This window comes from Dermacentor silvarum, chromosome 1 (assembly GCF_013339745.2).
Source record: "Dermacentor silvarum isolate Dsil-2018 chromosome 1, BIME_Dsil_1.4, whole genome shotgun sequence".
Lineage (NCBI taxonomy): Eukaryota > Metazoa > Arthropoda > Arachnida > Ixodida > Ixodidae > Dermacentor > Dermacentor silvarum.
The window spans coordinates 85,751,553-86,039,910 of NC_051154.1; the positions used below are offsets into that span (position 1 = coordinate 85,751,553).

General features: G+C 45.5%; 1 protein-coding gene across 3 annotated transcripts; it reads right to left on the reverse strand.

The window, feature by feature from the left end:
* Positions 1–16,787: 16,787 nt before the first annotated feature.
* On the reverse strand, positions 16,788–127,678 carry LOC119431788 (GATOR complex protein WDR59-like). Of its 3 annotated transcripts, XM_037699260.2 has the most exons (26): positions 127,383–127,674; positions 127,026–127,075; positions 122,385–122,514; positions 119,169–119,257; positions 118,971–119,051; positions 118,873–118,910; positions 118,669–118,757; positions 118,395–118,511; positions 110,267–110,344; positions 109,999–110,158; positions 91,025–91,104; positions 74,333–74,545; positions 69,823–69,987; positions 69,512–69,607; positions 69,290–69,425; positions 65,522–65,751; positions 64,783–64,919; positions 55,295–55,376; positions 55,085–55,200; positions 49,167–49,290; positions 38,423–38,449; positions 36,753–36,819; positions 32,562–32,679; positions 27,595–27,737; positions 26,838–26,945; positions 16,788–17,179 (listed from the first exon to the last, which is right to left on the reverse strand). In XM_037699260.2, the coding sequence occupies exons 1-26, from the start codon at positions 127,563–127,565 to the stop codon at positions 17,046–17,048; spliced, it is 2,991 nt and encodes a 996-aa protein (XP_037555188.1). In that variant the 5' UTR covers positions 127,566–127,674; the 3' UTR covers positions 16,788–17,045. The 3 variants fall into 3 exon arrangements, with proteins under 3 accessions (XP_037555188.1, XP_037555193.1, XP_049526537.1); XM_037699265.2 differs by lacking the exon at positions 38,423–38,449; XM_049670580.1 differs by lacking the exons at positions 16,788–17,179; positions 26,838–26,945; positions 27,595–27,737 and adding an exon at positions 40,911–40,981 and having other exon boundaries at positions 127,383–127,678.
* Between the last annotated feature and the right edge of the window lie 160,680 nt (positions 127,679–288,358).

Consider the following 288,358-nt stretch of genomic DNA (forward strand, 5'->3'; position numbering starts at 1 on the left):
TGCAGAAAATGGCAAAATTATTACTGCGGACCGCAGTTTTGAGCTAGGAAATGGGCTTATCATGTTTGTTCATTCACAGTGCTTTGGTTCATGCAGCACATGACGTGATGTTAGAAAGGTTTCTTATATAGAATCAAACCAATCGTGTTTTCAAGCCTCTAACCTTTATGCCACAGCTACATTGCACAGACACACAGGTACTAATACACTTGCATTATCTGCACTGACAGTTCTAAATCCGTAATCATTTCTATGCCTACCTAACGAGAAAACCCATCCGTCACGTAAGACTATCGCTTTCAAGATAGGGCCCGCAGCAGCGAGTGAATTCATCTTCATGCTGCTGCTCGCTTCAACACAAACTAATTGGTGAGAACACAGCGCTCACAAAGCTATCAGCACTCGGTGCGCTCGGTCCCCATCGCAGATCGCTTTCAAGATAAGGCCCGAGCGGCTGCACTAAAGGCAGCCGCCTCCGGAGTACGGTTGATAATGGTTCACATCGAGAGGAGGCAGCGTCATCGCGCGTTCTACTCCGGCGGCGGCTGAGTGCGGCTGCACGCGCGCGTTATCTTGAAAGTGAACTGCGGTGGGTACAGAGTCTATACGTGCCAGAGGCTGATGGCTTTGTGTGCGCTGTGTTCTCGCCGCTTCGCGTTGAAGCGAGAGGCAGCACCAAAGGCAATGCGCTCTCTGCTGCTACCGCTCGTCCTCACACCAGCATTTTGACAGCGAGTGCCCGCAGTCATCGAGTCAGATGTGTTTGTTTGCCTGTGCACGCATGAAACCGTGCTGGTTAATTTAACGAATGTTTACATGTTTATACGACCGATAAAACTACTTTTTAGTTAACGAATGTTTACATGTTTGTATGACCGATAAAACTACTATCCATACTTCGTATAGCTGTCTAATAATTTGTTATGGCAATTGATGATTCGCCTTTTTAGTGAAACTGCAACATTTTTGAGGGATACGATCACTTTCGCGTGACTCAGCACCAAACACATCGACGTCTCAGAGCAACAACAATCCTGGCGCAGTGCCGAGATAGTGTGGTTGACACTGTGCGAGAAGTGCTATCGCCCATAGATGCCGACGCTTCTTGTGCCGAGTCGCGCAAAATCTCATGAAAGTGATTGTATTGCCGACCGACACGCACCGCACTCTATCGCGTGTGTCGCGCGAAGCGTGCTCGTAGCGGCAGCGTTGTCGTGTTGTTGTCGCTCACTATTGAACGAGTCCAGCAAACCATCGCTCCAGTCACGGCCAGTATAGAGCACACATCTGCTGTCTGACCAGACACGTGCTCTAGACCGGCCATGCTCCAGCGTGTGACGCACTTCACTGCGATGCACCATCAATAGTCAGCTATTGCAATTACTTCTTTTTTCAAATGAGGTCGTGTTCACATGTCATGCCGTGCGGTGTTTACGCGCAATTGATCAGTCAGCGGGTGGGCATGAGTTTTGCTGAACTCCGACATGACTGGCACGCCGCCGCACGGCCGTTATTGCTGGGATCGGCCGCATGGCGCCGAGTGGCCGATCTCGGCAATAATTGTGATACGGCAGCTTGCCGATCATGTTGGACAGTGTGCTTGGCACAGTGTCAGGAACATGATGTCACCCATCTACACTGACGAGTCAGTTGCTAGTCACGCGAAATGTTGCGAAAGCAATTTTATCTCCGAAAGCGAATGACCGAGAGTACCGCCCTTGCAGGGTGGCTTGCAATGCCAACTACAAGGCATCACACTTGCGTTCTTCACTCATCATCATCAGCCTATTTTATGTCCACTGCAGGACGAAGGCCTCTCCCTGCGATCTCCAATTAACCCTGTCTTGCGCTAGCTGATTCCAATTTGCTCCTGCAAATTTCATAATTTCATCACCCCACCTAGTTTTCTGCCGTCCTCGACTGCGCTTCCCTTCCCTTGGTATCCATTCTGTAACTCTAATGGTCCACCGGTTATCCATCCTACGCATTACGTGGCCTGCCCAGCTCCATTTTTTCCTCTTAATGTCAACTAGAATATCGGCTATCCCCGCTTTCTCTCTCATCTACACAGCTCACTTCCCGTCTCTTAAAGTTACCCTAACATTTTTCGTTCCATAGCTCTTTGTGCGGTCCTTAACTTGTTCTTGAGATTATTTGTTGACCTCCAAGTTTCTGCCCCATATGTTAGCACTGGTAGAATGCAATGATTGTACCCTTTTCTTTTCAACGACAGTGCAATCTAATTTCTTTTTCATTTATATTAGTGTTTCCTTTTGTAACGAATATCGGATATAACGCAAGTAACTTTAGTGGCAGCTGCGACTTAGTTATAACGAGGTTTGACTGTAGATGCCACTGTATTCGGCACTTGCATGTTGCTTGCTTGTTGCATGCACTTTGGTTCTCTCAATGTTTCCCAAGAGTACCGGGAGTGAGGGGGGCGGGGTTCTAACGATGACATGGGAGCCCCTACACGTATCCAGGAGTCACAAGGCCGGGGGCCTTTGACATAAGACCCTTGGCAGAAGTTAAGGTGAAAGCTTTTAGCCCAATTTCTGCTCGCAGGAACTGAGTTAAAGAACTGGAGACTGGAAATTTTTAAAACATTTTTTAGAAATTACAATGACATAAAAAAGAGTTGGAATCTCAGCCTTAATAACGAAAGCGATTTAAGGGAGGAGCCATTCATAACATCAACTGTAAAAATTTGTGTTAGTGCCTATCAAGCAGTATGGAATGCTCAAAGTGGAAAATTTTGCCTGCAAATAATATTTCATGTGTATTTCCATCTTTCATGTGATGTTTTTCACTGCTGTTATGTAAACATATATGCTGGCAAAGCAGGACTTCACGTTACTATGCACTTATAATCAAGTTATCCCATATATTGCTTGATTTTTTTTTTAGGAGTGTGTGGGCAAAATATCGACATTTCTGTCTTACGTGTAGGCGTTGAAATCATCTGCAATAGACATTTAGCAGCAATGAAAAATGTCCATTGAGAAACATATTTTGTTGTGTTCAACTGCCTTTTTCTTTTTTTGCATACTTAAACTATTTCATTAGTTCACTTTTTAGTACCTCGCAAACGACTTTCAAAGAAATTGATGGCTCTTATAACAGCCATTGCTGTTTTGCCTCTGAATGTTATATGTGTGGGGCAACTTGCGTGGCCATACAAAACTGCAGCGAACCACCGCATTATGTCCGCAGCTTTGTGGCAGGCACAAAAGATTATCATGTGTAGCTGAGTTTTACAGTAGAATCTCTTTTGGACAAATTTGACAACGCCATGAAAACTTGTCCAGCTTATCAGGGAGCATGGTTTTACGTATGTTTCTGACGTAATATAACCAGGAGTCGAATTCTTTTTCAATTGTGGGATTATTACTTTCAGCGCAAGATGCCTAATTTGGCTGAAGAAGCAGTAGCGAACATAGAAAAGAAACTTGTGAAATGGCTACACCTCCTGTTTTGTTTTCACATGTGTATTGGCAAGCTCAGCAGGAGAAACATTGGGACGTAGATTAGGAGCCTTTGCTTTAGTGGGATATTGCACGGTATCATGGTTAATAATAACAGTTCAATGAAAACGAAGATGGGCATAAGCACAAGCGCTTTGTGGTGTCTGTGCCTCCGTCTTAGTTTTTAGTCTTAGTCAGGGGTGGGACTCCTGCGCCATTTTGATACAAATGCAAATTCCTGCGCCAAATGCAGAAAATTGTCCTAAATTGCGCCACGCTGTGCCAGAATGGCTTCGGCATGTGTGTTCCGGCAGTGGCCACGAACAGCGAGCGGATTCATTCTCCTAAAAAGAGCGCAGCCGTTCACAATTGGCGCGATGGCGCCTCACGTACAGCTTATTGTCATTTTCGCGATAACACCGGATATTTCGGTGCTTCCGGCAAGTGGCCCGTGCACGTGTGGCCCCTCCTGGCTGTTGTCAGAATGGAGAGGGCAGCAGTATTTAGAGTACTAGAATACAGTTGAGTGGGCCAAGCGGCGCAGCGCTTTCTAGTTGAGACGCAAAACAAAGCCCGAATGGCGAAGCATTGATTGCTATAGCAGATTAGTAGACAGCTATACGAAGTAAGGATAGTAGTTTTATCGACCATGTAAACTTGTAAGCATTCGCTTACCAACTAAATTAACAAGCATCGTGTCACACACGCATAAGCAAACTGAACGCATCTCACTCGATGACCGCGGAAACTCGCTGTCAAAGCGCTGGAGTGTGGAAGCGCAGCAGCAGCAGCTACCGAATTGACTTTCGTATTGCCTCTCGCTTCAACACGTACTAAGAGGCAAAAACACAGCGCACACGAAGCTATCAGCACTCGCACTCTGTCCCCATCGCAGATCTTTCAAGATAGGGCTCGCGCGGCCGTGCCATACGCAGCAGCCGCCGCAGTAGAACCCCCCTCCCCTCCCTCGGTGCCTTGTGCGCAACGGAAGATGGCCCGTTGCCTCAGCGCTTTGCTCCCTTGTGTGCACAAGATTGAGCCGCCATCGTCGGCCCTCGCACGCTTTCACTCGCATAAACAGTATGCGGCGCGCGGCGACGACGTTATCGCCCTTTGACTTTGTGCGCAACATACGGTGACGCCGATGGTAACGGCGACTGCAGAAATGCGCCTGGAGTGTCCATATAAATGCTATAGCAATAAAAACTGATTGGAATCACTTTACGCTATACCAGCCAAGGGTTGATTGCATAGGCGGAAGGTATTCATTTTTCCGGGGGGGGGGGGGGGCTTGACCAGCTTTCCGAACCCCACCCATGTAGGCATATATATATATATATATATATATATATATATATATATATATATATATATATATATATATATAACCTTTAATAACAGTTACATTGGAAACTTCGTGTGACCTTGAAAGATTGTTCACTGAAGTGACGAGCTTATATGAGTATCTGCAAGACCTCAGAGTAGGAGACAATTCAGTTTTGCAGCCTCAGTCCCCTCGCACCGCCAACAGACTGGCGTCTCTTGGTTGAGCCATGCGACAAGTGGATTCAGTTAAACACGTTAGGGAGATACATGTGTTTTGTGCGTATTAAGTCGCACAAGTACACATCTATGAAAAAGCAATGTAATACCTTGTAAAAGATTTAATGCAAAAGATACAATCAAGAAATATTTTCCTGGCGAAAGGTCAGTTATTGAAAAGATAAGACATAACATATATAAACATTAAACGATACATAACAATTTCTGAACACAACTTATGACTACAATTATTAGCATAAGTATAATCTGATTCGATAACGCAGTAGTTTCATTACTTGTCAAAGCATGCCTTATGCCACTGGTTTCGTTTATTTTCCGGAGGCAGAATAAATGATTATAGAGTAAAAATCATCAGGTGCCCAAATAAATAAACATAACAAATAAATAAGACACCGATATCTCAAAAGCACGAAAGTACTCGATAGAAAATATAGGAACAACGTGGATTGTATTATTGAGAGGCAAATGCAGCATACGACGAATAAAAATTAATAGGGAAAATGCACAGATAGACTAGGGAGTTTTACAAATAGCACAATCACGTGTCTTTTCTTACCCAAATGCCCTTACTCTGCTTGCGCTGTTATGGACCCCATTTTCGTTTCTTTGTATAACTTTTCACGTTGTTGTCTAAGCCAGGTGGTTTGCTTTGACTTGTAAGTTCGTGCCTTTCTCCTAATAAAGACATCAGTTCGTTGTCTGATGCGATGATTTCACCATCATTGAAAAAGTGTTCGTTCGGGCACTTGATCTGGAAATGAAGTCGTCAGCAAGCTTAATCAAATTGATTTTGCGGGAGAGTTCTTTGTGGACGTGAAAAAATTGCCAGTTGGTTCAAACGGGCTTGTCCAGTTGTCGACCGCAAGTACATTTTCAGTCACCGAAGGCAAGAAAAGGACCTCTCAGATGTGGTCGACGAGACCGTTATGGCCAATGCAATTTTTTTAGCTTGGCCATTTCCGGCAAAAGGTTTCGCAGGTGTTCGCCCTTGCCCCCCGTAAACATGTGCACGACGTCCCCAAATATGTGCAATGATGCCGACCTTTGCTGGCTTAAAATGTCAATCGGCATATCTCTGTGCAAAATTAGGCGTCCTGGTTCAAGGTCGTCACCGTAGAACTATGTTATACATGCTTCGTCTTCCTTCCCTATGGCAAGCTGCTCAATGTGGGACTTAAGCTGCCACATATCAGGTGGATACCTGTTGTTTAACGAAGACAGCACTGTGTCAACTACTTCATAGAACCTCTGGCGTATGTCACTTGCTGATGGAAACACGTGAGCTGAGGAACCTTCTTGATAGCGGCGTGGAGTCTTCTTTCGCCTAGCGGCTAGAACACACGGGTCCTCAACTTCTACTTTTCCTGCCTCTGCCATACATATGTGGGTCATGCACTTCATTTTGGAGTTCATCTGCGCCGAGTTCAAGCTTGGGCCATCCAAGATGGCTGGTCCCTTCGCGTGCGCTCTCTCCCCGCGCACCTAGTGTTATGTTTCTACTGGTGCTTATACGGTGGAAAATACGCTTCCTTTTCAGCGGCAGACAGGTTCTGGCGAAGTACCGATAAGAGAGGTGCCCACTATTGGTTTTGTCGTTGGTGCTCATGCTGTGTTTAGCCGGTGCACATTGCAACGTCCGCAGTCGCGGTAGAAGCGAGCTCGACGCCTGTTTTCTATTTATCCTTTTATTGCGACAGCAATTTTATCGACACCCCAGGCAAATTTTTGCTGTCGTCGTCGCCGTGATATTCCGTATAAAGTCCAAAAGTCATATGAGTGAGCGACCTGTACACTCCGGGTGCGAGAAAAAGCCCGTAACACTGAGCCGTAACACTTGATGGACATTATCTTCCCATGCGCTCAATATTCGGGTTAGTTGGAGGTCACGTGATCAAATGCACGCGTCTTCTCATTTAGCCCTGCCGCAGCTGCAAATTACTGTGCGCGGTTGACGCTTACGCGGCCCGCGTGCCGTACCCAATTGTTGGTAATCATTGGAGGGTGCAATGATCAAGGGCGAGCAGGGATGGCTGCTAACTTCATGCGCGCTGTCTTCCTTCTTAGGCTGTTTGTCCGCGCCCCAAGTGTTGCAGATAGCATAGCCTAAGTTAAGAGACAGGGGTAATTTGAGATCGCTGACAGAAGCCGTCCTGTAGTGGACATAAAAATATGCAGATGATGATGAATCTAATTTTCAGAGTCGCGGTGAATCTCATGGCTGTACGAACCGTTCGCCCTCGCTGCCGGCGTTCATCATAATGCAAGCGTTGTGATAGCTCATGGTCATCCAGCGGGATATTTACAGGTTTACATGGTCCCTGCATTGCACGATGTTTGTTATTTTAATTAGTGAGTAAATGTTACTACAATTCATATAGGCGATGTAACCAACGTACAGACTCGTGTAAGGGCCGCACTTTTTTGCCGCAATTTTGATGAGCCTTATAAGGGACCAGGCCATTTTATCTAATTTTTCCAACTATGAGTATGAAATCCGCCGTAAACGACCGCGATCGCCTCCTCTCACCATCTATAGTCGTGTACAACTTTAGAAGGCAGTGTCCTTTGCCCCTCAAAGGCGGATGCACATGAGCATCCACCAATGGATGCTCATGACTGACTCTAGACTGACGTTATGAGCCGGACGGCCAGTGACCCCGCCGACGGAGGACATGGCAGCCCACGCTTCCAGCTGGGCCGAGTCGCGTCAGCGGGACTATTTCTTTAGTCGCGGTGGAAATCGGCTGCTGTGCTTCAGTGGTCAGGGCGGGGCGCCTCTCCTGTCTTCTTAAGTTATAACCGACTTTTTTTTATAGTTGCGACACGCGAAAGTCCGCTGCGCGTGAAAATTTGCAGTGGAGCACGATCGAAATCGCGCTGAACGCGATTGCTTCTCGGTTGTATTTAAAAAAATATATATTTGCTTTCAAGTTGGGGGTGTGGTTCTTACACGGATTTATACAGAAAGAATCTTTTTCGTGTAATTGTAATATGCTTCGCTATCATTAATACTGCTTCGCCTTTCCGGCAAAACTGCAGCCTCTTTTTTTCTGAGTACTAGTAGAAGCTCTGCTGCGCATGACTGCTATTGATTCTGATTTCGAGTGATTCGGGTTACTAAGTTAATTATATATATTTATGGCCTCTGCATGCACGTTGCGATGTTTCCATCCCCCCAAGTTTTTTTTTTTGTTTTTTTTCATGAGTCGCTAGCATTAACCTACTGGATAGAGAAGCAATGCTGAGACACATATCATTCACGTGTATTTCACAGATCGTTGATAAAAGACTCTGCCGAAGGGGTCACTGAAGTCTGCAGGTCTTTTTCAGTGTCAACAAAGTAACTAAGTGTGCAAAGCAATTTGTAGCGAGTTGAACATACAGCAACATATTGATTCTCAAGACACAGGCTATCCATATCATGAGAAATAATTGTTAGTTGGCTACTTCTTTCACTTTCAAAGTATCATAAATTTTGTCCTGTGTATGCATTGAAATATAATGTGTCTGTGCGAGGTGTTCACACTGGAAATTAAAATAACATGTTGAAGGTGAAAAAATGTGGATGAGGGAGCCGCCGTTGGTGCTTCTAATGCGCTTGTTTTCCTATTGCCAGGAATTTCACAAATGAAGCGAAATTACCAATAAAAGCCGTGCACGTCCGTGTCAACAATGATGCAATTAGCTTTTAGCCACAATAACATTTTAAGGGAAAAGGTGAAGGCAATTGAAAAGAAACCATAAACGGTTTGCGTAACAGGACTTTGGTACTGACATTTTAGGAGCAGGGGGGGGGGGGGGGGGGGGTCGGGATCGCCGCCCCTCCCCCTGCCCGGAAAACTCCGAAGGGGGCTCGAGCCCCGGAGCCACCTCGTAGTCGGCGCCTATGGTTGATTGTGGCTTTCTGGGTCTGCAGTGACATATAGTGACCCAGAAATTATGTTACCGCATTGATTGGACCGCATAATTCGAGAGCATTTTCAACTATTATCGTGACCCGCCGTGGTTGCTCAGTGGCTATGGTGTTGGGCTGCTGAGCACGAGGTCGCGGGATCGAATCCCGGCCACGGCGGCCGCATTTCGATGGGGGCGAAATGCGAAAACACCCGTGTACTTAGATTTAGGTGCACGTTAAAGAACCCCAGGTGGTCCAAATTTCCGGAGTCCCTCACTACGGCGTGCCTCATAATCAGAACTGGTTTTGGCACGTAAAACCCTATAATTTAATTTTAATTTAACTATTATCGTGAGCACCAGCACGGGAACATATAGTGCGATCTAGTGCCACCGATGTTTCCGGCTTTACAGGAACCCACTCTTCCATATTCTAGTACGCTATAGCTACAAAGCATGCTTCTACTACGCGCTTCGTGTTGGTTTATTCTGTGTTTCGTCTTGTTATTCCATGAAAATTCAGAATGGCCTGCTCCAAACTGCTTCAAAATGAAATTTTATCTGCTCCAAATTGCTCCAAAACGCAATCTTGTCTGCGCCAATCAGCTCCAAAATACAATTTTGTCTGCTCCAAACTGCTCCAAAATTATTTTGGGCAGTCTCACCCCTGCTTAGTTTGAACTGTTAATATTAGCCATGAACCAATACCAACTTGCCCACTTTTCTATCCATTGCACCGAATGTAACAGCATGCAAAAACATGGCCAACAGGAATAGAGACTTCAGAATAGAGCCTCAAGTGTGTCCAATTAGCTGTCATTATAGCATTACAAGAAGGCGATTACAAAAATAAAGCCTTCATTAGTTGAACACTTGTGCATGATTCATTTGGCCTGATTCAACTTAATTTTCTGCTTACTGTACTTTGTTAAATATGTGAGTGCACTTCTATCAGAAGTAATGGCTGTCTCAGGTTGCTCGCAAGTCCTTCTGTGACAGCATGCAACTAAAGAAACAGCTTTGCTTTAATAAACTGAGCACCATCACGCAAGATCACATCAGCACTTCCATTTCTAGACACTGTCATTACTTTTGTTACTGTCTGAAGTTATGAGGAGTAGGCCTCAAGACTTTCGCAGTGTTTTCTTTCATTTTATTTTTCAAATTTTTCACTTTCTGGCCAATTCCTCAAGCCTTGTTAAGGTGGTGCCACAACCACAGCGATCTTCTGTCCCTACTGCATTAAAAAGGTGCAGAGGTGAGCTAGCTAACACCTACATTGTGATGCTGCTTGTGCTGTCAAGACATAAGAATGGACACAACAGTTAATTCTGTTTTTTAAGTCTGTTTTTTTAAGGCGAAAGCTTTAAATCTCCATGTTTCAAGGTCGCTGTGAGGTACAGAAAAAGTAAGCAAGCTCGCCTCGAACTTGCCTCATGCTCGTGCCACCGCTCGCGCGTTCGTCTTCCTCAGCTGGCTCTGACACCGCTCATCATAAAATAAAGGGGAAGCGGAATGCAGCAATAATGCAACATAGACGACTTTGGGGCTAGAGTAAATATGAGGTGGTGCGTTAAATCTGGAAAGGAGTAATGGGGCCAGCGCTAACGTTTGCAAATGCAATTCTGTGCTAGTGTTCCCATACTGCCCCTTGTGCTCAACACCGGAGGACGTTGAGGGAGAACGTTCTGGAAACGGTGCAAGCACGCTCTTGCGCTTTGTATACGTCGCCGCGTGGGTCCAGAGCTTCATTCCACATTGCTATGGGTCCAACTAGGCTTTCGCCTTCACATTCTTAAAAAGTTCTAAGCATTTCCCGTAATTTTTCTTGAATTAAAATAGTAGTTGGACTTTCAGCAGTAATTACCAAAGTGGCCCTGCGAATTAATTTTAACTCTAAACGATTTTGCTTTAAGGATTCTCTGCACAATCCGGAGTTTAGTGCAAAAATAATGCATCCACTTTTGCATTTCACTGATCCAATGATGCCATAAGCTACTATTAATGAGTGCATCAGTTTAATGGATAAGTATGGGGAGCTTGCTTATCAAAACTGCCTTGTCACCGCAGCCAGTGCCCACACTTTTTGATGGCATCATTTCGGGGGTGCATACCGATGCTAGCAATATTGTCGGTGGGTCAGAAGGAAATTGTGCAGAACTCCCTGATGTCGGCTTACTACTTTGTGAGGAAAGAAGGGTGGTTGGCTGCTGGAAAAGTGTAATGGGTGGCATCGCTTTTATTGCATGGAAGTAGAAGAAAAAAAAAAAGAAGGGGCATCCAGGGGGAAGCAAATTCTGCTCAGAGTTGCATTGGTAAGCAGCCTCACCCCCCACCTCCCAATCACTGCCGTCATGTCGCAATTTTACGCTGAAAAATTTAGTATGCATTTTTGTGCTTGCTTTCAGGATGACAAGCATGTAAAACTTAGCACGTTGTTTCTTGCATTTGTAAACTGTGCGCCCAATCAACAATCATATTGAACAGCGTGCGTAACTTGCATAATTAGCTGCCAAAAATCTGCCACATGCAGCTGCAGTCGGTGAGGAATAAGTATTCTAGAGCAGACAAAAATACAAAATAGTATTTTGACGTTGGCGCTGCCATGGCAGCAAGATTCATACTGTGCACGGAGTAAGATAAACAGGAGCGCCGACTCTGCCACCGCGCAACGCATTCGCTCGGGACAAACCGTGTAACGCTAAATTATACATCGCATAGCGCCATCTGTCGAGGCGCGTGGAAAACACTCAACAGCTTGCTTCCATGTGCGCATGCGCTGAGTGGCGGAGACCAGCGGCGACGACGGCGCAGTACCGGCAGCGCGGCATCCATAGAGCGTGTCGTCTGCTACAAACGTGGACCCTCGGCCGTCTCAATTTGACAGCAATCAAACACAAAAAATATATGCGCGCAAATAATAAAAGCGCAAATAAACACGCGGTAGCGCTTTTATGCACACATACGAAACATTTTTAGATGTCTTTAGAGGAAACAGACGATAAATGATGCTGTACAAAAAGACACAACAGAAGTACTTGTTTTTCATTCCTCTACGTCTGCGCGGAAGCGAAGGTGCGAAATTTTTGTCTTCCTCGCTTTGTTTACCATGTCTGCAGTATTCATGCCTGACGGAACAATGTATCTTGATACTTGTGCGTGAAGAGATTGAGCAACAGGACAGTGTTTTGTTCCCGTCTGTAAATCTGGTTATGGCAAAGGACGCAAGAAGTTTTCGCTCTTCGCCATCTGATCTTCAACTACTGCACCAGTGGCGTCAAAAAACTCCTGAAATAAGCGAGCGCTTAAAGCAATGAACAAAATATGTGCGCGACACTTCGAGAAGCAGCTTATTTTTTATAGTTACTTCAGCAAAGACAAAGGCGATGTCCTACTAGATGTAAAGAAAGTGTCTCGACTTCGAAGCGGAGCCGTTCCTTTAATTTGTTTAGGGAAGCCTGGCGTAGCTCGATGCTGAATGCCAGGAGGAACCAGAGGACGCCAATGCGGAAAGACGAGAGGAGCTCAATTTAAATTTCTCTACAACTACACACAGTGCAGGTGCCTTTCCTTGTCCAGAGACATGCCGTAATTTAGAGAGAGTGAGAAAGGGAAAGAAAGACAAGGAGGTTAGCCAGTGTAAATACCGGCTGGCTACCCTGTAAATTCTCAGCCTTGCCTTCGAGATGATTCCCCCAGTTATGCAGACACATAATCAGAGCTTCTCTTGTGAAATAATAAGCAGGAAACACTGGCAGGAATTCCCAATTAATATGTTTATAGATAATGTGGCAATTCTGCTCGCAAGAGACCCGGGCGACACGAAAAGCACCGCGAGATGCGTGCTCAGATAAAAAAGAGTGATAAACGTCAACTTTTGCATAAAAACTTCTTTTCGCTGTCGTCTGTCATTGCTTGAGACCACCCGAACTGCCGTTATATCGCCTTACCATTTGCTATAGTTTTTCTTTCCGTCTTAGTTTCCGTAATTTGTTTATTTTCTGTTCCTGTGCCTTGTAAAGTTCCATGTAGGCCACCTGACAAATGCCCTGCATTTGGCCTGTATAAAATAAATTAAATAAAATGATACATGACTTGTTTCTCCTGCTAACGTCACTCCGTGAACCGCAAGAGCTATATGCGCTACAGGCGTCGGGGCGTGCACGGAGCAGACGACAAAACGGATAGGCAAGCAGGCGCCGCAAGAAAGTCCCCGCGCCTTTGCTCGTTCGGTTTGTTGGGCCCGCCTCTCCGCTGCAGAGTGTTTCTTCATTCATAGCGCCATCTGGCGAAAACGCTTTGAAGCAGGAACCGGCGTTTCAGAATGTGTCCCTTCCAGACGAGCGGAGTCGGCGCTCCTGTCTTATCTTACTCCGTGATACTGTGCTAACAGTGAATAAAAACTAGAAGCTCAACCTACATTCTAGGATCCCTTTAAGTGCTGCAGAAATTCAAGCAAGGCCATTCATCTTTAGTGATTATCTTTTTTTTTAAGTCATAGGAAATAAATGTGCCCACATTGTTAAGCATACCGAAAAATTTGGTCCAACAAGAGCACATAGTTTGGCTCCTTTGATTGCACCGCTCTGTCTCGCCTGCGGTACACAATGGTTCACCTGCTACATCTCGCATGTGCTGCTCCTGGATATGCGTTTCATATTATTGCTGCTGAAGACAATCACAGAAGTTGTGTGCAACTATTACAATTGCCTGTTTGTGCACCTTTCATATTGATGTTATCTGATGATGAATTTTCAATAGCTTAAGCTTCTGCATTAGAAAGATCCAATAGTGTGCTACTCGACAAAGAGATACACATTAATGGTTGACACTTCCAAATGAAGCAAACGAAATAGCAGAAGCACTCCTTGTAACCAAGTAATCTGTGAAGGCTAGCACGCAGTTTAGTGCCCGACATTAGTGAAAGCATCATTGAGGATGGTGCAGAAACGTGAGCCATGGGCAGCAACTTGCCTCAATTTGGGAACAGGCAAAGGTGTGCACATTAATCGGACTTACAGATGAAGCGAGAGTTAACTCCCAGTCATTTTAGTAGAGCTCTCAGAAATTGCTTCAAATGTGCTGTTTTGTGTGAAGCTTGGCAAGTAAACATTCCATGGTTAGAGCACAAAGCTGTGAACATTTTAGTAGTTATCTAGTTTTATGCAGTGTGTCAAACTAAGAAGCAGAATGTAGATAACTACCCTTCTTCTCAAAGAGAAGGGCACCTCCTGGCACTTTTTATTAAACTGCCCGAGGGCAGCAGACCACAGAAGCCAGCCACTGGGTGATCGTTTTTTACTACAAATTAACTCATGCACAATCCCATTCATGTATTGCACACCTACAGATATTCTAAGAAACTGAAGTGGCTGTTGTAAATGCATCACACCCTTCCCGCCACTTCGGTACCTTTGTCGGGGGACCACCTGGGAAGGCTGCCATAAGCCCACCACAGAAAGTTGCTGGCGGCACACTGAGGGGAACAGACAAGTTGAGGAATTGGGGAAAGTAAACATTGCACTCATCTCCTCACATATAAAGTTCTCTTCAAAAATTATATTTCGGTAATATATTGCTTGAAAGTTACTGCATGAATTCCAATGTTCTGCTCAGGTTTCAGGAAATTTGTTTCAGGACCCCTTTAAGAAAGGACAAAGGGTCAAGACAGGGGAGATATCCCAGTGAGAGTACAAGTGAAAAACATTTCCCCTTTGTTCTGCAAAATTTTGCAGTACAACTGTGTGCTGTTATGCAATTCATGAAGCAACCGGAAGGTGTCCAAATAGTGAAAAAAACATGCTTCTGCAAAGTTTCATTTTACGCATCCAGGTGAATGCTGCCAACCTACTCATCACCAGTGTTTGTTTTGTTCTGTAGTTTTCACAGTGCATCTCTGCCTGTTTGGTTTTCGTAGCCATTTTTTTAGGACTTGACTAAATGAAATGTTTACATCAAATTTTAAACTTTGGCTTGTCAACTACATTGTAATGGGAACCCATGTTTGTCCCAGTCAAATTTTCAATTGGATCGACAACTTTTTTTTTTAGCACAATTGGACCTGTTGGACATGTAACACGTGATGCTGTCACATCATATATGCAAGAGAAATTTGGGTCACCAAGTAATGCCAGTGGTTCATGACAGTCAAGTTGTACAAGAGATTTTTAACTTAATCACTAAATACTGCTCTCCATTGATCATACCAAAATACAGAGACCTGTTATTTGAGGGGTCATAATATAAAAATATTGCCCGTGGCGCATTAACAATTTTTTTGTTTCATGGCATCATTCATCCAATGTCTTCTAACTGAGACCAATTGGCATTTAGGGGCCCTATTGTGACCAGTTGGTATTTATAGACACCAATTGGTGCATCTGGAATACCTGAATAACTAATTGACCAATACAGATCTAAGCAGTGAGGCCCAACTTGCAACAATATCCAATTGAAAGTACCTTAACATGTATTACACCCACAATGATGTCCAGTTGCAAGTTTGTCTTATTACCAATTGGACACAAGGTTTTGGGCAAATACAACAAGGTCCGATTTGTGCCCCATTGAAAAACAATGGATTCAATCATGTCTAATTGGGACTGTAATTGTGAGTGGACCCACAATGATGTTCAATTGAACCAACTGGACACAACAAGGTTTCAGGAAAACACATTAAGGTCCAATGTTGTCTCATTGAAAATGATAAATTTATTTTGTATTACCTTTTGACTGGGTTGGACTTGGTTCTCATTTTCTGCTCCATTGTCTATGCTTGAAATAATAAAAAACAAGATGGTACTTTTCAAAAGCTTGAATAAAACGACATGCAGCCTATCCAAAAGAAATGATAGCCCTGTAACTTCCCTTTAGAGGTGCCAAAGCTACAAGGAACCCATGTTTGTCCCAGTCAAATTTTCAATTGGATCGACAACTTTTTTTTTTAGCACAATTGGACCTGTTGGACATGTAACACGTGATGCTGTCACATCATATATGCAAGAGAAATTTGGGTCACCAAGTAATGCCAGTGGTTCATGACAGTCAAGTTGTACAAGAGATTTTTAACTTAACCACTAAATACTGCTCTCCATTGAGCATTAAGAGGCTGTTCTAGCTGTGTTGTGCTGCACCAGAGCACAGTACTATCACAAAAACAGTTATTGTGCAATTCAAAGGCCAAGTCATGCACAACACAGACCTTCACAAGGTCCCTGTCCATTTTGGGTTTGTGTCAGTGTCCCTTGGTGTGCAACCTTTTCAGTGCAAACTGTGGGGATGCGCGACTCTCACACGTCCCCTGATGTTGTTTTCCCCGCATAGCTCATGGCTGTGGTTGTAGTGGTTGCGGCGCATTGCAAGAGATGGCGCGAGTGTCGTGATGCTAACGCCACCGAACGGCGGGGTGACTTGGGAGAAAAAGGCCGAAGGCGCTTCCTCTTTGGCTTGGGATCGGCAACCAACACGCACGAAGGCTTTGCGCGTGCGCCGGCCCGCTTCGCGGGACCGTCTCGCGAGGCTAAGAGCAGGACACTGGTATGGACGAACGCGGATCGTTCGAACGCGCCACCGTTCACGTGACCGTACATGTGAACGACTAGGCGATGGTGTCACAGCATGGCGCGAACATATTCGCTCGTTATCGGGTCGTGGTGAGGCGCATCCCTACAAAACATACACCGTAAAAACAGTTTCTCGTATTTCCTTGCTTGATTGCAAAACAGATCTGCGTGATAAACCTCTGCATTAAATTTTTGTTTGTCAGTTCAGCACATGTACTGTGCACATTCTGTGTGTGTTGCTGTTGCCATAATGAAAAAAATAAAAGCTGTATTTGTGATAGAACAAATATGTACATACAAGAAGTAAGCAAATAGATTGTTTATTGTACACTATATGTTACACTTTTTACATCTGAACAAACAGCAATATTTAAAAAATAAGTTAATTATTCACAGCCATGTTGTCCACTACAAAAAGGTAAACTAGTAAACTTCTGTTAATTAAGTGGGCACCAATATGTGTGCTTTGTTTTCAGCAGCCATCATAGTTTGTTCAATGACCACAGCACAGGTTTCTGTCCAAAATCGGATGAATCTGTGAGCATTGTGGCCAGCGGTACAATCAAGCAAACAATTCTCCTTCTGCAACACAGCGGCAACCACAGCCAGATGGGCACTGGGACTGACTTCTGAACCAGTCCAGCAGGTGTTGTACATGGCCTCCATGTCCACACTGAGCGCAAAAGTGAAGCTGGCCTGCACATATAATGCAAGTTGCAAAAAATTTACGTGTACTTTAAATAATTGTGCACACTTCCTCTACATTCAAGTATTTTATAATGATAGCTGACCTGTAATGCCATCTTTGAATGAGTACTGACACAGAAACCTTGGCACTTTTTTTTTATATATTTTTTTTTGCTTCAATGGGTAGCTGTCTCAATTGCTCTATGCCATTTAATGCAAAAAGTTTAAAATAAGTATCCATTCCAGTGCAACATAATGGGTTAAGCAATGTAAAATTGGTCACAGTTGATGATCTAGTGGTATCTTAAACCACTGATGCAGCCAGCCTGGTGTTGTGGCCTTTGGCCACATCATGCCACTGAAAGCCAAGTGCACTGACTAGTAGTAACGGTTCAGCCACCACTGGTCTTTTTGGCACCCGCTGTCTCGTATACCACTGCCCTGGTAAGCTGATACCAACGGTTGTTTTGGAGTTGGCTTATAATTATCCACACCTTGGATGCTCTAAATTCATTTCAGCAGAATGAACTTGGCTTTATCTGTGCACCTAAGCTCATGCGCAGTGCATTCCACTTGTCTGAGGATATGTGGCAAAATTGCAGCACACCAAAAGTATGGCCTCTGAGTTTATGAGGAGTTGCACTGTTGTAAGAGCGGAATGCCGCAATCTTAGAGGCCATGCAAAACTTGATGCATACATGGAAATTTCTCGCAATGTTACGAAGTTTGACACATATTAATAAAAACATAATGCTTGCATACCGCTTCTTAAGTTTTACTACCACGAGCAAGCGAATAAGCCAACATAGAAGTGTTTGTAGTATATTTTTTCCCCCTCCTTTCGATTCTATGCCTCATTGGGTTCTTTTACTCTGAGATAGCCATCACCGGAAGGCTGCAATGAGGACACCACCATTTAGTCCTTCCCTTCTGTCTCAATCCATGCTTCTTTGTAGTCACATAAATACTAGAAAGCTGAGGAGAAGATGTGTTACTTTTCCAGAGAATCCAGAACAGATGCTTATCCCATATGAAAAAGGGAAGTGACAACTGGAACAAAAAGGGTCAGTATATTGCAACAGCGCAAACTGACAACACCCCAAGATGAAGAGGGCCACGGGAAAAGTTCTATCCCGTGATTTGTTTTGTGTGTTATCTGTTTGCGCAGTTAAAAATGCAGTTTCACCAAATTACCCAACTTCCTGTATTATTGCAAAAAGGGTCAATATGGCACTGTAGGAGACAGCTCAACACACTTGGCTTTCATGTGCATGGATGGCACGGTATGAAGCCACTGCAACAAATTGACTGGCACCTCAGTGGTTTGTGATACCATGTAATCAGCAGCTGCCACTGCCATGGTGTTGCTTTAGCCTCTCTAGGACAATCACATGAGTGTCTCAATTTAATTTGTTATAAACAAAATTTTTATATAACATGGCCAAATCACTACATACAATGGAACCAAGCTTCTTTTTTCAGTGCATTTCTTTGTTCCAGGTTAAATGAATCTTAACTGAGACAAGGTGGGAAATGTGGCTTAAGAAGTAGCACAATGTTACACCTTATAAGGATTGAGAGCAATATTCAACCTTTCACACTTTTTATATTGTACATAGAGGCCATTTCAAATGGAAATAGCTTAATTTCAATTTATTGCACAGAGCAACAACACAAATTAAACATTACAAATTTGGCTATTGAAAGAAAAGCTCACAAATGTGCTTTGGCAATATACCTTATAAAAATTACTTTTATATGGGATTTCTTCTGTGCATGCTTTGCTGCCTTCTGAACACACAGCAAAATCCATTCAGTCTCTCCATAGGGACTGAAAGCTGAGTGAGATGGTACATATTCATAGTAGTAGTCTGTGTAGCACTCGCAGTTAAGACGAAAGACAAAAGGAACCATATGGGACATGCGTCAACTCTCAACTGATTTTTACTGGGGAAAAAAAAAAAAACAGAAATAGCTAATAAACTTAATTAAAAACAAAACATACTATATATTAGAAAGAACACCACTAAAGGGTATGTATCAAAACCAGAAATACAGTTAAACTTCATTATAACAACCTCTAAATTGGCACTTTACTTCGCTGTATCGATATTTGACCTTTTATGCAAATAAGTACAGTCACTGATGGATTTTTCTTACGTGAAATAGGCCGTAAAATTTTCCAAATTATCAGGCAATTGTAAAAAAACAATTTCAGTGAGAAAAAAAGTTGAATTTCAGATTTGGCAACCAAAGATACGGTTTCATGCCATGTCGACGGTATCTTCACATCGGCGGTACAAAGTGAAGCCTGTGAAGCTTTTGCGTCCACTCCGCCACTGTGGCTAACAGTGTGACCCATGGTGGGACGATACTATTATCATGAAGAGCACAGGCAGAGGGGAGCGAACACTTTGTCTGGCTCTCGCTTCAATGTGTCTCCAAAACTCGAGATTACACAACCTCCAGCACTAAACACACAAGAAGACAGCACACATGAAACCACGACCATTTAGGCTCGCCGCCTTTGCACTCGCTGCAGATTACCTCCAAGATAGGGCACGCTGGCCACGTATGCACTGACAGTCATGCGCAGCCATGGCCAGGCTAAGAGAGGAGCCGTGTGCTCACCTGCTCCCCACCCCTAGAGCATGCTTGATCCCATTACGGTGATCTTGTTATGGCCTCTCATTTAGCACGCCACACAAGCATCAATTTTAATAATTGCTGCCGCTTTTGCATCCTACAGCACACAGGAGGAAATACAGTTTTTTAAAATAACGCAATAGCACGACTAGTTCTTAGTTGCTCAATGGATATGGTGTTCTACTGCTTGGCACAAGGTCACGGTTTCAATTCCTGGCTGCAGCAGCTGCATTCCAAAGGCAGGCAATTGCAAGGATGCACCTGTATTTAGGCGCTTGTTAAAGGTGGAACAAATTAATATAGAGCTCTCCAGTTCTGCATCTGTCATAACTCCTGTGTTGCTCTGGGAGATTCAACATTTTCAATCAGTCAATGCTACAGCATGGGTGGAGGGAGGGTGTGATGAAAATGCAAGAAAGTGCAACTAAATGTGCCAAAAATAAGTCTTTGCATTACGGTATAAGGATTTGCAAATTAAAATAGGTGCAAAGAAGCAGGTTTCAAATTTTGTGCAGAGCACATTCACGGACTTACAAGTGGACCTGCATACAGTCAACCGGCCAGATACAGGGAATTCACTTGATTTTACTTTCTCCAACAGGTGAACGATTGAATTTCTGGTGCCTGCTTAACATGTTGCTACTCTTGTTTGCTCTTTTCTCTAAGCAGCTACACTTGTTGGGCACCAGCAACAAGCAACCACCTACAAATGTTAGGCAAGTGTAGTTCAGAGGGTTTTCTCTACAGTATGTTCTCGAATTCTTGGTATTGACCCCTTTCGCGGAGCAGTTTGTTCTAGAGAAATGAGATGGCACTTTCAGCGCCATGCCACGTGTGGCCTCAGCAACAGCGCGCGAATACGAAACCATTACCGCTTCTACCTTGCTTCTGTGCGATCAGCTGTCGGAAATGCAAATGAGTTTTCGCTAACGCACTGTGCTCCAGTCATGCTGGATTGAATTATGTAGATTGAAGATGTGTGGCTGCAAAAATAGTGACTGGCATATTAAGGAATGGAATGAATCTGGGTGGCCAAGTTTGAAGACCGTTGCTGCAACTGTCCGTACGTGTTACCAGCACTTCGAGATGTACGGCTTTCCTCGAGGATGCAGAAATTTGCTCATCCACCAGCGTTGTATTGCTAACATTAAAAGAAAGAGCTTCAGCCCCGGAACATCGACCAGAGTGAGTACCACTCGTTAAACAATGACAAACGTAGTAGCGTCACTTCCTGTCATAGTAAGTTTCACGCACAGTATCTGCACTCATCTTGCCCCAACTGGCACGGAAACTTGCACCCACTCTATAGCCAACGTGTCAAGAATAGGCGAATGGGTGCACACTTGAATATATGCGGACTATGTACGCATGATAAATGACGGGCTACACCGATATAGCACGAATGGTCGAAGCTGAATTTTTCGTGATGGTCCACAAGAGCAAGCGAGTTACCAGTGATACTATTACTACGTCTTTGCTACAACGTATTACAATGTACAAAACAGCTACGTTGCAAGTCTTGAGCGCAGGTAGAACCAATCTACAGGAACTGAGCACGCCTGCGAGCGATTAGGCAGAAACTAATCGGATAATGACCGCACCGAGGAATTTTACTGAGTCAGAAATGTGACAAGCCGCTGCTTCAAGATATTTGCCAAACAACCAAGAGCAAAACATGCAAATCTTGATTCAATTCATGAGCGAAAAGTTTGGATAGTTTGGAATACATATTTAGCCCGGCTTTTAGAACAAGCACCATATACGCTGCTCGCACCATTTGGACATAGCATAATCAGCTCCGAAAGTGCTTTTGCATGTTCTCTGAAGCTGTGGCTAAAGCTTAGTGTCATCGACCGAGTCACCGTCCACGTTATCTTGCGAAACAGAGGTTTGCTAAGCTGCACCGGCGTGATACACATCCATTGTAAACACGGAGGCAATGGACGCATTTCCACGTGATCAAACATGGCAGCACCCACGGGATCGTCGCGAAAAGGGTCAATAGCCATGCTTGCATGTGCTGTGTCATGAGACGCAATAAATAATGGCTCAGCCCCATGTTGGCTCTCTTAATGATGCAACACAAGTTGGGATACCTATTTCTTGCGGCAGTAATGTCTGAACAACATTTCACTAATGATGAATAAAAATAATTTGAGGCCTTTGTTTTTCTCCCACATCATGCCAGGTCATGTGATGGCCTACAAGGATTGCATGTGTGTCGAGTGAATCAGACCTAAGGTTAATGAATGCAACAAGGGTATAGAAAAAAGTTATTGCTCATGGTCAAGCTTTGCAACCTCTCTTACTAAGTCTGTACTCCTCCCCCTTCTGCTTTGTTTTTCAGTGCTGCAGGTTGCTTCATACATGGAGGAAGAAAAACGTTAGAACAGAGGGCCTCATGACAACATTGAAGTCTAGTCGTAAAAAATATAAATGAAGGCTCATGAGAGAGAGAGAAAAAAAAATTAAAACAATGTGTGATAGGCATGCAGCAAGCAGCTTTTAGCACTTTGTGTATTGCGGAGAGCACGGAGCAGGTGTGGAGAGCCGGTTGTAATGTCACTAAGAGTTACCATGAACCAAACACTGCTTGCAAAGATCTGACAACTGCGTGCAGGGCACATTTCCCAAGACTCAACACACCGATGGGCAGCAAGCGGAAGAAAGAGGAAGGAAGGGCAGAGTCAGAGGAGGTTGGCTTTCCGAGGCTGGCAGCCTGCCCATCATACTCCCTCCTAGTTTTTCTTTCTGCAGCCATCATGACACTTGCATGTAGGAAGTGCTAAATGAAAAGGCTGTGAGGCACCAGACAGAGCAGCTTGTACCTCACTCTTCGTTGTTTTATTTTATACCCAGAATTTAATGATGCAACATGTTTTTAAGATAGATTACCAAAGATAGGAAATGAACCTGGGGGAAAGTTCAGTAAAATTGGAAGTGACGGTTTTTATTAAATTTCCACCCAGGAAGTGTCAAATTTTCAGTATTTTGATCCTTTTTTCCCCTTCAAATTTTACCATCAAAATCTACAACAGCAGTGCAGAAGAGAGAATCAATGTTTTGCTATGCATTCAGAAAGGCCAACAAAATACATGCAGAAAGAATCTCATATGAAAATAATTTTTGTAAGATAGCTTAAAGAAATTGTCAGAAAAGGATGATTTTTGGGCTTTCCATTCAGAACCTAAATTTGTCATTTTTTGTATGTGCTGTTGCTCCATGCATTAAATTTAACTTATTCTATTTCCATTCACAATGTACTCTACATATGACATAAAAAATATGAAGGCATAGAAATGTGCTTTCTTTTCCTCAAATTGTGTGCACTGGATAGAAAAGCTCGGTTCTGATGTACAAGATGATTTGCTGTGCTATAGAAAACTTAATTGAAAACAAAAAATTGTCAGCACACTCCTGTGAATCATTATCTGAACGCCCCGAACTCTTTATACTCCTATCCAAATATACATGTGTAATCCACAAATGCACTTCTCAGACCACTACTGAGGTGATTTGACTGAAATTTGTTTTAGATAAATGAAAACAACCAATTCTGATTATTGTTTCGAGCAGATCTCTTTATTTATGCCCTCAACTGTTTGATAAAAATTGTACCCATTGTGCTTCAGTTTTCTAAAAATTTTACAACTCTTTAACTCTGCAATAACAAGAGATCATGGTTTTGCAAACAGCAACTGTTTGAGCGTCTAAGGAGGAATATTTTGTTCAATAACTCTGGCAGTTGCATTTGTGCATTTCATGTGCACCTGAATAGGGAGAATAAGGCCTAAAGCCTCCTTTTAACCCATGAAATTACACAGGAATTTACATCCATATTGAACTGGTTGCATTGTAGGAAAACTTGCTATTTAAAGTTTCTAAGCCCTTCATATTGCACAATATTTTCTACAATGCCTGAAAGTATTCAGGACAAAGTGATCACGTGCACCATTATATGAAGCAAGAACTCCTGGTTGCTGCAGCCTTCATAATGAACTTTGACAATTGACACAAAGATATGTGAATTAGGGTTTTGAGGATAGAAAAAGACACACCTAATTGAATCAAACACCAATATCAAATAACAGGCTCAAATGTACCATGAAACACTATTCTAAATATCTTTGTTTCCAAAAGAAGACAGAAAATTAATGGGCAAACAAGGCATATTTATATCCTTCAAAAGGCACAACAATGCCCATTGCACTTGAATAATGTACGAGCTCGTACAAGCTCACTCAAGTGGGCATCATGGAAGTAGACAAGAAAGGCTACCACAGCTTGAATATAATAAAAATTGTAATAATGGAATGATGCAAATGAACAGGGTTATGATGCACTACAAAACAGAGTTGATTATGCACTAGTGTAGGACCTTATTACCTCACACCACATTAGTGATGCAAACTTTGTTGCCAAAGAAAAAATACTTGACATTAAATAGTAATTAAAAAATAAAATGAGTTTGCAGGTAGAAAAAAAATGAGGTATGTTTGAGGTGACTACAAGCTACCTATACAATTGAACTGCTTGCTCTTTACGCTCGTTCAGATACCCCTCTTCCCCTAATAATCAATGATGCCTTCCATAGGAGAAAATAACTTAAAAAAGGGGTTTCAGGAATATTGTAAAGTACTTTTGGCTAAGCTGGTAGGTGCCCCATGTGTGAGGTGGCCAGTACAAAGGTCATTCACAGTTTTAATTATTGCCGTGAAAGAACTCATATGTATGACATGATTATTAGCGTAACAAGACGAGGACTAAAGAAAGAGCACGGGACCACACTAGAAAGAGCACAGGACTACCATGGTCCCATGCTCTTTCTTTAGTCCCTGTATTGTTACACTAGTAATCATGTCTTATTATGCTCGTTATCAACTAGCTTAGCTTTCTGCCTTAAACGATATGTAGCCATCAGTACACTTCCTTTCAGTAGGGCAAACGTTTACCCCTTTCTGAACTATATAGCTGACAGAGAGCATTGTTATACAGTCCATTATTTTGGCCGAAGGGTTGCACTCCAGAAATAACTTCTTAACCACTCTAGAGACACTTTCCACGCAGTGCTCTCTACATACAATGGATTGGAAAGAAGTCAAGGATGGGTGAATATGGGCACATGGCACCTTGTAGTCCAAAGAGGTTGCACGTGTTGCCATTGCACAGCTGAAATATTTCTGCAACTGCTTCCTTCCAAAAGTTTTTTTTTTTTTTTTTCGTTCATAGATGAACAGACACATGTTAAACTGCTTGACTAACATTTCAACAGTTATCCATCTGTCAGTGAGCAACAGGGCCTACACTTTCACTATAATTTGTGGTTCATCACTGAGCGATGCTTGGCTACTTCCTCATCTTGCTGGCTTGTTTGACCACACCGAAAGCATCTGCACCATTTAATCATAGTGCCAAATATGGGGCATTATTTGCTTAGGCTGCCACCAGAACAGGATGAATCCCCCTGGGATTATTTCCCTTTAAATGTCAGAAACAGATCAATGTAGGCACAAAAGGCAGCCCCATTCTGTTTTCGAATGCCTTAGCAGCATTCTACTGTACAATGGCACATGATATCCAAATGCCACTTAGACTAGAGAGACGAGTAGTCGTGTTGATGCCTGTCATGTATAATGATTCCCAAATTTTGACACGAATAATTAGAACTTTATAAATGACCTTCATAAATAGCTGCCCATTGCTAGAGTCTATAAAGTAGTACTGACACAAAAATTTGAAGTCGAGATAACTCGGGAGATTGATTTAGATGGACACACACACATCGTCTACAATATATCAGCGGCGAATATAGCTTAGAACACATTTAAAATCAATTTTAAAAGTACATGCGCGCAGCCACCCGCAAAGCGCAGCACCTCGCGACATTGACATCAAGGAAGGATTGTAAATAACCAAGAAAACGCTACGTCACGAGTTTGCGCTGCCGTCGGGGCGGGGCTGGCGAGAAACTTTCTCGCCGCTCCGAATATCCCGTTGCTTTTTTTTTTTTCTCCCTGGTCGAGACACTGGCCTCGTTCGCCGCTGACAGCGGCACAAAAATCGGCTCAATTGTTTCTGACAGGAAATAACTCTTAGAGTAAAGTGACCTCAAAAGTGTGCATGTTATGAAACGTTGTGCGATATGGTTAATCGTTGTCGAGATTTTGGCTCGCAAGTGGTCAGCGCAGCCGCCGTAGCAATCCTCTCTACGAAGCGGCTCGCCTTGCTAACGTGTTTTCTCATCGCTACCAACACCGTCGGCAAAACTAACTGTACTGTCAGTTATGAGGGTCATAAATGTGCTGACGACTGTGTTGACGAATATAGGTGCTTTATTACGAGCTGCGGGCGGATCGCAAGGGCCGTCGGCCCCGGATCAGACGGCCAGAGAGCTAGACCTATACTGTTTCCCAGTGATCGCCAGCTCGCCTGTGGTGGATCGAATCAAAAGTGGTTGGCCACGTCTAATATGGTGGCGACTCCCGCCTGGAGGAAATAGTCGTCGCTGGACGACGAAAACGAGGACAGCGATGACATCGCAAAGCTCGTGCAGGCGTAGCAGACGAACTAGCAACACGAAGCTCGCTCGCCTGCGAGCGCGCTGGCTTGAACACGTCACAGTTTTGTGCGATCACATGCTCACTGTGTTTACAATCCCTCTGCTCCCATGTCGTTGCTCTCTGAAACCGAAACTTGGACTGGCCGCTGCAAAGAAGACTCCAAATAATTACCTGTCGCGCTCTGAAGCAAATGAGGTTTCACGCCGTGATTACTGGGTAAATAGCTACTTATTACAGCAGAAAAAACAAGTTCGAAAATTTTTGTGTCAGTACTCCTTTAAGGCTTCGGTAACCTTATTTGACAATAGCAACGTTTTCAATAATACCAAATAACCAAAGGCTGAGAGCAAATACAAATATAATAAAATACATCCTATTCATATTTGATATCATAGACGTTTGCATATCTTCAATATAGACTCCCTTGTACATGTAAAAATGCAACAAACAAAAATACTCACCTCGTACTGCAAGATGGCAGACAATGCAGTGCAAAGTAAGTTTCTTGCACTCGTCACACTGAACACTGCGAACATCACTTTTGCAGTAATGGCATACTGTAACAAAGTCTGCAAATAAACACAGGTGTAGCATAATATTAGCTACAGAACATAATACTAGCTGCAGTGCCAACAGTCAACAACCATATTACGGGCCCGTCCACCCTGCCGCTCACTCGTCAATCTCGTACATCTCGGCGTCTGCATAATCATCTGAGTTTCCAGCGTATCTTTGGCCGAACCAATGCTTTCAATTCATCCACATTACCACGTTCAGCATTGGAATAACCTACCAAACGACATAGTTGACATTCTTGAACCTGATTCCTTCAAAGCCACACTTATGCATATTATTTCCATAATTCATCACAACTAACCTTACTGTGCACCTAAGTAATTACCTTTAGCGAAGTTGTATAGTTTTTGTTAGTTTTTTGTTTTGCATTGTGTTAACATTGTTAGAGACTTGTTCTTTCATCTTCACCAGCTACCATTTGTATAATTTCTTGGTATTCCTTTTTTTCTACTTCACACAGTCATTTTGTTTCATTTATCGCATTATTTATATTATTAGATATTTGTTCTTTCATGTTTACCCGCTAACAATGCATTTCTGTGTACTCCTTTCTTTTTGCTAATTCCCTGTATATTCCCCTCACGCAATACTTCTTCGGGAGCCTGTGAGGTAACTGAATAAATAAATAAATAAATGACTCACCAACTGCTTTCACCTTGGGTGGGCTTGCTGACAGACACTTTAGAACACATGCTCTTTGCTCATACAACTTCCATTTGTAGAGTATTTCTGCATACTTTTTCTTGAATTCGTCATACTGAGCGGATTTGCTAGGATCAAGGAGTCTACAGAAAAACAATCCATATTAGCTTCAGTAAAAACCACCAAAACAAACCAATTATTTGCATTCTATTTCAATTTACACAGATTTTGATAAAGCATAGTTGGTAAGTTTGCTTAAGAGGCCCAGCAACACATCTTAAAGGGCAACACTTTTACTGCAATAGCAATTATACGAACAGTCGATGTGCATTCATGCCGTTAGTGCCACTGCCATCATGCTGTCACATACTGATCGCACATACACAGCCTGCATGCAAAGAGTTCATGTTTCCAGAGATGTGAGCGACAGGCAGTGTCTTTAGCTGCAATAATGGTGAGGCCAAGTGGATGCACCAATATGCCCCACTCAATTGGCTCAGCAGCGAAGCCAAGGCAGCGTTCTACCTTCCCCTGCTGGCATGAGCATTGTGCGCACACACACTAGCATTCCTGCTGAGCAGCTCTATACAGACAGTAAATGTCAAGTCAAGCTAAAGCTCTCTATCCTTTCACAGGGTGTTGACAAACGCCAAAGTTTTTCGTTGGTCTCATCTCGTGCACTATGGAGGTGCAACGCCTGAGAATGCCACTGGTAGCGCTCCTCATCACACCAGCATTGTTAGATGCCTGGCAGCTGCCAGGATGCTGTTTCCACTGCGCTGCAGCAGTTGCCTTAGATGATGTGTTGCTCTAACATGTTGCCTCTGTGTATTGGTGGAACACCATATGAGGAGCTCGAGCGCAATGCAAAACCTTGCTATAGCTTTCAATGTTTCGCCCTTTGGGCAAAACTGCCAATAATTGGTAAATAAGGTTGCTTTGTTGCTAGGGAATACTGTCATGAATGTCTGAGCCAATTATTATTTCTGTACATGCAGCTAGGAGCCCACAATCTTAATTGAAAGACTTTTCTGCTCTTTCCTTCAACTTTTCAAAGCCCCACTTATTTTAAGTACTCCTATGTAAGGGAAAACATGATGGCTACTGTGAGAACCTTTTTAAATATCACAATCAAGCAGCACATCTAGCAGAAGAAAAAGTGGAGAAATGTTATCACTGATAAAGTGGTGCACAATTTAGTGGTAGGGTACATTACCACTACACCGATACTATGACCATCGAGATGGGCAGCATGATAGAGGGCCCTGCCACATGATTTTGAGGTCATGCAAGTACAAAAGCCTAGTGCATTATGGGCATTATTATTGTGCACAGATATTGACACATGTACTTTATCTTTCTCGGGTGACTGTGTTTAATCATCTAACAAGTGTTATCGCTTAGAGTTTCTCGAATGTTATCAATGGTTCTATCCGCTGCCTGTTGTCACCAAACCTTGTGTAATCTGATTGCATGTATGCACCACACGAATTGCGTAGTACTTTCTGGAAAACACGCTGGCACCAGTGATTACTCTGGAACCTTCGATGACTCATTTATAAAAGCCGACGTGTTTGACCCAATGATCAGATTTTCAATGACCGCCGACTGTGTTCACCACTATTGTTGTTCTATCAGTGTAGCCTATTTTTGTGGGCACACGTTCACCCAATAAAAAGCTAGTTTCGTCATTCACAGTATTGCTGCTGTTTTCTTCATCGTCACTACTACGTGACAATATGGCACATGGCTTTGAGTGCAGTAGGAATGATGAAAAGGAGGGGAAGGCTGTGAGGGCTTGGCAGCATTTGATTGCCACTAATTCCAGTGGCAATCACAAGGTGCATTCGAAAATTTTTTTGTTGGATAAGATTCGTGAAGAGATGCCCTTTAATGCGAGATGCATTTTACAACTTTCATAAAAGGTTTAACCTTTTAGCAGGCCCCTTCAATAAAAGTTGCAATATGCCTTGGACACGAAGGAGCATCACTTTGGCAATTTCTTCCTGCAAAAAAGTTGCAGAAAAGCAAACGTTCGAGCTGCTGGTGTTTTATTTCTCTTAGTGCTTTCCAGTAAGCCAGAACTCCTGGGAAAGGCAATGCTTTACCCACTGTCACTTGACTGTGCTGCAAATTTAGTTTTCCTGCTACTTGCATGGTGCGTACCGTAGCCCCTTCGGTTGTCTCACTAAAACTGTGCAGTGTTGTATAGTACTCCTTTAAAGAGTCTCTCACCAGGTCTTGTTAGAAAATTTTGGTTTTACACTGGATGTAGCCTTCAACCACAAGAATTTAACAATGGTTTAGTAATAGTTGAGGTAAATGTTGTGAGGCACTAGTGTGAGCGAAAGAGCTACCCTCCTCGCAGCAGAAGCTCTTATTGCCCAATTGACCAGTGCCTGCAAGTGGCATTCCTACCCTGCCTTCTCCCATGAGAGGTTTACATCATGAACCCCCACCTAAATATTTTTTCTTCCTTCTTGCAACGCCACACACTTCTGGTATGCTTTGCATTTCATGGGAGCATTTTGCCCCCATCAGAATGCATCTGCCTCTACCAGCAATCACACCCGCAGCCTTATAAGCAGCAATAAAATGACAGTGATTGAGCCAAGATCAATGCAGGTAGTTCTGGCCTGCAAGAATGCAGGCTCCTATGTGCATCCCTTTACACCACAGCTCAATATGTTGTTTCAAATGCACCTCCTGGCGCACAGATTCATAGTGCCAGCTAGCATCTGAATGGTACACCACATTTTAGCGTGGCCAATAAAAATGTGTAGGAATAAATTAAGCACATGCTTGTTACTGACTCGCAGCTTGCAGCAGCTAATGTGAATTCTGATAGTGTAACCAGCCATCTCTCCTCTTCCTGTATTTATCAATAAATTATAGCTCTGAACCCTTTCAAAATTGTGGATTACTAGAGAGTTTTAGAATAGGGGCCCCAAAGAAATAGCGTCGACACCAATGCACATGTGCGAGACGCTAACTGCGTTTGGGTTTTGCGTCGGGCACGCTATTTCGCCGATTTAGCGGGAGCCCCAAAAGCAGCCCCAAAAATTTTGCGTCAACAAACATGGCGGCACCCATCGAAGCGGCGGCTCTCCGAGTACCAAACTCGGCTTGATTCGTGGTAACGCGTGAAGTTCCTAAGCTAGGAGAAGTGTCTGCGGTTATCACTTTTTCTCAACTAACGTGTGTAATGAAGATTGATTCATTAGACGCAGCTGATTCTGAATTCGATTGTCAATTCCATGGCTCGTAGGCCTAACGTGGATTAGCTTGGCTGGTGAAGGCACGTCAAGTTGGTTACTCAAAATTAGGCGCAATAAATCGCTTGTTGCTAACAGAATAACATCTTAATTGCAATTAAACGCAAAACCACGAAAGTCAAAATTACTCTTCCCATCATAAAATGGTATAATTTATTTTAATATTTAGAATAGTTTTTCCTTGACACCGTAGTGGCGCTGCAAGCGCAAGACGCTATTCGCAAACGCAAAGCCCTATTCTAAAACTCATCACTCTTGCATGCCCCAACGCTAATACCCGCAAAGCTCTTTGGGGCCCCAAACTTTTGGGCCCCTATTCTAAAACTCTCTAATGATGTGTAGTACATGATCCATAACATACATCCAAAACGAAATTCCCTTTAGTGTTTCTTTAATGGTCGGAAGGACCTCCCCTACCAAATCAATGCATTCACGAACAACCATCAAAATCATTTTTGGGTCGCTTTAAGTAGCACTGATGTGCACTGATCACTTTCAAAGTACTCTATTGTCTGTTTCAGCATGCTTTGTAGGTCTCACAATGCAACACGGTTTTCATAAAATCACAGCTGCTGACTTCCTGTTGCATTCGAGTGTAGTTGTTATGAGGCATACTCTGGCTTGTCTCTGCTTTTTCTGCTCCTTTATTCGCTGCATGTGGCTCCTACTGTTTGTGGGCTAGCAACTACAGTGGAACCTCGTTCATACTATTCTGCGTAATATGTTTTTCGGGGTGATATATCTTTTTTCTTTTCCTGATAATACGATTTGTTTGGATGATACGATTTTCGGATGATACGCTTTATTTTCCGGTTCCCGTGAAGATCATATCAACGAGATTCCACTGTATTGGTTATGACCCTTAAAAGAATCCCGCTCATTCGGACCAATAGCTGTTATCTGCTCTCATGATGTCATGGAAGCATTCATGGGAGCAGTCATGGAAGCAGACAAACAGTGGGAGGGATTTGCCAATATAGATGCAGGAAAGCACAAGCAATGTCAAGAGCAATGTTCATCTCTAGCTGCATTGCAGGTGAGTAATATCAGGCTAAGGTATTACACACATCATTACCTAGCAATGGTGGCGGTTTATTTACTATGTTCAAGAAGGATTGCAGGAACACTTATTGAACTTTAAATAAAAGGGCTCATGAAGAGGCTTTTGGACCACACATAACTACCTTCTGAACATATAAAATTTTTCTCTTTGCTCTCCTGTGTACCACTTAACCTCACCTGCGTGCATACCTAGCCTCCAAATGTTGTCTTCAAGACGTAGGAGTGCATTGCAGCCTAATGTAAAAGCAAAACTGTTCCTTTCATTTTAGTGCATGGCAAGCCAACACTTCTGGCAGCCCATTGCTTCTGCAAGAGACATTTGTGTAGAGCCAGCTAAGCAATCTGGTGCCACCCCCAGAGATACAGTGCAGAAGAAGCTCATCTTCGTTCTTAAAATGTTTTTCTTCCAAATTATAATGTAGAAGTGATCAGTGTAAATGCCCATATGGCACGGCTTGCATTGTTTCGAGTGACAATAAGTGGTAGCGTCATGTGCTACAGTAGGGCAAGTGCATATAAGCACTCAAGCACTCAAGGCACCAGCAGTTTTTTCAAGCCTTCCGATTCCTATGCAGCCTTGAGACAGCAAACAACAATCTCCAGAAAATGAGGACTATATTTAGCGCTTACTTGCAATTAGCTCTGTGATTGGTGCGTTCTACTTCTCGGGGATCAGGGCTGTTGTCCATAAATCGAATGTCATCTATGGAATCTGACCAACTGTTTGAACGATTTCGCTTTAGTGACTCTGAAAAAAAAAAAACAAAAAAACATTTCTTTGCATATGTGCACATTACCATAACAACAAAGTACTTGGTTTTAGAAAAATATTATACAGGACCATCAAAGCAGAACCTGGGTGCCACCACTAACAGTTGTAGCTGTTTCCCTGCTTGATTTTTGCCTCTTATAGCTCTCTGCCATGCCTTATTGCTGTCATTATCTTGTTGCTATGGTAACCTCATGCAGAGCTCAAAGCCTGGAGTGGAATCACCTTCTGCTGTCAGCAGTGGCATCAAAATTCTGCTTCGGTAAACCTTTATTTTTTTCCCTCCAAATCTGGCTTTTAAAAAACCTATGCAATGAATTCTGGGTTTTTACATGCCAGAAATGTATGTATGTATGTATGTACATACGTACGCACGCACGCATGCACGCACGTATGTATGTATGTATTTATGTATGTATGTATGTATGTATTGTCACCTGTAGTAGTGGGAATAGGGCAAGCGCAGAGGCGCAAGAAGAAAGAAGTGCGTGTGCTAACCGCCCCGCTCGATAGTTGGCTCTCGCCGCCGTTTTCTCCAGAGCCCAGCCGCTCTCAATAAATGTCGTCAGCCCCCTTTTGAAGACGCGTGGCAAAGTGGTGGAGGTGCTGGGTATTTCTCACTCATGCCACAGACTCCTCCTGGGAGCAGAAGCACCAGCCCTGTGTTAGTCCATACTCCCGTCCATCGGACCAGCCGCAGGATCCGGGGACTGCCCCCTGAAGACACCGTAGTGCTTCAGACTACCCCAACCGGTATGGAACGTACAATGACGAACCGGTATACACTTCAGAACCCGCTGGTGCCGAAGTCGTTCCATGGCGACGTCTTCGAAGACGTCGAAGACTGGATGACCGACTTCGAGCGCGTCACCGAATGCAACGAATGGGACGACGCGACTAAACGTAGGAATGTCTACTTTTGCCTCGAGGATGGCGCGTGTACATGGTTTCAAAACTGTGAGGAGCAACTGACGTCATGGCGCGAGTTCCGCCGTCATCTACTGAACACTTACGCCAGTCCTGATCGCCGCGAACGAGCCGAACGAGCAATTCAGGTCCGCATCCAGCTTCCCAACGAAAGCGTTACCGCGTTCATCGAAGATATGACGCGCCTCTTCAGACGAGCAGACCCTGGAATGACCGAGGACAAGAAGTTGCGTCACCTGATGCGAGGGGTGAAGGAGCAGCTCTTCGCTGGTCTGGGGCGTAATCCTCCGAAGACTGTCGCCGAATTTCTATCCGAGGCGGTCAGTATGGAGAAGATGCTTCAGCAGCGCTCTAACTTTTACGAGCGGCAAGTGAACGCGACTATGGACATGTCGACGGCCATTGGAAGCCCCAATGAAAACCTTCGAGACCTCATCTGCACCGTTGTGCGCGAAGAGATACTGAAGGTTTACGGCACCCCACAAGCCACGGTGAGCTCCATTGCGAGTGTTATAAGAGATGAAGTGCACCAAGCGCTCCGGTCCACCGTTCCTTTTCCTAACACCGTGCCTGCACCTTCTGTACACCACCGTGCGACCTACGCAGAAGTCTTGCGACAGCCTGCTTCGTCCCCGCCGCCGTTTGTTCAGGCCGCACATCCGGTTGCACTCCCACCAGCCCAATCCGGTTGCACTCCCACCAGCCCAATCGGTGCCATACATCGAGGAACGACGCACGCCTCCACCGTTTCCCCATGCCGCTTCTCCGGTTGTGCTTCCGCAAGAGCACCCGGTGCATTACGCCGATGATAGAATGTCCCCTCGGAAGTCAGATGTTTGGCGCACTCTGGATCGCCGTCCTCTGTGTTTCCATTGTGGTGAGGCAGATCATTTATACCGCCAGTGCCCATACCGACGCCTCAGGTTGCGGGGCTTTTTCGCCTATTCGCCGCCACCCCGACTGGGCCAACGACCTCGGGACATTGAGGATTATCTGGCTCAGCAACGCATGCCACCGTCTACCGGGCAGCAGTCACGCTCACCGTCGCCAAGGCGATTTTCGCCATCGCCCCAGCGGTATTCGAGCGGACGGTCGCCAAGTCCCCGCCGGGAAGACTAACTACAGCGACCTTTGGGGGCGAGGCTGCTGGCAGTCGACGGGCTGAAGACCTCCGATCGACGCGAGTAAAGAAGAGTACCGGTCTGACATCAACTGCAGCTGAACGGAATGACCGGCTTTCGCTCGACATACCGGTGGTGATCGACGGTTACACGGTTAGCGCTTTAGTGGATACCGGAGCGGACTATTCTATATTAAGCGGGAAGATGGCGACGTTTCTGAAGAAAGTAATTACTCCTTGGCATGGCTCGCAGATTCGTACGGCTGGCGGTCACGTTGTTACTCCACTGGGATCCTGCACGACAAGAGTTCGAATTCGAGGATCGACATTCGTGGCGAGTTGCCTTGTCCTACGGGAATGCTCCCGCGACGTCATTCTCGGAGGTGACTTCCTGCAGGAATACGGCGCTGTTATTGACTTACGGGGAGGTATAGTCACCTTCTCAGCCGACCAAGCAATCGACACAAACGACGACAAACGACGTGACGACGCGCTATGTGTTTCCGCCGAAAGTGTTACGCTTCCTCCACGAGCCAGTGTTCTAGTCGAAGTGATGTGCGGTGGAATGCGCTAAGGTGGAGTGGTCGCAGAAAGTAACTTAGCGCATCTACTGACGCAAGGTGTTTGTGCGGCCAGGAGTGTGCTACAGCTTCGTGATGGCCGATCTAAGTTGCTAGTCACCAACTTTAGTAACGAGCATCGACACCTCTTCCGCGGTACTTCGATAGCGTTTGCCGAAGAAATAGAACACGTTGCTGAATGTTTTGCCCCTGAACCAGTGAGGCTGGCTGACAAGTCACTGGGCAACGTCGACATTAATTCCGAGTTATCTAACGACAAACAGGCAGCACTGCACGAGCTCTTGCTTGAATTCAGGGCATGCTTTGCAAGCTCGTCTAAGGTACGCCAGACTTCGGTTACAAAGCACAGGATCATCACATGCGACGACGCACGCCCGATACACCAGCAGCCTTACCGCATGTCGGCAAAGGAACGCGCAGTGATTCGTACACAAGTACACAAGATGCTTGAAGACGGCGTGATCGAACCTTCCAACAGCTGATGGTCGTCTCCGGTCGTTCTTGTCAAAAAGAAAGACGGAACGCTACCCTTTTGCATCGACTACCGGAAGCTCAACAACGTAACTAAAAAGTACGCGTACCCACTGCCACGTATCGACGACTCGTTAGATAGACTGCGGCGTGCCCAGTACTTTTCGTCACTGCATGCATGCATGCATGTATGTATGTATGTACGTGTGTGTGTGTATGTGTGTGTATGTATGTATGTATGTATGTATGTATGTATGTGTTTGTGTATGTGTGTATGTATATATGTATGTATGTATGCACGTATGTATGTATGTATGCACGTATGTATGTATGTATGTATGTATGTATGTATGTATGTATGTATGTATGTATGTATGTATGTATGTATGTATCTATGTATGGAAGGATGGATGGATGAATGGATGGATGGATGTACGTACGTAAGTACATGCATACATACTGTATGTACACACATATGTGGTATAGTTGTAATACCCTTCTAGTTCATTGCAGTGTACTAGCTTTCTCTTTGTTTCAAGACAGATGCTTATGTCCCATTTCTACAAAATCTGAGTGTCATTACTTTTGAGTGTCCCACTTGTGCCCCTTTGGGATAGCTCTTACTATGGCGATATGTTTTAGAATTTTTGAACACAGAGGCCAGCTTCGTGCTAATGGCGATATTAGGCAAACAGAATTGCATTTGCAGAACTTTTTATCGCTACTGTTAATGTTTTACAGCTTTTGTAAAAGCGCTGAGGAAATATTTTGACAACCTCCACACAAATACCTAAAACAACCACAGAAGCTGTGCAAGGCAGCTGGTTTTGTGGCAGAGCCTATGAACACTTTGAGAGGTAGAAGAACCTATAACAACTACTTGTGTAAAAAAGTGTGATTACTGACTCAAGTGATAAAAAAACTGCAACATAGGAGGAGGCTGGAGACATTACCTACGTACAGTCCACTAAAGACAGAGTCGGACGGGCCAGTTACCGTATGGTATGGAGAGCCCCCCACCTATTAGGAAAAAAATTCTAATTAGCATTATAAATACATTTATAATAGTTTCAGAAGGGCAAGACTATCTGCTGACAAGCTAACCACAATTTTAAGCAGCCACAATGTGCCACCTTTTGATACAGATTAAAGAAAAGTGGCAGTGCTAACCATGACAACTGCTCAATTTTTCAATGAAATATTTATCATAAAAACAATATAATAACATAAAAAGGAAATCAAGCGACACAACTTAGCCACTGGGTGGATGCTCCTCTATGCAGATAAAATTGAATTGGTAGTAACTTCACTTCACCAACAGAAATTTTCCAAACTGGGCTATGTAGATGTGAAGTATAAATATGCAGACAAACAATGGCAGATGCACCCTCTCCCTCTTACTGAGCCTACAGGGGCATTTAAATGCCTTTTAGCAAAGCTTCCAATTGTCTTTAGCATGAAATGTCATCACCTGATGAATATCTTCCTGCAAATACTTTTTTTTACAGCATTTTGTGATAACCACATACATTATCGAAACTAAAAAGTAGCATTTCACCACTTTCAATGATTTCCCACTCCCTTAAGTTGTTTAGGCTCCACCAGACTCTGTCTCTACCCGCTCAGTAACAAGTCATTATAACAAACATTTTCTTTGTTTCCCTTTTTCCTAGCTTGCCTAAGCTGCCTACTGCCAGTTTTAAGTGTGTGACCGCTTGGTCTCCTTTTCTCATAACCCTCCATTTTCTTTAAGATACCTTTGTCACGTGCACACCTTTCACTGACCATTTAAACAAACCACTGAAAACCATGTGTTCTATTTCTTGAAAATTTCATAATTTGGCCAGACAATGCTGAGATCGGGCTTCGAACTGCTTGAATGAATTAGCCGCTTAAGATCAACAGTTAAAAAGTTATTGCAAATTCATTAATTACGCACATAACATTTGTTGGCAAATACTGACTGTACTTTTCTCCCATTCCTGTAAGAGCCTGAGATGGCTTGTATGAATGAATAAATTTAAAAATAACTGAGCACATTCTTCTTATTTGGAGGCTACCAATCTGGACACTCAACTGGTAAACATAACATCAACATTACTTATATTGTTGTAATTTTTAAATTTTAATGTAGCTAAAACACACACACACACACACACACCTTATATGGAGAGATCATTTCATTTGTGTTTTTTTTTTTATGTTAACCAGCACTCAACTCATTTTGCATTACAGCGTGCTTCCAATGACATTATGCTGTATTAAACAGGTACAGGTCTACTAGGGGAGGATGCCTAGAAGTGAATCCTGCTTATAGTTAGTAATGTGCTTTTTTTTTTTTAATATCATCGCAAGAGAGGTGAGTGCTTAAAATGTCACATTTATGTGAAACTCTGACCATACACAGTTGCTTCACTTCCAGTCAAACTTAATCACAAGTACAAGGAGATGTATTTAACACAATTTTCTCAAGCTTCACACCTGGCCATATGCTATCTTCAGATATTCATGCACAAAGGGAGGAAAGCAAGTGCAGCAGAGGAAAAAAAGGCATAGACTGCAGAAGAGAATCCCATGGCAATTTGCAACAAAAGCAGAGCAGGTTTGAAATTATCGCACATACCTTCTGCCACCAGCTTCCAGTAAGTTGCTGAAGAGAAGAATGTAAAAAGATAAAGGAACATCGCTCAAAGAACAGGCAAATGGTAATGACAGAAGGCTGCAGTGCAACTAAAACTGTCCGAAGCACCAGTGTCATGCAAGAGCAGGCCCCCACTGCTTTTTATCAAATAATGACGATAAAAAAAATACCCCTCCACAAACCCCATGCTTCGCATGCACAGCATAGCAAATGACAATGCACAATACTCCTATTTATGCGTCAGGTTTTGCTGAAGTCAGCCATTTGAAATTTTGTCAAGAATGATCCTAGCTATACACACCTGCTGTGTACACAACTTTCAAAACATAGCCACCTCAAAAAAAGCTGAATATCATTGCTGCCTAAGCATGCAGGCGTGCATTAGGCAGTACGGTATGTGACCTATGCAATACCTCTGTAAATTTCTGGTCGTGTGCCAAGCTTGGAAGGAAAGTGAGTTTTTTCACAAGTTCCACATTTTGAAAACTAGTAGGGTATGTGTACATCTCTGTTTGATAATGACACATTCAATTCACGTGAAGTTTGTTTATACTTTGTTAAGGGAATAAAATTGCCACAATACAAAGGCAACAGTTCAACCAGCTGACTATGCTCATTCTTGCACATTAAATCACAAGTGCCAAATGCACACAACACTTGCACACAACTAAATCATACCTAAAGAAATGTGGAAGACAATTTAACTTTACATTCAAGCATGGAAATAGCACTAAGTGTATTGTGACTAATTTGCAACATCAAAACAGTTAAAATTTCACAGAAATCAGTTGTCACCCTTAAAGGGACACTAAATAAAAATACTAAATGAGTTAGACAAATAAAGTATTCTTTCAAAACTCTATTTTCATTAATTTTACGGTAATATATGTACTTTATTAAAAGAGAAAATAAAGGTCAAAGTTTCAGTTCTTGAATTTCGCGCTGGAGCCCTAGCGCTGGTACATCAGTGTGACATCACAAATGTTATCGTATTTTATCATATTTGGGCCTTCGCAGCTCCGGCAAAAGTTCTTGAAACATTCTAAGTTCAGTCTTTGGCTCTCTTAAAATACAATGCAATCAATCTTCACTCAGAAAAATTTAACCTGGCCCGAGCAGATGCCCTCAGAAACCATGACGTCACATTGAGCTAGTGTGGAAACCTTAAAGCAGCATTTCCACCAGTTTTTTTCGTTTTTTTGTTTTGTTTTTTCACTCCTTTTCTGGCTTACTAAGCTCCTTTTCATGGTAAGAGTGGCTTTTTTTTTTTTTTTAATTGTAAAAAGGAAGTTTACTAACACAGCTTAAATTATTGTTCTCTTTATGTCCCTTCAAATCATCTCTGTGAAACATAGGAAAAAAAAATCTGGCTTGACACATCTGTCAAAATGCATTATTTTTAACTGTAGTTGTACCACATAAGTACACACCTTGTTAAATGTGCAGTTTGATTTCTTTACAACGTTGTTCCATAATAAACTTCCTTTCTAATTTTCTTTTTCTTTTTTTTCCTTTTTTTGTGTGGCGTGGTTTCAACATTCTCAACCTAAAGATCTGTTCTGACATGGCTTCCTGTCTCTGAAAAAGCATTGGTACAGCCATTATCTGGACTTTTGCTTCTTTATCATAGACAACCTATGTAGCAAGTTACATAATTGGGTGACTGCAGTTCAAAACGACATTTTTTTTTTCCAATGGCAAGAGAAGGTTCACACTTTAAGCACTTGAAACCTTAGCAGTCTACAACTTAGCTAAGCTCATGTTCAGTTTATGGCCATGGTGACAGCCATCACTGCTACGCACGGTTGAAAGGCGACTAGATTTCAAAAGACAACAAATAAACAGCCAAAATACACTGTTACTGCAGGCAGTTCTAATAATTTCAAAAATGCAGACACTTAAGTGACTGTAACAAGACAAAATTGAGCCAATACTTGAGTACAATGAATGCACATATATTTAATGGCTCTCCTGCTCTAAAAAATAGCACATAACCATAACAAAGATTCACAGAGCAAGATTATCAGGTTATAGTGAGTACATGCAGCCAGTGTATTCATAAGTTTCTGCAGAACCATACAGCAAATATATTGCTATCGGTGACAATGATAAATGGCAAACACAAAACATGCACAGGGCTCATGCAAGCAAGCATACACAAGTGATCATGTGTTTTCATTATCCATTCTGTAAGTGCAGGCAGTGAAGGAATGTATAAGAACGTTATACCAGGAAAAGCAAGCAAAGCATATTGATGCACACAAAAGTTCTAATGAAATAGAGCTTTAGAGTTCACATGCATGCTTTGGAAAATGAGATGAAGAGGGTGCAAATAGAAAAATTCATTAGAACAAATGGAGGAAATAATTATAAGGTGCTAATAAGTTATTGGGATTAAGTGGTTGTATACCATCCTGGTTTCCATAATTTCAGGAACATTACAGTGTAATGTTCCTGACAGTGCACTCACTCAAACGTTTCATGTGACATTTGTAACGGAATTATCAGCTTGAGAGCAGTGCTGATGATACACAACAGTCTCTGTGACACAAGAGATCATGGAAGCAGGCTTAATTAAAAGTCACCTCAAACACACACTGTCAAAGCATATATGTACCATCATTGTAAAAAGTTAATGCACCATGGGAGCCATAAAGGAACAGAATTTCATTATGATCTACATGCACTGCCTGGTCACAAGAGGGAAACGGCAGTACTAATAAAACTCACGTGTAAAATTCAATCAGTTCCGAAATCCATACTCTGCCATACTCTGCCATAAAACTTTGGCTTGACCGTGATTTATACAGTTTTACTAACTCATTTGCCTAGGAGTACTCTCAAACCATGGCAACAGTAATTATATCTGTTTTTACAACGATTTCTCTGTATTTACTAAAAGCAGTATAGAGAGCCTCAATCAAAGGAAGAAACAGTACATGGAAATGTGATGTTAGGCGCATATTTTAGGTAAACTACACTACTGCACAGCAGCCTTTGCCAGCAAGGGTTGCATGTTGCCGCTTGTCTCATCGTGTGTGTGTGTTTCTTTTACCTTTTGTGTGTGTGCTTTTTGTCAATTAAGTCATTGAGCAAGAACCAACTAGGCCAAGAGCAAGTTCTACTGAAGGGTTGCATGGCAGGGAAAATGCTGCCTCCTACAGGAAGCATATAAGAGTGTCTGTAAGAAAGTGTAATACATGTGAAACCTCATCAATACTCTATTCACTTAATCACTGTTCCAGGCATCGCTGGAAAGGCTAGAGTGACTTTTTGCGCTGCTTGCATTTGCGCCCAAAAAATAGTGCATGGTACATGACAGCAAGAAACCAGAATTTGTTGTGTAATTTGTCAGGATGTTGACTACCTATGTTGAAGTCATAACGTATGAAGCAATTATCACGTAGAACACATTATAGATTTGAACCAATAAAAAAAAACACGCAATGATGAGCAGAGTGACATGTTTGTACTACCGCACTCATTGCACAGCTTCCACAGCACACCACCAGCTTTCACACCGAAGCATGGTTGATCACATGTTGGAAGCACAAAGCATACAAGCAATAAATGATTTCACGTAGCATTAGCTCCAACATTATAGTTCTAATATATATCTAGAAGTTAGTCTGTACAAGACATTGCAGATCAAAGGCAGTTCACTACGAAATGCGCTGAGTGATACATTTCTACGGCTGTACTACATGTGCAACTTTAGCAACGTCACCTGCTAAGTATGAAAAAGAGTATAGTACATTAAAAAAAAAAAAAAAAACACTGACAGTGAATTCTTGTTTTGTTTTTATTTCTTTTTTTATTGGATAACTGTCAACACAGTAATTACGTTATGGAGCTGCAATTTCTTGAGAGGGCAACAAATATTAATTACAGTACTTTTAAATGCAATTTCTTCAAACCATGCGCCAAATGCAGCGTGAGTTCGGACGTGAAAAAGTAGACTATTGACAAGGAGACTATTCACGTCACAGTAACCTGACGTGGCAGTCTCCTGCTACCAGACACCACTGACCGTGATGACACTATGATCATGTTGCCAAAAAAAGCTAAGCCCATTCAGCGCTCGCCAGGACAAGTGGGAAAAGTGGGTTCTCCTGCGTTTCCAAAAGAAATGCACAACTGGAAGGGCCAATTTGACAGTAATTTGGCAGTAATTTGGCAGCAATTTGACAACACGGTCACTGTATGGCCTTCAACCACCACACTGGGCTGACTGGCGCCTTGAGTTGTGATACCACGTGACCGCCACCTCCGTTTTCGGTGACGTGAATAGTCTCCGTTCTCCCTTTTGAAATTGTTCTACACTTGGTGTGAATTTTAGGCTAGTGATATAAAAGGTGCTGTAATTAATCATCTGTGGCACTCTTGAGAATTTTAGGCTTTATACCATAATTATAAAGTTGACAGCTACCTAAAAAAGCTTGAAATGTGGGACAAAATTTTTGTCAGTACTCCTTGAGTGTTACTTACAAGTGCCCAAGCCTCAGTGGCTCATTATGTACTATAACACTTCAGTAGACATTATATATTAAATAATATTTCTCAGTCCAGCCAGCATGTAAAATGCTCCAAACAATTATACTATATATAAACAGTTTTAAAAAGTTAAAAACAATAGGCTTTAAAAATTTGAGGCTTTCTCATCCTACTATGTAGTAGAATGAACAGCCTCTACGTGCCTTTGAAAAACTTCAACTCAGCTGCGATTGTCTTGGGCTCACCATCACAGCAAGTTCAATACGCCCGAGATTCATCTGTATATTTTCTGAAAGCATTTAAACCCATCTTCGTACTATACTTTACATTTGTTCTGTTTACCAGGATACTTCGGTGCACTGCTTCTTATGGTGAGACATGACATCCACAGCACTGTGCTGACAGAACCTTCGCAATTTTTTCATAATGTAGTGTGTCAACCACTGAGCTGATCAGTACCATATGACGGAGTATGGAGGTTAAATAGGCAAGATTAGATATGAGTGTGCACAAAAGCTGTCCAGTGCACATCGCCTGCTAGGATGCCTTGCAAACTGTAGGAGATGCCCGTAGTGTAACCATATTTTGTTTCTTCTCTGGAGCATTACATGGTGATCCAGACAGACTAATTCAAATAATTGACTGAACATTTCAGAGTGCTTCAAAGGCTGTAACTTACTTGGGTAAATTCCTCGCTGGCGTAACCTATTTCTCCTCGCCCGTGCCTCCTCGCCCGTACTCCTCCTCCTCCCTTTTCCTTCTCCTGCACCCTCCACCGCCTAGGTGTGGGGTATCAAAGGCCAAACGAGCGCCGCAAGCACGTCGTGGCACCTCTCGAGTTCCTACAGCAGTCGCCAAGGGGCGACAGGGGTTTTATGGGCTCAAAGACGCGTAACGCAAGCTTTCACTGTGTGTTTTAAAAGGTCGGTTATTATCGCAAATTTTGTGGCTTTAAAACGTTGTTTGTGTTTTCAATAGCTTGTAGAGGCTGTCTGCTGGCCTTGCCCTCAAAAACAAGGGTGCCAGGCTCTATGGAGCTTAAAAACTTCTAATCGGCACGGGTAATCTCGACAAGACTGACACAGAGCGCCGATCGCAAGGGACGTGCGTGTATTTTTCTGGAAGCGTGAAAATTCTTACCGGCGGGTGTACAGCGTAAAAAAATATTCGGTTTTCACGTCATTGTGGGTTGTTTTGAGTTTACGGATGTAGTTGATTTATGATCGCCTGGCTGTGACGAAATTTCACTGTTGCGCGGTCACCAATTGTTTAATTATTGTTCAGCTCCCTTCACGCTAGTAGCATCAGCGCTAGTAGCGTCAGATGGGAAGTGAGAACATGCACGCGCCTACGAAATGTTGGAGACTGCAAACGATGGGAGTAGACGCCATTCTGTGTAGACATAGTGGCGTCGCCGTGCCTTCGTGCTCGCGGCCGACCACTCTGAGCAACAACAAACAGAAACGGCGTGAAACACGCAGTAAGTGAAGCCGCAGTGACCGCTGTAGACACGGCGCAGTGGACTCTACTTGGGATGCACAATGCAGACAGATCGCGCATGCTGAATCTTCTACAATGAGTATCACGGTGTTCGAGAAAGCGTCGATGAACGCTGCTTTTTAAATCAGCCGGTCCTCCCAGTGATTTAATCTTTCAATAACGTGCTTGGAAACTGACGATTTCTCGACCCTAATGTTTTTTATTAATAATACTAGTAACAATAATACATACATATATATTGTACTGGCGATTATCGGTGCCGGCACAGTGAAGTGTGAAAGAGGAAGTCGACGAACTAGGAGTGCGCGCTCGATCGGTGTCCAGCTGAGACTGCTCCATCTTCTTGTACTTCAGTCAGACGCCCTGTGGTCTTGCAAGAACATCCCGTGACATTCGGGGAAGACGTTAACCCAGCACCTCCACCAAATGTCACGGGATGTTCTTGCAAGACCACAGGGCGTCTGACTGAAGTACAAGAAGACGGAGCAGTCTCAGCTGGACACCGATCGAGCGCGCACAGGCGCGGATCCAGGGGGGATGTCCGGATGTCCTGACCCCCCTCTCAGATTTCTGCATCGCCCCCTCGCTGACAGGGGGATGGCCCTGTCACACAAAAATTAAAAAATATATATATATGGCAACCAGCATTCTTCAAAAGTATTTTTCGCGAGTACCAGTGGTATCAGCCATGTAGAAGTAAAGCTAGCTCGCTCACAAGCTTAGTTGTATTCCGTAGGAGTATGGTGTCGCGAAGTTGGCGTAGCTATTTTTTCTCATGAACACCTTGGACCTCCTGGCGCCTGCCGTGCCTTACTCGTCTCGTCGGTGGCGTCGAATGAACGAGGGGACGTCCCTTTTGCCAAACACTCCGAGGTCCGCTCGAGCGCCTTCGCGCCTGTTTAACTTAGTTTCCCCGTGGGGTGTCAACGGTTGCCTCATTAGCTGTCATCGGTTCCGCGACCAACCTGCTTAATGAAAGAGATCTCTTGCTGAAGTGTTCATATATAAATAATAACAACTAACAGCTAAACTAAGAACTACGCATAGGCAACTTTTTTTAAGTGTAGCACTCATTGGGATCACAGTTACACGTTGACAATATCCAGTACGAGCACAGTACCGTTCGTACGCTACAAGTTTTTCATTGTAACTTCACAGTTTTATTGTCGTACATTAAGCATAGGAGGCTCAAGCCCACCGGATCCGTTTATCTGAGTGGGCGTTCTCGCGGAGCGAGGCGAAGCCTCGAGCCGCGGCTGCGAAGTGACGTCAGCGGTCAAAGCCAGCGCGCGGGCCTAGGATGGCGTCGCGTGGTTAGAGAAACGGGAGCAGATGCGCGCCTTGTGTAAAAGGATGACGTCGCGTGGGAAACAAAACATGAAGACGCTGGCTCGCACTCTCGCCTACTACACCACATCGTTATTCTTGTAGGTGGCGTCGTGAGTCTTCATACGCGGTGATTCGCATATCGTAAACAACCAGCCTAGTGGCTGCTGCGTTGGAGCGGACCGTTACGCCCGTATTCAAGAACGTTCCTCTAGTCAACACACCACCACGACTCAAGAGAGAAGATGTCACCGCCATCCCTCCACAGAAGTGGTCACTGAGCTTCATGATCATTCACGGGAATTCATGAGAATTGTCGCGTCTTTATTCTCGATTATTCTGCGCAGTACGACAATTGAAATTTGGAGTCTGATATCTCGGAGCACGGACAAGCTAGAATAATTCTTCCGACTGATACTGTGTAGAAACTCGACTGTCTCTAAGTTTTCAATACAAACATACCCACTTACTGCAGTTAACAAAAAATAATTATTCAATTTTAGTTAATTGGGCTGCTCACAGCGATAATTATCATCTTACTTTGTGCCCCCCCCCCCCCCCCCCAGCCATATAACTTATTTGCAGAGGTGGTCTTCGCGTGCCTCCCAGTGCCTAACTTTAAGAAAACCATAAAGCTTAGTTTTGAACACCCTGTATTATCAGGCGCAGCCGCCAAGCACATGGCTGTATTGGGTAACGTCCTTTTCCTATAAGCTCGGAGAAACCGATACCTGGCTTCGCTACAGGTCTTCTTCCTCTTTCTGGGGTTTTACGTGCCAAAACTAGTTCTGATTATGAGGCACGCCGTAGTGGAAGGCTCCGGATTAATTTTCACCACCTGGGGTTCTTTAACCTGCTCTACAACGCAAGAACACGGGCGTTTTTGCATTTCACCTCCATTGAAATGCGGCCGCCGCGGTCGGTATTTGATCCCGCGATCTCGTGCTCAACGCCTGAGCTGACTAAGCCACCACGGAGGGCTACAGGTGTTGCTTTAGGCGTATAAAACGCGGGTTTATCGTGAGGAAAAACGGTAAATTTCGGTAAATAAGAAAGGCTAATCATCATCATCATCATCATCAGTGACAGAAACTGACCCCCCCCCCTCAGAAAAAACCTGGATCCGCCCCTGAGCGCGCACTCCTAGTTCGTCGACTTCCTCTTTCACACTTCACCGTGCCGGCACCGATAATCTCCAGTACAATATATATATATATATATATATATTGTTTTGGGAAAACAGTCAATACTGTTTCTGCATAGTCGCACATGCTAATAAAGGATTAATATTGTAATGAGGAAGAAGAAACAGATGTACTTGATCGTGAACATATCCAAAAGATATTCGTTTCAAACGTGGTTCATTTGGCAATGATGTGTTAGTCACCGTATAGTTCTCAGAACCAATCTGTATCCAGCGAAATAAAGAAATAAAACAATCAAATAAACAAGGATTAAACGACGCGTCTGAAGTCATGCTGCAAGCGTAAATCTGTGCGAAAAGTCCATTTTAAGCGACGGTAACTATTGAGTGTTATTGAAGACCTCTCTGGTGTTTGGCACTATGATGCCAAACTCTTTCTCAAAAGTCAGAGACGTAAAAATACAGCTTGAATGCTCACGACGCCAGCCGGCTACACGTACTGTCAAGTACGGCAGAGCAGTGAAATGAGCCCAGACTACCCCTGCTGCCACCTTACACAAAGCGGCGGCAACTATAGAGAGCCGTCGCGTCATGCGCGGCGCATTGGCGGAGCAGCATCGTTTTGGCCACCTCTCCTTTTCTACCTCTGTTGTTTTGGGACGCCAATGAGAGCCGCACGTGTCCCCGCCTACCCAGCGCCTCGGCAGTGGAGGGTACAAGAGAAGGAAAAGGTAGGAGGAGGAGTACGGGCGAGGAGGTACGGGCGAGGAGAAATAGGTTACACCAGCGAGGAATTTACCACTTACTTGTTCTCATAATACAGCTTTAAAACTGTCTTTTATTACCTTCGTAGCACTTCCACAATGCTCAGAAGCTACCAGTTAAATATGTCATAAGGATAATAGATTTGGACGATACCATGGGACCTTTCCCAATAAGCTGTTGGCAGTATTCCAGAAAGGAAAAATTGATAATGCATGCAAAGACTGTGGGGTTGAGTCCATTCTGCAAAACATCCTTGAAAAGAACACTTACACTGGACAGCTCTCTCTATGCATGCATATCTTTGCTTACTTTGCCATCTTGCTGTGGCATTTGGTGACTGGCTTGCCAGATAATGCTTGCCTGGTATTATTAAATTATTGCACGAATGGGCATACAGTGCAAATGCTCTTTTTTGTCCTTCACTTTAATTGTTCTGCTTTTCTAACCTCTGCCACTTTATTTTCTTTCCTTAAATTCTGTCGATGTTGACCAGCTCGAAACTTCTGTTAGGCTTTTTCATGCTATAGAAATGCTAATTTTGGAGTGTTAAACAATGGTTGCAGAAATCAACTTATCTAACATACATTTTGTTGCTGTTAAAGAGAAAAGGGATAATGACAAAGAAAAGGTGCAGTAAGATTCCTAAAAAATTAATTTCGTCACTTAACAAAAATTAATTCTGTGGAAACCTCAAGGTGGAAGAACCTGAATGAGTTCCCCACTTCTAGGAACTTGTGTGAGTTTCCTTTGTAGTTTCAGGCTAGTTTGATGGGTGCTAACTTTCCTGCTCATGAATTTGAAAATTTATCATGTGTAACAGCACCAAATGTAGAACAGCAATAACCGGTAACCATTTCATTGCTTTATGCACAAAAATACATAAGCATACTGCATATTTGTGAATTAGGTAATTAACTCTTTAAGGACAGCAAAAATATTGAAGAAATTGCCAAAAAAACAGAATGTTTTTTTTTCTTTTATTTTTTTGGGTGCAAACGATGCTTATGATCACATAAAGCAAGACCATGTGAAAAATTTGTCAGAAAGGTGAAGATCACTAGGAAAAAGAAAATATTTTACACTGTAACAAAGCTGGGCTTCACTGCACACTAGTGAGTCTGTGCTTCCAACTTTACTCTTCAACAGCTCCTTGCACCATCTGACGTTATTCACAACAAGCACAAAATAAATGTGCGCCATCTGGAAGAAGCGCGGAGCAACACAGGAGCTAAAATCGTCTTCAGGCATGCATGAAAAATGAAGGAGTGCTGGACGAGCTGATCTCGATGTTCGCTTTTTTTTTTTTTATAGTACACACTTGACAAGCTCAGCTCGTCCTCAGTTAAAGGGTTAAAAAATGACTATAGTCAAAATACCACAACAGTTGCATTAATGAGGCTGAGAAAAGTTAAATGCAGCAAGTGCACACCATTCTCAATAAAATTTTATAATTTACTTTGATGTAACAAAGGTTGTGTAGCATATGACAAAACTTACGCTATTGCAGGCCTGATCAAAAGCAAATTTCTTGCCATAGCTGCCCTCTGCATTCTCACCACTGAAGATACAGCACAGCATGGCCACAGTTTGTATGTCATAATGTTTTAGGTAGTGGCTGATGCTGGAAGAGGCACACAATACAACACTTAAATGAATTACAAACGAAATTCATAACAGAAAATAATCCACAATCAATTCTTCAAAATCACTGAACAATATTTGAGGAGTAAGGAAAGCCCCTTGTTCCATGCATGAAATAAATCATTAGTTCATTCTATATTACTACAACCATACAATGCACTGCAGGAGCTTAAGCCTCCTTACTTAGAGTGTTTTCACATGCTGAAGTGCTTATGAAGCAAAGAACAGCATGAGAAAATCGGGGAGGAGGCGAGAGAGGCCAATGTCGGCTCAATGATGTCAAGGCAGATTGGCAAACACAGTGGATGCATTCCTTTTATTTCTTGATGTTCACCTTAAACACTACATTGTTAAATATACTAGAGCTTGTTAAGCATAAGAGTTAAGCCCTATGATGAACAATGAGCTTAATTTCACACTGAAGAGATATATAGTACCAGCATCACAAAATGTTTTAGGTAACAGCTGACTGCATACGTTCGCAGAGCATGGACCACCACATCGCTAGGCATATTCCACCCTTATGTATTACATGAAGCAGATTTAAATTCTTCTAAGTACCTTCACATTTAGTAGAGTCTGATGTTAGTACAGCCACTGCCCAAAATATTTGCTTGACGTGCGGCTTTCGTCAAATTAAAGCTAATCTAATAAAATGTTACACAATAATTATAAATACATCACACATTCTGAGGAGAATGTACTCTGATGATACTTTTGGTGTTTGAACTGCAAAAAATGAGCTGGTTATTAGGTTAGCGCACAGTCTTGGGAGCTTTCTTGTCAAGCTCCTGATGCAAACAAGCCTTGGCAAAATTTCTAAGGAGACTATAGCTAAGTGAATGCCTTGTCCTCATTTTATCGCAAGGGAGAGATTTGCATCTCCATTTGTCAAAGACATACTGAAAAGCTTATTAGTGAGCCAGTAGCGCACCCAGGATCTCTGCCAGGGGGGGGTTGACAGTTTGCCAATACCATCTAAACAGTACTAATTTCGATTTCTTAACGGGAAATTGTCAAAAATATGCGCTTTTTGCGAGTGTGCAGACGATTGCGCGTCTTACATCTTAGTTGCAGTACTCAAATGCGTAAGGAAAGAAAAGGGGTTAAACAAAAGGGGGGGGGGGGGGGTTAAGTCGGCCTCAGGGGGGGGTTACAACCCCCGAATCCCACCCCCCGTCGGTGCGCCACTGTAGTGAGCCATCTGAGTGCATCAAAGCTTCTTTTCTAAACAAATCACAATCTTTATATCTGATACCATTTTTAGAAACTTGGAGTTGGATTTTCCCTTTTCACATTCCAACCACTGGCTCCATTATTTAAAGCTACAGTTTAAAAAATTATATGGAAGACGTCTAGGGGAACAACGAAAATGAGTTCAGTTGCAGCAACTCCAGCAATTGGGAATGTACATGGCCTCAAAGTTGCCACGTGACCCCATAAAGAATACATGGCACTGCACTTCTTTCATTGTTTTCACCGTCAAGCACACATGCCAGTTAAGTGTCACTGCAACTGCAGGTAGCCTCCATGGTACTCTACCTGCCACTCAAACTTAGTCCACCTCAGTTTTAATCAAGCTTGGCAGGTTAGGTTAGGCTAACCTAGCTTCAAAGGAAGAGGTCTAAATTTCCAGCAAGTCATCGATCATCATCACTTAGTGACTTTTTGCTAAGAATGGAGTGTTTTGGGCTGTGACTTGGCAACTTATTGGTGGCTTATTTGCCTGACATTTGTTTCAGTTGCAAGGATTCCTCATTATTAAGGTAAACTTATAAGAACACTGATACCAATTTTTATGCTCATACTTTCAAAGGCTTGACTCTTAAATTTCAAGGCAGGAGCCAAACATATTAGTGCAGTGGTTACAAGTAAGAGTGTGCGAAAACTGAAAAGTAAGTTTCAAATAGAATATCAAATCAAACCAAGAAAATAATGTTGAATATTGAATATCAGAAAATGTCTCACGAAATTTATTGCTTACAAATTTTGGGCAAGAAAATACGGTGCTGCACATGCTCGGAAGTCTCCTATCATTGCATAACCAAGGATATTGCAAACTGTCAGTAACTTAGGAGAATATAGAAATCAAGATATACAGTACGGTCTACTCTTATTAAAAGGAACATCAAATTAGTATGCCAGCACTGATTACAGCTCAGTTCTAGCTAGTATATGAAGGTCTCCAAAATATTTTTTTTTCATCAATAGAATTTCTGTTCAATAGAATCAAGTTTTTTTTTTTCTTCTTCCTCTGAAATAATAGATTAGTGTCGTTCTGTTGTACTGGATACCAATGAAGTTTTCAGTTTAATAGTGGACCTGGGTTTTGCAGTAATCTTTTATTTATTGCACAGAAAGCTTTTCTTTCCAGTTTTTAAAATACCAAAGGGCTTAACGAACTTTACAGCCGTTGGGTTATCGCAAGGCCAATCTGCGCAACAGAGGAAAGGACAATGCATCATGTGACTCTATCACCGCTCCAAGGTATATGTACACATGGTAGCGAAGGTGCCATAGAAGCCCATATGTTCTGCAATGGTGGCTTGTGGAGGCACAGCAACACCATCTACATTTCGCAGGGCCAACTTCTCGGCGGAAAAAAAAATCAACATTTACCATTCGAGGCTTGTTCTATACTCTACTGCGCAATACTCTACAATACTCTACTGCGCCAGCTCACATCGCATCACTATGACATTGCATATACTGAGCACACAACAGTATAAATGAAGCATAGTAAGTGAGCACATTTGCCACACCATCATGTCACAATCTAATTTGAATACTCCCATCTATATTTATAGCCCTCATTCTATAACCACACACATTACACTGGTGAGCCTTGAGAATTTTGCATGAATTCAGAGCAATGGGGTCATCAAGATTTTGAACGAAGTAGCATATCTATGCATCATTAGTACCAACACACATCTGTTATTTCGGTGTTAAGATAAAGTCAACATTACATTGAAATTATTCACAAAAACCGCACTTTATTCTTCACTAACACAGCCTGTGTGCCACCTATAGTTTTTCTCAGGTACTGAAGACATATCTAAAACGTAACATTTAGTGAAAAGGCAGTTTAAAAATAAAGTTACTGATCAAATCTTATAAGGTTAACACTATATATATAGCCATTACTTTTTATGGCTACTATAAGAGAGTTTTGACGCCATTACAGACTTAAATACGGTAATACAATCTCAGCATATCGCAGCACGCATCGCCACGAGCAAACTTCAGAAAACTTGCACAGTTTCATATTCATAATTATTCGTGGATGGAAGCAAGCAGCCTGTGACTTTACATTTTCCTATTTGAAAGGAATTGTCTCTACTTTTTGAAATGTTTCCATTGGAGACTTATTGGATGCATAATTTTCAACAACTAGTGTTTTGCCCCGCGAGATGTAGTCACCATAGAGTTTCTCACTGTAACACCTAGAGGGTAATCTGGCGCCACCGTCTATGCGAGTTTCTTAAAGGGCGCTGTGCCGTCATGGGAATGACGGGATGCGTGTCTGTGAGGCTAGTGTTGGCTGGTGTTGTTCGAGGCTTCGTCTAAGACGTGAATATGGCTACACAAATAATGTGTTCTTAAAATAAAATGTACATAAAAGGCTTTCATTTACCCATATCACATTTCTCAATAAAGTTTACTCACCCATAATGCAGGATCAAGCGCAGAAAAGCAAGAACACACGAAAAGTTGTTCCAAAGCGAGCGAGAATCTTGTCGTCTGTCCTCCAACTTTAGCGGCCAGCTGATGCTTTTTATGTTTCATATAATTGTACAGTCAATAATAAATCCTCAAAATTAAACGAAACATGTTTTTGTGTAATAATAAAGCTAAAACAGCTTTTTACGTGCTGTTTCAGCAGGAAATTAATTATTGTGACAGACAGGACGGTGCTAGCAAGGCGCGTCTTCAAGGCGTCCCTGGCTCTCCGAGAATGATGCCAATCCGAAGTCACAATTAATATACCGGCATTCCCAAGCATACCACAGCGCAGCAGCGCCAGATTTCCCTCTAGCTATATAGTGAGAAACTCTATGGAAGTCACGCTTCAATCGAACGACCATAATTGCATGTCGCTGCTCATTGGCTTGGAACCGTATTCCAGCCTCGACTTCGCGACTATGCGAATTGACCATGACCGCTCTGCATGTAGCAGGCGCCGACGATAAAGAGCAGGCGCCATCCACGCCATTTCACTGTCAGGTTCAGCGTGATTTTTCACCTGTCAAAGAATCCGAAATTTGGAGGGTCACTGAAAGCTCGCACGTTGCTCAGTAACCCGGGCCCCCCCCCTCCTCTTCGCTCCTCCTCATCCACCCGATGTTTCTCTGCTGCGAATAGATCTGCGACGATTCGGCACCAAACGGTAACTTTACCACAGGACATGACTTTACTCGCCAACGCCCAATGAAGCAGCTCCGATTAGGCTTAATGGCCAAGGCAGTGTGGCCGTGACGAAAATTCGCCGCTGGCCGATGTGGCAACGGGCCGCAAGCCATCGCAGAATGCTTGACGCTAATATGTTTGTATGGGTGGCCTACCATCGATCGTTCCCGAGATAACGCATGCGGGTTAGATTGATGGCTGTTAAAGCGGCGTGAAGGTCGTTGTCGTGTATCCAACATGATCTGCGTGCCTATCGGCGGCTAATCGGCCCGATCTTTGAACTTGATGAAATACGCGCTGCTTTTGTTGCCGTTCCCTCTGTACGCGTCGCATTTATCATTTCGATCGGTCCTGTCGACAAAGTCCGCTACCGTCCGCGGCGCGCTCGGCGTGCCTTTTGCACTGAAACCGATGTGAAATGTTTGCTTGGGCGGCATTAAACCCGAGGGGCTCCGCAGTACACGCGACATGTGACACTGCGCGGCTCTCTACGCAAAATATATTGAATATTCGAAAAATCGAAGAGTAGATATTTGATTCGCGAATCAAATTATACGAACGGTCACGTTCGATTTGATTTGGTGATATTCGAGTATTCGCACACCCCTAGTTACAAGTTTTAAGCAGGCAGCATTCTCAGTTCTAGATGTGAAACTTGCACCAGCTGCATTATTGGCATCAAATTACAGTGTCCCGGATTTTTAATAATATCGCATGAGTGTCGACTATGGAATGTCAGTGCCTTATAACGGCGTGATCAGAAATAGTATGGGCAAGAGCACAAACCACCCTCCAGTGCGAGCACCATTTGTGATGGTGTTCACACCTGGAGTGTACACGCCTTGCCTTTATTATTCATGAGGCTTCATCACTCACAGACAATACTTAGTATGTGCTGATAAATTCACTTATTATTATTATTATTATTATTATTATTATTATTATTATTTTATATCTTAGTCCCATGGCACATGTGTGGGCCCAGTAATATGAAAGAAAAATTAAATGCACATCACAGATGACAAGTCTCATAGTCGCGCACGTGTTGGTAACCACTTCACACCGGTCTTTTGTAAACAGGGACGTGCCGATAACCCTGGCAGGGCATGTGTCATCCCGAAGTGAACAGTGTAGCAGGTGAGACTCACACTGTAGTGTGCTTTGCGCGCATGTGCGTATCATCGCCGACCTTGCTGCTTCACGCCGTTATTAAGGAACTAACATGCCCTGCGGTAGATGCTTGCACAATATTATTAAAAATCAGGGAGGCTGTACACAGAGCTGTTTTAACTGTTTGTGTTGCTGTTAAACAGCAGAATGAAGAAACCAAGTGAGCTATATTTCTGGAGAAAAGAACCACGCACATGGACTCCAGCATCTGTCGACCAAAGGGGTGCTGTGCCCATGGAACTGCTGCATCAGGCCCCTGTTTGTCTTGAGAAAGTTGTGGACTTGCAATAAGTGCTGCCAAGGACCACACCTGGAAATGTGAATAAATTGACAGGGCATCATCAAGCAGGCATACTGTAAAGAGATACTGTTTTTAGAGAAGGCAAGCAGACAAATCATAAAACCTGTGCCAAGTCTTTCCGTCCGACATTTGCTGCACACGTAGCATTGTTGTTGCAGGCACTAACAGGGTCTCCACTATCCAACCTATGAGTGTTTCAGGACAAGAAAAAATTGTGCTGTATTAGATCAGGCCATGATCCTGTGAGGTTGAGTTATATACATGGTGGATGTAACTAACACATATGATGTGCAGAAAACAAGGCTCTGTAAGAAGCCGAAGCAAGAAACGCTGCTCGTACTAACTTATTTAATAATGATTTCTTTCTGCATGATATTAATTCAGTGAAATGATTCGTCTTCAGATTTATCTTGTGTGCATGACTTTGAACAAGGTCTGCTAATCATACCTGACCTTTAATCAAGTGCCAGTATACTACCAGCTTTTGTGACACTGCTTTTTTCTAGTTTTCTTTGATGATGTATGTGCTTCCTGAAACAGGCATCACATTCCACACATTTCTTTCTTATAGTCACATTTTTGGTCTTATTTTTTTTTTTAGCTCATGCTATGCTGTAGGGTGAGCAGTGCTTTTGTTTATGTAAGTGTCATAGCCAACTCGCGGGGAGCAGCCGAAGCAGCCACCGCAAAGCAGCCACCGCAAAGAAGACAGTTATCGCGATGGAAGCGGCGAACAAAGATTCTCGCGCGCTGTCAACGGCCATGCCAATGACTGTTGCGCCGACGAATGTCGTGTCACGTGATACAGGAAAGCAAAAGCATAAACCTGTTTCCACTGCGGAGGCGAGCATCTGGTGACGCAGTGTCGACATGCAAGTAGCGTCTGTCACAAGTGTCGAAGCAAGGGGCACCTGGCGTGAGTATGCAAGGGCAAGGCAGTTACAGTTACGAGAGCAAGCGGTTCAGCGTTTTTGTCCCGGAAGCATCAGTCAATCCATACCGTAGACGACGAAGAAAGCTGCTCTGAGACACCGGCACCGCAAGTCTACGAAATGTGGCAAGTGCGCGCACCGGCTCACGATGGTAGCCCGTACCGGGTTGAGGTCTCCGTAAATGGAACTTCCCTCATTATGGAACTCGACACGAAAGCAAGTGTGTCTGTCGTGTTGGAAGAGACCTTTCACCGCACATTTCCGTCATGTCGCCTGGAACCGTCAAGCGTCATGCTGAAAGGTTACACCGGTGAGCTGTCCCCGGTGCAAGGCAGCCTGCCTGCCACTGTACGACTAGGAAACCATGAGTGCCGGGACGTGTTGTACGTCGTCCCAGGACACTGCCCGTCCCTGATGGGACGTGGCTGGATGAAAGGCCTCGGAATTGAACTACGCAATGTGATGGACGTTAAGGCTATCACGTCGGTTGAGGGACTCGTCGCTGAGTATGCGAGCGTTTTCGACGACGCCTTGGGAACATTCAAGGGAGTGTCCGCGAAAATAACAATCGAAGACAACGTGAAGCCGAGGTTCTTCAAGGCTCGTCCTGTTCCATTCGCAATGATCGACCGCGTCAACGAGGAACTGATGCGCATGGAACGAGTTGGAGTGCTGCGTCCAGTTAAGACTTCGGAATGGGCTGCGCCTATCGTGCCTATCTTGAAGCGAAGTGGCCAGATTCGGATATGTGGCGACTTCAAGGTCACTGTTAATCCCGTGACAGTGCCCGAAAAGTACCCGATACCACGCGTTGAAGACCTGTTTAGCCGTCTTAGCGGTGGCGAGAAGTTCAGCAAGTTGGACTTGAAGGATGCGTATTTGCAAGTTCAACTGGACGAGGCATCCCGCAAGTTGGTGACAATCAACACACCAAAAGGACTGTACCAATACACGTGTTTGCCTTTTGGCGTCACATCTGCTCTTTCAATTTTCCAGCGGGAGATGGAAAACCTGCTACAAGGGCTCAGACACGTTGTGGTGTATTTCGACGGCGTTCTTGTGACTGGACGCGACGACCAGGACCATCTAACAAACCTGGGCCTAGTCCTAAGCCGACTGAAGCAAGCTGGGCTTAAATTGAAGCTTGATAAGTGTACCTTCCTGGAACGGCAAGTTCAATACCTGGGTCACGTTATCACGGCTGCGGGGTTTCAACCCAACCCTGAAAAGGTAGAGGCTGTGCTGAAGGCCCCTAGACCCAAAGATGTCAAGGCATTACAGAGTTACCTAGGCCTAGTCAACTTTTACCGCAGGTTTCTGCCGGGACTGTCTAGTGTGTTGCATCCCTTGAACGAGCTGCTTGTGGCCAAGGTGCCTTGGGAGTGGCGTGAAGATCACGAACGTGCTTTCCAGAGGAGCAAGGAGTTACTTGTTTCAGCAGCAGTGCTGGCGCATTATGACCCCAAGAAGCCCGTGGTTCTCGTATGCGATGCGTCCCCGTACGGCGTTGGCGCCGTTCTGACCCATAGGAAAGACTCGGGGGGCTGAACGACCAATCGCATTTGCATCACGAAGTCTCGCGCCAGCCGAGCGGAACTACAGTCATCTCGACAAGGAGGCTCTTGCGCTCATGTTTGGCGTAACCAAGTTCCGACAATACCTCTGGGGACGCGAGTTCGAGGCTATTACGGACCATAAACCATTACTGGGCTTGCTGGCTCCTGACAAGCGCGTGCCTGAGATGTGTTCCAAGTATCATGAGTTGGGCGCTGATGCTTGGAGCATATAACTACAAGCTCATGTACCGGCCGGGAGCAAGCATTGCCAACGCGGATGGTTTAAGTCGCCTACCACTACCAGTGTACGCTCAACCTGTGGAGAGGCCAGCGGAAGTTTTCATGCTGGAGGCTGCTTATCCTCGGGTACTGCGGTCGACTGTAGTCGCGGAAGCTACGTCCAAGGACTCAACCTTAGCGAAGCTACGAGATGCCTTATGGTCTGGAGCTGAGCTACGTGACCCCGAGTTCAGGTTCTACGCAGATCGAAAACTTCAGATGAGCGTGCAAGAAGACTGTATACTTCTCGGATCGCGGGTGATCATCCCAAGTGCATTGCAGCAAGAAGTGTTGCGACTCCTTCATGAGGGGCACCCTGGAATGACCAAGATGAAGGCTATCGCCAGGAGTCACGTCTGGTGGTCCTCGTTGGACGAGGACATTACTGCTGCAGTTCGCCAGTGTCAGGTCTGCCAAGAACACCAGAGGGTTGCGCGGCCAGTAGCGATGATGCCATGGCCGTTTCCGGACAGACCATGGTCTCGCCTTCATATTGACTTCGCTGGACCTTTGAAGAACCGCTACTTGCTGGTCGTTATCGATGCATTTTCAAAGTGGATAGAGGCCATGCCTATATCTACACCATCGGCAGAGGCAACTATCTCATGCCTGAGGGTTATGTTTGCCACTCACGGATTGCCAGATGTAGTGGTGTCCGACAACGGACCAGCGTTCGTGAGTGAGGAATTCAGAAGCTTTCTGCATCGAAATGGCATCAAACAAGTACTGACACCTCCATACCATCCAGCGTCAAACGGGGCTGCAGAACGGGCAGTTCAGTGCATCAAGTCAAAGCTAAAGAAATCGACTGAAGGGAGTTTTACATGCCAACTTGCTTGTATTCTTTTCAATTACAGGATTACTCCCCACGAAACTACCGGGTGCTCGCCAGCGGAGCTGATCATGGGCCGTAAGTTAAAGACTGCTCTAACGTTGCTGCATCCAGACATGAGAGCTAATGTCTTGCTGAAGCAGCTCAAGCAGAAGATTGTCCATGATGGTGGAGCTCGAACCACGCCGCCCGCAAGACCCGGAGACTACATCTACGCACGGAATTTCCGTTCGGGGCCAACCTGGATGCCAGCAAGAGTGACTGACAGAGCCACCGATAACATCGCTGATGTCGTTTTGTCAGACGGTAGGTGTTGGCGGCGCCATCAAGAACACCTGCGACCGAACTTCGCCCCATTTAGTGTGCCTCCTGGACTGCCGCCTGCGCGACAGACTTCTCCACCGCCGCCAGGGTTACCGCCTGTGCAACAAGCTTCGTCAACCACGGAGTTCGTGTCGGAGCGGGCGGGTGTGCAACCGGCTGTGTAACTAGTTCCGCTACCCAGCAAGTGTGAGTCGGAGCAACCGAATCCCGTTGCTGAGCCGTGTCGTCTTGAAACATGCAGCGAAAGTGGAACAACAGTAACACGCGATCTGGTTGTGCCTACTACCCATGACAGTACGCCAATGCTGCGAAGAAGCACGAGGACAAAAAAACCAGTTGTGCGTTTCTGACCACGAAGGATGCTAAACTATCGTTGTTTTTCTGTTTTTGTTTGTTGGTGGGGAGGAGTGTAACATAATAGCCACCGGAACACGCGCTGATGTGTTATCACTAACAGATTGCACATGCGGCGTGTTACGTCATCACTAGGTTGCTATAAAAGATGAGTGCGTAGGAAATAAAGGGCAGTGTTTTTCCACGGTATCAAGTGTGCTGTTTCGCTTTGGCTGCTCCCCGCGAGTTGGCTATGACAGTAAGCATCATAAAGAAAGCACTGAGTTCTCTGCCTATTACGGCAATGCTTCGTGTTATTCCTGTTGATGTTTTCTGTGTAAAAAATTTTTTTATGCATGTTCACGAGCTCTTATGTATCTCATATTGGATGTGCACCTCTGTAAACTTCATTATAAATATTCTACACAGATGCTTGGTCTTGCAGACAAAACCACAGCATGTACTAAATAAATGACCATAACAAATGTCGACAAAAAATTGCGGCAGAACCCATCTCACAATGACTGTCAATGGTAATGCATTAGCATTGAATCAATATACCAACACAACGTACAACACAACAATTGCCACCGTTGAAACGTGTTTATGAGGCGTGTACAGCAGCGGGACTCTTCTTTCGCACTTCTCTAAAAACACTCGGCGACATGAAGTGCCGCCGCCATGAAGCCTGTGAGTGGCCTCCAAAATGCATGGCGTGCCAGTGCGTGCGAACGCTGAGAAATACGTCATATGGCAACCAGGCTCCTCTGTCGCACTTCATTCTGGACACGCTGTGTCATCTAGTGGCACTTCCGAGAAGTCAACACGTGGCCTCTGAGACTAGAAGCGTGGTTTGCGGGCACCTGCGAGCGCTGAGAATTGTTCCCTCGCATGCTGCACAATCAGTGGCACATACTCAGTGACCTAAGTTGGTGAGAGGCTCATCAAATAGCAGCACATACCCAGTGCATTTGTGGCGCAGCCTGCTAATGCATTGAGTTGCTGTCCTTGAGGAACCCCTGTGACGTGGGTTCGATTCCGCTGAGCATCGGAGAAATTCAAGGGATCTTTTTCGTGATTGTAGAGCAGCACATTCCCAGTGGCACATACCTAGTCAGCCAAGTTGGCGTCAGACATTCATGGAAGAGCGGCACACACCTACTGGTACAAACCGAGTGGTGCATACCCAGTGCTCCAAGTCAGCGTCAAAGAGTTTTTTCAAACAGCGGTACCTACCCAGTCCCGCATCTACAGTGACCCATGTCAGCATGAAAGAGGTTTGTCGAAGAGCAGCACATATGTACACATTGCTACATATTTGGTGACCCAAGTTTGTCGGATGGTTGGTGTCGAACCTGTTACCTCAGCACAGCAGCCCAATGCACTACCACAAACTACTCAGTGACCCAGGCTGGCGAGAAAATGGTTAGATACAAACATACATAGATACAACCATAGATACATACTAGAGGTTGGATTGTGCAACATTTCGATGGGACACACAGAAGAGAAACACACACAACAGAGCGCGCTACTTGCAACTATCGATTTATTCCATTGTCAGGGGAATAGATAGATACAGAAAGAAAACGATAAAGAAATAGGTTTCCTCATGCTGAAATTTTGTATCCTTGTTCCTTTTATGAGATGTCGAGGGCAGCCAAAATGATCATGTGACAAAGCCGGCTTGGTATTGCTGGATGGTCCTTTTTTGTGAAGTTTTTTTTGTCACTCTCCCCCTTTGAGTATCTTCCTGTATTTATTCTGCTAACAAGGGAATAAATCGATAGTTGCAAGTAGCGCTCTGTTGTGTGTGTTTCTCCTCTGTGTGTCCCGTCGAAATGTTGTGCAATCCAACCTCTAGTATGCTATACCAACACGCCCAGTCTTCAACCTTGGCACAGATACATAGCCCTGGGAAAGTGCGTGAAGTACCCTAAGAATGCTAACACATTAAAAGCTTTCTATTTAGCTTAAGGTTTCTTCATAGAGGTCGGCTCATTTGTTATTACAAGATGGAACTACTGTGTAGACTCAAGCATGCCTAGATAGCCACTGACAAATACAGTAGACATTCATCAATTCAACTCTGGCTAATCTGATTTTTCGGTTAATTCGATCCCGGCCAAAGGTCCCGGCTGGCACCCATGCATTTCTATGGGCCCAACTTTCGTTATTTCAATCGTAAAATTAGCCTTCACCGAATAATTCAAACTTTACCAGGCAGTACGCAAGCGCCTAGCCCCTATGGTGACCCCAATAGCAACCCTTTTAGTGGCAGCATCTGTCTCGGTGGAGCTTAGGGGACAGTGAATGCAGTGAACACACATAAAATCGAAAACAACTATTTTCGGCCTGTTCTAGGAAGATTTTCAAGCAATAACCGTAGCTCACAATGTATGATTACGACATTTACCCGATTCTGACATAATTTTTTTTTGGGGGGGGGGGGGGAGAATTGGGCCAAAGATTGCCTGCACAGTGCCATTGGACACGATGCCAAAACTGCCTTCACAGCGTTTGTATTATTTATTGCAAAACACAGATGTATGGCAGCAAAGCTGACTTTAGGAAACCGGCCTCCATTGTACCCCACATATATGACCCTTGCCTTTTTTTCCTGTTCAAAAATCGAGAACTTGTTAGATTTATACTTTGTTTAGAAGCTTAATGTCATTTCTATGTTAATATTTTATTTTGGACACATAGAAAGTGTGTGCATTTGATTCGGGGTTTGATTTGAATCAAGAAAATACTGCCAAATTAATGAGGGGTGTGTTTTGGCATTTTTTCTGCATCTTGTCTAGTTCGACCTGCCAGGTAATTTGATCAATTTTGTCGGTCCCATTAAAGTCAAATTAACGAAAGTAGACTGTACAAAAAAACACCTAACATAAACATAAGCAAACATGTTAAGCTGCATCATTTCACAAGCAGCATTTTCAGATCACTGACATTTCCTGTTACTGTGGAACTAAAACACTATCAAGTTGATAGCTAATACATTATTAATGCGTTAGCATTATTAGGGTAACTCACACGCTTTCTGAGGGCTTTGCATGTTTGTATGTATGTATAGTTTGTGAAGCTTGCGCAGCGGCGCGTGCCGTATCTTGACAGCGATCTGCAGATGCGTCAACATCGGGATCGGTCGACTCACGGTCGGCCTGCCGCCGCTTGCGTTGCTGCTCCGTCCTTCTTGCACGGCGCTCGGGAACTTGATCACAAAAAGAACCCGGTACCTCGATAGCGCGCACAGAACCCATAGCAATTAAGTCAACCAGTGCGCTTCGCGTAGCCATAACATCGAATCAGATTTTGACGGAGGTTTTCCATCGAAAAAAAAGAAAAAAAGCCGTACATAAATCGCACCGTTCTATAAGACGCACCGACAAAAAAATAACAAAAGAAAAAAAGAAAACGCAGGTTATACACAAATAAATACGGTATATAATGTTAGTTACTAATAGGTTCCTTCCCGTAACTATTTACGACACATTATATATATAATGTGCCGCTCTACAATGATGAAAAAGATCCCTTAAATTTATCTTCTTTAATTTATCATATTTCCATAATTCATCACAACTAACCCTACTGCACACCTAGTAAGTTACCTCTAGCGAAGTTGTATGCAGTATTTTTTGCTTCATTTATTGCATTATTTAAATTTGTTAGAGACTTGTTCCTTCATCTTTATCCGCTAGCATTTGTATAATTTCTTTCTACTCCTTCTGTTTCATTCAGTCTTCTTGTTTCCTTTATTGCGTTATTTATATTTGCTAGAGACTTGTTCTTACATCTTTACCCACTAACATTGTATAATTTCTTGGTACTCATTTTTTTGTCAATTCCCTTGTATCCTCCCCTCACATAATACTCCTTCAGGAGCCAGTGAGGTAACTAACTAACTAACTAGCTAACTAACTAACTAACTAACTAACTAACTAACTAACTAACTAACTAAATAAATAAATAATGCTGAGTGGCATTGAACAAAGGGTTCCTCAAGGACAGCAACCCAACGCTTTAGCACGCTATGCCACGAATGCTCTGGGTATGTGCCTCTTTCCAATGCACGTCTTTCACGCCAACGGTTAAGTAAGCTGTGCTAAGAATGCACTGGGTATGTGCCGCTCTTCAATGAGCCTCTTGCCAACTAGGGTCACTGAGTATGTGCCAACTGGATGAGCAGCAAGCGAGGGAACAATTCTCAGCGTTCGCAGGCACCAGCGCACCACGCTTCTTGTCTCGGATACCACTCACGGACTTCTCGGCAGTGCCACTCGATGGCGCAGCTCATCTAGAAAGAAGCATGAGAGAGGAGCCCAGTTGCCGCAAAATGCGTTTCTAAGTGTTTGCCACGTACCGGCATGCCATGCACTTTGGAGGTCACGCTCAGGCTTCGCGACGGTGTCGCTAGATGGTGCCGAGTATTCTTAGGGAAGTGCGAAAGAGGAGTCTAGGTGCAGTAAATTCCTCATACATAACTCGTTTTGGCGGTGGCAATACATTACATACCTGGCAACCTGTGAGCTTTAAAGTTCATGAAAATACTGCAGGCATGCCTCCGACGGGGGAAGGACGGAAGGATATCACGGATTTTTTTTTTTCTTTGCCTTTATAGCACCCACCTTCTGTGATATACACACACATTTCAATATTGATGATATATCTTTAGACAGAGTAGACAAGCCGCAACAAACTTGGACGAGCACACAATGACAAGCAGCACATTCTTTTGGAGATAACACTGACTTTTGCAGCGACTTCGATGTCGATTTTGCCTGTATAAGAACTTGTCTGAACAAACTGTTAGAAGGAAGTGTCCCTCCGGAGTTATTTCCCCATGAGGAGATTCGGAGACCGAAGAGCAAAACAAAAACATTTTCGCGAAAAGTTTTTGCATAAAACTTGATGCAACATTCCTAAAATCGTAGAACAAGCCCACATTTGTAAACTTTACGAAAAATTCGGGAGAGTTGGTGGGTGTGGCATTGTATTGCTATATTGATTCAATGCTAAATGCATTAATGTCGACAATCATCGTGAGATGGGTTCTGCCAAGTTTTTTATTTTAAACTTTGCAATTTTGACTTGAAATAGGGAATTCTATTCTGATAAATTATTGCCCTTTCTTACGCAACAAATTTAGACCAACCAAGATAGTGCTTCATGAATTAAATGGCTCATTATTGCCATATTTTGTTTATAAATTAAAGCAATGAAGCTGAAGCCTTCCCAAACTTAACTACCACAGCTGCACTAAGGCTGTGCACTGTTTGTCGTGTAGAGTCAAGGGAAGAAAAAAAATAAGAACAAAACAAAGGCTTACATGTAGTTTTGTGCCAGAAACTGGTTGATTGGCATAATGCCTGACATGTTGTATATGAGTACGGCTGCACTTGGCACAGGGTGCTGCTGTGAAGATGTTTGGCGAGCAGTCCTCCTCTGAGTTCTGCCCCTTCCCTTCTGCAAAGATATAGGGAACATTGCAGTTTGGCCATTTTACATACTTTCTTTTTTCAATCTGGAATGACTAACCAACACAAATAAATATTGTTATCTTTACCCAGAAATTTTAAAGTGCATTGTTTCAGTTGGCATGGGAAGATAATGCTGTTGGCTTAAAAGACTCAGCTATGAACTCAATGCTGCCAAGTGCACACGCCTGCTTAAGTTCTATTTAATTAAAGGCTGTTCATACAAAAATTAGACAATTACCAGCCCTGCAGCTTTGGCAAGATTGCTTCTATAGTATAGATTATACTTATTTATAACCAATTTAGCTAAAGTGAAATGTCACTTTGACACAACAGTGTCAAACAGGATCTGAAAGTAGGCAACCTCACAAAATGGTGATACTGTTCCTCACACTTCACTTTAGCAATGATATAGAGTATAGACATTTTCATGGTGCCTAAGGTATCCGATTTTTGGGCTCGGGCAACTTTCAGCGGGAGGCTCATGCATTTGGTCCTTTCAGACTACTTCAGTGCAACCAGCAGTCTTAAACATGGCAGCACCCATAGATTGTATCATGGAAAAATGCATGCAGCAATGGGAAAGCTTACCCTCTCCTTGTAATAGAAGGATGAGATGGAGACATCCTGTGATTGTGCAGTAGTCGTTCCTGGACTATGCGGAGCGTAGAGGCTGACTAGGGACGAAGTGGAAGGGGGCCGGCTAGCCTTGTGCTGCGAGGCCAAGTAGGCACCCAATGCACTCAGTGAACGTGGTGTCACCTCTGTAGGGGCATTCATCTTTTGCAGATGGGATGGCCGTGTGAAGCATACAAGGAAGTCTGACAAAGAAGAAGTGCCAGTCAAGTATAATGCAGCAAGGCATGTAGTGCTGAGATTACATAGAAAACACAGAGTTTATTTTTAGAAATTAACTTGTATGTGAAGATTAGTGAGAGGACAAGTCACACAGCACAATACTATGATCAGATTGAGACTACATGATTACTCATAAGAAACAGTACATATGCAGCTTAATGTACACGCAAGAAGATGAGCCTTGGTAGTCAGCATTACCAATGACTTGACTTGTGTAGGTTTTCAGCTTTTAGTACCGAGAATGCCAAAAAAGAAAAACCTGTTAAACTCGGAGGCCACATGCATTTCCCTCTTCTGAGTGCAAATGTTCTACTTAATATATATTGGGAATACCTGTGTGAACCTGCTGATAAGGAGAATATCAAGATTAGTTGTATTCATTCAGCAGCAGTGAAATACAGTAGACTTCAATTAATTCGACTCTGGTTAATTAGATTTTTCGGTGAATTAGATCCTGGCCAGCACCCATGCATTTCTATGAGCACAAACTTTCGTTATTTCGATCTTAAATTGGCCTTCGCCGGATAATTCTAACTTGACCAGTCAGCATGCATGCACTTGACCCCTATGGCGCCCAATAGCGACCCCTTTACTGGCAGCATCTGTCTCGGCAGAGCTTAGGGGACAGGGAATGTGTTGAAAATGTCATCTCCCGTCAAAAATGCCTATTTTCAGCTTGCTCTAGGAAGATTTTCAAGTCATAACACTAGCTCACAATGTCTGATTACAGTATTTACATGCTTATAACGAGTGCCTTTTCCCCCCAGAAACCGAAAACCGCATTCGCGGGATTTGTATGCTTTGTCGCATAACACCGGTGCAGTGCGGCGAAGCTAACTTTAGAAAACCGGCTGCCACTTTGCAACACTCATTAGACACTTGCCCATTTTTCTTGCTAAAAAATTGGTTCTGCATTAGACCTATGCTTTGTTTAGTTGCTTTAATGTTAGTTTTATGCTTTGGGCACATAGAAAGTGGGCGCACGTTTGATTCGGGGGCGTGTTAGAATCGGGCAAATACTGCCAAATGAATCAGCAGTGGGTTTTGTTTAATTCAACCCGCTGGATAATTCGATCAATTTCGTCGATTCCATCAGGGTCAAATTAAAGGTAGTCGACTGTATTTTTTCCCCTGCAATTGCAAGCATTAGCACAAGCAGAGTGTTCTGAATGCAGGTGATATGATAAAGAAGGTCAATAACGACGAGACACAAACTAATATACTTAGAGCCATTCTATGACAAAGATGTTGCCAATGCTGAAGAAAGACAGTTCAGTATACAGGGTGTTTCAGTGAACACTTTGAAAAATTCTTAAAGGTTGCCTGTGGCAGATAGCACAATTCCTAGTTCATGAGCTGGTCTACTCGAAGAGGCGGACATTACTTGCACAAGAAATTGAAATGCATAATCGAATAATTAACAGAAATTCACTAATTAAGTGTTTAACTAATTACCTGAGGGCCATATTGCAATTTACAAATTGTAGCCGTGGAGTTCGCAAGGCTACAGTCATTCCAGTTATTCCAGTTAGGTTCTTAACAAAACATCGCTTTATGCATTGAAGCACAAAATTAACTGGAACGCCAATGCATTTCTCCGCAAAGTTCGGGAATTAATATCTCGAAACTGATGTCATCCTGAGAATTAATTCTAAGTGGGTCCGCCTTGCGAACTCCACGGCTACAATTTGTAAATTGCAAAATGGGCCATCAGGTAATTAGTTAAAAACTTAATTAGTGAATTTTTGTTAATTAGTCGATTATGCATTTCAATTTTTGTGCAAGTAATGTCCACCTCTTCGAGTAGACCAGTTCATCAACTAGAATTGTGCTATCTGCCACAGGCAACCTTTAAAAAATTCTGAAAGTGTTCGCTGAAACACCCTGTATATATAGCCATTTGAAAAAGGAAACATGCATGTACGCACACTGTGCAATTCAGTGCAGTAATCAAATTCTGAACATGAAATGTATAGACAATGTGAACCCATTTTTAGGTAAGTTATCATGATGCCCAAAAAATTGATGATTGGGTAATTAAGGACAAAGAGGATGCAGCAACATTTGTGAACTACGAATCAAGTCTGAAATCTCTCTATTCCAAGATTGATGCTTTAGCAACTAAGTCATAACACCATCTGTGCCAGCATGCAACAGAATGAGCTATTTCTGCTGGAGGAGTGTGCAGAGCATGTACTAGGACAAACTAACTGTTGGGTCATTATGGACAGAAAAAAAAATGCTAGATTAGTCAGAGATGTAACAAATTTAGGCATGTAGCATTATTATTCTCGGCTAAACTTTTTGATGCATATTTGGTGAAAAAAGACCTGCTAGACAGAGAATATGAAGGTGAAAAAATGGCCTATACATTGAAATATACAAAGTAAATGCTACAGTGTGAAAAGACGAGGATGTTATCACAGCCAAAAGTATCTGATCACTACAAAGAATGAGCAATGCAATGTAGAGCAGGGCAACCTGTTTATTAAGTTTAAACAATTTCAGCATGCAACACTCATTGTTATACTTTGACAGTCAATTTATTTGCAAGGTGCAATCATTCGCACTTTGGCAATTTCATGCACGAAACTGTCAAGGGCACACACGCACGCATGCACACACTTACCTATGAATGTAGCTCGACAATATGCATAAAACAGCAACCTAATGTGCTGTTTTATACAAGATTACGTGAAAGTGAGCAATCATAAATGGCCTTCAAATAAAGCGAAGGCAAATTTGTTGAAAGAAGGGCAGTGGATTCTGTACCACGATAGTGCCACTGTGCACTCTGCATGGTTTTGGCACGCAGTTCCATCATTGCGCTGGAGCACCCTCCCTATTCACTGGATTAAACCCCCTACAACTTTTCTTTTTGCTTCCCAAATGCAAACTGGTGTTCCGGGAGCAACATTTCAGGGATGTGACAACAATTCAAAAGGAAAGAACAATGCTGTTACTGAAGCGCTTAACAAAAGAGGACTTCCAAGGGTGCTTCCAGCAATGGAAGATGTGAAACCAGTGTATTGTGTCTAATGGGGAGTATTTTTTTATTAACATAACCACATTGATGTATCTGAAAGATTGCGAAATCAATTGTTTTTTTTTAAACATACTGCACAAACTTTTGGGACAGGCCTCGCATATTCAATGGTGAAAAGCTCACCTGTGCACTTATTCACATGTAAACATGAAGGCCTGAGTCCAAACAGAGGCATTCTATGATGCTGCAACAGTATCGCCATTTAAATGCATCTCTGAACATGCCTATTTGCCAAACTCTCAGTATTACATAGTTATGTGCCCCAAAATAAATTCTGTACTTGATATATCGCAATATTACTTCACTTTAATAATTAGAACCCTGCAGTCCAAAGCTTCATCTTAGCAGGTCAGAACTTTGATTCAGGCCGACCTCTCAGCTTTTCTACGTTAACAAATGTCTCTTTCTAGGAGCACCTACCTAAGTAGGCTGTCAAATAAATATCACACTACTACCTGCCCCACAAAACCTTGCTCCTGATGTCCTCGGAAATGGCACGCTAGAATCTTGAAAGGAGCCATAAACAGCGTAAGGGTGCTTGAGGCGTTCTGCGAGATAACCACTGTCCGAGTCCTCAACCTCAGCTGATTCCTACAGGAAAGCACAATGTTTATTATAGCATTTCACTGCGAGTCCTGCAACTTTGCAAATGTGAAGGTCAAGTGCCATTTACTTACCACACAACTTTCAAGCGTTGCTACTAGTTGTCGCAGGCAGGGTTCTAAACAGTTGCGATTTCTTTTGACATGCTGCTCAGATGTCACTCTCAGAACCTAGAAGCAGAAAGTAAAAGGGAACTTTTCAACTTAAGTGCACTTCTTATTTTTTCTGCTTTATCCATCAATTCTCAGTATGTAAATATACTGTGGGCCTTTCTTAAACTAATAAATTAAAATACTATCATATACGTGTGTGAATGAAAATTTGTGATGCTGAAAGCAATCAAAATGTTTGCTCCAACTAGTAAAAGTTTGCACAACAAACAAACCTTTGCTAATCTGTTTTCAATGTTGCTGTCCACTGTTGTTCCTTTGAGAAACTGGAACGTTGGGCTGGCATTGTAAGGATAAAGCTGTGGAAACTGAAGCTTTAGTTTCAGTACATGCATTCCAACAGTTATGGCAACACAGCAGACTCTTTTCTCTGCATCGAGCTGTAAAGAAAAGAAAGAAGGACAGTTAGGAATAAACTTAAATGAAGAACTACTGCAGCAATGAGCGAATAAGTCATAGTCAACTCAGCACTTGACAGTTGTAAATAAACATACGAGTGTTCCAGATTGTGTGCTGCCAACAGCATGTTGCCAACAAGAAAACATTTCTGCCAAAGCAGTTCTGACAGTAAAACACACACACAATTTATAGACCCCCTGAGTAGCAATCAGTTATAAATAGGGCTCAGCATGTTTTTGCTTCTATTTTTCAAAAATTCAGCGCACTTTTTTCATTTCTATTTCCACCTTAAAATTCTTTTTTTTTTGTTTTTTTATGATGAATATATTTTTTACAGATGAATTTTCCCTGGCTTTTTTTTTTTTTTTGGTGAATAATTGATTCGCTCATTTTGTTGGCTCGCTAGCCACATGCCAATTATCATCTTAGCTGTCTGGTAATTTTTTCCCTTTCACCGACCATTAATGGACTTTTTCAGTTTAAATCGAAAATACTGAACCCTGGTTATAAACAATCACTGCCTTCTATAAAAACTGATTAGGAGTTTGGTGAAAATATAAAGATGACATGTTCTGTCAGTGCACCCATTGCAGAGAATAATAAAAAATAAAAGAAAGAAAGCTTAAAGATGCAAACACAAAATGTAAACACAAAGAAACACACACACATGCATGCCAGAGCTGGGCAGTATCAAAGATACATGTATCTTAGATACTACCTTACGATACTCTTTGGGTATCTTGTATCTGCATACATTCAATAAGATGGGATCCTATCAAATAATGCACAAATATGCTCCGAGTCCGTGAAGACTAGCAAATAAGGGCAATTAAAGCTTATTATAAGAGACAATTTCTTTGTTGGTTCACATGGGTGTGCTCAGATAAGAACAGTGACAAGGGGTGTCAACAATTTTTTGATTTCAAGAAGAATTTTATAAAACAGCAAAATCCTTCAATTCAACAGAAGCAAGGTTATTTTTTCAGCACACACCTTTTCTTCAGCATAAAAAAATCTTGACTGAGACAAGGTGGAAAAAGCTGCTTATGTAGTTGCACGATGTTTCGAATTTGCAAGAGTGCAAGAAAATTTAAATTTTATATGCTTTGATACTTTTTATACCATACCTACACGATTTTGTTAATGGAAATACCAAAATAAATTCAATTGTTTGCACAATATCACAACAAACACAAAAAATGGCAAATTTTACTTTGAATAAGAGGCAAAAAAATTGGTCTTATTTGTCCATTTTCTAATGCATCTTGTAACCGTGAGTTTCTCTCAAGATATTTTTCTGTGCATAATTTGCTTCATGCTAAATGTGCTGCAAAGTGCATTGCTATCTCTAATGTACCGTTATCTTTAATATTGGCAGGAAAATTTTAAAAATTACGAAATATTGAAATTTTGAGGTTTCAGGCAGCAATAAAAAATATATATTATTCGATTTTGCTCAAATTTCTCCAGGATTATCTCCTGTTATCGGTCATGTGCAGAAACATGTTGCATTATTTTTTTCCAAGTACAAGAGAAAGCAATGAACAGTGATGTACAGGCTGCAGTGTTTAGCAGCCTGCACATCACCTAATTTCGTGTGAGTGTCAGGTTTAATGATGGCTTTGTTTCTTCCATGAACTAAGAAGCAACCTGCAGAATTACTTAAGGAACACAGGCGCTTTTTTATAAGAAATGCAAAGGCATGACTAGCTCTAATTACAGTGGCTTAGTGGATTTAGTGTTTTCCTGCTGAACAAGATGTCATGGGTTCAACTCCCTTGCCATGTTAGTCACATTCCAATGAGGACGAAAGGAAAAATGCCCCAGTACTCAGATTGAGGTACACGTTAAAGAAGGGTAAAATATTTCCAGAGCCTTCCACATTAGCACTTCTAATAGCCACTGTATAGCTCTGAGGCAATGAAAAAGCTCTAGCAGACACAGAGTCCATAATTAATTAAATCTTATAAAATCATGTACATTCTACTTGCTTCATGTATACCTTAGCATGATGCAAGTAAAATCTGGCTTTAAAGTATGAAAAGGGAGTGGCTGAGGCTTGGGGAGGTCATGAAAATGTGACAAACGTTGTTGTGTCTCATGTATTGTGTCATGCCAAGGCTTGTCGTGCCATGTTTTGTGATGAATGCTGCGCTGCTTGATGCATTTAGTAAGAAGCAACCTGCAGCAATAAAAGAAAGAAGGAAATATATTAAGAAATCGTCAAAGGCAAAGCTGCAGGCTGCTTCTCATGAAAGGAATGGAAGCTATTGTTAAATCTAACACTTGCACGGCGTGTCGATTTGAAAGAAAGGCCATAAGGCACACTGCACACCGCACCGATCACTGTTTATTGCTTCATTTTGTACTTACAACAAAATAATGCAACATGTATTTCCATATAACAGGCAACCGATGACAGGAGATAACGCTGTGAAAATTTCAGTGAAATCGGAGATTTAAAAAAAATTCCCACTTGTAAACTTACAATTTTTTATGTTTGGCAATTTCTCAAATTCTGATATAAGGGATATCAAATGCACTTCGCTGAACATTTAGCATTGTAGCAAAGTATGCAAAGAAAAAAATCCAGAGAAAAACTCATGGTTACAATTAGGACACATTAAAAATTGTAAAAATAAAAACAGCGAAGCTGGGCGATCGTAGCCCAGCATTTTCCAGAAGTGCGCGTGAACTTTTCATCTTATTGCTCATGATGATGATGATAATTTCTTTCCACGCGTCTCGGACTTACGGCCCTCACTGCGCATTGCATAGTGCAGCTTGCAACACCGACACCGTGTTCCAATGCCGACACCGCGTTCCAGGAGACCCCCTCCGTGAATGTGTCTCTCTCTCGCTCTCATAGCGCGCAAAACCTCTTCACCTCACACAGCACGAGTGTACGAACGCGCCAGCTGTGGACAAAGACGACGACGCTCGAATGCAATCATATGGTTCGCATAAATGCATGTTCTGCAAGCTTGGCTCTATAGCTTAGTGGTTATGACGCTTGCTTTGGGACCGGGGGTACGCGGGTTCGAATCCCGCCTCGGCAAGAACATTTCTTTTCTTTCTTGGTAGTGTCTTGCTACGCACCACAAATTACGGCTGGCATAAACAGCTTCGCCGTTAAAAAGACCCATTTTTAGCCTCTTGTTAGAAAGCAAAGCTTGCAATTTTTTGTTTGTGTTATGACCTTGTGCAAGCTATTGAATTTATTTTATTTCCATTAACAAAGTCGTGCAAGTATGATTTAAAAAGTATGAAAGCATACAAAATTTCATTTCTTTGCACTCTCTCAAACTTTGAATATTCTGCAACTGCAGATGCAGCATTCTGAACCTTGTCTCAGCTAAGATTTTTTCATGTGGAAAAAAAAAAAAAAAAAAAAAGGTGTGTGCTTGTTTCCGATGTATGGAGGAATCTTGCCGTGTCATAAAAAATCTCCTTGAAATCAACAAATATTCAGGACCCCTCCGTCTTTCCTATGACTGTCCTTATCTGAACACACCGATATTTATAGGCAATTAGTAGGTTCCAATTATAAAAATATTAAATTAATATTTAAAAAAAACAATATAAATATATATAAACAGACAAATTTTATACCCCTGTCACACGCGCACTCGAAAGTCTTTTGAGCAAAAATACTTCTCCCGAAAAAGAGTTTCACCTGCAGACACACGACAGGGAGCGATCTCTTTTTCAGAAGCGGACTTTTCTGGAAGAGGAGTTCGCCGATCTCCTCTACGGCCAAAAAGGAGTAGCCTCGAAGCCAGTGGGCACCAGCAATTAAGATATATTAAACAAAATAAGTGAATGCTTAATTTTCTGTCGCCTAGGCTCATCACAAAAAATAATTTTATGTCTCGCAGAAGGTGCAGTAAACCCAGTAATGCTCAATTTCTTCTGTACTCTCGTAAGCAGGTCGAACGGGCTGGGGATGTCACGTGATGACGCTCTTTAAACTACTACAATAAATCTTTACATTAACATTTCTTATGTTAAATTTATTTGAAAAACGTGTAAACAATAAGTTTTCACTTTATATTTCAAAATACATAATTTTTTTTTCGCCGATATTGTTTCGAATGCTAGCGCCACGCTTTCGGTAGCGTGTCCAGAAGAGAACACTAAAAGGAGTCTTTCAACTTGGTAAAAGACCGCTTGCGTAAGAGAGTTTTTGCGTGCTCGTGTGACAGAGGTATTAGTTGAAAACACAGGTGCTTCTGTGTGCCACCATGCTAAAGTGAAATAAAACTATCAGCTAAACATGAGTGCTGCATGCACACCTTGCTTTTCAGTTTTGCAAATAAACTTTACCTCTTGGATGAGAACTTTTGGGATGTTTATATTGAGGAGTGAAAACTCCCTCTCAAGGTCAGGTGGAGGATGCTGAGGCAAGGGAGTCTCTCCTTTGTTTGAGGTGGTCCCCAGGGACTTCGGAAACTCGGGAGAGACAGGCGTGGTGGGGACCTCAGCAACCATTGATGCTGCCAGGGAAAGTGCGTCGTCCTCCGATACATCTTGGCCGCACTGGTGCCAATAACATGCACATAAACACGCACACACAAAAAGGATGAGATCACATACCAGTGTAGCTTTCCATCCAATTTAATGGAAGGCAGAAGCATTGACTACAAATTAAGGTATGTAACAGGAGAGCGATATTCTAGACAAACAGCAAAAAAAGTTTGGCCATTTAAGTATGCAAAGTTCTTTTTATTCCCACCCTATCAAATTGCGACACATCGGAATCGAGTAAGGTGGTCGCTAACTTTTTGTAAAGTAGTTATTTTAACTCCTGAATTTTAAAAGGGCCCATCACCAGGTCTGGCCATTTTGTGCTGACAAGCACAGTGCCTACAATGCACGCTAATGATCGTGTCTGCTAAATATTACATCTCTACGCACCACAGAAAGAGCCTAAATTTCAAAACAGACGCCGCTTGCACTTCTCGCCGGTGCCACGCTGTGACGTCACTTGCAGTGACACGTGAGTTTGAGAATTATTCAAGGCAACATCAGTTATTTGTTTAATCTGTTGCTTCAATAGACGAATTAATGTTTAGAGAAATAATAAAACATACAAACTGAATGCCTGCGTGTTTTTGTTTCACTTCGTACCGTAGCAAGAGAGATGTACTTCCGTTTTGTCTGCTTGTTCCCACGTCGTGCATGCAGAAAATGAAACTGTAATTTTCTACTGTGTTCCAGGGCCGCGATCATGGTCTTTCATGCTCTCGCGTCTGACTGAGTGCTAGTGGCACTGACTTATGGGGGGACACGGCTTTCGCATCGCGAAAAATGGCCAAAAAAATTGATTTTTTGAAAATCACATTTTCAGTTTCTATAACTCTCGCGGAAATCGCGAAAAAATAGCGTTTTTAAAGCCACGATATCTCCGGAACGGCTCAACCAAGTGCCGCCATCGAAAGCGCATTTCTCCGTCTTCAAATTTGTCGCTTCAGCTATCTCCTCCATACAGAAACAAGCGCACAAAAAGCAAATGATTGAAGGTCGTGCCGGAGTCTCCGATTGACCGCGCCCGCCACGTGACTCTAGCGCGGTTTGCCATTGGTCCGGCGCTCGCGTCGTCTGCTCGGCTCTTTGCACCTGGCGAGCTCTGTACAGTCTCTATTCTCCGTAATCTCAACGAGTGTCACAACGGCCGCTACGCGGACATCGCAGTAGCGTGACCGATGCTTCCGTTTGTGAACGTTTCGTGCGCCGGGCTGCACCCACTTGCTGCAAGGTTCAAGGGTGCACTGCACCACGGCGGTATTTTGCCTTGCACCCCGTGCAATCGAAGACGGGGGTGCAGGGTGCGCTGTACCTTGGACAATTAATTGAGGACCTAGATGCAGCGCAGTGTAAACGTGAACTGCAGGAACCTCGGCTTGATAAACAAAATATTAGACAGGTTTAGTTTAGCGTGGTTACCGGAATAGCGGGCGTACCGGAATAGCGGGATCGAAGTGCGCATGCGCAGAACGCTAACCGACCCATACCGTTTACCGTGCGCACGCTATTTCTCAGAGTTAACGTTACCGTGTTAGCGTGGTGTACGTAGTGTACGTGAAACATGGCGGCGGTCCCGGTCGCCCGCTTCGAACTGAATTTGGCGTTGTTTTTGTAGAATTCACTTCGTTCGTAGCAAATGACTGCGTAAACGGCTTTTGCTTAGTCGCATGCCGCTTCGCCGAGAGAGTGTTATGGCTAATCTTGAGGAATTTTCGAGATCGCTTCTCGTTTCGAACGCGCCTAAGCCTAACGAGAGAAATATTTTTCTGAGATGCGAGCGCCATCTGTCGCTAAAGTCGGGAGATAGGCGCGACGACGGCATATAGCCTCCGAGATGGGAGGATTTCGGAGGCTATGGTAGACAGCTTGTACTGCTTGTCTGCTTCGTTGCGGATCGACGGACATGTGAAGTAAAAATACAACGCACTTTCTTACAGCTAGGGTTGCACTTGCCGTCTGCCTTTCACAAATGTCGGCGCAAAAGATCGCGCTCATCTATCACTATTTCCAGCATGTTTCCAGAGCAGAACTACATCCTCGCTGCAGCTTGAAAAATTCTGATAAAATATGTTCCACTGCGTTTTCGGCATTGCCACTGTATGATAAACACCCTGACCGGTAAGCGTTCCGATGCAATGAAAAAAAAAAAAAAAGAAAAGAAAAAAAAAAAAACCCACGGGGTACCGTAAAAATTGGTTGTCAGTGCTTTAACGTCCGCGCTTTTGGCAACTTTCGGAGACCGCGACCGGCATGAGCTTACCGATCGGCGCAGTCGAAAGCGACGATGGGCGGTGGTGAAATAGCCGCAACGAGAGTACATTCGCGCAGCGCGCCTGCACGACCGTCGCCCGGTGCAAAGTATACGCGCCGTTTCTGATCGGCACCTCTGTCGACGATCGTGGCCGCATGGGCGCAACACGCATGTCGTTTCCCTTTCCCATTCTGTTTTTCCTTTCATGCCTCACGTCTCTTTGTCTCACGCTTTCGCAGCATTCTCGAGCTGCAGGAAGACAGTCTCAAGGGCACGCGGCTCCCAGTGCGGCTCCCATATCATGGGAAGCATCCGCCGCGCGTGAAAGCCGATCGCGGCAGCGAAGACAGCAGCACTCTGGAAAAGTATAGCTCATCTCGGCGCGCGGCGTGTAACTGGCGAACGAGAGTCATAACGCTTCCATCACACTAGACGCGATATTAAATAATCAATGGGCTATGAGAAACGCCGATGTAGGCTGGATCATTCAGATTAACTTAAAAAGAGCAACAAAATATCGGCGCGCGGTTCCCAAACTAGCGCATTCTGCCACCATCGAAATGCGGCCGATATAGAACCGCAGGTGCTCATGCAGACACAGGCGCAGTTTGCAAGGCCTATCTTAGTCTTAGATAGTGACAATTTTAAATATCCAGATTCCAGCGGGTTCTACTATAATTACGCGAACTTAAGAGGAAGCTTTAGCTCGAGTGCTCCTATCTAAATACATATGCACCTGCACGCGAGCAGGGGCTCCAGAGCCGGGGGGGGGGGGGGCAGTCCCCCCCCCCCCCCCCGGCATGCCCCCACACTCAAAGCTGTACTACACCTAGTTTCCATCTTCCTCTCTGCATTTAAGCAATGGAATACAGTTTGTACCATAAGAAACATGAGGAGATGGAGACGCCGCTTATAGCATCTAACCAGGCATATAAATTTTAAAATTTGGTTTGCAAGTTCGTAACCGTGGACAATAAAAACCACCATGAAGAGAGATTATGTTCCACAGTTGTGTTCGGGTCTCAGGAGGATATATATATATATATATATATATATATATATATATATATATATATATATATATATAGTTCTCCTTCCGCCTTCAGGCGCGCGCTATTGGCCGATTGGGCAAAATTGAATGACGTCGGGCTCAACAAGCAAATCAGCTCATCCAATTTTGTTGAAACAGCCAATGAGCGCGCGCCTGAAGGCGAAAGGCGAACTATTGCTACAGTGGCTAGAATTCTAGCCACTGTACTATTGCCGAAGTCTAGCCCCTGTACTATTGCCGAAGTGGAACATTTCAGAATACGGCCCCTGTAGTGAGTAAGTGCGGCAGCAGCAGCGAGCGAATTCACCTTCGTCCCACCGGCGTATTTCCAATTGCTAGTAGATACAGCGCTCGACCGCTGGCGCCACGCTGCGCCGCTCGCGCGTACCATGTTTCTAGCCGCCGCCGTTGGAACGGAGGAGGCGTTGACGGAGAAAACGCTGGGCTGGTGTTGACTAGCCTGCTGTTGGGATCGGTGGTATTATAAACGCATCACTGTTTTGATGATCCAAATATAATCTCACTATCAGGGAGGGAGCAGTCTACCTGACTGGAGCAGTATTTTTTTTATTTGGGGTGTTGCTACGCTGCGCTCCGCAACATCCCAACGACCGCCGCTTCACGTCGGCGCCCGGCACCACGGCTGCCGCCGTGGCACCGGGGTTCAAGCGACCGCGCTGGCAAACAGAGAGGAAAAAAAGGGGGGAAAAGCGTGATATAAAAAACTGGCCAGGGCGGGATTCGAACCACAGTACGCATGATCCCGAAGCGAGCGCCGTAACCACTCAGCCATACAGCTTTTTTTCTTTCTTTATTGCCTTTATTCAATTCACACAGAAATACGGTGTGCAATCATATCAGCACATCAAGGGCTGAAAAAGGGGAACAATCAAAACTCGGGCATGTACATCAGCCCTTCTAACCTAGGAAGCCAGTCTGGTTCGGGTTCATGAAGTTTACACACTTGAACCATTCTGCTAACAGATTCGCGAAAGTAACTCCTTATTGGCCGCTCGTCAATATCTGCATGACGATAGGCCATTCTTGACAACCAAAAACTATGTAGGCCCAGGAGCATTATTATGTCGAATGGAATGCCTTCGTCGTTATTAATTGACCGGTAAAAATCTAATGCCGTAGCTATCTATAGGTAAGTCTTTTTTTAAAGTTCTTTGAAGTATGTCCCAAAAGAAGTAACCTCCGGAACAATCTAGAAAAACGTGTTCAATTGTCTCTGGTTTCCTACATATAGAACAGTGAGTGTCAATGCAACGCTTGGAAGCGTGGCTGTATGGCTGAGGCTTCAACCTCAGCCATACAGCCACGCTTCCAAGCGTTGCATTGATGCGAACCATATGATTGCGTTCGAGCGCCCTCGGCGAAAGAAATCACCTAGAAACGCGGTACGCGCGAGCGGCGCAGCGTGGCGCCAGCAGTCGAACGCTGTATCTACTAGCAATTGGAGTGTTGCGTCCTGCCGCTCACATCAACACGAACTAAGCCATAGAATAAAGAACCAACTTTACTAAGCCGCGAAAACACACCGCAGGGAGGACTCTGCTTTCAAGATAAGCCGTCCGGGCAGGCGCGCGCGGTGTAGAACGCGCCCTCCCCCTTCCTTGCCCTCTCCCGGAGCCTTGCGGAGCCTCGCTGCCCAGCGGGCGCGGAGTAGAAACCTCCCTCCTTTTCCTACCCTCCCTGCGGAGCGTTGAGCGCGACTGGAAGACGACGCTTCCCGCCCTTGCGTGCACGATGATTCACCCTCGCATGCTTTCACTCGCACATACAGCACACGGCGCGCGGCGACGATTTTATCGCCCGTGGGCTTTATACGGGCGACGGCAGAAATGCGCCTGGAGTGTCTGTATAGCAATAATACAGTTTAAAAGAGATCAAAAGCTGTTGCAGAAAGACGTACTACATTTGCACCGGTGCACATGATGTACTGTTGAGACAACGCCGACAAGCGCAAGCTAACGCGTGCACGCTCGACCCACATCGAAGCATTGCGGACGTGTCTGGCTACGCGTTCGCGTCAGTTGAACCGGTAGCAGTGGAGAGACGCGCGAGTGGCGCGAAAAACTGTACATGTCTCAGGGACCTTATACATGTCAGATATTGGGGGAGAGCTCAACCACCGGAAAAACTCGCGCCGCCGTCGGCGTGACGTGGGATGAGGGATCACGTGGACACAGCGGCCGTGCCGGCTGCTGCGGAAGCGCCGAAGCGAGCTGAAAACGAAAGTTTAGAGGCCAACGTGCGCTGCGGTTCTGATTAAGTGGGGAGGTTTTCCCGCTTCGGGTGTCTGCTTTACAACACTTGAAAGTACTGTTATAGGTAGTGGCCGCATTTGCAGGCGTCCAACATGGTAGGCTACTGCTCGGTGCCGCAGTGCCGGGCGTACGGAACGGAGCCCGGTGTCGGCGTTCACACGTACCCCCAGGACAAGAAGCTGGCGCGTGAAGTTTGGATCGCGAATCTTAGAACCGGCAAGCAGTCATCGGCTACAACTCGGGCGCGCTGCGAGCACTTCCGCGAAAAAGATTTCTGCTACGGCTTCGGGGCTGCGATGTTCGGCGAGTAGCAGAAAGCGCGCATTGAGGCGCTCGCCCGCACGCGCTGCCCGGTTAATGCCATCAAGATTTGATCTGTGAACTTGTTGATGCTACATACTGTAAATTTCACTGGAATGGAAAGAAGCAAATTAAAAAAAAAAGCCATGACATATATGCTTATGTTTATGTTAGCAGCAAACAATGAATGTACTGGTTCAAGAAAACCAGCGGGAAATAGCTCGCTGAGACGACCGATAATCATACAGTGTGACACAACTTGAGAAATAGTGATATTAAAACGCCCAAGAATTTAGAAGAAAAAAGATTAAAAGATTAGGTAGTCGCAACGGGAAATGACAAGTTGCCGTAGGCGTCGTAGTCCCTATAGTTATAACGAAAATATTTTTGAACAGCTGTTATAGCGTCCACGCAACAATGGTTGCTTGTGTACTGTCAAATTCTCATATGCTGCGGCCTAAAGCTCAGGCATGCTTCATTCTGTATATGCTTCATTTGGTGATACAGACAGCCCACAATAAGAACATTTCGCAGTTTTCTCTCAGCGAATGTCTACCTTTCACTCAAGAAGCCGGTTCGGGGGACTCCATCGCGACGACCGTGCACGGTGTGCGTTCACTGCACGTGTTCGGTAAAGAGATAGCTTTGTAAACCATGCTGTGCGCCTACTAATCGCGGCCTCCGAGATTGCGCGCGATCTCGAAGGCCGTGTACTGATCAGAGCTCACAGATGCGGGGAAAGGGGAGCGCAAGAAACGGGAGCTCGCAGGTACAGGTAAAAAGAATCTCAAGTAGCAAAAGCTGGTCCGCGCGCTTGTCTGGCGGAGACCAACCTGCACTGCCGCGCCTTCCAAGAAACCGCACGCGTACGGACTCGCGACGTGTAGGTAAGTTCACGGAAATGTACTGTATTCTAATTTTAGTGCAGAAGCTGTTTTTCTCGAGGTTTGCCGCAGATTTCCGGATGCAACGGAAATTACATCATTATACCTGACAATGCGACACCTGGCCCGCTTCAGGCCGAATGGGTAACTGTTTATAACCCGTTTGCCTCCTGCATGGGAAGTGAATAGAGTTGTAGACTTTCGCTATGCTTTATCATCACCTCGGCAGCAAAGTTCGGGCGTTGTCTCGGCGCTCTTCTTGAGAGTGGTTATCGATATCGAGGTCTATCCTATGGTTACTATGGTCACACACAGGCAGCTCGAAATGTCACTGCAACAGAATGGTGGCGCCATCTGTCACCGCTACGGAAAAAGAAAACGGCGAAACACATCGCACGATGACAGATGGAACCAGCTGCAGAGAAATCACTATCTCTTGAGCAGATAGGCACTTGCTAGGGTGTGCAAATATTCAAAACTTTTGAATAATAAATTGAATAGGTTTCTATTCGATTCAGAGCCTGAATCAAATATCGAAAATACTTACATTTTTAGAATAGCTTTAGAATATTTCAGAATGTCACTGCACAGTGAAACATAAAATTGGACCAAATTACGATAAATTTCATCCCTGCAGGCATAGTGTAGACATGCAGACATGCAGGCACAGTGATGCAGGCTCCAAAGAGGCCTGTGCATGCAGACAAACTGCTTATTTGTTCCTAATGCTTCATTTGTGCATTTGATAAATGCTTCATAACGAACTATGTACGTAATGACAGAAACTTGCTAAGGTTATGAATACTAGGATATGTGAACAATGATTGTGAAAACTGGTGTTCACTAATCAATGGCACTATTCTGGCACTATTGAATTCATATCTGATTCGGTCTCAAAAATTACGCACATGCCTTCGATTGGCATTGCTTCAGGCAGCATACCCCAGCACATATGCTCCCCTCACTCAGGCACATTAAAGGGACACGAAAAAGAAAATCATTTGAGCTTTATTAGCAAATTTCCCTCCTGCAGTAACAAAAATGCCACTCTTAGTGCAAGGAGGAGGCTTTATAAACCAGAAAAAATGCAAAAATGAAAAACAGGTGGCTATGCCACCTTGAAGTTTCTGCACCAACTAGCCATGACGTGATGGATTTTAAAGGCATCTGCTAAGGCCTATTATATTAGTAAAGATGGATCACACTTTATTCTAACAGAGCCAGAGCCAAACATTGAACTTAGCAAGTTCCAAGAACGTTTAATGAGCCACAATGGCTCAAGTAAGAAAAAGTAGTTTTAAATCCGTTTGTCACACTGACGTACCGACGCTTAGGTTTCGGCATGAAATTAAGAAAATTAAACTTTGCCCTTCACTTTCTTTAATTCATTTATTTATTTAGGTACCTCACAGGCTCCAACTGGAGTATTATGTGAGGGGAGTCACAAGTTTGGTTGCGAACAGAAGCAGTTTGAGCATTGTTATTTGAACATCGTTATACAATTGTAAATAAATAAACTGAAAAATGGAATGAAAGGGAAACACTTCAAAACAACATGCTGCATATTTTTTCTGTGAAGATAACGGGGTCAGAGATGTGAACAATGTTGTCCGGAAGGCTATTCCAATAGACGATTGCACATGGCAAGGCTGATGAATTGAATGCGGTGGTTTTTCCCGAAAGACATTTGAAACTGAGGGGATTATGCAATCGGTACGATGTGCGATTCAGCTGTGTAATAGGTAGGGTAAATGGATGATGGCTGTAAACAAGTTTATGGAAGAGGCAAATAAGTGCGATTGTTCTGCGAGATTCTAAGGATGGAAGGGACAACGATGACTTAATGTTAGTTATGCTGGAATTCCAGCAGTAGTCTCGCGCAATAAAACGAGCAGCATGATTTTGTACGTGTTCAAGGGAATGAATAAGGTATTCTTGATGAGGTGACAAGAATACCTTATTCCCTAGGCAAGGGAACAAGAATTCAGGATCGCCAGTCAGCCTCTAGAGTCTGTAAAGGAGTACGTTTATCTAGGTCAGTTACTCACAGGGGACCCTGATCACGAGAAAGAAATTTACAGAAGAATAAAATTGGGTTGGAGTGCATACGGCAGGCATTGCCTAATCCTGACTGGGAGCTTACCACTGTCGTTGAAAAGAAAAGTGTACAATCATTGCATTCTACCGGTGCTAACATATGGGGCAGAAACTTGGAGGTTAACAAAGAAGCTCGAGAACAAGTTAAGGACCGCACAAAGAGCGATGGAACGAAAAATCTTAGGACTAACGTTAAGAGACAGGAAGAGAGCAGTGTGGATCAGAGAACAAACGGGGATAGCCGATATTCTAGTTGACATTAAGCAGAAGAAATGCGAGCTGGGCAGGCCATGTAATGCGTAAGATGGATAACCGTTGGACCATTAGGGTTACAGAATGGATACCAAGAGAAGGGAATCGCAGTCGAGGTCGGCAGAAAACCAGATGGGATGATGAAGTTAGGAAATTTGCAGGCGCAAGTTGGAATACGCTGGCACAAGACAGGGGTAAGTGTAGATCGCAGGGAGAGGCCTTCGTCCTGCAGTGGACATAAAATAGGCTGATGATGATGATGATGATGATGATGAGGTGACCAAATGGAAGATGCATATTCAAGTTGAGGGCGAACAAATGTTTGACATGCGAGTTGCCGAGTTGAAGTGGGCACGCCTCTGAAGTTGTGCTTTAAATAGCCTAATGTGCGGTTAGCTTTAGCAGCGATTTTTTCTGTGTGAGTTGTCCATGAGAGATCAGGTAAAAAAGAAAAGCTAAGGTACTCATATGATGACGCGAGGGTGACTGGACTGTTTTTAAGTGAATAAGTATATAGGGAATTGGATCGTAATCGGCATTTATCAGTGTTAGGGGACATTTGCCATGATGAGCACCAGGTAGTCAAGATCTTCCTGGAGAGCTATATGGTCGTTAACACAGTGGATTTTGCAATAAATTATGCAGTCGTCTGCAAACAATCTGATTGTCGAGGTGATGTTTAATAGTAAGTCATTAAAATAGATTAGAAACAATAATGGGCCGATTACACTGCCTTGTGGTACTCCAGATGATACATCATTAAAGGTACATGAATAATTATCAACTGAAGTGAACTGTTTACGAAAGGATAAGAAGTTTCTTATCCAAAAAATTGTTAAGGAATTGAGGTGTAAAAAGGACAGTTTTGCTATTAGACGACCATGTGGAACGCGATCAAAGGCTTTAGCAAAGTCGAGGAATAAACAGTCGATTTGAAGACTTTCATCCATTCCCAGAAGTAGTTCGTTAGTAAACTCAAGTGGTTGTGTCTCACATGATAGCCCCTTCCTAAACCCGTGCTGTTTTGAGAAGAAGAAATCGTTGCTTTCTAAATGTAGTGCCATGTTAGATGCAATGATGTGTTCGAGACGTTTGCAAGATATGCATGTCAGTGATAGTGGACGATAGTTAGCAACGTTAGTTCGGTCACCAGATCTGAAAATTGGAATGACTTTTCCAATTTTCCACTGTATGGTATCTCACCTGTAGAAAGGGAATGTAGAAAAATATGACTGAGTATGACGCTGGAATGAACCACGGTATGTTTCAGAAATTTTTAGTTAATGCCATCGACACCACATGAAGTAGTTATTTTTAAATTATTAATAAATGATGCAATGCCTTTAACAGTAACTTCTATGGGGCAAAGTCATAATCAGGTGCCGATGGTATATTGGAATAGTCTTCCTTTGTGAACATATTGGAGAAAAAGTTGTTAAACGTCTGAGGGCGTTCATCTTGGGCAATAGGGTCGCCAGCCTCATCAACCATCAAAAAATATGAGGAAGTTTGTGCAGGTAAAATTGTTTTCCAAAACTTTTGGGATTGTGTTTAAAGGCCCGTTTGTAGTCCGACGTTATGCGGGCCAGCGTCGTTTGCGGCCAGCCACGCTACGCCGGTTGCGCTGCGCCAGCCGAAATGCCATCTCTTCTATACTCCGACGCGCGCGCCGTCGGCTGTTATCTTCGAAGCATGCGCAGAATGATCCCAAGCCCGCGCGCCACTTTGAACGGTTGTCTGCGAAGCAGCATGGGCGCCTTTATTTCCTCGCGTGAAATGCGTTGTGGGTTAGTGCAGCCGGCGCGACCAACGCGCGACTGGGTCAGGAGCCAATTCAGCGCCGGGCCCGTCGGGGCGCGTCGGAAGCCGCCGGTTACGTTGGCTGCGCTGGTGCGCTCGACTACAGAGGGGTTCGTTTTCGCCAACTTGACGTAGTGCGCGCGCGCGCTTGCGGTATGTTGGACTATAAACGGCCCTTAAGGAGGGACTGAAATCTTGTGACATGCACTTGTGCCTTGCTTTTCGGAGGGCCGCACAATATTCTTTGTCAGCATTTGTGTTTTTTCCATGATGCTGGTGTTCCGAGCTATTTAACTGCTTTGAAAAGTAGCTTTTTTTGTTCATTAAAGTATGAAAGTTCCTGTGGTACCACGGTTTAGATGAGTTAGCACGAAAACATATGCAAGGTATAAAGTGTTAATTACCTGAGTTAATTCCTGTTTAAACTGATGTTAGTTTTCATTAACAGATCGCTGGGAAAACAACTGCAGAAAAGAATCGCAGAAGTTCCGCAACCCAAGGTTAATGGCATCATAGTTTGCCCTGTTATAATCGAAGATGCGTTTGGAAGTTACGCTGCATTTGTGAGAGGGCATTTGTATGGTGAAGTGAAGTAGTTTGTGATCACTGAAACCGTCTGTGAGGGTGATCGGGCTTACATTGTCGGGAGCCGATGTGAGAACAAGATCTAGTATGTTAAGATCACGCGTAGGTTCATGAACTAGTTGAGTTAAGGAAAAGTCTAAGGTTAGTTCAACAAAATGAACCGAGTCACAAGCCGGTGCAGGTAAGGTACTCCAGTTTGATATTTGGATAATTGAAATCACCGAATAAAAAGATTTCGGCTTTTGGGAAGTTTATCCTAAAATCTCTGAGGTTGGCATGCAGACCGGTCACTAAAGTGTCTGAACTATCGATCGGGTGGTCGGTAACAATTTCCAAGAAGGGATTTAAATGATGAAGACGTGATGCAAACCCATAAAATTTCTAAGGGTGATGAAGTGTTAATATGAAAGGAGGAAATATATTTTATTATGGCTATCATTACCCCACCCCCCTTTTTGTTAGGTATGTCATTCTGATAAACAACAAAATCGCAGGAATCAGGTAAGATTTCGTCATCTGTTATATCTGGGTGCAGCCACGTTTCAGTCAACGTTAGGGTGTCCGAGTTACTACCTTGTAGATATGAGCACAGTTCGGTATATTTTGGAAAAATGCTATGTATGTTGATGAATGATACAGAAAGCCGAGGATGCGTAGTACCACCACAGTAAGGCTGGGGATGATTGTCCGCCTTGTGTGATTGTGCGCCATTATTGCTAGGTACATTTTGTGACTGTGTCAGAGACAGGGTCATACGTGTATTCGGTATCGTTCATGCGCAGTTTATCAACGCGAAGCTTGAAGGACGCGCCCTTAGTCTTTGCAAAGCCTAGTAGCTTTTTTCTGGCCAGACGTGTTTGAAAGGAAAAATCTTTGCGCACAGCATACTGCATGTCTTTAAACTTGTACCCTTTTTCGAGGATCCTTTGTTTTTCTTTAAACTTCATAAACTTTACGATTATCAGCCTGCATTTTCTCCTATTTATATTGACCAAGGCGATGGGCTCTTTCAATTTGTGTTGTTTCCAGCGTAGAGCCAAGGTGCTCCGCACAAAGTTCTAACACTTTTTTTTTTCCGAGGTAGACCATGTCTCGGACTGGTCGTCCAGAATACCAAAGAGGAGCAGATTTGAGCGGCGGAGTCTGTTTTCGGCATCATCATAACCGGAGTTAATTTTCTTTAGTTGGTCAGCTACATTTGAAGGTATCAATTCAGACTGTGGTGTAGATGGCATGGAAATCGTTGATTTCATTTGTTCCATGTCGACCTCGATCGCACGAATTCTGGAATGTAACTGTTTCAGCTCTACCTCACCGAGGCCTGCCACTGCTTTAGGGCGTGTAGGTCATTCCTGATACCGTCTTGGCCAGATTGAATCCTCTGGACTGTATCAAGTACAGTTGCAAGTACAGTTTCCTGACTGGTATCAGAAGGACCGGGATTCGATTCCACATCTCCAGAAAGTGCTAAGAGCATGCTGCTAATACAGAGTGCTATTCTTTTCCTGCAACACACGAGAACATGCAACCAGTGTCTCGGGCACGACACCACGAACAGGAAACGATCTGAGCTTTTAGCAGATAATGAATCATTTAGGTAACTGACCTGAAAGAGCACGAACGGTGAGTGCGTCATTCTGAAAGCGGTGTCGTGCCCCAAGAAAACATTGTCCGGTTGCCGCTTATATCCCGCGCGTCCAATGCTGATAGCAGAGTGGGTGGTTGTACATGGTTCCAGTTGCCAACCGATCAGTAGGCGCTCATTTAGAATCGGCGGCTTGGTCCAATTAATTCTCGGGTCATGTCACATTTGGCAGCGTCCAAGGTTGCGATGTGCCTGCAGTAGGTGCGTTGCAAGGAAGTCCAAGGAGCAACAAAACCTGAAAGAGCACGAACGTCGAGTGCTTCGTTCTGAAAGCGGTGTCATACCCCAAGAAAACGTCCGGTTGCAGGTTATATCCAGCGTGCATCCAATGCTGGTAGCAGAGTGGGTGGTTGTACGTGGCCCCAGTTGCCAACCGATCAGTAGGCGCTCGTCCAGAATCGGCGGCTTGGTTCAATTCTCGGGTCGGGTTGCATTTGGCAGCGTCCAAGGTTGCGATGCGTCCGCAGTAGGTGTGTTGTAAGGAAGTCCAAGGAGCAACAAAACCTGAAAGAGCACGACTGGTAAGTGCTTCATTCTGAAAGCGGTGTCGTGCCCTAAGAAAACGTTGTCCGGTTGCAGCTTATATCCCATGAGTTCAGTGCTGATAGCAGAGTGGGTGGTTGTACATGGCCCCAGTTGCCAACCGATCAGTAGGTGCTCGTCCAGAATCGGCGGCTTGGTTCAATTCTCGGGTCGGGTTGCATTTGGCAGCGTCCAAGGTTGCGATGCGTCCGCAGTAGGTGTGTTGCAAGGAAGTCCAAGGAGCAACAAAACCTGAAAGAGCATGAACGGTGAGTGCTTCATTCTGAAAGCAGTGTCGTGCCCCTTTTTCTCTTCTAATAATCGCTTCTTCGTTTCGCCTAGCCATATAAAGCTTTGCTTTAAAATCCTTCAACATTTCTACGGTGCTGGGTGGAATCCAATCATGTCAGATCTTGTTTGAATATGTATGAATATCTAGACACATGCCACACATGGACTTTGCTGTGGTGCTGCTAGATGGCGCAGTGTGTCCAAAGGGATGAGTGAGGGAGGAGCCCAGCTTCATACATACCTCATAAATGATGTGCTTTGGCAGTGTAAATAAAATGTGTCGCTACATGGCTTCAATGCGTATTGCATTAAAGTCAACATTTATTGTCAGATGGGTTCTGCCAGATTTTTTTTTTTTTTTTTCCGTTTTTGAGGGTGTGAGGACAATTTTTGCATTTAGTCTCAGCTTCCCTAAATTGTTGTGCCAGGTCTGATGACACACATCTCTGTTCGAATTCAGACCTTCTGATATCATGCACACAGTAACACGGCAATTTTCATGCAGCAGGTGCATCACATGTTCCACATTTGCAACGGTATGTGACATTGACAGGCTGCCAACTCTGGGATCATCTTGCACGAATTTCCGCCCTAAAGAAACCTTCGGTTGCCATCGGTTCTAGATAATGCCTTTGTGATAATGCGATTGTGACCTAATAGTTAGAGCACTGGGTTGCTGCGTTGGGAGACAAAGGTTTGATCTCACCATTAGACACTTGAATTTTAACAGCGGAGCTGTTCTTAGTCGAGCGTGCGCTGGCGATGACTGCCGCCGTCACGCAGGAGCAGAGCCAGAGAGGTCACATGACCAGGAGAGGATGACAGCCGCACCAGGGGAGGGCACGTCACGTGACCAGCAGAGGAGGAGAGGCATGCTGGGATAGGAGGCAACCAATGAGAGGGCGCGCACTGAGGAGAGAAGGCGACCACAGCGAAGCTGTGCATTCGCGGCCGCTTGTCTGGCCCGAACAGCGCTACATGCGGGGGATGGGATGCGTTGGCGTCCACGGGCGACGGCATTCCTAGCACGTTGCGGGGGATGGGATGCATTGGCTTCCGCGGGTGATGGCGACGGCTCCTAACGTGTTGCGGGGGATGGGACGCGATCTGTCGAAACAGCGGAGATGTGGTCGTTCCCTTGGTTTAAAACAAAGATTACCACAGCGAAAAAAAGAAACATATGTGACAATCGCAGAAACAGAATGACCACAGCTCCGCTGTTTCGACAGATTTTACATCGTGGAACTGGCTGCATATATATATATTTTTTTTTATTGAAAAGGCCCAAAATGATGTGAGTCAGGAACCTATCTACCTACCGCAAAGTGACTAGTATGAGCCAAAGAATAGTTCGCATTAAAAAAGTAAACATTGCTTGGACGGCAGGCTGACACGTGACTTTGACTTTGTCAGACTCCTTGCATTGGGGTGCTAGTAAGCTAGCACTGCAGCTGCACGCCGATTGCCATCTTAGCCTTCTGGTAAATGTGCTTTCACAGACCCTTTCCGCTAAAAGCAAATTTTAGAAAAAATAATTTTGCATAGTGTCCTTTTTTTCACAGTTGAAAATTGACAACGCTGACCTCTGCTTATATATACAGTGTAAACTGCTTATAACGTAAGTCACCGGAATCGCGAATATCCGCACTATAAGCGGTACCACACTATAACCAAAACAACGATTTTATTGAGATAGCAATTATATGGACACTCCAGGCGCATTTCTAGCTGCCGTAGCTGTTGCCGCGAGGTTCCGTATAAAGTCCAAGGGCAATAAAATCATCACTGCGTGCTGTATGCTGTATGTGCGAGTGAAAGCGTGCGAGGGTGAGCCGGTGATCGCGTCTCAATCTCGCGCACACAAGGGAAGAAAGCGGGAAGGAAGTGCACTGTCTTCCGTCGCACGCAAGGCTCGAGGGGGGGGGGGGGAGGGTGCGTTTACTCTGAGCACGCACGCCTGCGCACACGGGCCGCTGTATCTTGAAAACCTTCTGCAATGGGGGCACAGTCCACCGTGCACTGTGTTTTTGCGGCTTAGTTCACTCTGATGCGATTGGCAGCACGAAGGTCAGTTCGCTCACTGCTGCTGCCCCGCTTCCTCACCACAGGGTTCTGACAGCAAGTTTCCACGGTCATCGAGTCAGATGTGTTCATGTTTGCTTGTGCGTGCGTGACACCATGCTTGTTAATGCACAGAGAGCCGCAGCGACGGACGTGCTTTCGCGCGCTCCCGCCATTGCATCATTCCGCCTGCTCCTCGCGAGGAATGCTGGGATGTGTGGCAGGCGTGGCTTGGTGCGCTGGGCGAAAAGTATGAACGGAGCTATTCATGTGCCAGCTGCACTGTAACCGGTATTTCGTCTCCCGCAACTGCCTATAAGCGATACGTGTATACATGCAGTGCTATGGGAAAAATAACAGGAGTCTGAAAAGACCGTATTATATCCAGTCCTGCACTATAAGTGGTTACATTATAAGTAGTCTATACTGTAGTGAGTAAAGGGCAAAAGAGAAGAGAGAAAGAAAAAATTGGCACATACTATTTGATGTTTTGCATCCACATTCCACAGATGCAAACTTTGATCCTTTGACCATGTTACCAGCTGGTAGTCGCGAGATTCTGAAAGAAATTGGGCAGTGCAATGTAACCTTGTTCGTTTTGCTCTGCTTTTACTGAACATGATAAAAAAAGAAAGTAGGTGAGATGTGGACATGTACACAACTTTTAGGTCTCGTTAATTTGCCATCCCAGACCGCCCAGGGCAACAATTCATAGAGGTCCTGAGTGTATAAATTAAGAAAAAAAAAAAGCATCATACACCATGTATCATTGCGAAGTGCATTGCCACATGGCAAAAACTACCACTTTTGGTGCTCTCCCTTGTTACCAAAACGCAAAGAATAACTCTCCATAATGTAAAATCTTTAGCAGTTTCTGATACATATTTCCTTGGCCAGTGAGGACTCGCCCATGGCATCTAGACAGTTAATGGCACCCCCCACCCCCCCACCCCCCAAGAAAGAATCTGGACTACAGCTCTTGAATGGCAGAATACACATTTTCATTGGCAGATTATGACTGTGGAGGCTTCTGCATGACTGAAAAATATGCAGCCTTGCGAGATGGGTGGCAGTGCGACTTTTAATTCCCAAGGCAGCTTCGTGCAACATCACAGGTTGTGGCAATGTATTGTCAAGGTAAATCGACCCACTGTCGGCTGTACAGTCAGCTCAGCATCTTTCCACCACAGGTATCAAGTACTCTCTTAAAAGGACCAGAAACGATTTCAACAGCTGAGCACGAATGCATTAATCTGGTAGGGGAAATTTAAGGGCCAACTTTAACCCCTCAAGTGTTTTATTTTTTGAAAATTTCCTAACCAAAAGTGCTTATTTTTTATTGCTGGTTTCGAATTATATTGTACTAAAAAGCAACTACTCGATGTTGAAAAAATATTTGCACATACCTGGGTCTCAAGAACAGCGAGAGAGAGAAATTGAACACCTTAATACAAAAGACCTACAAGCTGGCACTGGGGCTTCCACCGACGACGTCGACGGAGAAGATACTCAGCCTGGGCATCCACAATACTTAGGAGGAACTAGCAGAAGCCCACAAGACGAGCCAGATAGAGCAACTCAAGCTTACCAGCACGGGCAGGGACACCCTAATAAGACTGGGCTACCCAGTCGAATATGAGTCCGGAAAACAGTGGGTTCCTCTACCCCTGAGGTAGAAGATCACGGTGGCGAGCATCCCGAGAAACATGCACCCTGAATACAACAGAGAAAGGAGGCGAGCGAGAGTGCAAGCTCTACGTAAAGCCTATGAAGGACCAAAACAAGGAGAAGTCGGATACACCGACGCGGCAAAGTACAAGAACAAAGCGGCCCACGCTATCAGCGTAATCAATGGCCAAGAACAAGAGATAGCAGCGGCCTCGGTAAGCACTCCAGACATTGACTGCGTGGAAGAAACGGCGATAGCCCTGGCGGCCACTACGGGCAAGCGAGGGGAAGATCACATCACAGTCATCACGGACTCACAAACAGCATGTAGAAATTACCAAAAGGGCCGCATTTCCAAACAAGCCCTGAGCATCCTCGAAAAACTAGACAATTTTAAAGAACTGTACATTGTCTGGGCCCCGGCACATGAGACCCTGGCGGGTAATGTAGCGGCTAACGCTGCTGCCCCGAGATCACATTCTCCGGGCTATCCCACCGGGTTCACGAGCACCGCTAGACCAACATGATAGCATCCTGAAAAGATACGCCAATATCCTGAGTCATTACAGACTGGGTAGGAGGATCTACCCACCCCCGCATCCCAAGCTGACAAGAGAAGAGGCGGTGATCTTCCGCAAACTACAGACCGGCACATTCCCGCACGGCACCCTGCTACTCACCATGTATCCTACGAGCTATACTCACAAATGCGCCTTCTGCTCTGCACCCGATACCCTCTACCACATGGTATGGGAATGTCGACAAAACCCATCGACACCACCCATCACCGGACCAACCGTTGAGCAGTGGAAGGCCCAGCTGACAAGCCTGAGCCCTGAAGACCAGCATCGCCTGGTGAGCAGGGCAAAGCTATCGGCCAGGTCCACGGCATTTTAGACTAGGGACGCCGTATACCTCGGACAATTTTACCGTCTGCTCATTTCGCTAAATAGTTTATTCCTACTCCTCCTCCACATATTAAGTCATTAGCAGGAACCAGTTCTCCGAAAATAGGTGTGAACAACTTGTTCTTCGACCAGTACCACTGCTGCCGGGGCTTATGAACTATTCCCTGCAATAGCACGAGTGCAAGGAACATGCACATCTCTTCCTTTGTCACTTGTACTCATTTTTTGAGGTGGGAGTGTTCACTAGGACTAGAGCATTTGAGCTTTTCAGCTGCTTTGAGATTGGTTTCATTGACCACTAGTGTAATCAGTTCGTCGACAAACTGCTGTATGTACTCCAGATGGTCATCTAGCGACATCTAATTGAAATTCTTTCCTGGAATGGCTAAAAATGGAAACCGAGGAGGCTTCGCGCCAAACCTGCACTCGCAATGTTCACTTCAGAGATGTTCTCATCATCACCAGAAGAACTGCTAAATTCAGTGTCATCGCTGTCTTCTTCACTTCCGGACACAAGATAAACATCGGTATCCGAATTATCTTCATTGGATGATGACAAAGATGAAAAGCTTCTTTTTCGGGTTGACAGGCCAGCTATGCATGTGTCGCTGCCACCGGACGTCACGTTTAAAAAAAAAAACAAAAAAACAGCACTCCTGCCGCAGGAGAAACCGAAATCGCCAAGTAAGTGCTTCCATCTGGTGGGCGACACGCGATCTAAGTCGTAGACGAGCTCTGCTTGTCCAAAACAGTTTGGGGACGCTTTGGCTAGGACGAGTCGTGCTCGTCCGAAACACTTAAGAAGTTAAATGCCTCCTGTTAACCCTAACAAGACAGAGTTTCACAGGAAGAAGGAGTGAAGGAGACAAACAGATCAACAGTGGCTGAAAAGGGATGACTCAAGCTGGAGCCAATGTTTTGACAAGGAGACTTGCCTTTGTCAGGGCTATAAGTGTTTTCCTTAGTAGCATTTATATAACTCTCTCTCCCTACACTCCCAAATGGCGAGGAAAATAAGCGGTTGCTTAGAGTAGGGTGAGGAAATTTTAAATGTTTAAGTGACAGGGGGAGGGGTTAGTTGTCATAACGAGGGGATGGGAGGGGGGGTGAAGGGATTGGGCTGCCAGCTCTTCCAAGAACTAGGGGTGAAAGAATCTTCTCATGTAAGCAGGCATTGTCAACCCAGAGGGCTTAGTTTTTCCAGAACACAGAAGAAGACATGGGCTTTAGACAGTTGAAGAAAAAAGCAATAAAAAAAATCGGGTAGGCTGTATCAGCGACGGCAACCGCAGTGGGTTATGTGTTGGGTGACCAAACTCGCAGGTACTGATTAAGGGCTATTGTCCTGCATTTCACACTGTATTATTATTGTTCGGCAGCATCTTGAGTTCAGCTGCATCTCGCCACCCTGTTTGAAGATGTGTTAGCTGCAAGCACTCCAAGCTTCCGAAAAAGTCAGCTAGCCGCGCAGTTCACGGTGACGACGAATGCTTCTAGCACCAGCTGCGCACGCCGTCCCCCCATTTCTCCCAATGTGGGGCCCCGGTTGAGTTTGATGCCGATTGCTGAATTTCTATGTTGATATTAATAACCTTATTTCGTGTCGGAACATATGAAAGTGATGCATAAAATATTTTTGTCTACCCAGATATGTATTTGAACTTCAACCTGTATCAGTTACTCTATTTCCCTGTTTCACTGCAGAGATGAGAATATACCGCAAGAGAAAATTTCTTGCCAAAAGTTAAAAAGTAAATTATTGGTTAATTCATCATACTGTGTCAACAACGGCCACCTGTTAACGTGACACATGAACGATTGAGTAACGGCTGTTTTCCTCTACACAACGATACCAAAGTAAGGTGAGTGGGCGGTATGGTTGCAAAGATATAAATGATAATGCTATAACGGTTGGTGCAGGAGCAGCATTCGGAGCACCATGGCTCATGCAGCGCACCTTTCCACTTCGCAGGCAATTTTTGCGTTCTTGCTGTTGCTGTGTTCCTGTACAGCATACTCGGCGCATGACCCTTTGCAACCACTGCTACTATCAAGCAAGGCCAGAATCTACCAGCAGGCCAGCAAAAATCTTCACATCGACCCACTACAATTACTGTGCCCAGCCTTCTGCGCACCATCATCGTCAACTGTGTCGTCACATCACAGTGGCTACTTAGGCGGCTTTCCGAGCATCAGCCCGTTTAGTTGGCACGGGAGTAGCATTCGGAGCACTATGGCTCATGCAGCGCACCTTTCCACTTCCCAGGTGTGTAAAAACTTTCTGCTTTATGCTAAGAAAAGTGACGGCCCATTTTTGCTATTGCTCCATGCAAACAAGTGCTTTCTGAAATTGTCGACGATTGTTTCTCTGCGATGCTGTTATTGCGCTCAGGTAACGTGGAAGCTAATCTGGGTCGAATACACGTTCTGAGGTATTACTTGAGCTGAAGAATTTGCCCTCCAATCCTTCTGAGCAGATGGAAGTTCTTTTTCAGCTGTTAAAAGACCTCCAGGCTCGATCTGTACAATCTGCGAAGGGTCAGACCAAGTTGGTTAACGACGTTAAGGCTATTAAGGTCAGTCAAAAGAACATCGAGACGAAAATCGAATGCATCCAGAAAAGATTAGACAACCTTGAAGAAAAAACAAAGGTTTTAGACCATCTTGATGATGAAATTACAGTTAAACCTGGATATAACAAAATTGACAAATTCCCGGAAAACTTTGTTATAGAGAGGATTTTGTTATATGCAGGTTCGGCACAAAAATTCGAAAAAGAAACGCTTACCGTATTTACTCGATTGTAACGCGCACCCGTTTTCCATGACCAAAAGAGAGGAAAAAAAAATCTTTTACAGTACCACGCACCTCATGCCTTCTTACAGAAATACAACTATCGTTCAAGATTTACTCCCAATACACTAAAGTTGCGATGAACAAAGAAGTCCCAGTTTCGCCCGAAAGGCAAAGCATTGATTGCTACAGCTAATTAGCAGACAGCTATGCGAAGCAAGGTACCTAGCTTTATTGGCCGTACAAACTTGTAAACATTCGCTGTTTAACTAAATTGGTAGAGTGGAAAAGGAGAGTGCCGGCTTGGCGGGCTAGGCCAGCTGCAGCAAGCAGTGGGATCAGGTTTGAATGAAGGGAGGAGGAAAGGTCATGCCCGCGGCGGCAAGATCGTCGGGTCGAGGGATGCAGGCCTGCCTCGCGCACGAACGCACATGTGCGCTCACTCTTGCCTCGCAGTCGCCGTGAATTCGAGCGTGCCAAGCACGCCGCCGCCGCTTCGCATTCCGTCGTGGCGGAGAAGGTGCTTCCAGTTGCTGCTCGCGCAAAAATGACAAAATTTGGGGCGAGATCTCTAAGTTGTCAGCGGGGAACATTCGTTATTTCGAGGGTGTCTCCCACTGCCACTTCGTTACGTAGAGGTCTCAAATACATGTGCTTCTATGGAGTAACGGCGGGGAATAGAAAAACTTCGTTATATCCAGGAATTCGTTATATGGAGGTTCGTTATAAGAAGGTTTAACTGTACTAGCATTCAGGTGTTGGCACAAGCCCAAACAACTCGACTTGACTTTTTACAACTGCGTGTTGATGAACTTGAGGACAGACAGATCGCAACACAATACAGTGGAATCTCGTTGATACAACCTTCAAGGGAACTGGAAAATAAAGCTTATCATCCGAAAATCGTATTATTCAACATATTATCCAACCAAATCATATTATTGGGAATGGAAAAGGAAGTGCATTATCCTGAAAAACGTATTATGCAGAATCTTTATCAATGAGATTCCACTGTAACGCCATTTTTTGTGGCATCCGTGACTCTTGCGAATCATGGGAAGAGTCCGAATCACGCATAAGAGAGGCACTAACCGACGTAATTGACAGCCTGCCTAACACAGTAATCGAACGCGCTTATCACATTGGTCACTACACGCCCAGTAAGTGTCACCCAATTGTAGTTCAAGCATGACAACGAAAGACAAAGTTCACTTCACCACCCCACCTAGTTTTCTGCCGTCCTCGACTGTGCTTCCCTTCTCTTGGTATCCATTCTGTAACTCTAATGGTCCACTGGTTATCCATCCTACGCATCACATGGCCTGTCCAGCTCCATATTTTCCTCTTAATGTCAACTAGAATATTAGATATCCCCGTTTGCTCTCTGATCCACACCGCTCTCTTCTTGTCTCTTAACATTAGGCCTAACATTTTTCGTTCCATCGCTCTTTGTGCAGTCCTTAACTTGTTGTCGAGCTTCTTTGTTAACCTCTCCAAGTTTCAGCCCATATGTTAGCACCGGCAGAATGCGTGCACCAAACTAATAATGAATAAAAACAGTTTGTCTATGACCCGGCAACAGACACTGTCAACGAGCATGCGCCGTATGAACCACGAGATAGTGGCTAGCATGTAGATTCCGAACACGAGAATTATGCATTGTATCAGAGTTCTTTACTAATATTCAAAGCATCATGAATAAGCGTGCTTCCTTAGCATCTGCCTTAGATACTTGCAATGCCGACATTCTTGTGCTCACCGAAACATGGCTACATTCACAGATTCAAGGTAACAAAAGTTTTCAAACTGTGCACCATTTTTCACTGCATCGCTGTGACCGAACAATGTGTCAAGGAGGCGGCATGCCCTTAGCCATTTCTAGAGATTTCCCATCTCAGTGTATTTACGTCAACACTGATCTCGAAACAGTTTGGGCCATTACTGAACTAAGCCACCAGAAGATAATCATTGGTGTTTGTTACCGCTCCCCCACTTATTCATCTAATTTCGTAAATGAGGTACATGATACCATTAACATTATGACATTTCGCCATCCTACATTACCTTTCATTTTGCTTGGCAATCTTAATCTACCTAATATAATATGGAAGGCTTAACCTCCAACTTTACACCTGTTTTCGTCATTAGCCAATGAGTTCTTAGACATGTGTTTTGTTTTTTCACTTTCACAACTTGTTATTCAACCCACACGAACAACTGAAGTTGTTGCGAACACACATGACCTTGTATTAACACCACAGACTGAGCTTGTTTCTGATATCACGTATTTACCCGGCTTGATTTGGCACCTTCGTTTGACATAAATATCTGCAACCAAAAACCAGTAAAAAATTCAAATCTTTTCGAAATTATGTGAAAGGAAATTTTGAAGCCATCAATGCTGAATTATCTGCTTTTCTAGACGTGTTTTTAAATGACTTCGACTGCCGTAATGTTCAGACCAACTGGAATATGTTTGCTGCAAAAATTGCTGAACAAACAAATACATCCCACAGCGCACCCTTGCATGTAACAAAAACACCCCATGGTATAACATCCATCTCAAGCACCTGACCAATAAAAAAAGAAAAAAAAATGTCTGCACAAATCAGCCAAACATTCATCTAGCATAACCCGGTGGACCAAATACAAACTGGCAGCCGATGAGTACGTAGCCGCACTTAACCAAGCCAAGGATCACTTTCTTGGCAAGACCTCATCACTGCTTAAAGCCGACAGCGAAAAATTACGGCACGTCATTAGCCCCAAGGCGGATGACATCATAACCTTGATTGACAGCTCTTGGAATGTTATTCCAACTAACGAATGTGCATCCATACTTAATGATGTTTTCATGCGCAACTTTTCATCAACCAAAGACATTACTCTTCCATCCACGCATGACTACGATTACCAAGCAATGTTTCCCATAATCATTGAACCAGCAGGCGTCAGATCAATTATCGCATCGCTAAACACCATGACACGATTTAATGAATACAAAATTTTTCAAAAGCACCAGCTGTTACGCTTCCATTTTTCTAGCAATCATATTCCAACAGTTGCTAGACAAGGGGTCTTTGCCTGCTGAATGGAAGGTGAGGAAGGTGATCCCACTCCATAAGTCAGGTGACAAGCATTCTCCATATAACTACCGCCCTATCTCACTCACTTCCATTCCATGTAAGATCCTAGAACATATATAGTCTCTAATCTTGCTAGCTTTCTTGAAACTAATTTATTTTTTTCACCATCACAACATGGCTTCCGCAAGACATATTCATGTGAAACACTAGTTTTATTTACGCATAAGTTAAAATTCTTGACCACTCTTCAACTGCCGACTGTATACTTTTAGACTTTTCGAAAGCATTTGACAAAGTATGCCATAATCTTCGAATGTTTAAGCTACATCAAATTAACATTGATCGCAGACTCTTTGCATGGCTTGAGTGCTTTCTTTCTAACTGTTCAAAGTTTGTCTTTGCTAATGACTCAAACTCGCAGCCAAGCAGAGCATATTCCAGTGTACCTCAAGGGTCGGTATTTCTTCCCCTCCTTTTCTTAATTTACATAAGTGATCTACCCTCCTGTCTTTCCTCTAACATTCACTTATTATCAGATGATTGCGTAATCTTCAGGGAAATAATATGCGACACTGACATATCTTCTCTTGAATCTGACCTTAACGCTATTTCTACTTGGTGACAATCATGGTCACTGGAATGAAATATCCAAAAATGTAAATTTCTGTGTGTGTCCAGAACTTCTAACCAGCTTCCTTCTTACTATGTTAGTAATCTCCCTTTAGACCCTGTTTCTTCCTACAAATATCTTGGTATCCATATTACTAGCAACCTCTCGTGGTCCATGCACACATCTTACGTAATTAAAAATGCTAACCGCATGCTGGGATACCTAAAACGTAATTTCCCTAAGGCACCGTCTTCCCTAAAATTTATGTTATAGTACAAGTCACTAGTCCACTCAAAGCTTGAGTATGCCGCAGCAGTTTGGAATCCCTTTCAGAAAAACCTAATTCACTTACAGTCGAATCCCCCTACAACGAAATTTCCGCCACAACGAAGATTTTCCGATTCCTCGTCAGCTGCCCATAGAAAGTAATACAAAAAGGTCTCTCCATAATGAAGGCGTTTTATTCGGTATTTCCGCTTCAACGAAGTTTTCGAGAACGAAACTGGGACTGAATTGAAATTGGACCTGCCGAGTAGTCAAATTAGAAGGCCCTTCCAAAGCTGTGACGATAGTATGTCCACTTGAACGAGGTTTTCGCAAACGAAATCAAGTTCAAACTACCGATTTAAGCCACTACAATCCATAGCCACGCGTGGTCATCACGCGCCTGCGCGAGACTGCAGGGGATCACCGCAATTGCTGCCGTTTTCTGTGGTGTGTGTGTCCGATCAAAATGGCTATACCAATGAAGAAGCGTAAATTTCTCTCTCTCGAGGAGAAGGCACACATGATCGCCGAGGCAGAAAGCGGAAGGAAAAAATCTCGCAGTTTCACCCGAAAGGCGAAGCATCGATTGCGATAGCAGATTAGTAGACAGCTATAGGGTGTATGCAGTTGAAGTCATCCGCGAGGAGTGCTACCGTCGTCCGCGGTTGCCACCATGTCGGCGGTCGCCGTCCTTAGGTAGCCTAGGCCTAGGCACTGGCAGTATACCGCAACGGACGATTCAGCGGAAGGTTGCACTTAAGTATTTATAGTCAATTGGTGTGTTTGGTGACTATAATGCACTTAAGTGCATACGCACGCGGTTTAGATAAACCTGAGCGATTGCGCTATGAAGAAAAAGTGCGCTTGTGCGGCGGCGTCGACACACTTGAGCTGAAACACGCTGAACTTCAGCGAGATGTCGGGCTGCTGCCTCGCATGAATTTCACCGACATCAAGGACTATCTTGTGCACGGAACAAGTTTTGTGTCGCGCGAGCAACTAAAACCATACAAATCCATGGAAGGCCATAATTATTTGACGAGCAGCTGGGTGCAGCAGCCGTTCGTCAAATTGATGTTGTCGGAAAGGTGAGCAAGCTCCCGTCATTTATTTTTGTTTGTGTTTTTTCTTTTTTTGGTAAAATGGCCGTGTGAATTGTGTGTGCATCCCATAACCACGGTAATGGGATGTCGTGGTCGGAGATAGATTAGATGCAGCAGTTGCCAGCGGTTGTTTTCAAATGGTTTTTTAGACCTCCACAACCGCTGCGTGTCGTGCACGTGTTTGTTTAGTGGTGGTTAGAGATGCGCAGCTTTCGGAAAGAAACAAGTATAATGTATTTGTAACTTCCTTCCTCTTTAATGGCTGTCAGCATTTACGCAGTCCCGTAAATTCCATTCATTGACGTCGTACAAATTAGTGTTGACGTTGTTTTATTTTGAAAAGTAGTATGTGCTTCAACTCGATCTGCAGCCGGCACAATTTTCAAATTGAATTCAAATTTTTAGATCTCGACGCTTAAGCTGTCTGTTTGTACTCGCACGTTCGTCATTCACAGTCATTCAATGAAAAGTCGCTTGCACCGTGGCTTCTCAAAAAAAAAATGTCACAGTTTCGCCCTAAGGGCGAAGCAATGAATGCGATAGCAACACAGCAATGTCATACGAAGTAAGGTGAGTGGCTTTGGTAGCAATATGAATTGTAGTAAACATGAGCTGATTAAGTAAGCAGGTGTGCTGCGGCGTAAGTAGACCGACATGAAGAGAGACTCGATGACCACGAGAAGGCGCGTCCCGTGGGCAGCGCGTGCGAAGGGACACACCTGTAGCGCTGCACTGCCGATCCGGGCAGCATTACATGTGTACCATGCGTCGGAAAATGTGGCCCGACTATTACTAACTGAATGAACAAGCGTGGTGTGAGCGCGCACAAACAAACATCAATAGATCACACTGAATGACTGCAGACAACGCCTGTCAAAACGCTGGTAGCAAGCCCATACGCTGCAGCGGGCGAAGGTACGTGCGGTCTATCGCTTCAACAGAAACTGAGCGGCAAATGCACAGTGAATAAAGGTCAGAGCCGTGTGGAGATAAGAGACGGTGCGGGCGAGCGACGAGCGCGGTTGTTGGCAGAGTAGAAGTGCGCGCCCCCCCCCCCCCCCCCCCCGCTCCCTTCGGCGCTGGCTTCCTGCTTCCTTGCTTGCGCGTGGGAGAGATAAGAGACTGTGCGGGCGAGCGACGAGCGCGGTTGTTGGCAGAGTAAAAGTGCCCCCCCCCCGCTCCCTCCGGCGCTGGCTTTCCGCTTCCTTGCTTGCGCGTGGGAGATTGAGTGCGTTCGCTCTCCATGATAGCGTGCGTCCCCGCACGCTTCCGCTCGGGCATACGGCGCGCGGCGAAGATTTTATCTATACGGAACCTCACAGCGACGGCGACGGCAGAAATCCGGTTGAAGTGTCCATATAATTGCTATCGCAATAAAAGACGCGACACCGCGCAGTTCACCATTATGCCGCTGCTGCATTGGCGTACAATCGCGGCACGTATAGTCTCTCCGTGCACGCAGATACACTAATTCAAGTAGTTTCTACGTAATAACATGCACTCATGGCTCCGCACACTAAACACTGCTGTGTGCAAACTCCCCACGACGGCTTGGATGCTAGCGATCTCCAATACTTCCGTGACGCACGAACGAACCGACGACTGTAAACATGGCACGGCTGCCCGGCGATGCTATCACCGCCTCGCGAATCAAGGTTCAGTGCATACCCCCTATACAAACTAAGCATCGTAGTTTTATCGGCCGTATAAACTTGTAAACATTCGCTTACTAACTAAATTACCAAGCATGGTGTCACACGCGCACAGGTAAACATGAACACATCTCGCTCAATGACCACGGAAACTCGGTGTCAACACGCTGGAATGAGAAGGCGCGGAAGTAGCAGCGAAAGAATTGACCTTCGTGCCGTAGCTCGTTTCAACGTGAACTAAACGTCAAAAGCACAGTGCACACGACTCTACCGGCACTAGTTGTACTTTGCCCACATCGCAGATCACTTTGAAGATTAGGACCGCGAAGGCGCGCACGTTGTGCACGGCGCAGATTGCTTTCAAGATACAGTGGCCGCGCTGCAGCTGCTGTTGTCGACATGATGCCAAGTTGCCAACGTCTCGTCATCTAGGGAAAATGACAACCCGCTAGACACTCTGACTCCGGCGACTACTTTGAAAGTAATGGATCCTTTTGACTTCATCTTAAAAATTGTCAAAGCCCATGACAATGACATTGCGATGGCTCTTTTAACGGACTGTGAGACTCGCATAGCCTTTGCTTCCCGTGAAGCGTAAGAAATCCAGGCTGACCGACTTCTGGAAATAAAACTTCCGGTAAGCGCAAGCTTGCCAAGTTTGCCGACTTCGTCATAAGTATGCAATGAAATTCTGATAATTCAAACCGCTTCATTGCGACAGTGCATGTCAGAGCCCGCACACTCTCAAGTTCAACAAATGGCCACAGAGAGCGAAAAAATCGACCGCGCCGGGCGTGGCTAATAAACCAAGCGTAGTACGTCGTCGAAAAGTTGCCCCGGTGAGTGCCGTAGTCTCCCACTAGAGGCGCCGTAGTAAGCGCAATTTCAACCTGACAAATTTACTCCCACACTTATCGAGGTGTTTTTATTTTATGACAAAGAGTACAAAATTATTATTCCTAATTATATATTGTACTGTTGAGCAGTAACACTACTGTTTTTGCCATTATATAAACGCTAAATAACGTTCATCATCATCGACCTCCCACGTGACCTCTCACCTGGATTTAAAATTTTTACCAGTATTTTTGGGTACACGGCAAGCACGGATTCATGCTGGTTGCTTATTTGTGCTAAAACCACTTTATTGCGCTTCGACACCTCGCGTTATTTAACTTGGGGTGAAGTTACGTGTTTGCGAGCTGAGATGTAAGCCCGAAAGCTAGGTTTTGGTCGTGAGCCATGCGGAACGAGTATGCATCGAAACAGGAGCCGGATTCTGCTGCGACTGAGGATGGCAATACCAGTAAGTTGTTTAACACTGCTGCTTAAATCGTTATTTAATATTCAGTCTCGTTAATTCACAGGCGGAGACAAGTTAACGAACTAGATCCTGTATTACATATGGGTAGTCAGGACCCTCCGTTGCCGTTTCTGGAATAAACCTTTAGTTGCGAGGCCATCGTTATACACACAATCATGAAAGAGAGAGCGATATCGGAACACGTGCACATTTTTAACTTGTTGTAACCGTGGCTATAGGTGGCTGAGTAGCATGGGGCAGTATTCTGTAAGAGTCCAATTAGTGGACTGTCCATTTCGGCTGTCGCTTCATGTGCAGGAAGGCGCCAGCCAGTCTCCTTCCTGCACGTGAAGCAGCAGCCAATCAGCGACAGCCGAAATTGACAGTCCAATAATTGGACTCTTACAGAATACCGCCCCTCATTAGTCTGGTCAATATATATTTCTTTCTTTTTTTTTTTTTGTATCCGCTGAAAACTTATTCGACCACGAAACCGAATAACGCTTTGGCAAATTGAAGTGAAAGTACTGAATTGAATGTATTAAGTAGTTGCATGCATGATAATTCTTCCATATTTCGTACTTGTTGGTTCCAATGTTCTTGCTGTTCAGTTTGGTTTACCTTAGGGCATTTATTTTGCAGTAGTGAAGCGGTGCATCATGTTCGTGCAGAAAAAGAATGCATCAGTTTTAATAGCTTTATGTCTTTCATGCCTTTGCTTGTGGAACCAGCAGTGTGATCTCTTCTAGTGTATAAATGGGTGCAAAAGTGTTCTCATTTGTGATCCTAATAATACTTAAGGTGTTGACACGCATTGTAGTTAGGCAGACATAAATTTTATGGGCAGCACCAATATTTAATTAGCATGCTGATGAAGCACCCTAGAACAAACAGTGTACATTTGCATGTGTTCTGCAGTCACAAACCATTACAATATATATGTACATCACAGCTTTTTGCATTTCATATTGCCAAATTGTGTTTTTCAATTTCTGATGCAGTCAAAATTTCTATTCCAGACATCCAGTAAAAAAGACGGCACCAGTGTAAAGCAACACACTACACACATTAAAGAGAAGCTACTGCCTGCTACAAGGCCATCCTGTGGACTTTTGCTGCTACTACAAGGTAAACAACACTGGGTTCAGAAATAAATATGCTTGATATACGCTGTATTGGCTTGCTAGTCCTGAGATACATTGTCATTTGTTTGTAACAGATGATATGAATGTTTGTTCATATTTTGGTGCAGCATAATTGGTTCAAACATAGAAAGCACTACACGAGTTTGGCTAATCTCTGCTGTATCTCATGTGTTACTGTTCTGCCCCAACAGAGTCTGCACCAAGCACATCTTGGCCCTCATCACACTGACTAGATGTGCAGCTAGCTATTTAAGATGGTCAAGTCAAGTTCTGCTCACCTACCATCTACCCTCCATCTACTAGGCAACCTACGGGTGAGCCTCCTACCATGAGCCCGTGCTGAGAACAAGCTCCCCTCAACTACACAACCAACCTTACTGACTCAGCGCTGTGAAGGTGAGCCTTCTGTGCGGACACTCTCCTCCGTTCTAGAACGGCACAATGAGCTTTTCGCTGACACTATTGCTGAATTATCCGGAACTTGCGTGCTTCTCCATCACATTCCAATACACAGTCACCCGCCAGTATGTGTACCATTACGGCGCTACGCAGAACGGGAGCATGCAATTATAAACGAACGAGTTTATAATTTTGGCCTAGTGGTAGAGCTAGCAGTGGCCTTCTCAGGCCATCTCGTAGCCCTTGGGTGGCACCTGTTGTAGTCATTTGGAAAAAGAACGGTACTCTCCGGTTTTGTGTCGACTATCGAGAGCTGAACAAGCATACGATACCCGACTCTTACCCACTGCCCTGATCACACAATCGACACAGTATGAAAGTCTAGATATTTTTCGTCTCTTTATCTGCGTGCTAGATATTGGCAGATAAATGTTGCAGAAGGAGACAAGTTCAAAACAGCCTTCCATACTCCTTCGGCACTGTACGAATTTAATTGTATGCCTTTTGAGTTGTGCATGGTTCTAAGCACTTTTCAATGCGCACTGAACACGTGCTAGGTCTATCTGCTAAAAAATCAAGCCTGCGTCATATACCTTGATGATATTCTAGTCATGGGCACAACAGAGAAAGAACATCTGCGGAATCTAGATGCTGTTTTAGAAAGGCTGTATGATTCTGGCTTCAGACTAAACCGCAAGAAATGTCAATTTCGACTTACTTCTATCTGTTACTTGGGTTACAACATTTCTGACCATGGCATCCAACCGCTTCTAGGGAGAGTAGAAGCTGTATCGAACTATCCGACACCGACATGCATGAAACCACTCCAGTCATTTCTTGGGATCGCTTCTTACTTACGAAAGCTTGTTTCAAATTTCGCATCAACACCAGCTCCCCTAAGAGACCTCCTTAAGAAAGGAGCAGTTTTTGAATGGGGCCAGCACCAGGTAAATGCATTTCAAATCTTGAAGCACCAGCTGACTGTCTGCCCGGTGTTAAGTCATTTCAATAAAGAATGGACAACAGAGGTCCATACCGATGCCAGCCAGGTTGGCCTTAGGGCCGTGACTCGCATGGAATGGAACACATCGTCGCTTACGCTAGCTGAGAACTATCAGACACTGTGTGTCGTTACCACTCTAACGAGCTCGAGTGTCTAGCGGTGGTCTGGAGTGTCGACGACAAGATCAGACATTATCTGTTCGGATGCAAGTTCACAATTGTGACAGATAATTCAGCCACTGCCTGGATGTTTTCGAAACAGATCCTAAAGCACAATTTCGCATGGTGGATCATTCGCTTTCAAGAGTACACCTACAACGTGCGACATCGCATCGGTGCTCTGAACCACATTGCTGACACTCTTTTCCGAAACCTGGATGTAACAAACATGGATGTAACAAAATTGACAAATTCCCGAAAAACTTCGTTATAAAGAGGATTTCATTATATGCAGGTTCGTCACGAAAATTCGAAAAAGAAACGCTTACCGTATTTACTCGATTCTAACGCGCCCTAAATTGTAACGTGCACCCGTTTTCCGTTTTCGTCGAAGCACTCATCCTTGGAATGTCACACCAGGTACCGGATGCGTGGACGCATGTCATTTCGCACAAGCGCGAGGCATCGGAAACGAAGAGCGAGCGTCACGATGGCGTCGTAGCGTCGTATAGTGTTAAGTAGAACCCCGCTGTTACGTTCCCGGGGGCTGCGTTTTCCTGGCTGTTACGTCTTTTCGGCCGGTCCCGGCACAGCTCCCATAGAACCCAATGTATTGGTAACCCCGCTGTTGCGTCGCAACTGTGGGACCGTTCCTGCATCATACGCTGCGAACTCCACCCCGCGCCGGCCCGAGCGGCCATTTTGACTTTTCATGTCGCTTGGCTTGGTGGCTTGATGATGGCATTGGCCGCCCAAAGTGCCGGGGGCGACAACTATGACGTATTTTCGGTTTTCGCCAGCAAAAGTATGGCCCTTGAGATTCGTATTTGCTATATAAGATGGTGTCTATGACGCGTTGTGGCCCTAAAATTGGTTTTGGCTCATAGATATTCCGTATGAAGTCCAAGGGCGATAACGCAGTCGCCGCGCGCCGTATGCTGTATGTGCGAGTGAAAACGTGCGAGGGGAGCCGACGACCGCGTCTAAATCTCGCGTGCGCAAGAAAAGCAGAGAGGAAGCGCGCCTTCTTCCGTTGCGCTCGAGGCACCAGCGAGGGAGCGAGGGATAGTGGGGCGGCGTGTTACTGTACTCTGGCATCAACTGCGTACTTGAAAGCGATCGCGCGTTGCCGCATCACGTGGGCCATATCTTGAAAGCGATCTGCGTTGGGGCAGAGTCTAGCAGAGTAGGTGCGTCGGTGGCACGTAGCTTTGTGCGTGCTGTGTGTTCTCGGCGCTCAGTTTGCGTTGAAGCGATAGACAACAGCACGAAGGTCACTTCGCTCACTTCTCCAGCGGCGCTTCCACATGCTGCCAGCGTTTGACAGCACGTGTTCGCGCTCATAGTGTGTGATGTGTCACAGCGTGTACCAGCGCGTCGGCAACATAAACTGGAAAAGAAGAGAGTGCCGAATTTGCGGGCTGGGCCAGCTGCAGCAAACGGCAGGATCAGGTTTGAATGAAGGGAGGGGGAAAGGTCACGCCCGCGGCGGCAAGATCACATGGTCGAGGGATGCAAGCCCGCCTCGCACGCACACGTGCGCTCGCTTCGCATTCCGTCGTGGCGGAGAAGGTGCTTCCGGTTGCTGCTCGCGCAAAAATGACAAAATTTGGGGCAAAATCTCTAGGTTGGCGGAGGGGAAAATTTGTTATATCGAGGGGGTCTCTCGCTGCCACTTCGTTACGTAGAGGTCTCAAATACATGTGCTTCTATAGAGTAACGACGGGGAATAGAAAAACTTCGTTATATCCAGGTCTTCGTTATATGGAGGTTCGTTATAAGCAGGTTGAACTGTATTTACCCAGCAAGACATCTCCAAGGCCCAACGTTGCTACTGGCAAAAGAATCGTCGAAACGAAAAAAAGAACCCTGGTCCTTCCCGCCCCTCTGCGCTCCCAGATATTACGACACGCCGGAAGGAAGGCACGCTGGCCAATGAGCCATGCTGAGGAAAGCTCAAGAACACTTCTGGTAGGAATGGAAAAGAGTGCGCGCTCATACGTGGTGAGGTGCGAGATGTGCCAGCAGCACAACTGAATAACAGGGTGCCAGCCTGGTCTCCTCACACCAATTCCACTGCCAGAGGCTGTTTTCTACCCCGTTGGTATCAACCACATTGGCCCACTCCCTACCACAGCAGCTAGCAACCGGTACATCCTAGTTGCTGTAGACTACTTGTCGAAATTCGTGAAGCTTTCTGCCGCACCTTCTCTCGCTGCCAGCTTCGTCGTCAGTTACCTGCAGCACTGATTCGAATGGAGGCACGGTTTACCAAGAAAGCTGATCTCGGATAGGGCAATCACTTTCCAAAGCTGCGAGCTCCAGACTTATCTCTCTATGGCAGGAGTCGAGCACCACTTTGCATCGGCCTACCATCCGCAAGCCAATGGTCTAATCGAAAGGTCAAATCAGACCATCCAAGCTCGGTTGTCCCCATACTGTAAAAACAATAAACTGGGTGAAGCTGACTGGGACCAGCACCTACAAGCAGCCACATATGCCGTCAACACTTAATTTCAGAGTTCTGCATAGACGACACCATACACAGTTGTGTATGGACAACTGACAAAATTGATAGGATCATTCAATCTAGACACGCCAGTAAATGCTGGACACTGGCATGAGAGATGTTGTTGAGCAATATACGAGCCGAGGCACGCAAGAGAACTTCCCGCGCACAACAGGTGAGGATGGATGGGATGGGATAACTTTATTGTAAAGTCCTGCGGGCTACGGGGCGCAAGGCCCCATAGAGCGGGCTACTCCCACATTGGGACTGGGAGTTTTAGCTCCCTGGTCACATCGTGGGCTCGCTGGAAGTGCTATTACGATCGACGCCATTGTCCAGCAGCCCGCACAGACGTGCAGTCAGAAACTATGTGCAAAATATGAGGACCTTTCATGATCACGGAACGGCTTGGCCCGAATACTTGGCGTGTGAGTTGTACAACTTATGAAAGCAGCTCAGACAGACGCCGAAAAAAATATTTTTGGAAATTAGAAACTGAACCTGCGACCCCAAGCTCAGCAGTGCAATGCCATAGCCATGAAGCTACTGCAGTGCGTATTCGTGTATTTATAACTCATTAAACAAGACTATCTGACTTGTGGCACATCTAAACAAAATTTATAAAAATTGCCTAAATGACCCAGCTAAACCACAACCTCATTCTGCTTTCATTATCATAACAAGCATAGTGTATCTTCCCAAAATTAAAACTTTCAGGTCAAGAGAACAGCTAAAACATAAAATATCTAAAAAATTACATTAAAAAAACTATAGCTGTTCAATAGCTAAAGTAACTAATGCTAGAGAATGCATTGTTAACCTAATAAATTAGCCAAAATATCTACTGACCGTGTCGTAGCTGCCTCCAGCCAAATTCAAGCACGACATCAGAGTGCGTAAGAAATGTTCGAACTGGCATGCTTGTACGAAGGCTACTCCAGATGACCAGGTTCTTATCTCCTTTCCGAAGCTTGGTAACCAAGGCTGTGACGAGGCCATCTCCAAAGGGCTATAATGAGATGCACATGTCAGATGACAAAAACTAACTTGTAGAGAGAACATTCTGTGCAAACTACTGCACAACAGGTTAACAAATACAACATGAAACCTGCCTTACCAAGTACCTCGCCCTCCACACAGGTGCTCCTGCTTGAAGCGTATATTCAACTTTCTTCGGGTTCGTCACATCCCAGAACTATAATAAGGTAAAACTTCCAATCAGAAATAAAAATTACAAAGTCATAAACACATCTTCATTATGAACAGACAGCATTTGATATGCAAATCTAGCAGAGCTGCATATAACATGGTGACAGCTTACTGCACACAATGCTCTGCACTCTTGTCTACTTAACCCTGCGAAGCCCAAGCACCATTCCACATCAAAGAAAATTAAAGAACTTGTTCACATTTATTTCTGGCCATAGAGAGTAAATTGGTACGAAGAAAACAGAGAAACAATAATTGAGTAAACATTATTTCGAATGGTATTTCGAATGGTAATTATTTAATTTAATCATTGATTTGCTGAACTATCCGCAACTGAACACTCTATCCAGCATATCAAAACCACTAGTATGGGCTCTACATTAGGTTTCCAGCACTTAAATCAGAGTGTTTGGGAATCAAATTCAGCATATCAAAAATGATGTGGTGATTTTTACGGGGTGTACCAGCCTTACTTTTAAACTTGGCATAGGCTTTGAATTACACCTTACATGCAATATAGTATTAATGACGTTAGGCGTGATACAATCAGTTCTACCATGAGGAATGGTTTTTTCAAGACATCAAAAATTAATTGTATTTGTATCTCGGGGACTGTGGAATTTTTGTATATGTTTCACCTAGGGGGTGCAAATATTCGAAATTTAGAATTTGAAGCAAATAGTTTTTGCTATTCAATTCGTATTTGATATTAAAAAAATATGTGGTTTTATGTGCCAAAACCACAATTTGATTATGAGGCACGCCGTAGTGGGGGACTCTGGAATAATATGGACCACCTGGGGTTCTTTAATGTGCCCCTAAATCTAAGTACACGGGTGTTTTCGCATTTTGCGCCCATCGAACTGCGGCCGCCGTGGCCAGGATTTGATCCCGCGATTCGTATTTGTTTAGAAAATTTGCTATTCCAATTTGATGAATATTCATTTCTGTCTGAACATAAGGGATAAAACAGTTATTGGAGTCGCGAGGAAGCAAGACCGATGCAAGTGGAGACTTAAGATTCTCCTGTAGGAGAGCCGCAGTTGTAGTGCAGAGGCACCAGCTCCTGAGCAAACATACGCTGTACGCTTCTGCTTAATGATTTATCATTCAATTAGAAAGCCTTTATTTTAGGCAGTCTATGAATCTCTCTCGGTTTAGGCAAAACAATTTATTATCTGGGCAGCCTCACTGTTTGTATCCTATTAAAGCAATGTGCGGGACTGTAGTACCACGCTTGGGTCACTCAATGAACACAGCATTCTGTATATTCACCTGATGATGTCCTGTTTCCATGATTCATTACTGTCATTGTCATAGTGCATAAGATAACAAAGCGTAGCTGTTTATTATTTATAATCCCCTCAGTTGACCGAGAGTCCAGTTGTGACGGGCATAACATATATGCATCAAATAAGGTAAATAAGCTTTTTCTAATCAAATGGACCTGCACACAATTTCTATATTTCAGTTTCGAAATCAGAAAATGGTCGGTATTCGATTCAATATTTCAAAGTTATTTTTTGTTGAATATTTGCATTTGACTAAATTAGGAAATTTTGCTGTTCGAACAATCCTAGTTCAGGTGAAAGAACAGAACAGTCAAATTCCCTTTGTTCAGAGTGCAGCAGCTGCATTTGAGCTCATATTAGTCCCTTGTTCAGTGGCCTTACTTACAGCCACATTTACTCAGAATAAACATGAAGAAAAGTACAAATTTTATTTTTTATAACCAAACTGAAACGGCAAAGTGAAACAAAAATTAAAATTGTGCCTCCAGCATCAGAAAACATTGAAATCAGAAGTGCAATAATAAATGCACAAGCTAGCCATTTCAGCAAAAAGAATTCAATGCAATGAAGTGAATGATAGCGCACCAAGCATGCAGGTGCTTCTGTTAGCTGTAGGTTTGCTGTAGCGAATGAAATAAAGTGTACATGTCACTGTTAAAAACTTTGGAGTGCTCAGAACCTGATATAAGCCATAATACAAGGTGCAAAGGGAATTCTTTTCACTACTTAGTGGATTATGAAGCCAACAGACAACGAAGCCAAGAAAAGCATAGGCGAAATAACTGTTCCTTTGCATTAAAAAAAAGAAAGAAAAAGAAAAAAGAAGAAAAAGAGAAACGAAGTGTAGAAATAATGACGAAAAGGGAAATGAAACTGGAAAAAAAGACAACTTGTCCCAGGTGGGAGCCAAACCCACACATTCCGTATTACGCATGCAATGCTCTATTATCACGGCAGCACTTGTAATGTCCGGTCCCCTTTTCTTGGTGTTTGTATTTAATTACGCTACAATGTCTTCACTACATGATCTACCAATTGAGCTATAACGGCGACTATCCCACCGTGCACTTTTTTGGGGAATTCGTTTACGTGCACTATTTTCTGACTCTGGGCATTAGCCAGCACTACTCATGGCAATGGCGGCAGAACTGGCCCATCCTTTAAACCACAGGCAGCAAGTTATATTTTTGTCCACTTTCACTTTCCTATTACTTATTATTTCTACATTTCAATTAACGAAAGAATAAAAAAAGGAGTTATTTCCTCCGTGCTTTCCTGGGTGCTTGGAGCATTTAATAAAGATTACCTTTATGATTACTGACAGGCACTAAACATCGACTTTTTCAAGCAGTACACATAACACAGGAAGCAGGGAAAAAAAAAAAAACTAAATTAGAAAAATGCGTATTTCTGGCACTAGCTCCGCATCCCCATTTAGCGTTCTAAAGCAGCGTGTATCATTAACATTCTGTAAAATGGGTAATACTGTGCACTTTCAAATAAGTGCTGCACAATTTTCTTATTTCAATGAGCTCGTGACCAACATCCTATTCTTTAAATGCTAAGAAAGTAAAAACATTTTCTTCTATTAAGTGAATATAGTCTCTAGGGACACTTACACATACACCATTTAGCTACAATACATGAAACGACATCACTATGTGCTCGCACTACTGGAGCAAAGTTGCACATATTTCATTTAAAAAAAAACAAAAAACACATATTGGTTGTAAGAAAGCTAGAGGTCATGGCATCTAATGTCGGCTAGAAAGACCATGTCAACCATATTCTGGCATAAAAAATGTTCACAGCTGCAGGTGATCATTTGTTGGCAATGGTAGTCAATCAAATGCATTATTTGCTTCTTTACAGCCAACGTGCAGGCCTCTGTATTTGAGAGCACTTCAGTCTAAGGGGCAAAAATTTGTGTAATAAAAATTTAAAAAATATATATTTTCCAGGCTCTGTTCGAAGACTGAAAAGAAGTGCCGTGAAATGGGGAGCTTCTAACAAACTGCATCAGGTATTTTTGAATATGCTCTACAGATTTTTTCATAGCACTACTGTTACATAATGAATATGCATTTGAAACATTGCATAATCGATCTTAATGAGCCAACTTAGCACATAAGAAAAATATTATGACTTGCTCAAGATAGCAGTCAAAAATATGCTATATGTCTAATCCCTTTAAGATGTACATTTTCTTAAAACCTTAGCAGTTGCATGTCCAACGAAACCCAAAATGCAAGAAGAGTAGCTACTGTCAAATGTCAGGCAGTGCTTGCCACACATGCACGCACATTGGTTGAAATGTGGCACCATCTCTTAGAGACTCTTATTCAGTCCATTTTGCATGCCTATATCGTTGGGCACAGCACTTTCAGGGCAGTGCAGTTAACAGAAAGGAGGCTTTGTGTGGTTTCATTACATTCAAAATACAACATTTTCGTCACGTATTACGTAAAAAACTTGCATGTGTTCTGTGAAGCTGAACAGGATTTTAGTGCATAATCGGAAAGTTTCAGTGCATAGAATAATATTTCATTCAGGTGCCACGTCCTACAGCTGCAAATGCCAAGGTTACACCTAACAATCACAAGCACTTAAAAAAACAACCAGGCTTAAAACACATTTCACAGAACCACCATGGTGAAATAGTTTGTTACAAATGCATTATGAATAACAAAACAGTGCGAAAACATAGGACACAAAGAGATGGACACAGGACGGGCGACTGCATAGATCTTATTCTGATTCCGTCCATGGTGCAAAAATTGGCTATCATGCATGCAATGTATTAGGGAGTGGGATGAACTTGTAGACCTATTATGTCCAAGGAGTCTGCAGGTTATCAACTGTGACAGCACTAAATGTGGAGGGGAGCACTTGAATGCCCCAGGAATGCCTCACGTTTCCTCACTGCAGCATGGTGCGTCGGGCATTTTCTCTGCGTGTATTTATGATGCACCAAAAGGTCACACACCTTCATAATGTATACTTCTGTTGCCTCACTTTTAAATCCTTAGCTTTCTGCTCCTTACTTCTCTGCTTCTATGCACTTTCCCTAGCAGTACCAAACCACTTAGTTCTCTGGCATCCTTTGCAAATTGTCACACTCACTTTGTGCTTGAGCACTATGCCTTACTCTCGCCATTTGCAATATGTACGTTGTGCCTCTTCTATGAAATCACCATGCTGCAATAGTATTCCACTATTTTGAGCACTCCCACAAGCCCTCATTATGTCCCGGCAATAAAGCAGTCTGCCTGCAACACGATAGATATGCAGCTGAAGTAGCTTCAACACCTGTGGCCAACCACCACAATACTGGTTGTTCACTGTACCTTTAACTTCTACAGATTGCCAAGTTAAGGGGAGCAGCATCTGTGAAACATGACAAGTACTGCTTTACACTGCCTTCTATGCTAAGTCTCACTTTCACAAGATTTGCCTCCTTCCTTTTTCTGGTTCTTCACTCCAAAGTATTGTGGAGATGGGTTTGCACAAGGCTTACCCTACGAGCGACGGTCAGGAAAGGGCATGACGCTCCTCCACTCCGCAACGCACTAAGGCGCTACGGCAGGGTTCGTCGACTCTCCGACACGGCGCAGAGGAAGGCTCGGGAGTCAGATCGCCAACAAACATGGGTTTATTCAACCAAGATACAGCACAGTGCGACAGTCACGGCGCTTACAGGCCAAGGCTCACCGCAAGACCGATCGAGTACGTGCGCCCGCTGCGCTAGGGCTAAATGGGCAGCGGTCCGCCAAGCGGGAGAACGAGGAGTTGCGAGAACAAAGGTCTCACGTAACCACCTCGTTGCAGGCCTGTGAGCATCTGCCGCGGCGAGGAAGCGCTCAGGGGATGAGAGCTCGGGTGGAGAGGGTGCCCGGGAGCCGCGGCGCGGGAGGCCAATCAGGGCGCGTCCCGGTGACGTGTTCTTGCGGGGCAAGTCCAATCCCGGGGGAGAGGCACGGTTTGCGCGGGAAAGTAGGTCCGGCGTGCTAGCCATGTCCACCATGTTGCCGTTACGGCGGCGGTTCCCGGAGATCGAGCTAAGCGCCACGCACGAGCTGGGGGACGAGGTGTGGGAAGGCCCCTCGATCCCCACAGTATACACAATGTAAAATGAGATGCTGCATTGTCTAGCGAGTGAATGACACAGCAGCCGACTCTCCGGGCGGGCAAGTGCCCAACAGGATTTATTCAGCCCTTATATAGTCGTGGATGCTGTGCTGCCATCCAGCGGTACTGCCGTACACTACATCCTCTCTTCGGTAGAACCAAACAACAAAACAGAGGAACTCTTACTCCAAAGGAAAACGTTCATAGGTCGAGCCTTGTCGGCCTGCGGATCTTTCTTCCGAACTTTGCGTGGCGTAAAATAGAATCGCGGGGTGCCTCTGCAGTGGAGGTGCTTTCCCGAGGTGATGCGTTTCTCTGGTCTTGGGCTGCTCGATCAGTTCTAGGCGTTGTTGTGAACATGGCGGTCTGCGCCGCCGTGGGAGTTTCAGGTGGGCTGGTAGCGCATTCTGCAGGACTTCCCGTCGTTGGTACCAGGTGCATCCGGTTGCGCTGGAGTACACCCGTCGGAGTCTCCACCACGTAGGAGCGGGGGCGTTGAGCTGGCCGGATGACGATCGCAAGGGAGTAGACGTCCCATACCCAGACCCGCTCGCCGGCCTGAAGAGGCAGCAGTGAGTGAACCACGTGCTTTCTGTTGAAGTTGGATGCTTGGCGCCTCCGGTTGTCTTGGTCATGCCGCATGAATGGGACCGACGGGGACCAGGCTGGCTCCAGCTGGTGTGATGTCTTCGGTACCCAGGTCTGTAGGCGCCTGCCCATGAGCAGCTGAGCAGGGCTCACTCCGTTTATTCCAGGGGTGTCCCAGTATGCCAGAAGCGCCAGGTAGGGATCACCCGCCTTCCGCAGCAGGTCCTTGACTGTCCTCACCATCCATTCAACCTCCCTGTTCGACTGTGGAAAATGGGGGCTGCTAGTGACGTGGCGGAAACTGTAGGACTCGGCGAAGGCAGAGAACTCTCTTGCAGCAAACTGAGGACCTTATCGCTGCGCACCAGTCTCGGGATCCCGTGGCGTGCGAAGATGCTCTTGATGACGTTGATGACAGCAGATGCTGTCGTCGAGCGCAGGCTGATGACTTCCGGGAAGCGTGAATGGTAATCCACCAGAAGGACGTAGTCCTGGCTGTTCAGATGAAAAAGATTGACGCCCACCTCTTCCCAGGGCCGAGTTGGAGTGGTTGACGGCAGCATGGGTTCCAAGCGCTGCACCCTGGTTTCGGCGCACGTGGGGCAGTTAGACACCAGTGTGTCTATCTGGTTGTTGATGCACGGCCACCAGACTGATTCCCGAGCCAGAGCTTTGCATCGGTTGATGCCTTGATGCCCGTTATGAAGGAGCTCGAGCGTGCGGCGCTGAAGGGCGGACGGCACGACTATGTGGGACCCTTTGAGAAGCAGTCCCTCGTAGACGCTGAGGTTCCCTTGGTACTGCCAGTACTTCTTCACGTGGAGAGGCAAGTGGGACTGCCGAGGCCAGCCGTTGGCGCAGTACTGAAGCAGCAGACTGCACTCGTCGTCGCTGGCTTGGGCCTGGCGCAGGTGCTCGAGCTGCGACGAGACGATGTCTGGGAAGGAGCGGATGACCTCTTGGGCAAAGAGCTCTACTTGATTCACCCGGTTGGATGGAGAGGAATCCAGCGGTGCGCGTGAAATTGTATCGGCAGTTGCCAACAGCTTCCCCGGTACGTAAAGTACTTGGTACTGGAAAGTCATCAGCGTCAAGCGAAACCGATGGATCCGTGGTGGCAGCAGGTCAACGTCCATTGAACCCAAGAGCGTCGAGAGCGTCGAACCCAAAAATTCAAAGTTTTATATTACTTAGCTGCTGTCTGTAACAAAAGGTGCTAATTAAAGCTATCTAAAAAATATATTTGTAACAGACAATAAAGTGGCACCTGAAAAAGATATATTCCTCCGTCAAATGATTCAATGTGCATGCATCACTATGCATCACTCAAATGGTAGACAAAGCTTTTTTGGGGGGTCAGTTTCGATTCTCTCTAACCACCTCTTGATGAAAATGACAGCTGGCTATTCAAAGGGAGGCGAAGACAGAAGCACTTCCTGCTGAGCAGCTTGTTAATGACCTACAGGCAAAACCAATAACAGCATCTATTTGCAAATTTGAGGTACAAAGAGGAGTCAAATCGCAGGCCACATTTCATTTTAATGAATCTTGCAAGTAACAGAAGGGGTTGCACATACTGTAATGATTACAACAAAACGTGTTAGGAAGGAGAAAGCCTACTGTAGGATGAGCAGTAAAAATTCTGGCCTCTCTGGGAGAATGCTTTCAGCGGTAGGATACTCAGGCAGAATACCACTAACAGACCCTAGAGTGCAGGTGGTCCAGAGAAATTATAAAGCTCATCACACATTTGTACACATTATCGGCATTTCTTTGCAGTGCCCTAAATTTGAGAAATTGTTCCTAACTGGAGCAACTGCTAAGTGGGTAACTTACCCACTAAGTGCTAAGTGGGTAAGTAAGCGACCATACGGGCACAAGTTAAGCAACACACCCAACAAACTTTGCATTGCTCTGCTAGCATCATCTCTGAAATGGCCATCAAAACCCTATAAACTTTTATATCCTCTCTAAAGGCAATTCACATATTGACGTACTGATAAGAATTACAAAGACTTAAAGTACAACCTTAACAGTTCCATCTTGACTAGAAGTTGCCAACTGGTGCTCACTTGCTGGACTCCAGTCCAGTCCGTAAATTTTTGATGAGTGAGCAGCAATATACTGTACAGGAGTGCCACTTTTCTGAAAACAGAAGCACAATTTTTAACTGGCTTGCAACAAAATTTAGTAGATATAAATGCTTCAGCATACAAGCAGCACACAAGACATGACCATGTGTCTCAACAAATAAGCACTAAAATGGTCACAGGAGGAAAATACCAATTAAAGAAGTACATACTCGTGTGTCCCATATCCTGACGTCACCATCATGAGAAGTGGCCAGGACATGCTGTGTAACTTTGTTCCACTTCACTTGGCTGGCGCCAGCTAAAAATGTGTAATTGTCATAAACAGGTGGGCAGCTTTCAGAGTACCAAAAACAGTAAAACTTTGAACAAGCCTGATATGACTGACAGGAGCCTTAAATGAATTTTTAACTTACTGACTGCAGACAGGGATAAGTAGGGCTTCCGCAGGTCCCTGCAAGCACATTCAGAACTTAATGAATCTGCAAATAATGCAGAAAAAAAACTGTCCAACCTGCTATCCCAGATGTGGACATATGTGTCATATGACGAAGATGCCAAAAGATTTTCATCAAATGGTGACCAGTTGATGTCACTGAAAGAAGTGTGACATGGTTATGGCCTCGTGGGAATGCTCCACATAAGTGTGCAAGGCATCGGCATGTGCGCTGCAAATACTGGTGACTCGAAACATGGAAACACAAGTGCTTACCTAATAGCCCTTGTATGAGCCTTTAATATGGTGTGCTTTGACAGCAGCTCACCATTGCACCATGTCAGAAGCTCCACATTCTGATTGCACTGAAAAGTTGGTGCGAAAGCTTTTTAATCAACATGGCAAAAAAAAATTGTCTGTTTACGTTGACATCTCCGCCTTACTTCGTTTTTCTTTTTTCAAGGTAAGTATTATAGTTTACTGCATTGACAAAAACAATAACATACAAGGAGAAAACTCTAACCAAGTACACACAATAGTAACTGTACATTCACACATGACATCAGATGGTTACATATTCCAAGCAGTAGAATGCGGCCTGTTTCCCAAGCATCACTAGATCTAGGAATCATACTAGGTCCCGTGCCTTCTCCTTCAAGGCAACATGAAGTTTTAAATTTTCCTTTCTAATGCCTTCAAGACATTGGCTTAATCAACAAGCTTTAGTCTATTTACATCAATAACATCACCTTTGTCTCACTTGTACATACCATGATAATATATTTTCTTGCTTTTCCTTCTTTTTTTGTAGTAGTAAGTGGTTCGTGAGGAAAGGGAAAGGTTGACGCTATCTTCTGCAGCCCTTGAGGGAGCACGGCTCGGCGCCATCTTTTTTTTGTCACCTGCCTCTTCCTAGGAGAAAGTTTCTGACCCCCTTCCCTATGCAGAGTAGCATGTAGGCACTTCCATATATGCACACAGACTTCTCTGCATTTCTTTAAGGAACTTTTTCTTTCTCTCTCTCCAACCAGTCAATAAATGCTTTCTAAGCCTTTAGTGTACAGTTTCGAAGATGTATAGAGTTCTGTATCACAAGGACTATATTTATCTTTCTATTTTGATATATTAGCAATGTGACAAAAAGTATGTTTAGGTGAGGACAGAAAACATCACTGCTACAAATATTAGATGTATGTCATGACACTATGTGAATGTACAATCAGTGACGTGTTTATGGAATATGGAATCAAAAAAAAAAAAAAAAATTCTGGTATCCTTGTCATACAACCTGAATCTACAACATGCACAGTAGTGGTTATACACACAAGCCGAAGTGCAGCTCTTAACTAGCGATGTGCAGCTGCATGCCCAGGCTGCAGGAATTCATTCACGACCCCCATGTTCCATACTCCTTCATGGTCATTTATTAGGGGTGCGCAAATATTTGAAACTTTTGAATAGCGAATAAGATAATGTCGTATTTGAATAGTCACTATTCGCAAATTACAATATTTTTGAAACAGTTTTTGAATATTTTACATTGCAAGCTGCGCACAATCGAACATGAAACTGAAGCAAAAATCAAGCAAATTTTGCTCCCGCCACACGCGGACATAAAGAATGGGAAGTTACGTAGAGCATGGTGTGTACCTAAATGAGCCAGACGTTTAAGGCCAGACCACATTCAGCGTTTTCCCCGCATTTTCTGGCATTTCCTCACCCGGCGTTGCCCAGCGTCGATGCTGAGGAAGGCGCCAAGCCGAAACGTCGTGTTCAAGACACACCAGAGATCTCGCCGCCGGCGCCAGAAGCGGCTCGATGAGCACAGACCAATCAACGCATGGCCACGGCTGCGCTGCTGGCAACTTTTGCAAGCGACTTCCGCAGCAACCAGTTTGCGTGCGTGCCACCATGGGACGCCAGTGTCTCGTCGGCGAGGCGGCGCCATCTGAGAAAGCAGCCGCTCGTACCTTCGAGCGCGCTGCCGTGAATGTTTTTGTGTGTGTGTGTGCGTGTGTGCCGTAGAACTATAAACAGGGCATAAAAACCTTAATCGGGAACATTTCTCATAGTTCACTGGAATGACATTGCACACTGCTTCTGGTTAAATCTGTCTGGTCACATTGTGCGACACTGGACTGGTGCTGTTTGCGTGTGTCTCATGTGGCTGGGTGACCTCTCCGGCGCCGTTAATGCAACGACGCCGAGAGACGCAATGGCAAGGTGGCAGGAGATGCCGGTATACACGCTGAATGTGGGCCGGGCTTTACAGCTATACCACAATTATTCGCACTGAAATTTCGCTCAGACATGACATTTAACAATGGGTATTGTGTGGTACTATTCATCGATGCTGCAACTGTGTGTTCTCTTGGGATTAAATCTGAATACGCTCGACTGCACCATTATTTGTTATTATAGTGGCACCACCTGCCATTCCAAACAGAGAAAACATGTTTTATTTGCTCTGCTATTGCTGTAGTGAATGTGCCTGTTCGTTTCATTCTTGAAAGTATACATAGATGCTAACAGGCTGACAAGACTGCCTTTTAAACATGCATTCTACTAATTCTCGACCACGCATGCTCCAAAAAATCCTGCTCATTTGTTAATTATGCTCCATTCAAGCTTTTCATTAGGTGTGCTTCATGATGGGCAGTGTAATGAGAGAAACCTGATAATTTAACGAATACTGGGAAGCCAACAATGGTTTTTATAATGGTCAAAAAGGCTGTTCATTATTAAAAAACTATTGGAAAAATATTCCATATTCTATTTAATTTGCTTTTGGCACTATTCGATTTGTATTAGATTCAGCCTCAAAAATTACTATTCACACACCCTTACCAATTAGGCAGTGCTAGCGATTAGATTAGAGATTATTCCAGCATTTGTGAAACATAAAGCAACATCTCAATTTATTATGTAAATTTTTTTCCTGAAACATAACACCTAACTCTTGGTTGAAGTATTCTTTTCCAGCAGTATTTTATAAAAACAAAACTAAAAATCAAGTTTAAGTTGGATTTTCGCAACTGTATGCGTTATGTGGTCAGAAATATAAATACTTGTAATACAGCATCAATTTTCGAACAACTGCCACTGCTGTAAGCACAACTGCTACAACACATTTAACTAGCTTGGCTTAAGAGATAAAAAGTTTTGTGATTAATACAAAAAGGCTCAACATGAAAGAAAATTAATCATGCTACCTTCGCAAGTGACATGCAAATGAAACATAGCAAATGAGATTCTGGCTAGCTCCCAGCAAAAGAAGCGCTGACAGAGGCTAGTGCAGTGTAATAATTTATTCTCAGTCCATGTGAAAGTGGACAACTTTTTAACCCGATATGTCCTATGCTGGTGACCACTCTTAAAATAACTGCGCAGGAAACTTAAGGCTCAAGCAGAAGACATAATATTCAGCATGTGTCAATATGCGTATAAATATTGCTTGTTTAAATGGCAGCATGAAAAAATGCAGTTACTTACAGCCAGCAAGAATGTGTCTGCAAGATGTGGATTCCATTCTGCAGTGCTTACTTCAAACTTGCTCTGGCGCACACTCTTTTTGACAGTGATATCAGGTGAGTCCAAGTTCACAAGAGCAATATATCGACGCCTGCAGATGTCAAGCAAGATTTGTCACAAGTTTCTGGACAAGCAACAACCATGCAGTGAAAATGATCACTTTAAGCTCAAGATTTCCTTTTCAGCGCTCGCCAAGTGAGCACAAATGTGTGACGACCCATGAAACACAGAAAGAGCTAGGTCGGTATTTTGTAGCGATACGTTATGCTTTATTCTATGCTAGTCTTATCATCCACCGCTCATGGCTGGCTGATCCCGTTAATAATGCGAGCGGACCGTCACTCAGACCACTGACCAAGCGCGAAAAAAGCGAAAAGGCATTAGCATCAGAAAAGCTTTGCTACAAAATAGCGGTCCTAAAGAACATCTAAAAGACTTCTTTTAATGGATAAACAAAATGTCTAAAGGAAGTCTCAGTTTAAACGTTTGGATGTGCGCTTCTAGAAAACCTTCTGTAGCTGTGCTAACGCCATGTTATTAGATGTCTAGAAAACTTCTTGAAGGAAGTTTTTGAGAATTGTTTTAGACCTTTATTTCCGTTTGGAAATAAATTTGACATCAGTAATCGCAATTTATATAAGAACTAACACCAATAGCCACTTACGTGATGATTAAAAAAAAAAAGCCCACAACCGCAGAACTCGAACTTATGAAATCACGTTTCCAAATCAGACGCTTTAACCACTAGACCATGCTAAATCTTCAGAATTTGTGGTATTAGCCCCGAAAACGAACAAAAGCGGTGCTGCGAGCGCCACTCGCATGACGTCATGGCAAGGATTGGCGCTTGTCTGCTACAGTTTGGGCTGAGTCCGGGTGCCTTCTGCAACGTTTCCGCTTGTTAGCTCTCGGTCCTTATGCTGCTGCACTTATGACAGTCCTCTCAAATATATCTTGGCGATGTTTTGGTTCATCAAAATTTATTGAAAGAGCTTATTTTACATAGAACAATATATTTCTCAAAGGCAACGTTACAGTGCTGGCCAACAGAGGTCAGTCCGGAGCGGTGTGAGTTTTTCATGCGCAGTTCTACACTCTGCAGCGGTAGCTGACGTGGATAATAAAAGCATTACCACAAAAACATAGGATAGAACAATCTAGTTAAGTGACGATACTTGCTGTGGTGCAACATTCATGTAAGAAACACTGGCTATATAGGACTTCTACAACATTTATCTTGATTTTAACCCACTAAATCTTTTTTGCTCATGACGAGCTGTTCATTCGCAAAATATTGAATTTTCGCATTTATTCACAAGAACGTTCGGCAGTAGCACGATGACTGAACAACAGATCAGTATAGATTCTACCAGTACCATTTGCTTTTTGAACTGCTTCTCAAACTAAGCTGTTCTTAACCAGTTAATTTTAAGCGGCGGTAATTTTAAGTAAAGCTAATTGAGGCTTTAAGCTGTTTGCCGCTCACAAGAAGGCATGGAACAATATTTATTCTCTTTTCAGCGCTACACGCTCTAGTCAGTTCAACAACTAAGCGCCGCTTGTTGCCTGGGAAATCGTTCTGACCGTTCTACTTGGCGAAACTGACACAGCTGCTCGGCCCAACTTTTTGGGCGAAATATGTCTTTAAGACCTTATGGCTGCAGCCAGCAAGAAGCCGAAGATTCATTCTTTAGTGGTATGGGATACATAGAAAATATCAGCATTCACAGGAGGTCAAAAATCAAGTGAATTCATATGAGGCTCGCATATATAGTGTTTTGTTTATGAGGCTGGTATACGAGGGGGTCTTTTATAGGCTGACGCAGCGAATAGTTCTCAGTTCATATAAATAAACACCATTGTGGTTCGAGACATCGTCATGCAGACGGTAGTTGCGTGACGATGTTGCATGACGAAGCTGCCTGGAAGAGGCAGCTTCGGCTGCGTCTTCCAGGCAGCTGAAGTTGCATTCTAGTGCCCCGAGTATGTTACAGCCATTCCAATTGGCGCTTTAAAGGCCTCTTTCATAGTTTAAATTCGACGTTGTAGTGAACGGAAGGGTTTCGCGAACAATGTGCGCCTCGTCATAACTTCATAATGATTGTCGGTTGCTTCCGTTGCGGGAGGAGTCTACCAGAGAATGGCTGACAGCATCTCACGCAGCATGTCCCATCTTCTTCCTCTTCACGTAGCACAGCAGTCCTTTATTGGCAGGCTCATACGCAATGCCTCGTAACAATATTGTCCATGTAGACCACTACAGGCCACTATGAAACATTGCATGGCATGTAATTTCTTGGCTCTTGACCTTAACTACGAACCTTTTCTTTCAGGTTATTGCTATACATGCATGAAGCGCACTCGTTAACACCCATGTAGATTGCTTTTTTCTGGGTGGCTATTTCGGAGAAAGGTGAAGGTAGTAGCAAATTGTTTTTCGTGAGACATGCGCGCCAAACTCTTGTTTTTACGCATTACTGTAGCACCCACTTTAAAGGCAGTATCCGATTCTAACATACTAATTTATATATAATGTTGGCACCAAATACCAATATTGATGTTCTGTGTAAAACGAAATGTCTGCCATAACTAAGAACTAAAGAAATGTTAAGTTTGGAGCAAAGCATCGTACAATTAAAATTTTTCATACTGAATTTGCAGACATTGTTCTTACGCAATATTTATGAACAGACACGGCGCACCCCTGCAACTCTATATAGCTTCGATATCCAAGCAGCAAATTTTCATGATTCACGCAGTTTCGAAAAAGAGACTGCACTTTAGGCGAGACAGCAGAAAGCCAAAACATTATTCAGGAAGTACGGCTGGCATGCCCCATACACCGAGCATGCACGAAACGAACGAGCACGCGTGGCAGGCGAGGAAGCCGGAGCGAGCGGCGTCCTGGCTGTGACGTCACTCGGGTAGAGGGCGCCACTCCAACTTCGCGACGCTAATAGTGGGAGCATGTTATGCAGCTCAATGCAGGTACACATCAGTGTGTATGTTAGGCACGAGTCATGTACTTGAAGCTATGTACATGAATTTCATATTTCATACTTTCACTTGAATACTATTACATGTACTTGAAGCCATACGCGACTGCAAAAGAACAGCTGCCCGATTTTGCATAAAAAGACTAAATATTAGACATATAAACCTAATGTGTAGCAAAAACGTGGCACGCAAGACAAAAGAGAAGACGAAGGTTACTCTGTTATCTTGACAATTGCGTGCCCCAGGTTTTGAGCTACGCATTGCGTAATGCAATATCAGCTATGGTCCATCACTTTGTTCCGCTCAGGTACATATATGCTACAAGGATTGTCAGCAAATGAACAACCTGTACTCATGTCTACAAGGAGAATGGCATAAGAGCTCTGTTCTGCGTGTGGACACGTCCTGCCAGTGGCGCACCGACGGGGGGGGGGGGGGTTTCGGGTGTTGAAACCCCCCCCCCCTGAGACCGAGTTATCCCCCCCCAACGCGTCCAGCCCCACCAGTCCAACGTGTACCTTCAGTGCTCTGTTCACATTGTCATTGTAATTCAGGAGATGGCTTGAGGTCGAATTTGCCTGATTAACAAAAACACTCTATCAATCTCTTGTATTTATTCATTCACTCTTAAATTAATTTGAGTAAAACAGTGAAGAAATAAACATCATCATCATCCTTGCTGTCATTATATTATTATAATTACTAGTCATTTTATTTGCTGTTGGATTCCTCTCTCTAAAGCAAGGATATTGCATATTATGCAAAGTGCTTGCTTCCCCCCCCTCTTGCAGAGATCCTGGGTACTGCGTCCTGCCATAGGAAATGCATAATTTCTTTGCCTGCCGTAATTGCATGCCGTTTTTTTTTTTTTTTTTCACCTCCTGAGTGGCATATTCATGCAATTTGGGAATTGTATTTTGCTAAGCACATTTAAATGCATGCACTTTCTCTGTGTGGAGAATCGAGACAATACATCATTTTAAAAATCAAATTAATCTTCTTGAACCTTTCTACAAATTAAAAAAAAACTTAAAATACGATGTACAATAATTCATTAGCGCCATGTCCAAATATGCTCTTCTAGGTGGACGTTTTGAAAACGTTTTTGACAACCTCTTGCCACAAATGCTTATTCAACATTTCAAAATATACGAAGATACCTACACGCCTTTCAAGTCATTTCAGGAAGTTTTCTATAAGTTTTGTGTTTCATGGGACGAGTATCTTGGCATTCTTCCGCCCCAATAGGGATGAGGACCCCGCGGTGGGGATTTGAACCAGCGACCTCGAAGCACCGCCGCCTGGATCGGCGCGCGCGGCGCGCGCGCGGCGGCCCGCGCGCACCGATCCAGGCGGCTGTGCTCGAAGTAAACTAGAGAAAAGATACTTTTCCGGAAAGTCAAACAAGTGTTATCATTGCGGCCTTCCTTTTTGTATTGTCGCTCTCTCTCTCTTCTTTCTGTTTAACGTGAAGGAAAAGAACACTTTAATACAAGTAAATCTTATGGTGCACATATTAGCCAATTTCGGGCATACTCCCTGCTCAAGTCGCGAATTCATGTCACATGTAAACCAGCGTCTAAATGATGTGTAATCGATACTAACCCTGCTAAAACGGCGTATTGTCCGTCAGAGTCCAGGGCCATCGCAGTAGCCTGCAAAGGAACCAACACATTACCAATGGCATTACTGCTGTTCGACAAGTTGATTCTCAGTCTGGCTGACAGCTACATCGTCGTAATGAGCTGCGTTATTGTTTCCTTTGAGAGCAAGCGCTATCTTCGTGTTTTAAGGTAACGACAACACTTTCGTACTGCGTCCAGAGGTTGCAATGTTTACATAAGTAACCAAGCGAGTCCAGTGTAGATACATTATTTTCGACAGCAAAAATAGAGAGGCAAGCAAAATCACAGGAAACTACCTGCGTGTAAATGTAAAACAGCACCAATTATGAGAAAATACCTGCAAATCCTTGTGCTCCGAGACAACATAGGACAAATTTACTGCTGCCATGCTCGGCGGCGGCTGAAGCGGCTGTGGGGAAGAGCCGCCGACGCGGCGCCGACGGGGTTGCTCGACCACATCGCGCCGACAGCGCATTTCGCCAAATGCGCATTTCGAGCGTCGTGGCTTTGAGACTGGCATAATGGGCACTTCGCGGTCGATATGACAGAGGATGCGAATGATCTGTTGCTCACAGGTCGATCGCAGACAAATGGAGACTGCCACAAGGCCTGTCACTCGAAGCAACCCCAAGGCGCCAGCTCCTATGCGCGTGGCTCGTGCAAGCACGTGCGTACTCCTGCCAGCACGTGCGTACCGTCACGAGGAGTTCCCGGGTCACGTGCGTGCTGGAGAGTTGTGTTAATGAGGAAAATGAAGGCTGAGTTAGCGTTTCAAAGCCTGCGGTCAATTCCCACCTGCACGATCTTAATAAACATCGTACGCCGCTTGTACAAACTCGGGAAAGGGCCCACACTAGTCAAAGCGCAGTAAAGAGCACATCTCCTGCTAACCCATCACCCCCATTTCAATCGTTCCCGCCTGCCTCCTCAAGGAAATTTCGAGCTACCAGCGCAGATACCGATCGCACATAATACACACGAGATCAGAAACATTGCCTTGGCGCTCTTTGGACACACCTGGCCCTCGTGCCAATAACAACCAATGATTATCATCAGATGTGAAACTGCATTCAATTGACTGCTGTGCTTGAGGAGAATGAAGTTAGTGTAAGAAAGAAGAGTGACACCGGAAAGTCCCGTCGTCATCGCGTGTCTCGGGGCCTGAAGAAGATTGGCACACTAGCAAGCGCTGTCGCCATCGCGTGTTGAGCGGTCAGTTCGCCGATCTAGCTGAGCGATCGTTGCTGCCGCTGTGCTTCTGACTGACGCTTGGTGAGTCCAATGAACCTCGTCACATTTGGTGAAGGTGCTGGGTATGCCTTAAAACCTGTAATTCCGAAGCAGGACTTCACCATCAATTCCCGTCATGGTCGAAGACCCGTCACCGCGTCCAACGGCCACGATGCCTGCCGTGGCCTGTTTGAGTGCATTGCCTCAGCGCGACCCTGCCATTTTCAGCGGGATCAAAGACCATGACGTTGAGGACTGGCTCGCCTCCTATGAAAGGGCGAGCAACCACAACAAGTGGGACGATGCGACGAAACTGAACAACGCCATATTCTATCTGAGCGACGTCGCGAACTTGTGGTACCGCAACCACGAATCCGACCTATCAACTTGGGTGGTGTTCAAGACCAACTTCACTAGGTGTTCGGGCGGCCTGCAGTCCGCAAGCTACGCGCCGAGCAACGTTTGCGAGAACGAGCGCAGCAGAGCGGTGAGGCATTCACAAGTTACACCGAGGTTGTCATGGATATTTGCAAGCGTGTAGATGCGACAATGGCGGAAAGCGACAAGATCAGGCATATCTTAAAGGGGGTTGACGACGACGGCATTAAGATGCTGTTGGCAAAGAACCTCAACACTGTCTCTGAAATAGTGACCCTCTGCCAGAGCTATGATGAGTTGCGCAAGCAGCGGCTTGCCACGCGCAATTCACTGGTGGGCTCTCTCTCTGGCTTGACGGTTGCCGTCGATGGCTCTTCGCTGATGGTGCAGACTTAACAGTATGTTCGTAAAGAGGTGGCCCGCCAACTTTCATTGGTGCCACTTACACAAGAGACGCCCTCCTCTCCGTTGGCGCCCACGCTGCAGCACGTCGGCCAGGATCAAGTAGCTGAGTGCATTACCCATACCTTTCACAACACTCCTGTTGCGGCGCCACTCAGCTTTGCGCAGGTCACCACGATGCCCACAACGTCGATCCGTGGGGCGTTTCATGCACCAACGCGGACACCACCGTCTCCCGCCCGGTTGTCACATTATCCCCGCGTGCAAAACACATGGCGCGCACCAGACAACAGGCCGATTTGTTACACCTGCGGAATTGCTGGCCACGTGGCGCGTTTCTGCCGGCGCCGGATGTCACCTACTTCTCGCTTCTGGTAACCAACTTTCACCTACCCGCCAAGAGAATTTCAACGCCGTGGTTCACCGGATCCGCCTCTCGATTCTGTCAGCCCATCGGACGAATCCGCTTTCACCAGTCGTCGACCGCCTTCCCCTCGCCGCCGATCCATTTTGCCCATGAGGCGTCGGCCTACCGCTCGTCCCCAGGAAAACTCACCACAGTTCGGGAGGCGAGAAATGCGTGCCCTGCGAAATCTTCGAGGCCTCCGACTTCCCCTCATAACGTGATTGATGTGATCGTGGAAGGAGTACAGACATAAGCGCTTGTAGACACAGGAGCCGCAATTTCGGTAATCCATGCCCGCCTCTGCAGCAGACTTCCGAAAGTGATGACGTCGCTTTCAGGTTTTTCGCTATGCACAGCGAGTACGCAACATATTTAGACATTAGGCGCCGGCACATCCAGAGTCATTGAAGAGGAGCTTTACGTTATTGAATTTTTTGATCTCGCCTCTTGTTCTCACGACATGATCTTGGGGTGGGATTTTCTTTCGAGCCATCATGCCGTCATTGACTGCGCCCGCGCCGAGGTTGCGCTCCTTCCTCTTTGTGACACGCCATTTGAAGAGCAGCCTCCTGCCAAACTGGTCGTCACAGAAGACATCGACATACCTCCGCGCTCATCTGTGATCGTCCCCTTGTCGTGCGACTCCCTGTGTGACGGTAGTGTGCTATTTACGCCGTCTGACTTCTTCATCCGTCGCCGAATGGTTCCTCTGCCATTCGCTGTGCTTGATTTCCGTGCTGGTGCCACATACATGTGTGTTTCTACCCCTGACACACGGGCACTCTAAAGTCCTTTAGGTAAGGGGACATCTACTGGAAAGGTCTTCAAGCGCAGTGACACACGACAAAGGAGTATCTCCCTCCCGGCAAAGTTCCTTTTCGGGAAAGAAGATCGGGCATCTACTTTTCGAGCGGAAAGGTGTACTCTCGCATACAGTATGCACAACTCATCAATAGATGAAAACCTGTTACTTAACTACGGTGCCCGGTAAGTATTTTTTTACCTTGGAAAATGTTTTAATTTTTAACGGTAATGCGATTTGTTGAACAGTGAAGATTTACTCTAGCTATACTCTCAAACGCCCGCACTACGTCTCTAGCGCCGCCATGTTGAATTCCGAATATGCGCATTATAACCCATTAAAAATGGGAAAAAAATGTTTTTAGGTTCAGCAATCACTAAATGTAATCTACATGCGCAGCTTCTAGTAAATGTTTTCTCTCTTGCTTCTTTAACAAACAACCAAACAACGCTTTTTTTTTTTCGCGTTCATCTGAATAACCACCTAAAGAAGTTAGTGTGTGTCATCGGCGCTACTATTTTCTACAAAGGGTCCTTCAGAATAACAAAAGGGGTTTCCTGTAAAGGACTTTACTTTTGCCCGTGTGTCAGGGTCGGAGCTTGTGGGGATGCGCGACTCTCACGCGTCTCCTGTGGTCCGGCTTCACCGCGCGGCTGGGCGCCGGGGGGCGTATTCTTATTTCAGCCCCCGTACAGCGCTCGACCGCTGGCGCCACGCTGCGCCGCTCGCGCGTACCGCGTTTCTAGGTGGTTGCTTTCGCCGAGGGCGCTCGAACGAAATCATATGGTCCGCATGGTTGCTGACTTTGCAAGTGTGGCTGTATGGCTGAGTGGTTACGGCGCTCGCTTATACAGCTGATACAGAAGTTTATACAGCTGATAAAGCTAATATCATTACTCCGTATAGCTCTCTAGAAATTTGCTATCGCAATTGATGCTTTGCCTTTCAGGTGAAACTGCGACAACTTTTTTTTGGATGCCGGTTGTTATCAAAGTAGCGACGCATTAGGCCCAAGTCTTTACAAAGCCGCCTGTCGCACGTTGAGGGACACAACCTGGTGGACCGTGGTGTTGAGGTGTCGCACATTGCTTCCCTCATTAGTCCGCCTCGCACCAATTGAAATTACTCGTTCGACTCAAGAAAGTAAGCTTTGTTCACGTGAACTTAGCATCTGAAATGCCACCCGAAATTTTGCCGTCCGAATTGAACATCGTACCATGTGGGCGATGCGTATGCAGAATTCCTCTCCCTTGCACTACTTTAGTGTTTGTCGAGTGCGTTGAATGTACGCAGCGTGAGCGGAGTCACCCCTGGTTTGCTGTCACCTGCACATCGTCTGCGCTTCTGCCCCGGACTGCAATCGAGCTACCCCAGGCTTTGGCCTGTGGCCAATTCGGCGCAGCGACTTCGGCAGCCGCCTGTGTCCGGCTCGCTACCCTCGGCGGCTGGGAAAAGAGCCGGCAGTCACCAACGGCTACTGCGGCTCTCGTCAGCAGGGCGCGTCGGCGCGAGCGACGCTTGCTCTTGCCGACTTCTGTAATCGCCGTTTCCGGAGTCCTGGGCTGGAGTCGTGCCATCGAATCTGTGGAGGTGGTGCTGTGATCAACGGACGCCAGCGGTGAACCCCAGAGACAATGTCGGCTCGCATGTTGTGGATAACGTGTGGACATTTCCTCGGCGCGGCCACTGTCGCATGTACCAACTTTTGTTCGCGACGCGCGCGTTGATAGACCGTGTGACATGTTTCGCCGGAGTATGTGTAGTGATTTAAGGTTGGGGGGATGCGGGGATGCGCGACTCTCACGCGTCTCCTGTAATCCGGCTTCACCGCGTGGCTAAGTGCCAGCGGCGGTCGTGGTGGTTGCGCGCGCATTGCGAGAGATGGCGCGAGTGTCGCGATGCTAACGCCACCGAACGGCGGGCTGACTTGGGAGAAAAAGGTCGAAGGCGCTCTCTCTGGGGGTTGGTATCGGTGAGCGACGCGGACGTCCCGCGTTTGCGCCGATCCACGCTTCTCGCATGGCTCGGAGCTTTGCACCGGTATGGACGAACGCGGATCGTTCGAACGCGCCACCGTTCGCGTGACCGTACACGTGAACGACTAGGCGATGGTGTCATTGCATGGGGCGAACGTATTCGCTCGCTATCGGGTCGCGGTGAGTCGGACTTACTTGATTTGTCGTGCGCCCATGTGAATGTTCTATTGGTTGTAATTCGGCTAGCGTGTATGGAAGGTGCAATAAATGCCCTTTTGATTGTTTGCACTACTGTGTTGTCGTTCCTTTGTACCAAGAGCATGTGTGAGACCCCACAAGCTTCATTTGTTACGCTGCGAATGCCTCGGTCGTGCTGAACCAGCGCGCTTACTTTTCAACACGCACGGAGACCCTCCTGCCGCTTACATCGCCATTGTAGATCCTGTGCCTTCGAGTTCTTCCCCGCACCCCATTTGCCACCTCAATCCACCGTAACCTTACTCCAACGCAGCGCGACGAGCTTCTCCGTCTTCTTCATCAATTCAGCTCTTCATTTGGTTGCCACACAACTTCGTTGGGTCGAGCGACAGCTGAGCTCCCACACCATAGACACTCGCTCTCATGATCATCTGCGGCAGCCACCTTACAGAGTTTCGGCCAGAGAGAGTTGGGTTATTAATGAGCAGGTGATAGACATACTCGAGGCGTCATTCAGCCATCAAGCAGACCATGGGCATCCCCAATCGTTCTTGTTAAAAAAAAAACGCTTAACCTTGCACTCGGCCGCGCAATGCTTGAAACAGCGAAGCTGGGCTATCATAGCCAAGCATTTTCCGGAAGTGCGCGTGAACTTTTCATCTTATTACTCATGATGATGATAATTTCTTTTCGCGCATCTTGGACTTACGGCAGTCACTGCGGCTTGCATAGCGCAGCTTGGAACATCGACACCGCGTTCCAGGAGACTCGCTCCGTGAATGCGTCTCTCTCGCGCGCTCATAGCGCGCAAAACCTCTTAACCTGGCAGAGTACGAGCGTACGAACGCGCCGTCACTCATGCATCGGCACATTGATTTAAGTGAGCGCCCATTCCCTTATTATTGATACGTTGGCGATAGGGTGGGCGTAAGTTCGCGTGCGAGTAGGGGTAGATGTGTGTAGATAACGCGCGAGAAACTTACTATGCCAGTAAGTGGCGCTATGTATACTTCCTTTTGTAACGAGCGGTTCTCACTCCTAAGCGTGGACGTTCCGGAGTTGAAGTCCTTTCTTTGGAGGTTAGCTATACAGCGCTGGCGGATGAATTATCTTTTTTTTATCCTCGAGGAAAGCCGTGCATCGCGAAGGGCCGGCAACACAGGCACTCCTTATCTAGCAGCGGCGACACAGGTTGATTCCGTTCCTCATATATTCCTTATATTCGCATTCTTTATATGCGAATCACTATTTTTGCAGCTAACTACAGCACACGTCTTTTCTTTATCGTTACACATTTTGCAGCATGAATTGGGCATAGTGCATTAGCGAAAACCCAGTTGCATTTCCGACAGCTGATCGCACAGTAGCAGGGCAGAAGCAGTAATGGATTCGTATTCGTGCGCATTCTCTGAGGCAACTTATGGCGCACCGCCGAAAGCGCCATCTCGTTCCTCTAGAGCAAACTGCTCCGCGAAAAGGGTCAATACTCCATTTCACAAGCTGATTGCAGCATTGTGGAAGCTACACGATTTCTTAGCTAATATAGGAAGGCCGAATGTCCCTCGAGATGAGCTCATCCGCGCCGCGTCATCAGCTCAGCGTCTGCTTGCCATACTGTTACATGATCCATGGTTGGTGGATTGACGCAACCGTTTCGACGCCGTAACCATAAGCTGCATTTACATGCATGCGACTGCGGGGCTTCGCTTTACCAGTACGCTTTCCTGGCAGTTACCATGCAGCCTCCTTAGCAAGTAGTACGGGCGAATGCCCTTACAAATGTTCACCTGCGCCACAGCGTCTGTTCGGCGTCTACTTGGCATTTACTCGATACCAACACCACGTACCATGCTATAGCGGGGTAGTAAATTAATGATGCAGTGAATAATTAGGCTTTTATAGTCTTCCACATAAATTTTTTATTACGCTGATAAAATAATGTTTTATGAGTGGTTTCGGTAGTCGTAAAGTGCGTTAACACCTTAACAAACATCTTTTTCTGCATTAGATAGTGGTAATGATATTTATTTGCAAGAAAATAGTGCTAAGCATGGTTGACTATTGGGAACGATAGCGCGTGGTGCCCAACTAATGTTTAAGGTAAACCGCTTCTCACTAAAATAACGAGAATTTTGTTGTCAGAAAAAGTTTTGCATTTGCAACCCCAAGTTACTGGAATTACGAGCGAAATGTGATATTCGCATTCAACTACAATGCCGCTTTGTCAACGCAAAGTTTTGCGCATTAGCCCTGCGATCGTGCTTAATTTCCAAAGCTGCATGCGTAGACTCTCATTTACTGGCTCGGCGCGATGTTTTATGACTGAGTCACGAGATCTCATCCCTGCCCGCGGGAAATGAGGTCATATGAAAAATAAAAAAAATATATGCAAAAAATAAATTCTGAGATTTTACGTGCCAAAACCACCATATGATTATCAGACACGTAGTGTTGGACTCCGGATTAATTTTAATCACCTGGGGTTCTTTACCGTGCACCTAAATCTAAGTAGACACGAGCGTGCTTGCAATTCGCCCCCATTTAAATGTGGTCGCCACAAAAGAGGTTGAACCAGCGACCTCGAGCTAAGCAGCGCAAAGCCAGAGCCAGTAGGCGATCACATCGGGCGGTTATATGGAAGTATTATACAAGTTTTCTTTTTGTCCTCATAATGCTGGCAATAATAAAAGTAACACTAGAAATAAATACACGTGGTAATTGGAAGGCGCCGTGCTACGCGAGCACGCAAATAAGAGTGCGAGCAAACGCGTGAAAATGAAGCTATTCTAGCCGGAGCATAGCAGACGACAAAGGTGAGTCCCCCCTCTGACGTCATGGGAGCGCCGTTCGCAGCGCCGTCATCGGTAGCGCACGAGGTGAATATTTGACTCGTGCAGTGCAGTAGCGGCCGTTGACGGTCGGATGCTATTACGCAGCTTCAGGAGGTTAGGAAGAACATAACGGCTGACGGAGGTAGATGTTTCTACTTAAAAAATAGCAGAAAATCTAGGGACTTTACGTTTGCTAACTGCACGTACGCGAATGATATTCTCCTACAAACAAAAATACGCGCCGAGGAAAAAATAGCAGCATGTATACTACTGATATAAAAAAAAAGTTTTACCTTAGTATGTGCAGTTGGTGTGAAATCCTTTCGGGGAATGCCACGCATCCACTTGTTTCCCGTGTCCTCATCTTTGAGGAAAGAAAAGACGCACTTTTTCCCCAGTACCGTTATTGCCGGTGCATGCCGGCACACAACGCTTGTTCGGCATCGTGTGTGCCGTGAGACACGACGCTGCGAACAAATATCCACGGTAGACGCTGCGGACGCAGCACGAACGCAGCAAGACACACATGAAAGACACCGCGTTTTCAGTGGCAGCAACGAAAGCCAACAACCAAACGAAGTGTCGATGTAGAACATCTCACCGGTGGCAGACGCTCACAGCCATAGAATTTTCTACTAAAATTTTTGTAAGAAACTATATAATAGTTACAGGTGATCTCGACAAGTCGATGATCCGTTCGGTTTTAATGTCTCACCAAGCAGCTGGCAAAAGTCACTCTAATTTAATGCCACTGAAGAGAATTGGAGCTCCACAGTAGCCACCTGAGCAACAGACGTTTTTCTGAAATTTGCATAACTGGCATGTGACAGTAGCAGCATACTGCCGAAACGTTTTCAAATTACTGTTGCGCCCGTATCTGTGGGGTTGCGTAATGCTGTCTTGGAGCACTTGACGATGCCTGCTGACGTGCAGTTCATCTGTTACTCAAATGTTACATGCCGGACTTACCAGCGAGGAAAGTCCGGCATGTAACATTTGAGGTGACGTGCTCCCGAGGTGACGTGCTCCCTGATGCACCCACGTGCACCCGAAAACACTACACCGGAAATAGCATGGCCATAACGTGCAAGAATGACGCTACCTGAAGTATTCGCTGACCATTCAACAAGGCCTGCGCCCTTAACGCGTCCTTTAATCGTACCAATTCCGTTCTAATTGTCTTTCATGACATCTGAGTGTTGCATCAATAGAAGCGCCAGGGCTTGAAAAGTCTGCCTTCAGCGGAAGGGGAAAGGGGGGGGGGGGGCTCATAGGGCGGCGACTGGTATAGCGCGTGCGCACTCACACACGCTCATATATATATATATATATATATATATATATATAGTTTAAAAAATAGAAGCACGTAGGAAAATCATATAACAGGACTTTACTGACGTTTCGGCCGGGGTCCGGTCTTCATCGAGAGTATATATATATATATATATATATATATATATATATATATATATATATATATATATATACTATGTATATGTACAGGGTGTTTTTTTAGCTGCACTAAATTTTTTAAATTAGAAAAATATATATCTTGGTCACGTTATGTTTAGCATTCGATCGTACGGATTGGCGGCCTCTAGATACAGAGCAATTTCCGCACTTACGTGCGTAATTAGCGAAGTTGCGGTAATTAACTTTGTAATTATTAACAATAGGAGGCTACAGCAAAGGAGTACTTTGGGGCCCGTCCTCGTCACTACCTATCTCAACGAAAAATTTTGAATAGCGGAGTTCATGTGGGAGCTACGCGAACAATTAGTTACCCTTGGTAGGCTACTTGAAACCGAAACTGGCCGCAAAAAAAGAGCGTCTGTGTCGTCGATATCGCCGCCCCCCTCCCTCGCCTTTCGTCACGTCTCCGAGGTCACCGCCGGTCCGGCCCCGCGAGCAGCTTGCGTTATCTCCTTGCTGTCTGCGGTGTTCGCGGTCGACCTTACCGCGAACGCTCGCGGTAAGGTCGACCGCAATCACGGTGTAAGATATATACTCTTTAGGTGGGGACACTTCTCGGCTTGCTTGCTAGATGCGATCGACCAGATAAAGTAGCAAGGGCGCGCGTCTATCGTGGAAGTGACGGCAGCGGATACCTATCGGCGGAACGACGCAACTTCAGTTAGAACGCAGGCGAGAGCGTGCGCCGACAAGGAACGCGCGCATGCCCAATCCCCGGTGACCTACTTTCGTGCGTCACTCAATCATTTCGGATTTCCCGCGAACCGCCGGTTGCTATAACAACGGGAGATTAAACCAATAAAAAGCTTTCTGTGTTGAAGTTGCGTCGTACTGCCGATAGGTATCCGCTGCCGTCACCGGGCCGATCGGCGCGCGCCTTTGCTACTTTATCTGGTCGATCGAGTCTGGCGAGTGTCCTCACCTAAAGAGTATACATCTTACACCGTGACCGCAATACAGACTGATATGACGCCGTGCCTGCAGTATCTAAAAGCCCAAGGAGCGGGGTTGACCACGATGTAAGATGCGTGCCGCGTGGTCCGGTAAACCCGGTTCCGTGCCCTCTCCCATTTCTCTTCTTCGCGAAAAGGCAACGAGCGCCGCTTGTGGCGCACGTCTGCAACTTAGATCACGTGCTGCGGCCTCTGAGATTACTGTTGCATCTGTTAACGTCTCGGAGTCGGCAGGCGCTATCGAAGCGCCGGCGGAAGTCTTCGACCGCCGCTGCCGCCGCCGCCGGAAGTTCAAAAGGCAACGAGCGCCGCCTCACGGAATATATGCTGAACTAAGGGAACCGCCGCCCCAATGGGAAAGCGAGCAACGCGACGGGCATCTAGTAAAGGAGGCATTGACCCCACGGTGTACGATATATATATATATATATATATATCTTACACTGTGGGTTGGAGGTTGGCGCTACAGCGCAACGTGGCGCCCGACGGAATGACGGCGTAAATTTGGCAGCCGGCCGGCATTGAAGTGCTAGGTCAACGCCGCAGACAGCAAGGAGATAACGCAAGCTGCTCGCGTGGACGGACCAGCGGTGACAGACGCTCTTTTTGCGGCCAGAGCCGCTATTCTGGACATTCCGCTATTTTCTTCAAGGCGTGACGTAGGCGCGACGCTTACAAAATGGCGCTGATGGCCCCGTTTTGCTTTCATAACGTGACGCAAATTTGACGTTTCGCCTAAGAAACTGTAATGTAGGCATTGAACCTAGCTGTGGTTGATAAAGCAAAACAGTTTTCCTCCCCAGTAAAAATAAAGTAGCTAGCTCAAAGCGTACGATTATTCCATCAAAATCGTTTCTCGCTTCCGTCGTCTGCATGCGCGCCGGCTGTCGTCTGCTTCATTAGCTAGGATGCGTGTCCTCGGGAAACTCAATGAATCATCGTATATTGGCGCCCACGAGCTTGCTTTCTACCTTGAGACAACATACGCGACCTGCCAGTGATGATCAGCGCACGCTCTAGGCCGCGTTATCGCTATCTCGCGAACCGCAAGTGACTGAGCCCGACTCGGCTGGCTGAGAAGCGGGCGAATATCGTCGATAGCGTTGCGCGCGCCAGAGGTATCCGCTTGAGCGACGCAAGCGCCGGCACTGCCATCTCTTGTGCACTTGGCTGCTTACTCGCACCGCGAGAGGAGAAAAGTACCGCCATCCTTCGATAAACGCCGCTTCTCTCTCTCCTGTATCTCTGATTGGACGATGATAGCGCGCGCTTTTCACTTCTTTATATTTTCTTTTTTTCCGCCTCAGAACAATGTTGAAAGTCCTCTGCGCAGCCGCAGTCGCCGGCGGCGGCGGCGCGCGCCCGGCCTGAAAGCTTCAACGTGGACTTTCTAGGTGCGCCACCGTCGACTTGGCTTTCGCAAGCAAAAAGTAAAGGAAAAAGCAAGCGCTTTAGGAGAGGAGGCGGCGGAGGGAAGAGTAGATGGCGGTACTTTTCTTATATAGGGATTTTACGAGAGGAAACTTCAAGGCGCCGTCTTGCGTACATTTCTTTTTATGAATTAAAAAGTCACCGTTGTCATAGCCTTTGATGACGCGAAAAGTGTATAATATTGATTCCAATACAAACGCAATAGTGAAAAGTGCAAAATGTCGCAGAAAATTTGCTAGTTTTAACCAATATTATTTCAAATAACCGGGTTTTTAATAAGAATGATGGTGCAAAACACAAATGCCAACACCACCCGAGAGCGATGCAAATGCTATGAGCATGCGTTGTGAACAAAAGATTTTTATGTCCCGAAATGACTGGGAAAATGCGGCGATACGCATGCCTCTCCACTGCCATTGCATATGGCCGCTCATTACCATAATTCGCGCGGCTCGTCGCACCACAAATTATGGCGGAAAATCTCTGCAATGGCGGCCCAGCGCAACGTCACGCAACTTCAAATTGACGTTTAAGAAACGGCCCTTCCTGTGATGCTCCTCACGGGATATTCCTTCAGCCAATGAACAAGCTGACATGCCGGCTAAAGTCCCTATATAAGAAAAGTACTGCCATCTACTCTTTCCTCCGCCGCCTCCTCTCCTAAAGCGCTTGCTTTTTTCTTTACTTTTTGCTTGCGAAAGCCAAGTCCACGGTGGCGCACCTAGAAAGTCCACGTTGAAGCTTTCAGGCCGGGCGCGCTACGCCGCCGCCGCCGGCGACTGCGGCTGCGCAGTGGACTTTCAACATGGCTCTGAGGCGGAAAAAAAGAAAATATAAAGAAGTGAAAAGCGCGCGCTATCATCGTCCAATCGGAGATACAGGAGAGAGGGAAGCGGCGTTTATCAAAGGATGGCGGTACTTTTCTTATATAGGGATTTTAATGCCGGCTATCTTGGAACGCCACCACATATTTGCGAAATTGCAGATGCATTGCACGAGCTTCTTCACGCTATCGTCCACTTTCTTTTTAAAGCGCTAAAGTCGCAATAGAGGTGCCAAGGACCACAAAAAAGTATTAGTCGATAAAATTTGCAGCTCCACGTCACGTTTCGTCATTCTTACGAAAACGCAAAATTGCATTTAGCAAAACTTCCGTTTCCCGGAACAAATTTCAAAACACGTGACCTCTGGACAGCAAATAAGACAGCCAACATGGCGGATAATGGCGGCAGTGCAGCCGCCATGCGTGTCCAGAATAGAGCCTCAGTTTCGGTTTGAAGGAGCCTGCCAAGGGGAACTAATTGTTCACGTAGCTCCCACATGAACTCTGCTATTCAAAATTTGATCGTTGGGATAGGTAGTGTCGAGGACGGGCCCCAAAGTACTCATTTGCTGTAGCCACCTATTGTTGATAATTAAAAAGTTAATTACCGTAACTTAGCTAATTACGCACGTAAGTGCGGAAATTGCTCTGTATCTAGAGGCCGCCAATCCGCACGCACGCACGCACGCACGCGCACGCACACACACACGCACGCACACACACACGCACGCACGCACGCACGCACGCGCACACACACACACACACACACACACACACACACACACACACACACACACACACACACACACACACACACACACACACACACACACACACACACACACACACACACACACACACACACACACACACACACACGCACACACGCACACACACACACGCACGCACGCACGCACGTATTTTCGCTCAATGAGGCAATGGTTGGTATGCTACACTTTTCATGTACATGTATGCCCGTGAGCAAAAGTATACGGACCAGGGGTTGCGCGATAAAGCCGATTCTTTCCTCTGCCTGTGAACGCAACTTGAAATTGAGGACTGCAGTCCAAACTTGGCATTGCGAACTTTACAGCGTACCCATTAATTCCAGTTTATGCCTGTTAATTACAAAGGAATTCTGTTTTTTCGTCGACCCCGTGGTCCGTATATATTTGCTCACGGGTGTACCTATATAGTTTCAATGGCGTTTAAGCTTTAACGCGACAGCATTAGCAGTGCTAGAAGTGGAAAACTCTCCGGCGTCGGCGTTATTGCGACCCGGGGTCGAGGACGAGAGAGACGAAGAGGAGACGAAAAGCTTTATACAATATGTACAGATATAGCGTACTAGTAGCAGTAAAAGCGCACCAGACCGACGGGCGGCTGATGGCAACTCTCTCGCAACAACAGGCCGGTTCTACCTTACATCCCTATTTCGGCTCCTCGCCGGCAGGAACGAGGTAGGGTGGGTGCTGACGTCACCCGCGTTGCATTCTTCTTTCGGCGTGGAGAAGGCCTGGGGGGGAATTCTGTAAGAGTCCACTTCGGCTGTCGCCATTGGCTGCCGCTTCACGAGCGCGAAGGTGCCAGCCAGTCTGATGTGGTCCTAACAAACTAAGAAATAAATACTAAAACTCACGCGAAACGACATGAAAGCAAAGGTGAATAAAAATTCTACATTGACGCTCACAAATTACGCATACAATACAAAAACAAGTCACAATCGAAATTAAGCATTTAGGCTATTCCTAGCCTAGATATACGTAAAAACAAGAAACAAATGAAAACACTGACGCTTTTTCTACTCGAGCGTTCAGCAATCAGGTAGGTCTCAGTGAAAAAATGATCAACAAACTAAAATAATGTCGATGTTTCGCGAACTGAAAGGATCAGAGCATAGCACAATGCGCTCTTCTTCACATCTCATACTCAACTTTTCATACGCTCGACACACGACTAAACTTTATGACAATAAGAATAAAAAAATGAATACTAAAAAGGCAATCAACAGAATGTGCTTTCAAAATACCTTGGTTTTAATCGCTTAGTGTTCACAAGCACACCCTTTCAGATGCACTCGAGCGGGTCGCCCATTCTCGGGACTACGCGTTGTCCAATCGCGACACAAGAACAAAACTGAGTTGCTTGAAGCACCTATATATTAGCCGTTACTTTCAAACTGCTGCCTCCAAACACTCGGGGAGTGGTGCATCCACGGACACGCGTGCGCGCTGTCCCTTTGTCCGCTAGGCCGTCGCCGTTCTTTCATCCAGGAAGGAAGCGGCTATTGAAGCTGACTATCGAGCATACCCGATCGACGCTTCGCTACGTGCCTCTGCTTACAATCCCCTGACACAACTGAAAACAGGCGTCATTTGCGGCGTCTGAATTTCTGCGAAATCCTTTCTTTACCGACGCGTGTCACGCTTATTCTAGACCTCAGCAGCCGCCTAAGCTTCGGGTTCACCCTACTCCGCCTTTTCCTAACCTCTTGGCGTTTGGCGCGCTTGACCCGGCTCGTATCGCCGCCCGAGTCCGACTTTCTCGGCTTGCGCCTTCGTTGTTTGCCCTCGGCGCGGCTCGCAAAGGTTGCGGTCTCGGCATTCGTACTCGCTGGTACGCTGCCTTCTCGTCGCAACGACATTGCTCCGGGCGGCAAAGCCAAGCTAGGCTCGTGGTCGTCGCTAGATGACCGCGCGTCTGACAGAACATAACTGCATCCGACGCCATCTAAGCTAGCCGACTCGCCCTGCGGTCTCTCCTTGACTAGCCAGACTGCATAACTGCCATCAAAAGGGCGTAGAATTTCTCTCTGGCCTTCGTCGTCGGCCACTGTTTCCAAAGCGGCCTCTCTAGACGCCGAAACAACGATGTGTTCGCGCTTGTGGATAAGCGTCTGAACCAATGGCATCATAGCGTTCCCATCGCGTACTGAGCAAGTAGACGTCTCAATACGCGGTCTCTCCTCGACAGACTCGGCATTGTAGCTATCATCTTGGCCCTGGCAGTCGGCCTGACTCAAAGCATAAAAATGACGCAGCAAAGACCTCTCAGCGTCATCGTAGTCCCGATTCTCCTCATCAAACAGGCGTTCCAAAACGCACGCGAGATTACAAGGGAGCAACAGGATCAACCGCTCTCAGAAGAGCTCCCGGTTGACCCCTTCTTCTTCGCAAAAAAAAAAAAAAAAAAAAAAACAATACTCTCGCCTACCTTGAAATTGTGGAGACGGTATCGTGCTGTTTGCCATGTCCATGTTTGAATTTTTAGACGGCGCTCTCGCCTTGCCTTTTCCTCAGGACTTTCGTGCTACTTTCCTTGTAGCTCGCGCCTCTGACGTCTCTCGCGTTCATTTGCCTCGAGCTTTCGCTCAACAATTATTTCCCAAGTCATTTAAGCTTCCTCGATCGTCACATCCTCTGCCCGCATCACGTAGAGAATCGCTTTCCTTGTTTTTGCGGAGCGGCGGAAATGCTCAACTTTTCGCAAACTTGAATGAGGTCCTGAGCTTGGAATTCCTCCATCGCGATCTCGTTCCTAGTGTTGCTTGCCCACTAAATTTACCCTTACTTCAAACTAGAATCGACTGTTTAAAGAAGGTATATTAGTAAATCATAGTCTATCAAAAAACAAAACTCTCCTAACATCTGTTTGTGCTAGAGAGGTCTGGCGACATGAAAAGCAAACATCGGGCACTCACCCAGCGAAAGTGGTTGACGCCGGTCGGTCTCGTAGCTGCTATCGAGCGGTGTAGCAGGTGTCTTCGGGCCTCGTATCTCGCAGCTTGCCATCCGCTGTTGGGACACTAGTTCGCCAATTCCACCGCTGCCACCACTATTGCTACCCGGGGTCGAGGATGAGAGCATACGAGAGGACGAGAGAGACGAGCGGTCTCTTGGAGCAGACGAAGAGGAGACGAAAAGTTTTATACAGCATGTATAGATATAGCAGGTAATATCAGGTAATAGCATACAAGTAGCAGTAAGAGCGCACCAGACCGACGGGGCGGCTGGTGGCGACTCTCTCCCAACAATGGGCCGGATCCCTTTTTCGGCTCTTCGTCGGCAGTAATGAGGCGGGGTGGGTGTTGACGTCACCCGCATTGCATTCTTCCTTCGTCGCGGAGAAGGTCTGGAGCTGCTTGATGTCGCCCGCGTCGCCTTCTTGATTCGTCGCGGAGAAGGCCCGGCGCTGCATGTCGTCACCCCCGTCGCATTTTTGTTTCGTCGCGGTGATTAGTCGTGGTGCTCAGAAGAACGCAGGGGGTGGGGGGGGGGGGGGGGGCGCCCGTCACCTCGATGAAGGCACGTGGTGTGGCACAACAGCGTCAGCCTCCACCTGTAAAGCGTGACAGGTGGCGTTTAGAGGGATTTCATTCTCCCCACCTTCACCTGCTAACAGACCGGTTAGAAGGAAGGAACGGCTATAATGACTCACTGCCTATAGGCAAATACCGGTGCCACAGACCCCGTGAACGAAGTGCAGACGCCGGACCAAATTCCAAACCCGACTTATCAGCTTCGGAAAACAATCCCACGAAAGCAAGGACAATTAAGAATGGGCCCTCTGCTACTCCAGCGAACGCCGGTTGCTGTCCAAAGACCGAGTCAAAGCCCAGAGTTGTCAAAACACAACAAAGTATATTCTTCCAAACAAGGCAGTTACACACACACGTGCACACTTAGGCTAGACACAACACAACAATTCAGATGGATATTCACAAAACACAGGAAATAATTAACGACAAGCACTAAGAGTCCAACACGTAAAGTACAAAATGAATAGGAACACTAAGTGTCCAATCGTATTACGCGGGCTGGTCTTCAGTCGGACGATCTCGGTGTAGCTCGGCGCAAATCTCGAAGAAGGAACTTCTTCCGCAAACAGACGTTCGATGAACTCGTCGACTAGCTTGCCGGGGAATCCGCTTCCGCAGACGGTCAGTTTCCATGTTACATCTCTTCACCGGAGCGGTATCAATCCTCTCTGCTGAAACTGTCGCGGTGCGGGCGTGCTTCTTTCGCTGGCTTGCGTGACACGCGGCGCACGCTTTGATTACGCGCTCTTTTGTGACAACAGGCAATAGCAACTTGCTAATGACACTTCAGCGACAGGTGATAGCGATTGGGTTCTAGTAAAGATAGTAGTTTAGTGAAGTCACAAGCAGCGGTAGTGGTCGCTGGTAGTCCAACACTGCAGAACGGTAGCACAAAGGCAGAGAAGGTATTGAAGAATGCTATCAGATTTCTTTCGCATCAAACCAGTTGATCGCCGCTCATTTTTTTCTTTCAGTTTAGTTGCTTCCTACAGCCTTACCTCATATAAATAATAATAATAATAATAATAATAATAATAATAATAATAATAATAATAATAATAATAATAATAATAATAATAATAATAATAATAATAATAATAATATAATAATAATAATCATCCTCAGCCTATATTTTATGTCCACTGCAGGACGAATGCCTCTCCCTGCGGATCTCCAATTAGCCCTGTCTTGCGCTAGCGTATTACAACTTGCGCCTTGTATAAATACTTGTTTCGAAAACCTTTGGATGAATCCAAAATATGCATTAGGCAATTATTTATTAACTTCAGTGCGAGATGACAACCTTACGCTAGAAAGAACATAACAGCGCAATACGTGCATAAAGAAAGACATTTTATAGCCCCCCCCCTCCCCATTCAGGTTGTCGTCACCTAAAAACTTTCCTGATTTTTTGTGCGCAACTAAATTTTCTGATTGGTCAAGGGGGAGAGTGCCGCAAAATTTCCAAATGCCAAGGACCCCAAAAATATCACGGTTGGTCCGACCCTCTAATCCACCTTAACCAGCCCGCTAATTCCTCTAATCCAAATTAATCCACACACCAATCCCACTAATTCACATTAGCTCACCCACTCATCAAGTAATCGATCACCCCAGCCTACCCGCTAATCCGCATTAATCAACTTTAATCCACGCGCCCTTTAATTTTAAGGTTGAGCAGATTAAAGATGATATGGAAATGCTGTTGCATCTATGTATACTTTAAAGGTGGAGTTAAGAATGCCCCAAAGTTCTTTTTTTTAACTCTCACGCTCTCTTACAGCAGTAAACAAAGGACACAATGTCACTGCCCATGAAGAAGTGCCGGTGACGTAGAGGACTGCGAGTGTTTGTGTCTCTCTGCTGTTTGTATGCAACGGCTTATGAGAATAAGTGGCTGCAACCAGAATAAGTGCAAGATATGGATTTATTGTTGATGATGTCCCTGAAGGACTTCATAAGGGCCCGGGGATGCATTCAAATTAACAACACATTGAAAACGTTACACAATATTAAACACCATGCACATAGAAACCATGAAAAATAAGCCATGATATGTTGCCTCGGAATATACGTTCTAACTTAACTTATTCTAAATGCAAAGGAAAATTGGGGGAGATGGGCAGTATCTAACGCAAACTGATAGTATATACGGACAACCTTACATTAAATTGAGGCTAATAATAATAAGAGAACCTGATGGCTTGTGGAACTACAGACTATGCTGTCGGGCGAGTGGTAAAATATCTTCAGACGCCAAGGTATACAACACCATAATAAAAAAACTAGAAATTACAGTTTTGAAGAGTCGCTAACGGTTTACCTATGCTCGTGAATAAAGCAGCTAGGAAACTTGGGATATAAAAGCAAACGGCGCAATTCAGTATTGACACTCATGCTGCATTCTATCCATATTCAGCGATTTCAAAGCTCTTTCGGGGAGAATAAACTGCCCCGTTTAGCCAAATACAAGAGCTTTAACAAATTTTATTCGCTTGCTCACTGAGCGCTTTATCTTTATGAGTTGTGTGTATTTCTTCTACTTCGACTGGGCACGTTGCATATCTTTCGCATTTTTTAATGGGAATTTCTTGTAGCAAAATTTCCTGCAGAATTTTATCGGATACACGGCCTAATTATATCGCGGGTATTATCTTTTTCAATTTTATTCACTGCTCATTTTTTCAATCTCTAAGAAAAATCTTCCAATGCACCTTCTCCCGCAACCACTCTTAGGTTAAGCATAATGTGTCACGTTTGCCGCTTCCAAACATTTTATTGTCTGCTCAGTCAATGCTGAAAATATTTATTTGGCAGAACAAAACGAGTGAAGGAAGAGGACGTCGTCAAGGGTTGTTGGATTGAACCTCGTTTGATGACTAGACAGGATGTACTTAAGCCCTGAAAATGCCCTTTCAACGCTAACTTGTGTGACCGGCACTGCAAGCGCTGGCTGTGGCAAATGAATACAGGTCTGGGCGCCGCGGCTTTTCTTTCTCCCAATAGTCCAGTACATTCGAACCCCTGCTTATTCTAGGCACCTTCTCGAAGGCATCGAGTAAGCTGCGTTCCTTTTCGACTTTGAGTGGACTGTCGCTAGCTGGTTGCAGGTAGTCCTCTTCTCTTTCCATAAGGAACGCCTCAAGTTCATCCTCAGCTCGTAAGCTCCCTCTAGGAGCTTACGAGCTGCCTTTTCAAGGCAATCGCCATGTTGCTGGCTATCGAGGTGTTCATTTTAGAAACCTCTAGGCGACATTTAAGCCAGGGGCCGTAAAAATCACCTATCGTGAGCTGCTCCCTTTCCAGTTCAACAGTGGCTTTCTCAGCGGGAGCCAGTGCAGCCACCACGTTTACGGTGCCCTGCCAGTCTTCTGTCAGAGAGAGCTCACCTTCATGGCTAAAAAAGTCGCCGCAGAATTCTCGGAGTTCCAGCAGCCGTTTAAGCATGGCGCTTGTCGACATCCACCGTGTCAGACAGTCTAAAACTGGTTTCTTCAATTTTAGCTTGCGAAGGAGGGACATCACCACTGGTGCCTACATTTTTTTCCCACTATATTGCGTGCTTTGATAACAAGGTGCTGAACATTTCAGCGCATCGTGCACTCACTGCAAGTTGCAGTGTGTGAACGGCGCACCTCATCCCTTGAAGGAGTGGTCCATCTTCCGAAAACGTGAAGTTTCCTTCCAACTCGTTTAGGCAAGGCCAGTCGCCTAAATTCTCATCTAACGTTTCCCACTCTTCATCCTCGGACTGTGGCACGTGCCGCACGTCTTCGTCTTCAGACGCTGGCTCTGCTAGAAGAGCAACCGCTCTAACCATATTCGCTCCATTGTCCGTCGTTACACTGTACACTTGGTCCAGAGTTACTCTATATTCAGAGAGCACACCAATAACTTCACGCTTTAACTTTTCCGCGGTGTGTCGCTCAAAAAGTTCTTTCATAGCCAGTGTCTGCAGGCAGATCCTGCCATCTTCATTAAATTGTACATTGATGCCAAGGATTGCTCGATCAAGGCGTGTAGCACTGTCCATTTTTAGCGAAACAAGACGATTTTGAAGTGGTTGTGAAATCAATTTTCTTGTTTTTTTTTTGCTTCTTGAGCCACTCGTATTCGAACACTCTCGGCGCTCACAGTCATTCTTTTCTTAAAAGGAAGCTTTAGCTCCAGTGGTCCTATCTAAATACATGTAAAAAGAGAATTGTTTTTCTTGGCAATCACTGCATTAAATTTGACGAGCTTTGTTGCATAAAAAAAACCTAATATTTGGTGATTGTTGGTCTCAAATTTTTTATTTAGGTCGTCATTTTTTAATAAAAATTGGCAAAAATCACAAATTTTCAGAAAACGAAACTATCAAGAATACAACTCTGTAACTCATCAACAAAAATGATATCACAATTCTGTGCATTGCATCTAATAATAAATCTAAAGCGGACAAAATTGATATATTACACATGAATATCAAAAAATTTAGTAGTATGGAAATACAGCTTTTGCAGCAACCTTGTAACACAACGTAACGGAATTCATGTAAGATATAAATTGACATATCAAATTTGTCCGCTTTGAATGATCTAATGGATGCCGTTTACAGAACATCGATAGCTGTTCTTGATGCAGAGCTATTAATTTGTAAACATCGTGCTTCTATTTTTTTCGAACTTTTGAATTTTTGAAAGCAAGACAAAAACATTCCGTCCCTAAATCAAAATTCCGCTTCCAACAGTCACTAGAATTTTACTTTCTCTCTCAAGTGCAATAAATTTAATTAAAATAGGTCGAGGGGTTATCTCAGAAAAGCGTTTTTGCGTTTTACATGTATTTGTGACTAGGTCGCATCAGAATTGGGCCCGAGCTTAAGCTTCCTTTTAAGGCCCTGCAATATAGGGTCAATGATTTTTCGAAACCCGGAGTCATTCTATCATGCGAAATGGTCGACCGTTCGTAGTGACCAATTCGACGCCAGCCTTCATGATGGCTTCTCCGGTTATGTTTATGCTCACACCCGCGCTCACCAGCAATGCCTGCGGGAGTTGTGTCTGCTTCATTTACTTGCCCTTTCGTAGTCGGAGAAACTGCTCACTGCCAGACCCTTGCGAGGATTTGCTATACGACAGCTTCTCCAGGGCTAGTGCTTGGTATTCGGCGCTGTGATGCTGCTGCACGTGACGTTCAAAGTTAGCAGCATGCTGTCCCGATAACGTAGTCTGACAGTCTACAATCTGACATATAGACTGTCCTTTCTCAGCGTCAAACTGGAAATGCTTGCGAACTGGATGATGACTGAAGCGACTCATCTTCGGAAACAGCAACACCGGATGCACACAAGAATAAAATACAGGAATAGTTAGTCACTGTAGGATTACCTTTGTAGAAACACATGTGCCCAAGACCCCAAATGTTATCTGCGCATGCAAAAAAAAAAAAGTTTTGCGTGTTCTAAAACAGGTGCGAAACATGAGCAATGGGTTCAGATTATGGGGCCCCACAGGCAGTGTTAAAATAATGTGTTCTGGCTGTTCTTTCTTTACCTCACAAAAGCAAAGATATTCCAGCAGGTGCTTTAGTAACATCTGTAGTTTCATTTCTTTTCTTGTCATTTTGGTTAAAGTCTGGGATGCAACAAAGTCTACTAGCTCACTTAAACATTGTGACATAGCGCAATAGTGTACTACAAAAAGGAGAGTGCAAATGCTTACGAGGACCCTAGGACACGAATGGAAGTTAGTGGGAAGTGACATTTGAAGAAACGGCTATGTGAGGGGGTTTAATTGCAAAACAGTTAGGGCTACGCAACAGCCTTGGTTCAAGAGCGTCGGTCGCTGTCTCACGCTCTCCGGGCTGCTGGACTTCGTCGTCCTCTCTCAATGGCTGCTGACTCTCTTCCCCACTACATTGGCCCCGGCGGCGAAGAGGAGCCATCCTGGCGACTCAAGGTGATGCAAGCACCAGAGGGTCGTAGTAGGGCTTTAAGCGGCTCAGGTGGACTGTTTCACGACCACGGCAGCGTCTGTCGGTGGGGGGTGTCACAGGCTCGACGACGTAGTTCACCGGCGATGTGCATTCTACGATCCGGTAGGGACCGTGATATTTCGCTGCAAACTTGCGGGAGAGACCAGGGGTGGGGCATGGAATTGAGAGCCACACGAACGAACCAACAGGGAAGGTAGGCGTAGGTTTAGCCGGGTCAAGACGCTCTTTTTGAAGACCTTGTGTCACGGATGTAAATGAGCGTGCGAGTTGGCGGCACTCTTCGGCACATTGAGCAAGTTCTGAGGCAGGGCGGTATTCGGATGCATCTGGGCGGTATGGAAGTATAGTATCGAGTGTGGAAGATGGCTCACGTCCGTATAGTAAAAAGAAAGGGGAAAATCCAGTGGTGGCTTGCGTGGCTGAATTATAGGCATATGTCACAAAAGGAAGCACCAAGTCCCAATTAGAATGGTCGGAGGCTATGTACATGGAGAGCATATCACCGAGTGTTCGGTTAAAGCGCTCCGTCAAGCCATTAGTCTGTGGATGATAACTTGCAGTGGTGCGATGAATGATATTGCACTCACTGAGAAGCTCTTGGACGACTTGAGAAAGAAACACACGCCCTCGGTCGCTAAGCAGCTCGCGTGGCGCGCCATGGCGAAGAACGAAGCTGCGCAAGATGAATAAGGCAACATCACGAGCTGAAGCTGTTGGAAGAGCGGCGGTTTCGGCATATCGAGTGAGATGGTCGACGGCCACAATAATCCACCGATTGCCCGCAGGGGTGGAAGGCAGGGGCCCGTACAGGTCTATGCCGATTCTATCAAACGGGCGAGCGGGACACGGCAAAGGTTGTAATGGGCCAGGCATGTGACAAGTTGTTTTCCGGCGTTGACACTCAACGCAAAGAACGAATGTACTTGCGGACGTATGTGTACAATCCACGCCAGTAGAATCGCTGGCGAAGTCTATCATACGTTTTCAAAACGCCAGCATGCGCGTTTTGTGGGTCTGCGTGAAAGTGCGTGCACAGATCGGAGCGCAAATGGCGAGGTATAACAAGAAGCCACTTTCGACCATCGGGCTGGTAGTTGCGGCAGTACAACATGTCGTCCCGTAGCGCATAATGAGGTACTTGGCGACGAAGGGCACAAGAGAGCTGTGGGGCTGGTGTCGTCGAAGGCAGAGAGAGAGCGTCGATCAGCGCGGCGATCCAGGGATCCTTGCGCTGTTCTGAAGGCATGTCTGTGATAGTGATGTTAGCGCAGGAAGTTGCGGAAATGGAAACAGGCGTGACATCGGAAGGCAGGGGCGAGCGGGAAAGTGCGTCGGCGTCAGTGTGCTTGCGTCCTGAGCGGTAAATGACGCGAATATCGAATTCTTGTAAACGGAGCGCCCAGCGTCCAAGTCGACCCGACGGATCCTTCAGTGAAGCCAGCCAACAGAGCGAATGATGATCGGTGACATCAAACGAATGGCCATACTAGTAAGGGCGAAATTTCTGCAACGCCCAAACAATTGCCAAACATTCCTTCTCGGTAACCGAGTAGTTTCACTCTGCCTTGGTAAGGGCACGACTCGCATAGGCAACTACGTACTCAGAGAAGCCCAGCTTACGTTGGGCAAGGACAGCGCCAAGGCCGATCCCACTAGCATCCGTGTGTACCTCGGTCGGAGCGGTAGGGTCGAAGTGACGTAGAATGGGCGGTGAAGTCAAGAGACGACGTAACGTTGCGAAAGCCTCATCACACGCCGGCGACCAACCAGACAGACAGCTATCGCCAGTGAGCAGCTTCGTCAGTGGTGCTATTATAGAAGCGAAGTTCTTCACAAAGCGGCGAAAGTATGAGCATAGACCTAGGAAGCTGCGAAGCGCTTTCACGGTGGTAGGCTTCAGAAATTCAGCAACAGCACGAAGTTTCTGCGGATCGGGAAGGACGCCGTCCTTAGAGACTACGTGGCCCAGGATGGTGAGTTTGCGAGCTCCGAATCGGCACTTCTTGATGTTAAGCTGAAGGCCTGCGCGCGTCAAACAGCTCAGTACCTCGTAAAGCCGATGGAGGTGACTGTCGAAATCAGGGGAGAAAACGACGACGTCATCCAGGTAGCAGAGGCATGCTGACTCTCTTCCCCACTACAGCTACTTGAAGCAAACAGTAAGCGAAAAGCGACCACTAAAACGCAGAACTAGCTATCTTGTCCGACATCCCTCCTTCGCTCTTCCCTCGAAAACATGCTTCGACAAAGAGTCATCGCTGCTTCCATTGAGATTTTAAGAAACCGGTTCGTTCTGTTATACAAGAAAGCCTATTTGAACAATGCACTTCAGATTTCTTGCTGTAAACGTGGAGGCAAATGCAGCTTCCCTCAGAAAATATCTAGATGTGGAGTGCGGGAAGTCTGCAAGTATTACGAGGTTCATTTTTAGTGAGAGTAATGGGACAACGATGACGAGCGATTAACAACAACGTAGATATTAAAATTAAAATGTCGAAGGGAAATAATTACCAAGGAAACCGTTTCATTTACAGTAATAATTAGTCATTAAAAGCTCCACGAGGCGCACATAAACGTGCGATGAAGAACAAGCGATTACTATTACAGAAATCGGTTCAATCGCCCAAGCATAACCCAATAAAAGTCCAAAGGAATGCGAAAGGTGAGAATGTAATATACAGTGACACGAGCGCATCGATAGTTCACTCACCCAGACGAGGTACGAAGAGCAGATGCGGCGTCGGTGACGGCTCGGGTTCAACGGAGCGGAGCGTTCGGCAGCAGCCCAGAGGAGCGGACTGCGTCAGATGGCGACTCGGCCTTCTTTTAATGCTATAAAGTGCCGACAGGGAGGGCACTCATGCACACTGGAAAAAGAAACGGTTCAATTCGTACGCAAAACAGCGGGCACGTACACCTTACAATTCTGCGTTGCATGACCGCCATGTTGCAGCTGAGAAAAATTAACAGACAACTACTCTTGAGCTTCTGCTCTGGTTAGGGTGACTTCGGAGCGGATAAGTGAGACACAGCCAAAAGAAGCGGCACGTACACCCACCCTTCTATATATATACTATAGGTGGTCATATTGGGAGGGAGAAAAGTTTACGAGAAAAGTTTACGGTCTCTCAGGAGATGCCCTCGACTTAGCGTGACAAGCTCAGCCGAAATCGAGCTACCAAGTGACAAAAAGGAGTGCTCGTTTGGTGCCCAGAATTCGCTGGTCGCAAGCCAGAGAATGGATCGGAGTCAAAGGTTCACAAACAAAAACAAGCTATTTACAGCAAAGAGACGATACAGAGGAATTTCATTTAACTCATAACAACATACACACAATGCTCTCCAAAACAATGCAAGACATGCAATAGAACACTTCACAGATACTATAATACACAGAGAGATCTTGCAACAATAGTGCACTGCTACACGAGAGATTCAAACATAAACAACACGATTTGCTCACCGCGCACTGTGTCAGTCCGATGTGCGGAGGGTCACGATGTGGCCGTGCTTTGAACAGGCGCGCGCTCCCTGCAGGTCCGTGGCTACCGACAGTGGCGTTGACCAAGGAGTCGAGCGGAAGCATTTTCTCAGTCTTATAAGTTAGGAATTCGGCACGGGCTGGTCAACAGCGCTAATCGTCCTTCCTTTATACGGCGCGCCACGTCTGTTCATCACTTCACGCGAAAGCAGTGGCGCACTTACACATAGCATGCACTGTACAACAGCGTTCTCACTTTCCCGCCGGGGCACGCGTAGCTATTGGTCAGGCGTTCGCTGGGGGAGCTGACTTTCAGATGATGATGATGACGAAGACTGCACGGATGATTACGATTAATAGTATATGGCTATTTTTGGTTTTACCTACACTGGCACACGAGTGTAGCTAGTGTAGGAAGTTGCAATTTTTTTTACTTCGTGCAGAAGAGTGCAGCTTCGCCCACCTACACGAAACCATTTTTATAGCTGTAGTGTAGCATAAAAAACTACACTTTCTATACACTGCAGTTTCGATGAGTGTAGGCAGCAGGCGACAAACACGCAGGCTGGCGTTGCAAACGCGTGGTGCCATTTTGTCTGCGACTGTCGGCACTGATATAGCGACAATAGTGAATATTCGCTGCAAGGACGGTAGCGAAGTGCTTACGTGACCATGTGTCGCAGGGGAAGGTGAGCCAATCTTCCAAGAAAAAATAATCTTACTCATGGACGGTGTGGGCTGTTTCAGACTCTGCGCTGTATTATACGCATTGAGAAGTTGTCTTCGTGCACTGAGCATTCGCGATGTATTTCGCTGCAGTTTATCTAGAGTTGTTGGTGAAAGGAAACTCGTACGTTGACGTTTAGTTTCAGGCAAGGGCATATACGCAGCCAGTATGTGCGAAGTCAGGCGAAGTGCGGAGTCAGGCGCTTTTCGTCTGCTGGTGCAGAAGGCGACGCGCTGTCTGCTCTGATTGGCTACAGCCCAGCGAGCCAAGTGCAGCACACGACGTCATAGCCTCGGCCTGGCAATACACTCGTCTACACGAGCCTCCACCAAGTGTAGGTTAAAAAAACAGTCCTAATAACGCGACACAACGTATAGCAACTGTCGAAAGGAGCTATGTATGAGGCATGTACTTCATCGGAACGCCTCTTTCTCGTTTCCCTAAGAACACTCGGCGCCATCTAGAGCCGCCGCCGCGAAGCCTGCGCGTGGCCTCCAAAATGCATGGCGCACCGGTGCATGCGAACGCTGAGAAACGCGTCATACGGCAGCCGGGCTCCTCTCGTGCTTCTTTCTTAGGGTGCCTCGATACAACTATGGAACATAGCACATTTCTCCGATCAGGGTGCTGACCAAGGAAGGTACATGATAAAACTTCTGGAGAGGCAGCCGCTGCGGCCGCCTACGGGAGCGAGTTAAGCCACCGGCGGCCATATTGCCGGGGGCAAAAGAGCAGCATATAGGCGGCCGCGGAAAGCGCGCGGCACACGAGTGCGTTTTCGGTTCCCCGATCAAAAATTGCACAAAAATATTTGTTTATCTTACATAAATATTTTACTCGCGATGAGGAAGTTTAGTTACAGTAATAAATGACACTACATTTATTTCTTGTGTGCATGAAATCATTGTAATGATTAGGTTCTTTCAATGCATAAGCATTCTTTGGCGAGTACCCCAGCTTCGTCACGCGAAAAATGTAATGCCTTGTATCTGCTCAAGAATGCGTAATTTGCGAAGTTAAGACATTTAATCGTTATAATATTGTAAATGTAGATGATTGATTGCTTTATAAGCGATTAGGAACAATTTCAACCATTTATCAGAGAGAATACCCATAGGGATGCATAGGGCTCCATAGACAATGCAAGGGGAAGATTATAGAAGGGGTGGGCCAACTGCAATTTGGGGGTGGGCCAATTGAAATTTGGGGGTGGCCCAACTTGAAATTTGGGGGTTCCCAATGGTTCCCAACTGAAGAAAACGCACACTATACGGGCGGCCGTAAGCAAACGAAGAGAAAGGTGTACTTACAGGTGAAATGTTATTACCGGCGTCTTCTTAAGCCGATTTGTACAGCCGAAATCAACGCACAATTTCACCATGGCCTACTGGCGTACTGCAATGTTCTAGAAAACATGTCACAATCATTCAATACCATTACAACAGCAGCGCGGCTGCACACTCCGTGCTATGTTACGACGACGAAAAACAGCGGCGCGAGCTTTCTACCCCGACCAAGATGGCGGCGACCAGCTTCACTTTCGGAGAGCCAGCTCCAATACAGAAGCTTTAGTATGGTGGCTAGAAGGGCCAGTGTGACGGGCGCGGTGTGCGCGCCTTCGGAGAGGCGCGCACGAAACGTGATGCAAATTTTTAGTGCCGCGAGGGGCGCTGTTGTCGTCAGGAGCGCAAAGAATCTCCAACGCGGCGGCCATCAGAGCGTTGACCTTGTGCGCCGGCTGCTACACGTGCAATCGTGCTGACGTGATCTCTCGGCGTGCGCGTTTAGTGAACGCACTTGGTTGCTGTGTGAGCTCTTTTGCTGTGTGAACAAAAGAGCACACATTCGATCTTACTCATTCGAAAAAATGAAAGTAAATTTAGCTTTCACACTTTTCAGTGAAGAAGTGCTCAAAGGCATGTTTCTGTTTAGACCAGATGTACAGCAGTGCTCAAATTCAGTGTCTGCGACAGAAAATCTTGTGAGACGCCTGAGTCGGCTTATAGCTATGATGACGTCAAGGTACTCAAAACGTGGACTTAGACCATCATCGGAAGATGCCGCAGAACTTGAGGCATTTCTTGTATTTTTCGACGAATGGGAACGAGCTTAAAAAAATATGCGGAAGTGGGTTCGTAAGCAAAGGTACTGCTGAAGGCATGCAGCACACTCTCACTTTTGCAGTATCTCACATCTTCGGTGAGGTTCAAATACCTGTTGACGTCAAGACGAAGTCGACCAGGAGAAGCTCGAAAACTTATTCGGCATAAGGCAATATCCAGGTACTAATGACCATCCAAGCCCAGGGCAATTTCTTATAACAGTAAATTGTCTAAGTTTTCACAACCTCGCGCGATCCCCAAAATGTGGAAACCGCCCGGCAAAGGTTGTCAATGCTCTGCTCGACACTTCGTCAGCAGGTACAAACAACAGTGCTGTCTGCCTCTGCCATTCAATTTGCTTTAAGCAAGGACCACAGCAGTTATGTAGTAGCAAAAAGTGATAGCGGTCTGGTTTTTTTACATGGCTGGCTATGTAGCTAGAAAGTTTAAAAGAAAAAGTTCTTGTGGCATGTGTGCGTCAACACTAGCCACAAAAAAGCAAGACGTAATGGACAATGAACACAATCAGCTTATTAAGCGTTTCGACCGTGGACGTTTGTTGTATCCTGGGGCGCTATAACGTAAAGCTATTCCAAACTGTTTTTATTCCAATCTCCTGACGTCAAATTTACGTAACCGCCGACGCAAGGATCGGGTGGTGACCCGCAGCATTGTCTGAACAACCCCATCAAACACTCTCCACTTTTGATCGCTTTCAAAACCAATAACATTGCCTACACTCAGCGGTTTTTCTTATGTAATTGGCTGACAATCGGCGAGGAGCACGCTCTAGTGGAGAGGGTTTCGATGGGGCCGAGCCAGCATAGTGAAAATAGGTAACCGCATGAAGAGAGTGGTGCCGGCTTCTCCGATTGGTCCGCTTCACGTTACTTAGCTTGCGGTGGCTGGTCGAAAATCGCGGCGGCGTGCAACGGAAGGATAAGAATGCCGCTAAAACGGATCCTCAGCAAGGAAGAGTTGGCAGAGCGATGTCGTATACGTGCCGAAAGGGCTCGATAACGCTTTACTGCCACGCAAAAAGGTTTATCATGCCCAAATAAATACATGCTCACCGGCAGGTGCGAGTAGCGAGGGCCTGAGCGATCGGCGGGCAGCCATCTTCTATTCCTTTCGGAACGGGGCAGTCAGTGGCTATTCAGAAAAATTTTCAGTTTTGTTCGGCATATTAATGCATTTTTTTCGCGTACACGTCACTTTGACGCGGTGAGTTTTCGCGGTTTTGTGAGGTCGCGCGACAAACAGGAGATGTGGGCGTAGCAAGAAAACATTGTACCAATAGCTTATATAGGTCTAATGGGGAAAAGGCGTCGAATCAGGAATAATTATTTTTATTTTGTGCGGTTAATCATGCAGAATCAGTGTGTACACGTTATATCAGATGGGGAGCTATCGCGGTTTTCGTGACGTCGCGTGGCAGACAGGCGAAGTTGGGAGTGGCCTGAAAATGTTTTGACCAATAGTGGTGGGCTGATTGCAGAATTGGAATAGAAAAGTTTGGAATAGCTTTACGTTATAGCGTCCCTGGGGATAACTTGGTCGTGCTTGTCATGACGTTAGAGGAAGCGTTTACATTTTTTTCTACTGAGAAGCTGCAGGCTTTCAGCATACGTGATTTTATGTTGCTTCTGAGCACTGTAAAGCTTCATCAAGTTGGGTATGAAAACCATTGCAAAGAACTAACAGCCCAAATAGTTAAGTTTTTTATCAAAGTGATTTTTACCAAATCACTCAACGAAGATAGAGCTGTACAGAGGGAAAAACAGAAGCACCTTAAGCTGAGAAGGTGCCAGTAGGTCGAGACAAGTGCAATCTCCACATTGGAAAAAGTCCAATAACAAATGCAATTATAAATGACTATACCCTCTAGTCCATGCTGTCCATGACTTGCGCCGAATAAAAAGTCATAGCGAATTTTTTCGTACTGTGTTCTTTATGACTAGCTTTGCCATGTAAACATATATTGACACTAAAAGCCGTGCTGGAACTTAATTTCTGTAGGGTAAATAACTGCTAACCACATTTCGAATGTCATTTTCTGACCTGGTGGTGCACCGAGGTATGATAATGGTGACAAAATGTTTCTGCAAAACCAGCTGGATGCGCCCAGCTTTATTATTATTATTATTATTATTATTATTATTATTATTATTATTATTATTATTATTATTATTATTATTATTATTATTATTATTATTATTATTATTAATGGCGACAAGCGGTTGCTAGCTATTTATGCTTCGTGGTAGCATGCAGTACCGCCAGGGTAAAGGCACATCGTTATCTTGCTGCATCCTTGTGAAGCACACGATTCAATTCGTAATGTGTGAATGTAAACCACTCTTCGGAACCTTTCCAAGTTCCGGCCACGCAACTGGATTAAGTTTCAGCAGAAACGGCAGCGTGTTTTTAAAGTCAAACGCGGGGTATGATCAAATAAAAAGAATGTGACGCGCAGCATGAATTAAAATTTTATGCTGAATTGGAAAACTGTTACTGACATGACAAATACTAGCCGCTCTAGATTATCGCTACGCTGAATTTAGTGCAAGTGGATAACTTGGCAAATAAATAAAATCACTGAGGTGCACCATACATGCGAACTTTAACACGCAACACCTGCATGCGCCGCAGAAAACGCGAAATTATATATGTATACAGGCGACGGTCGCACTATAGCCATGCCGCTAAACGCGCTCCCAACGCGCGCAGCGCCACCTGAGCCGGCCGCCATGTTGAATTGCAATTTTGTGCACCTCTTCGCTCCCGCCCGTCACACTGCCCCTCCTAGCCACCATAGTTTTAGTATATAACCTCCTTGGTGCTGCCACGTCCGAATCGACGCCATATTGCGTCGGAACACATAAAGACGCGCTATGACGGACAGCGGGAATTTAGGTTCTGCGCTCGCTGACAGTGTAAACGTTTGTAATTTTCGCAGGTTGTAAGCTTAAGCGCATTAAAACATTTACATCTCACCTTAAAAACGGAATTGAAATGCTTACAACAAAGCAATACGATAATAAGTTTCTAGTGCAGCAGATTTCTAGTGCAGACAGTCGTTACTGCCGAGCTCACAAATTTGTTTCGAAAACAATGTTGACGCATATGGGGTATGCTTAAGGTTTTGAAGGTTGTCCTTCAAAAAAACGTTACCAATAACTGAAGTACAGTATGTATACAGAAACAAATCATGCATGTGAAAAGTAAGATTGATAAAAAGCCGGTGGCCGAAAATAGTATTACATAAGCAGAGACACAACCTCGTGTCACAAAGGTCGCGGTTTTGATTTCGGCTGTGGCTGCCGAATTTCAATGTGGATAAAATGCAATAACGCTCGTGAAAGAAGTTCATTATTGCGAAAGCATTATATGGCTCATAAATGATGCGGAAAATCCGGCGGCGTGGCCGGAGATGGAACAAAACGTCACGTGGTCACACAGACAGGCCGCGCCGGTGGCCGGTCTATATATAGCGCCGCGCGTCGCGGCACTGCCAGTCGCTGCGGTGATTTTGGCGAGTTCTGTCGTGCGCTCTGATGGACGAACCTTCGACTTCTCAGTCAGTATATAGCTGCGCCCAGCTCCTTTGGACGTCCACGCGAGTACGCGAACGAGGCCGTCGAAATGCTTTCTTTCGCATTCATCCACGTAGGGACCCCTAAGTGCCCTTGAATTTTGAACAGCGAAGCTGTTTAAGCTATCCGTAAAACCGTGCTCGTCGATCGAAAAAACATCGCTGAGCGATGAGTCACCTGGGTTGCCCAGCAACCACCTCGCAGAGTGGCGTGTGCTTCGCCTCCTCTCCGTGCCGTGCATATGTTGCCTTGACATGGGACGTTAAGCAGAGGGAAGGAGAGCATGCGCGTAGCGCGCGCTATGCTCGGGAGAGAGAAAGAGAAAATGAGAGCGAGAGAAAGAAAAAGAAATTGTAGCAGCACCAACGAGGCAACGGGCAGAGTTGCTGCCGACGCCGTTCGCGTTTCCCCGCGTTCGCGTGGAACGCGCGCGGTATCCGTGACTGCAGCAGGCGCCTCTGGCGGCAGCTCGGCAGGTTTCAACCACCCACGGATCAAAGGATCTTTGATCAACGGATCAAAGTATTAATCCTGTGGTAGGAAAATTCGTGGAATGTGGGGTGGTTCGCCTATCGCCGTGGTTGTCGTAACCAAGCGCCCCGCGGCACGACTCCTGCCCAAAGTGAAATTCGCTACTCGGGAGTCGCAAGAGCGCGTGCAGGAACTATAACGGCAAACGCCGACGTACAAACAACTAAATAATATTGTCGAGGTTAGCCGGTTAGCCTCACGCCTTCATTCTGCGAAAACAACTGTCGTCTAGATGCTCACTGTCCCAAATATGTGCGTTGTCGTCTTTGTTCTTGGAAAACAATTCTGTATGTATTGGAGAATTTTATGAGCATCTCTTTTGAAACTGTGTGGTCGCTTGTGCCCAAGCTTGATATTTTTTAAAAATCTTTCTGCTGCGTCTATTCTCGACCATATGATACGTGGTTAGGGCGGACAGGCTATAGAAATTTAAAGTATTTTTATGTTCTGTAAAAGTAGCGTTCCTTTCATTCTGTATTTTCCTAACTTTACGACACCCATTTTTTCTAGTCGTTATTTCCTAGTCTGTTCCGCAGATTCACTCAGCTTTCCCTTACTGTACCTAAAAATGGAAGCCTTTATCGTGGTAACTGTGCCCTTATTTACTCCTGGATGTCTGGAGGAATGCTAACAAAACATTTTCAGATGTTCCTGCGCTTTTGCCACGCCCTTTTGATGAAAAAAATGCCTCATCAACAAACTTTTTATTGTAACTCCCTCTGCTCAGCCATGGTTTGATTCATGGTGAATAAACAGTGCAAAAGTTAGGACACGGAAATGCTGCACGAGCAATTCTGCCACGCTACGTCAAAGGCACAGCGTATATATGGCAACGTGGGCTCAGCAGCACTTGTGAGACGCGACTGCGCCTTTACGCGTGCACAATCGGTGTGCGTAGAAGACAAGTATAGCAAGATCGAGCCGGCTGCCCATCACGGTTGATGGCTGACCGCGATGGAACTCCATCACTCAGGCGTCTCCTGAATGAACCTGTGATTGCTTGAGCAATAACGTAACGTATATAGAACTCGCACACTTACCCAGAGCTTACGTATTCCTGAGGCTGGCGTAAGGCTACGCTCATTGTACCTGCAGCTACGCGCTCCCCTCTTCACAGTTGACTTTTGGTTGCTAGTGTAGATATCATAAGGAAAGCCTGCATTTATTGAAACAAACAAACAAACAAACAAACAAACAAACAAACAAACAAACAAACAAACAAACAAACAAACAAACAAACAAACAAACAAACAAACAAACAAACAAACAAACAAACAAACAAACAAACAACAACAAACAAACAAACAAACAACAAACAAACAAACAAACAAACAAACAAACAAACAAACAAACAAACAAACAAACAAACAAACAAACAAACAAACAAACAAACAAACAAACAAACAAACAAACAAACAAACAAACAAACAAACAAACAAACAAGCAAACAAACAAACAAACAGGCAGACAGACAGACAAATGAACAAGCAGACAGGCACAGACAGACAGAAAGACAAGAAACAAACAAAATTCGGGAAGAACTCATCTACGACGACTGTCCACTTAAGTATGCGAACAGCCGAAGCGCGTCAAGTATAAGGCGCGCGCTGCAGCCGGGATCCCCTCTCGCAGTTCCCTCCGGACAAGCTGGGTCATCTCGAAGCACCACCGCGAAATCCGCGGATACCAAATGGCACGTACCAGTGTGACCGAAGTTGGAATCAAATATGTTCACTGCAGAGCGGCACATGCCCACTGGCACATACACACAGGAACGAACCTTCGAGATCGGCCCACATTTTTGGTTAGATATTTATATAGATGGCCGGAAAGAAAGCTGGCCTGACAATGCCAAGAATGCTAGCAGCACGTTTTGCCGGCGCACCTACATTTAGGGTTTGCGCTGTTCGCGAGTACATTAAGCCATAGCATTGGTCAGTGAGAAAACAGCGCCGCGAGCGATGAGCAGCACTGTGACTGGCCACCACAGGCCACACCTTTGCAGCCTATTCGTTTTGGAAAATGTTATCGTATTAGGGATAGGCTTCTTCTGGTGCCGCCAAGCCCTCGACCAATATACTGTTTAGTTATACGCTCCGCTTCATCACACTGCCGTGCTGTACTTGTGCGACCTGTCATAGAGCTGTCTGGGAATACTGGCCGCTTCGGCTGAAAGACGACACAAATAAGGGAATGCCTACTGTATGTATGTTGTTATTTTGAGCGTGGTATAACCCAGAATACGAAACATTTCGTGGCACCATACAGGGGCATTGGTGTGCTTCTCTTTTTGAAACGTATATTGCAGAATAAAAATAGCTCGATGATCGTGCAGCTGGTTGATGCGTACGACGTACCGATCATCGTTGTTCGCTACATTGGTTTCTGGCGAATTTCAAGCGTGAGGCCCTGCTCGTTGCTTTGTGCTGATAACAATGCCAGGCAACTGCGCCTGTTTATTTCAATCCCGGCCTAGCAACTCGTGCTCGATCGAGAAGGCCTAGCGGAGTGCAATTATTCTGTTTCCAGGAAGTCGTACGCCACTTACAAACTGCACTCGCGAAATGGTATCAATGCGGTCCATGTGATTTAATACGGTTTGTGCAGGAGGGTTTTCATCCGAGTCTACGATGAGGGGACGTGGATAAAAAGGCGTAATTTTTTTCAGAATACTCTGCAAAGTAAGGAAACCCGGAATGAACAGAAGATAGAGTCACAAAACGAAAAAAAAAACAACAACAAAAAGATAAAGGAAAAAAAGAACGCGAGAACAATGTGATGATTTTGTGCACGCGTGGGTACTGAACCTATCCCCACTGCAGGGTCTCACATGGGTGATCGCAGTAGAACGAAAAAGCAGGGTCGATGGTTGCAAACCTCTCTGTCTGTAGGCAGAACTAGCAGTATTCCTGTGCATGGCTAGGAAGAGCCCCCACACAGCCCATATTGGTGAATTCTGAGAAAACTGCATGGTGTCTTTTCGCCCGCACGCACTTTATAGCCGAAGTCAAAAGAGCGCTTGAACGCTTGTTGTTTTACGGTCGATTTGAGCTATAGTTACGCTCGAGCAGCAGCAGCAGCATGGATCAGGCCCGACGCTCGCTGCACTTTCGTTTCGAAGCACCGGCATACGCTTTGAAGTAAAAGCGCAGATGCGCTAGGGATGTCGTGTTTTCTCGCAGACGCATATGCTTGCGGCCTGAACGTTCTACTTGAATTAATTGTGTCTCATAAGCATATCTTATGTGCGACTTTGCCATCTTGGAATGGTATTCTCTTTCGTCTTCGTTTTTACTTTTATTTTTAGCACATGTTGTTGATAAGATTGAAAACTGCGCGATTTGGCTTCGATGCTTATTTGTTTTAAGAACGTCTGTAAATGGCGTTAAAGCGCGGGATCACGAGAAAGGCCGGGAACACAAACACGCGTTGTCCGAAGTCTCCACGGAATCCCTGTAGAATTGTGTGAGGCTAAGTGTATCTCGGAATAGAAAAAAAAAAAAAACTACTGTAACTAAAGGTATTGTCTTGAACTTTACGCACGCGTGTGACTGAAGACACTCGACTATAGATGCTTTGTACTGATGTCATCCTGGCCGCAATCTTGGGGTACTAGCACGTCGAGAAGCTGCGTAAACAAAAATTGAAGATACACTTATAAGACAGCTTACGCGTGCAAACGCGAAAGCATTGCAGTCCCTTTGGTGAAATGTTTTCGATTGATGTTTTCGACATGCTTTAACGTTCTTTCTGGTGATTTGGTGTGTGCGTTTGCTTATACGTTGGCCAGAGACCGGAAACATTCGGACCCTTTTGCTGCAGAACGATGAATTTTATTTCAAGCTATGCGATCCTGTATGTCTAATGGTACGTCTGTCGTGATTATGTCATCTTCTTCATCATCATCTTTACGTTTCACAGCTGCCGCTGAGGTAGACGCTTCAGAGTCCATCGCAGTAGACACAGCGCCGATGAAATCCGAAGAGCGAGTGACGCGTGCGAGGCAACGCACTCATTTTATACACTCATGACGTGCGCCACCTGCTCCCTTATTGGCTGCGCCGTCACGTGGCCAATGACGCACGCACTAGGCTACATCTTTAGTCAGCCAGATGGCTGCGACATGACGTGTGCAATGACGCATGCACTAGGCACACCGTTAGTGTAGTCAAAACCGTGTACCCGCCATGGGGTCGGGGAAGCGTGCTCGTCTCGCACCCCGGATGCCCGTGTTCGATTCCGACCCGGGCCCAAATGCACCAAATTTTCTTTTCAAAGCCGTTAATTCACGTTGTTTACAGAAACTTCCCTTATGAATTTGACGTCAATCGAGCATTTTTGACCTGTTTTTACTCTTTGAGCCGTCGGCCATTTTCGGTACCGTCGCTTGATCAGACCGGATTTTCTACCTCATGGGACATATAGTGATACTTGCGAAAACCAGCGAAAAAAAATGAGACGCAACTACGAAGGAAAGAAGAGACACCACAACGCTGTGGTGTCTCTTCTTTCCTTCGTGTTTGCGTCAAATTATTCTTTCGCTGGTTTTTTCAAGTATCAGTATGAACTAACTGGCTCAGCAAGCAGCACTTCTACAGGACATATAATGCTTTCGCATTAAAAACGTGATCGCACAACAGCATGACAGGTGTGTCTTTCGCCGAGCGACAGTTGATATATATAACGGTGATAATTAAATTAATACGGTGAAAAGCGGTCACTGTAAACATATTGGCACAATCTACGCGTGATAATATGGTGCCTTGACATGATCGTGGCCACCATGTTTGGGTACTAGCACGGTGAGAAATTGCATCCGTGACGTCATGCAAAAACTATCTACACTTTGGCACGGTCCAAAGTTTTGCTTTCAGCCTACGCTTTCTGCTTTTGAGAAAATAGCTCTGTATAGGTCAGTCGGTTGTCAAGTAGCCGAAGACCGTAGGTCGAGGTGCGTTTTGGAGTGTGTGGGTGTTCGTGACAAAGACCAAGGTGGGAGGGCATCACGGAAGTGTGGGGTCACTGGTAATTTTCCAAGTGATAGTATTAGTCCTGTTCTTTCAGATTAAGGTTATATTGCGCTGATGGGGGAAACTATGTTGGAAAGGAGGCCTCATATGTTGCAAAGGCGGCCTCAAACAAAAACAAAAAAAGAAAACATCCCATTGTTACACAAACTGAAATATGACACGTCTATACTCAGTCTCACAAATAGCACGCAGCGCTACGAAGGCTGAAAAAATTTCTATCGCTGCTCACCAAAAAAATTGTGCAGCATGATGTAAAAGCGGGGTAGTTGGTCGATGTTCGTCATGAAAGTTTCCATAGCACAACTAAAAGACGGAAGACGCAGGAAAAACAGGACAAGGCGCTGACTCGCAACTATTACTGTATTATAATGACCCATATCTGTGACGCATATCGTTGGTTACAAATGAGGGCACTCTAAAATGATAACCAAGGGAATCGCTAAAGCCAGCTTGGGCTCTGTGTCGAAGAAATCGTGGGAGCACCTAATGAATTTGAGTTTTCAATATTAGGTCAACAAGTTGGAACAGGCTGGCTATATATAGACTGTTAATTACCTGCCGCTGTAGTCCAGTGGCTACGGCGTTTCGCTGCCGAGGTCGTGGGTTCGATCCCGGCCGCGGCGGTCGCATTCCGATGAGCGTGGGATGCAGAAACGCTCTTGTACCGTGCATTGGTTATATGTTAGAGCCCCAGGCGGTCAAAATTAATCCGTGGCTCCCCGCTACGGCGTGCCTCACAACCAGATCGTGGTTTTGACACGTAAAGCTCCAGAATTTGACTTATTTTTTTTTTGCACAGAGTGTCATTACGCCAGTTTGTGTTGATTCTATTAAATAGTGGAAATGCGTCGGGCGAAGGGCACGCAGTCGTAGAGAGGATCATAACAACAAATTTGTAGTTATTCCGTATCTGTATAGGACAGCTCCTGAGCTGAAGCAATTGTTGCAGATGTAAAGTTGACGTCGTGTTTTTAGCTTACTGTATTTAGCTTCAATGTATTTGTTCTCGGGTTAAAAAAACAAAAAAAAACTTTTTAATGTACCGTTAAACACAGAAAGAAATTTATTAAATGTATTTCAGGCATTGTATATATTTGATCCTGTTTAGCATTGGAAAGCTTATGTGAGTCAATGCGGCCGTACGTTGTATCAACGTACGTCTATGGGAGTATCAGGAGTCACAAAAATTATCTGGGCCGTCACATATCTGGCGTCCCGTTGCAGAGAGTGCAGGTGCTATCCCGTATTTAATAAACAGGGACAGTTTTCAAAATTTTTCTCACGCGAGAATTAGTAGAGGCCTTCCATATTCGGAAAAGAGGGGGTTCTTGGGTCAGGTATTCTTCTTCTATGAATGGTGCATGATAAGGAATTTATGTTTCTCGATTGTTAGCAAACGTGTATGTTTGGCTTTAAGTTTCAAAGTTCTTTCACGATGAAGTATCGGTATATTGTTCAGGTTTTTATTCCTTGCTTCGCTCCACATGCGTGATGTCTTCTATGTGTATAGATGTAAAGCTTCTTTAATAAATTCTTCATTTGCGAGTTAGTGTCCTGTCAGTCGTTCCTCCGACTTCTGTCTTTTCGTTGCGCTATCAAAGTTTTAATAAAAAAATAGTGCGTCACATAGGAAAGAAAGTTAGATGTATGTTTTATGTAGTTCAATGTAACATTAAGTCTCATACTTTTCATGCCACAAAATATGACGCATATTTATCGCACAGAAGGCGTCGCAGATTTGTATTTATTTACCACCGAACAGGCGGGGCGACACGTTACTGCGACCAGCATCCACAGCGCACCGCTTGCGCTTGAGATTGACGCCTAATGTGTACGTCACATGCTGGAAACACGAAGGTGCCTAAATAATACCTGATGTGGAGTAATATTACGTGAAGAAGTTGTAGTATTGATGTAGTTATTGTATATAAAACGTCGCACATAAAGAACAACTGCAGTGCGACCGCATTACTGGGACAGCGCTACTTACGTATAGTTTCTGCAGTGTAAGTATGAAAATGTGTATAAGGTCTAGCATGGAAAAGGCAAACGCTTTGTGCCCTGACATTTTTCTTTAGACTAAAACGCATTAGCCCGATGTTTCCTTCTGAGTCATATATAGTTTAGGAAAGAGGGACGTGGCAATATATGGTGTCCGGTATTACGCATCGAATTGATTCCTCTTTGCACATCGTTGGCCTATACCTTGTTCCAAAGGCTTGTGCTGAAATCAATTTATTGGTTCGAAGTGAATAGTTCGAATAGTTGTGCGATTTGCCTACAACCTTGACAGAAGAGCCAGATGTTGGCAAATCTAAATTTACGAAAAAAGAATCAGATTTATCTCTGGAGTCAGTTTATTTTCAAAGTGCCGTTATTCATATATTTTAATGCAAGGAAAGCAAGTTCAACGTTGATTACAACTCCAGCAGCCCAGGAAATGTGTTTACAGGCTCTTGCTCACTGTTGTGCTACAGTCCACTTAAATCTTTGTGGTGGTTCAGGCCGCTGCAGCATTTCGTGTTCGCCCGTCGTGCGTCGTCACGATGCTGTGAAGTGCGACCTTGACTGCGCGATGCCGACAGCTTATTAATTAATTAATTAATTTAAAAATACCTTACAGGCCTCAATTGAGGCATTGAGTAAGGGGGGCAGTGCATAGAAAACACACAGAAAATACATAGAATATTTGACATACATAAAACAGCAGCAATTGACATAACTCAACGGGATCCTCAACCGGAGTACTAACGCGATATAATGAGATAGCGGTAAACACGGCGACATAACGGTACCATCGCTACAATAAGGCGCAAGAACGTAGTGTAAATACAAGAATGCGTGGTGCGACAATCATAAAATTTCACATTTTATTAGACATATAGTCTGTCAAGGCGTCACGAAATGAATCATGGTTGGACAGGCATGCGATCGTATCCGGGAGAGAATTCCAAAACCTGACGGCACGAGGAAGGGCAGAGTATTGGAAGGCTTCTGTAGAACCGTAAATGCGGGCATAGCTGAAATGATTATGAAGCCTGTGTGACGTGGAGTAGGGTCGTTTCAAGCATGCCGGTTCACTGTGTTCATGCTGTGTTGCGCAAATTCAGCTTAATGCTTTCCGTGCGAGCTTAACCCCTTTCGTTTTGTAAGCGCACAGACTAACTTGGTAGGCAGCTCACCGCTTTTGCTCTCCTCAGTCTAGCCCGCTCACATGATCTGTGGCCCAATCACCGATGAGTGGAGAACTTTCCGCGATGGTTTGCCGTCCACCGCTGCGTCTGCATTGACTGTTGTATAGGTCTAACCAGTGCTGTTTCGCCGGGTGTCGGCCACCAAAGTTACTGCTTAGTGCCACGTCGACACAAATTTATTCACAGTGGCCACACGGCTCTCGGGAAGCCGTATGGACACTGCGAATAATATGTTTCAATAATGTGTTTGAATAATCGAGCCGGAACAGAAATCAATAGGCGACTGTAAATGAATTCGTCTTTGCCTTGCCTTTACGCATGCGTCTTGCTCACCCAAACCGATGCTGTAGATCATACATGTTTTAAAGTTGAACATATTTTTGCGCGTATAACACGCACCAAAATTTTATAACATTTCACCGTAAAATCGGTTTCCGGGCTCTATGCGAATTTCTACTTGAGGTGTGGTTTCACGGCAGTAAGACCCTTGCTGCCGTGAAACCACCTTTAGGGCAAAGTTCTTCACCATGAGCGTCGCCAAACGGACTACCCAGTGACTCAGGTAGGCGGGAAAATGGTTAGATACAAACATACAATCATAGATAGATAGATAGATAGATAGATAGATAGATAGATAGATAGATAGATAGATAGATAGATAGATAGATAGATAGATAGATAGATAGATAGATAGATAGATAGATAGCCCCCGGAAAGTGCCTGAATTAGCCAAATAATGCGAACGCATTAATATAAAATGCCAGTCGCGCGTCTTTTCACTTGTGGATAACGAACAAAAAACACAATTCGATGTCACGTGTTTCACGCAAAGATCGCGACATTTCGCGATGTTGGCAGGGTTCGACTGGCCGATGCTCAACGTTTCTTCTGCGCGCTCCCCGGTTTTACATCCTGCATTGTACAAAATTTAGCATTAAATCTCTAAAAGTTATCTGAGAAGGAGGGGAGTGCGCGCACAAAAGCCAGAGCATCGAGGAGGGGGGAAAAGGAAGAGAGAACGGTGGTAAGTTAGCACCTTAGCACATTAGTTAGGACGCGCCAAACGCGTTGTATCGACGAGTCGGCGCTCCTTTTTGTCATTTTCCGTGGTTCAGCCAGTACAGGTGCATACTGTTGATATGATGTGGACGTGTGCATTCTGTTAAATGAAAAGCGTTTGCTCAGAGACATCAAGGGCTTTTCTCTCTTTTGGTATTGTTGCCAAAAGTATTGTTGCCAGGCGCACGGCCCGCCGAGCGCCTGCTGCCGCTGCTTGGTGCTGTTGTGCCTGGCGGTCCTTCTGAACAAAGGGTGCTTCACAGGCGAGCATGCAGCTATGGAATGTCATCCACGATTCATCGTCTTTTCGACGCCAAAGAGCTGGCGACGAAACCAGAGTCACCTCAAGATAATTGACAAGCGATTTCAGAGACCTTTCTGACGTTTTTGCTGTCGTCTTGAGTTTCTTTCCATATTTTTTTTTTATTCTCGGCCGTATGCCGGCAAAAATGCGAAATAAACCAAGTTAATTGTTCCTTCGCCAAGCGTCAGCACACTTCAGCACGCCACATCATCTCTGGAGGGAGAGCGTTGGAGGTTTCCGGACACCGACTTGGCAGAGGGAGCTACTGGGCATCCCGGAGGAAACTTACAACCTTGGAAATCCTACAGCACTTAACACAATTTTGATACAGGAATGAGTAAGCACACATCCATAGTAACATATTCTTTCCAATAATTTCCTTCAGCTGATGTCGCCAGGTCGGTAATAGAGACACCTACATGAAAGCGAAGACGATCTGAGAGCGCGGGGTATGATATCTTACACAGCAGTGGCTTGGCGTTTGATGGTGGTTTAAAGACTCAAAGAAACACGTGTCCTCTTGAGAAATACCGCAGTGAAGGAAACCGGATTGATTTTGATGACCAAGGGTCTTTTAACGTGCACCTAATTGTAATTGTACATTTGCGTTTAGCATTGTAACAGTTGAGTCTCCACTAAAAGAACGTGGAAAGCGCAGTTTTGTTTTTTGTTATTATCAAAGGACAATTTTTATTAAAATGTAGCCACTCGCACTGGGGTGTACAGATATACAAAATGTGAACATTAAGGCCTGTAGCTATAGCAGGCCAGGCCAACACCACCCTAGACGAGGAATTCAGCGAGGTGGATATCCGCACCGCCCTGCACAAACTTAAGTCCAAATCTGCCCCAGGTCCCGACACCATTACCTACAAGACACTACGTAATCTTGACGACGAGTCAATCACGCAACTCACAGAATACATTAACCAATGCTGGACCACCGGCAGCTTGCCCCCGCAGTGGAAAAATGCCCAGGTGATCCTCATTCCTAAACCAGGCAAACCACTAAATACTAACAATCTTAGGCCCATCTCCTTAACGTCGTGCATGGGCAAATTGATGGAGCACATGTTCCTGGATAGACTAACAAATTATCTAGAGGACAATGACCTATTTCCACACACCATGATCGGCTTCCGCAGGCATCTCTCGACCCAGGATACCATGCTGCAGCTGAAACACCACATGATAGACTGCACAGGCCGCTCCACTAAGGCCATTCTCGGCCTAGATCTTAAGAAGGCCTTTGATAACGTCACACACAGCCCCATCCTAAATCAGATCAACACTCTAAACTTGGACCTTCGCACTTACAATTATATCAGAGCCTTTCTAACGGACAGGACTTCCACCATCACCGTAGGAGCGCTCACATCGTCCGAGATAACCATGGGAAGCGTGGGCACCCCGCAGGGTTCCGTGATCTCTCCGATTCTGTTTAACCTCGCCCTCCTAGGCCTTCCGTCACAACTTCAGACAATCCCCGGACTCCATCACACTGTTTATGCCGACGATATCACCCTCTGGGTATGCGAGGGCAGTGATGGATCCATAGAACAAATATTACAGGAGGATATTGACACAGTAGAAAGGTATCTGCAAGGGACAGGACTATCCTGTTCGGCGGAGAAATCCGAGCTACTGCTATATCGCCCTACACTCAAGGGCCGACCACCCAAACATCACCAAGCACAGACACACGCCGATATAACACTCACGACAAGCGACGGTCGCTTCATACCAACCGTGGATAAAATTAAAATGTTAGAACTGATCATCGAGAGTAAGGGCACAAACGGTGAGACAGTTCGCAACATTGACGCAAAAGTATCGAACACGATGCGCCTTATTAAACGCATCACCAATAAACACAAAGGCATGAAAGAGGCTAGCATCCTCCGCCTCATCCAATCATTCGTACTCAGCCAGATCACGTATGCGGCAGCCTATCACCGATGGTTCGTCGCAGAAAAGGCAAAACTCAACAGCCTCATTAGGCGAATACATAAACAAGCACTAGGATTTCCGCAACACGCCAGCACAGACCTCCTTTTTAAACTGGGATTACGCAATACCCTCGAGGAGCTTACCGAGGCACAACAAATATCACAATACGAGCGATTGGCCAAGACTAAGCCAGGCCGCCAGATACTCGAGAATCTCGGCATCTCTTACCACACCCAACACGGCGACAAACATGACATACCACGCGATATCCGAACTAAACTCCCAGTTCCACCTATACCCAAGAACATGCACCCTGAACACAACGAGGGCAGACGCGTCAGTAGAGCCAAAGCTATGACTAAGCTTTTTGGTCACAACGAGGAAGCGGTCTTTGTCGATGCAGCACGCTATCGGTACCCTCACCGCTTCGTAGCTGCGGTCGTAGACCACACACACTAATGCAAAGCAAGCGCATTAATCGCCACAAGACACGTAGAAACGGCGGAGGAAGTGGCTATCGCGCTGGCGATAGCTCCCTCGCACAAATGCCTCGTATATCGTCAGCGACTCTCAAACGGCCGTGCGAAACTACGCCAACGGCAGAATCTCCCTTGAGGCATTGCGGATCCTTAATACAGGCAAAACTTATGAGGCAGAGAAATGCGTACAAATCCTCTGGATCCCAGCCCACACACCTCTTGATCAACCGGAGTTCAGTCCAAACGAGGTGGCGCAGAACGTGGTTCGAGGTCTCACGTTCCGAGACGCGTTCGAAGAAGAAGCCACCCGAACGGACACCTCCGCGGTGGTGTGGGAATGGCACGATCGGCTCGCTAAATTCTGTGACATTACTCAACATTATCGAATGCAAAGGCGTGAGTATCCACCACCTCACCCCAAGCTCAATCGGGCCCAGTCCGTTCAATGGCGGCAGCTACAAACACGAACATACACGAACCCTGTCATCATGAACCATATATACCCCGAATTGTATACAACCAATCTATGCCAGTATTGTAACACCAGAGCCACACTAGATCACATCCTATGGGCATGTCCAGCATTAATCAGCAATACTGGGGTCGCGGCCTCCATTGAGGGCCTTCGGGCGCGTTGGGGGACTGCGCTGCTCAGTTCAGGCCTGGACCAGCAACTGTGGGCTATCCAGCAGGCCGAGGAAGCTGCCGGGAGACACGGTCTCTCCGCTGGCTCCTAGGTGGGAACCCAGCCCAGCAATCTGCCGGAAATAAATAAAGTTCTCTCTCTCTCTCTTTATAGTTGGAGAAAGACGAGAGCGTGTGCGTACACTATGTGTCGGTGTCGATCATACGTTTTAGTTTTATTGTTTTTTTTTTACCCGTCGCGGTGGCTCAGTCAGCTAAGGCGTTGTGCTGCTGAGCACGAGGTCGCGGCATCAAATCCCGGCCGCGGGGGCCGCATTTCGCTGGAGGCGAAATGCAAAAACACCCGTGTGCTTGCGTTATAGTGCACGTTAAAGAACCCCAGGTGGTCAAAATTATTCCGGAGCCCTCCACTACGGTGCGCCTCATAATCAGAACTGGTTTTGGCTCGCAAAACCCCAGAAAGAAAAAGAAGAAGTTTTATTTGTTTAATTCGTCTAATGGTAAATCCGTTCTGCGGAATCTCGCAAGGCGGAGAAAGTGTCGTGAAAGGGAAAAAATTGTCATCCACCCGAACGTAGCACGAAGCTACAAAGGAAACCCATACGTGTTTCTCAGAAAGAACGTTAAGCAGTTGAGGAAAAAATTAGTCCTGGGGCGCTATAACGTAAAATGATACGTAACCACCGACGCAAGCATCGGGCGGTGACCCGTAGCGTTGTCTGAACAACCCAATCAAACACTCTCCTCGTTTATAGGAGGTCACATTTGTTCGCTCTCAAAACCAATAACAATGTCTACACTCAGCGGTTTTTCTCATCTAATTGGCTGACAAGAGGCGAGGAGCACGCTCTAGTGGAGAGGGTTTCGATGGGGCCGAGCCAGCACAGTGAAAATAGATAACCGCATGAAGAGGGTGGTGCCGGCTTCTCCGATTGGTCCGCTTCGCCTTACTTAGCTTGTGGTGGCTGGTCGAAAATCGTGGCGGCGTGCAACGGAAGGATAAGAATACCGCTAAAACGGATCCTCAGCAAGGAAGAGTTAGTAGAGCGTTGTCGTATGCATGCCGAAAGGGCTCGATAACATTTTACTGCCACGCAAAAAGGTTTATCATGCGCAAATAAATACATGCTCACTGGCAGGTGCGACTTGCGAGAGCCTGATCGATCGGCGAGCAGCCATCTTCTATTCCTTTCGGAACGGGGCAGTCTGTGGCTATTCAGAAAAATTTTAAGTTTTGTTCGGCATACTACTGCATTCGTTTCGCATACACGTCACTTTGACGTGGCGAGTTTTCGCGGTTTTGTGAGGTCGCGTGACCGACAGGCGAAGTGGGCGTAGCCAGTAAACACTGGACCAATAGCATATATAGGGCTAATGGTGAGAAGGCATCGAATCAAGAATAATTATTTTTCTTTTGTGCGGTTTAATCATGCATAACCAGTGTGTAGTATACACGTTATATCAGATGGGGAGCTATCGGGGTTTTCGTGACGTCGCGTGAAAGACAGGCGAAGTTGGGAGTGGCCCGAAAATGGTTTGACCAATCGTGGAGGCTGATTGCAGAAATTGGAATCAAAACAGTTTGGAATCATTTTACGCTATAGCGCCCCTGGTCCGAGATTGGAACCCGGGACCAACGCCTTTCCAGGCCGGTCGCTCTAGCCCAGGGGCACTCTGCGTCCCTGTGCTGCGCAGCCGGTTGCGGAGAGTGTCCCTCCGCAGCCGCTGTGGTCTGAGGGCCATGGGTTAATCGTAGGAGTCATGAGTTAGCTGGTGGCCGAATACTACACCAGGGAGGCTAATTCCTGTTCTGGCGAGGAAGTGTCTTTTTTGGTAAGCTATAGGAGGCCTTCCTCATTTGATTGCACCTGGACTAGTTTAGCCCCACTGGCTCTCGGCAATTTATTATTATTATTATTATTATTATTATTATTATTATTATTATTATTATTATTATTATTATTATTATTTTGCCGGTGTCAGGCGCCAATCTAAGCCTGGAAATGTAGTGGACTGGAGGAGTATTCGAACTTACAACCTTCAGATTAGAGGCCCGGTGTTCTACCTCTGCTCCACGCCACCACTTCTAGCGTACGGGGCATATGGATAACGTATGGGGCAGAAACTTGGAGGTTAACGAATAAGCTCGAGGACAAGTTAAGAACCGCGCATAGAGTGATGGAACGAAGAATGTTAGGCGTAACGTTAAGAGACAGAAAGAGAGAGGTGTGGATCAGAGAGCAAACGGGAATAGCGGATATTCTAGTTGATATTAAGAGAAAAAAAAATGGAGCTGGGCAGGCCATGTAATGCGTAGCGTAGATAACAGGTGGACAATTATAGTTACAGAATAGGTGCCAAGGGAAGGGCAGCGCAGTCGAGGACGGCACAACGCTAGGCGGGGTGATGATATCAGGAAATTTACAGGCGCAAGTTGGAACCAGCTCGCGCAAATACAGTGTCAACGTCCCACTAATTATTCAACGTCACGCAGTGCTCAGTCACAATTTGTCACGCAGTCGGGTATATATCTCTAAAGTAACGCAGCAGCGTCTTTATAGCGGCTCGCGCTGATGTCCATGTAGGACAGTGTCCCATAAATTATCTTTCCGTGAGCAGGCCCTTGTCCAGCTTGTCTTGCGTGGCTGAGAGATTTGCGGGTTGAAAAGGAGGGCGCTCGCAAAGAAGGTCCGCGGTCGTCTCGCTGCACCCGCACAAGTCGCAAAGTGGCTGCTGTTTCAAGTGACACCATCTTTCATTCCTCCTGACAACCTCTGCTCATTAGTCTTCAACTTAAGATACAATTCACAGCTAGGTATACAGTTCTGCTTAGGACAGTAGGCTACTTGTTGAACGGAATGAAGTGTCTGTTGCACTAGCCAGGTTGCATGCTCAACTCAAACACTTCGATACGAACACATGTATTGAAGTGTTGCTGATGGTGATGCGAAAAAAAAGAAGGAAATATTGACGAAACTAGTTCAGTAACGGCTTGATGTACTTGATTTAAACTGTATAGGGAGGAATTAAATGATACATTGACAGTTTCCAGTTTTATTTTAACTTTTCTGACATCTTTGTTCTATACTAAACGGAAAAACGAAAACGATGCTGACAGGCGTAGTGTACGAAGTAAATAAACGCACCAGAAAGACGGTATAGAACAAGACATAGTGACTAAGCTATACAACATGAATAAGCGTCATCACTCCGGAATGGAGAGTACGTATATCGCAGAAAGCCTCATAATTGATCATAGAAGACTACTTTGAGCGTCAGTGGAGAAATGTTTGTGCTTACGCACAGTAACCAGTTCGTAGTAAACAACGCTGTTCCACAAGAAAGACGAGGGGATCGACAGATGGGGGAGAGGGTGCGGCGTGCGGTGCACAGAGGGCTCGCGCATAACGTACACGCAATCAGATCTAAGACGTCCGCGCGGATGCTGCACCGGCTCTCAATCAGGATAATTTCGGTGATGTGAAGTCGCAGGCGTCCGAGCGTGCGCTAAGTGAAGCGGACGTGCCGCTGTGCTCAATGGCAAACGACCTCTTTCCTCTCCCTCCCTCTCCTTCTCCTAGCCACGCCCAATTAGCGCCTCAAGCACGCTACACGCTGTGGCCTCGTGAGAAAGGGTTCCTAGTGCTATGATAGGCGGCTGCGCCGAGCTTGTTGGTTTTCCTCGTCGCTAATTGCCGGCGCGGGGTTCTCGTCGGGTCGCGTTCGGATTGAGCGCTCGTAAATCAGAGTCGTATTTTCTCTAACGCGATTACGTGACATGCAGTCGAGACGAACCTGATCGCACTCGGCTCGGCGCTGGGGACGTTAAATGACAACTTTCGAGGACGCGCGGCCGAACTGGGGGAGCGCCATTAAAGTCGGCGGTGCCGCCGTGCAGCGACTGAGTCAGCCGCGGGGGCTATTAGCACGTGCTGCGCACGCGCATGCGCGCTCGCAGGGATGACTAGGGAGGAGATAAATCGAAGCAGGGAGTGAAATATATGACGCCTAGTATATGCTCGGCCCCGACCTACTACACTGCCGACATGCACGCGCGAGAGGCATTTCTTTCGTGTGGCACCGCACTTGCATTGCGCGGCGTTCCGTCGTCTTCTATAGACAGGCGGTGCACAGTTCACCGTAGCCGGGGCTCCACAATTGAAACTGCGAATCGTCGCTTTTGTTTTCGCTTTGCTTTGATTTCTCGAAATGTTTATCTTAGCAGCCCCCACGTCTTTCCCACTTTTTATTTATTTCTCTCTCCTGTAGCTTCTTCATTCGTTTGTTGAATGACGTTGGTCTTATGCGATTAACTCCGGCCGCGGAACCCCCCTTTCCTAGCCCTCCTTCGACCTCTCTCGTTCGAACAAGAAATTATTATCGCCTTGGGAGCCGTTTCGGGCGCGATGTGAATCGGGGCGCGACGTTTATGCGTATACACACTGGTGCGCACGCTCGTGTTCACATGCGTGCGAAACGACGGATGGCGAAAAAAAAAAAAAAAGAAGCGCCAAAGAACGAAAAGAGTAAACGTTGTCGAGCATTTTTTTGCGTTCGTTCCGGCGTCGCGATCCGCAGCCGTGTGGGGCCCGTGTGCATAGAGGCAGGGGCGTTATAGGACGCGTAACCGGGCAGAGAGGCTGCAGAAATTATGGGCTGATGGCGAGCCAACGACGCTGCCCGCGCGCTAATGGGATTTACGGCAGACGTGGCGCCGCGATTTACATGTCCTGGCAGGAGCGCGCATGCCCGGCACCGCCAAGTCCCTAATTAGCAGGGAAGGGGGACGGCGCGCGCTGTCCGCGCGTTTATTTACTGGGCGACGAGCCGAGCGAACCTTGCCATCCTAGTCTGTGTCGCCGAGGCTGCCGCTCCTCATAGCTGCCTCCGCAGGCAGTGGGGGCAGCTAGAGACTCGTCCTCGACCACGGGTGATAACTTTGTTTTTGCTGCTTTTATTCCATGCCATAGTCTTGGGTCGGGCGCGTGGCGTGGTAAGTCGCACGGTACGCACACTTTTCGTATGTCAAATATACACATTTTATACTTTGAAATGCGTGGTTAACCGTAGAGCAGAAGGTAAGTTTGGTAATAGCCAGTAATTCTTAATGTCGGGTCGCAAACGCAATGAAAGTTGGAATGCAAAGGTTGGCGACAACTGAGCTACAGTTTTGTGATTGGGTGCCCCAGTTTTTGTCTAGCAGTAAGTTCAGGCGCGGGGCGTTTCAGCAGACGCCTCAGAAGAAATACCTTTTGCAAAAAAATGCTGCGTTGCCTGAATAGCAATGGGACACAGCGCAAGAAATGCGCCGTTCTCTTGCAAGGTGCAGTGAGAATTCAATTCCCTGCAATACATATGCGGTGACGTGATACTGGAGGGACAAGGTGCTGACGCACACATGACAGTGAAAGAACGATACAGAGCACGCGGTGCCACAAAGGATAGCACAACATTCACCTTGTTTGGTAGAGAGCTTCTGGTTGTCGACTTAGCGAAGACTGCGGCGCGTTTTTCAATAGTATAGTGGCGCAAATGCATATGTATTCGCGTGTGTGCTAAATAGCACGCTGAAGAGTCAAACTGAAATTGAATAAGTGACCTTGGTGATGCGAATTCCCGTACATGGCAGAGGCGCTTAGGATTTGTACCCAAGTTGATCCAGACAACACGGCACATAATTTAGCTCATGAAAGTCACTGTATACATATTTATGCGCAGTTAATGCATATCATAGCTGTGTACCATAGTTCAGGAATAAGGAATGTGGCATGGGGACAAAGAGGCGAACAGCGAACGCCAGCGTTGAACTTGCGTTAAGGGAACAGACGTAATATTTTTTTGTTGTTGCTGTTGATGCCGGTATAACCGCTGTGCTGAACGTGGAATAATTTTTCTGCAGGCACACACCTGGACGCATAGAAGCTGTCATGCGTATGAGAGCTAAAGTTGACCGTAATATACACATAGTTTATTTCGCGGAAGGCCTTATGAAAGCGTGTTTTTTCTTTCTTATTTTTTTAGGAGTAGATCCACTTTATTCAAGAATCCAGAAAAAATGTACAAAACATTGTTTGGACCGATAGCTTAAACCCTAGTAGCCTGTCCAATATAGATTATGCATACAGGCTATGGGTAAAGCAGAAAACACCAACAACATTAAGGGGTTAAGGGGTAGCATGTATTCACGTGTAGACATATTGCACCACTTAAAAAAAAACGGCTCTAAAAAAGAAGTCAAATCAAGTCGAATCTGAAAGGATATAAAGTGAAGCCGGAAAGGAATCCGAGTACGTATGTCGCGGCGACGGAGCTGTTGCTCGAGTTAAACACTCCCCATGAGCATCGCCAAAATCTTTCTGGAAGTTTTGTGAATGGGTTTCAGAAACTTCTGCGCTGCATATAATGATGCAAAGCGTGGGAACTTGTGTACGAAGGTGTTTTGGCAATATATATGCAAAGGTACTACTGCTACGAAAGAACAACGATTAAGTAATGAGGGCTACAGGGAAGTTTGCTACATGCTTTTAACCACTCGAAACCTCGCGCTTCGTCTGCCGGTTGACGAACTGCGAAAAATAGTTCTTCTAGACCACAACATTCTGAGTGCCGAGGAATCGTTCTACAGCAAAGGAGGGCGTTGCCGTCCTTAAAACGATTTACACAGATTTCTCTTTATAGATGAGAAATTACAAGAACTCACTGAGTCCGTGGTGCGGGTGAAAACGGGAATTGAATGATATGTCGAAGGGGTTTAACGTCGCAAATCACCACAGGAACTGTGAGAGACGATGTAGTGGAGGACTTCAGATTATTTCTGACTGCCCGGGGTTCTTTAACGTGCACTCAAACCGCTGTACACGAGTTCTTTTGCATTCCGCCTCGTTCGGCCACCACAGCCGGAGCTCAGCAGCAAAACGCCATAGCCACAAAAAGGTAATTGCTTGAAAAACGGTGAATGAGACTGTAGTATTCCAGGGAGGACCCACGTTTCGCCGTCTTCCGTGCAGAATAAACCAGCACATCTCTGTGAAACAGATAGTTTATCGCGAGCGTCTCTTCAAGCTTGTTTTTTTTTTCTTCCGATTTCCGTATAAAACATTTTTCTCCAACCCTTCGATACTTACGGCCATGATCTGTCAGTGTAAAAAAGAAAGCTGTATTTCCGGTAGAAGCTCGAAATCACCTTCCCCTGCGACGGCACCATTCTTGCTTCTTCTGGCGCGGCCCGACAACCTGTCTGACTATGCGCTCTGCGGCTTCGAAACTTTTTAAGAAACATTGTACCTACGTACTAAAAAGTGTCGTATGATGCGATAAAGAAGGTTCATGCTTGGAGCTGTCGGGTGATGGCTGACGCCCCCGTGTTTCGATGAGCATGCTGCTCAGGTGCACTGTTGCATAAACAGTTCCATTTTGTGGTTGACGGCACTAAGCACACGTCAGAATCATTTCGGGCGCCTTCTCACTGGACGTGTACTTACCGCGTAGTGTTGGCCACGACATTGTTTAATTAGTCGTTTACCAAACCAACATACATCGGGTGCTTCGGAGTTTTTCAAACATTTCATGCGGCGTTTTCTACTCTGCAGGATTCTTCCCTAATAGAAGGCACAGGTGTTATAGATGGGCGTCGCGTGCTACAGTGTGCAAGATTCAAACCTACGGCCACTGCCGGCAACCCAACCGTATGCGGCGCTGTACAGTGGCCTTGACCGACATTGCGAATTCGTCGGAGTATTGTACCGCATACATGACGGAAACGCCATGGAAAAAATATATACGTAAATAAAGCGACCCAGCCCGCGGTCTGGCAAGAAACAGATAGCCAAGTGACATATGGTGGGCACATAGAAGGGAAACAAAGCAAGCGCTGCGCCGACCATATCGTGAGTGTCCGCCAGCCCTGCCACCCACTCCCTCCCTTTCCGCCTGCACCCTTGGAGTCCCCCTTTGCTATAGTTTGGTTGATACTTTCCCCATCACTTATTTTTCCAGTCCCGTTTTTTCCGACACGCGCAAAAAATAATCAATTCCTGATGCTTCTTTTCCCCTTCTCTTTCCACCGGCACGGGCACGTCTATTAAAAACCCTCCATGAAACGGACGTCTGATTTTTGGGGGGTTTCCATGGTTACCAGAAATTTTTTTTCTCTCCCCGCGTTCTTCCTACTTCGACACCTTCCTCGTATCTCCTTCTTTCTGCTGGGCCCTTGTTTTTAGTCTGGGGCGCGTATACTATTCTCTACTGCAGAAAGCGCGTCGATTTGGTTCAAGAAGCGTCGTTCTGTCGTATAGCGGCCTTCTACAAGTGTTGAATGGTGGGCGCGTACAGTTGTGTCACTTTCGTGGGCGTTGTTGTATGAGTGACATAGAAAACACTGCCGATGTCTCATTTTCTGTGCCAATATAATTGAGTGAAATAAAGGTTAATAATACTCCTGAAATAATACTCGGGTTCGATTGCGCTTCTGTCAGTGATAGCTTATTGGTGACTTAACAGGGCTAGCCTTAATTGTGAATGGGCGGATTTAAAAACAGCAGTTCTGTGTTAAACAGCAGGAGTGTGTTAAGCCAATTAGACAGCAGACCTTTTCCAGAGACAAAGATTTTTGGACCATGGCCCCCGCGTCGAAGGCTTACGAAGCGACGCGGGCATTGCTACGATTCATGAAATCGACTGGCCTCAGTGACCGTTTGTAGGCGTGAAATGATGGTAACCGCACGTGTTCACGCTGAGAGTACCTTCTTCCCTCCCACTTTCTTTGCATCCCTTAAACCCCTTCCCCCCTGTAGGGTAGCAAACCGGACGTGCATCCAGTTGACCTCCCTACCTTCCGTTCTTCTCTTCCTCCTCCTTCTCCTCTGCAAGAGTGCTAAGATCATCTGCACGAAACCATACTCTGCTCGTTACTACCAGAAAACAAAGTGAACATTTCTTTATTTTAATGAGTTAAATTTACAGTAGGAAAACGAGAACAGGGATTTCACAGTATTTTGGAACAGTTGTGAAAAAATGCCCTTTTTGTCGCCGCTGCATGGTGAGTCATACAGCGTTAAGTGTGTGACACGGCTAGTTTCAGTGTTTCTCAGCGGGTACAAGCACTTTACATGCTAATAAACGCATGAATATTAATGAACACAGAATATTTATTTCGCAGCTGAACGGCCATCTGTTTACAGCGGAACGAAGTCGAGTTGAGCGGTTTTGCCTTTCGCCGAAGCGCTCCGCACTTCCTTAACGTGTTTTGATTTATTAGTCTTTGGCCTCGCTTTGACTTTCTGTTTCTTTTTTCCTGGCTCGGAGCACGAGGTCTGCAGCGACGGCACAACCACAGGCGGTGGAATCGACCGCGTGGGCAGAAAATGGGCAACGCCATCGGACATGTAAATGCACTCGCCGCTGCGATGACGCGATACGGCGAAACAGTTAACGCAAAATCCCGGCGGAGAAAAATAGATGCATATTGTGCTGGAATTGGGCCCGATCTTTAGCGGTAGCGGTCGCGTGGGCTGCTGCCATGCGATGACCATGTTTGCACGCTGAACACGGACCTTTGCACATCTCGGAACCGCTGCCCCAGTTCTTGCGGCCCTTGCTTTTCCTGACACTGGACCGGGAATGCCATGTGTCTATGGAGAGCTTGGCTTAACAAGTTTGTGCAAGATACGTGGCTTCACTCAGCATATACCTCCGGAACTCCGTACGTACCGCTGCAGAGAAAACACGCCGTTTTAAAAGATGTGTTTCATTGACATGGAGATAGACTAGAAAAGAGCGATGATCACTAGAGGTTTTTTCAATCTTTTAATTCAAGTAAATGAAGTGGAATCTTTTAAGAAAACATTGTCATACATTTAACACTAGCAGAATGCTACACGTTAATTTGGTATTGCGATGTTCTCAAACGAGAGCTTCGCAAGTTGAAGAAACATTAATTTTGATCTCGTAATCGAGCCCGAAATGAACCCCTTTCCGGGGCGGTCGCTCCACCATCAAAGCTACCCACAAGGCCAGCAAAACGGCAACGCGAGAACGAGTTAATCGACAACTCCAAGCGCCGGTAGCTTGAATAAATGATTTATTCAAATGAGTTTTCCTGAAATCAGTTATCTTCCTACTATTCTCCTGGTTAGCTCAGATGGTAGCGGGTAGATGAGAATCACATGGAGACGGCGCTAACAATCGTTCCATATGTTGAGGCACATGGTGAAATACCAGATACGTGTAGCGGACGTGATGCCTTAATTTTTTGAGAGCCACTATGTATAAATCTGAACATTAATCTTGCACATATTGTTATACGGACAGCATTGTTGTTGAAATCGTCACTATTTTTTCATTATGATGGTAAATGAGGAAGAGAATAATGGTCTCACTGTCTGAATGTATAATAAAAATGCAACTAAATCCGCTACCCTAACCTAATTGATGAAATGTAGCAGGTATGTTATACCAAGAGAATGCGCAGATTCAACCACGCGCTTTTAAAGTGGGTGAAGGTTTCAGAAGTGGAGGCCTCTTTGAAGTAAGCCTTTAATCCTTTCTGTTTGGCTGCAATTAAAACGCAAAGAGAGCTATGAGTTCCAGCTTCATAGATAATGATAGACGGGTAGTAGGACACAGTGAACCTGATGGCCACTGCTTCTGTGTGGAACATTCGATCATGATGATGATTTATTCGCATGGCCTTTGAAACGGGGTGGGGACAAATAGTCCCCCAGTCTGCTTGATTTAATCAGGTATGATGTACATGTTTTTCGTGCTAGCATTTTTGTATACATCTCCATAATATTTTTTTTCAAAACTTCTCTATCTACCTTGCATCGATACCTATATGCCTGTAACAGATCCGGTCGTATCAATCTCTTCCCTGCTTTTTTTCCCACCAATACTCTAAACGTCTCTTGCGTGTCTCGACCGCTGACCTTTTGACGCTTCCGTCGACTTTAAATCCAAGTGCTTCTGGAAAGTGTACGTTACCTACGGTTCTCGCTGGGCGAATCCCTTCACACTCCATTAGGATGTGTTAAGTGGTCTCCGCATTTTTGCTGCAGCATGCACATACCTCATCTTGTTGTGAATATTTGCTCCGGTATGTTTTGGCCCTTAGGCGAAAAGCTCGAGCCTCAAATAGCAAGGCACTGCTCGTAGTGTTATCGTACATATTTTCCCGTCTAATTTCTTTCTTCCCAATCTTGTAAATCTCCATGGTCTTCTTTGTTTCCATTCTTTGCATCCAATTCGCTGTCTCTGTTTCTCTCACTTTCTTTCTGATGACACCCGGTTGTCTATTTACAATTTCATTTACCTTGTACTTGGTTGCCAACTTTCTTTACTTCTTCCTCCATTCTGTGTCCACTCTGTTCAGGTACAAATACTTCTGCACTTTAGCCACCCATTTATGTTGATCCATGTTCTTGAGTCTTTCTTCAAGACTAATTTTGCTCTGCGCTTCTCGGACTTCCAAAGAGGCCCAACCCACGTCACCTTGGCACTGCCTCATTTGTGGTTTTGTCGGGGGCTCCCAAAGTCAATCGGCATATCGATCTTTGGTTAGCTTCCAACCCCGACAAGGCATCCGATTTTAAGCACAGAATGGCATTTGCGAACGTTAGCGCTGGCAACATTACTCCTTTCCATACTCCATGCACTACCTCATATTTATTGTGGCCCCAAAGTGCTCGGTGTTTCATTATTGCTGCATTACGTTTCTACTTTATTTTCAGATTACCTTAGTGGGTGCTTGAGTACTTCCTGCATTTATGTATACGCCGATGTATTTATATTGCTTGACTATGGGTATGACTTGCTGCTGAATTGACACTACGTAATTACTCGTCTCTTCATCAAAGATAAAAATTCCCGATTTCTCTATGTTTAACTTAAGGCCTATATTTGTCGCTGTATTGCCACATATATTCGTAAGTGTCTATAAATCTCTTGCATTGTCCTCTAGTAGCACTAATCCGTCCGCATACATCAGTCCGGAGACCTTTTGTTGTACCATTTGTCCATTACGCATGTAATAGACGAAACCATAATTCACTGTTTTAACAGCGAAGCTGTTTAAGGACAGCCGTAATTTCTGGTTTGTATCAAGAAACTATCATCATCAGCAATAAAGAAAAGGAAATAAACTTTCCTGCCGAGACGGGATTCGAGCCCGCGTACCCACGGTCCCAAGGCGAGCGTTGTAACCACTGCTGTACAGCCACTTTTTTTTTTTTGAACATGGTATTTATTACAATGAATGAAATGTTGTATGCACAGGAACTATTTACAATAATATGAGCACTAGGTGGACACAAGTAATCAAACAGAAACCGTCACTGCTCAGCTACCGAACCAGTGTCCTACCCCTATGGAGAACACTCTCTCCAACAACACTTTGCTGAAGCGCCGTGCCTCGACAACCTCCGTGTCGAGTGAAGAGAACAGCACGCCAAACGCTTCCAGAGTCCAGACAACTGCGTCGCCTACGTTCACCCAAACATAAGGAGATGCACCGACGGTCAAGATCTAGAAGGCCTGGTGTTGGTGGAGGAGATGAATCTCCTTCGTCCTCCGCACCTGGTTTCACGCAGCATTGACAAGAAACGGTGTGTAGGCAACATGGCGCTCTTGCAGCAACTATCTTTCGCAACACTTAATGTACGAGGGCTTCGGTCCCGACAGAAGCAGTTGCAGCTAGGCTATACAGCCACGCTTGCAGAACGTGCATTTATGCGAACGATATGATTGCGTTCGAGCGTCATCGTCTTCGTCCACAGCTGACGCGTTCACACGCGCTCGTGCCAATGCTCTGCGAGGTGAAGGAAAGGCTTTGCGCACTATGCTCGGGAGAGAGATAAAGAAAATGAGAGCGAGAGAGAAAGAGACGCATTCACGGAGCGGATCTGCTGGAACGCGTTGTCGGCATTGCAACGCGGTGTCGGTGTTGCAAGCTGCGCTATGCAACGCGCAGTGACGGCCGTAAGTGCGAGAGAGGGAGAGAGAGACGCATTCACGTAGCGGGTGTGCTGGAACGCGTTGTCGGCATTCCAACGCGGTGGAAAGCGGTGTCGGCATTGGAACGCGCTGGTGGTGTTGCAAGCTGCGCTAAGCAACGAGCAGTGACGGCCGTAAGTCCGATACGCGCGAAAAGACATTATCATCATCATGAGTAATAAGATGAAAAGTAGGCGCGGACTTCCGGAAAATGCTGGACTACAATCGCCCAGCTTCGCTGTTTCAAGCTTTGCGCGGCCGAGTGCAAGGTTAGCGTTTTTCCAGTCATCTTCCTATCCCTTAGCATAAAGTGTGAACAACAATGGAGACAGAGGACACCCTTGCTTAAGCCCTTGGTGAATTTCTACCACTTAATTACTGTTTCGGCCTTCCCATACAATTTGTGCTCGGTTGTCTCTATACAGGGTGTCCCGACTTTAATGCACTAAGGTTTAAAAATATGCAAATGCCACGTAGCTGAACAGAGCCAAGGTAATGTTGTTTGCTGTCGCTTCAAGATACGAGATTATTTTTTGCATTCCACCTAATTACATGATTAGTCTTAATTAATTAATCAACTTCTCAAGTATTATAATTAGATGAAAAGTGTCAATGAGAAAACTGTAGAGCTACACGGAAAACTCCCGATGCAGCTTTCTGTTCCTCAATACGTGCTACATAAAAGTACTTTTCCGAGCGTGAAAGACGCCCGCGAATACACGCAAAGTGCTTCGAGCGGCCAGTCATGCGGCAATTTTGCGTGCATTCACGGGGATTTCTGTGTACGCAGCTCCTCTTCTCAATCACTGCATGCGGGTCACTTCGCGCAGAACACAACCTGCCGCATCTAGGGATGGTACAATGCTTGCAAGTGCGATTAAGATACTAAATGCACACTGAATGCGCTGACTTTATCACATGGTATAGCGCCGGTAAGAGTTACAATGCGGCGACCATTAGACTGGTGTGAACGAATTCCACGTCGAGCGCCTGGCCATCATCTTTGCTTTTTCACGCTTTTTTCGCTTTATGTCGCTTACACTCGCAATTACTAGCCCACACCTACTCCCGGATTTGATATTTGCCAGCGTCGGGTGGCTCATACGCGACGAAACATTTCTTCGTCGTTTTAGGTTGTAGATTAAATGGTATAGCCCTGCACCTATGCTTGAGCTATGTTTCATGCTAAGATTCATGTATCCGTAAGAATTAAATTCATGTTCAAAATCATGTATCGTAAGAACATGTCAAGTTTCCGCGCTGAGAGCAAGTTCACCATTACATGTTAGACAGACGCAAAATAGAGCGTATGACTTGTCATATTCTGTATCTAAATTAAGAAAATAAAAGTCAGTTGCAAAATGTCTGGGTATCGGCGTCCGAGAAGTCACGCCAAGGAAAGGAATCATTTGTACCGCTAATGATGCCCCAGCCTTGGCGATGCTAAACAAGGGCACGCTGGTGCATTATCTTCTTGCGCATCTCGTTTAATGAATGTATACAAGGAAGGCTTCATGAACTGCGTCAATTTGTGACATAACTGTTCGGGCAGCCACTTTGTTAGTATACGGTATAATCTAGCGAGGCATCGTTTGCTTCAAGCACACCAAAAATGTGAAATTGATAACCACCGTCGCGTCAGAGCGTGCAAGGCTCTCTAGAGAGGATGTTAATGTAAGATGCACCTGGCGTGAAGAGATGTGCCACTGAAGACCTCAGTGAAGCCTCACGCCCGAGTATCAGCACGGAGTGAAAGCCTTGCACACTCCTCCCGATAACGCTGAGACCCAAACGTGTGGCAGCATCCGCGTGGTCAGGTTTAAATCGCGCGCACTGCATGGAGGACTTGCTGTTGCCTCTGCCCTTTCGACGGATACGTCAGCGTGAAACAGACGGGCCAAAGCTCAGTCCGCGGTGGCCCCGCAGGCTGGCCAGCGCGGCCGCAGGAGGCACCAGCGGGTGTCGCCGCTGCTTGCGGGCGGCCGCTGGGAGTATACCGACCGGCGGCGCGTGCTGATTTCCCCCTTTAATCTCCCAGACCGCGCTGGCCGGATGAGGCGCCCGCGGGAGGAAGACGAGGCTCAATTGGCAATTAATTCTGGTTACTGATTTGCATAGGGCTAGTGGAGAGCGCTTTCGGCCGAGTTTATTACGCGTCTTTGTCCACGTATAAATTACATTTGGCGAGGGAGGATGGGATTTCTTGGCGTAATCCCCGCAGCGGGCAGCCGGGGCCTGGTGCAGTGGCGTTTGTGCTGTTTTCGCTTAATGAGCGTGCGCGCTGGCTCATTACACCCCGAGCACCCCCTCCCCTCTGCGTGGCCTCAGCAGCGGCTGGTGTGCTCGCCTTGGCGCCGCGAAAGGTGCCGCCGGCGGCGGGACCCGCTTCTTCGCTCTCGTACCGTCGTCGATGTACCGTTTTCGAGCATGACGTCACCTGCCGGCCCCGTCGTAATTGCCGGCACCCGCTACGCTGGCGGCGGACGGCGCTCTAACCCGGCGCTCGTGGGCGCGCTCCGTGGTCGAATATATGCAGATTGAGGGTTTGATTTTGCCCCTTCGTGAGCGCCTCTTCACACCGGGAAGTGTTTTGATTTTCGGCGCGACTGAGTCACGTACATGAGCATGCCTGTGTAATATAGGCTCCGCAAGTGCACGCTTTCCTCGCGGTCCTTTGACTGCGTGACTGCGGTGAGTGAACGGACTTTGCCTCCCCTGCGATCTGTTTCAGTTCATTGATAAAATGTCTTCAGGCAATCCAGAGTTCATAAACAAGCAGTCTAAGCGGCGCGCCTTTTTAATCTGTATGAAAAAGTGAGATACATATCCCGAACTGCGCAAAACGCAACATTTTGCTGGCCGTTTTCTTGGCTTGAAGCGGAGAAGAGTCAGTATGATATGTTACGCTTTATTTAAAAAAAAAACAACAGAAAAATAAACAGTATTGCAAAGATAAAGTGGGGAAAAACGCTGCTCGTGCCAACGTGACCAACCCCGATACCCGTAAAACAAAAGGGACAGTAGAGCTGTAGCACAGTTTTTCTAATCGCTTACAATTCAAGCATTGCAACATATCATGCATATACATCACAGGTGAGAAAAAAAAAAAAAAACAGACAGCGCAAAATACATTACAGAGCAAAAAAAAAAAAAAAAAAGAATTCAACGTCTTAATGCATTACTCAACCTTAAATAATAGCGTACGTGCACCTCACATACCAGACAAAAAAAAAAAAAAGCTAGAATTTTAAGAGGAGAACAAGGCACACTATCAATTTCGTTAACAATAAGATCACTTAGTAACCTAGGTAGCCTAGCGCGCAACATTTGCGATCCGTAGTTAGTGCGCAATTGTGGTACGTGCCAATAATCTGTATATCTTGTATTGTTAGGTGCTTCGCATTTCTCCAGGTGAGCCATACAAGTAATGTGGTTTATTCTCATTTTCGATTTACACTTTTCTGCCGTCGGCGTCGCCGTCGCCGTCGGCGTCGCCGTCGCCGTCGCCGTCGCCGTCGCCGTGAGGTATGACATTTCTGCTTACTTTTATACCCAAGTACTAAACGACACTTTAAAGGGGCCTTTACTTTCGGCGTCTTAAGTTTCTGAAATAAAGATGCTAAAGGAAAATCATATGGCTTGGCACAAAATGGCATGAATAGCCTTCTTTTGCAGCATATGCAATCTATTGATATTCGTTTCTGAAATCTTACACCAGACAACAATAATTTAAATGGCTCAAAAAATTGAATTATATAATAAGTATGTAATAGAACGAGCGAGGTAGTTTAAGGAATAAAGGATTCCAGGGATTTGTGAAAGCTTTGTCATTTTTGTGAACGCAGGGGTATTAATGAGAAGCTGTTTGAGGTACAAAAGTTACATGGTTGTGATATCACCCGAACTTTCTAAACGCTTCTTGCCTTTAAAGAGAAACAGGTGCACCCCCATTTCATAATATTTGGCCACAATATAGCGACATCACATTTTCTTACGCTGTAGAGAATTGACATAATAGATAATTTTCCAATACTTTGTTTTTTAACAAGGCAAATTAATTGTCGATGCTAACAGTAGTGGAAGCAGGAATGTTTTGATTATCAGAAGGTTATGCATGAATTAGTTAATGTAAAGTACTCCGAAAATTATTGCACAGCCTCTGTGATCACCTCTAACTCTTGCTTTAGCGTGGTATTTATAAAAAGAGTATAAGAACGTCCTTTTTAATTACATGAGTTTCCCGACTGAAACGCACTATACTGATCTATTTTTGTAGAATGACAGTTGTGGTGATAAGAGCGATGTAAACATGTCTGATTTTAATCTCCTAATCTTACAACAAAACTTTAGTAAATGAAGTTATTCAGTCGACGACTAACGACATTAGAAAGAGCGAGCTATTCTCGGAAGAAAAGAAAAAAAAAAACAAGAAGAAGAAAGTGTGCGTGCATACTGTGCTGCTCAGGCTACGGGGTCTCATGCTTTGTTTTTCGCTGCTAATGCCAAGACATGGCATAGTGTGTATAATTAGAGCCGACAGCGCTAGGCGCCATCCGGTCCCCTTAGACTAACGCTCGCAGGAAGCTAGTGTGCTGGCTGTGAGCATCGAGCACGCTGTTAATTCGTTAAAGAGCGGAATATGCCCAATTATATCACGCACTGGCGTCTGTCACGAGCGTCGAATTATGATAAGACGTCTCCCGACATCGCGCCCTTTTCTCGGGACGCACACACTCTCCGCTCGCTATTTGTTCGAGAGGTGGCGACGGCCCCTCTTCAAAAAGTTGCACTTTAGGAAAAAAATAATGAAAGAACAGGAGGCTAGGCTGAGTTTCCTAATTATCCTGCTGGACCTCAGATACGTTAGAGGAGTGCTGATGACCCGAGAATAAAGTTTCGGGGTAAAACAGCGCGCGATAACTTGCGAAGGTTCTGGCGCCCCACTCAAGACGCGATGAGGAGAGAGAGCAAAGTTTAAAAAAAAGAAAGAAAGGAAGAGTCGCGGAAGACTTTGCCCGAAACATGCTGGAAGTTGTGCTGCGCGCAAGGCGCAATTTAATTATAGAGCTTCTGCACTGACGCTGCGTAATAAACGCCGCCTAATTGAGAGGTTTGTTGTAATTAATTGCCTTAGACGAGCGCAAATGGCGTCCACTACGGGCGCTTGTTTCATTCGAGTCCTTCTTTTCTTTTTTTTTTTCGCGTCCGTGGGTTCGTGTAGTGCGAGGGCGGCGAACAGCAGCTATTGGGCGTGCCAGGGAGTCTTCAGCAACGAGCGCGCTGGGGACGAGCGGCGTTCCTCTTCATCCTGGCCGGCGGCGTTGGTTGCGTCGCTGTAACGCCACACGCCCCGACTGCCATGAAAAATGGCGCTTCTGCGCCAAAGCTGCGCCACGGGCCTGTGTTGCGTCCTTGGCTCTGCCGCGCAGTGTGTGCCTGAGCGCGCCGGCGATCGCACCCTTTGCATGAGTGGCGCTGGTGCCTCGCCTGGCAGACTGGGGAATCGCGGGGCAGCTAGCGCTCATCAAGGGCGTCATTCGCGTGCTGAGGATCGCGTCGCAGTGCAGGAGGCCGCATTCGTGCGCGCATAATAAGCAGGTTACTCGTATAACGGCTCAGTTGCCCGAAAGTAACGTGCTAAGCGGTGCTACCTCACGCCGAGCAGCAGCGGTACCGAACGCGACGCTAAAAAATAAAAGAATAAAATAAATAAAGGGTTGGGGGGGGGGGGGGGGGGAGTCTGGAAAATAACTTTAAGAGACAGGACCGCGGAGACCGATTTAATACCTGAATGGTTGCACTAAAATATGTGGACACAGAGTTACTGACACACAAAGTTACTGACACGAACTGACAAGAGAAGCTACTAGCTGCATGACCTTGCATTTTGCCCAAATGATTATTCCCTGAGCCGTGATGAACTTATTCGGTGGAGCTAAGTAGTTGGTCGCTGTTTAGTCGAGATAAGTGCTTAGTTTGGTATTCGAAGTTTACATGGTTATTTTTTTACAGGTGGGTCGAGAGTATCAGCAGTAGCGCCGATCTTGTTTTAGCGTATCGACTACAGCACATAACTGAAGAATCTTGAACGCAGCTCTTCACTGCTTATCTTGCGTCTCTGAACGTGGAGAGCTGCCGTGTATCTAATTCAAAAATAGTTCGCAAGATACAGCGGCTTACCACGTCGACAGTTTTATCCTGATGCAGCCTTTCATCAAAACGACTGTTAATAGTTTTTGACGGATGCAGTAGGAATGATGCCTTTTGTGGAGGCACCTAACATTGAAAGCTTTGGACCATTAATGCTGAAAGTTGGGCTAGTTAGGATAGTGACAATATTAAAAATATTTTTTTACAGTGCTTTAGTGGACAAAAGGAAGGAAGGAAGGCAAAATGACAGAAAACAACAGGACAGAAAGACGACGAGGCTTTGCTTCTGTCCTGTTACTTTCTACCCTCTTGCCTTCCATCCTCTTTTCCACTAAGCCATGGAAAAATCGTTACACCATTGGTGAACGCCAAGCAGCCCAGGGCAATGGCACTAATGATGGCGTCGGCGGCAAATTCCGACTTGGTGAGGTCGCTTTTCTTGTTCTTTTTTTGTTGTTAAATGGACCTAATACGATAAAGATCGCGCCTGGCATCAGGCAGTACAAAAATATGGCACACCTATTGCCTCACTGTGCACACGTGAGAGCGCTTTTTCAGATGTTCGTTGCATAAACTTAATTCAATGTGTATAAATGTGTGCCACGTATCTGTCGCTTTTGGATATTTCTGGCTGACCAAGCCTCCTATCACGGTAAGAGTAACCGCATAGCTATTGAAGAATCATAATGTACTAATATAGCTAAATTTAATATTTCTCATTAGCGTTGTTCATTTAAGAAATAGAATTGACAGATCAGATTTCAAGACACGAGCACCGTTTGTCGCAGCAAAGTTAGAAATTTTTGTGTACAATATTAATTGCGTGACAAAAATGTTTAACCATGCAAGTTAATGAAATAAATAAATAAATAAATAAATAAATAAATAAATAAATAAATAAATAAATAAATAAATAAATAAATAAATAAATAAATAATTGTTTAAATAGCCATTCAATCGCATACGCACGGACACATAGCCAAATACTATAACGTTCTGTGTCCGCTTTCAACAAATAAAAAATTCAACATGAAACTTTGTCCTCTGAATGAGACAAGTGTTCAGTAATAAGTAAACTTTTGAAGGTAAGCTAAAGTTACTATAAATTATAAAAGCGGGCACATTGATTTTCTCCGCGCACGATTCATTCACCTAAATGTTGCTACCAAAAGTTAGCTTAGCCGCATTATGACTCACCATGCGGAGAAGCCTGATTTGAGAACTGAAGTGACATGGTTGCGGAACCTTTCACTGCTTACTTGGAGTTTCAGAGCTGGCCATGCCCGACTATTCGGTGCGCTTATGTATTGATTAGTACAGAAAATTATCTCCCCAGTCTAGCCCACTGTTAAGGCGCCCTTCGATTCTTTTTCCCCCCCTGGAGTTTAGGTCAGTGTCAGCTTGCTGGAGGTATGGAAAGAACGATGTTATCAGCTGCAGGCGAACTGACCTGGTGAGATTGTAGTGCGGCTTTAGTCATCTAAAGTTAGAAGCTACTACGCGGAAAAGGTTGTGCTTTTTCTGCGTGGTGACTTAAATACAATCCAGATTAGGTCACTGCGACGAACGCACCATTACACTAATGCTTGTGTTCACTAAATGATTATGCTGTAAGTTACCTTCTACAGGAAAAGCAGAGTCGAACGTGCTGTAAAAAGTAAGATAGAAGAAAAAACACAAAAAATACAACATTATAAACTTGTCCCCCGCCAGCTGCGTTATATTTATTATGCACGCCGTATCTCTAAGGGTACTGACTAACCCAAAGAGTATCCGGAAATCTTTACTCAGCCATTTCAGTGCCACGTAAGCAAGACAATGCCCTACGCACAGTGCGCAATTTTATTATTTTAGCTTATTTTCTCACTGTGTGCTGTATTTGCGGTAGCAACAAAATGTTCATCGCCCTCTTTGCTTGTCTCTATCCGAGTGCGAGAAATACTGGATGATTGTACAAATTAGATTCACGAGTCTTAAAGCCATGCTGGCAAAGCTCTTAAATTTTACCAGTTGCGAGACTCCTCATAGGCCACATTCTTTAAAGCAGGACGAAATGATTGGTGATTGCGAAGAACGCGGGGGATGTCTGCCAATTGTCGCATCACCTATGGACATAAAAGCTAACCACAAGATACTATATCTTGAGCACTACAACAAAGGAAAATCTTAGCACCCACTGCAATCAAAGTCAAATGAACAGTATTTTAAAGCTGCAGCTTTTTTTTCCGGTCAGACGAGCCATTTTATGAATGTTTTTAGCAAAAAATGGACAACGATGGATGTCATGTTGCCGCTCAGTGGTGGCGTGTCAGTCAACTTTCCCAAGAAAGATACCAGAACATTCACGGTGTTTGAAGCGGCGTTTCGGAACTGATGTGATTGATGAATTTTAATGCTAGGTGCACCGCAAAGCAATAGCAGTAGCATCCGATGTATCACCCTCCGAGACTGTCGAAGTTACTCTCTGGAAGCATGCTGTTGCGCGCTATCACGTCCGTCCGTCCGTCCGTCCGTCCGTCCGTCCGTCCGTCCGTCCGTCCGTCCGTCCGTCCGGCGCCATCTCGTCCGTCCGTCCGTCCGTCCGTCCGTCCGTCCGTCCGTCCGTCCGTCCGTCCGTCCGTCCGTCCGTCCGTCCGTCCGTCCGTCCGTCCATCCATCCATCCATCCATCCATCCATCCATCCATCCATCCATCCATCCATCCATCCATCCATCCATCCATCCATCCATCCATCCATCCATCCATCCATCCATCCATCCATCCATCCATCCATCCATCCATCCATCCATCCATCCATCCATCCATCCATCCATCCATCCATCCATCCATCCATCCATCCATCCGTCCAGCCAATTAGATAAGAAAAAACCACTGAGTGTAGACATTGTTATTGGTTTTGAAAGAGAACAAAGGTGACCTCCTATAAACGAGGGAAGTGTTTGATTGGGTTGTTCAGACAACGCTGCGGGTCACCGCCCGATGCTTGCGTCGGTGGTTACGTAAATTTGACGTCAGGAGTTCGGACTCAAAACAGTTTGGGATCATTTTACGTTATAGCGTAAGGAGGAGTTCGGAAAGGAATCACTTGCGTAGTGGCGCTAGTGGCGTTCTCAAAAGCCGTTCTTATAGTTCAGTGCGACCCTTAAGGTCATTTTCTAAGATTTCCATTGGGATGTGCCATTGATCATCAACTGTGGAGCGGTAACAATAATTCATTTCGTTCAAGGAATAAACAAGTCAATATAATTGATTCTTGTATATTGCTTCAACACAAGCAATGCCATCACATGCGTGACATAAACATAGCCTCCAATGAACTAAAAGTAGGCGTAGCGTGGTATCTACATAAATTTAACATCGCCAACACACTTAGCATTAACATAAGCATCTACATCAAACGAGCTTCGCGTCCACCGCGAAGCTTTGATACGTGCGTGGGATCCGCATAATATATTTTCCTAATCAGCGGCATTTTTGGTGACAGCCAACAAACCACATTTCGCGAAGAAATATTTGTGATCTGTATAATGACTATCGCCATTATAGACACATACAAGACCAGGTCACGTTCACCGATAAATTCTAAATACGATGCAGTCATCTCTGCAACAGCTACGATTCACACTCACTATGAGCATTTATTTTGCTTCCGTGCCTGGTCGGTTTCGCTGAAAAGGGAACACGCACGGCGTCACTGTTCGTGCCCAGAGAATGGGTCATCAAGAGCCTCATTAGTATTTAACCAAGATGTCGGGTTATAGTGTGATTGCTACATGAAGGCTTGTTGTGAAGTTCATTCTAGAATGCCAATAAGCAGTTTGCAATCCGTTTTTCTGCTGGTAAAACCAGCTCGCCACAGTGCCGAACGCCAACTAAATTACTAAATTAGGCTGTGCAAGCTCATTTCGCCCCCAAAATATCGACCCGTCTCATCGATGTGACCATTTCTGCGGTGAGGCATCATCAATTTTGTCTGCTATCGACGCAGAGGAAAGAAATAATGGATGGGAGTTATCATTTAAACGTGAACGCTTTTCATGATTAGTGACTTCGAGTGAAAAAAATAAAATGCCCCTCTCGGTGGCCCTGCGCATTTCGCTGTTATGTCCCAGGTGTGCATTTGCCAACCTAATCTGCCGTCTGTGCTAAGCTACGTTGATATTTGTCGAGCGTATCTGCCGCCGGAACTCTGCTTGAGGACGGACATTTTTTTTTCCACTTGGGTTTTAATCGACGGTTTTCCGAGTTAATGTACAGCGCCGCGAGTATGTTATGACCATGCATGCATGCTCTGCAGAAGCTTCGAGTCCCAAAAGCGAGACAGACCGGCGCGGGGCTGGACCGTGTACCTGCGCGATTGATCGCTCCTGATGAGCGTCTCGGCCCGAGTTTAAATGAGCAGGCGAATAAAATAAACGGGCATGCATTCGAGGCTGGCCGAGGGCGAGCTGCGCTTTTTTACGTTCTGCGCGAGCGGTCGCGGACACGGTCGATCGGGACTAAATGACGATTTCATTTTGACCCCTAATGAAGTCGTCGACGTCGCCCCGCATGTGAGCAGCCTTGTGTTTTGCATTATGTATTCCGAGCGCCATAGCACGGTGCACCTTACAGAGCGTGAGCTCTGTCAATTGTTCGAAGCGCTGGACGTGACTGCGATGTCGCGAGCAACGACGGACCTGCAGTTCTGATGTTGCGGCAACGCCTTTAATTCTGGCCGTGTCCTTTCTCGTTATTTATCTATTTATTTTTCTGACCCTTGAAGACAATGTAGGCATGGCGGTTCTTGTTGCAAACGTTGTCACAGAAAGCGGGGCCCGTATTCGCAAAAAAGCTCTTACACTAGAATTGTTCGTAAGAGCAAATGCCAGTCAGTCGTGATGCCGGACATAATATGAGCGAAGGCAGTCGGCCAGTGGCAAACAAGCATCACTTAAAAACAAAATATCTTTGTGAATTCTGCTCATATAATGTCCTTGTAGAGACTAGTTTACGCTACTACGAACGTATTCGAGGAGCTTCGGGGAGTTGGTGGTACAGAATATTACAGAGTCGGGTGTTACGAGCTTATCCACGCTCGGTCGCGTGCTCTTCACTCTGAGTTTGTCATGTCAAGTGTGTGTGTGTGTGAGCGGGATTTGCTCCCGCGACCTCGTGCGTCGCAGAGCAACACCAAAGGCACTAAGCCACCACGGCGGGTTCACATCAGCAAAGCTTGGGACCCTGATGCCGAACCAAATCAAGAATATACCGAGTCCGCACCTGCAAAAATGTCTTGGCCATTGGCGTTGAACACCCGACCGCTCTGAATTACCTGCGCAATGTCATGGACCTGGGTTGCATCTAGGTCCACGTCCCCTTCTCGCTGACCAAAGACATAGTGACTGTTGACATTCCTTGTGGATACTTTCCTATACTAGCCTGTTACTGGCCACACTGACAGCGTCTCGGTTTCACGCATGGGCAAGCGTTGCACAAACGTAGTTTTTCCATTTATACCAAGACCACTACAGTGCCGTAAATGAGAGAAAAATCGTCATGTGAGTGGAATTTCGAAAACGCGACTGTTTACCTCAGTTGTGCAGCGCCACACAATGCAGAATCCTGCCGAACAACTGCTCTGAAATGTCCCAACTGCCATGGATCCCGCGAAGCTTTAAGAGATTTCGCGTTAGTGAAAAAGAACGGTGCGTATTGTATCAGACGGTACGGGACGGTTCAACACACAAGATATCATACTGATATCGTCAGAAAGTGACAATGACACTCCCATCGTCGGCGGAGGTCTAGAAAGCCACCCATTCTGGAGCGTCACCACGAAAATTCTACTCCAGCAGATCGCCGGACCTCTGTATCGCGACAGCCACTACTACCACCGCCGCCACTTCCAACCCAACGCGTTATATTCAGCAAGCCAAAAAGACGCAAAGGCACTGAAAGCAGCGGCGGATGTCGCTTGGCCTGCACTGCCACAACTGTACACCCCTAGAGAGCCGACGCAAGACTTGCTGCAAAATTCGGCATCTGGTGTTGATGATTTACATGGCCGAGACCTACAAGTCCTCGCAGTGTTGAGATCACTAATGAGTGCACTACACACGGTCCTCAACAAAATGTCAACTTCGTTAGTTAGCTCGAAGCGTACTTCAAGTTCTGGGTATACCTTGCAACCAGTTATTGCTAACCTTCAGCAAGATCATTGATTCTGGTCCATTTCTACTGTTCTCGGGGAACGGTAAAGAGCGCTTCGATTTTTCAGTGGAATGCGAGAGATTCTAAGTAAAGAATTTGTAATTTTCGTCCATTTGTATTTATCAATCTGTTCCTCATTCTGGTAATCCATGAATCTCAACTAACTAGCCATATTCGATTGTCGGGCTATGCATAATTCATGTCTTCGAAATGCGGAGAATGAAGAAAAGTGATCATTTATATCAGAAAGCAACGTAGGTTCACCGCGTGGTTCAGCCACATGGGGACAAACAATACGTGTGTCTACGCATCACGAAGAACAGGTTTACTTTTACGCTTATAGGCGCTTATATTTCCCCATCAAGTGGATGCGTTACCAACATATTAAGTGACATAACCACGGTGACTCCTGCTCCGTGGATAATAATCGGTGATTTTAATGCCCATAATCCACTTTGGGCCGCACCAGCGCGGCGGAACGCCAGCGTGCCGCCGCCGTGCTGCACCCACATGCGACGAAAAACAGGCGGTGGCCGCCACCGCCACGACTTCAGTGTTGCTACAAACGGCGTGATTCCATTCCCAGTATAGTTTTGTATCTGCAACTGAACCATTATTCTGCAACTGAGCCATATTGGTCGTGCCTGGACGGCTGTGATCAGTCGATCATTGTAGGCGATGCGCGCAGCTTTTGTGGCCATGTTCGCTCTAGGCTCTTCGGCTGGCTAGCCGAGTAAAATGAAGCGGCAGGAAGTCGGACGTGACCGCGCCCTGATTGGTCCGCGCTGACAGCCTTCATTGGCCGCTTCCGGTGAGCGGTTGACCGCCTACGAACATATCTAGCACGCCTTGATCGACGGCGAACAGCCGCTGGCCGCCGGGCGGACGCCGCGCGCAGCAGTTTGCCAGTTCGTGCGGTAGCTGCCAGGCGTCAGGAACGCATAAAGCAAAAAAAAAAAAAAAAAAAAAAAAGAAGTACTGGTTTAAGAACGGAAGAGTAGAGTGACACGACTGTTAATCGATCAGGCTTGTCACTAAGTAGAAAAAGCAGAGTGATTTTTTTTCCAACGTAAATCAAGGAAACAGGTAGTCGTCAAGGTGTGCGCGATCTGCCTAGAAGCGTAACCGAGTGAACGAGCACAGCGAAAGATGAAAGCGAACGCGGAGCGCAGCGAGGGATGAAAGACGCGAGGCGGAAAGTAGAGGAATGTATGGCAAATACGTGAGAAGAAAATCGTAGGGCGGGACGATGGCTACGAGATGGCGCCAGAGTAGCGCGCGTCGTCTGGTAGGTCTGTCGGCGGTTGCTGTTGTGAATCGCGCCCGCGCTTTACCCACGCGCTGGCTTCTGCTCCGCACAGGCATGATCGGCGGTGCATTACGCAGTGTTTGTGATTGCGACGAAATCATACAACATATCCGTATACAGGGTGTTCCACCAAACACTTTCAAAATTTCTTAAAGGTTGCCTGCGGCAGATAGCACAATTCTAGTTAATAAGCTGGTCTGCTCGAAAAGGCGGACATTACTTGCACAAGAAATTGAAACGCATAATTGAATAATTAACAAAAATTCACTAATTAAGTTTTAAACTAATTACCTGATGGCCCATATTGCAATTTACAAATTGTAGCCGTGGAGTTCGCAAGGCGGATCCACTTGGAATGAACTCTCAGGATGGCACCAGTTTCGAGATATTAATTCCCGAACTTTGCGGAGAAATGCATTGGCGTTCCAGTTAATTTTGTGCTTCAATGCATAAAGCGATTTTTTGTTAAGAACCTAACTGGAACGCCAATGCATTTCTCGGCAAAGTTCGAGAATTAATATCTCGAAACTGGTGTCATCGCGAGAATTCGTTCCAAGTGGATCCGCCTTGCGAACTCCACGGCTACAATTTGTAAATTGCAATGTGGGCCATCAGGTAATTAGTTAGAAAGTTAATTAGTGATTTTTTGTTGATTAGTCGATTACGCATTTCAATTTCTCGTGGAATTAATGTCCACCTCTTCGAGTAGACCAGCTCATTAACTAGAATTGGGCTATCTGCCACAGGCAGCCTTAAATAAATTTTGAAAGTGTTCGCTGAAACACCCTATATACTGCCCTTGTTTTATCAATGAAAGATAGACAATGCGTGCCGCTTTAAGCACCGACTAGACGACAGAGCGCTCACAAAAGATAAAATAGGGAAACCATGGCATCAACCGTTATCCGCGCTTCGGACCAGAAGAGCACTGCTGCACGTTTTGAAAGTGATTGAGATCTGCGACAGTGCAACCGCCTTTGATTGCGCGCTGAACACAGTTGTGTGTGCGCGCGCTTACATCACTTGTTTCTTTCTTTCGTTCTCCATTTGCCTTTTCTGCCCAGTCCCCTTCCCACAGTGTAGGGTAGCCAACCAGGTGCAACCGGGTTAACCTCCCTAGCTTTAATTTTCTCCTAACTCTCTGCTAAAGATTTAGATTCTTCTTCCTTTTTACGCCTTTTTTCAGACACAGGCGTCTTCAGAACCTATTCTTCTTTCTATAAAATTTCAGGATGTCAGATAAAATTGATTAGATATACTTCAATTATATTGCGGTCTCTTGTTTCCTAATTCTCATGCATGCGTGAGATTACCAAAAATTGTCAGGAAGTTGGTGAGAGTTAAGCGCCACAAAACACTTATGCCTTAAAAAGAATACCCAGGACAACATTGGACCTAAAGTACAGCGAAGGCAATTACGTAAATGGGTGTGCGAAGCATTATAGGAAAGAGGGAGAAAATACATGAAGTGCGAAGTTGTCTTTGGTAGCTTTTTTTCTTAAAATTTTTTTTCCGATTTGAAATTGCGTCAACGAAGGCGTAGTTTCCCTACAGGAAGGCAGGAGGACTAGCCAGTACAGATTATTAAGTGCGAAGCACTTTGGGGGCCCGGGCTGTCGGCGTGTAGTGTGATCTCATGTCATCGTGGTGACGCGCAGAAACAGGGTTAAAGCAAGTGCAGAATTGATCAAAACCGGTTCAGAATAAACTAACATAATTCAGAATAATGTAAAAGATAGGAATAATCAAGCATTAAGCGCATTAATTAGCAGAAACTCTTGAAAGTCGTGAAAATTATGTAATGTGATCTTATGTCGTTTTGGTCACGCGCAAAAACAAGTTCTCAAAACAGGGTCAAAACAAATGCAGAATTTATCAAAACCGGTTCAAAATAAAATAACATGACTCAGAATAATTTAAAATATAGGAATAATCAAGCATTAAGCGCATTAATTAGCATAAACTCATGAAAACCTTTTCCCAAACAGTCTGGTACCAGCGCAGCACAAGGTAGGTCGCCACCACCTCACAAGTGCTTGATTCCTCCTCACTCCAGCGCTACTCCAGCACCCGATCAGCGCGCGCCGTGTGGCAAGAGAGAAGGAACAGGGCTTTATAAGCAGTTGGCGCACTCCGGAACTTCCTTTGTGCCATGGACGCCGAGCTGTAGGCGAGCGACAACGCTGGCGCATCACTGCTTCGCACTTCACCAGGTTTCACGTTAGTGAAAGCGTTTATAGTGAGAGCATTTTGTAGTTTTCAATAAAACAGTACAAAATAGTGTTTGGGCTGCTGCAAATGATACGAGCCATTCTTTGCTGCGTGAGCAATTCAATAGTGCTGTAATACTATCTCCAACACTGAGAAACAAGCATAATAGCAGGGAAATCATTTGATTAGCAGTTGCAATCATTTGATTAAAACATAATATTTAACAATACCCAACATCAGCAACTCCACCACGCGTCAACATCCAAAAACTAGTATGCTTGATCTACACAGTAATAATTTTGCGCACAAGGAGGCAACATCGCAAGAAGCGTTTGTACTCATTGTCAGAGACGATCCTTTACGGACACCTGCCACACCAGAAAACATCAAAACGGTCAAGCGATTGATCCTCTAACAACTATCGCAGTAAAAAAAAAGAATGTTTGAAGAAATATCAAGTCCTGAATAATGAGACAGTTGTTTAGGATGCTGAACATTATTCTTGCGCAAGGGGAATGAAAAACACGGCCTTGTTTTCCGCTCTCGCAGACGCACGAGTTCTCTGGTTTTGCATTATTCTTTGAACAAGTTTTATGAGGCTTTATACGTTGCCTCCTCCCGCCGCCGTTAAAACCTTCAAATGCCATCCCCGTTAATGCCTATGGGGCCACATTCACAAAGATTTCTTGCTGGTCAGTTTATAACCGGCGCGCGCCTTACCTTATTTGCTTTTTGGTTATCCCGCTTGGCCTCCTCCTGTCGTCATGGCTGGTTGTTTACTGCGAACAGCTCTGCGAATCCGGGTTCTGATTCTTCGAGAATGTTAACGTTTTTCGCGTATAGGCGCGAATGTGTTGTGCCGGCTGAACCAGGTTTCGTTTCTGCATTAATGTAGCTTGCTCTCGAAAATTTTGTTTAGACCAGGTCTAATTAAACAATTGTTCAGATGTATACGATACTAAACGTGCATTGCTTTTACAATGCACTTTGTTCGATTTCCTGCAACTCGCGAACAACCCTAATTCGGTTCTGTGTGGGATTGACGAAAGGTGAATGTGCTTGCGCACACGTGACGTCGTTTTACGCAAACATTTGCGGGTTCGCGCCAGTCCTGTTGGCGCTTGTACACAAAATGACGACAGCGTAACTTTGTAGACGCGTGCTCCTCGCGCTACATGAGGAAGAAAGCTGTAGCGCAACAACCGTCATGGCAGCCCTTTTCTTTGTTTGTGTTTGCTGAAGCGCATCGTATTTTGATTCTGCTTAATTTTATACTGACGACGCACTATTTTATATGCACCGGTGGCAAAAAAAAAAAAAAATACGGACAGCAGTGCGCTGAGAAAAAAGCCGCCGCCCCAGGTTTAGCAGGGAGATAATCCGCTTTTAGCGCTTTTCTTTTTCGTATTGTGGATGTGTCATCTCGTCGACCCGCCTTCTCGGTGAGATCCCCAAACTACGTTGGCAAGTTTTATTTTTCGCCACATTTCCAGGAATCTGGAAAGGCTTCTCTGATCTCCCCTCCCTCTCACGGTCTTTTTTATGTTTTTCCTTTCGGGCCGTGCTTTTTGTGCGTGTTTTGGGACGCGTATTTGTTGCCCAAATTCTATGCACACTTTTCTTTTGTTTTCTTTTGCGTTAACCCTAAGCTCGCGGCCCATATTCTGCTCTCCCCCTGCCTGGTCTTCCCGTTCCTTTTTTGGAGGGGAAGAGGGTTAGAGGGAAGGAGGGAGGGGGAGGGGGGCAAGATAGAAGAGATGGGAGATTTTAAACCAAAGAAAACAAAAAGAGATAGAAAGAAAGCATGCACAGGGGGATAAATGAAGCGCTCGTAGCAGGGACAGTGGAGATGTAGGAGAGAATCGCAAATTTCCAGTTTTAGCCCCAAAAAAGTGAACGGAGGTGGTGGGGAGGATATGGCGTTGCTTTTCTAATACTTTGTAACGTTTCTTTTCTTCGCACTTTCATTTTGCGTCAATTATTTTGAGGCAGTCGATGGTTTGTACCGAACCCTCATTCTTTACTTTGTGTGCGTGTGTGTGCGGGTGTGTATATGTTAGTCTTTGCTACGAATTACGAAACAGTAAAAAAATACGAATTTTTTTGTACTTATGAGACAGAGCGAATAGGAGCCAGTATAACACGTAAGGAAAACAAGACACAACTGTGAAAAAAAAGGAAATAAAAAGCCAGGGTAGAGGGGTGGCGAACAAAACGTGAGCTTTCTTGTTTCAAAGCGCAGAGCGAGAGGGGTACGGAAGGGTGAGAGTGCGGTGCTGCCGTTTTTCAGGATACGTGCTTGAAAAAACACGAAATGAAAACCATTGGTGCGAAAGACAACAATACAGAATAAGAGCATGAAAGTTGTTTAGGCAATGTTAATAACAATGAAGGTAGATCGGGCGTTTGCTGAGTCATGCACGCCTGGCAGTGTTTCTGCTTAGTTTCTCTTTTAGCGACATTTAAGGGGGACTATGTGGCTTCCACGATTTTGCTTTTCTGTTTCTTTTTTAGTCTACTTTAGTGCAGCTCAGAAGTTCGCTAATTCCCCAATTCAAAGCTGCATCCTTTTTTACGTCTTTCTTTTTTTCTGTCCCGTACTCTAGGAGTGAAAGAGAGAAACAAGAGAGCGCGATGGATTATGGGAACAAAGAAAGCGGAGTCTTAGAGAGAACAAAAGAAAGACTTGTGTCTCTATTCATGCAAAAGGCATTGAATGCCTTCTCACTTCTTGTTTCATATCGCTAGTTTTCAAGAGAGCCGGGAAGAGGCTTTGGTGCAATCCGATTGTTCTTGTAACGTTTGCTGAGAACTGTGGGCTACGAATTTAGATAAAACCGAAAAAGGCTCCGGTGGTTCGGTAACGAAAATAATTAAAAAGCTCAATTTCAGTAAGATACCTACTACCGTGTGTAACTGGCAAATAACTTGTACCAAAAAAAAAAAAAAAAAAAAAAAACGCGGCTCGGCGCTTGGCCTTTCCATATACTGAAACAGCAATCACGCCTGTGGGCGATACCTTGTGGAATCGAGAGTAGCCCTCAAATTTATCATGTCGAGAACGGCCGCACGGTGTGGAAAACATAAGCCTAAAAAGGAAGTATTGAAGTTCATTGAGTCGCTCCACAGCTCAATAATACATGCATTATTACGGTAACTATTACTATAGTAACGCTTTGTTTCTATGCCTCAACAATTTTCACGGAATACTATACACAATTTACTGTCTGTCCTGCATGCGGAACTCTACGTAAGCATCCAGTTGTTACTAACCACAAAAAAATCTAGCCCTGTGGTTTCCCTGATTACCTCACTCAATTAGCAATAAAGTGTTTTCTCAGGTTAAACGCGTTAGTGGTTGTGCATGTTTTAGAATTTATCCGTGCGTGATATATATGTGCCCGTGGAGGCGTTGAGCTACAACTGATTTTCAGGTTTGTAGTTCGAAAACCGAGTTTCTTTTTCTTCAATTTGTCCCATTGTAACAGCCAATGGTTGTAAATCAATTTGCGTATACGTGGAGTTTCGTTTTCCAGCATGACACCAGGAGTACTATCTACGTCACAGCGATGAGCAGCTTTGGTGGTATTTTTAGCTGCTTCATTCCCGACTACAGCACAGTGTCAGGAATCCAGCGTGTGACGACAGCGAAATTCAGGTTATATAATAATAATAATTTTATTTCCATCAACTTGTGTCAAATGTCAAGTGAATCGCTCTAGGTGGGCGGTTTCATTCTCAAAATGCAGGGCGGCATCCGTCCTTCATGATATATGTCGTTGCTGCATCAATACAGTATGACACAAACCTACAGCGGAGGATAGGCCTAAAATCAGGGGGTAATAAGAAGTAAATCAAATCAAATCAATCTACAAGCTGCTTAAGATTTTAGCTTAAGAATTTTACTTTGTTCCATTTGAAGATACTGCATATCCCTCGTTGAGAATATCACAGGGATGGGAGCAAATATATGAATAGAAATATACAGAAAAAAAGTTATGCTCTCTAGAATACACAAGGAATAAAGTTACCCGCATGAGCAAAATTTGTTGACAAGCGATTGTAAAACGTATATCGAGAAAAGCTTAAAACATTTTGTTGGCGCTGCTTGAAAAAAAGGCCATATAATTTACAGGAACAAGTTATCTACGACTAAATATTCCGAAAAAATATATGAAAGAAAAGAAAAGACAATATTTTATTTGATGCTGACGGTAAACAAGCTTTCTCTACGTAGTAAGCAAACATTTTCATTGTAGGCTGATCGAACCATAGCTCGGTTTAGACAGTTTTATTCCTGAACATCTGTGGAAAAACAACAAACTCAGTGCTAATGCAAGAAATCTTTTCTAACATAAACTCATGCTTATTACGCGTTGGTCTGCCATAATTATGATTGACGAAGGTTGTAGGGATACATTTAAACGCACTGTGTACAATGCATTTGTACAAGCAAGTGTACAAGGAAGTACAAAACTTTCTGGTGGTGCGCCTTGGTTCAATGTCGCGAGTCAGTGAATGTCGCGCGTCAATCCACCAGTCAATGTACATACATTCTTAAGGCAAGCGCGACGCACAATTTGCTCTGCCCACGTTATCACCGGGATCAGTCAGACTTGAGCGGTTGATGATAAGAAAGGAACAGAATCGAGCGAAAGGAAATCTTACATTACACCAGCCCTGTGCACTTGTAACGGTTTTAGGTAAACCGCACTGGCTTTCTTCATACCTGGTAACCTGGTTTAGAACTGATATAATGAGCCTGATGCAAGCTAGGTATTTGGAACGCTGGAACAACTTTTTCAACTTACTAGTTAACCAGAAGCCAACCTATATGAACGGATTTTAGATATATATGGTGAGCGTATCGTACAGGTACGGCATGCTGCTTTAGAAAACTGTTCAGAATTTTAATCGGGACCACTCTAGTTTTTGTGAACGTTGAGTAAGACCAGCAACATGCAAGCCTGTGATATAATTGGGGGGTGGAACAACCTGCCCCGATCACCTGGAATGGATCAGTAATTATGTAAAATGCCATGTCAAAATAAGCTTAAAATTGTTCAATAGATCAGCTGTCTCTTTTTAACCCGACGGAAGCGAATACGCTTGATTATTCCGCTTAACAATCATGTAGAGCCAAAACTTGTGAGCAGACGTTTTAATAAAGCTGTGCAAAGTGTGGCTGAGAAGCTGTTTCATGGTCATATCAGGTAGTTTCAAAAATTGTGAGCAGACGTTTTAATTAAACTGTGCGAATAGTGACTGAGACGATGTTTCTTGGTCATACTAACTTTGGTCGTCAGGGACATCGTTAGTAATGATATAAACGAGCCGATGTTACTACATGAATGAGCGATCCTGGCCTTTCTAAGCTGCTTTATTTTGATTTCCTCTAGATTTTTTTGAGCGAAATCGACGGGCTGTGCTTTTTTATAATATTAGTTAACATTCGAGATCAATGTATCGGTGTAGGGCCTACAACCATCAGCCTATTTTTATGCACACTGTAGGATGAACGCCTATCCCAGCGATCTCCAATTATCCCTGTCTTCCGCTAGCTAATTCAAAGTTGTGCCTGCAAATTTTCCAATTTCATCACCCCACTCAATTTCCTTCGGTATCCATTTTATATCTTTATTTGACCACCGGTTATCTGCCCTACGCGTTACATGGCCTGCCCAGCTCCATTATTTTCCTCTTAATGGCAACTAGAAAATCGGCTACCCCCATTTGCTTTCTGATCCACAATGCTCTGTTCCCGTCTTTTAACGTTACGCATAAGGTTTTGCGTTCCATCGCTCGTTGCGCCGTCCTTAACTTGTTCTCGAGCTTCTTTGTGAACCTCCAAGTTTCTGCCCAATACGTTAGTACCGGTAGAATACAATGATTATAGACGCTTCTCTTCACTGATAGCGGGGAGCTCCCGGTCATGATTTCGTAATGCCTGCCGTATGAGCTCCAACCAATTTTTATTCTTCTGTAAATTTTCTTGTCATAATCAGAGTCCCTTGTGAGTGACCTAAAAAAGACAAAGGTACTCGTGCACATATTCTAAAGTCTGACCACCGATCACGAGTGCTTGTTCTCTTGCCAGGCTATTGAACATTATCTTTATCTTCTGCATATTAATCTTCAACCCTAATTTTATACTTTAACGGTTAAGGCCCTCAATAACTTGTTGCAATTCGTCCCCAGCGTTGTTGACCGGGACAATGTCATCTGCAAACTGAAGGTTGGTGAGATAATCGTCCTTGATCCTCACTGCTAAACTTTCGTGCTCTAATAGCTTGAATATTTCTTTTAAGTATGCAGTGGATGGCATCGGAGTGATTGTGCCTCCTTGCCTGACCGCTTTCTTGATAGATATTTTTCCACTTTTCTTGTGGAGAATAAGGTAGCTGTGGAGCCTTTGTAGATATTTGCCAAGATATTTACGTATGCTGTCTGTACTCCTTGATAAAGCAATGCCTCAATGACTGCTGGTAGCTCTACAGAATGAAATGGCTTTGAATAACCTATGAAGGCCACACAGAGGGGTTGGCTGTGCTCCGCAGATTGCCCAGGGAGGCTAAAATATCCAGAGGCGCACACAACATTAGACAAAAGAAAATAAGTTGCATGGAGATTACTACAGCCAGGGATGTATCCCAACCCGGTACTATATACATGTATAGTCACAACTACTACCAAGAACTACACAGCGACAGATGTAAAAACTGCACAGTGAGGGCGGACTTCAAACACATACTGTGGGCCTGCCCTGCAACCATCACCACAAAAAAAGCCAGACAAATGATAACTACAACGGAGAAGTGGGAGAAAAAAAATAATAGGGTTTTACGTGCCAAAACCACAATCTGACTATGAGGCACGCTGTAGTGGGGACCTCAACCTTCCCTTCCCCTCACCCCATCCTGGACAATCAATAAAGTTATTCTCTCTCTGTCTCTCTCAGTGCCTATAAAGATATTTAAATCTGGCCCACACCATGTCCACTGAGGAATGTAAGGTTTGAGAGAGAGAGAGAAACTCAAGAAAAAAGAAAGGCAGGGAGGCTAACCGCAACAAAAAATTCGGTTAGCTATCCTAAACAGGGAGGGAGGGGAAGGTAGAAGCATAAGAAAATGGAGAGAGAGCGAAACAGAGTACATGCACACGACCACAATCGTGCATGCAGTTCGCAAGGGAATTATATATATATATATATATATATATATATATAAAACATCTGTTGATGTAAACTTTTTTTTCTTGATGTACGTCACATACCGAATATGCTTGAGCATGCTGTATTTTTTGTGGTTTTAATTTGGATGTAATTTGGTTGATGCTGTTTCCACTCACAAAAATGCGAATTTCGATTATATGGACTCGGGAATTGATGAGTTAATCACTAAATACTTCCCAAATTGGTACTCGCCAACAGCTCAAGAACAAAGGTCATTGCTCGAAAAGAAAGTTACATTGTTGGGAGCTATATTCTTCAAAAGATGATTTTCGCCAATTTCTACGCGGTGCAATTCAACTCGAACATTAAACATCTACCAAATGAAAGAGGCTCCTTCGTCACGTCAAGAATGCAGATATATTTGGCGAGCCTAGTTTACTGCCAACCAAGCGCTAAACATTGAAACAATGAAGCTACGGTGGTAAGCATGGGTGACGAATATTACGAGTGCACACCAGAAATATTGCTTGAAAATTTTGGGACATGAACAATGGCAATGAGTTTTCTTTCATCAGTCTATGTTATATCGGCCGCCATGAAGAGTGTGGCGAGTCTTAAACGATGTTTTTATTTTGAACGCGAGATCCTTAAGTGGCTCATTGGAATGGCTCATACCCGAAAAAAGCGGCGTCTGGTCCAGTGAAGCAAAAATTATGATGCAAAATATATCATAATAAGAAATGGCTCATACCCGCGTAAGCAAGCAAAGATGCAATGACTGAATATGAATGAAGAAACGAAAGAAAGAAAGAACGAAAGAATGAAATAACCTTAAGGTAGTGCATTAGGTGCTCGCATGTGTCGTTGAGGAGGTCGACCTATAGCGCCATACGTTTACTTCGCACTGCGGCTCGTTATGTCTTGTCAGAAGTCTAACCCCTCCGGTAGTATAACTTAATGCATTACCACGTGTGCAACAGGTTTTCGCCTTCTCGTGTTGCAGGAGTGCAACATGCTGCCGAATTTCTTGTTTCCCTCGTCAACAACTAATAGTTTCAGTGCACTAGTATGCAAGATTTATTCTGATTTCTCCTGCTTTATTATTTTTGTCTCTGTAGGTATCGATTGTTTGAGTGAAAAACAAAAACAAAAACAAAATGTGAATCCCAAGCACTGTGGGAATGGTGGACTCAGAGCTTCTCGACGGCTTCCATCACGCTCTCAATACCGACAAAATGTTGGTCTCGCGGTGCTGGTAGAATTGCAAGTACAGGTGTATGTACCGAGAAGTACGAAACATAACGCTTGACGTTTAACACGTCGATATACTTTGCAAAGGCGTGATAATTACATCTCCCAATCCAGACGTTGGTAAATGTTTGTATGGCCACAGTGAACTACACTCTCCACCTTTCTCGCATTATAGTTCTAATTTCTCTCTCTGAGCTATACGATCGCCATTTGTTATGTATAAACCACCGGTACTACGTAAGGGCTTACTTGCCAACCCCTCTCCCCCTTTTCCCTCCCTCGCATGCGACGTCACAGTTGTTCGTGCTTTCCCTTCCTGCCTCAGCTGTTTACAAAACACTCACCTCGCCTGCTATATATGATTACTGAGTCCACATGGTATACAGCTGCTGTAATGTGATAGCACTATCAGGGTCTGCCCCCCCCCCTCCCCTCCCCCAACGCCTTTGATTGCACTGCCTCCAGCAGCGGCCTGCGTTATAAACCTGATTGAAACCCTCGCGAGGACGTAAATCGTGCACTGGTGTGAGGATCGGCTTACCAATTCACCGCCTTTGATTACAATCTCCGGGATATGCCCAGTTTTGATTACACCGTCTCCAGTTTACTCGGCGAGAAACCAACTTTGCTATTACACTGTCTCCGGGATAAGCGCAGCTTTCGATTGCATCATCTCCGGGGTTCGCACCGTTTAATCGGCGAGAAATCCAGCTGCGCCGAACCCAGGTAAGGTAGGTAGGCAAAGGAAGCTTCGATTTCAAGAATCGTCCTTTTGTGCTGGCATTGTCGGCATGGTACTACACCAATATATTTTTCAGTCTCTACAATACCGTCTCACGCCAAGTGACTGGAAGGTAGTGAAGGTGATTGCTGCGTACACATGAGGCGGCAAAGTTCCTGTTCGGCTGCAGGTTCACTCATAAATTTTTGTACAGGCTCATGGAACATGCAGTTTTTTTCATGGTAAATGTTTTGTCGAATTCAATGTATTATTCACCGACAGCCAGCATGGCTTCACGGAGTGGTTTTACCTTGAAAAACCCAACCTTTGTCCTTCACTAATAACCAGCTCCGAGTTGTTTACATCGTGCTAGCGGTCGATAACTTAACAGATTTCGCTAAGGCTTTGAACACGTTTCCTATGAAGTACTCTTTCAGTAGGTCACTAAACATTACCGTGACGCTAATTTCTTAAACTGGGTTAAATGTTTATGTTCTTGTCAATTACATTACAGTGGTATCTCAGTTCAAGAACTTAATTCGTTCCGTGACTCTGGTCGCGAACCGTATTGGTCGTGTACCGAAGCAGAGACTTCCATAGAAAATCATGATAAATTGGGTTAACTCGTTCAGGCTGTATGGGTTTCAACAAAATTTATTTAAACAAAAGAACATCAAAACAAGTGTACTGATCATTACTGTGCAGTGCAGTAGAGTAAAGCGATAGTGTGAAGAGAGAGAACGCTCACGCACCTCTGGTTCCGCCGGGGAGAGGCGGGTGGGTGGGCGGCAGGTGTTTATTGATTTAGGGGACAGTACCTCTTAATAAAAACTTCATGGGGATATCCTTCAGAGGTTTGCTCCTCTCTTTTTTGTCTCCTAGATGCAGGCTCAGTTGTGGCCAGAAATCTGTCCAGTGCGACTATTTGTTTCCCCTGTGCTGCTCAACCCTCCGGAAATGAGATACATAGTTGTCCTTTCATAAGCTACAATCTACTCACAGCAGTTACATTGGCGTGGTGCTTCTCAAAAAGGTCATGGCACTCACTTCATTGTTTTAGAACCGATTTGATGGCATTGCTACGTTGCTACTATCCTGTCATCTTTTTCCTCAGTAGAAAGTTCCACGACAAAGACCTCCTGCATGGTGATCATGCGCAAAATGGCACGCGTAGTTTCACTCACGGCGTTGTTTCAGACTTCGTAGTACTATTAACTGAAGTTTTTTTCTTGAACTGGTTCATTAAATACCAAACATGTTTTAAGCTAAAAATTAATTATCAGGTAAAATTATTATGAACAAAGTTGTTTTTATTTTACACTAAATAAATGACACCATCCGAACATCACACGAGTGACCTCGGTGAGTCCGATACCAGGTTCGTGAAACGAGGTTAAAATTTTGCAAACGCTGCTGTTCGTGAGCTCACTTGCTCGTAAACAGAAGCGTTCGTAAACCGAGATGTCGGAGATGCGCGAGAATATGTTTTCACATACACTACCGCACGGGAATGTGCAGTCGACGTTGTTAAAATGTGCTATTGCTTTCTGAGAAGGATTGAAGGCGCTCACTGTTTTTCGATGCATTGTTTTTCCGCGCAACAGAGTAGTAAGTAAAAAGCCCATGTAGGTCAAGTTTACCGATTATTTGTTTGAGTCTCCATCTGTAGGGTGCTTTGGACAGTCGAAAGAGTAAGTGGTTAAAGGAAGCCCCTATTGCTGCCCTGCTATGGCAGTATTGAAGAGATGCGCCATTCAAGAGCTTCCTTGAGGTACGCCTTTGCTACTTTGATTGGTAATGTAAGTTTGCCTATTTTTCCAGAAGCTTGCTACCCATTTTAGGGTGTGGCCATTCACTCCTAGCGAGGCAATCCCATGCGAATACCATTCAGGCGGCTGATAAAGTTTAATGTCGTATTAATACTATGAAGACAGTGACTGCAATGTTCCCAAAGTTCGTCTTATACAAACTTCACTAAGGTAAACATGCAATCAATGCGAGGACGCCTTGTAAAACGAGCAATATGTTCTGGGAGACTATCTGTGGACTCTACCCAGCACTGCAGTCTAATGACAATAGATTTTTCCATTGCTTTGGAGACACAGCTAGCAGGATTTCCCGAACGAAGTGAGTCCAGAGACCGTAGAGGGGGGAGGGGGTGCTTCAAGAGGGAAACGATCTTTGCGATCTTCCAACATGAGGGAACGCATGCTTCCTTCCACATCTGGTTAAAAAGTTAAATTCATGGGTTTTACGTGCCGAAACCATGACATGATTATGAGGCACGCCGTAGTGTGGAACTTCGGATTAATTTTGACCACCTGGGGTTCTTTTCGTGCACCAAATGCACACTACACGGGCGTCTTTTTTTTTCTTTTTTTTCTTTTTTCCATTTCGCTCCTATCGAAATGCGGTCGCCGCGGCCGGAATTCGATTCCGCGCCCTCGGGCTTATCAGTACAACGCCATAGCCACTACACCACCACGGTGGGCCTCACATCTAATTGAATAGCTTCAAAAAGAAACAACGCACCGGCAGGAGCCAGATTTTTCAGTACACAGTACGATACATACGATATATTGTCTCGGCTAGTCCATATTCTTAGTCGGGTGTACGTTAAAGCATCGCGTAACTCTGGTATAGAATGCGGGCTTTCAATAGTTGGGTAGTTGAGCTGACAAATATCTCGTACTCTCCCTTCCAAAAATAGATATTTTCTTCTTCTTCTCTACGGAATAGAATTGTGTATTAAGTGATGTTTTGAACGAGACATCTTGGGTGCATGGCGGCTCTCAGGTCGCCACCAATCGCAGTTGTACTCTTCATCTCGTTCCACATAAGTTCCACTAAGTGAGTGGAACGACAGTACCAGTGTGGTCCCGCAACCTCTGTCAGCCTGCAGTGCGAATACATCATTAAACCCGTCAAGGGTACGCGCTGACTACAAATAATAATAATAATAATAATAATAATAATAATAATAATAATAATAATAATAATAATAATAATAATAATAATAATAATAATAATAATAATAATAATAATAATAATAATAATAATAATAATAATAATAACTAATCAATCAATCATGTTTATTTAGCGTGCCCAGGAATAACCCTAAGGTCTGAGTGCTGGCGCACGCATACATTACAAACCAAAAACAAAACACTGCAGGTTAAAATCATTAAAAAATAAATGAATAAAAATAAAAATTGTGAAAAGAAGAGACTACCAACGACAAAATTCAAAGTAAGTACAAAAGAAAAAGGAGGAGAAGGTCACTTGAACAATGCATGAAATTATAACATAAGGCAAAGCTCGGAAAAGAACGATGACAAGGAGTTATGAAAGATATCAAGATCACGAAAGTAAGCGTTATAAAGACTCTGTATTCTGTGGACAGTTGAGTGTTCGTGGTGACAGGCAGGAACATAAAAAGGTCTATGTTCTCTGGTGATCTTGCGTGGAATACGGAACATGACACGGCTGAGAAGTTCGGGACACGTGAGGTTACCGTGAAGGAGTTTGAAGAGCAACAGAAGGTCAGCGTGATTACATCGGTCGCGAAGTGAGGGCAATGACAACAATCCAACAGTGCTAGTACAGGGTGCAATGTTCAGGTTGGCAAAGCGGTGATTATATATGCTTAGAAACTTTTTCTCGACACGACCTATAATGTCACTGTTGGATCTAGAAGAGCCATTCCAGACGACCGACTCTTATTCGAGTTGAGGAAGACAGATGGTTGTGTACAATTTGCGGAACGGTGTAGGAGACTTGAATTCCCTCGATAGTCTGCATACAGAACCAAGAGAGCGCATACCCCGCATTGCAACACGTTTAGTGTGAGCAGAAAAGTGTAAGGTTGCATCAAAAAGTACACCGAGATCATTGATCTCGCAGACCTTACACAACGGCACAGAATCTACAGAATAAGAAAAAGATATACTTGCTGTTTTGCCTGTGAAAGTCATGACTTTGGTCTTAGCAGCATTCAAGGTAAGATTATTATCCTTGAACCATTTAGAAAAGGAAATCAGGTCAGACTGCAGGGCGCGACAGTCATCAACAGTGTGAATTTTCTTTAAAATCTTGATGTCATCGGCATATAGAAGGAAAGAAGAGTTCCGAATAACAGAAATAACATCATTAATAAAAATTAAAAAAAGGAGTGGTCCTAATACTGACCCTTGAGGGACGCCGCTAGTTGCCATGTAAGAAGAAGACATTTGGCCATTGACGTTAACATAACACGATCTATCAAGAAGATAACTGCGCAAGAGATTCACAACTGACCAGTCAACATCAAAGTGCGTAAGCTTGATCAGAAGCAGCGAGTGACTGACTACACCAAAAGCCTTGCTGAGATCCCAATAAATGGTGTCAGCTTGCCCCCTTTGAAGTACCGGCGTGGAGATCTGTGTCATGAAACTTGCGAGGTTTGTGATAGTGGAGCGGCTGGTGAGAAATCCATGCTGATTCGGAATGGGCGAGTTCTTCACAGTAAAATATAATGTGTTGTGAAGTGCAAGAGGAAAATCTTGGACGTAGCACAGAGAAGAGAAATTGGGCGATAATTCGAGACATCTGATTTACATCCAGACTTAAATACAGAAAAAAAAAAACACGAGCAGTTTTCCACATGTGAGGGAAAGTGGAAGTAGTAAAAGAGTAAATAAATATAGATGTCAATACTGGAGCAAATATACTTGCGCTAAAAAAAAAAAAAAACGCTTTTGCGAGCTGCGCCGTTAATGCACTGAGTATGTGCCACTCTTCAATGAACATCTCTCCAACTTGGATCACTGAGTATGTATACCACTGGGTGTGCGGCACGTGAGAGAACCATTCTCAGCGTTCGCAGGCGCCGGCGCGCCGCGCTTCTTATCACGAAGGTCATGCGCGGACGTCTCGTAAGCGCGACTAGATGCCCCAGCGTGTCCAGAATGAAGCTCGAGAGACGAGCCCGGTTGCCGCATGATGCATTTCTCAGCGTTCGCACGCACCGGTGCGCCATGCATTTTGGAGGCCACGAACAGGCTTCGCGGCGGCAGTGCTAGATGTCACCGAGTGGTCTTAGGGAAGTGCGAAATCGGAGTCCCGCTGCAGTACAAGTCTCATACACAACTCGTTTCGACGGTGGCATTACGTTGTGTCGCTAGACTGATTCAATGGTAAACGCATCACCGTCGACAGTCATCGTGAGATGGGTTGTGCTGACTTTTTGTTATCTAGAAAGGTCATCTCCTTGTCATGCCGTGATAGGGAAGGCTGGTTCACGCATCTCTTGCGTTCTTCTTTATGTGGTATGCCTCACTTATCTCCCTGGTCAATTGGTCGCCGACGCTTAACCAAACAGATATGCGCTCGAAACCTGCAGCATGCTTGGCGACTCTTTGTCCCACTCTGCTGTGTACAGCTGCAGCCGCGGCAAGGCATGACCAAGTAGGGCGGAGAGACATGTTCCTTGAGTGGATTATGGTACTCTCTTAGGTGTAAGTTGAGCTCCGGACATTTTGCCTCGCATACGTGATCACATGTGAAGGGAATCGAGTATACTGCGCCTGACGCACACGGGACTAATTTGGTGCCATTTTTTTTTACCGAACAGGCCTCCTTTGCTCCATACGCTTGCGGACTCCATACGCTTGCGGACGGCCACGCACACATTTTATACTTTCTTCGTGTTTTTTTTTTGCCTAAAATACCCTGTTAATGACGTGTCACGAAGCTGTTTTCTTTAACTTGAGAGACAAGCGGTGAATATCAGGGATGACAACCACCAACCTTCCTATCTTTTTCGTTTGCTTGTTTCGTTTCCGCTAGCGCAATTTATTTCGTAACCTTACCCAGCAATTTAGCAATTCTTCAGGTGCCCAAGACAACACATCCTCTGGGTATAGCCCGCATTCCTCAGCTAGTTATCTGTTAGAAAGCTCCCTCATTCATAATGTGTACACAAGACACGGTCAGGGAGCATCTTAACTGGGTACTGCCATGATATTTTCTACTATTAATTTCTGCGTAAATGTCCTATACATCTAAACTCTAGAGAAAATAGCGACAAAGGCTCAGGGTGCTGTGAATAGTCTAATATAATAGCGTTTATGCAGCCAGTTTCGGTTTCCTTTCCCAGGAGGTTACATAGTTGTGATGTCATCACACAGTGTGTGGTCACGACGGAGCAAGACATTGCGACGTTTTGACATGTTTTTTGACACTCGCTCCGACTCACCCGGTCGCCTCGTATGCTGCTACCCGTTGTGAGGGCCAATGTAGCAGCATAGAGAACTATCGGGTGAGCTACAGCAAGTCTCAAAACGTCGCAATGTCCTGCTTTCACGTGAACACACACTGCGTCATGACGTCGCAACCCAGTAGAAACGAACTGGCTGTAGAAAAGTTATTTTATTAAATTGTTTATTGTGCTGCGAGTCTTCACAGTATTAAAGCAAACCTTTCTTTGCGAACCCTCCCGGACTTTTCTCACCCTGGCTGCTAGGTACGGTTGGGTGCTGCTACTATCTTGCCGAATGGCTCATACTTAAAAAAAAAAAAGATGAACTAGTGCGCGATGTGGAGATAGAACCTTGGTCCCCAGCAAAGCAGCCCGATGCTCTAACCGTAAGGCAACAATCACTCGCATACTTCTACTGCGAGGACGCCAACTAGATCTTTGAGACGATCGCCGCGTGTGTCGTATTGCATAGTATGGGTGCACGAGAACACATGTGCGCGTGCAAGTTGCCTTTACGCCTAAGACGCCGTAATGAAGTGGGCAAATTTATGGCATTTGGATAACCGTTTCACGAAAGCTTCCCTTCGCATAGGTTTCAATATGTGCGTTGGGCCGGCATAATTTCTTTCTGCGGTTTAGGGGCACCAGACCTTCCCTTACAGCAAAATTAAAAAAAAAAAATCCGAAAGTATGTGTGAGTACCCTTTTAAATTAGAGACTGCCATACCATTTTTGTTATATTCGAGTGCACCGAACTAAAGTTCAAGAACCATTTCACTGATCGGTGAGTGTACTTTCACTACCGGAATTTATCCGAATTCATCAGAACGCCCGTGACGATTTCTATGTGTCTTCCTTTTGCGTGTGTTTTAATTGGCGGCAAAAAACATGTCTCTCGGCAAGCACCAACTAGGCCACAAACGGTTCAGTTGAATAGCCTCGCTACATAACAGTCAACAGTTCTCTCTGTAAAGAATAAAGGAAGCGAGTAAATAACTTTTAAGTCACGCTTTTGTTTTCAGCGTTCTGAGCCCTTCAGTGTAGGAATGAATATCACTTGCCATATTGCGATCGGCCGCAATGCGGTCCCTCATTCTTTTAGCCACATTCTCTTAATTCTTACGAAGGATTTCCATTTACTTTTGACGAATAGGTCAAAAAACAAGCCAGCATTCTTACCTATGTATATCTCATGAATGTGTAGTTTTGAAGTATGTTTGATTACTGAGAAATCTCACAATGCCCATTTTTATCTTCTTGACACCTAAAGTGCTGTTTTAGGGCCTATTTTTGAGAACTTGTATTCACAATTTTAGTAACTAACGATTCGGCCTCAAATTAAGTTTTTCTTAGTGTACGTCAGTGTTCGGTCCCGACATAACGTAAGGGAAAGCACTAAATTAAAGCCTCGTGCGTTAGGTACGCAGTTCATAATCAAAATGCGGGGAAACGGCATTGCTGCGCGAAGGTGTGCTCTTGCACGAAACAAACCACAACGTCAAAATGCGTACTCTGCTCATGAGCGGCAGCCCTGTATGCTCAGACGGGTCCAAGATTACGACTGAGAATGGTCTCCTTTTTCTAGTGTGACAGAGCGCCAGTTTTTAACGTGCTTGTTGCCCACTCCACATCCAATCTACGCGACTGTTCTCTCGACCTGACTCTCGCGAGCTTTCCAATCCCCTTGCTAAGGCGTAGTAGCGCCGACGCTGTTGCCTCTCTATCCTGAGCTTCTGCAAAAGCGGAGAAACGGGTTCCAGGTAAAGGTGTTAGAGACGCTCGTCGGCACTCATAGTCGCAAATCGCGCGTTTCTTGAAACATTCATCGCTCCCTGGGCTGCGCTATACTCGCTGAGACAACCGTGTAATTTGAGACGGTAATGGGTTTTTTTGGAGTGGGCTGAAACCATGCGCGCGCAAAGATTCATCCTCATCTGAAAGTGGGTTCACGCGACGAGTACTAGAAGACGTATGAAATCGGATGCAGTGTGAAGTGTACCTCCGAAGACTCAATACTTCATACTTGCACACACACACACACACACACACACACACACACACACACACACACACACACACACACACACACACACACACACACACACACACACACACACACACACACACACACACACACACACACACACACACACACACACACACACACACACACACACACACACACACACACACACACACACACACACACACACACACACACACAAAAAAAAAAAAGGCTGCTCATTCAAAATGGAGTATCTCAAAATCTTATTTGTACTAAGGCTTCAAGTGGCGCGTTTACAACAGTACGTGGTCTCTCTCATTCTTTGCAGCAATAACATGACATGCTGAAGGCGTTTCCGACTTCTCTCTCTCTCAACATAAACAATGTTTGATGGATGTCATGCCTTAGTGAAGAAAGAGGAGTGCCAAGTGAGCACCAAGGCTTCTACGCTGCCTATATCTCCCTCACTAGGTTCAGATGTTCTGGATTAGAATTTTTGAATGCGAACGTATGATAATTCCCGTCACTAAGTGAATGTTTTGTTTGGTTATTTCAACAGGAATCTGTATGAGATTAACAGTTATTTACAGCAACTCTGAACCTCAGCAACCTCATTATCACGGATTTCGCGGATCTGTGTATTAAAAAAAATGGCCGCAGTGTACCTGTAGTTTCGCTTCGCTTCTTGAGCACGGTCTATTTCTAGTGAAAATATAAGTCGCTCACGTGCATCATATAAAATAGATAAGTACAACAGTCAGGCTGCATTTAAACAGTGCATGAATAGCGTTGGAGGAAAATGCGCAAGCAGCGTTTTTCCGCGTGCACTAATATTTCTAGGCGGCTGTGAATCATCGGGCAGCAGCTCTCCCTCGGTGAAAGGTCGTGAATGCGATATTAAACGGCTGGAAGACCCAACCTTAGTAGCTAGCAGTCGGTCATTCTGTCAAACATTGCTTCACTGTGAAGGACAGGAGTTCTTTGGCCAAACCGGATTTGCTGAAGGGCGCCGCGTTGTTCAACGCGACAGCGATACGAAAGCAGGCGCGCAAGTTGTTGAAAAGCGAGCCAATGGGGAGTGGTTCGTGGGTCCGTCGCCCAATAGCGCCTAACCCTTTTCTCCCCAATGAGGGGGCGACAGCTCCCGAGCTTTCCTGTCTTTTTTTTTTTTTTGAGCTTTGAACCGCGTGCTCACGTTTGATTGAATTTGAACGGGACCTTGTGTGTTCACCGTCCTCTGCCCTCCCCACCCCATCGCGTTTCACCTCCCAACAGTCTTCGAGCACCTTTTCTCCTTTATTTCATTATTCTTTTTTCCCCACTCGCAAGGCGCAGTTGACCCTTCTTTCTGTGTGCCAGCTCTTGGGTCCGCTTTCGCTGCCATTGTTAATTCGGGTATGTAAATCGGGGCCGTTCAAGTTTCTACTGCCTCATGGCGACGTTACTGCTGCTGCGTCTGTCATGTTTGCGGTGAAGGATGCCGTCCCTCACTTGGATGACGCGTTTGACAACGTAATTTCGGGGTCGGGTTGAGCAGAGATTTCGCGCGTGTGTGCTTGCGGGGTTCAGTGAAAACAGTGTGGAAGCCGTGGATGCTGTATGCCTGTCAGTAGGTATCCGTAAACAGCATCTTCTTGTAGTAACAGGCCAATCTCAAGGCGCAAGATATGCGATGGAACCGTACACCTCGTTGAACACTCACGGCATCTTCAATTGCAGTTGTGTTTAGGTGCGACATGGGCATAATATTTGTATTCATAATGTATAAAGGGAGCTCAGCTGTTGGTGTGGGTTTGTTATACAGAGTTCCTCGCACTCATGTAGCTTAGCTTAGTGTCAATGGTTCTACTTCCTTTACATGAAGTTATGCCTACATTGAGGGCTCTTAAGAAAAAATATAACGGAAACTTGGGATGTGCCTACAAATTTTGTTGACTCACTAAAGCAATGGCCGTACGTTTTAGGGGCGCACGAGTAAAGAATTAATATACAAAACATTATTTTATGCTCGTAAACAGCTTATATAGCAGCAAAAAGTGCAGTATAAAAGTTTGACAGGTATACTCTAAAGTGATGGTGCTTAAAATGCTATCTATTTCGAGCAAACTTCAAGTGATATTTCAACTGCAATACCGCAGAGCTACCGAGAGACTGGAGCCTTTAATGGTAGCGGACTCACTTTTAAATGCATTTTTTAAAGTGATAGGTTTATTTCTTTCTTAATGAGCGCCTTTATCAGTCTGTCTTCAGTTCGCGGTTACTACGGAAACAGTGTTCCTCTGATCCAATCTAAAGAAGGGAGGGCGCGCTTGGCGCAGATTTTGTCAGTGCTCTTCTGTCTCTTTCAAAGGCCATTTCCTGTGACTTGATTGTGTGCGGATAAACGAGACCATGTGTTCGGCTGCAACCTGTCATTATCCCACTTGCTTCCACTGTGGTGCTGTTCTCACGCAAGGGAATCTTTAGCTTTCGGATGGGGCCAAACACTATCGAGCAGACAACAATCAGGTCAGGCCATAGAAGTCCACGGAAACTTCCCACTTTTCCTTCCAGCGTCTGTTGTTGTTACACCTCAATTTTTTTTTGCCATACGAATAGTGTCCCAGTCAGCTATGCCAACATTTTTAAAGCACCTAAGCTTGCTTTGATTCTTTTAACATAGGGGTATTTCGGCAACAAATTGTGTATACTTCCGAAATAGAGCTTTTAAACACAAGCAATAACCATTTGTGAACTATACATGCTAAAAGTGGACAACAGTTTTCGCATAACCGGTTCTCTCTCTTTGCGTGCTGCTTTGAAGAATTATCTTCTGTGGATGATCAGACTCTGTGATCATTTTTGGAAGGTGGGGCAGCTTGTTTGGGCTGGCATTCATCGCAACTCTTGATTGATACCAACAGATGTGATAGTCAGTTGCTTACGCCAGCCATCCCCGGTAGGAGCGGTTTATAAAATACACTGCATAAAGGTTTTATCACGGTAATTTTTGAGTACGAGATCAAGGAACCACAAAAAAGAAGGCCAACACAAAGCAAATTTCAACTTGAACTTAGCGACGATGAAGTGATGACATGCACCCCTGCGCAGGAAAAGTAGATATAGGGCAAAGAGAGGAAAGGCAGTGAGGTCAGCCAGAGTAACCGTCTTGTTGGCTACTCTACACTGGGGAAAGGTTGAAAACAATGAGAAGAAAAGAAAGTATGAAGAGAATCTGGCCACACGTGCCCTAGGCAGGCAACTGTCAAAGACTGCACTTTTTTTTAAGCTCCTTTAAAGGACTACACTCCTTTAAAGACTCTGGAGGCTAACTGGCAATCCTGAATTCTTGTTTCCTTGACAGGCAATTGAACATTATTTTTGTCTTATGCATTAATCTTCAACCCCAGTCTTACACTTTCTCGGTTAAGGTCCTCAATCATTTGTTGCAATTCATCTCCATTGTTGCTGATCAGGACAATTTCATCTGCAAATCGAAGGTTGCTGAGATACGGCAGCAGTGGCGGCGTCCTATAGGCACAAGCTGAAACATTTCTGTGTTTTGCAGCTTCACCGGGCAGTTGAATATACTGGAGACCATCATACACGTGCCCTTGTCATCGACCGCCCGGAAAGGAAGCAAGCACAATCTACGAAAACACCAGAGGGTGACTGATTCCGAGACCACGTGATTCCGGGACCACGTGATTCCGAGACCACGTTATTCCGAGACCACATGGCCGTTTGGATATATAAAGCCTGCCACCTTACGGGGGATCGCATACGGCAGCAATGGCGGCGTCCTAGGCACAAGCTGAACCATTTCTTCTGTGTTTTGTAGGTTAGTGGTGCACTCATCGCAGTGCAAAAGACTAATTGTAGTTTTGGATAGCTGCCACTGCTCCCCGATCTTGAGTGTATGTGGTCTTTTTGTTACGATTAGTGTGTAATATGAACAAGGAAGTTGTAAGGATGTTCCAAGATTTGAAATCTGAGAAATGAGTGGAAACAAATAAAAGAAGCGTTAGAGCGAAGCATTCGATCCGAAAAGAGAAACTTGCGCACTGAAGTTGATGAAATGAAGAGATGATACAAACGAAAAATTGGTGGCAAGGTTAAGTGAAAATAATGAACTGAAGAAAGAAAACGAACTACTACAACACAAAGTTGCTACGTTGGAGAAGAATTTGGAGGATTGCCAATCAGGTCTCTTGCAGTCCGAGCAGTACTCGTGTAATCGAAATCTTGAAACTAAAGAAACAGTCGAGAAACCAAACGAAAATCTTGTTGAAGTACGAACGAAAATTGGTGATGTAGTTGGCGAGCCTATAGCACGCGGGGACATTGATGCTTGGCACAGAGTTTGCACAAAACGGCAAAACCAGACAAATATATTTGTTTAGTTTCAGCGCCATGACAAAACGAGACAATGTGCTTCAGAGGTCACGTAAGAAAATGCTAACAAAAGCATCCCTCGGCTTGCCCACTGAATCTCCTGTGTTTGTAAATGAACACCTTTGTCCCGAAGTGAAGAAAATGTCAGGAATGGCAATAGCACGCAAACGTGAAAACAGCTGGAAATTTGGCTGGACGAAGAATGACATTATTCATGCACGCCGCACAGAGACTTCAACTGTTGTTCGCATCAGGCGTGAAAGCGACTTGAGCAAAATAACAAGCGTTTAATAAACAGAAACCACCCTTATGTGCAGGCCAGCGTGCAAGTACATGCGGCGTAAGTGCAGTACCGGTGCGAGCCTTGTTCAGGAGTGCTTGACATGAGCGCGACAAACCTGCAGGCAGTGGATCTTCCTTTGGCGTATGTTATTGGAGGCGTATGTTATTGGAAACAACCACTCTAGACCTCCATCTGGAGTGGTTGTATGTCCTCTTTTGCCAGCGTGAATTCGCTTGGCTACCACCTCGTACGCATTTTTGGCTCTAGCTAGCTGGGATGTTAGTTCTTTCACTGCCGCTTCGATACGGCTAATTTCTGCTTACAGTCCCGCTAGATGTGGCGTTTCGGCGTCTACAGCAGTTTCCGTATGTACCTGAGCAGGCCGCGTTTGATTTCTGTCAATACGTTAGCATATGACACTTTCTTAAGCGGTGTCTCCGAAGACTCGCTATTCACATGGGTTCTTTCAACTGCCACAGCTGTCGCAGTAGAGTGGCTACAAGAGTGGGATTGCTTGCACCCGGCCCTACTATTCGTGCGGCGTCTCGAACTGCTGCGTGAGCGATATGTTTTCGCCGCTTTCTTCGATTTGTCCTCTTAGGCGATCTTCGTCGGACATGTTGCGTCGGCGGACAGGTGGCCGTCCTCGTTGCACAAGCGGCAATGAGGACCGGAGGCTGGGCAGCGTTTACTACCATCCGAATGAGTTGTGCCACACAATCCACTACACCAGGAGGAGGGTAGATGTCCTGCTTGTGGCCAGGCTGATGACAACTTTTGCACACCAGGCCGCGCGGAACGCATGGGTAGTTCGGCAACAACTGTCCCTGGTACACTATGCGGAGAGGCGGTAACGGTATGTTCATGGTGACTAAAACTGTGCCTTTCTTGCCCATGCGATGCACAGCCACTACGTTCCCTTGTTTCGAATAGATCGAGCGTAGTAAACTCCCTTCAGACTCCTAGGGTGCTGTACCGTGGCTGACGAGGCGGCACATGCTAGCGGTAGGGGCGCGGTGAACGATTATACGGGCATTGATGATTGTCCCAATCAGTCGATCTTCTTCAGTACATTCAGAATGGATGAGGCGTGCTCTTCGTTGTAGATATGAATCTTGATCATGTTGTTGAAACACTCCAGTTTAGACGTGAGGTGCAGCGTCAAGCCTCCCGTGGCTGACAGGGCCGCGAGCGCACTTCCACCACGTGAGACGGAGCGACGCCACTGAGCGTCGCTCAGCGGGGCGAACCGGGACTGTCCCCCTGCTAAAGTCTGCACCTGTTGATAAGCTACGGCCTTGAGTGCTCTAGAACGGCGTCCCGTGCGTGGCGTTCTTGTCTGCTGCATCTGGTGATTGGTGCCTTGCTGACCATTCCGTCTAGTAGTTCGAAATCACCGGCTGAGTGAGTCGCGAAGTGTGCGTCTCTTCGTCGAAAGGTGTGCGTCTCTTCGTCACTCCTTCGCTCTCGGACGTTTCCTTCCGCGCGACTCTCCTCGAACAAGGGCAGTGGGCTGATCGGCGGCCACGTCCTTCTCGGTGGGTGCTCTTGTTGATGTGGGCTCTCAGTAGAGCGTCTACTTCCATTCTGACAGTCCCGGTGGTTATTGAGCTTTGAGAACAGGCGTTCATGGCGTCGGTTAACCACGCCTGTGGCGATCAGCTGGCCGCCGAGTGACCCAATGCTGACCAAAGTTCAACAAAATTTTGGAACACTGATCGGATGGTTAGATGTCTTCTGAGGTACAAACACTCTATACGTCCAGTTGCTAGAGCAACAAAAAGGTCTATCTGAGTGCGGAGTGCATAGCGCATGCTCAATTCGTCGACATGGCTTGGCTTGGCTGTCCTAATTTTAATACAAACGTGATGCTATTGTGCAAAATCTGCTTACACAGGCGATTTATGCGCTTTGGCAGACACAATTTCTGCGAGAATTTAGAGTCATCTGTTGCATAATTAACAAAAACTTCTTAGTTTACTTTTTTGCTTTCACAATTAATGTATATGTTAAGACAATAGGCTAATTTCGCATTCATGACGTGGATCTCGACACAGCGTCAAACCTGACGATTACACTGCAGCGCACTTGAGGGAAAGGGAAAAGTCAGTCGTCGTTTGTTTTCGCCAGCCGAAAACAAATGCGCAGCTGTAATCAGCTTCGCTCATTTTGCAAACGATCTGCCACACGCAGGGTCAAAATGGGGGCTCGTCAAAATGGGGGCTCGTCCTTGTGTCGAGATCCATATCCCTGAATGTGAATATAGTTGACAGAGTGCCTAATTTCATGATGAATTTCTCGGAACAGAAGCGCTTCAGGAGAATCAAAGTAAGGTTGTCTTCGAATACGATTGTATTAACGTTTCAAATATAAACAATTTACCACTAATCGTAATAGTAGAAAAAATAATTTAAAAAGTTTTTGTTATGTATGTGTTTGCATGGTGACTAACTTATCGCAAATACTGTGCCCGCAAAAGCGCATAAAACGCCTGTAAAAGGAAATTTTTCGTAGCTAGCTTAGCGTTTTTAATTAAAATAACTGTTAGTTTAACCTTGAAGACCCTGTATGTCATTCTCAAGTGATATTTTACTTATTTATTTATTTCATACATACTGCCAATGCCAACAGATATTTCAGCATGAAGGGCACACACATAACAGGCCTCCCATTTCTGATGGTGATTACTTGTTGACTCCAATATCCGAAGTTCTATTGGCCCGAAATATTGCCGTTGCTCACACCCTCGTTACCATGAGTAAGAACACAGTGTCACTGCCCATCTTGAACTTTAGCTGGTGCACGCAAATTATCCCGGTAGGCATGGCTCTGGCTTACGTCTCAGTTGTGGACGAGCATTCCATTTCTGCATTCGCTGCTGACGATTTTTCGCCTTCCTCTGCGGCCACCACCTCGTCCAGTTCATCTGATGTCAGCTTTGACAAAATGATAGCGACTGACCTCCTCCCAGCACACGCTGCCGAGCAGTGGCACATGTTGCTGTCCTATCGCGATATCTTTGACTTTGATGACAGCTATTGGGCCAGACATCCATTCTAACTCATCGGATTCATACTGGAGACGCCAGCCCCATCCAACGATGTCCTTACCGCGTGTTCCATGCTGAGCGGCAACTGATTGAACGCGAGGTCGACAAGATGCTCGTCAAAAATGTCATTGAAGCTTCCTGTAGTCCGTGGGCATCACCTGTCGTCCTGTAAAGAAGAAGGATGGCAGCTGGCGCTTCTACGTCGACTATATACCGTCACTTGAACACAGTCACACGTAAGGACGTCTCCCCACTGCCGTAGATTCATGATGCTCTCGACAGTCTTCACGGGTCTACATACTTCTCATCCATCGACCTCCGCTCGGGATATTGGCAGATTTTGTTCGACGACCTGGATCGCGAAAAGACCGCATTTGTTACATCCGGCAATCTTTTTCAATTTAAAGTTATGCCTTTTGGCTTATGTAAGGCCCCCGCCACGTTTGAAAGAATGATGGACTCTCTGCTTCGTGGCTACAAATGGTCGACATGCCTCTGTTATCTCGATGAAGTCATTGTTTTTTCGCCAACATTTGAGAGCCACCTGACTCGCCTGTCGGCAGTGCTTGGCGTTTTCCGACGAGCTGGCCTTCAGTTGAACTCTTCGAAGCGCAGACTCGGCCTTCGTGAAATTACTGTCTCCGGTCACCGTGGGAGTTCTCGTGGCGTCCAACCTGATCCCGACCAAATTCATGTCCTGAAAAATTTCCCTGTGCCACGTTCAGCCAAAGACGTCCGGAGCTTTGTTGGCTTGTGTTCTTATTTCCGGCGTTCTGTCAAGAACTTTGCCGACATTGCCCGTTCGCTAACACAGCTCCTGCAGAAGGACATCACATTTTCATGGGGCCCTGAACAAGCCGATGCATTCCGAACGCTCACCGGATTGCTTACCACTCCTCCCATTTTGGCACATTTTGACCCCACAGCGCCTACAGAAGTTCGAACCGACGCCACTGGACACCAACGTTAATAGAACCAATTCGTGGACACGGCATCGGCGCTGTTCTCGCTCAGCGGCAACAAGGCCAAGACCGCGTCATTGCCTACGCCAGTCGCCTCCTCGCCCCTTCCGAGCTCAAGTTCTCGATCCCTGAACGTGAATGCCTGGCTCTACTTTGGGCAGTCACAAAATTTCGACCGTACTTGTTTGGCCGCACCTTTTCGGTCATCATGGACCACCATGCGCTGTGCTGGCTCTCGTCCCTCCAAGACCCGACTGGACGACTTGGTCGCTGGGCGCTAAAGCTTCAAGAATACAGCTTCGATTTCCTTTATGAGTCCGGCGCCATGCACCAGGAGGCCGATTGCCTAACACGTCATCCCGTTGACTCTCCTGACACCACCGCCCACGATTCCGACGCCTGCGTCCTCGCCATCTCCGACTTGAGTGGCATACGCAATCAACAGATCAGCGACGCAAACTTGCGGTCCATCATCGATCGTATATGCGCTACTCAATCTGACCCGTCCCTCCACCTGTTCGTGCTCCGTGATCACATTCTCTACCGTCGCAATACAAACCCCGACGGTCCCGATCTTCTGCTCGTCGTATACCTACGACCCTCCGTTTACTCTCCGCCACCAGCTCCACGATGCCCCAACAGCCGGACACTTCGGAGTGCCCCGTACATACGACCACGTGCGGCGTATGTACGGGACTTCCCTAAGCGCCGAGACGGCGCTCCCACCAGCGGGGGGTCATATGTTACAAGCCATTCCCGTACATTGGAGAAGGCGCCAGTAAGTGGACGAAGACGACGACGGAAGAAGTACTCGGGTGGTTGTTCCGCCATCTCGGCTTCGCTCTGTATACACGGTGTTCATGTTGAAGTTCTAAGGAATTTTTAAAAATCGCCTGTGGCGGGTAGCATAATTCTTATTGTTGAGCTGGGTTGTTGGAAGAGGCGGACATTAGTAGCACGAGAAATCGAAACACATATTCAACTAATTAACAAAACTTGACTAATGAACTTCTTAGTTAATTACTTTACGACTCATATCGCAATTTATTAATTGTAGCCGGCGAGTTTGCAAGACGCATCCACTTGAAATGAATTTCCAGGATGATGCCAGTTTCGAGATAATATTTCCCAAAGTGCGGGATGAAATACATGGGCGTTCCAGTTACTTTTGGATGACGCTGCCCGATCGGCCCACGATGGTGCCCCTATTGTATCGATACCACTGTCGAAAACAGACGCAGCCACAAAACTTTGTTCCCTCGCACGCGAGCTTACGCAGACTCTGTGGAACACCAGCGATTTCAGCAACGCACGCCTCCACAGATTGATCCACGTCTGCAACTCCATCTTCCACCAGGGTTGCCACGAGCGGAAGCAACACTTTTGTGCCGCCTGTGGCTCGGCGTGGCATTCACGAACGCCTATTCCTTCCGCATTGGAATGGCCGACAGCCCTGCTTGCGACAACTGTGGCTGCGAGGAGACAATCAAGCACCTCCTCTGTGACTGTCCCCGCTACAATGTGGCAAGAAAAGTGCTTGTGACTGCGCTTGAAAAACTGGACAATCACCCCCTCACAGAGTTAAAAGATTCAGGACACTGGTCTAGACAGGCTTCGGCACTCAAGGCCTTAAGGGCTCTACTGAAGTTCTTAAGGGCTTGTGAATTGTGCGACCGGCTTTGAACGTTGTAGCGCGTAGGGTCGCGTTATTGAGCGAATTTTCTTACTTCAATTTTTTTTCTATCACCTTTTATTTCTTTTACCCCTTTCCCCAGTACAGGGTAGCAAGCCGGTATTTACACTGGCTAACCTCCTTGTCTTTCTTTCCCTTTCTTTCTCTCTCTCTCTCTCTCTCTTGTGCTTCAATGTATAAAACAGCATTTTGGAAAAAAAGTAAGTGGAACAACAGTTCATCTTTATGACGAGTTTGGTGGCGCATATTTCCAAACTGGTGTCATTCTGGAAATTCATTCCCAGTGTATACGCCTGACAAGCTCACCGACTACAATTCGTAAATTCAATAGTGTCGTAAAGTAATTAACCAAGAAGTTCATTATCGAATTTTCGTGAATTAGTTAAATGTTTGTTTCGATTTCACGTGCTACTAATTAACTTCTTCGATTTCCTTAATTTTCAATTTTTCGATTATTTGACTTTACAGGATGTGAGAAGCATATGGTAAGGACCTTAGTAAAATGCATGAAGCATCAATACAGGGCTTAATGAACATTTTATACAAAAGTGCACCTGACGAATTACAGGGTTACAGTTAATCTCTGCGAAACACGTAAAATAATTTGAAAGAGCGTAAGATTGGGCGAGTTGGTATTCCATGTCATATACTTAATAGCGCATGGAAAGGAACGAGGCACATATGGACGACGCGGACACAGCGCTAGCGCTGTGTCCGCGTCGTCCATCTGTGCCTCGTCCCTTTCCATGCGCTATTAAGTATATGACGTAAAATAATGACTGGAAATCATCTAAATGATTACAACTAGTTATACATGTAGGTGACTATTCAAATCCCTAATTGCCTGAGGAAGAAAGGGTACTTACTTCAGTCAGTTCTGAATCGATATTCATTGAGAATTTGGGGGTGTTTCTGGCGTGAGCATCTAGTTTCTGAGTTAGATAGGTACCAGGAACCATCAATTTTAAAGGGTTTGTGAAAAAAGTTGAAACAAAATTTTCTGGTGTGCGAATTTAGCGTGGTTAAGTAAGGTGAGGATTCCATCTTTGGCAATTAATTTCTGGGGGGAATCATATAAACGGGATTTCTGAAATACAAGCTTAATAGCCTTTCTTTGAACGCCTTCTAGCTTAATAATTAATTTAATTGTAGACAGGAACTAATGACGTTAGCGTATTCCAATATTGGTCTGACAAGGGCTTGGAGCTTTATTTTATGGGGTGTTGAATGGAGAGGTCTTTTAAGAAAGAACAGTCTATTTAATGCTGATGACGTTACATGATTTACCTGCGCCCCCATTTCAGGTCATCTGATACGACTAATCTAAGATGCTCAATTGTACTCTTTAAAATGAGTTAGTTTTGTGTAACCAATAGGGCAGAAAAGCTAGATATATTTTGTTGCCACGTTATTCTTACTAAAGCGGACTTGGCTACATTTAATGTGACTTGCCACTATGTGCACCATTCTGAATCGGATATTAGAGCATTATTGAGGGTGACGTGATCATTGGAACAGTCAATTTCTTTAGATACGATCCAATCGTCGGCAAAGATCCTCATATAAGTCTTGATAGATGCGCGTAAATCATTGATAAAAATAAAGAATAAAATCGGGGCCAGGGCACTACCCTGAGGTGCACCTGGCCTAACTTAAGCTGTTTCTGATTTTTGGTAGCTAATTCCTACGAACTGAGTCTGGTCGTTTGGGTATGCACCAATCCAATTATTAATTGGCCCTTGTCTAATAGGCTGCTTCGATTTTTATAATTTGTTTCTGATGCGATACCCAATCAAACTACATACATCCACGAGAGAAGACGGCAAACAGAGGGGCTCGATTTTGTTAATCTTGACCATATAAAGCCAACAGAGAATGATGCCAATGAAAGCATCAGGGAAATTAGCTGTGGTTGAAATGTAAATGTAGAAGATAATGAAGAAAATGGAAAGGAAAGTGGACGAAAAGATAACGTGTCGCCAATGGGAGCCGAACCCACAATCTCCGCATTACGCATGCGTTGCACTACGGCGACGGCTATTAATCCGTTAGTGCACTAACTTGGGTATTTATGTTTACTAGATATAGCCCTGGGAGTGTTAACGAGCGCCATATATACAGGGTGTTTCAGCGAACACTTTCAAAATTTATTTAAGGTTGCCTGTGGCAGATAGCTCAATTCTAGTTAATGAGCTGGTCTGCTCGAAGAGGCGGACATTACTTGCACAAAAAATTGAAATGAATAATCGACTAATTAAAATCAGTAATTAAATTTTAACTAATTACCTGATGGCCCATATTGAAATTTACAAATTGTAGCCGTGGAGTTCGCAAGGCGGATTAACTTATAATTAATTCTCAGGATGACACCAGTTTCGAGATATTAATTCCCGAACTTTGCGGAGAAATGCATTGGCGTTCCAGTTAACTTTGTGCTTCAATGCATAAAGCGATGTTTTGTTAAGAACCTAAGTGGAACGCCAATGCAGTTCTCCCCAAAGTTCGGGAATTAATATCTCGAAACTGGTGTCATCGCGAGAATTCCTTCCAAGTGGATCCGCCTTGCGAACTCCACGGCTACAATTTTTAAATTGCGATATGGGCCATCAAGTAATTAGTTAAAAACTTAATTAGTGAATTTCTAGTTAATTATTCGATTATGTATTTCAATTTCTCGTGCCAGTAATGTCCGCCTCTTCGAGTCGATCAGCTCATGAACTAGAATTGTGCTATCTGCCACAGGCAACCTTTAAGAATTTTTGAAAAAAAAATATATATATATATCTTAGTGACACCGGTGAACACTCACAGGGAGTGCGTTGAGTTGCGTTGCTCAATCGATGGTGGCGAAATGCGAAAACACCCGTGTACTTCAATTTAGGTGCACATTAAAAAACCCCAGGTGGTCAATATTATTCCGGAGTCCCCCACTAGGGCGTGCCTCATAATCATATCGTGGTTTTCGCACGTAAAACCCCATAATTTAATTCTTTTTTCTTGCGTTGCTCAATACGGGCTACATAAAAGTGTATTTCCGAGCGTGAAAGAAGCCCGCGAATACACGCGAAATTGCCGCACGACAGGCCGCTCGAGCCATTCTGTGTGTATTCGCGGGCTTCTTTAATGCACGAAAAAAAAAAAAAAAAACTTTTATGTAGCACGTTTTCAGCAACAGAAAGCTGTATCGGGAGTTTTTCATGTTGCTCTACAATTTTCTCATTGACACTTTTGATGTAATTATAATAATTGAGAAGTTCAATTATTAATTAAGACTAATTATGTAATTAGGCGGAATGCAAAAACTAATCTATCGCCAAGCGACGGCAAGCAACATTCCCTTGGTTCTGTCCAGCTACGTGGCATGCTCATATCTTTAGATCTTGGTGCATGTTAGTTGGGACACCCTGTATATATATATATATATATATATATATATATATATATATATATATATATATATGAACGAGAAGAAAGGGAACCGAGGTACCCGATTTTTTAATTATATCATAAGAAGCCAAGAAACATAGACACCAAGGACAGCAGAGGGGAAATTTCTTGCGCTTACTAATTGAATTAAAGAAATGATAAATTAATGGAAATAAAAATGGATGAAAAAACAACTGGCCGCAGGTTGGGAACGATCCGTCGTCTTCGCATTATATACGCGTGCGATGCTCTTACCAATTGAGCTACCGCGGTGCCGTCTTCCCATCCACTTTCCGGGGTATTTAGGTTTTACTACTGCGACTAACCCTGGAAGTGTGAACCAGTTGTTTTTTCATCCATTTTCATTTCCACTAATGCATCACTTCTTTCATTCAATTACTAAGTACAAGTAATTTCCCCTCTGTTGTCGTCCTTGGTGTCTATTTTTGTTGGCTTATATATATATATATATATATATATATATATATATATATATATATATATATATATATATATCAACCTGTAAATATTCTGGCTGCATTGAATATCCTGCCATTATAAGTGTAAACAATATTTCGGGACAGAAACTATCAGTAATTATAACATTGTAACACAAAAATGATGTTCGTTTAGAAGAATCGACGTGTTGAACGGAGTTTTTTTTTTTTTTTTTAGCTAACATTAGTGTTTGTCGATGACTCAACCAAACGCATGTGCTTAGATCATACCATTGCATCGCCGCAAAGAGCTGGCAAACAGCGCACTGGCCAGAAAGCGATCATCGCGTTGTGCTGAAATTGCCTCCTAGATGGCGTTACCATACTGTCACACTCCACTCGTGCTACTGAACCGAAATTTCGGCGCGTGCATGACTTCGTACTTGATTTAAGGATATATCTGGTGATCTACAATATCCGATGTTCTACAAGCTTGTTTTTAGAAATTGAATCCTATTATTGCGCGAATTGAGTGGATGAGTATGATGCGTGATACGTCCTTGAATATTTAGTAAAACTGCGCAGTGCATTCCGTTTTGCGTTCGTCGGCCAGCATGGACAGAATTGTAGATTGTCGTCTTTAGGACACCCTACACTTCTGATACGAACATTTCTTGCCTCTGCTACCATGCGTTTCCGTCTCTTAACCAGCTACCGAACCACTGGCTTCTGTAGGAACGGGAGGCACCTCACCATCAAACTGTGACGAAATCGGCACGTCCCACTAAATGAATAGCCTATGCAATGTCTTTTGAAAATCATGTCTTTAATGCTGTGGTTATGACTGAGATGCGGTAGACGCTTTAGTTACGACTGAAAGGCTTCAGCTGCATGAACAAACGCTTTCGTTATTTGCCAAGCAACGTGGAAACTGCCACTCGCTTACCACTCGCTTTATACAGGGTGTTTCACGTAACCTGGGCCAAACTTTAAAACTATGCAAATGCCACGTAGCTGGACAGAACCAAGGTAATGCTGTTTGCCATCGCTTGAAGATACTCAGATTACTTTTGCATGAAGCCTAATTACATAATTAATCTTATTTAATTATTCAACTTCTCAATTATTGTAAGTAGATGTAAAGTGTAAATGAGAAAATTGTACAGCAACATGAAAAACTCCTTATAGACGAGAAAACGATCGCCAGACGGCGTTTCTGCGCCTCCTGACAGCGCCCCCAATGTATAAACGTCAAGCAGCGCGGTCGCTGCCGTGACGCAGTCTCCGCTTTGTTTACATTGTTTCGTCCGCGCTTTCCTTCGCTGCTCGTGCTCCCGGCGCTCCGTTTTCGACGGCGGCAGATCGCCTACTTTCGGAACAGTGATGCAAATATTGCAATGCGGTTTCAAGAAGGTTGCCGACGCCGACAGCTTTTTTCATGGCGGCAACCTTAAAAAAGGGGAGCGTCTGCTTCCTCACGTATGGTGTTGAATAAATTGTCGACAGTGATGTGACAGTGAAAGCCAAGTGCGTGTCGCAGGTGTCCGACAAGATCGTACACGACGTAGAGTTAGAGGTAGACACCGAGTTCAATAATTTAGTCATTTTTATTTCTCTATGATGCAGTCACAAAGCGGTCATGCATGCTTCGCAGAGATGTGCAGAGACGGTGACGACTGCCGTTGGTTTCGTTGGTAGCTGGGCGCGCACGCACAGGCTGCTCTCATTTTGGCTCCCAGGGAGTGTCATCAGCACTGTAAGCACAGAACGAACACACGCATTAGGCACCAATAAGCATGACACTATACGAAGGAGAATTACCTTGGGACCAGCAGCACGAGCGCAAGCATTAGCGATACATGCCTCATCTAAGCAAATCTATAGTTTATCGTCGGGCGAATGCCCCCCCCCCCCTCGCCCCCCCCCCCCCCTCCCGCAGCTAAAGTAAGCTCGCACTGATGGCCGGCTACTACATGAAACGAATATTCTTGGCAGGAAGAGTGAAGCAGGAAGAACGTGCAAGGTGACAGTTATCTTAAAGCATGCTTCGATATTGTGAACCTAGGAAGCATGGCCAAGCAAGAACCATAACGCGCACGTCTCTAGCGGCTGCTTTCCGATCTGCCGCTTACCGACGCATTGGACGACCGCGGCTTGCATTAAATACGGATTGCTACCATACAAAAGACAAGTAGCCTGCGGCCCCTTTCGTTACCTGCACAACTATATTAGCTTGCAGCGTTTGGAAAAAGGAAATAATTCTTGAGCTCATCCTTGCCGATCGCGAGTGAATGCACAGTACAATAAATTAAATTCGGTAGTTTTACATGCCAAAACCACGAAATCATTATGAGGCACGCTGTAATGGGCGGTCTCAAGAATAATTTTGATCACCGGACGTTCTTTAACGCACACAAAAATCAAAGTACACTGTAAAAAGGGTGTTCTTGCATGTCGCCCCCATCGAAATGCGGCCGCCGTAGCCGTGAATCGAGCTCGTGTCGTCGAGCTTAGAGGCGCAACACGTATGCATTTACCGCTAAGCTAACACGGCGGATGTAACTGTACGATTCAACTACGCGACACGACTAAAAAAAAAACGGCAGTGTGCTAAATACAGGCATATTACTATTGCGTTTTTATCGAGAGGCCGTGATATTGCACGCGAATGCGAAAGTTTGTGACTTACTTGACTCGGCGCACTGCAGTTATCCATGCTTGTCGTCTGTCCTTTTCGTATCACCTCCCCGGAAATCTGTATAACTTCACGGGCGGCTTTCGACCTTTCGTGTTTTCGAGGCTGTTGTGGAAATCAACAACACCTTTCCGCGTGCCACCTTTTCTGGTTGATGAGGTCGCAGTCGTCATCGAGAAAACAACGCGCACGACCGCTCGCGCCGTACAAAGCACGGGCGCGCGCTGGCACAACGACGACCTTCGACATTTCCATCCGTCCGCTAGGGGAGCATTCGGCGCTGGTACCCCGCAATCAAACTTTAGGTTGCCTTGTCTATACAGCTCTCTGTGGCTCAATACGCGCTATATAAAAGTGTAATTCCGAGCGTGAAAGAAGCCCGCGAATACACGCGAAATTGCCGCGCGACTGGCCGCTCGAGGCACTTTGCGTGTATTTGCGGGCTTCTTTTAGCTCGGAAAAAACACTTTTATGTCGCACGTTTTGAGCAACAGAAAGCTGTATCGGGAGTTTTTCATGTTGCTCTACAATTTTCTCATTGATACTTTTCATGTAAATATAATAATTGAGAAGTTCAATTATTAATTAAGGCTAATTGTGTAATTAGGCGGAATGCAAAAATTAATTTATCTCCAAGCGACGGCAAACAACATTACCTTGGTTATGTACAGCTACGTGGCCATTTGCATAGTTTTAAAGTTTGGCCCAAGTTAAGTGAAACACTCTGTATTTGATTATGGTATGTCGCCCATGCCACTGGCCTCCATTACATTCTAAAAGAAACCGCCCCGTGTAATATTGCGCAGCTTGTTCGCGCTGAACTCTAACTATTACACACTCCTTTTCACGCCAGTTGCATTTAGTGTTGGGTGTTGACCTCTTGTCATATTGCTTTGGCAAACTTTAGGAGGACAATGTCACGCCTACTTGTCGGTTACCTGCGTGACAACGGCTTGCAGGGCAGTTGAAGATCTGCATTTTTGACGGACGTGACACCGGTTTCATGAAGTGTTGGTGTTTTTCACCTATGTATATGCAAGAGACGCTCAGTTGAGCAATTGCCGGAATAGATTGTCAGGCTAAACAAGTAATTCGGCTTGTAGTGACAATAGGCTGGAAGGTCGAGAGCCCACACATTTTAGTAATGGACGCGGGCTTCGCTTAGCGCAATTACGCTTTTCAGAGGCATGGCTTTAACAGAAGCATAAGCCTTCTACAATTACCTCACTGTCAAAGCGCGGAGACCTTTTAGTAGACAGTTTGGTTTAGCGTACGCTATACAATTCCGTGAGCTATAAAATAGCGGGTCGTCACTGTGCATGCGCAGAACGCTAAACGACCCATAGCGTATAACGTACGCACGCTATTTGTCAGATTTAGCATTAGACAGTTTTAGTTACACGTACGTGGAGACTTCACGTACGCAAACGTGAACAGTCGACGTACCTTACGTGCACGCCATCTGAAACGCTTTTAGCTACACGTACGCGACGCACCACGTAGCTACATCTATCGGGAAATATGAGCACTGCGGTAGCCAATTCAATTCAAGATGAGCATTTCAGCCAAGCCAGTGATGTGCATTGATGCGTGCCGGTCGTCGTCTCCCCAATGCCCGGAAGTGTGTTGTGCAAGCGTTACCTGCTGTCATCGTTGACATGGAATGAAATAGATGACCAGTCATCCTGTCGCCGTGTTTCCATGCCAGCCATCTGCGCATGCTCAGCACGCTATCGCTTGTTCGTGGTGTCGCGAAACCCCCGCGCGAATCTGTCTACGTGCGCAAGAAACGCACGCAAAAAAAGACAGTTTTAGTTTCACGTACGTAGAGGCTTTGCGTACGTAGAGCCTCTACGTGTAAGCAGTGCGCAGGCGCAGAACGTAGCGGCCGCGCGCTGGTCTCACGGACGTACGTGAGATTCGATTCTTTGCGTGCGTTTCTTGCGCGCGTAGACAGCTTCACGTGGGCGTTTCGCGAGATCACGAACAAGCGATAGCGTGCCGAGCGCGCGCAGGCGGCTTGCATCGAAATACGGCGACAAGATGACTGGTCATCTTTTTCATTCCAAGACAACGATGACAGCAGCTAACGCTTGTACAACACACTTCCAGGCATTGCGGAGACCATCGCCGGCACGCATCAATGCACATCGCCGGCTTGGCTGAAATACTCTGATTGGATTGAATAGGCTACCGCAGTGTTCATATTTCCCGAGAGATGGAGCTACGTGGTTCCTCTTGGCGCGCGTCGCGTACGTGTAGCTAAAAGCGTTTCAGATTGCGTGCACGTAAGGTACGCAGACTTTTCACGTTTGCGTACGTGAAGTCCCTACGTACGTGTAACTAAAACTGTCTAAAATCGAATCTCACGTACGTCCGTGAGACCAGCGCGCGGCCGCTACGTTCTGCGCATGCGCACTGCTTACACGTAGAAGCTCTACGTACGCAAAGCCTGTACGTGCGTGTAACTAAAACTGTCTATTACCGTCCTTGCGTGGTTTACGTATAGCGTAAAACGTGGCGGCGGTCCCCGCTGCTCGATTCGAATTAAATTTGGCATTGCTTTTGTAGACTTCACTCCGTTCGTAGCAAATGACTTCGACCGCTGAGGCCGCAAATGACTGAGGCCGCTTCGACGACAGTGTATTATGCATAACCTTGTGGAGTTTTCAAGATCGCTTCTCGCTTCGAACGAGACGAAGCCTAACGAGTGATATGATGATGATGATGATGATGATGATGATGATCTGTGACTTTTCCTTTTGTAACTGGCGGGTAAACTGTTATCCTGGTCTGAATAGATAAATAAAAGTAATAAAATAAGAATAAAAAAGACGTTTAACATCGCACTGGGCCGCACAACGCCTGAAACAGCAAAGCTGGGCAATCTTAGCCCATCATTTACCGGAAGTGCGCGCGAAATTTCCAACTTATTACTCATGATGATGATAATTTCTTTTCGCGCGTCTTGGACTTACGGCCGTCACTGCGCGTTGCATATAGTGCAGCTTGAAACACCGACACCGCGTTGCAATGCCGACAACGCGTTCCAGCAGACCCGCTCCGTTAATGCGTCTCTCACTCTCTCGGACTTACGGCCGTAACTGCGAGTTGCATAGCGCAGCTTGCAACACCGCCACCGCGTTCTAATGCCGACACCGCGTTCCACCGCGTTGCAATGCCGACAACGCGTTCCAGCAGACCCGGTCCGTGAATGCGCCTCTCTCTCTCTCGCTCTCATTTTGTTTATCTCTCTCCCGAGCAGAGCGCGCAAAACTTTTCTTCACCTCGCAGAGCATAGGCACGAGTGCGTGCGAACGCGCGAGCTGTGGACGAAGACGACGACGCTCGAACGCTATCATATGGTTCGGCAATGCATGTTCGACAAGCGTGGCATTATAGCCTAGTGGTTACGCAGCTCGACTTGGGACCGTGGGAACGCGGGCTCTAATCCCGCCTCGGCAGGAATGTTTATTTCCTTTTCATTTCTTTCTTCATTGCTGATGATGATAGTTTCTTGATACAAAACACAAATTACAGCTGGCTTAAACAGCTTCGCTGTTAAAAGAGTAAATGCAAAAACGTAGCGTGCACTGTCACGTCACGTATCCATTGTTCACATGTAGTACGGCCTATCGGCGCACCATCGTCCACCACTCCGCGAGCCGTCGTTTAGACACTGCCCCTGCCGCTGCCAGGCCTCCAGTGTCCTCTCCATCTGCACGACAACCTAGCGCGGTCGGGAGCGCTGCCTCCTCCTGGGGGGTCTTAGCAGACTTGCACATCGCCTGACGATGTTTTCTACGTTCTCATCTGCCTTGCCACATGCCCTATACAGTGTGCATTCAACTGTGGTGTCGGAACGCCTGCGGGAAGATCCTAAGGGCTCCTGCCCGCGCCTCGAACAACAGGCTGCTACCGACACTGTTGTCGTATATTGGCTCCGGGCAGATGTCCCTTTTCCAGGTTCTGTATTGCTGCAGTGTGGACTTTGACTTCAGAGCTAAGCGCTATGCCTCCGTTTCCTGTTCGCGTACCCTATTATTCCACCGCTCTGGTCCATTTTTGCGCATTGTCCGCTCACATGAGGTCGCCGAAAAAGCCGAATTTCCGGCGCAGGTGCTGAAGGCGCTTCATCCAGCGTGTGCGGACGCCGTTCGTGCTGATATAATCGAACACTTCACGTGCGAGGTGCTCTCTAGCCATCAGCCGGAGTCTGCCATCATACGCAATCTTGCGACGCGCTTCTCTAGCCTCAAAGCTGGACCATCCGAGGTCTCCCTGTACGGCTTCATTCGCGACCCTACCATGGTAGCTCGCTCTCAAACGGCCCACCGCTCGCTGACCTCTCTCCAGCCACTCCCATGTTTCGCCTGTCAGACAGATGAGTGCGTTGGCAAAGGTAGGCGCGGGGACGTGGACTCTTTTCCATAACTCGCAAACCATGAGGTTAAAGCCCCCTAGCCCCTGTCTACGGAGGACATTTCCGGACCGCATTAAGGCTTTGCGTAGATATGATGATGATTTAATGGCATCCCCTTTGAAACGGGGCGGTGACAAATATTCACCTAGCCTACTTGATTTAATCAGATGTATACTATACATGTTGTTTATCTAGCATTTTGAATACCTCTTATTAATCTTTTTTCCCCCAAAATCTACCTTGTACCACTACCTATGATTTTAAGAGATCAGGTCGTACCAATCTCTTCCCTGCTTTTTTTTTTTCACCAATACTCTAATCGCCTCTTGCTTATCTAGGGCTGATCGGTTGATGTTTCCTTCCACTTTCTTCTAGATACCTTCTAGATGTCAGCGCCACTTATCGGTGAAGTCGGGAAATAGGCGCTACGACGGCATATGGCCTCTGAGATCGGAAGATCTCGCAGGCCAACTAAAGCTGTAATAAAAGTACGCTGCTTAGCGTATAGCGTTCGCTATAGTTGCGTACGTTATACTATGACTCTCTATTATCCAGGAGGTGTCGTTATAGTATAGTCACTCTCCATGGAAGGGCTCCCTCCTTATCGGTTCGAGGTGTATGAGCTGAAGTTTTGATGCCTGAGTCAGCGATCTCCAATTGGTCGGAACGACCCGCTGGCTCTGGCGCTTGTGCTAGCACCTGGCACATACACCCGGGAGGAATATGAAAAAAATAACAGAATGGGTTTTCAAGTGACGATTATAGTAAGGGCAACACGGGATAACACAAACGGATAACACGTACACGCGGGAAGAAACGAGACATTTTGAGTTTATCGCCATCTCTGGTTATCAATAAATTTTTCACTATTTTACCCCTTAGTTGAAGGACGCTGGCGAGAAAACTGCGAAATGAATGACAGCGATTTAAGGACATATCAGGGAGGCGAAATTCTAAAGTCATATACTCTACTCATCAGTCATCCCTTCACCCTATCCCCGTGTGTAGGGTAGCAAAACGGACGTACGTCTGGTTGACCTCCCTACCTTTGCTTCCGGACATCCTCCTCCTTAGGGGATACTCCTTAAGCAAGTGCACGAGAGCCCACCAGTTTACTAAACTCCCTGTATTTCTCTTTAGCCTTCGGGAATACTTTCATCTTTGTAGGATGTGGCGCACCGGCTCATTGGAGCGACGGGCAGTCTGCCCGATGGCTCGGCCAATCAACGTGCACTGAAAGTGAAATTCATAAAAGTAATCAACCCAGAATGTGGCTCCTGCTAAGAGGTTTTTTTTTTCTTTTTTTTTTTTACGCAACACAATCTTTGCCTCCTTCCAGGCACTTTCCGGTAGGTAGGTATAGGTAGGTTCCTGGTCCTGCCTTGTTTCGGTACTTGCACGATAACAAACTGACCTCGATTCAATTAACACTTGGTGTTCATCGTATCGGTAAAAACTATCGGTGTTGACTATCGGATGCATGTATAGTTTTTTTTAAACTATCGATAGTGCAAAAAGACTATCGATAGTATTACTATCAATAAACTATCCCTAGTATTATCGATAGTGCAATCCATAGTAACCAGTTACACCTTACCAACAAACTGAATTCTGATATTTTTGTTTTTAAATCACAAAATGCAGTACAAATTTGAAGCAGCGCAGTTCCGCCACATGTAACGACTTCCTTTCCGCTACAACTGAACAGTTAAGCCTTTCTCTCTCTTAATTATCATGTGCCAGTGAAGCATTCTGGTGAAGGAACACAAGCATGTCAACTTTCTTGCCCTTCAGCCTGCTCCTTCTATCTGAAATCATCTGTCCAGCCACTGAAAATACGCGTTCTGCGGGTACCGACATTGCTGAAATGCACAAGCACTTCCTAGCCACTTCAGATAGCGGCGTTGTGAAGCATTACCAGGACATCCAGAATGCTAAAGGGTTGCTCTTCATTTCCTGTGGAAGTAAGTCCAGGTACTGGCGAACCATTAGCTCTGCGTTCGAGGTTGCGGTTGAGGGCTCCTGTTGCTGTCTCTCAAGGAACCGCAGAATTCGGCTTCCTGCCGTAGCTTCGTTTGGAACCGCCTGCTATCTAGGGTGGTTCAACTGGGACATTTGCGAAACTAACACTTTATCCAGCAAATGTACGTAGGGTACATCTGCAGAGCTCGGTGACGGGTAGACTGCGATAACGAAGAGTCCTGTCATAGTTACCACCACCTCCATATACCACGCACTCGGAGAAACAAGTTTATGCTGCAATGAGTTCGCGCAGTTGATTTTATACTATCGATATTACTATTGAAAGTACAATGAAAAGTACTATCTAAATTACTATCGATAGTGCTATCCATAGTTTTTTTACCATCGATAGTTCGATAGTGACTCAACTATTGATAGTATCGATAGTGCTATCGATAGTTCTGCATCACTAGTTCATTGTGGTTAATGATCCTAAACCACTCTAAGACAAATCTCGTCTCCTGTACAAGAAATTCTTGCCGCATCCCAACCATATACACTATTAATGACTTAACAGTTGAGACAGCTTCTACTTACAAATATTTAGGAGTTCGCCTTCAGTCCGACTTAACCTGGAACTATCAAATTGATTTGATTCTAGCAGCTGCTAACCGTTCTCTTGGCCTCTTAAAACGTAACCTTCGACATGCTCCTGCGCAGGTGCGTAAACTTGCTTATAGTGCCTTAATCAGGCCTAAAATGGAGTACGCTTCAGCCATATGGGACACAGATCAAGCCTACATCATAGATAACATCGAGTCCCTGCAGAACCGTGTTGCTCGTTTCATTTTTTTTTTTCAGATTACTCGCGTTTCACTAGCGTCACGGCGTTCAAAGCTCGTGCGGGTCTCGATAACCTTTCCCATCGTCACAAACTTGCTCGCTTAACTCTTTTTCACGAAATTTACCATCATCCGTTGCTTCATGACCATTTCTTTCAGTCACCCTCAGCCGTCTTTCCACGCCGTGACCATCGTTTCAAGATCAAACGCATCACATGCCGCACTTCATCTTTTGCGAAATCATTCATACCCAAAACCATTATTGAGTGGAACCGGAGTGGAACCGGTAAAATCAAGACATCAAATTTTCATGAACTTCTAAAAAATGAATGCGATTTGTAGTTTTTAACAGCGGAGCTGTCTAAGCTTGAGGTCCAGCCGTGCCCGGCGTGGATCGAAAAATGCCCAGCGACGTGGAGAGCAGGAATGCTAGGCGAGACGAAAAGGGAAGCAACAGCTATTCAACGTGTGGCGAGGGAGAGTAGAGAGGAAAACGATAGAGCGGAGGATGTGCGTGGAAGTGGCTTAGCGGAGAGAGCAGGACAGAGCGGGACCGAGTGGAGCAGAGTATAAAAATAGCATCGCGTAGCATAGCGGATGGGAGGTCGAGAGGAGGAGTGAGGCAGGCGGTAGTGGTACGTGTAGAATTGCTGCCAACGCCGACCTCGTTTCACCGCGTTCGCTCCGAACGCGCCCGGTGTCCGTGACTACAGCCGATGCCTCTGGTGGCGGCTCGGCAGGTTTCGACTAGAGAACTGGGGTGGTATTCTGTAAGAGTCTACCTAGTGGACTGTCCATTTCGGCTGTCGCTGATTGGCTGCTGCTTGACGTGCAGGAAGGAGACTACCTGGCACCTTCCTGCACATCAAGCAGCAGCCAATCAGTGACAGCCGAAATGGACAGTCCACTAGGTAGACTCTTACAGAATACCGCCCCTGGATACTCGTCGCTTCCGAAAGACTGAAGCGAGAGCTAGGGAAGCTGAAACCAAGCGTCGCAGAAGAGAACATCCCGAGTTTAGATTGAGGGAAGCCGAGAATTGACGTAGGCGAAGAAATGAAGATCCTGAGGCTCGTGAACGCGGCATAAGTGTGTGGTTTGCCACTACTTTACTAGGCTTTCTTCAGCGCTGGTTGCTGGTGTTTGCGATAGCACAGCCACGCATATTTTTTAGATGCGGAGCATCTTATAGCGGCGGCATGTCCCGCGGCGTCGTTGGCGTCGGCGTCGGCGTCCGTCCGCACCTCTCCTCATTCTCTCCACGCCAGCTGTGCGATAAGGCCTCTCTCCTCCTCTCCGCCTCTCCACGCCATCTGTTTAGTGGACGTGCTCTGCTTTACGGAGACGTGGAATGCCGTGAACGTCGACATTGCGGGCTACGCTACGGTCGCGCGTACGCAGGGGTTTGGACGACCTGCGGGCGGTGTGGAAATCTACGTCAAGCGTTCCGACAAACGTTCCGTCAACGCGCTGGACCTAGAACTGCGCCCCACTGCTGACCAACGTAGCAACGGTGAGCATTGTGCCACTAGAGTCTACGGCGTTAACGTCATGACAATGTACCTCGCACCGAACCTCTCACGCACAGCCGTGGAGAAGTACATCGACGAGGCCATGGGTGAATACCGAAAGCAACAAGACGCAGACACACAGCCTTTCATGCTCATTGGCGACTTTAATGTCGACATCATGAAAAACGATTGGATGGTTGAGTACATGTCATCACACCACTCGCTACAACACGCATCATACGACGACCGCAAAGAACAGCCAACTACCATTCACGGAACATGCATCGATCACGTCTTCAGCAATTTCAAGATACAACCACTGCTACGAGATCCACTCACAGTTCATTTCACCGACCACAAAGCCATCATACTCAAAGCAAGTGCACACCTCAAATAGACGCTGCTCAATAAAGACATTCGTTAACCGTTTCACCTTCGTCTACGCAATTTCATTACTCTTCTTCAAATAAAATTGCACCATCTTCCCGAGGGGAACCATGGGCTGATGCGGAGCATCGCGGTCGTTATAACGGCGTTCACGCGATGTGATGGTGACCAACGCAAGTTAACACGTAATAAAAACTTAATACCACCAAGTTAACAACGTTAATAACACCGTAATAACAACGTAATTAACGCCGTTATAACGACAGCGATGCTCCGCATCAGCCCATGGTTCCCCTCGGGAAGATGGTGTAATTTTATTTTCTATGTTCTGCTCCGTTTACCGCAATCTGTTTTTTTTTCTGTTCTGTTTATTATGTTGCGTTTTTTCATCATGTTTCATTGAGTGTTGTTGTTCCGCCACATTTTTATTCCTGTTGTCTATTCATTTAATGCGTTCCTCTAGATTGTCATCAAATTTTTGTCACCCCCTATGTAATACCCTCGTTGTGAGGGCATTTAGGGGTTTCTTGAAATAAAGATATATAGTGGGATCAAACCGATGTTCTAACCGTTTGGCAGCAGTACTCTTTTTCTTTATTAATTCTTCGACACTCATTACACTGTTACATATTGACAACATATTGCCGAAGGACACCCACCATTCTCAGGTGGGCGGTGCATAATTAAAATTTCTTCATATGTACTAAGTCATCAAGGCCACCACCATTCAGGAGGTTTAGGTAGCGCGTGGTTCTTTAACATATCACACAATCACTACTTGCTCATACTGATCGGACAGGAACATTTCATGGCGGACTACTACACGCGTCATCCATAAACATTGGAGGCCCAGAAGTAGGATGATGTCTTAAAGCATCATCGCTTCATTTTCTACAGGAAAAAGTTGTATTCGATACGGATAAACTTGAAGTTTCTTTTTAGGTGTGCGATGCAAAATGTCCCGTAAGCACGCATACTTCTGTTGTGTCAATGGCAACTACATTTTTTTTTAAATTCGAAAGGTTGCTTTGAAGCATAGTGCAATTTACAACACAACTACAAAAATTAAGGACGTCACACGTATACGAACAAGTCTTTCTCGTACAGAAAGTCTAACAAATGATGTTCCACATCCGCCCGCTATGGCTCTAAGTGCAGCTGGCTAACAATTCCAGGGCTAGATTTAGTACACGTAAATACTCACGATAATGGACGGATTGATGGCCTTAGCAGTAGCACAATTGGTAGTGCAACGCACGCGTAATGCGGAGATTGGGGGTTCGTCACACAAGTTAACTTTTCGTCCACTTTCACTTCCTGTTTCTTCATTATTTTCTAGATTTCAATTTCAACCACCTCTAATTACCCCTATGCTTTCCTTATCTTTATTGCCAGTCGGCTTTATAGGGTCGCGATTAACAAAACTCAAGCCCCTCTGTTTCTCTTCTTCTCGTTCATTGAGCTAGAAGGGCACACATATTCTACCATATACACTGTTTCAAGCCAGCAAGCAAGGCCAAATTTTACAAGAGTCGCCGAAGCCGAACTTCGATGCCACCGTTATAGCAGTATAGCAGCGGAAGGTCTTTCTACACACGGCTTCGAGCTGGCATGAGGTTACCATAGCAACAAAGTAATCATAGCGACGACCCATAGACCAAGTTATTGCAAAAGTCGAGCGGGAGAACGGCTGCTGTTAACGGCGGCATCGAGATTCTGCTTAGGTAGTTCTTGTCTCTCTCTTTTCACGCTATTTTTGTACCGTGCAGTGCTGCAGATTTTATTTTTGTATGTTCAAACTTTCATGGACAAAAGGTGAATATATATATATATATATATATATATATATATTCACACACAGAGGGTGTCCCAACTGTCATGCACAATGATTTAAAAATATGCAAATGCCACGTAGCTGGAGTCTGGAAAGAACCAAGGTATTGTTGCTTGCCGTCGCTTGGAGATACTCATTATTTTTTGCATTCCGCCTAATTACATTATTGGTCTTCATTAATTAATCAACTTCTCTAATAATATGATTAGATGAAAAGTGACAATGGGAAAATCGTAGAGCAACATGAAAAACTCCCGATACAGCTTTCTGTTGCTCAACACTGTACGTGCTACATAAAAGTTTTTCCGAGCGTGAAAGAAGCCCGCGAATACACGCAAAATACACGCAAACCGCTCGACGCACTTTGCGTGTACTCGCGGGCTTCATGTGTGTGTGTGTGTGAACTTGTCTGTTTTAAGTGCGCTGCTTCATCAATATCATGGCTCACCAACTAGCCCATCAGTATCTATTAAGCAAAAATTTTGTGCTTTTACTAATCAGTTTACTTGTTATTTCTAGTTATTTACCGCCGAAGCAAGCCGGTTAGGAAGGTTTACATTGAGTTTCTGCTCGACTGGCAATTATAATAGAAAAAGAAACCGGCTTGCTTTGGACAGTTCCGTGACATGTGTACTCCAACCCGGCGTGCGAAATATGCGCCAAGTAACTTTCCCACTTAATATTTCGTCTCGTGGACACTTTTTTTTGGTTCGGCATAGATGTTGCAGCTGCTGTCTCGTCTTGAATGCAAATTGGTGAAGTCCTTTTCGTATTGTTCAAGGGAGGATCAAGCATCCGGGTCGCAAAACGTGGGCATCTGGAAGCTTTCTCCCAGACTCGTACCCGCTCCATGACGCGCCCGTACTTTGACAAACACGTGTACGCGAATGTCCCTGTATAGGGTGGCCACCGGGCCAGTTTTAACGCGACAGCGTTAAGGGCCCCGTGTCGCAGAAAATCTGGCGTCGGCGTTGGTGTCGGCGTCGGTGTCGGCGTCGGCGTTGGTGCCGGCTTCGGCGTTAAGCATCGGCGTCTGGAAGAAATAATCATGCCGAACATTATCATCCCGAACCACCCCAACCATACAGGCCCTCCGCGTGACGCAAGGCGTTAGTGAACAAAAATTGAATTTCTCAAAGTAAAATCAGTCAGGAAAATCGTAAAGTACGACTTAACCACAACCTACAGACGTGACTGCAGCGTCGGATTGTAATTTGAATATACGAGAAAAAAGCCTGATAAGCAGCCAGGGATCTTTGAATGCTATCGCGTTCCACTCTTAAAGGCGAAGCTTAAGCGTCCTCCAATTCTGATGGTGTTGCGCTGTACTTTGGTTCTAGGCAACATTGAGGGGAATGTTGAAAACCGAGCCTTTCTAAATGTTGGACACGCGCGCGCCTCGGGGCAAGAGCAAACAATTAATAAAATAATAAAAAAAGGTCCTAGGGCCTTCACATTTTGCTATAAGACAGCTTAAATTGCTCCTGTAAAAATTTCTTCCCAGCAATGCATTTGTTTTTAAAGTGAAGCCGACTTTAAGGGGATCAGTGTAAGCTTGGTCTTTGTAAGCTGGCTTTCCAACGTTGTGTGTTGCAGTGAAGCCTACTCATAAAGAGAAATGTGATGCGAACGGAGCCCGATAACGCTATCGTGTTCCACTCTTAAAGGCGAAGCTTAACCGTCCTTCTATTTTTCCACCGGCGTAGCCATTTTTTCCTCTCAAGGTGGCGGCTGCTGGTTCGACCTCAGCACCGCCACGCCATTTGCTGTTTTTTCAGGTTCTCCTTAAAAAGGCACAGATTACTCTTATAACCAGGGTTGCAAGCGCTCGGTCGAACGTTTAGTACCTAGCAGATAGCTGAACTAGCTTACGCCGATTTATTCCTAATTCCTTAAACCGTAGTTGTTATCCGTAGTTGTGAGAATGAACCATCCATCCTTTCGCGTTCTCTTTTTATTCTTAGCTTTATTCTACGAGACCGAGCACGTACTCTACTTCTCTGTGATCCGTCTTTCCAGAGACGACGCACTGTTGGCATTATTCGCGCCAGCTGGCATGACCACTTTGGGTCACATGAGCAAAACGGACGCACATGGTTTGTTCTAGTGCCCCTCCACAACTCTCAGCTATGCTATGGAAACAAGACCTATCAATAAACGTCAATCATGTAAAGTTTGTGCACGGTGATCACCCTTTTGTCTCATTTTCATTGTGTTTGTTGTAGGAAACATGTTTACAAGAAGCACGACCCCCCCCCCCCTTCCCCCCACCTCTCGGTGGCAGTTTGTTTCTTCGGAAGGGTGGCAACCTTAGGTCCAAGTGAATAGAGCTTTATATTCTCAGCCGATGGCCAAGAGTGACTCCTTATGGTTGCATGTAGCACGCCCGCGAACAAGATCGGTAAAGAATTGCGTTACAACACAAATATTTACCATAATACTTAAAAAAAATTTTTTTGTAACACACTTTTGTTTGTGCTATGCTTGTAATTCTCTTTTTCTTCTTCCTTAATTTTAATATGTTTTTCAGAGCGCATGATTTTATTTAACGCAGTGCATCATATAAAAGGAGCTTTTAGACGTTTATTTGCAGGTATCAGCATAGATCATTGATGAACATTTTAATTAAGCTCGGGCTCAGGAAAATGACCAATCGTCGACGCAGACGTATGTGCGCCTCAGTGTAATTGTTTCTCGAGCCACTCAGGTTTAGATATCTCAATGCTAACTTGTTCCTTGAAGCTTGTAATACGCTGCGCATGGGCTAACTTAGACGCGGCATTAAAATAAATAAATAAATAAATAAATAAATAAATAAATAAATAAATAAATAAATAAATAAACCGGAACGGCATCAGAAAGAAAGAAAGAAAGAAGAAGAAAGAAAGAAAGAAAGAAAGAAAGAAAGAAAGAAAGAAAGAATTAAAATGATAATTGTTGTGGCAACTGACTTTTCTCGTACGTAGTAGCAACGTCTTTCGATCCTTATATGAAACGTAACTTCTAAGACTACTCGGAGTCAGAGAAAGATTTGAGCGTAGCACAATAATTGTCAATGTGGGTCTTGATTCTATATCGGATTTTGTCATAGGCAGTGCATTTGTCTTTGATTAACAGAGGATCTGTGCAAATTTTGTTAACGGTGCGAACAGAAGGGGCAGAATAATAAAGGTGCACAGAACCTGTGGTAATACTGCGATTAAGCTTTTTTAATATCAGGGCATGTCTCGATCATCATGCAAATAAACTATAAAACTCGATTAAGAATCTAGACCACCGTTTACTTCGTATACATATCGCTGGATTCTCAGAAAAGCGAAAAAAGAACACTATTCACAGCTGTAATAACCGCTGAAAATGTTGGGCCACCTATATCACGCCAGCTTGCTTGCTGAATTTTCTTGCCTTCGACGAAAAATAATTACACAATTTTTAGTACCAGACTACACTGATAACATTGTAAGCACCCTTACATCCGCATATTTGAAATCTAGAGCGAAGGCTACACACCCTAAAGACGGTGCAAGGGTGTTGGCTAGTGCACTCGCGGACAAATGCTCCTATTAAAGTTGAAAGAAAAAATCATATCATTTTATTTTTTCTCACTTGCCGCGAGACGAGAGAGTCAGGCCATAGAGAATTACTTTTTCCTCGACGAGGCGCCTTTTTCACTGCATTAACACTTTTGTGCTGCTTCCCAGCACATGTGCGCGGAGAAAAACAGATTTGACAAGTGGAGGTAGGCAGCCTGTTGTTTATGCAAAGCACACGGTACAGGTATAAAGTTGGTAGGTTGTCTCTTCAGGTGTTTTGCAGAATGGTCATCTTTTTGTACTATTTGTTGCATTCGTATTATTTACTGTGTTTCTTGCAGAGTTCGTGTCTGATCCAATATCATACACTGTAGCGATGAACTTTGGAAGCCGCTTGCGTGCACTGTAAAAGCACAGAATGTATCTTGTCGATAGATAATGCCTAAAAAAGAATAAGGAATGCGAGCGAGCGGTCAGCTTCCTTTTATTATTATTTTTTATATAAAAACGAAATAGCGATGGGGACCAACCTTCTTGGCTGCCGGTAGAGCACCTTGACCCTATTGCTTGTTTAAGTTGGGGTATAATTTTTTGTCATTGCATGGATGGAGCATTTAAAAATATAATCGTCCCAAAACACTTTATGTTAGTCCAGTGACATTAAATTCATGAAGGCAGGACGTCTGTTCTTGACGTGTTAGTTATTTGTATATATATTTTTGGTGCCCACCGTAGTTTATGTGGCGTGCAACTATGGGTGCTCTGTCTGCGTGTCTGCACGTGTTTGGTGCGGGCAGGCGTGGGATTCTCATTTACACTGCAACCACTCATTAGGAGTGTTAGCTACTACTGCCTTTCCAGGTTACTTGTCATATCACTAAGCCATTTCCACGGAGAGCATTCTCGTTGCAGCCCGGTTTCGTCATGCAAATATCGTGAAAAAAAAATAATATGTAATACTTTGTGTATAGACTGCAGTGTTTTCCACACCTAATTTCTGCATACCTACTTAAGCGCGATGTATTTGCAACTGGAATTACACACACTTTTAACTGCGCTTCGTTTTCAGACTCTGGCTGAACGCCGATTATGCATGCGGAGTTTTGAGCACGCGTTCCACAGCGAAGACCACGCCGCCAACGCTCTCGTCGTCACGCGCGTCCGTCAGAGTGCACCAACAGAAGTGCTGGTGGGTCAGCAGCGGCGTCGCTAAGGGCAGCCTGGTAGCAGCAGCATGCTGCGACGGCTCCCCCGGTCGGGGACGAGGTCCTTACCTGAGTTTCACCCTGGAACGGCTATCCGTGTCCGTGTCGCGTCGTAATGACACCGCGCCTGAACGCTAACGAAGCTCAGCGGCAGGTATCCCAGGAACACGCCATCATCAAAGAACTCATTAAGCCTGCCTCATTGCCGGCTATGTTCCTCGCCGAGCACAATCGCGTGCGAGTAGCCGAGGCGCCAGTCTCGCGGGAGGAAATGGGCGAAAAAGCGAAGACGAAAAGAAGAAAACGCTGCGGCTTCCTTATAATGACACTGTTACAGCAGCACAGCGTGCGGTGGGCGCTGCCTTTGCAGGCGAGGCGACAGCGTATTTGCGGACGCCAAGTGCACCATGAAAGCCTCTCGGCAAAGCGGTCAGATCTCCCCCCCCCCCCCCCCCCCCCCACTCGCTTTCGGTCGTACTTACGCCGTTTCTTTTCCTTCTTTTCGTCTTCCATCATGCCCCAAACCATGGTCCGCGACGCTGTCGCCTCTCGGCGACTGCCAAAGAAATCGGCCGGAGCCTGAACATGCTCGCGCCGAATCCTCTTCTTACAGTGCGCTTCGCTGGCTCCGAAGCGCACCCCCCCTGGAGCTCGCGGAGGTGGATGAAAAAAGGAGGGAGAAATAGAAAGAAAAGACCTCCGTAAACTCCAACAGAAATGTGATTCCCAGGAATCGAACAGCACGCTTGGGTGAAGTTTTTAATTTGGAGGAGAAGAGGTTCTCCCGATTTGAACATGAGTGTCCGCCCCGGTTTCATAAGGAAGGGGAGGCTGCACCGCGTCTCTCTCTTTTCTGGTGTTTTCTTTTTTTTTTGCGCCCCGTTTTTATATGCAGGGTTCGTCAATTATTGAACTGCGCGTGGCAGGCATGCGCTTCGTTCTCGTGAAACCTGGGAGCCGTGAAAAATGTGAAATTGCGGATTTCTCGTCTGGGTTGTCGTGACGAAGTGGATGATGTAGTTTACACGCTATTTCTTTCAAACTTCTCTGATTTTTGTACGCCACCTCGATCTGTACATGTTATTAACAATAATCTTGGTGAGAAATCAAAATCATCGACCACGTAGAATGGTAATAATTGCTTCAAGTTCATTCTTGGCCTGTACATATCTCGGGCATCTTCGAAGCTGCCCATTATATAAATACGTACCTATTGAGGAAGTGACAACCTCGACATGGCGTTTATTAATTTCGCGTTCACACAGCTCTTTGCGTGTGCAGCAACCTTCTGGTCTTTGATGGGTATGACATTAACAGCGTTGTTTTCATCTGAAAGCAGCTCGATACACTTGCGCGCAAGTAACGCTTTCTTTGACAAATAATTTTTGGGCAGTTTTTATTGATGCAACAAAGAAATTTTGTTGCTTTGTCCAACACTATGACATGAAAGCGACTCTAATGCTCGAAAACAATATATATATATATATATTGTAACAGAATGAGTGACACAGAGACAGCACCCGTTCCTGGGCCAGCTGTTCTATTATCTGCCCACCTCCTCTTCCTCTACCTCGCTTTTCGCCCAAGCAGCCGAGACACGGTGCCGTACTTCTACATCACAGTATATATATATATATATATATATATATATATATATATATATATATATATACTGAACGAGAAGAAAGGGAACCGAGGGGCCCGATTTTTATTAATCGTATCATAAGAAGCCAACAAACAATGACACCAAGGACAACATAGGGGAAACCACTTGTACTTACTAATTGAATTAAAGACATTATAAACTAATGAAAATGAAAATGGATGAAAAAACAACGGTCCGCAGGTGGTTAACGAACCCACGTCTTCGCATTACGCGTGCGATGCTCTCACCATTGAGCTACCGCGGCACCGTTTCACGCATACATTACGCACGCGTAATGCGAAGACGTGGGTTTGTGCCCCACCTGCGGATCGTTGTTTTTCCATCCATTTTCATTTTCATTAGTTTATAATTTCTTTAATTCAATTAGTAAGTACAAGTGGTGACAAGTGGTGTCCTTGGTGTCATTGTTTGTTGGCTTCTTATTATATATATATATATATATATATATATATATATATATATATATATATATATATCATAGCATTTGAATCTCAGTTCATTAGCATTCGCGTAATGCAAACAGGCATATCTAAAATTACAAAATTACCCGCACCGCGCTTCTTGGACTGAAGGTTCTCAGATCCGCCAGAAAACATTAAACGAATATGCTGCAACCATACATTACACCAATCACTCGCCATGGTGGCTCATTGGTTATGACATTCCACTACTGAGCGCGAAGTCGAGGGTTCGATTCCCGCCTGCTGCGGCCACATTTCAGTGGGGGCAAACTGAAAGAAGGCTTGTTTATTAAAATTTAGGTGCACGGTGACCCCTTGCGTTCCAAACGTATCCGGAGCCCTCCACTATGGTGTCTCTCATAGCCCCAGTGTTGCTCTGGGAGGTCAAGCCCCTGGACCCAATCAATTACATGCCCATAAATATTCCCTGCTTTAAAGAAAAAAAAAGATAATTGTTAACAGCGGACACTGTTCCCCCACTTGGCTCTTGCAATGACTTGTCTTTGTGGCTTGTTGCTTTGACTTGTCACTATTAGTTTTTTGATTACCTTGTTACAATGGCAACGTAATAGGTAGCTCGAAGCAGTGGCAAAAAAGCTTGATTTGTGTGGTCCTCAAAACCATCTCATTTTTTCGGGACCCTTGGTGGATGAGAAGTTGTGTATCTTTGTCGTTTTATAATTTCTCAAACTAGCTTTAAACAGCGTATCTAGTGGTATAGTTAATATACCCTCGTAGTTAACTGTCTATAGAGTATTCGTATTGTTTACAAATGGACGTGTACGTTCGCATCCATTATTATCGGATTTGTGTACAATTACCTTGGAGTCGCCCGTTAGCGATACTACAACGTTACTTCTTACAATGTCACTGGAAGCCGTAGTGCCAAATAAGATCACGTACATTAAGGTGAACACTCGTAAAAATGCACTAGATTGCAATAGGATGGAAAGGTGGGCTAGTTGGTATTTCATTCTCGTAAGAAACTTAGAGCGCAGAAAAGGCGAAAGATGAAGTTGTGTTGTGTGTTACTTTCTTCGTCTCTCGTATATCCTGTGCCTTAAGTTTCTTACGAGGATGTACTGAATGTTGATGTTATGTAAGCGGGTGCTCACAGCACCTTACCAAAAGTAACAGATCTTGATCAGCCACGTCCTGCTGGGCTGTGAAGTCGCTACAGGCCTGACCTACGATGTAGACATACACGACTTCTGCAGTTGCTTGCTTATTCTTGACAAACCATTGGGAGTGAATGATTTAAGCATCATCGCTGACGTTTCATGTTACCCTTTGAGATGGTCCACTTCAGACATCCAGTGCGGCCTTTCATCCCGAAGCCTCTTCAATGCCGCAACGGCATATAATTGGGACAGGTGAGCAGCGTCTGCTAGAACCGAACAGTGTGCCTCCGCTGCGCTGAGACCCACGCGGCAGACTAGTGTGCCGCCGCTGTCATGAAGTGCTCAAATTGCCACGGATCCCATGAAGCTTCAGCAAAAGACAGCCCGAAGATTAAGATGGAAATGATTATCTTGAAAGATGTGGCGAGAGAGTCTTCATGTCATCGGGAAGCTGCGAAAATTCTCGCATATTTAAGCATCAATGGGCTCAGTGGGTAGTTATAATTGAATAGAATTGATTTGTGCGCGTTTAGGTCACACAACCAAGACGCGCACTGGGGGACTCCCTCGCGCGCAGCTTAGACAATGTCGTCGCAAAAGCAATGAAAGCTGCTAAATGTTCATTATCGCTGTAGTCAAACCAAACGAACTTCGATACTGGACTCGAGAGGCTCTGTGTGATTCGACGCCGAGCAGAATAAGGGAAAAGTTGCATTAAGTTAATTTATAATCTCAGAAGCGCGCGACGCCTCCATAACAAAATCCAACGTCGCTTAAACAATGGGAGGCCGAACACTGTATCCTTGCAAGCCGCTGCCACATATCTGGAGGACAGTGCGCTGTCTTCATTCATTGCCACAACAACGGCACCCTTTTAGAGCTTTGAACCTACATATTCGCTGCACAGAGCTTGACATGGTGTAAGATGCGAGCCTGATAAGATGCGAGCCTGACAAGAAAGGCAGGTGATAGAGACGACGTAGCGCAGCGAAAGGACAAGCGGCTCACACGATGTGTGTTACAAATGGAAGCTGGCGACTATAGGCGAGCTATAAAACTGCAGAAGGAAACCGTGACCAGCAGATGAGTGATGTGCATCTGCTGCGGATATAGCGGTCACCATGACGAACTTGCCGTATGTATACTGTGCGCACCAAATAGTTCACGGGGAGCTCTCGAAAAGATCCCGATTTCTGGACAATGTAGTCTGCCATTGCGGTGTGCTAGCCCCATATAGCTACAATACCACGGGCTATATACCACTCACGGATGATCCTTGGCCGCCTGGAATGGTGCCTTGAACACTACAAGATTTTTCCGAGTTCCATGGCTGGTTTCCGACGTGTCCACTCTTCCATCGACAATGTAGTTGATCTCGTTTCGTATGTTCAACACGAAAGGTCCCGTAAGCGTTTATCTGCAGCTTTATTCTTAGATGTGAAAGGCGCATACGATAACGTATTACATGAGGCCATTCTCGATGCTCTTGCGACGGTTGGCCTAGGTGGTCGAGTCTTTCTGTGGATTGCAAGTTACCTGGCTGCAAGATCATTCTTTGTATTAACTGACGATGGCTCGCTCAACTACGCGACGCTATACCTGCAGGGCGTTCCTCAAGGCGGTGCTCTCAGCCCGACGCTATCCAATCTGGCTCTTGTTAAATACTTGCCAACTCCTATCAAGATTTCAATATACGCCGACGACATCTGTGTCTGGACTTCGGCAGTCACACGTCCTCAGATACGTGCGCGACTTGAAAGAGCAGCAACTTTGACAGCAAGCTACTTATGTAAACAAGGTCTCAGCATATCACAAAAAAAAAAAAAAATGCGCACTAGTGGCATTTACTCGCAAACCAATGACGCCCTATTTCATCTCAATTAATCGGTCGACCATTTCCTATGTCAGAATCCACAGATTTCTTGGCGTAATCATTGACCGAGAACTCTGTTGGAGCCCGCACGTGGCCTACATGAAACAGCGCCTGACAGCAACTTACCAGTTGTTCAAATACTTGGCAGGAAAGACGTGGGGGATGTCAGTAGAGGCAATGCTGAAACTCTACAGAGCTCTCTTTCTCGGTTTTTTAAGATATAATTTACCTGTACTGAGCAACACTTGCAGGACAAATATATTCGTGTTCTGCAGGCAGCACAAGCTCAAGCACTCAGAGTTTGCTTTGGTTTGCCCAGATGCACGTCAACAGAGGCAACTATTGCGATTGCTCGAGACCATCCAATGCATACTCACATTAAGGTGGAAGCCCTGAGAACGCATATCAGACATTTTGCGCGTGCGCCCTATCACCACCTTGCAACACTACCTTCAGACAGGCGCCAAGCATCGTTCTCTAAAACTATCGTCAAGTACAACGACACACTTCTCTCGTGCTTCACCGCTGCATCTAAACCATCGACACCCCCTTGGTGTCTTATTAGCCCCACAGTACATCTCAGTGTACCAGGAATCAGAAAAAAATCTGAGCTGTCGTCGCCTGTGCTGAAACAACTATCTCTGCTTCTTTTGCACGAGAGGTATACGGACAGTGCACATATTTATACTGATGGTTCCACAGACCTCCAGTGTTCGTCCGGTGCTGTGGTTGTCCCAGCAAGAGCTATTACCATCAGCTTTAGGACTGACCACCCTACGACATCGACAACTGCGGAACTAGCAGCTCTGCGCGCTGCACTTGGTTTAGTCAATCGTGAACCACCTCGACAATGGTCAATCTTCAATGACTCAAAGGCAGCCCTACAATCTGTGCTATCAGCTCTGCGTCGCGGCCCATACGAACAGATCGTATTCGATATTAGATTCCTACTCCATACATCGCATGAGAAAGGACACCACGTGACGTTTCAGTGGCGCCAAGTCACTGCGGCGTCATAGGTAACGAAGACGCCGATAACGCCGCTGGGACAACTCTTGAAGACACACAGGAAGAGACCATACCATTTTCACGGTCCGACGCAGCTAGCAGACTTCGAGTGCTTGCACAGGAGATCACGCTCTCTCTATGGTGCACACCAAGCAGCCAGACCAACCGGAGCAATCGTCAATACCACCTGCCCTCTTTGATGCATCTCTGTATGCCAACTGGACTGCGTTGAAGAGAGGCCACTATGCTTTATCGCTTATGGCTAGGGGTGGCATTTACGAAATCTTATTCATTTCTCATTGGAATGGCCGACAACGCTCTTTGCAGTGCCTGTCTTTGCGAGGAAACGCTGGAGCACATTCTATGCGACTGTCCTGAATATAATGTTCAGAGACAGTCCCTTGCGTCCGTTCTAGCGCTCCTTGACAATAGACTAATGTCAGTCGAAGCGGTTCTCACATGTCGTCGACAGAAGACATCGCAGCTGAAGGCGACGATGGGACTACTTAAGTTTTTGAAAGAAACGGCTTGGACAAGCGGCTGTGACAGTGATGTCACGTACCACGCAAGAGTTACAGACTGTGACTGACGATGTGTGTGCTGTGCTATGTGCTCTCTGTCTTCCCCATCTTTCATACTCCCCATCCCTCTCCCATGTGTAGGGTAGCGAACCAGTTGTGCTAAACTGGTTAACCTCCCTGCCTTTCCTCCTCCACTCTTTTCTTCCTTCCTTCCACTCACTACAGTCTTAGAGACAGTCGCTCGTGGCGGCGTTGGCACGCCTCGATGACCAGCCGCTTTCTGAGCAGACGATCTTAGAGTGCCAGCTGATGCGGTCTTCATACCAGAATGCGACGAAGGTGCTGCTGAAGTTCCCCCGGTCTAGCCACCTGGGCCGGTATTTTGTAGCGATCGATGCCTTTAAAGTAATAATGCCTTTTCGCGCTTATCGTGCTTTGGCAGTGGTCAGAGCGACGGTCCGCTCGCGTTATCAACGTTGATATCGTGAGCGGAGCGTCGCTCTGACCACTGACAGAGCGCGATAAGCGCGAAAAGACATTATTACTTTAAAGGCGTCGCTACAAAATGGCGGCCCTGTTTGAACGACTGTGACATTCCTGCGTTCCATTGTGTATGTGTGTGTGCGTTTGTGTTTTTTCATCTTTTTTTTTCAACTCTCTCTCTTTCTATGTGTGTGGATGTTTCTTTATCTTTCTGTCTCCTGTTACCCCTTTCCAAGTGCAGGGTAGCAAACTGGATATCAACCTGCCGGTTAATCCCCCTGCCTTTCCCATCTCGTTGTTCTATCTCCCTCTCTCTTAGTACATAGGATTTCTAGAAATTGCGCTTTATGATAGGTCCCACGCCCCGTAAAATTTTGCAGCCGATAGCACGCACATTCTTTTCAACGGCTTGAAGTAGGCAATACCGACAGAGAAAGGGATACCGTTCCGCAGTAATATTTCACGCTTTATGCAAGCTTGTTCGGCACCGCACTTCCCGATGTCTCGGCTTGTATTCCCGTATGCCAAGACGTATACACTGCACTCGTGGTGCTTCACCCCCAAGCTGGCGATGAAAGCTCACGGGCATGCCTGCACTTATTCCTCCCTCTCTTTCCTTATCCGCGCGATCGAGCGAAGGGGCTCGTGTGGCTTCCGCTCTTGATGCGGTGAAGCGTGCGCGGCGCCTTGGCACCTGGCAGGAGGGTGTGGGGAGAGTGGTTCTCGTGAGAGGTGGCGGCAGCAGCAACGGCCAGCAGCAAAGGTGTGTCCCCCGCGGCGGAGGCCGCCGCTGGAGCGTGTAGGTGCGATAGGATTTCTGAGTGGGGCGTCTGGAAATCCCAGCCGCGTTCGCGATCCCCCCATTAGGCTACCGCCGCAAAGACAACGGTCCGCGGATTAGCCCCGCGTGCCTGAATGAAGCCTTGCTCGAGCTGACTGCTGCGCACTGTCAGCGATCGCCACCGCTCTCGACTTCCCCGCTCCTCGCGGGGGCCGCCGCGTGCCCTCGCGTCTGACTCGGCGCTTCCGTTCGTGCTTCGCAGGGCAGACCATCGCTACGCGTGCAGTACACGTGAACCGCCGACTTGGTTCCCTTTGAGCACGGCGAACGCGGTCGTGTCATGCTAGGGTTCGTGCGTTCACGCCGATCTGGCCATAACAGAAGCGCCCAGCTCCAAAACCGCGTCGCACGCGTGGCCAAGGAAGCAGAGCGTGGCTGGAAACGGAAGCGAAACGCCGAGTGGCTTGCGCTGAGCGACCGCAGTGCGCGCAGATTCTCCGTAGTTATAAAAGCCTTGCGTTTGAAAGACACGCGGATAATCACTTATCAGCCAAGGCGCGAGTGCAAGAATCACACTGTCTTCCATCCATGTTCTATAGAAAACAAGTGGTATTTATCTATCGAGTCTTCTGAAACCAGTTTTTACCCGCGGCGCTTCATGGCGACGTGTCGTCTGTTACCTTTCATTTCTTCCTTTCATGAAAAGGGAAGCGAAGGGACCTGAGCTCTTGTAACTGAACGGTACATTGCCGCAGGGGCGTGAGTTCGATCCTCAGGGGCGGTGGAGGGCGAAGTATTTTTTTTCCGCATGGCGAGGGCAAAGCTGGAGATGAGGTGACACGATAATGACGACGATGGTGGCGTAACGGAATGGACGGACACAGTCAACCCAGTTTCGAGCTTTTAACTGCTGTTCGGAGTGCAAAAGTGCTGTACTTAGGTCGTTGCTAGATGCTCACTGCTTGTTCTGCAAGAGGTGGAAAGGACGTGCTATAAGAAGTTCGCGTGTGATCTGCTCCCAGAGAACTTTCACCGTATGACTGAAAGGAAACATTATGCAACTGTCCTAACGACGCGTGTTTATATAAGTAGGCGGGTACTTACTTTTTTATGGTGATGATGCAAGCTGGTGGTTATAAACATGCAGCGTTGATTGTTCGAATGAAAGAACGCCTGGCGACCGTCGCATACGACATGCCGGAAATCAAATTCGTGTTACTCGGATGTTCCTTTTTTGCAGACGAGTTTACTTCTTGATGCAATCGAGTTACTACCTTCGGGATGCACCATTACTCATTTCTTATTTCTTAGCTTGGGGTGCAATTTAGCGCGTCTCCCGCTTTCGTTCTACTCCGTTATTACTGTTACGATCGACGCACGAAATGCCGATGCCGCTCGTCAGCCGCTGAACTCGAACTAAAAGCGTATAGTACTGCTTTTTCGTGCTTTCATGGGGCACCAAACGGGGCTATGCGTCTCCACCTCCCAACCGAGAGGCATCGCCCAGATGTTGGTCGCAGGATGCTGCGTCGTGCGGCCGAGAGCCCATGCAGGCATGCAGGCGCCCCGAAACAGCGCGTGTTCCCCGGAGAGAGGACATGTACAAAGACGGGCAACTTATGGTCCGCAATTACCAGTTTTTTGGAGAGGATGACGCGATGAGTAATCGTGCCCGGCATCCTTCGCGATGCATGGCGTGTTTGATAAACCGCAAGTGTGAACGCGACGGATACGTGCGTGGCGGCGGCGCTGCCAGCTTCGCGCGAGCCAGTAATTACACCGCCCCGGTGCTCGCCTCTCGCCCGAATCGTGTCTCTCTCGCTAGTCTTGCTTTTCGCGTTGATGGGGGCCTGAATGAGCAAGTCCGAGCCGCTTCCTGGGCTAATTGCGCACCGCAGGCGCTGGCGATTACCTTCGCAATGAAGTAGGCAACGCGGCACGCCATGTGCGCGTTGCGCGCGCGAAGTGCGCGAGCCCCCTCCCCTCTTCCTCCCGCCGGCGCCGCAAGCACCTCCACCAGAAACGCTTCCGTTAATTCTTCTCTTTGCGCCGCTCGCGGTCCGCACGCAGGGGCAACCAACGGTGCACAACCGGCTCGCTCGCGGGCTCGCAATCAGGGCACGGAGTTTGTTCGTGCCCGCGATCCACGCTTTGGCAACGCCGAGCTTTCCAACCAGACCGAACGCGTCCCACCGCGACGACAGGCCTTAACAGGGCCGCCGCTTCACATCAGGCGCCAAAGACAGGAAGAAAAAAGGGGGAAGAAATGAGGGAGGCTACCGAAGGTGAAAGGAAGCGGCTCGTTTGCGCATAACGCGAAAGCGAGAATATTTCTGGTGGCGCGCTGACAGTGCCCTACAGACTGCACTTAATGCTGTCGAAGCACGTTATTCTCGCTTTTGCTCCAGTTTTGCTTTTAGCACGAGTGCTAGAGAGTGCTAAGCGCCTGTTATGCGGGCGGAATCTCCATACGAATAGATCGGCTTCGAGCGAGTGCAATTACCCGAAAAGTTTGCGGCATCACTTTTTATTTTCTTGCACATTAAGCAAACGCTATTATGAATGTATTACGTCCTATTCGTAAGTGAGGTGGGTGTAATCTTTGCACTCAACAATCACGAAAATGGGCACAGCGTCTGCTTTAATCATGTGCCCGAAGGCAACATAATTTTTAGCACTGAGTGAACAGCAGCTCAGTATCTGCTATCCATGAAATGCAAACTTGGCGTCCGGTAAAAAAAAAAAAATGTATTTGAAGAAGAACTAACCTAGAGATTGCATCTTGCAATCTCTACGTTAGTTCGAAGATACTACGGAATAAAACAGTACAAAGGAAGAATTTGGTAAATAGATGTCCTGAGCGTCAGGATAAGATAATGTTTCGTTACTTGCAGCTACACTTTCAGTGTGGTAAAGCTATGTAGTCACACGACTACTACGGATTTCACGTGACCTTACGCGAACAATATAAAGATCAAGACTTATGTAAACATATTACCATGAGTGGTTTGCCTTAATGCTGCTATAGTGCCAAGACGCAGTCGAGAGCAGTAGCGCTGGCCTATCGGTGTGTAGTAGCAGATTGTGTATAACCAGGGGACGTGTTTTGCGACGATCCATTTTATTTTCTATGCATTCCTTATTCTCCATCTCATCGAACGGCCGATACCAAGCAATGGAAAATAAAATACGTAGTTACAAAATGTGCTCTCGGAAGTTGCTGGAAAGCATCCTGTTTTGCAATGGCGTTCTTATGTGGAAAAAGAAAAAGTGTGCCGCATTCGCTTTATTCTTTATTGAGTGTTTATTAATCTTAAACGTAAAGGCAGCGCCCTTAATAGGCACCAACGTCTAATTACATACGTTTAATAGAGAAAAAAATACATTAAGATTTGACCACCAATGTTACATTGCAATTAGAGTTCTGCACATTTCTGTTGAATTCAGCATGACAACATGCCGCCACTATCTATAGTGCGGCCGTTCCCGGCTATACTGGATATACCGTACATATTATTTATAATATCCCATGGAGCATATAGTGCAATACGGCTTGTTCAGTGGATGACCTGAACAGGCCGACATTACTTGCGCTACAAATGGAAATGCCCATATAGGTAATTTTTTAATTATTATTGCGATAGCAATTATATGGACACTTCAACCGGATTTCTTCCGTCGCCGTGAGGTTCCCTATAGATAAAATCTTCGCGGCGCGCCGTATGCCCGAGCGGAAGCGTGCGGGGACGCGCGCTGTCACGGAGAGCGAACGCACTCAATCACCCACGCGCAAGCAAGGAAGCGGGAAGCCAGCGCCGGAGGGAGCGCAAGGGGGGGGGGGGGGGGGCGCACTTCTACTCTGCCAACAACCGCGCTCGTCGCTCGCTCGCGCGCCGTCTCTTATCTCCACACGGCTCTGACCTTTATGCGCCGTGCATTCGCCGCTCAGTTTCCGTTGAAGCGATAGACCGCACGTACCTTCGCCCGCTGCGCGGCGTATGCGCTCGCTGCCAGCGTTTTGACAGTCGTTGGCTGCAGTCATTCAGTGTGATCTATTCATGTTTGTTTGTGCGCGCTCACACCACGCTCGTTCATTCAGTTAGTAATAGTCGGGCCACATTTTCCAACGCACGCTACACATGCAATGCTGCCCAGATCGGAAGTGCAGCACTACAGGTGTGTCCCTTCGCACGCGCTGCCCACGGTAAGCGCTTCTCATCAACACCACCGTTTCACACGCGCCTTCTCGTGGTCATCGAGTCTCTCTTCATGTCGGTCTACTTACGCCGCAGCACACCTGCTTACTTAATCAGCTCATGTTTACTACAATTCATATTGCTGCCAAAGCCGCTCACCTTACTTCGTATGACATTGCTGTGTTGCTATCGCATTCATTGTTTCGCCCTTAGGGCGAAACTGTTCTTTTTTACTTCAGGAAACATCTCTGAACAGCCGAATTACCCGAGCAGTCGCGAAGTCATGGCTGCATAGCAGAAATCATAAACCTAGCACAGTTTTCGAGATATCCTAAAAATGAGCTGCAAAATGCCTTGGCATTCCAGAGAAGAGTTCCTCAAAAGTTCTCTTCTAGCAGTTCGTGACGATCTTAACTGGAACGACAATACATGTTTTATGCCGATTTTGCGGACGTAAGCGGCGCTTTTCTTGGGACTTTTGTTAAGCAGACATGACTTCACTACTGCTCGGCTTCAATCTAGCAATTTCAAGATACGCCTTATAGTGAATATTAAAAAAATTGATGAATATTCTTAATTAGCTACCTTGGCATTGCCATTTCTCGTGAAGGTTTCTCAGGAAGATGATTCCAGAAATAGTCCTGAAAAAAAAAAGTTTGAACTAAAAAGAAAATAAAAAGAAAAAAGAAAAAAAAAGCGCAAGGGGTATGCTTTGGTCACGCTGTTCTTCCACTATCAGCTGTATCCCATTTCTATATAGTGATTATATATGAAGATTCACAGCGGGATTCACTCGCTCGAAGGTACGATGTCCAGGCTTTCCTGCACACTGAGCTGTGACGTCACCAACTTATCTCTTCGGACGCCTACGACTCATACTGGACAAACGTTGCCCCGGACTATTGGAGCGCTTACCGGCATCCCCTCAAATGCTGATATTTAGCGTCCCTCATTTTCTGCTTCCACTCTAAAGCGGTCAGCAATAGCGCCTTCGGCACGAGCAGCAGATAAGCATTCACGCAATAAAATGGCATCTATTGTTGCTAGAGTGCACGCTTTTCAATCTCATCTATCTCGCGAACGCCGCGGCCAAAAATCCGAATGATAACCGGATCTATCAGTCCTTTTCAGACATTGGAACGCGGTGATGAAGTGGAAATCACGCGTCACAGAAACTTATAGTTTCGCGAGAAGCAGGGTCCCGTGTGAGCCAGTCTTCAGGACTATTGGCCTCGTGCGCTACCGATGGAGGCGCTGTGAACGGCGCTCCCATGACGTCAGAGGAGGGACTCTATTTTGCCATCTGCTACGCTCCGGCTAGAATAGCTTCATTTTCATGCGTTTGCTTGCGCTCTGACTGCGTGGTCGCGTAGCGCGGCGATCTCCAATTACCATATGTAATTTTTCCTAGCGTTAGTTTTATTATTGTCAGCACTATGAGGACAACAAACCTTGTATGTTATGTTCCACATAACTATCCAGTGGCTACGGCGTTGCGTTGCTTAGTTCGAGGTCGCTGATCCGAGCTCTTCCGTGGCGGCCGCATTTAAATGGGGGCGAATTGCAAACACGCTCGTGTGTACATAGATTTAGGCGCTCGCTGAAGAACCCGAGGTGGTCAAAATTAATCCCGAGTCCTAAACTACGTGCCTGATAATCATGTGGAGGGTTTGGCACGTAAAATGTCAGAATTAGTTTTTTTACATATATTTTTATATTTCATATAACATCATCTCTCGCGGGCAGGGACACGATCTCGTGACTCAGTCAGTGAACATCGCGCCGAGCCAGTAAATGAGAATCGTCACAGCTTTGAAAATAAAGCACGATCGCAGGTCTCATACGCAAAATTCTGCGTTGACAAAAGCGGCATTGTACATGAATGCGAATTTCACATTTTGCTTGTAATGCCAGTAACTGGGGGTACCAAAAGTAAACTTTTTATGACAACAAAAGTCTGTTTATCTTACGGAGGAGTGGTTTACCTTGAACATTACTTGGGCACCACGCGCTATCGTTCCCAATAGTCAAGCATAATTTGCACTATTTTCTTGCAAATAAATCTCATTACCACTTTCGCATGCAGAAAAAAAATTGTTTAGGTTAGGATAATACTATTTCCGTTCAACGCACTTTCCCACTACCGTAAGCCACTCGGAAAACATTATTTATCAGCGTAATAATAAAAATATTATGTTAAGAATGCAGAAATGCTTGTAAACATTTCGCCTCCTCTCCCCACTCTCCCGTCCTTCTTTTTCTTTGTGTGTTTAGAGGTCCAGCAACTTATTCGGTATAGTTTCCAGCAAACCTAAACTTATAAATTTTCTTGTTTTAGTTTTGAATAGGTATGACCCGCTCACAGAGCAAAATATATTGGAAACGGTGATCTAAGAAAAGGTTGTCGTCTGCTTTTGTTACGCGATAGCACTAATTATCATCGCTAGACGAATCTAGCCTGGGGAATGTGCACGCTACCCACGGTAGGAGCAAGGAAAGAAAGGGTTACGCTGAGCCGACTAACATGCAGGGGCGAGCTGTGTCACGGTGGAAGTAATTCATTTTAATTTAAAATTATGCGAAGGTCCGTACTGCAGCACGAGACTAGGTAATTTTGTTTTGCTCACTAATTTTATCCGCCCTTGTATCAAACGTTCCAGACCACCTTTTGCTGCAATACCACTAAAGCAGTGCATGCATTAACGTACCGCAGGGACCACCTAGTTTCTTGAGAATGGCATCAAACTTCTTTTATGATATGCTTAACGCGTTGGGCAGCAACAAAACGGAATGTCTGTGGCAAACAGAGTTGGCGACCGAGCACGCAGCACGCGCTGAACAGACAAACACGCTATTACAGCGCAGGCACCGTACCTAAAGGCCAAATCCGGCGGTTCATTGTCAAGAAAGGGCCGCCAAGTTGTTGTGAGTGCGCCATCAAAACGGAACAGCAATGGCTAGAAGCCAACGCCGTACACGCACGTATACACACGGAGACTAGCAGACGACGCCAGGAGCAATTCACACTGAGCTTGGTGACGACTACTCGGCTCGATTTCGCAGTGAATAGTGTCCTGGAACATTCCGTACATACTGGTAAAAAAACCTGCAGACTTGCTTTTCAAAAACTCGAGCAGAGTAGGATGGCCGACAGCTTCAAGCTGCCTTCGCGTAGCGAGCGAACGCGCTGCGCGGCAGTGCAGTCCCCCCATTGACGTCACACGCGAGAGGGCGCCACTCATAGATCTCGGGGCGAATAGCTGCTCACATATGAGTCCCACAGACAGGAGCGCGAGTAGCTTGCCTCGCGGGCATTTCCCAATCTCGAACGAACGGCCTTCTGTACGTGACGCTAACTCCCGGGCGTGCCGCTTCGGTGCTGTGAACACGTGCGACAAAGGTTGTGCACTCACGGCAATTCAGCGCCAATTATACTGTCGCTCCAAAACCATGCCTTCCTTAGCTCATCAACGGCACTCTATACCGTTTACAGGGGCGGCGTCGCATCGGCTTTTTGGTCTTTCTATTTGTATTTCAAGGTGTACTATACCCCCTGCACATACAGCAACAAACATGCGAACACATGTGCACCTCTTGCAAAATTTCTGCCGTGACGCACAACGTGTTCGCGAAAGCGTGCAAACTGCTCTGCTTCGGGATTCTGTACGCGTTTGTTACTCTGTTAAAAGTAATTATTTTCACATTTGCGTATTGGGAAGACAATCTAATAAGGGGCCCTTTGGGAGAGGTAAAAAACGACGAATTAAATTAGCGCTTAACGAACTGGCGGACTGCGGTACAGAACTCTTACAAAAACGGCTCACTGGATCGTTTTTTTTTTAGTTTTTTTTTACGTAGGGAATTCTATGCATGAAGGCATTCGTTTAAAAAAAAAACGAAAGCCGAGCGAAAAAAAAAAGCACATCATGCTTGAAAAAGATGAAAGCACGCACGTCGTACCACCCGAGATCAAAGCGCACACCGCCTATAATATAGAGCAAACAAAAGACGTTGAACCGACCTCAATTAAGACGCTTCTTAATATTAATCTTGATAATACAGTGCATAAGCAGGCTGTTCATTGATGTATCTTCAGTGGCCTCCAACTGAGCTCTGGTCTGTCTGGTTTCTTTCACTTTCGGTGGCGTGTAGGAAACTGTTCGGCTTTTATAAAACCAGTAGGGTAATGTAACTTATATATCGCTCTTTTCGGTAATAGAAAAGAACAGATAACATTGATGTTCAATTTGTCTTGTTAAATCTATAAAGGAGAGCGCTACTTAGAGCACTAGTACGTCTCTGTCACAATTATTATTCCAAACAGCCCATTTGTGAAGCTTCAGTGCCTCTCACTTGCAGCATAGGTCGCGAAGGATTTGTGCTTTTCTGTAGTCGACCCCTCTCGTGTTGTGCACACGAACAAGGTACGTATTCACAAAGGTATCCTTACACAAGTACCGTTTGCGATGGAGGAAACTGTTCAGAAACGGCGCTATGATCCTTGTAATGAAGGGACGATCAATCTCTGCCCGCAAGCCAACTACAGCAAAACTGAAAAATAAAGTAAGGAGACCAGCAACTTTCATAGATTATTCAAAATGAGCGCTAATTGCGTAGACGTTATCGCTATTATGAGCGTAGCACAACTAATTCGTCACTAGTGCAAAAGGAAACTTACCGATTGAGTGCGTGCAGTCATTAGAAAAATAAATTGGGCAGAACGTATCTCCCGATGACTGTCGACAGTAATGCGTTTAAGCATTGAAGCAATACAGCGACACAATGTGTTGCTACCGTCGTAACGCCTTATGTATGAGGCGTGTACTGAAGTCGGACTCCTCTCTCGTGTGTGTTTTTTTTTTTCTAAACACGCTGCGTGATCTAGTGGCGCAGCCGAGAAGTCCGCGCGTGGCCTGCCGGTGCCTCCGAACACTGATCCCTCGCTGGCCGTACACCCAACAGACTCAGTGACCCAAGTTGGCGACAGGTTCATTGAAGAGTGGCACATACCCAACGCATCCAAGGCGCAGCTCCCTAAAGCGTTGGCGGGAAATACCTTCACTGAAAAGCGGCGCATGCGCAGTCCATTTATTGCTCAGCTGGCTGAAGTGAGTGGCTGTTGCGCGTGAGGAAAGCCTGTGAAGTGGGTTTGATTCTGCCCAGCACGGGAGATATCTTAAAGGTTTTCTAGTGGTACCTTCGGCTGATGGAAATCGCCCCCCCCCCCCCCCCCCCCCCCGCGAAATCGGCTTGGTCGAAATGCAGCCGTGCTTCTCTCACGTGCTTTCCACTGAACTCGCTGCGCCATCAAGAGGCGCCATCGGAAAGTCCGTACGGGGCGCGGGTTTGATTCCGCCGAGCGTCGGATAAATTAAGAGCACATTTTTGTCATTGTAGAGACAGCAAATTCCCAGGGGCAATTACCTGGTGTCAAAGAGGTTCATTGCAGCACAGACCGTGTGGCACATTCACGATGCTCCAAGTCAGCGTCAAAGAGATTCATTGACGAGTATTACAATGCCAGTGCCACATACCCTGTCTCGCATCTCCAGTGACCTATATGTCGGCGTCAAACAAGTTCTTTGAAGAGCGGCGCATATGTACACGTTGCCGCATACTCAGTGACCCAAGTTGTTCCAACGGGTGGTTTCGAATCCTGTTCCCCCAACACACAGCCACCCGAAGCGCTACCCATTTTGACCATGGACTACCCATAGATCCAGGTTCGTGGGAACGCGGTTAGAGGCATACATAGATAGATAGATAGATAGATAGATAGATAGATAGATAGATAGATAGATAGATAAATAGATAGATAGATAGATAGATAATAAGCCCTCGGAAAGTGCTAAAATAAAAATGCTAAAATGCTAATAATCCTAAAAATGCTAACAGCATTAAAATACATTCACAGACTGATTTATTGATTCATGGGATCTAGCATCCCAAAGAAATACAGCTGGCTATTAGGGACGCCGTAGTGGAGGGCTCCGGATTACCACTTGGGCTGTGGTTCTTTAACGCGCAATTAAATGTAAGTAAACGAATGTGTTTGCATTTCGCTCCCGTTGATATGTGGCCGCCATGGCCGACGTCCAAAGCCGCGACCTTGAGCTCAGGAACAGAACGCCATAGCCACTGAGCCACCTCGGTGGCTCACTGACAGAGAAAAAAAAATCGGGGTAGCTTGCACTAATGGCGCAACGCTAAAGACACAGCGGAGCTGATCGGTTGCTAGCTGGTCCTGGCTATACGAAATGATGCTAAGTTATACGAAGTAATGCCAAGTGATGCTAAGTTATACGAAGTGTATAAGCATTTACTCGTGGTCCGTGGCTTGGGGGAACGCCTCGCGAAGCACTTGCAGTCCGAGCGCGTGTAGAGGAAGTAGGGCGAAAGCTATGCAGAGTGTACGGGCGGCGCGCAGCTGACGAAACACCGGGATGACGTCACGGCGCATGCGCAGTAGCGCGCAGCTGGTGGGAGCTCGGCCGAGCCGCCGCCAGAGGTGTCTGCTGCAGTCGCGGCCATCGGGAGCGTTCGGCGCTAATGCGGGGAAACGGAGAAGCGCGGATGGCGTCGTCAGCACCTCTGCGCATTGCCTCGTTGGTGCTGCTACAATTTATTTCTGTCTCTCGCTCTGATTTTCTCTTTCTCTCTCCCGAGCATAGCGCGCGACGCGTGTATGCTCTCCTTCCCTCTCCTTAACGTCCCGTGACAAGGCAACATGTGCGCGGCACGGAGAGGAGGCGAAGCAGACGCCGCTCCGCGAGGTGGTTGCTAGGAAACGCAGTGGCAGGCGGCACACATTACGGCCAGCTTAAACAGCTACGCTGGTAATAGCATTATAACAGAATTAACCATTTAAACGCAACGTTTGGCGAGTTATCCACTTCAGTTAATTGTTGTGTTGTTTATTTACTTTGTTTTTTAATTAACTCGTGCAATACGTTTTGCATGAAATGATGGTAGTTTAATAGTTGCTGCTTTTCTTTTACCTATTTGCTCTTGCAGTAATTCGGAGTATGACCGTGGCACAATGAGAGCTATTTTTATTCTTTTATTTTACACACTGGCCACGTAACGTCAAAGCTCCGCATTGGTGCAGTTAGTTCGTTACAGTGATGGTAAGCATGATTTAGAAGTTTCCCAACGTCTTGTGTTCATTTTGGGAACAGTACTTATGACGTATCTCTTATTTAGATGGCCACTTTAGGCTCTTGACTTGAGCTAAATAACTGAATCTTATCTTATTTTCTCATAATCTTTTATTTACCCTTTCGCCTTCCCCCAGTGCAGAATAACCAACTGGACAGTTAGTCTGGTTAACCTCTCTGCTTTTCATTTCTTCTTTTGCCTCTTTCTCTAAATAAAGATGCATTAACTCAAAGCCATGGCTTTACCATCATCCATCACGACTATGCTTTACCGCTTTTCATACGACGCCAAAGTCAACGATCACGTTATCATCAACCACTCGTCCCTGCTTAGCACATCTCTGCTAGGAACGTTTCATGTTCAAATGAACGGCGTCTATACATTCAGGTATCAGATATAAGGGCCCCCGCTCCATAGAAACGTACAAAAAAAAAGCCCATCTTCGAGTTTCTGAGCATCTGCGCCTGGATGACTACTAGAACTGAAAGCTACACACGCACTCATGGCAGAAAAAACAAGAAAAAAAAAAAGAACACGTCGTTTACAAACGGCCTCAAAGAAGATGTACTCATGCGTACGATTTGCTAATGACATGCGACCGACTTGATGATTTCTGTCACGACTGCTCCCCACGCAAACGCGCCCACTTGGTGGTGCGCGCGTGCCTCTTTGTTTGTGATCGCCGGCATAGCCGCACGATAGTAATGCCTGCAACGGTTGCTCGTGCCTTGCTCCTGAGATCAGCTCAGCGATAAAGGGTCCGCAATGGAGTTTTCTTTGCGGATGGATGACAAGCGCTGCGTTGCGAATTATATCGGATTCCAATTTAGCGTGTTCCTCGCCCGACTCCGTGCCGAGTGGAGCCACGCGTAGCACATCAACGAGGCCGCTTCCTTGTGAGGCGCCATTTGTGAGAGACCTCATTGCGGCGCGCGTAGATACCTGAATGAGAATCGCCATCGACGCGACTACGACGAACTCGGCGAGCGCGGACAGAACGCGGTGTCCAGCTTATTCGGCTCTTTCAAAGCCGCGACAGAGTCAACGCGGCCCAACAGACACCGTGCGCGAGGAAGTAGACTGAGCATGACTGGGCGTAATATCAGCGGGAATCAGTAACCAAGGTTATTTAGCTTTTTACTTTCCTATCGTTTGTATGTGTGCGGGAATGTGTATCTTGGGGGGTGACGGGATGCTGGAAGGCATTAGCGTATACGGAGACGTGTGCGCCTGCTGGAACAGAGGCAAAAACTGCTTAGAACCTTTGGGCGAGGACGGCGCGGGGGTTCAGCCTGGTCGGACTCGGCGGCCTTAGCCTCCTACTCGCTGATATATTGAAAAGAAATATTATTTTCGATGCATAAAAAGTGATGTTGCTGTCTGCAGCCAACAATGTGAAGGTTAACTCTGTACAGTGCACTCTGTAGGAATACAGAAAAAAAAAAGTTGATTTAGTCTTCTTCACCTAGGAGTTTTGTTCACATCATTCGAACTAGCGGGGTTATATACATGTATGGGTGCGAGGAATTAAAGTATCCGCCATATGCATCCGCTGTCAGAAAGGACTTGTGAAAATAAGTTTTAGCTATTAAATGTTTTTGATAATTTGCGCGGATGTCATATATACAGGTTGAACGACGAGTTCGTCATTCTGCAAGGGGTTTCTTATTCAGCTTCACCATCTTGAAAGCTAGATGGAAAGTTCGAACAAGAAGCGGCCAAACCCTGGCCGTCCAGAGTGGATCGGGCCGTCAAGCTCGGCTTGGCGGTCCCTACATGGGACTAGCCGGTTGGCGCGGGGTCTCCCCTGCGTCTTCTCTGGACCTAAATAAAGTTATTTCACTCACTCAAGAAGCGGCCAGAAATGAAACATGAATTTTTGTTCATTTTACTTCTGAAATACGGCGGTAAGTGGACCATGACAATATGTTCAGCAGACAAATAGTATAATTTCTGTTTCATGTTTAACCCGCCCGCCGCGGTAGCTTAGGGGCGTCGCGCCGCTGAGCTCAAGGTTGCCGGTTTTTTCTCGGCCGTCGCAGCCGCATTTGGATGAGTGTGAAATGAAAAAAAAAAAAAAACGCTCATGTTCTTAAATTTAGGTGCCCGTTAAAGGACCCCAGGTGGTCAAAGCTTGAAAGTTTCATGTAGTAGTAATTTCAGCAAGAGGGAGAACATTTAGAACTAAACAGCACAGAATTCGTACATCAACGAACACACGAGCACATGAAAAGCCGCTGTGTGTGTTGTCGTCACGTGTTTCATCACGTGTTTTTGCTTCTTGTTATTCTCCTCTTTTTGTGTGTGTTTTTGTGTGACCACATCTTTTGTGCTGTTAGAGCGTCCTAAATGCTAAAATGCACCATCTCACCCAGGTCAAGATGTTTCTGTTGACATCATAATAATTTCGCTTCCTTTGAGACAAAGGGGGGGGGGGGGGGGAATAAAGCAGAAAAGGGAAACAGAAAAGTTAAACAAATCGGAAGGCGTATTTCCGATCGATAACTTACGCTTATACTTCCCCGTGACGTACCGGACAACACGATGCCCCCCCACTCTATCGATTCAGTGCGTGCACTTGAGAATGGCGCAACCTGAAAATAGCGCCGATGAGAAGTGCAACAAAGTACCATATACGCTTCCATTGGTTAGGCCAACCGGAGCGCAGTGAAAGTGTTCCGGAAGGGTTCAACTCAGACTACGGCCTCATCTACTGATAGACAACTCTGTTCGGCCAGAAAGCGACAGCGGGATTGAAAGTCTTCTTAAAGGCGTACGAATCAGGAATGCTAAAAGGAATGTCTCTTTTTTTTTTCTTTCATGGCGCGTCAGGAGTGATTTTCGGCGACCGCGACTAAGCTCTTCATCCTGTACCCTGTGCATATATAAGATCACGAGGGTGCATCTGTGGGCGAGGTGTTACGTCCGAGTGTCTCTTTCGCGAAGTCGGCGCGTAAGGAGCATAAAAGAAGCGACAGGATGGGAGGAGGAGACACGGTTTCTGAATGAGCGGCGGAATTGCACACCGGCACGGAACCACGTCGACGTGACGGCTCTAGCGTACCGCGCCATTGTTAGTTAGGGAGGCAAGAAGTGCGCGATGTGATTTCTTTTTCTGATTTCGGTGCCTTCCGGTAGACTTAAGTGCTTAATAATCGCCTAAATGCGCCCAGTTCGTGTACGCACGAGAGTTCTTTGACGCAGCATGGGGACACGCTGGGCAGCTGAGCCATCAGCCCGTGAATGAATTCCGTGCTAGCGACCAATTAAAGGCGCCCTCGCAGCGTAGAGAAAGGCCTGCCTCCCGAATTGAAAATGCGCGCCGAAAGGAAACTCTGGCGTCCGGCATGGTCCGTAATTGAAACAAGCAGCGGAGCTTGGGTTTCCGCGCCGGTTCCGGTGAATGATGATCGCTCCGGGTCGATGGCGCAGGTGTCCACGGCTTGCGGCCAGCGCGACGCACTCTGGCCATGTTTCCGCGCCACAAGCATCGTTCTACCATGATGAGCGTGTACGCCTGTATGGCTTCCGCTCCCGCCTTTCTCCCTCCGGCCCAAAATAATCTGCCGACTTTGACGCGGCTGCTCAAGGCTTACGTGTACTGCAGCAACCCGTACTGATCCTTCTTAGACCATCAGCACGCAAATACACAAAATATATATATATATATATATATATATATATATATATATATATATATATATATTGGCTCTTCCTATCCACAAAGCTGCGAGCCCTGAGCCACGTACTTACCTTTCAAATCAAATCTCTCACCTCCCTGTCTTTCTACCTATTCCTCCTCCTCCTCCTCAAGCAAGTCTGATGGACGTAGTTTTAACGGAAACACCACAATTTTATCTTCCATCGCACTCCTTTGCAGTTTCAATACATTGATAGTGATTCCTTCGTACGTATAGCACATACGTATAAGTTATGAGAAAGCTACTCTGATCTCGTCAATTGTATACAATACCTTCTTAACAAAACTACCGCATTTATGCCGTGCGTACGTCTTTATCACAACCACAGTAGGTTATGGTCATGAAATCCGCCGCTAATGGACCAAGTCCTATCGTGACCGTATCCGTCGCCTTGTAGGCATTGCTTGCGTATTGGATAGTTAATCGGCCTTTGCGACCTGCTCTGCTTTGAGATGCGCATTTGACTGAAAATTTACGTGACAGGGGTTTCATACCACCAGCCGCCCTTCCAGGCATAAATCACTGTTATCTCTGCGGATTGCGTTCTCGGCGGCTCCCGACAGAACGTTTCTATCAGCCTTGTGCACGACTTTTACCCCGCCGACCGAGCAGCCGCTCCAGGTCTCACCAGTGTCGTAAGCGGCGTTTCCTGGCTCCTTGAAAGTCTTGTGGATGGTCGTTCTTAATGTCATTGACCGATGTATTCCTTCGGCGACCAGGCGAAAGGCGTCCATTCCGAGCCTCCGACTGACCGTCACGCTTGCTGTTCTCAGCAGGCGGTGGCTGCTCCGCAAAAGACGCCTCCCTTTATGCATGCGATAGTTCAGTCAATCAGTCAGTCAACCAAAATTTATTTAAAGCGTTACACAAGCCAAGTTTAAATTCCACCTAAACAGTGTTCCATTGATTGGTTGTTTATTCAAACACACAGACACATGCACAAAAAAAAATAGTGAGGGGGGGGGGGGCAATAAAAGATATAACAGACGGGGAGAAGAGAAAGATTTGTGGCCGCGGACACCACAACTGCCTCACGACTTTGCGGGCAACCGGAACTATCCCGCGGCCAAAAAATAGTAAAGAGAATGAGTAAGAGGCGGGGGGTGGGAGTGACGGTGATTAGGTGTGAAAGAAAGGAGTTTGGAAGATATACAGGAAAATGGAGAGGGATTTCTTGGGACCTGGTGACCCTGCTTCGTTGGTGGACATCCCGTGCTGTCGCGCGGTCAGCCTCCGCAGAACTTGAGGTGTTGGGTGACCGAGTGCTATCTAAGAATGTCGCCATAGATTTTCATGTGCGCGAGTCCAGCATTTGGCTGTGCTTGCGGGGAAGAGGAGAGGTGCCGTTGTGTCAGCCGCAAGCCACAGATTTCGGAAAGCGGTGAGGACCTCTCTGCGCCGCGCTGCGGCGTGCGTTCACCTGAGGAGTAGATGATCTAATGTCTCCTCCTCGCCGCATTCGGGACAGGTGCTTTTGGAGGCAATGCCGTGTTTGTGGTGATGAACCATCTTCCACGCGCAACCCGTGCTAAGGCGCAGCAGCCGTGGTCCCCTGCAGCCGCGAGAGCTCACGATCGCTAATGGACGATGGTGTGTTCTTAGCAGCTACGCGAGCATCTGGGTTGAATGGAGCTAGGTGAGGTACGAGCTGATGGTGACTCGCGCGTCGTCCAATGGTCCAACGTACTTGAACGTCGCGAGATCATGTGCAGCTGCAAGTTCGACAGCCGTCCACAGTGAACGCTTACATGTTTACACCGATGGGTCGGTCATGCACTCCAGTGCAGCAGCTGCAGCATAATTGTCCCAGCAAAATCTACGGTAATAAAATTCAGGACATCGCACTTGACATCAACGAGCTTTTAGAGATACGCGCCATCAAACTCGCTGTAAAAATGCACATTGGTCCAGTTAATTTTTTATGAAAACATTCTTTTATGCATTGAAGCACAAAAGTAACTGGAACGCCCACGTATTTCGTCTCGCACTTTGGAAAGTTATATCTCGAAACTGGTGTAATCCTAGAAATTTATTTCAAGTGAATGCGGCTTGCAAACTCACAAGCCTGCAATTCGTGAATTGCAATAGGTGCCGTAAAGTAATTAACGAAGAAGTTAATTCGTTTAATTTTTGCTAATTAGTTGAATATGTGTTTCGATTTCTCGTGTTAGTAATGACCGCTTCTTCGAATAGTCTAAGTTCTAAGAACATTGTCTAGAGCCCTATCTAAATCTGCCAAAAGATATCGCATAGAACTGGCGCGACACACGAACCAACACAAATACACTGTCGCTGCAGGTAGGGCTTGTTTGGCAACATAATAAAAGTTACACTCAGATAGAATTCTAAAAGCGATAAAATGTTCTCAACAGTTGCGCATGCCTGCTTTATTAGAGTACTGTGTGTGGGGGACGTATCTAGTGTGTCTGCGTGTGTTGGTGTGTGCATGGTTGCGAGTGTGCCTATTTGCGCTCTTTTAATATCTAAGATATTTCCTTAAACGCTTCACATAATGTCTGTGTATCAAATCTTCAGCATTGTTTTAGTATCTCGTTGATCTGAAAGGTGAAGTTGCTTTCCATTGCCCATCATTTGCCACTTGCCCCATTTTTAAAGCGAAGTTTTATATGTGTAGGCGAAATCGTATATGGCTAGGCGAAATCGTATATGGCTAGGCAAAACCACCTGTGTACAGAAAACTATCATCATCAGCATTGGCTCGAGCGTCGTCGTCTTCTTCTGTAGCTGGCTCGTTGGCGCCCCACGGGTTGCGCTCGTGCTCGGCACGCGCTCGTGCCACTGCTCCCGCGTTCGTCGTCATCGTCTTCTTTCACAGCTGGCTGCATTGCCGCTCATCATTCCAGCGTAGAACTTCACTTCTGTCGTCCTAATTGGGAGGCCGCGTTTACGGGGGTATGAGCACGGCCGCTCTTCCACTCTTCGAACAAATGCGTTGGAAGCGGAAAGGCAGCGTGGGACAGGGGGGGGGGGGGGGGGGCACTGTCCCACGCTGCCTTCCCGTTTTCCTCATTTCGCGTGGGAGATTGCGTCGCCAGTACCCCTTGCGCCCGCTTGCAAGATACGCATTTGATGCCGCAGCACAACTTCGCCCTCCCCCCCCCCCTCCCTCCCTCCCATACCCCCACGGTCTTTCGCGTCAGAGAAGCAGTCGCGTTTGCTCTCCGCCGTCCGTTCGCTCTCCGTGATAGCGCGCGTCCCCCGCGCGCTTTCACTCGCACATACGGCGCGCGGCGACGATTTTATCGCCCTTCGACTTTACACGGAACCTCACGGCAACGGCGACGCCGACGCGACGCCGACGGCAGAAATCCGCTTGAGTTGTCCATATAATTGCTATCGCAATAAAAAGCAGACTAAAAAAAAAAAAAAGAAAACTAGCATTCAAATGCCAAGTATAAAGAAAGGATCCATTCCACTGTTCTTCTGGACTTACTTTTCGAGCAGAAAGAGCAAGGAAGTAACCTTAATAAAAGTTGTTGTTGGGCTAGTTGGTAGTACATGCTTCATACAACAAAAATGACGTCTTTTCCTTGGTGTGTTGCGTCTTTTTCGTTGTATCAAGTGAATTATGAGAAGTGGAATAGCTGTAACTATCTTTGAGCAGCCATGCAAAATTCTTGCAAGCACCATGTAACATCTAGTGTGCAACACAAGTTATCGTAAATCGACTGCATAGTGCAGGATTCCCTGAATACAGAAAAGTATGTGCATGTGACCCTCATTAAAGAGCTGAAACAGCAGCGACAGGAGACTGGACGTTGTTAACAACGGCCCTAGATGCGTACTGCGTCTGTACCTTACATGCACAGTTCGGCCCATCGCCTCAAGAATTCAGCTGGAAAGTGTTGCGTTCTTGTGATTCTTTCGTCGCCACAAAAAATATCGATAATGTGTCACGTGGTTAATGGTGCGTGAATGATTTAAGCCAGCCAGAAAAAAAAAAACTCCCTACGTGATTTGTTGATTGTCGTGCGACTGTGGTTTATTTGATTCCGATGTCGTGTGACTAGCGTTATATTGTGAAACGGGCCGATGTTTAAATAATCGCTTGAGTCAGTGCTTTAGTGACTGGCGGCTATCTCGCTTATCAAGGCCGTAGGGGCCCCTGCATCCCATTGTTCCATAGCACTTCTGTGCTCTATATCAGCTCCGTCGGAAAGGCAAGTAGATAGAGAAATATCAAAAGCGTTTGCTTTTAGAAAAGAAACACGGGAGAAGTGTGCAAACATGCGGATGCTGGCTCTCACCACAAGAAAGACTTCATATCTATAAAATAGCCTTCATATCATCGTGTTATGGTTAACTTGTCTGTTATAAAAGGCAAAATAAATATTTCTTCTCAGCGCCTGGGTTCTGCCCATACCATGAATTCTGTGTTTTCTGGAATGTAACAAATCAGTTTGAAGTCTAGCATCGTGTCTCGTGTGCTTCCGATTATTGTCCTACCAATTAAAATGTCTCTATTCTTGAATATGCACAAACCTGCCCACCTTTATCTTCTAGTTGCTGCAGTGCTGAATTGCACAGGAAGATTAAACTTGATTCCTTCTACCATACCCCATGTACCCATGTATAGCTGAGGGAGACGCGTCGCGAATCACCCAGCTCGGCCTCTGTACGTTATTCATGCTCCTCAGCGTCCGTGTCAGAAACACAAAATACAAATTACTAACTTGGCTCACGATGCAGCCTTCTGCCTTTGCACGTGACATCGGTAGCACGCACATTTGACATGTGAGATTTGTCCAATGACGCAAATAAACGCTACTGTGCTACGAAATCGATCGATAACCTCGGCCATGTAAGGCGTATGCTTAAATATACATTTCTATTAGCATGTCATAGGAATTTTAAAGTCAAGGCTGTGTAATGTACATCTGAACAATTTCATCTTAAAAACAGGCTTTTGAACGCATATTTCCCACAAATTTAATATTTTCTTCTTCCTCTAAAAGTGTGATCTTTAGTGAATGGTTTCAAGTTTTTCATAAGTGCCTTGAATGGCGAAGTTCCCTATAAGAAACATGCCTTAAACTTGCAAAATACGAGTAAGTTCGGTGTAACTATTACGTGGGTGTTCCTGCATATAAGTTGGAATAAAAATTCGTTAAACATGGGTAAAATAGCTCAGGCAGGTTGGCCGACGTTTCGATAGGTATAAAGATAGTTCCACCAATTCAAACGTACACTCCACCTATCTAAACGCACAAAATATCTTTCATTATATAGCACCAAATGAGTGGAATTACGAGCGAAATGTATATGTTGGGTTGAACAATACGGGGGCTTAGTAGACGTGGAATGTTTGCAATTTTAGCCATAAGGCAGTTCTCCGGTTCGAAAGCTGCCCTAGTAATCTTTCGGCTTGTGTTTTGCGAGTAGGTCACGTGATGGGGTTGGGCTGCTTGGCCACGGGCTGGCAGTTTTTTGGTAAATAAAAAAAACTTCACATTTTTTGGCCTAATAGAACCAAGCTTTTAACATCGAAGCTGTTTAACCTGGGCGTTTGTCGTCAGGTGTAACGCCGAAATGTGGGTTGATCCTGGTGGTTGTGCCGAAAGGGTCCAAGCGCACTGGCACATACCCCTGTGAACTAGCGAAGCTGTTTAAGCTCGAGGATGGTCCACCGAGTGTACGCCGCAAAACCTCCGCCTGGTGATGACGTCACCATGCGTCGCCTAGCAACGCTTCACCCTAACTATGCCAACACCATCTAGATAGCATAAGGCCTACGCACTCCCATCCTTGACGTCATGCTACCTGGCCCGACTGGTGTTGGCCGACCGCGCCGAGCCTCGCCACAGCTGCGTGAGCCATGACGTCATCACGCTCGCCGCATCGCTTCGCCTTATAGCTTTGCCGAGCCATGACGTCACCGCGCTGTGCGGAGTGGTTGCCACGGCTGCGCAGAGGCGGAGCTAAGCCGGGCGTCACTGCGCCGACCCACGGGATATATAGCTCCGCGCCGAGCACATCGCCGCGAAGATGGGGCAGCTGAAGAACAGCGTCACTCTCGAAGAAGAGGAAGCGCGGCGCGAAAGCCGCCGCGCCGCTACTCGAGAGCGAGTGAGACGACTTCGGTCCAATCCCGAGTATCGCGCCGCCGAAGTGGCGGCGAAACGACGCCGATTCGTAGATCTGGAGTTACGAGCCCGCGAAACCGAGCAAGAGCGTTTGAGCGTCCAGAAGCGTTCAGATACTTTGATGACCGAGTGTTCGTCGTTCCTTGGGCTGTCCTTGATTCCGGGGTGATCTTGCGCGAAACGTGGCCGAGTCTCGAAGCATAACCTCGCAAAAACTTGGCCGAACCGAGATGAAGCTAGGTGGGGTCGCCAGCTTCGCTGTTTGCCCAGTCTTCGCACTACTAGTGTGAAGCTGCCCCTAATTATTTTATATTAGCACTAAAAATGTAGAAAATCATTAATTAACTAAAATCCAAAACCATGGCTCTAGCTGTACTAAAAGCTGTAACACACTCGTAACAGCGAATGGAAACTATCGCTCACTCATAAACTACATGTCGAGCGGTTGCTACGGCTGTTACTGGCGCCGAAATGAAATTAGTTGGGTCTTAGGGCGCTATAACGTAAAATGATTCCAAACTGTTTTCATTCCGAACTCTAATGGTGAAAAGGCGTTGAATCAGGAATGATTATTTTTCTTTTGTGTGGTTTAATCATGCATAATCAGTGTGTACACGTTGTATCAGGTGGGGAGCTATCGCGGTTTTCGTGACGTCGCGTGACAGACAGGCGAAGTTGGGACTGGCCCGAAAATGTTTTGACCAATCGTGGAGGCTGATTGTAGAAATTGGAATCAATACAGTTTGGAATCATTTTACGTTATAGCGCCCTTAGTTGCGTAAACGATGCACAAGTATTTCATATAATCATATAGCTATATGTTGCTTCCTACAAAAGCCACAGTTCACTGGACTGAACTGGTAAGGCAGGAACGGTTGAGGATGCCTAAATGTGATGATGCAGCCTATACAATCATCAGAATCTGCAGTGTTCGTGTGCTGTTGACAGTAAGATATTGGGCAGTGAGCCACGTGATGGTTGTGCAAAAATTCACAAATGCATTGAAAACTGTTTTCCCACTTGATCAAATTCAGCAAATGTATCTGTTCTATGTGAAAAGGCACTAGCTGGCGCTGCTTAAAAACGTCAAAGTTTTCTCAATATTCTGTACTTCAAAACGTGCTCATGCGTCGCACAAGAAGGCATCCTATTTACCACGCTATCTTCCAGTGGTCTACCTACTGGGGGTACAAATTATTTGACAGAGAGTCAGTTGGGAAAAGCTCACAATTATCTGAAAAACTACGTCGGTGTGTGGTTAAATCACGCGCACGACGGCCAAACTTGGCATACTACTTAAAGCCCGTCTGCTTCGGTATCCTACGTTTTTGGCGCTTCCGAGAGAGGGCACCATAGTATTTCATCCAGGCCAATAGTGGGCGAGTAGCCAACACGGTCTAGGGCTGGTTATCATTCCGGTACTTTTGTTCTTTATCAACCTGTATATCACAGTTTGCGCATTTGCCAAGCCATAGTAGTTTTTTTCTGATGTGCTTTTACGCCGCATAGACTGCGCTTTTAACGTACTGCGTGTTTAACGTACTAACGTTACAAGTTAGCAGGCACTTAAGTACATTAAAATAGGGGTAAATGTGTTGTTGCGTTTCGCATGACATTAGCTTTGCCCACGAAATCGAGTGTAATCAAATTGGTCTTTTCGATAAGATCTTTCAGACATCGTTATACATGCGTCATTTCCCGACTCCGAAACGTCAGCGTGCCATATTCCTTTATATAATATCACTGCGCGAATCGCAGGCTAGGTTCTAAATTTATGTTTCATAAAGCGACGCTGCTTGTTCTTCACAAAGTACGAATAAAATTTATAGGCACCACTTCGAAGAAAGGGAAAACCTTTTTTTTTCCTTCCTGAATTTTCATTTGTTCCTTTGACTGACGGCAAATTACAGGTAGGTCTATAGATGGAGATGAAGGAACGTGCGTCAGTAAACATGCCACGAAAGTTTCATTTGCTAAAGAGTTTTGTTCTCGGTGATTTTTTGTTGGTGCAGAAGCAATACATGCAAGCGCCCAGAAATACACGTTGGATCAGCACGACATCGAGTTTCGGATGTCGCGCTGTCCGACAAGTGCAAAAACGCCCGAGTACGGGTGAGAAAGTATAGTAATCCGTTATAAGTTTCCGAACATCTTCTCCATTCACAGTTGTACGCTTGCGCCTTATGCAATAAATGTGGGCCTCGTTCGCGAGAAACCGGATTACAATGAAAGCATTTGCGAGATCTAAATGTACGAAGACAGGAGCGTGCATGCACAAAAAAGCGCACGTCAAAAAGGCTTCATGGAGGCGCATCCTGTGGGAGGTTTCGCTTTCTTTTTATTGTTCTCGCTAATTTCTCTGCTTCCTTGCTTCTCTTAGCTCCCATCGAGATCTCTTCGTGGCGCCGTTAATCACGAAGTTCTCGCCTTTTTTATTTTTGTTGTTCGCGCATGCCGGTGTGGCTATTTGGCTCGAGTGCGTTTTTCGTTTTGGAATATTTTGACGCACTGGGTTGTAATGTGCTGGCGGGAGTTTGCTTTATGCCCTTCGTTGGGCTTCTTGGGCGCAGACGAGAGCGCGCGCGCGAGAGAGAGAGAGAGAGAGAGATAAAATACAGATACAGATTTATCGTGGGGGATGCGCAGGCGATAAAAAACACGCTAGAGCACGTCGGATTATAAAAGACAAAACAGAACTCATCCCCTCTCGCTAATAAACGAACAAGAAGAAGAATAGCAGAAGCGAAGAAAGACCAGCCAGCTAAGGCGAGGGAAGATTAGAGTCAAAAGAAACGCACAGGCGAAAGGCACATTCATGCATGCATGAGTGTGCCGCGAATGCCACGGCTTCGCGCGCGTATAAAAAATGAATGAGTCTGCGCAGAAACAATGCGGGCAACAAAGGGCGGCAGAGCTGCCGTCGCGAGGTGCCGCGGGGATGCAAGTCCGAACGCAAGCGACACACGCTGAAAAGATGAAAATGAGTAACCAGAAACGAACGGCGCAGAGAGAGAGAAAGCAGCGTATATATGAACGGGAAGGAAGTGCGGTGGTGGCGGCGAGCGCTCGGAAGTGCTTTCGATGAAGAAGCAAACAGAAATCTCATCATGAGAAAAACTGCCCGTGATTTATGAGGACAAGGGTGCTTAAATGTTTTAGAACGAGCCATGCTTGCGTCATTTCGCGAAAGTCATTTGCTGGCTTCGTTGGCGACAGGATCGAGAGGAGGCCGCGACAGGCGCCGTGCGCGTGGCTCCCCGCTTGCGCCGGCGCTCCTCGCCCCCGGCCCGTAGGCGCACGGCCTCTCGACGCTCGCAGTGCGAGCACGGAGTCCGAGCGCTCGAGGAATCGCCCGTCAGACAACGCGGCCTTTCTTGAACTCGTCAAGTGGCAGCAAGCGTGGACACATGGGGCATTCCTGTAGAATTGTAGCTGGTGAAATTGCAATGCGTATCAACTTGGAAAGAACTGACAGGCTGACATCAGTTTTGGAGATATGTGCCATGACACTCGCCGTCAAAATGCACTGTTGTTCCACTTGCTTTTTCTTTATCAAACGCTGTTTTTATGCACTGAAGCACAAACGTAACTGCAACGCCCTTGTATTTTAGCCCACACTTTGGGAAATAATATCTGGAAACTGGTGTCATCCTGGACATTCATTTCAGCTGGGTACGCCTTACAAACTCACCTGCTACAATTAGTGCATTGCATTATGTGCCATAGAGTAACCACTGAAGACGTTCATTAGGGAATTTTTGTTAATAAGTTGAATATGCGTTTCGATTTCTCGTGCTAGTAATGTCCACCTCTTCGAATAATCCAACTCAAGGAGTACGCTATCTGCCACAGGCAATTTTTTTAAATTTCGGAAAACTGAAAAGTGATCACACCTTATCACACCGCGAGGGTCGCACCCAAACACCCGTCTCTTCTATGTATTCTGACTACGGTCTATGCACATATAAAGCGTAAGAAAACTGCTTTCTCTCGCACAACACCCTTCATGTTTTGCGTCACCATTCTCTGCAATTCACAGTGTCTTTTTTAACGCGCTAGATTATTTTTTCTAGCTTGAAGCGTACAAAGATCATTCCGCAGAACACGCTGTTATGGTCCCAACTAACAAACAGTTTCTTTGCTAACAACAGTCTTGCTACGACCCGTTGACGAACCTCTGCGTGGCAGGCATCACGGAGAAAAAGACTTGCAAAAAAAAAAAAGGACTGCCGTAAACAAAAGTAACGGAGCACCCAGAATTCGAAACCACAATTGGGCATCCCCTGATGGGACAGTAACCATTTATTCTATAGTTTAAAGCCTGAAGAACTTCCTCCACACACACACACACACACACACACACACACACACACACACACACACACACACACACACACACACACACACACACACACACACACACACGCACACACACACACACACACACACACACACACACATACACACACACACACACACACTCACACACACACACACACACACACACACACACACACACACACACACACACACACACACACACACACACACACACACACACACACACACACACACACACACACACACACACACACACACACACGCACCACGCACGCACGCACGCACGCACGCACGCACGCACGCACGCACGCACGCACGCACGCACGCACACCACACACACACACACACACACACACACACACACACACACACACACACACACACACACCACACACACACACACACACACACACACACACGCACACACACCACCACACACGCACACACACACACACACACACGCACACACACACACACACACACACACACACACGACACCACACACACACACGCACACACACACACACGCGCCACGTACGCACGCGCACGCTACGTACGTAGCGGCACGTATTTATGTACGTATGTATGTATGTATGTATGTATGTATGTATGTATGTATGTATGTATGTATGTCTGTATGTATGTATGTATGTATGTATGTATGTATGTATGTATGTATGTATGTATGTATAAACACACACGGAAATGTGGAACAACCGTTTCTCGATTGCATTCGCACACGGCGAGCGACTGTGAGATGGTAAATAAAATAAATAACGAAAGAGGAAGAGCGAGAAAACAGAGTCGACGAATGTTCACGCTGTTGGAGTTCAGGTTGATTTACTAAAGTACAGGAGAGTAGGTTATTCAACCATATACGTAAATTCAAAAGACGAATTGGCAAAGTTGTCGTTTCCATTCTCACGGGTTTTACGTACCCGTGAGTAAATGGTCGCATTGGTCACTATATGAACACATCTTCACTGCCCAGACTCAGCTGCCGAGCGCAAGACTTTATTTGGTGGGCTAAGTAAGGCTTGTAGTGCGCAACCTCGCCAGTTTTGATGAATTATTAAGGGCGAGTGAATATTAGTAATTTCAAATACGAATCAAATAGTCCGTACGTGTTACTCGATTTGTAGATTACTACAACAGATAACTACAGTTGTAAGTAAGTTCTAGTTGAAAGTGTTGCAAGTTGGCAGTAAGTGGCTGCTTCCCCTCTTGTTCCGGAGCACGTGCACATGCATACAGTTGTTGCGCTCTGCAGGGAGAAGGAGCAATGCAAGTGGAGACGTGCGAATGATGCTATTGCAGGAGAGCCTTGGCTGTTGATTAAAATAAAAATTAAATTCTGGGGTATTACGGGCAAGAATCACGATCTGATTATGAGGTACGCCGTAGTCGGGAACTCCGGATTAACTTGGACCACCTGGGGATACCGTGGTGGGTGTCTTGGCTGTTGCGAAGATGCTCCAGGTTTGAGCAAACCTTGGAAGAGATCACTTTTGCTTAGTATAGTTATCAGTCGGTAAATAATGTTGTTTTGATTTGGTCAGACTACGAATTTTTTTTTTTTTTTTTTGATTTAGGCAATTCGATATTTACTATCGCGAATACTGGGGATGTCAACATTATTTTATATAATGGTGAAAAGTGTGTTCATTTTTTGAAAACTATTCGAAAATTATTCCATATTCGATTCGATTTTGCGCTATTTGATTTATATTTAGTTCGGCCTCAAAAATTACTATTCGCACACCCTTACTTTCTAGCGCTAGGTGAGGTGCGTGGTCGGTGCGCCAGCTGCAAATGACACAGCTCCGGCTACCTCTCCTGTAGCGCTCCACATCTGCTGAAATGCAGATCATGAAGGAATCTCGTCGGGTTGCGGCGATGCATGAACAAGACAAACACCGGTCACAAAAGTTAGTGGAGTCAACGTTCCGGCTGGCGAACTGTGCATCCTTTTCACAATAGAGTCTGTCCGTTACGCAAGTGGCTTTCATTGAGTACCCAGTGGAATGAATTAATGGTGGGATTTAGGAGGCCAAAGGGCTGTGAAAAACACCATAGTGGAGGCCGGGCTCCGGATTAAATTTTACCATGCGTATTTTTTTTTTTCATCTCTTTTATCGTGTACCCAAGGCTCTGTCCACAGACGTTTCTGTACGCCACCTCCATCAGAATGCATGGGATCATTAGCGCCGGGAACCGAACCCAGAACCTGGCTATGGCATTCTGCTCAGCAGCAGAATGCCATAGCCACGAACCACCGTGCCATATTTATTGAAGTATCGGGCTTTAGGTGCAGGTAATACAACACCAGATGGTCAAAATTTAGCTGAAGCTATCTACGTCTTCCATAGCCCCTATATTTATCGGGGTTGTTAAACCCATTGACTCACTCACTCAATCAAATAATTAGATAACTAATTGAATGGATAATTATTTAACCGAGCTTTTAGGAAACAATCAGGCAACATATCTGCAGTTGTCGGTGCTTTTGTTCGAAGAGGCAACATCACTTTACCACTTTTGAGAACCTTGACGTACGTCTGCTATAGTGTCCAGCAGAGGTACCGACTGATGGTGCCATGAGCCGATGTATTAAGGACAGCACAGCGTAATGCAGTGGAATAAAACGAATAATACGTTTCAGTAATTAGCGGCTGCATAAAAAAATTTTGGTGGAGCAAGTTCTTATGATATTTGCGAGGGCAAGAAGACTGCCTTGGAATCGGCATGGCATT

Excerpts from the sequence above, each read along its gene's own strand:
- LOC119431788 (XM_037699260.2), bottom strand. The coding sequence starts at position 127,565 with ATGCCAGTCTCAAAGCCACGACGCTCGAAATGCGCATTTGGCGAAATG. Across the intron at positions 74,546-91,024 it reads TGGATGCAAAACATCAAATA|TGCGGCCAAGATGTATCGGA; the intron begins GTATGTGCCAAT and ends TATTGGCACCAG. Across the intron at positions 55,201-55,294 it reads GACGGAAAGACTTGGCACAG|GTGTGGTCCTTGGCAGCACT; the intron begins GTTTTATGATTT and ends TCACATTTCCAG.